This window comes from Melopsittacus undulatus, chromosome 3 (assembly GCF_012275295.1).
Source record: "Melopsittacus undulatus isolate bMelUnd1 chromosome 3, bMelUnd1.mat.Z, whole genome shotgun sequence".
Classification (NCBI taxonomy): domain Eukaryota; kingdom Metazoa; phylum Chordata; class Aves; order Psittaciformes; family Psittaculidae; genus Melopsittacus; species Melopsittacus undulatus.
The window spans coordinates 60,249,850-60,486,113 of record NC_047529.1 but is presented as its reverse complement, the minus strand read 5'-3'; the positions used below and the strand labels follow the sequence as shown (position 1 = coordinate 60,486,113).

Sequence of the window (236,264 nt, the reverse complement as noted above, 5' to 3'; positions counted from 1 at the left end):
GAATAGTTCACAAGGACATGTGGTTATTAACCTACTACTGGGACTGGGCAGAACTCCAGATGGACAGTCTGGAGTAGGAATACCATACAGCAACTTTACTGTCACCATCTCAGCCTTCACTATAATCTTGTACATAACTTACTATATTCGGGGCTTTTTCCTCTGCAACAGTAATGCCTTTATTGTGTTTGTGGGAGAAAAGTTATTGTCAAAATTTGTGAATATCCATCTTCATAACTATGGAAGCAGCTCTCCATACATGCTATATTCTCTTCTGCAGTTGTTTTCACAATAATGCCATGTGGTTCATTCTGCCATTCTCAGTTAACTTTCAAGTGTATGTCCTTCTTAATATCTCCTCATAATGTTAAAGAAAAGATGTCAGAAGCACCACAGCAGGAATATTTCATGGTGTTCAGTCTAGGTGTTTCTTTGGATCTCAGCAATCCACAATTGCTAAATCTGGCCCAGTAACTCGATGAGGGAGATCTCATTTATGCAGCTGTAGAGGGTTATGATCTTCAAACCAAAGAGGAGTACACACAGCTGCAGATACCCTTTAAGCAGGGAGCCAGGTCTACATATTAGGCAGCTGAAAGAAGAGCTTATGCTGTATGTAATTCCACGTGTAGGTAGTTCTGCCATTCACAAAATCACTTTTCACCTGATGTTTATACCTGCTCCTTGCTGAAGTCTAAAAAACCCCTGGTGGATACTCCAAACAGCAGCCTGCATTATCACTCCAAACAAAACAACAGCATACCAGTGTCCAGGCTGTAACTGTTCAAGGTAGAGGACCTCCTCATCGCACCATCATGCCTGCATAGCAAGTATGCTCTGAGTGCATTCAGGCGCTGTGAACTGGGCATCGCTTGTCTAAAGGAGACAAGTTAGCTAAAGAAAAGAAGGGAGATTAAAAAAGCAAGAAGGCCCTTGTGTGACTGCAGCTATCCCATACTGGGCTTGAAAGGTATGAAAAAAATTCCTTATTGACAAATGGTTGCTCTTGACCTGCTTTGCTGTCCTGGTGATTAATAATATCCCTTCCAAACTAGTACCCAGGGCAGACAAAGCACTCATTTAATATGACACAGTCACAGGAAGTAATGAACCTTGTCTGAGAGAAGTCAAGAGTTAAATTCAGTTAACATTTGAAAGGCAGGATTCCTGGCCTTCTGCCACTGCTCCAGCTTTCTGCCATAGCAACTAGTCTCCAGATAGCAGTAGCATGATTCACTAGTAGCAAGAGGTGACTGTTGAATTTGAATATTTGCATTTATAGATCTACCCCCAGCGATACATTTGCAATCTCAGTGATTTGTGTCCCTTGTAACTGGAGTCTCCAACAGCCCTTCGCTTTCAGTGGAACGCTGTGCAGAGGGCTGCTGGGCTATTCATGCCTGTGATTAGATGTGTAATAGATTATTGATTGCTTTGTCTGGGAGGGTACTAAATCAAGTCTTTGGTATTGAACTGTTTACAGAGGCTGTTGTTTACTTCTGTACCTTTACAGCAGCTGGTTAAAATCAAAGGCTCAAAGTCTGCCACAAACAATGCACCACTAATGTTCAGTATAAGTGAAAACTTTGTCCAACTTCATGCTTCTCTTCGTATCCCATAATCAGAGACAATTAAAAATTATCTACCTCTCCTACTGCAAAATGAGGAGAACAAAATTACAAGTGTAGAAAGAAGTAACAAAAGGCACTTGGTGACAGAACCAGAGCAGAAGGCTAGGGATGTGCAAAATGGTAAAGTAGTAACAATGATGCAGCCATCAGAGACCAAAATTCAGTAGGTAAGTGAAAGAGAACAAGTACCAAAGAAACAAAAATTGCAAAGAGATGTCATTCTGGTTTGTTTTTCTGTAGTGTGTCCTGAACAGCAGCCATTAAATACTAGATATCATAGAATCATAGAATAGTTAGGATTGGACAGGACCTTAAGATCATCTAGTTCCAACCCCCCTGCCATGGGCAGGGACACCTCACACTAAACCATGTCACCCAAGGCTCTGTCCAGCCTGGCCTTGAACACTGCCAGGGATGGAGCATTCACAACCTCCCTGGGAAACCCACTCCAGTACCTCACCACTCTAACAGTAAAGAGCTTCCTCTTTATATCCAATCTAAACTTTCCCTGTTAAAGTTTGAACTTGTTTTACCCCTTGTTCTGTCACTACAGTCCCTAATGAAGGGTCCCTCTTCAGCATCCCTAAAATCATTAAGGGATTATGTTAATTAATCCCATTAAACTGGGATGAAAAAAGCAGGAGGTATTTTAAAACAGACCTTTGATTGATAAGATCATCCTTCCCTGTGTGGGGCACAGGGGTGCACTCTTCTGCATTCAGGTGGACACTGACATGCCATTGCCTGTCTGATGAATGCACAGAGAGTGCAGAGAGTGCAAACCAGTACCAGCAGCCCCAGGTCTCTGTCACGGGCATTCTTCACAATGCTGGGATCTCAGCTTTTATGCAGCTGCCACCCCTGAAGCGCATCCCTGCTTGCTTTACCTGGTGGCCTGCTCTGAGGATGTGAACAGAAGCACAGACTCCGTGGTGGGCTGTGTCTCCCGTGCCTGTGGATCGCCATGGGCAGGGGGTGTCAGCACCAGCTTTGGAGCACGGTGCAGAAACCCCTGCCCAACAGCAAGGCACGGCTCCACAGAGCTGCTAGCTCACAGCAGCGTACCCGTAGCAGTGCAGTCAGCAGCCAGGGCCCCAGAACCCAGCGTCTGCACACACCAGAGCACTTCCGAGGAAACACTAAAGCAAAGCCTCAGCGCAGCCTCTGCAGCCCAGATCTGCATCAGCAGGGATATGATGGAAGCTCGACTCGAGCTCCATCAAGTGTCTGCTCTGTCTCCTCAGCTGCAGGCTAGAAAAGACTTCCATTCTCTTTTGCAGGTGGCAATATTAAACGCCAGGAGAGGACTCGTAGCCAGACGCCAGGGGCAGCAATAGCAGTCTCCTTTTTTAGGGGCACTCACCCGCTTTTTCCCTCTCCTTTCCACTCCTGGCTACTTTTCCCACTTGGATGATTCTCAGGGGTTGTAGCCTGCCTCAGGAAACTTTTCACACCCCCTTTGTGCCTGCAGCCAGTACAGACTTTACTGATTCCCAGACTGCTTCTGGGGTACATCACCAGCACAGTAGGTGTTAGTATCCCCGGGTCTGCCCCTTGAGCTCCTTGAAACAGTGCTCCCTAACCTGCTCCAGCTGTAAGGAGCTGGGATAACCTGTCAGCTCTGAGCGCTTAATGAATGTCTGGCAACACCCCATCAGACAACTGCAGAGGAGCGGGCAGGAGATGGGAACCTCATCCCCATTCCAACTGCTGCTAAAAGAGAAGACATGGACAAGTGCCAGAAAATGGGCATTGGGGTATGGAGCAGACCCCACAAGCGTGAGGCTCAGCACCCCATCCTGTTCCCATTGGAGCAACAGACCCAATCTTGTGCAGCCCATGGTTTTTCTTTGATCCCTGCCACGCTGCAAGCAGATGTCTTTCTCCCTTGCTAGCCCCTTTGCCTGGAGAATGGCTCCTACCACATCAGTCATCACTGGTGCTCCCAGAGTGCCAGCAGCCTATGACAGCAGCATCAGTAACTGTCTCCACAGAAAACTGCATCTGCCCCATTTCTTCGAAATTATTTTCAGAGTTTTGGCAGGCTTTGGGCAGTTGCTCCAGCAGCATTCCTTTGGGGAAACAGCTGGGGGTGGATTAGGGCACGTATCAAGCACCTCTCACCAAACAGGGCTGAATATTCCCCTCCTCACATTTCTCTGATGGTTGAATGGCTTCACTTTCAGATACAAGATAGCTGAGGACCCCTTACAGACAGGTTGTTTCCATTTTCCTTTCTCCCTATTTAATGACAGTGTTATTACAAACCCATTACATTTTAACACAGCTTCATGACAGTATCACTCCAAGAAAACCCTCAAAAATAACCTCCTTTCAGTGCAGTTTTAAACTCTGTTTTAGCCACTTCCACTCCTCTGCAATGCATTTTCTTCACCTCGTTCTAAAAACTTCACAGCAGGACTCCTTGCCTCTGGCCTCCCCACTCATTCCCATGGGGCAAGCATCCACAGTCAGTGCCATATTATCAGTGTTCAGTACCAGCAGAAATAACTCCAGCAAACTGCCCAAGGCTTCTAACCTCATGGGAAAGCAGCCTGCTGGTGTAGCCTGGGCACTGCCCATTCATGCCAAAGCCAAAACCAGCCTGTAAACACCAGCAGCAGGACATGTGGCCAGCATGGCCTTGTGCAGGGATGCTGGGGGCCATCAAGCAGCCAGGTCTGGGGGCTGCCCTCCACCACTGTGTCTTCTGGGTTTTAAAAGCACAAGGAAGCTGGCAGTGATCCCAAGTGGGACATGTGTTGCCCAGCATCGTTTGCCGGCCAGCGGGATTCCTGGCAGTAGTTCAGAGGTAATTCATTAGAATAAAACATTAGGGTAACTGCTTTGCTTCTCTGTATTCCGTTCTCTGCTGTGCCCCAGCTCCTGCTGGGAGGAGTTTCAGTACCGGTGATTCATCTTGGGATGAATCAGAGGTAGAAAGCAGCGACTCAGCCCTTGTCTTTCCTCCACTCCCCTGCAGGGAGAGCCCGGTTCTGGGAGCACCGGAATATAACTGAGCTTCCCAGGCCTGCAGGTCACTCTCTGTAGATGTCTCTGAGGGAGATCTCTGAGGTGACACGGAAATGTTATCACCTTACATCCCAGGGGTTTTCAGACCAGGCTTGGATGCTTCTTTGGGGTTTGGGCTGATTTGCCAGAACTCTGGAGCTCACAAAATCCCGGGATGTGAGGATCTCCCCAGCCCAGTCCCCACAGCCACAGCAGTGCTGACCTCGCACCCCCTGCAGCCAAGAGGTGTTTTGAGAAGCACTGGGGCCGAGGCCCTGCCCCAGCAGTGGCCATGGTGCTCTCTCTGCCCCTAGGCTGGAGCAGGTCCCACAGGGGCAAACCGAAGGGGCTCACCCTGTCTGCAGCCACACATGGTACTGGAGCACCCTGCCATCACCCACATCAACTCCCAGTGCTGGCACGGGCAGTGGCACCTGTAAGAAGGTGTTTAATGGGATTCTGCTGGCAAAATATCCTCCCCTCACAACATACACGGGAGCAATTACTTTTGCAGGGTTTGTTTTCTGGTTTTAATAGTCCTTATATTCCCCATAAATTTCATTAGGTAGGTTTATCTGGACACTAAACTGCTTGATATAGTATTATATTCACAGCAGGAAATTATTTGCCATTCTGGTGAAAATGAGCATTTCCTAATTCTGTCAGCACAGAGAATTACATTATCAGGGAAATAATAACCAGCTGAACTGGGGGAGGGTTTGATTCACGGTAATTACTGATCATATGCAGATTACTTTGCGGTTTTAATTCCTTGGTCTCCCACTGTTTGCTTGCTAAACCTCTAAAAAAAGGGGGGGGAGGAGTGAGCATATGAGCATCTTGTTAGTAAGGTAAATTACAGAACCTAATTTGTTGATTACATGAAAGGAAGCAGAGCTCTGCACAGACTGCGATGACGGTGGGCAGGAGCCTGCAGCAAAACCTGCTTGCAGCTGTCACTGGCCACAGCCACTTCTGTGCTGTTCTTGAGTACCCAGTTCACATCCCCAAGTTTGCAGCCCTCATCTGTGCTTGTGGCTAGTTTTACTCGGGCATGTGAAGGTGGCTCCTTGCTTCTCCAGCCCACAGTGCCTCCCCCTTCTCTGCTTTCACCCTCATCCATCAGGGTGGAGGGTAAGATGTATCAATTCATTCATGCTCAGAATGCCCCTAATTCCACTTCTTCCAATTGAGTGCAACAATGAGGCCTTTGCAAACCTTCAGTTTTAATTCACACCATGCTTTAAAACATCAGAAGCTGGTTAGCAAGCTACAGGCTGCCTTTGACAGAGAGCTACCCGAAAACAGAGCCGCACATCGCTACTGTTTCTCAGCCAGTCTAGCCTTTACAAACCAGCTCTTCTTATTTCCCTCAGCAAACCTTCAGCAGACTCAGTCCCCAGAGATGAAACCGACCCTTTGATCATATATATTATTCTTAGCATTGCTGGAGAGAAAATTCAGCCCCTGTAATGGAGAGGTGGGGAGCAAGGCCCTGCTGTCAGCTGCCTGCCTGGGACCATGGCCATCCCCGCTGTGTCTGGGCAGCATGCTGACTGCATGCTGCATTTCTTCTGAAAATACATATCTACACCCTCCTAAGTGACAAGCAGGTTGCTCAGGGGCAGCTGAAGGCAGGCCGGGGACAAGCCAGCAGACTTTGATCTGCCTGTGCAGGATAGCCACCCTGTGGATTTCTCCCTTTGCAGGTCATAAGTCTTTAGAAGAATGATAGAGGCCACTTTGCACTTACAAGTAAGAACTACTCACCCCACATTTACCACCTCACTTCTCGGCCTTCCTTCAGTGCAAGAACAATAATTAAAATGTAATCATAATGAAACAAATAGAATTACAAGAGCGTTGCTTTCCTTTTGTCTGTTTGCTCTGGCAAGGCTGCTCCTTCCCTGACCGTCCCTGTTGTTTCACTCACACTCACCACCAGGTAACGCTTGACCAACCACCACAAATTAGCAGGACACAGACGATGTGTGATTTCTGTGCTGCCGGTGCACGGGTTTGCCTCAGCACTGAGCTGGCTGCCCCCGGGGCCAGCCATGAAACCACTTCGGGACATGCTGGAACCCACCCCGGTGCCTCCCGTCTCCCCCACGTACTCACCTGGAGACGGGTACCTCAACCGCGCAGCCGGCCCCGCTGCCGAGCTGGAGATGCGCATCGGGAGGTGGCAGCACTTTCACGCCTTCCACACAGCCCGCGGCCGGGCCGGGCCGGGCGCAGCCTCTCGCACGGCTCAAGTGCTCTCTTCAAGAGAAAGAGAAACAATTTTTATTCCTTTTGATTTCCAGGTCCACGTCTGGCACCTCATACTTCCCATTTACCACTTACTGCTATTTTTGGCTCTCCCTTCCTTTCCTTTTTTTCTTTTAAGGGATGAGAAGCAGTTTAAAGAAGCAGCAAAAAGACAGCAAACCTCTGGAGCAGTATCCCAGGATCACCCCAGGTCCAGAGTGGCTGGATACCTAAGGAGCGGGATCCACCGTCACCAGTGGCACTCATGGGATGCTCGCTGCAGGACCAAGCCCTCACCTGCTCCATGAAATGGGAGCTGGATGCCTCATGTGGTGGGAGTTGCCTCAGCCTCCTGCTCACCTGGAGATGGCAGAACAAGCCCCATAGGAGTCCTGTGAGAGTCCCTAAACCGAGTGAGAAATCCCCTTCTTCTGGTCATCTTGGAATGGGAAACCAGCACGGCTGGTACCCTGTGAGCAGCTCTGCAGCGTGGGCACTGTGAAGCATAGGGACTCCTGAGAAGGGACTCAGAGCAGCCAGACCTGCACCCACTCCTGACCCCTCCCAGGCCTGCTGCAGTGCACCTGGAGCAGGTGTCACAGCCCCACTGTCCCTGTCTCCTTCAGCTACTGGGAAGGCCATAAACCACATAAAACACATTTAAACATAAATCTGGCTGGCTCCTGTAGAGAGAGCTCTGAAACACCTTTGCTTTACAGAAGGCAATGGCCTGACGCAGCAGAGATGCCCATCTGCTCCTCCCTGACGCAGACCTATCGCTCCTCTGAGGGATTTAATCAATCAGTCCATGTCTGACCAGCTGCACAAAATGTTCCTAAAACCCAAAGCATTTTCTTGCCCTCAGTGTGCCAGCTTTAGCCTCCTGCAGACCACAGGTTGGTTCAGACCCAAGAGAGCTTGAGAGCACTTTAAAAAAGCACCCAGATGACTTTGGATAACACGAGATCTCTTTAGCAAAAGAAGCCACGGTGCTTTGGAGCCTCAGAGGTCATCTGGAGGTTCCTGTGCCATTTCTGCCAGTGGGACATAGCTGGTTCGAGGATGTTCCCCCTTGTTTGCAGAAAGACCCAAAGTGGAAAACCACTCAGCTCTGCTGTGGGAAGGAGAACTAGCAGCCATGCGTTTAAATGCACAAGAGCAGCAGAGTCAGAGTCTTCACCTTGAAGTAAATTGACTGTAAACTGGTCAGAGGGATGCTGGCCCCAGCAGAGCAGCAGCACAGCCCCTGGGTGCAGCAAAATTCACCCAAGTGCTAATTACTAAATAAACTGGACTGGGCAGAAGCAGCAGATGGCACATTGCAGGGTAAGTGAGCTGTTCCCTAAGGATCGGCAGAGTGCCACTCACATGCAGCTATTTCTCTGCACTGAAACGGTGTTTCTGCCTGCCAAAAGCTGTGATCTTTACAGCACCACTGGGGGAGCACAGGGGCACTAAGGAAGGTTTAATTCCTAATAGGTTGGTATAATCTTGTGAGATCTTATAGAAGTGTAGTCTTTTATAAACACTGAAAGATGGGGCTTCTGCCTCATTATGTTTCACTTACACCTGGCAAGTAACATACTTGGCACTCACATGTTTGTGAATTTATTATGCTGTGGTGCTGCTGCACAAGGCTTTCCTCACCATCCTCACCATGGCCCCAGGTCATTAGGAACAACACAACCATGTGAAACACAGTCCTGCCAGGAACTGGCCAAAGCTGAGCTCCGGGATCCTGGTTTAAGCATATAACCAGAGAAGCTGATGATGTGACAAGCTGAATGCTGTCACCTTCCAGAGATTTCAGAGGAGCAGCTTTTAAAAGCTGGGAAATTGTTTTTATTCTTGTGTGGAAATGCTGGAATGCAGGAAAGCCTAGTTTGGCTGAAAACATTTGCAGTGCTCAAGAAAACTAAAGTTTACAAATGAATTTTTGAGTATCTGTTTCATCCATAGGCATAAGACATTGCAGGAAAACATGTGTTCTTAATCAGGTGTTTGAGGACAGGTGGGCTGCCACAGGGACATTTCCTGAGGGCATCACTCAGGTTAAAACAATGAGCATCCTCCAGGCAAGTACAGTGATAAATGCCCAGGCTTTTACTCATTGAAGCCATACCTGTCTCCTAACATTCACCAGGGGCTGGGGAGAAGCAGCCCACACAGAGTGGCTCTGTCCACCCTGGGAAGGAGAGGGGCAATGGCAGCAACACCACTGAGACCTCTCTTTATCTCAGATTCACAGGCCAAGCCTGAGCCAGTCACCTGGGCAAAGCTGCTTGTCCATGGTGACTGGCTCTCAGAGGCACTTCTCCACATGGAGCTGGCACAACAGGCTATATCACAAAAGGAAACCAGTAAGTATGTATAGATTTGGAGCCTGCTACCTCCCAGGACCATCCAGGTGCACTTGGGCTGGTTTTTGTTACTGACTGGTTGACCATAGAATCGCAGGATAGAACAGAATCATAGAATAGTTTGGGCTGGGACCTTCAAAGCCCACCTAGTCCAACCCCCCTGCAATGAGCAGGGACAACTTTAACTCAATTCAAGATCAGGCTGCCCAGAACCACATCCAGCCTGGCCTCGAATGTCTCCAAGGATGGCACATCCACCACCTCTCTGGGCAACCTGTGTCAGTATTTTACCACCTTATTGATGCCTATCCTGCCCCTTCCAGTGAACCTGGGCAAGCGGCGCAGGGCTGAGCTGCAATGTGAGGTGGCAAGAGGCCAGCCTGCTCAGAAATAAATGTGGCTGGCAAGGCAAACAGCCCCCCGAGTCCCTTTAAATGAAATAACTGATCCCTCTCTCGTAAACATTTTCATGCAAGCAGCAAAGGCTGTATGTTTATTGGTGACCGGATATTGCGGTATCGGTGTCTGTGATTTCAGCAGCTTGTTTAAGCACAGATTTCCCTTTTACGGGCTGCAATAAATCAGGCTAATGATGTTGGATCAATTACTAGCTTTCTTTTGGCTAGTTTTCTGCAGATTAGAGTTACTATCACTGATAACTGCTCATATTCCTGTGTCACATACCTTTCTAATGTGAACATTTTCAATAGTACAGAAAAAAAGTGCTGCATGGATCTCCCCTTCTCAAGGTAAAGCCAACACAAGGAGCTAGCTACAAAATAATATGAATTCTTATTGCAGCCATGTGGTTGTTTTGAACATCTCTATTAACCTCATGTCCACAGAAAAGTGAATGCTCTGGGAAAACATCAACAAGGGTAGCATTCTACTTGGCAGCTGATCACACAGGACTGCTATGCACTTTCTTATGACCATTTTAAAGCTGGTTACCAGAAGCACTGCACATGCACAGCAGACAGTGCATTACAGATGTGAGCTACCAAAATGAGTGAAGTCCATAAACTTAACCCAAACTCTGTCCATGGAGCAGGACCACGTATGAGGGATGTGGCCAACCTGCTCATTGCTGGAATCCTGATGCAAACCCAATGCTGTGAATCTTGTACCCAGCTGCAACCACGGCAGAAATGTCCATTCTGGGTAACAGCCATGTCTGTGCAGGCACCCACTGCCTCATTCCCCCATGCCTGCCCCAGAAACAAGTGTCTCCATGACCCCTTCATACCATTTCCACTGTCCAAGGAGCCCTCTGCCTTTTCTTCCTTCAGTCAGTTCTTGTCCCTCTTTTCACAGTGTGTTCATGGAATGGGCCTGGGGCTCACAGGTCCTTGGAAAGATGCACCCAAGTGACACTGGCTGTAGTCAGCTTGCTCTGTAACACAGATCTTCCAAGCCATATAAAGGCTTTCAGTCAACAATTATTTAGTATAGTGAATGAGGAGAGTTTCCACATGGAGTGATGAGTGCACCACACAGCTCTATGGGTGCTGGACAGCACCTGGCCCCCAGTCTGTATTCAAAATGCATCCTGTCATCATCCCTCAATAATCCAAAAAAGCTGAATTCTTGCCTTTTAGTTAACTAAGAAAGTTAGATTAATTCAAACTCAGCAGCATGAGCATCTGAACAGATTGCCTCCCCTCAGGTTTTCTACAAGGTTCTTTGCTGAAAGATACTATAATTTAGATAAATGTCTACTCTTGTCACCAAGCCTATAGCTTTGACAAAGGTGGCTATTGATTCTGTCTGATGTGATCTATCCCATATGAACACACGCAGTTTCCTACTCATCAGGGTATTGGCTACATTGCTACATATCGATTCCCTTATTTGCTTTGTATTTACCAGCTGTAAAAGTTGGTGGAGTTTTCTGGCAATTTTGGGGCCCAGCCTTCACAAAGACTCTGCTTTATTCCAATTTTCTCAGCAAAGCTTGGTCAAAGTTTGTCAGAGGGACATCATTATTTTATCCTAGTTTCCACAGGTTCTCTGAATGGCCTGAGCAGAAAAGGAACTGGGTGTTCCTTTAAAATCCCTTCTATCCTGACCTTTCTGTCAAAGCCATAACGTCTGTCCTCTGAGGCTTCAGACAATGACTTGTGAACACATGCACGCACATACCTACCTTAACTCGGCTGTCAGACACCATTACATTACAATTACTGTTAACTAAAATTAATGGCTGTGTCTTAATGACACGGACTAGAATTTCACCCCATTTGTTCATCTATATTGTCATGATTTAATTTGGAGTCTCTATAGTGCTGTGCCAGCTGCTAACAGAGCACATACAACAGACTTAAAGCATCTCAAGGAGATTTTCTTCCATGCCTGCTATTTTTGGTAGCACCAACCCTACTAGTTGGAGGCCCTTCACTCTGCCTGGCAAGCGGTGGCTCATACTGTATTGATGGGAAGGGCTCGGATCAGCAGCTGTGAACAGGGGATGGCAGTCTGGTGTTAGGAGCTCATACTGATTCAATAACTCTTCCCTCCCATTGGTTGTAAACAACCTGGAATAAAGAACATCTCCCTGGAAATCACTTTACTTGAGACATTTTTCCTAGACTGTTATTTGTTTCTCACGAGTTTCCAAATCCAGCGTTAGCTAAAGAGGAAAGATGGTTTGTCCATAATCTTTTTGTGCAGCATCTCAAAGAAACAGAACACTTCAGTTTGTACCTGCAGGTTCAGCTGTCCTTAGAGGACCTCAGTTGTTTCTCTATAACAACTTGGAGGTCAGCTGGGTGTAATCATTACAGGAAATGTACCAAAGCACTTCCTACTGTGAGGGATGATTTGTAGCACTCCCTCCTTGCAATGGGCTTGCACACAAGGAAGTCCAAGGAAAGAAAACTTGATTTTAAAAGCTGTGTGCATATACATGCAAGCAAACGCAGAGTTCAGTGCTTGATTAAGAAGATGCTGACGTTCTGCAGAAAATATTCTGAGGAAAATTTATTCATAAATGATTCTGCTTGTATGGGTTCCATTCTGGTGCTTAGACGTCGTATGAACTGGGAGAAGAATTGCTGGCTCTAGGAAGCCAGCAATACATAACGAAGTAATCACAAACCTAAATCACAAATCTGGCCTAAACAGAAGGTAGACAACGGTAGCATCTGTACTATCTGAATACCTGCTACTCAAGTATTTGCAAAGAGCAAATTAAAGAAGTACATGTGACTATAACAGTGACAATAAAATAGCAGTGGAAGACACCTCATGGATTTATTCAATCTGTTGTTTTGTCTGGAGACAGACTCATTCTCCCTGTCTTGCTCCTGGTGGATGTTTGCAACTTGCTGTGAAAGGTTTCCAGTGAGAAGGGTCCCCACTTCCTCCCTACACAGATTATTCCAGTGTTCCTTTATTTCTGCCAGTTTTCCAGTGTCAAGTCTGACTCTTCCTTGCTGTTATTTAAGCCCATCATTTGTTCTACAAGCCAAGGCTGTTGGATGCACAAGATTTCCTTCCACTTTTGTAGCAGCTTCCACATACTGGAGGAGCTTCCCTGAGCCTTCAAAAATGGTGAGGTGAGACTATTGACCAATATCTGCTCATGGTATTCCTCCATGGGTTTGTTCTGTGACTGGTCACTCCCCATCCTGGACTTGCACTGCTGATTTTCCTGCTGAGTTGCTGTGCTTGCTCTGATAGTCTACCTGTCTCCTTCCTTTCCCAGCTTCTCTTTCAGAGATCATGTTGAAAACCAAGTCAGTCCTCCAAGGCAACTGCCCTTCCCAGCTGTCTGGCAGCTGCCCACTGAGTAAGTAGTGTCCCTGCTCCATCATCCAGGTCATTTATGAAAAAACTGAATCACACTTTGGCTGAGACAGACACCTGAGGAACATGACTCAGTATGTCCTCCTGCTCCGGCAGCACACCCCCAGTCATTGCTCTCACAGGGAGCTTTACAGAGAAGTTACACGCATACAAAGCTCTCCTCCCTTTGCTTATGAGCCTAGCTCAATGCTCTTGAGCGACTTCACAGAAAAATTAAGGTTTGTGTCAGGCTTCCCTCCTGTACTATAGTTATGAAGCACATTTTCATAAAGCAGCTGTTACATTTATAGAAAGAAAACAAAACAAAATCCACAGCAGGAGAAGCACAAACAAGCAATAAAAAGGCTCTCAGGCTCTGCAGATTCACTGGCCATGCTGCCTACATCAGCTCCAGATAAGACCTTAACAATTAAAACCAGAAGAAGAGTAATACTAAGCAAAAGGTTTCCTCTGCATCTTTCTACAAAGGAACATTTTAAAAAGTTAGAAATCACCACTGCTGCTTCACAGCATAAAGGAGTTTGCAGAAAGATGGACATCTATGTGATAGATGAAGTGTGCAAACAGCTCTTGAGAACCACAGCTTGATGGGAAGCTGTGCTGAGCAATTGTTCTCTCTCCTTTGCTTGGGTGAACTGGGGGGATGCACCCAGTTAACCACAGCACAGTGAGCACATCACAGCAAGTCAATAGCTCAAAGTGCTGGAATAGCCAAGAAATTGCTGCTGTGGATTTATGTAGTGTTATATATTTTAAGGGGAAGTCACTTGAGAGTGATTTTAAGAAGCAGGAACAGCAACTTCTATGTGGAAGTAAAGAGAGGTGATACCAGGACAAAGTTGTAAACATCATATTAGGGTGTTTGGAAATGGAGTGAAGGCAAGATGATGTAAAAGCTGGCTTAGGTAGTTTAGAAGATATTTTTATTGCCTGTGGGTGCTATGCCCAAGGACATAAATGTGGACTGCTCAGTCTCAGTTTCTGACTGGAGCAGGAAATTACAGACCATGACTGAAGCCTCTTCAAAAGGCAGCAAGACAGGGTGGGGAGGAAGGCCCTCGAGCTGCATGACACCATCACCTGCCCTCCTCAGCTGGGCTGCCCTCCCCATCTTGCCTGGTCTGCCCTCTCCCCTCTGCCTCTTGCCAGCACTGGGTCAGCCAGGCTTGCATGTCTGTATTAAAAGGGAGCCACAAGTGCTGCCGTAGGGGAAGAGCTTGTTGCTTGTTCTTAGACCAACCTGCAAAGTATGTTAATCTTTCCAACTGCATTTCAAATTAAAATAATTCAATTAGCAGTTCTTCATGAAGAGGCAGTATCTGATTACTCTTAGGGCTCTATTCCAGTGTTATGAGCAAGGCCTCATACAACAGATTGCTCTGCAAATGCCTGTCTCCCACATGACTGTCTTTCTTTGCCACAAAGCAGCTCTGACTCCTGGGAGAAAGGAGTCCATCTTCAGCCACATCAAGTTGGGGAGCTGATCAAAGTCACACTTTATCCCCAAACTCTCCCTGCTAAAGGCTTTCTGATATATTTGTTTTGACAGTGTAATTCAATTGACTTTATTGCTTTCTTTGAGCCATTTATAGAACAGCAAGTGTACAGAAAGGTGGAGCCATTCATTTACTGGTCTCCCATTTTCCCTATTTGCCACTGCACAATGGCTTTTAAAACAGAATACACCACTGCCTGGAAAAATGCTAAATGCTTTAGGAAAGCCTAACTTCCTACTGATTAAGAAAAATTAGCACAGTATCAAAAGACAGAGGCTGATAATGGAAAGCAGCAAGGTCCCCATATTTACAGATACATTCAATTTCCAACAGAGGAGACTTCTTTTGACAGCATCTTCATATTACCTAGATCCACTTCTTTCTATAAAAAGCATCAGCAGCTGAAAGTGACAAATTGTATCTGCCTGCAGGTATGCAATCACATTATCTCACCGTGATGCAAAGGATAAGGTGTCACTGAAGGTGATTAGGAAAAAATTCAGTCATTTGAAGTGTGTCGTAGACCTAATTACATTTTGTAGAAGACTCAACCTTTATTTAAACCATCTAGATCTCAGAGAATGTTTCCAGAGCCTCTCCTTCTGCCTTGGTTTCAAATGTAATTACTAACCTGAATGCCACCATCCTGTCAGTGCGAAAATGAGATCCGATCCATACAGAATATGCCTTATCTCAAAAAAGACAGAAGGTTCAAGCTGATTTTTAAAACCTGTTTCCAAACCTTCCCCCAAAACGTCAGTTCTTTCAGTTAAGCTACGAACTGAAGCAGCCGCACAAGCAGCAGGCCCTCGGAGGAGCTCCTTCCCAGGAAAAAGAGTTTCAGTTTAAATCTGCCAAGTGCTGGACACGGAGTAGCACCAAAAAAAAAAAAAAAAAAAGAAAAGAAAAAGCATGAAAATAATTTCCCAGCTCAGAATTTCTTTCCTTCATCCAGAGCTCATTCTCCTCCTCCTGCCCCATCCAGCCCCTGGGCCTGAAGCATTGAAGCCAGCCTGCCCTGCCGTCCTGCACCACTGAACCAAAACATCCTGTGCTAGAGAAACAAGAGTTTCCAACAGTGATGAGAAACCTCCACTGCATAAAAACCCCTCTCTGCCAATGTGCTGTCCATTGGTGTGGGTGATGTGAAGCACACAGAAATACAAGCTAAAAACAGCAAATGCAAATAGCAGGTTGTGAAGACATTAAGGACACCTCTTGGCTTCTGCACCATTGGGGCATTATAAATTTTGTTTCTCTTTTCTTAATGGTTTGATCCTTTAAATGTGTTTAATACATCATAATTGGACGCTAGATGTTTCTGCTCTAGACCCAAACATGCATGATAGAAACAAGGGTTCCTCTGCTTGAATATAAAGGAAAACATTCAGGGATTTTTAAGGAAAACAGCAAGAAGCATGGACTAACCAAAGCTGGCTGTGCTCAGGTGCAGGGAGCAATGGCGGGCTCCGTGCCTGGCTCTCACTCTGGTCTTGCCTGGGTAGAGAGAAAGCCCATGTAGCAGGGGAAGGTGCAAAGAATGGTGCAGAAGTGTTCTGGCCAAGCACCTTGTGTCAGGGCACAAAGGGCAGCAGGGGATGGAAGAGGCATGTTGCCTTCCAAGCGATTGCTAAGTCTGGGCTTGCAGCTAGAAGTTATTTGTGTTCAAAAGCAGTGTAAAAAGTGGATCTGGACTATGTTTTATTCCTTCACAAGGCTGTACAGTAGGTTGGGCAGCTCAAGGGATCTGCCTGTGCATGCAGGTGTTCATTTGAGGGGTCTAAGACTGATGATATCTCAAACAATGCTGCAGTGAAGAAATGCTTTTGGCCTTTTGTTTTGTGTGCAGGATCACCCCATTGTGGAAGGACATACCACATTCAGTGATGTATCATAGGTACCTGCCAGAGGAGCTGTTTCCATGTTGTGTGTCACACTTTGAACCAGTGTGCTCTTTCCTTCACCAGATACTAACATGTTTGGTTTTTGCCTTGAGCACTTTCTTCCACCCTTCCTATTATGATGCCAACAAAGTAGAATTATAAAAAGCCCAATGTGAATCTGCTGGAGAAAAGCCTATCAGGCTTTGCTGTAACATGTGGACTCAGCACAGAGACCACTCCATTGCTTCATCTCCCACTGCTTTCTGTCACTTCTTTGCAACAGGCAGAGCTGACACGAGCAGACCTGCCTGTGCTGAACCAGTTGCCACCTCTGCTGTCAGTGCTGAATCAGTGCTTATGGCTCTCTAGGTGCTCCAGCAGCAGTTGAGTTATTCCCATGCTAAGTTACTGCCCTCAATAAATAAAACTGCCCCTGGGAGAATGTTTTCTCTTGTGGAGATTTCTATAGTCAGAGAAATGAGTTTATAAACATCAAGAGGGTAGTGAAAGGCATATCAGTTCTCCAAGGGGAGCTCCATGTGGCACTGCTAAGCAAAATGCAGCTTAGGAGTTGATCCATGAGCTTTCAGCTGCAGCAGATCCCAGGGAGGAGTTCAATCTATGAAGACCACGTAATGGGGATACACCTCCTAACTCGGGCTATCCCCCAAAGAAGCAAACCCAGCAGGGGGTTAGATGAGCTTCAGGTGTGCTCATCCTCTGTGCAGAGATGAATTGCACTCGCTTGGTCACTCCTTGATCTTCAAGTTGCCTGTCTCTGTCATGAAGCAGCAAAGAAGGAGAAAACATGATTCTTTGTTCCCCCCTTGTCTTTGTTTCTATTCAGATGACTGCCACAAAAGGTAGCTGAAGAGCTGGGGAGCAGCTGCACTATCACAAATTATTTTTACCTCATTAAAAAAAATTATCCTTTTAAAATAAGAGCAGCAGAATGGAGATTAGAGCTTCTAGCGCTTTGCCGGGTGTTACTTAGTACCTGTGGATCACTGCATTGATAAAAATATGTACAGACTCACTTTTCAGCTTTAAAAGTGGTTTGTCCTTTTGTTTGCTTAGCTAAATAAAGAGGTTTTTTTTGACCTGTGGTTTTGAATCCAGCTGGCTTTTTAATATACAGTGACTCATACCAAGCAGCCTGCGGTCCGTCTCGTTTCCACTGTTACACCGCTGATTTCAGCAGAAGCCCCACAGAAAATCCAGCAGTGGGGGGACTTTTGGTTCCTGACCAGGCCTTCCTCACCAGAGCTGTGCTCTTATTCCTGTAAATGCTCCTGCTGAAATGAGGGAGCTAATCACAGAAAGGTACTTCACGCAAGTGAAATTGCCAGGATCAGGCCTTCCGAGGTACTGCAAGTCCCCTGAGAGATTCAAGGTTAGTAATAAACCATTAGTTTCTAATGAAAATTGGACCTGAGGCCAAGGACTTCCTGCCTCAAAATGGTAATTTTTTATAATGAGATGCTGTCATTATCCCGGCTGATGTGCAATAGAGCATCACTGGCTTTAGTGGAGCAGGCTCAGAGCTCTTTAGACCAAGACCAACATTACTTTATTTGCATCAGAATAAGTCAAAGAATTTTTAAGGGTGGTAAAGCACAAATTCTCATTTCCATTTTCAGTTAAGGATGCACAGAATATAGATCATTATGAAATGCTGGGACTGATCCTTGTACCTAGCACAATGTTTTCTCCCCTCACAGACTGCACCATTGATGTGAGAATGTAAAAGCCATTGAGCACACGGGCCCGCAGGGACAAGGAAAGATCTGCATTCACCAGTGGTAATGGCAATTTCTATTGCAGTTCTGCAGTCTCTGTGCATGTGAAGCTGCCTGCTGACTTTAGGAAATAGAACATCAGACACAGTACATGGCTGTTCCCCAAGCTGGCTCCCCACTGGGGCTGTGTGGGGATCATGGCAATGCACTGCCCAGTGAATGGCAATGGGAGCTCCAGGAATTTTTGTCTTCCACATATCACTTCATGACAAAGGTGAAAGTGCCATTGTCTGAAAGCAGGAGGAGTCTGTGGGTCCAGATATACAGCAAATGCAATTCCATTTTCTCAAATATATGTCTGCTGTTTCAATAAAAAACTCAGCAAGATAAATATAGGCATCATGCTATACACAGTTCCCGGATTTCCTCCATCAGAATTACAGCTCTTCTTTTTCTAAAGTAAGTTATTTTGGGAGATTAGAGATTATGTAGCCTGCTTTATGTTATTCTGCTCAGGTATCCCTGCAGATCAGGACTCGCTTTGAAATTGAAAGGCTGTATTTTACTGCAAGCAGGTTGACATCAGTTCCACTCTCAGGACTAACCAAAAACCCCATCAAAATATTCTCTCCTCTTTTGCCTTACTCTTTCCCAGAAATTATGGGTCAGCAAAAGCTTTGTGAACATGGTTTATAGAAAAAAAAAAACTAGGGGAAAAAGAGCTCAAGCATTCTCTGTGCCACCCAGCTTCAGGGCTAGAGGGCAGGACTTGCCCTCTTTTAAGGAAGAAATTCTTTACTGTAAAGGTGGTGAGGCACTGGAATGGGTTGCCCAGGGAGGTTGTGAATGCTCCATCCCTGGCAGTGTTCAAGACCAGGTTGGATGAAGCCTTGGGTGACATGGTTTAGTGTGAGGTGTCCCTGCCCATGGCAGGGGGATTGGAACTAGATGATCTTAAGGTCCTTCCCAGCCCTAACTATTCTATGATTCTATGATTTACAGGCTTAGACCTAGCATATGATATGGGGCTTAAAAGAGGGAAAGAGTAATCTTTCTCACTAGCAACTTTAGAGTTCTTCATCTGAACAGAATTTTTGACCTATCATAAAATCTGGTTTAAATCATATTTGCAACGTGACAATGCCCTGATGAACTGGCATGCCTGAAGGTGTTCATCAATTACAATATCACATTTGTGATTATTAGAGCTGATAAAAATAATGGTGCTAGCTGAATCTGGAATATACCTTATTTTTAATAACTATCTTTCTATTATCAGAGAAATGATACTGCTTTTCATAATACTTGCACGCACATGAATACAGCATTACTGGTTCACAGCCTTGGTGAGGCTTGTTGGATCAAACAAGCAGGTAAAGGTTTGATGCATTGCTCAGTCCATAAGACTCAAACACGAGTCTAAAACTTTTCATATGGTACTAGGCACATAAAAGTAATCTTGTTTTCTCCCTTAAATATAAATTGAAATGATAGTGGTAAACTAGAACATAACCAGGATGTAAATGTAGCATAACTGTATGTAAACAAGCAGTAACACTGCTTCTGAAACCTGCCAAGTGTGTCATTGCTCTAAACAAATCAATGGTTTGTGAATATGAACCTGAGGGAAGAAGTGTTTCTGAACTCTGAACAACATTGATCTCTGATGGAATCTTTCAAGCCACGGAGATGTGGGATTATCAGAAAACTGTATACTGCTCCAAGACAGGCAGGCAGCAAAGATGCACTTAAATGATTTTTCTACAGCACAGTGTCCAAACAAAGGAGGAGAAACAATTCAGGTTCCCCTCCGAACCGGGGATGATAAGGAAAGTCAATTTACTGAGCATTTTACAGGCTTTCAGGGAAGAAGACTGTGACCTTTTTCCTTTTTTTTCCTCCTCCAGTGTTTGACGACAAGAGGACAAAAAGAGTCGGGTTTAAAGACTGATTTTTCCCCACAGTCTGATAACTTTTTAATGGAGCATTATCATAAAGGGCTAACTTACAATTTGAAAATGAAACCTACTGGAAATCTGGTAAATTAGCTGTAATTAGCAGCCTATTTGACTGGGCTTTTTGTTTCTTTGGTTGCTGGAAAATAAAAGCAGTTTGTGCTCTTCATTACTCTCCCTTTGCCAGACTAAAGAAGAGAACAAACAAGCAAGCAAGCAGGAAGGTGATTTTCTTGGTGCAGTATTTCATCTCCATAGTGAATGATGATCTCCTTAGGCAGAATTACACTGTGAGCTTTCAAAAGTAAACAAAGGGACTTTGCTCAACAAGCAAATTTGCAAGCTGGCTTATTTCTAAAAGCATCTAAACACACAAAGTTATACTACATTTTATATGTTTTTATTCATGTACAAAATGTCATAATTTATCAACGTTGTGCAGCAAAGTATAGATACACACATACATACACACAACATACATACACCCCCCCCAACATGTGCACACATACAAATACATCACAAACCCAACTTTCTTCCTCTCTGCCCTTCAGAAAGGCAACACTGTTGTGGCAGGTGAGCAGCTAGAAATAAGGTGCTATAATTAAGCAGTATTGGAATGTCTTCACTTTACAAATGTGATGTGCAAATTTATATACAACTACTTTTTCTTTTTTCCCCCATGAAACCCAAAACTCCATACCCCGAACCACTCTCAGAGATACAAACATGTATAAAGTGCTAATACTTAAGCATGTTTCCAATGACTTCACGACGCATTTTGAAGTTTAGAACAGGCACTGTGATAGTTCACTGGTGGGTAGATTGTCACTCGGTGTGGTATGACAGAGAGAAAAGTCACTCAGACATCGCTGGGGGACCGGGAGCGAAAGGACACTTTAGCCTGAAAGCAGCCACAGAAGAGCACCCACATGGACCTCTGGATCTCTTGGTTTCTGTAGGCATAAATGATGGGGTTGATCATGGAGTTGTAGGTAGCAGGTAAAAGAGTGGCGTATGTGTACACAGAAGGGTAGTTTGGATCCCCCACTACACAGTAGATGGCAAAGGGCAGCCAGCTGGCTCCAAAAGTCCCGAGGATTATAGCCAGGGTAGAGACCCCTTTTTTGGTGGCAACATAGTGTGAAGCAGTCAGAAAGTGCTGCTGGAGAGCTATCTGGTGGGCATGCCTGCAAACGATCTTGCAGATCTCGATGTACAGATGGAGCATGATGAGGAAAATGAGAAAGAAAGAGGCAGACAGCAGTGTCACGTTGCTTTTGGTCAAGGGTCTGACGATGCTGCAGGCGGCAGAGTCGTGGAGGCAGTTCCAGCCCAGGACCGGCAGCAGCCCAAGGCAGAGGGAGACCCCCCAGGCGCCCGCCAGCATGGTGTGGATGCAGAGCACCGTCCTCTCCGAGTAGTAGGTGAGGGCGTTGTAGAGGGAGAGGTAGCGATCGACCGTGATGGCCAGCAAACTACTCACAGAGGCTGCGAAGGAGGCGACGAGGAAGCCCACCGTCAGCAGGCTGACCGTCTCGGAGCGGATCACGTACTGGAAAACGAAGTTGAGGATGAGGCCGAGGCCGGCCAGGAGGTCGGCGGTGGCCAGGCTGCCCACCAGCACGAACATGGGGGTGCGCAGGGAGGGCGAGTAGCAGATGATGGCCACCACCAGGGCGTTCTCGCAGGCGATGGCGGTGCCGGAGACGCAGAGCATCACGTCCCAGGGGTTGACGGCGGCGGGCGCGGGGGGGTCGCGACGCCAGCTCCAGCGAGGCGTTGCTGCTGCTGCCGCCTGCGCCGGTTGCCGGCAGCCGCGCTGCGGCCGCTCCGCTCGCGTTGAGCGCCGGGGCTAGCTCCATGGCCGCCCGGGCGGCCGCGGCTGTGCGCGGGCAGCGGCGTGGAGCGGGGCGGCGGGGCGCGCATGCCGGGCGGCGGGGCCGGCCCGCCCTGTCTGTGGTGCTGAACTGCGAGAAGTTTCCCGCCAGCACGGCCACCTCCCGCGCCCCGCCCCGGCCCCGCCCGCCGCCCGGCCCCGGCTTTGGCGGGAGTGCTGACGTCAACGGCGGGAGAGCGGGGCGGGGACGGCAGCGCGTAGTGGGTTCGGTTGGTCCGTGAAGCCGAGGCAGGAGGGCAGCACCGACCGGTGCTCCGCGGTCAGCGCAGGGGTGCAGCACGGCCCCGCAGCCGGGGGCTTTGCTCGGGGATGCGGGCGGAGAAGGAGCCAGTGAATGCGCCTTATGGCTGCTGGACGGGAGCGGCCCGTGGCTTCCCCGCCCTGAGTGCCCCCACGGAGCGTCAGGGAAGAACAGGACGAGTTCTGTGTTCCGACGGCGCTCGCTGGAATGGCCCTGAACCCGGCCGGGGGCTTTGTATACCAGGGAATGTAAATGGTTCCAAACAGCTCTATAAATTGCTGTGGAAAAGCCTGCTTCACACTGATCCTCTTCAAACAGTATCTGCTCTAGGGCTGACAATTTGTTTACCAGAGCAAGAATCCACACTATTGCCTGATGTCCCTCGATGTCAAACTAGAGGAGACCCAACTGCATGTGTGTAAAAACCAGTCTCTCTTTCCATGTCTCACCCTTTGTATCTCACAATTAAACCAGCAGCCAAGGTATTTCCTCTCTGAAGCATATGAACCAATGAAGCCAAGGATAACTGTCTTGTCCTAGTCACAGAATCATAGAATGTTTTGGATTGGAGGAGACCTTAAAGATCATCTAGTTCCGGCCACGTGCAGGGGACACCTTCCACTAGAGCAGGTTGCTCAAAGCCGCATCCAACCTGGCCTTGAAGAAATCCAGGGATGGGGCAGCCACAGCTTCCACAGGCAACCTATTCCACTGTCTCACCACACTTGTAGGGTAAATAACTTCTTCCTAATATCTAAATCTAAATGTTCTCTCTACCAGGTTAAAGCCATTCTCCCCTTGTTTTATCACTGCATGCCCTTGTAAAAAGTCCCTGTCCAGTTTTCTTGCAGGCCACCTTCAAGTACTGGAAGTTGCTTTAAGGTCTCCCTGGAGCCTTCTCTTCTCCAGGCTGAACAAGCCCAGCTCTCCCGGCCTGTCTTCATAGGAGACATGCTCCAGCCCTCAGAGCATTTTGTGGCCCTCCTCTGGACTCACTCAAGCAGGTCCACATCCCTCATGTGTTGGGGGCCTCAAAGCTGAATGCAGTACTGCGGGTGGTGTCTCATGAGAACGAAGTAGGGAGAGAATCACCTCCTTCAACCTGTTGGTCATGCTTCTTCTGTCACTACCAAACCCAGTTCCACACAAACGTGGGTAGCAGGCAGTTTTCGTCTGCAGCAGCATGGCTTTCCTGGTGCTAGGGGGACAAGCCAAAAGGTGCCCTCCCACCCCAGTCTGGTAGAGTGTTTGTCCTGTAATGGCTGATCAAAAGAATGTGGAAATCAAATGACCTCTCAGTTATGGGAACAGCATGTGAACTGCTCAGATATAATTTTTAGCAATACATTAAAAAATATTGTGTTTACTGTCTTGGACAGGTCAAACGTTGAAGGCACACAGGCCACGACACAGGAGAAGGTGGGCACATTCAGTGGGAATTAGAGTTTCATCATTCATTACATCCATCCACATCCTTCTACAGGCTAAACACGATTATTAAGACAAGCTGTGGACACTTTATATCTCTGTGAACTGCCAAAGCTGTTCCTTCCCAGGATGTCTGAAACACAAATCTCAGAGTAGTTTAATTTGGATAGGATCTGTGGGGGTCAGGTCTGGGGCATCTCTCTTGTCCCACCATGGGCTCAGAGCAGGGACAGCATCAACTGTGCAAAGGTTTCCCTCAGGGTCGTGTTCAGTCAAGCTGATTATCTCCAAGGAAGGAGACTGTACAGCCTCTCTGGGCAACCTGCACCTCTGCTTCACCCTCAACTATAAAGATTTATCTATTTGGACTTCCCTTCACTTCAGCTTTTGCCCACAGCCCCTCTTCCTGCATGGTATCCCACTGCTCGTATATTCCCCATGTCTTTCCAGGCATTACAATAGCACTTGTAGCAGTGAAACCAGTAGTAAGAAGGTTTTGTAAACCTTCATAGTTCAAGCACTTGGCCACATACCCCCACTACAATTCAGAAAATGCAGTGTTATCTTATTCTCTTTGCCAAGTAAAGAATAGGTTGAGTATGGTCAACGTTAGCGTGGATTAAGATGGAGAACACAAGTATCCTAGTGCAGAAATGAATGATACTGGGCAAGGTGAAAGAAGGTAAGGTAAAACCCAAGGCAAAGTTAAATTTTGGACTTGTCCAGGGTGAAATCCTCCAATCTAGCCCTCAAACAGAGGTGTCTGATTTCAACATTAATTAAAAGGGCTGTGACAGTATAAATTATTCCAAACATTTTCCAGACTGGATTAAAAATGGTGCCATTCAAACTTAGCAAGTCAGGTTTACAAACATGGGCCGCCTGGGCTCCACAGTGAAAATAAAATATCTGCAGTAGTTTTGTGGCATCTCTAAAAGATGAAGAGAAACATGCAATTTAATTTTTTTTTCAGTAATGAAATGTGGTGTGGAAGGTCTCAGTTGTGGGTGATTTGTCACATGTTTGACCAACTTACTGCCTCTGGGAGACAAGTGTATGGCAGGTCTTTCCTATGATGGCAGGTATATCGTAAGGCAGCGCATGCATTTTATGTTCTGGATATATGTCAGTTTAAACCTCTGTGTTCTTTAATACTTTTTTCTTACCTGAAAACATTGTGAGCCCATGCTATTAAGGCAGAAGTCATTTCATGTGTGGTGAAACCTCATGAGAGCATTTGGATCTCAGAGTAAGTTGTAGGAAGAGTTTTTGACCTATGAGCCTGTCCAGTCTCACAGCCCTTACCTGTTGTCCTGTATTTCACTCAGTACACAGATTGCTTAAGCATTGTAGTGTGTCTCTGAAAGGGAGATGTGTGTGTCCATCTTTACTTTGCTCCTTGTTACCAGGTGTTTTCTAAGTCCTTCCAGCTCATAAATGCTTACATTTCTCTGGACTTTTACCCTTTCAAGAGGAGGATGCTCTTACAATCCATGCCCAGTTCTTACTGAGCTCAGCAAGCAGTGCTGTGCATCTCCCTCACCTGCCTCATGTTGCTGAGGATCAGCTGTCAGGGTTAATGATCAGCACCACACTTATTAAAATGGCTACACCTCCTTGGGAACTGTTTATATTTCCAGAGCTGTTGTTAAAGGCAGCTCCTTGCATCAGTCGTTCCAACAAAAGGTGAGCCACCTGGATTGTTCTTAATTTCAAATGGTTGTAGGACAAGGAGGACTCAAAGAGTAGATAAAGCTGTCATCTAACAGCCACACTCATTTACCACAGCACCATAAAGAGCAGTGGAAAGAGGTCTGGCAAGACCTTCCCTCTCATCAAGATGTTTTCATCTTGGCTTTCTAGCTGAGACTGGATCCGTAGATCTCGCAGGGGAATGTAAAAAGAAGCAGCTGTGTTTCAGCAGTGCATACCTAAGCACAGCCTATGATATACCTCAGTAATTATCTTAGCAGATTGCCAAAAATTAAGCAGCAACACAGTTAAAAAGTTGCTGAAATAAGCAATCTAAAATCTCTCCCCTAGACTTCTCCATCTGCTCTGAGAGTTGAGCAATACTGCGGTGCAATTTTAATATGTGATTATTTAATTTCAGTTAACTATGGATTATTTTGATAGTTGGTATTCTTTAATGATTAATAAGTAGGCTGAGTAAATGTTAAGTATTATTAAATGTGCTTTACATAGCGTGAGCTGGAACCAAAACATAAAAAGCACTTCAAAATTTATCTCTCCAATAACACGCCGAAAATATTGAAGAGTCATTTTTCTTCTGGCAACATAAAGAAGCCTTAAAGTAAAGGCAGGAGGAGGGGAAGAGAGAGCGGGTAACACAGATGGTGAGCTAACCAGTGCTGACATTTCAGAGATTTCTATGCAGCTGGTGTGAAAAGATGTTTTAAGCACTTAGCAATCCATTTAGGCACCTCTTCGAGTTCGTCATTTTGGTGAATTCAGCCTCGTCACCGGGTGTCACTGATGACTAGGTCCTCATCAGAGATACCCCCTGGCTGATCCTTCAGATTTAGGCACCAGCAAACATGCTGCATTGCAAAACTTACTGATGACATAAACCTCAGTGGGGTTCAGGCACCATTTAAGATTTCAGTAGTGTCCTACCCAGTCCTGTTTGTCTGCCACACATTGTGTTTCCCACGTGGTCTCTGACTGTGCTTCTCAAGGGAGCACTCGTGGTGCCGTAAGTCCCCTTGAATGCATCTTCAGGTGCTCAGTTGCTCTGTCCCCCATGCAGATACTGTCCAGAAAACAGCCTGTATGTTTGTAAAATCTATTTTACTTGCAAAGTAAGGCAATATGGGACCACATAAGCACAACTATAACACTTTTTCTAGCACATGCTTAGGATGAAAATACTGGTTTACTCTGTTGCATACACAAAGCTGCATTTCTCCAATAGATTTTATGGGTGCTTTGGAAAGCAGTACTGTGTTATGTGGTCTGTGAATCACTAGCTGAAAGTAGGGACAAACTTTACATAAACAGGTGAAGATATGCTTTAAATAGTGTAACAAATGCTTTTTATCAGGGATTAATTGAAACTGAACCTTAGGTTGAAGCCTGCAGGGTTTGAGCTATCGTGCATTTCATTTCCAATGAGAGGAGAATGTAAACATGGGTATGTACAGAAAAATAGTGCAAACATAGAATAGTTAGGGTTGGAAAGGACCTTAAGATCATCTAGTTCCAACCTCCCTGCTATGGGCAGGGACACCTCACACTAAACCATATCACCCAAGGCTTCATCCAACCTGGCCTTGAACACTGCCAGGGATGGAACATTCACAACCTCCCTGGGCAACCCATTCCAGTACCTCACCACCCTCACAGTAACGAATTTCCTTCTTATATCCAATCTAAACCTCTGCTGTTTAAGTTTGAACCCTTTACCCCTTGTCCTATCACTACAGTCCCTAATGAATAGTCCCTCCACAGCATCCCTATAGACATGAGTGTGAGCTTTCACTTATGGCTCTTAAAGGACTTCTTTGCAACAATTTAATGTAAGATTCTTCCTCCACCCTTTTTCCCTTTATGGATAGAGCCCCCACCCAGACTCCCCTCTTCCTGCCCTATCCCACAGTCTTGGCAGCTGCCGGTTCCACCCGTGGCTGACAGTGGCTTGGTCTCAGGCTATGAAACCTTCTCCTCCTACCACTCCCGCTTCGGACAGGATGAGATTTTGATGCAGCTTTGACCTCTTAAGCCAGACAGGGATTCTCCCCTGGGAGACACATTCTGAGCGCTCACCACTCAGAGACTTTTTCAGGGTTTTTTTTCAGGTGCTTGAGCTTTTTTATCATCTTTTGGTGCGGACCCAGTGACCCAGGGACCTGCTGGGGTGCATCCAGAGGAGGGCCACTAAGCTGCTCCAAGGGCTGGAGCACTCTCCTATGAAGATAGGCTGGAAGAGCTGGGCTTGGTCAGCCTGGAGAAGAGAAGGTTACAGGGAGACTTTAGAACAGCTTCCAGTACCTAAAGAGGCTACAAGAAAGCTGGAGAGGACTTTTTACAGTGATAGGAGTACGGGAAATGGCTTTAAGCTGAAAGAGGGGAGATTGAGATTAGACATTGTGAAGAAATTCTTCCTTGTGAGGGTAGTGAGGTACTGGCACAGGTTGCCCAGAGAAGCTGTGGCTGCTCCATCCTTGACAGTGCTCAAGGCCAGCTTGGACTGGGCTTTGAGCAGCCTGGTCTAATGGAAGGTGTCCCTTCATGTGGCAGGGGGTTAGAACTTGATGAGCTTTAAGGTCCCTTCCAACCCAAACCTTTCTGTGGTTCTATGACTCTGTGACTGAGATTACACATCTACTTAGCAATCTCCACATCTGTCAGCTCACTTCCATCAGCCACTTAGGCTGGCTTAGGTTCCAAAGGAATAATATTTGTCAGCAACACTTGGATGCTAAAAGAGCTGCACATGGGTTTGTATAGAGTTTGTTAGGAAAGGCATAGTCATTGCTTACCTTTATTAAAAATGGTAGCCTCTGGTTCACTCTGTTTATTTCTAGAGATAAGTGATTAATATAGTGAAGGTAAATATATGTACTTTGCAACTTTCCCTTCCTTGCCCTGCTTGTTCTGTTGATGGAAAGAAATCAGAAGCAGCAGAGATCATTCGTCATTAGATGTGTCATCTGGTGCAGTGGAATAAGGTCTTTTATTGCTTTTTTTCTTTTAAAGTTTTCCAAAACCTTTTTGCTCAAGTTTTTAAATGGCTTCAGACTAGCCTTTAAATTGTTCAAGTTCTTTTCTGCACATCTAAGTGAGGAAGTCCTGAGTTTACCTAACCAATGTCCTTCGCTGCATTGTAAAAAGAAGCTGCGAATTTATTTCATTAAACATCCATGTTGTTTCATATGACCCTGGAAGCCGCTGTTTAGTTACTTCACAGGAGGGTGTAGATATATTTTTTCATTAAAGTTAATAGTAAGTTTGAGAACAATTTTTCCAAATACTAAAATCCAAGCTAAAAATAAATTCATTGCGGAAAAAGCACTGTGCCCATCTTCCTCTCAGAAATTGCTCTCAGAAACTGCAAGAGCAATTTCCCTGCCTGCAGCATAGAACTGGCTCTGTGAGCCAGTCCCTATAAAGGACTTGGGGAACTACAATAAAGTACCTGCCAGCACAGAATAGGAAAATACCTGTTTCTAAGCCAGGAATCCCAGCGATGAGGATCCCTTGAGCAGGTAGAGCACAGAATAGGATCCAAATGGAAAAGGGAATAAGCTCAGCCTTGACATCTGTGGAGCTGGCGAGAGGAATGTGCTGAAGAAGCACATCTGACCAAGAAGGATCTGCACTAGAACTCTCTCCCCAGAACTGCTGGCCATGTCCTTGCTTTGAAAGACCTGACCAGAGCTTATTCATCAGGGCTTTTAAACCAGTGAGAGAACGTTTGCCCAGACAGAGCCCTGTAGGTACTCACCTGGTGACTGAACAAGTCCCTGTGGAAATGGAGGGGTAGGTCTGGTTCTCTATTTTCCATCTCCCACAGGAATGTATTAACTACATGTCCTATCAAAAATATGAAAAACCAACTGTAAGGCATTAAACAGTCCCTGCCTGTAATACAGAAACGTTGGCTTTAAGACAGGACAAAAATCCCCATCTTCACTCACCCTGTGAGGCTGTAGTGAGGCTTTCTTCCCTGTGCTTGCTCTGGTACATCTCCACATAGCCTCACTACAAAACCAGCTATCCCTGATAGACGGGTTTCCAATTTATCCTTACAAATCCCTTACAATTGCTCTTAAAACTCCAGTGACAGAGTTTGTCTCATCTCCAGAGACAATCTCTTTTACAGCTCAACTAACCTTCCTAATTACAAGGTGGTAGCCAAGAAACACTAGGTGGGTTGAACTCACTAAACTGCAAAGAATCCTACACATCAGAGAAGATTGTGTACTAAAAAAAAACAGAGGAAAAGATATCTTGCTTGTTTTCGAGAAAGTGGGGGAAGAGCTACTGCACAGAGGAAGGCTGTATCTTCAGTAGCAGGGCACAGTACAGGGAGAAAGGAAGGCCCCTGCCTACCAATGGGAATGTTGTGCTGGGGTGTTTGGCCTACGAATTCAGCATCACAGCACAGCACAAATCCATACAAATGTATTAGATGTCAAATTAGACATTATGCAGAGACATTAAGGATTTGGGTTTAATCCAATAGCATCTACTTATGCACCCTTATTATTATCGTGTTTAGTGCTTTACATATTTTATTTGAGTCTTCCAGATACAAAATGCAATTTCATATTTCTTTACATACCAGCTTGGCAACACTTAGCAAGAACATTTCTTCTAAGGGAACAAATTAAAGCAACTTCAAAACAAGCCTGTTATTGCTCAGCAGCCTGGGTCTCTGCCAGCAAGAAACAAGTGATGATTATGTAGCTGTGGCAATGGCAGAGAATAGTAAATTCCCAGAAAACTTCTATTTTTTATTTTTTTTCCTTTTCCTCATGGTGTCAGCTCTAATATAAAAGCAAGCCAAGGGTAAAGGTGCATGCTTGAAGTTATTAGCATCAATGGATGCTTACAGGGCAGAGCATAGTGGCCAGGATCGCCAAGGCAGTTGGAAAGGCTGGGAAAAATTCAAGGGGAAAGCAATGTGTAGGTGCTGGAAGCAAGCAAAGCCCATCATCCATACTGCTCCCTTCATCCTCATCCTACAGGTGAGCACATGCTTGGCTTGACAGCACCAAATCAAGGGGGAGGGCCCAGTGGTATATTATCCATTGGCCTGGACCCCTCCAAACAAATGCCCATATTGATGTAGATCATGAATGAGTAGTTTTCCAGGCAGAAGGATGTTTGCTTAATCTCTAATCTCTGCAGAAGGGCCTGTTTCCTGAGCTGACTGCTAGAATGACTTTTTAATATATGCTATCAGGTTTTCACTATTCTTTCCAAAAAGCCCTATGAGGTAAGAGAATGCATTTGAAACACAATGCTAGAGAGCTTTAAATCCAAAATTATGGGTTGAGTCAGTAGCCAGAAGTTAATCAGAAGACAAGGGAGCTTGAAGAGCTGAAGGTAGCAAAGTGCTCTGGGGAGGGAAGGAGCAAAACAGAGTTTTGGTACTTTACTGTTGATATATGTGCTAATTGGTGGCATTCACTTTTCATCTAATCAAGGAAGTGTGTATATGTGCCATAAAAAATAAAAATCAATTGCTCCCTGCTATGACCACAAACACTGGGACACAGTGTGCCGTGGCTGAGCTGAGCCTTCGCTTCCTCTTCTTGGGAATCCCAGAGTGAGGGGAGCAGGCAGCCTCCCTAAGAGACTGCTCCCCTCCCTTCACGAACAGCAGTATTTCAACCAGATGAAAATCCAGCAAACATCACTTGCCACCAATAATAATGTCTAAAAATAGCAATAAGGCCATTTTTAAATTCAGAAAGTGCTATTTTTGGCTAGAGATAATTTGATGGTAAATTACGCTCTGACAAAGAAGAGTTAATCACTGACCTCAAAATTAGCTGTTGCCTAGGTACCCCGATCAGACTCTGTTGACATTTACGTTGTGCAAACAGAATGCAGTACCAAACACTCAGATGTATATTTAGGGTTTTAAAATGTCTGGTTTTCCAAAGTGTAATGCAATTGATGGGAATATGAGTTTAGAGATGGAAATGTTAATGCCACCTGGACATCTTTCAGATCATTCTGTGGGTGCTCTTGCAGATACAGTTCCAGAAGCATTGCAAAAAGCTCCTAAAACCATGACAGTATGTTTTGTTGGAGAGAAGCCATCCTGGCTAAAAGAAGATGCACAGGTAAATCTAGCAGCCAATTATTACGTGTTGCAAACCTAACTAATATGGTTAACACAGCTTCTCAGAAGACAAATCACTTTACACAACTCTTTCTTTCCCTCTGTGACGGGATTAGACTCCCCCTTTGATGGGATAAACACCTCTCTGTAGAAAAGTACACTTGATTTCTCCAAAGCATGTGACTTGTCACTTTGTCACATTGCAATGTTAGAGATTTCTGAGACATGGTGTTAGGGAGGCACACAGTGCAGGGGTCAAAACCTACACCAAGTACCGGACAGCACCAAGTAGTGCACAGTGGCGGTAGGAGGGAATCAAAGGCTCTTGCCTCCGCTGATGTCTCCTAGGAATTACTTTTTAATAAATCATGCAGTATCAGCAAAACAGAAAATGATAAAGAAAAAACCAATCCCCACCACTGGTAAGTTCAGAGCCAGCACAAAGACTGGCAGAGGAGGTGGAGAAAGAGTAAGAAGACAAGCTATCACTCTTGGAAGAGCGGGATCTTCGGGTTAAAGGGTTACAACCTGAGCAGATGCATTTCAGTTACAATTAAAGGCCAGGCTATCCATCTGGAAATAATTCCAAGTAAGTCTTCCTGAAGAGTGCAGCCTTGTATAGGAAAGCTGCAAGTCAAAGGAAGAGGTGGCAGCTGACATGGCTAACCACTTTTGGCATGGATAACCACTCTTGCATGTAAGTTTTGGATCAGAAATTGCATTGTTCAAAAGGCAATTGGCCATAATTTTAGAAGTATGTGATAAGCCAGGCTCTGAGGAGTGTGGAGCCATGGGTAGGATTAAATTGGATGAGTGTGCATTGGGGTGGAGGGTCCTTACAATTCTTGAGTTGCTTCACACCTTTCTGCAGGGCTCTGTGTGTTTGCATTAGGGCAACGGTCTTCAGACTTCTTGCAGCAAGGCTTCAGTTTCTTGCCTTCAAAGGATATAGCAAGCTTTTCCCTCCAAATCTTAAGGAATCATTTTCCCTACTGCACTGCTTGCTTCATTTTTTTATTATTATGATCATAATCAAGGTGCTTTTTCACCTTCCTGTCAAGTATCTAAGATGTTGGCCAGCTGTGCCCTCTGAGGTGACAATAGCAAAGGTTTTCCTTTTTTCCCTTTTCATCCCAGAAGGTGGTCCTGCCCAGCAGCTCAAGGCTGACATAGCCTCATAGCTAACTGTAAGGGAGGATGTGGTTCACTCATCTTCCTTCATCAATCCCCTGCTCTTACAAGGGACTGAGGGATGTGTGGAGGTCACCACCACTTACCTCTGCTGACCACAGGGTGCAGTGCACAGCGGGGCTCAGACTGCTTGGTCCCTCCTAGTCAAAGCACTATGGAAATGAAAAACCAGCAAAGCCAAATGGAACAAGACTGAGCCAGAGCCAAAATGTGTCACATCTGATTGGCCTGAGGCTGACCTAGGGGTTAACTGCGTTTTGTGAGGTTTGGAAGCGGGCAACTGGTTCTTTGCAGATCATCTGATTGCCTGGAAGTAGCAATATACCAGGTGCCTCCAGCTCTGCCTCCTGTGTGCCCTCATCATTTTGAACACTATGATACGGTCTTGGACTCTTCACACCCTGCCTGCAGCTCCACCACAGCATAAGTCAAACAGAAACCTGGCAGAACTACTCTTCTGTGCACAATATGTTTTCATTCATATTCCATTCCAACTGATGCTTACCCTTTGAAGCATGCTCTTGTGGGGCTAGCAAGGCAAGGCTCTGTGTCAGAGCCTTTACAATAAGACTGTAAATAGATTGTAAAGAAAGTAGCAAGCCCAATGTAATGAAGCATGCTTTTGAAAGGGAGGTGATAAAGAACCCCTTAAAGCCCCAAGCATCTCAAGCACCCTGACTAATGCCTTCTCAACGTGGTACAGAGGGGGAAGGCAGAGCAGGGAAAACCTTTCACAGGAAAGCTGTCCCCACAGGTACCCCACAGCCAGCAGAGTGGTGCCTGGTGTCCCTGTCTCCAGCTCAGGCTGGAGCAGGTGTCCCTGTCTGGGGCAGGTGGCTGCTTGCTGGACATGGGCCACACCATGCTCAGACTTGGGCTAGGAATCAAAAGAAGGGAAAAAAAGATCCTTTACCTCTAAGGGCTTTGTAGTCCTGCTGGGACCATGGAAAGGAAGAAAATGTCCCGGAGGTGACCTGTCCATTTCAGCAAGAGGGCTGTAACCTGTGCGTCACAGGGAGATAGTTGAATGGCCCTGCTGGTGAAGTTATGGGTAAATACTGCTCCCTGTGCTGCAGCTAGGGAATGAGGAAGCTGAGGTTATATTGTGAGATCTCCCAGCCCCTCAGCAAGGCTGGTGGTGGTGGTGGTCAGGACAGAGGGTTCCTCACCACCATGATGCCTCCAAAACAGTGCCCATCAGTGTGGGACGGTTGTGTGCACATTTGCCATCCAACATGGGAACACTTATATGAGACTAGCAATACAATCATAGAATCATAGAACAGTTAGGGTTGGAAAGGACCTTAAGATCATCTAGTTCCAACCTCCCTGCCATGGGCAGGGACACCTCACACTAAACCAGGTCACCCAAGGCTCTGTCCAACCTGGCCTTGAACACTGCCAGGGATGGAGCATTCACAACTTCCCTGGGCAACCCATTACAGTACCTCACCACCCTCACAGTAACGAACTTCCTTCTTATATCCAATCTAAACCTCTGCTGTTTAAGTTTGAACCCTTTACCCCTTGTCCTATCCCTACAGTCCCTAATGAAGAGTCCCTCCACAGCATCCCTGTAGGCCCCCTTCAGATACTGGAAGGTTGCTATGAGGTCTCCATGCAGCCTTCTCTTCTCCATGCTGAACAGCCCCAACTTTCTCAGCCTGTCTTCATATGAAAGGTGCTCCAGTCCCCTGATCATCCTTGTGGCCTTCCTCTGGACTTGTTCCAACAGTTCCATGTCCTTTTTACCTTGAGGACACCAGAACTGCACACAATACTCCAGGCGAGGTCTCAAGAGAGCAGAGTAGAGGGGCAGGATCACCTCCTTCGACCTGCTGGTCACACTCCTTTTGATGCAGCCCAGGATACAGTTGGCTTTCTGGGCTGTGAGTACACACTGAAGCTGGCTCATGTTCATTTTCTCATCAACAAACATCCCCAAGTCCTTCTCCTCAGGGCTGCTCTGAATCTCTTCTCTGCCCAACCTGTAGCTGTGCCTGGGATTGCTCCGACCCAGGTGTAGGACCTTGCACTTGTCATGGTTAAACTTCATGAGGTTGGCATCAGCCCACCTCACAAGTGTGTCAAGGTCCCTCTGGATGGCATTCCTTCCCTCCAGCATATCAACAGAACCACACAGCTTGGTGTCATTGGCAAACTCGCTGAGGGCACGCTCAATCCAGGAGCAAACCCTACCTGGCTTGGAGGATCATGACTTTGAGACCCTTAGCTGTCCTGCAAGGCTCTACTGTTTGGGTGGGTTTTGGGGCTTGGTTTTTTTCCTCCCCAACTTGATGAATCACCGCAAGGTGTTGAGGGGGCTGATGCCCTGCACTGCCTGCTCCTGTGGCCCTGTCACATCTCCTTGGAAAACAGCCCCAGGTGCATGCTGGCATGCCAGGTGGGCATGCTAATGTTAAGTATGAAGACTGGTTCCTTTGCAAGTGGAGAAAAGATCAGTAATTCCTGGTTTGCACCTCTGGGATTCAGGCACTCCTATTTTTCCCCAATCTGCTTTGAAAAAGAAAATGTGTTAGAAGATAAGCTCAAAGATCTGCTCCAATATCAGCCTTATAACCTACTTCTGCTGCACACGCTCGGTGCAATTGTGTGTGTTCCCATAGCAACAGGAGGAATTAATTTAATGATATTATTAGGACTTGTTTATATGCATGCACACACTCACACACCTGCACACTGTGCATGCACACACAGAAAAGGAAAATGAGCAAGTCCTGCTCTTCAAGAAGGTCGCTATGAGAAGTCAGTCCTGCACATGAGGTTGACTATGACTGCAAGACCCTGATTTTCACTGTACAGGCACAAACCCAAAAGCTGACTGACCATCCAAAACAAAGTCAGCAGCACAGCCCTAGGGCAATGGGGTCCAGCCCTGTTTCTGTGATGTAGCTGGGAGCAGGAGCCCCACCGGATGGAGGCTGGAAAACCCCCTCTTGCTGCCCACCCACCCCCTGGTCCCACCTCTACGTGTGCTGCCTGAAGAGGAGCATTTCTGTCCTGAGTTCCCTCTGTGCTGTGGGAGGATGCTGCACACTGAGCCGCAGTGTTTTGTCTACTTCATCCCAGTGCTGATGGCTTTTCGACAACCTTTGTGTCATCAAACTTGAGTCAGAGAGTTCCATAAGCCCCGGAGCACTTCTATGTTTATTGCCCTTCTGCTATTCTCAGTTACACATTAGCCAATAAACTTCAGGTAGAGCTTAGCCTTTCTTTGCTTTGCATGTTAAAACACTGGCACTGTACATTGAAATATATCACAAAAAGAGCTATTAATTGACAGTAAGGAAAACACCATTTATTCTCAGATATCATTCCCTGAGCAAATTGTTGAGTAGCTTTGGTATTTAAACTAAATTGCTCAGAAAACCTTGTGAATTCCTTGTGGGAGTCAAAAGATATAAAAACCCACATACTTTGAAGAACTCTCAAAAAATGATGCTACTCTATCTTTCTGACATTTAAAGCTCTAACATAGCTTTGCTTGTGTTCATTATCTAAAAGCATATAAATGTTTATTTTAAATGTCTGTGAAGTCAGAGTTCTTTTCTAGTTAAAGACATTCTGTAGATCACCAGAATCAGACAACTTGCTAAATTAGTTTGCACTCTCAAGGTGAAAAGATGAATCTTCATAGATTTATCTGGAAATGTCCCAATACAGTTTTGGAGATGAGCCACTCCTGGGTTTCCACACAGCCCCGTACCGTGCCCAGATGCTGCCCTGCTACAGGAACAGAGGAATATTTCAGATCTGACTTGAAAAAGACATGAAGCTCATTTTCAGTGGGGCATCCCTTGGTGTGTTTGTAGTGACTTCCTTGAAGCTGGTTTTGAGCTCACCTGCAGCGTCCAAACCAAGAACAAGGGCTTTTTTCTGTGTGTGGCACTGATACACTTCTAATGGTGTTTTCTCTATTGGTTACCAGCTTTCCCCAATAATACAGTTAAAATGCAATGTTTTTCACTCTACTGAGTAAGTGATCTATTTGATCTAATCACTCATGGGGCACATACCTCTACTCCATATCTGAACATTACCAGAGTTGCCAGTCCAGCAGTGCTCTCATGGGTTGCACAAGATGCCTCCATTTTTAACCACCCAAATTCATTTTTATTCCTTTCTCATGCAGTGCCAGGGACCTTTAAAAAATTCTGGCAGTGAACAGGCGGGCAGCTGGAGAGGGGGAGAACTTAATGCAAAGGTGACTGGCACAGAAAAACTTCAATTTCCTTGGAGACATGGGCTGTTACCTCTTGGACCTCTCCAAATGCAGGAGCTGCTGCTCAGCAGCCTGTTGTGGATGGACACCCACTGCCAGAAGTGCAGTTCTACACAGGGAGTTAATCCTTTCCTAATACTGGATTTCTTCTGTATGTAACAGAGGACAGGAAACAGCAATGGGAGCAGCTGGCTCTGGAGTTTTCTCCCCCACTGCCCTCCCCATGGCAGGGGTTGCCTGTGCTGTGCTGCTCCTGCATTTTCAAGGAATTGCCTGAAATTCCTTTATGGGGATGACTTGATCTCCAGCCAGGCAGCAGCAAACCACGAGACAGCAAACCCCCATGGCTAGCAGCAATCAGCAGGGCAGAGGCAGGTAGATGGCAAGAATTACAGCTACAGAAAGAAATGCTGTTCTCTGCTCGTGATGAATATGAGGCAGTAGGTGAGATGGCAAGAGAAGATGGGGAGGGTGTTGTAGGACACACTGTGGGACACACTGCTGTGTGTCTCATGGAAGCAAGATGAGTTATAACAAGGAACAGCTCGCTCCTGCCCATGGAAAGCAAAAGGCTGAGAAGGAAGTGTGTAGGAGCATCCTCTCTGCACTGATTTCTCTGGGAGGATTGTACAGAAGGGCTCTGCGGGTGTTAGATGCCCTACGATCCCTTTATAACCGTGCTTCCCTGCAGCAGAGAGCTAGCCCTAGCGGCACCAGAGCAGCCATGTGGCAAAGGCAGCCCTCCCGCTGCCCGCTCTGGACCTCACATGGCTCCAAGTTCCCATGAATCACTCCTTGGCTGTTTGCAAAGCTCTGCAGAAATGCAGGCTTTGAAAGCTTTCAGCTCAAGAAATCCTGGTTATTTCTGATCGTTTGGGGATTGTGGGGAAGGAAGGAAGGATGTGGGATGAAAGCGAACACCCAAGAGACTTCATAGAAAAACACCGTGCCATACCAGTAGGATGGGCGCACAGGTACTTCTGCCTTAATTGCACTGTGATGGTGCAGACTTTAAATCTCTGAACCACTTCTAGTTTTGAAACTTCAGTTTTGAAACTTCAAACACAGAAGCAGACCCGAGATCATCAGGTTTGCAGGTCTGCACCATGGATGCCATCTATACAAGTAGCTACACAAAGCACAGGGAACAGAGTTTTTGGGATGTAGCTAAACCAGTGCAGCTTTTCAGTGGGTTTTAGTCTTGCTGCATGACATGGTTGCTGAGTGGGGTAGCACAGGCTGCACAAGGAGGAGAGAGCTGCAAATCCTCACTGAAATGCATATGAGAGAAAGCAGCCTGTCCCAGCCATGGCTGCTACACCCTCATCTTGTGAGAGCAGGGAGGCAGGATGCTAAGGCAAAAAAAGAACCATCTTCATCAAAGCATCAAATTTCCCTTAATTTTGGTTGCTTTCCCAATCTGCTGTTATCTCTTTCATCCTGTCTAAATTGAGATTTCATACTTGGAATTCATCCATGCTCTGAAAATATCTGGATTCAGAAAGAAAAGCAGTGGATGAGTCACCAAAAATCCAACCTGATGAATTTAAGAATGCATTTTAATTGCAGTTAGCATGAATGTAATGCTACCTACAGTGCCTTTCATTAGAGTTATTTATTTTTAGCACCAAAATCCAGCAAAATATACCTTATTTTGGAGTACTTGACTGTTAGCATATGCAAGATTCAAATGGGAGAGCAAACTGTAGCCATCATGACGTAGTTAATGATACTGTTGTTTCCCAGATGTGGCTGGGTCTTGTAAGGACACCTGAAAAACCCAAACAACTGTTTTGCTGGAGGTCAAGAACTGAGGTCGTCATCGCTCAGACATGAACTCAGTTCCTGGTGAATACGAGACAGCATAGAGTGAAAAGGCAAAACTGCTGAGTTTTAAAACGCTGTTTGCAGGTCACTTCTAAAAAACAGCTCTGGTCATGCCTGTTTCCAAAAATCTACTTTTGAACCTGATGGCTTAGCAAATAATCATCTCGTATCAAATGTCCCTTTCAAAGCCTTAATGTTGGAACAGGCACATGCTGATATGGCTGAATATAAGCACTTAAATAAAGGTTATTATTTCCAGGTCTGTGGAAAAAAATGCAGCAATAGGGCAGCTGTGCTCAAAAGATGCTGAATAAACTTATTAAATGCTGATTCTGGTTGTCTGTTCCCCTCTGTTAGGTTGCTGCAAGTTGATGAATCGCTCCCTGCTCCAACAGTGCTGACAGCACCTTCCTCAACAGCCCTTTAGGGGCAGCTGTGCCTCCTCATTTTTGGGGATGCCAGCGCACCCCCTTCTCTGCTTACAGTACCAGGACATCACTTTAAGCACCTGGTTTCAAAATTCATTCACATAGTCATCTTGGAGAAACCAGGCTTTTGTGGTCTAGTCTCTCACTTCAATGCAGGTGAAGTTTTGATCTTTTCTTGATCTCCTGTTAGGAAATTGAAAAAACCCTGATATTGTCCTTCTGTGCATTCAGTGCAGTCAGCAGCAGCTGCAGAGTTTCTTTTGATGCCTCTGTCATTTCAAGCTATTGCTATACACTGTACATTGCATTGAACACCTTTGAGGTCTGCACGTGGGGGTGCTCCTAGCTCTTCACCTGGAAAATCACCCCCAGAAACACATGTGTGGCAGAGAACCCAACTGGTGCCATGCGCAGCTGCTCTATAACCTGGACATTTCTTCTGATGGCCGAATAGTCCAATTCCCTTCTTCCACCTAAACAAGATTCAGGCCTATAATTTGGATCTTTGGAGTTCAGATAGATTTTGGACTTCTCTGTAGTCATCTTCACATTACTCTCAGTCAGTTTGTACTGCAGCTCTTTAACTTACCCTATGAATAATGTATGAGTGTATACACTGCATTCAGTCATGGCTACAGTCTGTTAAATACATGCCAAAGAGCAGCCTACTCCATTGAAATCAGTATGATTGCTAGGACATAAAGATGGTCAAAGGAGGATAAAGGTGATAGAAGTGTCCCTCCAAGGTGCTACCATTGCTGTCAGCTGGTTTCATTCTCTCCCTTCCATTGCATTGTTTTAAATAGTTATGACTGAAGGACATAGCTGATTTCCTTCCCCGCAGCACCATGTCTGGCAGAGAGGAGAGGGAAGAGCTCAGCCTAGCAAGGCTGCCAATGCCCTCACCCTCCAGCAGTAAGTACTTAACTACATGTTTCTTTGCAAGTATTTTAAGCAGTGCCATTGACAGAAAGCCCATAGTAAGGAGCCCTCAGGATCCTAATCAAGGCTAAGTGACATGTGTGAGATCTTAAAATACCAGTTTTTTATTCCCAGCAATGATATGAGAATTGCCCCGATGAACAAACAAAACTGTCCTATTGAAAGGCTGCCCATCTCTCTTCTCTCTTAGGTGGGCTAGGGCAAACAACATGCCTTATCCAGTTTGAGTTATAACCATATAAATATATAAACCCCATTATATTATGTTGGGTTATGCTATATATTATATATAATGTTTATGCTCTAGATAATATTGTATATATTATATATAATGTATTATATATATATGCTGTTGTTCTCTTATTGTCCCTTCAGTGTATGTTACTGTCTTCTATACAGCAGACATGGTCCAAATTTCTTGCTTCTTGCCATGAAAATTTCAGACTGAACACTTAAGTTCAGCAGAGTCATAGCAACCAAAACCAGGATTCTGGAAATGGTCAGGGAAGCGTAGTGGATGTCATTGTCCCCTATGTTACTGCTGAGCTGGAAACAACCACAGTTTGAGATGCATGTGTCTCTAAGTGTTTCATAAATGTGCATGATTCCTGGAATACATTTCAGAGGAAAATGCATAGGGGCTACAATGGGTTGCATGCTCTAGTAATTATTATGCCTGTGGGCACCATCTATGGTGTATGATGGATAATGTGTCACAGATTGTGCAGGATAAACACTCTCAGTTAAGCATATTTTCAGCTCAAAATCAGTGAAAGGTAAGCCAAATCACTCAACATTCAAACCAAATGCAAATCACCGCTTTCCTACTGAGTAAACTTAAAAATAAGTGTAATTTCTGCCATTAACTGTTGATGATTCACCCTCATCCTGGACTTTTTCATCCTGGGTTTTACTGACATTTTCCGCTGTGGTGGGTTGACCCTGGGTGCTCTGTCACTGCCCTCCTCAGCTGGACAGGGGAGAGAAAATATAACAAAAGGCTTGTGGGTCAAGAACAGGGGGAGATCACTCAGTTACTATCAGAGGCAAACCAGACTTGACATGAGGAAAAATAATTTATTACCAGTCAAAGCAGAGTAAAGCTGCTCCTTCCTCCTCAGGGGGAGGACTCCTCACACTCCTCCTCTGCTCCATCGTGAGGTCCCTTCCACAGGAGACAGTTCTACACAAATTACTCCAATGTGAGCCCTTCCAATGGGCTGCAATTCTTCATGAACTGCTCCAGTGTGGGTCCCTTCCACAGGGTCACAAGTCCTGCAGCAAACCTGTTTCAACATGGGTCCCTCTTAGTGCCACAGGTCCTGCCAGGAGCCTCCTCCAGCACAGGCTTCCCATGGGGTCATATCCTCCTTCAGGCATCCTCCTGCTCCATCATGGGGTCCTCTATGGGCTGCAGGTCAGTATCTACTCCACCATGGACCTCCATGGGCTGCAGGGGGCAGCCTGCCTCTCATCATGGACCTCTATGGGCTGCAGGGGAATCTCTGCTCCAGCACCTGGAGCACCTCCTGCCCTCCTTCTGCACTGACCTTGGGGTCTGCATGGCTGTTGCTCACACGTCTTCTCCTTCCTCTCTCCGGCTGCAATTGCTCCTGCACAGTAACTTTTCCCCCTTCTTAATTATGTTATTTCAGAGGTGCTACCACTGTCACTGTTGGGCTCAGTCTTGACCAGCAGCAGGTTTGTGTTGGAGCTGGCTGACATTGGCTCTGTCAGACACGGGGGAAGCTTCTGGCAGCTTCTCACAGAAGCCAGCCCTGTAGTCCCCCAGCTACCAAAACCTTGCTATGCAAACCCAATACATCCACAATGGCCTTTGTCTGGTTGTGGCTAGGCCAACACTGCTTCTGTTCGATGAAACTATTTGTTAAATTATTAAGCAAACCCAATCTTCTCTCTGATTTCAAAGTTACTGTAAGTCCATTTATCTAAGCAGATTGGCCTTCAGTGGTAATGGAACTAACTCCTGTTCAGAAAAATATACCCCTTCTTTTCCTGAAGTTAATGATTTTCTTCTCAGATCAATGTAGGATTTATTGAACTCTGCTCTGAGAGCAAGTTAAGTAAGTTCCTTATTGCTTCAGCAGAAAGTTATTTATTTCATGCCTGATAAAACTGAGCCTTGACTCATTGAACTCAAAAAATGCAGTGTTCCTGTAGAGTTCTAGTTAACAGTTGAGTACAAAGAAATCAGAAATTTCGTTTCCAAATCCATCCTGGAATTTCCATCAGTCTAAATACAAAAGCCATCAGCAATGGCCACCTAAACATAAACTGCCTAACTATGAGCTAGAGATCACACTATTTGTCTCCTTCCCCTGTGACCTCTTACAGCCCAGATACTCCAGTGTGCCCCATCATTTGCCTACCCTGTCAGCATGCTCTGGGTGAGGGATGCCAGGGGCCTGCACTGCTTGGCAGGGATGTAGAGAACAGCAGGGAGATGTTAGGACAAAAGAGTACAAATACGAGTGAAAGCACATGGGCTGTTAACACAGGCAGATGAGAGGAGGCTGTGGTGAAAAGAGGAGGGGGAGAACAATTACACCACATTCCCACCAGAACCTGAAATAAACACAGGCTTCCCCAGACTTGGTGCCCTGTGCCAGAGGATGTCAGGGCAACATCTATTGCCCTGTCCCTGTCAGTGTTCAAGGCCAGGTTGGATGGGGCTTTGAGCAACCTGGTCTAGTGAAAGGTGTGGAACTGGGTGATCTTTAAGGTCCCTTCCAACCCAAACCATTCTATGATTCTATATTTCACTCTCATCTTGTAGTTAGTTGGCACAGAAGGTCACAACTTGCAGCACTATTGGTTGCTGTGTGGTCTGAAGGCATAAAGGCTAGGGCCATGGATCCACTGACTCAATTCTGGCCATGGAGCACCTGAGCAGTGAATCAAAGTTGCACTGTTTGAGAGTTAACAAAATTGTTGACTGAGGGAGAACATAAGCAAAAGTATTAATTACATTCAAATATCAAAGCATGGCAATTTCTTTACAGGGCTGCTTGTGGTTACTCCTTAATTAGAAGCTGGAAAGCATCTTATGCTTATGAAGAATACATGTGTCTGTTTCCCAAAGTCATGGCACTTACATTGAGGATAAACATTTTTCAGAGGATTTACAGACTGATCTAATAATCAGCTCAAGTTAAACAGTTCCTTTGAGAAAACTCATACTGTACCAAACACTTTGTAGTACTGACAAGTGTTTTAATGATATTTTTAGTTTGCACTGGAAAACTTATGCTCTAACAAAACATAAAACTGTTCAGCTTTGGGGATTCTGTGGAAAAAGCAATGCTCTTTCAAAATGCCTCCTGCTTCTGCCTCCTGCTGTGATTGAAACCCAAGCCAGGCCAAGCTGGCCCATCTCTGCTGCCTGTGCCCATGCATTGACATACAGCCATGGAGAGATGTTCAGTCTGATACACATTCATGCAGTTGAGAAGAGAGGTGACAGCCTGTGGAGAGCATGGGAAGTGTGTTAACTGCCTTTATGAAATGCAGCCTTTATTTTCACATTCGTATCTAATAGACAAATCACTGAGCCTCTGCTGAGGAAAAGAAAAAATAAATGTTTAATAAATGGCAGCATGGAGGAGATGAGTGGTGATGATTAAAACAGATCAGCAGATTCAGTGACCTATGGGACATATACTCTACTGAACATGCAAAAACAGGATACATGAAGTAGATAAGGGGCCAGTTAGTATTTATATGGCAGACAAGTGAAGATTACCAATGGTGACCAACTACTTCTGAACAAAGCAGCAGGTAGCCTCATCTTCAGGCTGTGGACACTTCCTTGGGCTTTGGGCAGAGTGAAGCTCCCCCAGGCTTCACTTTTGCTCAGCAGGCTGCAGTGAAAACTAATGCTACTCAAACCCAGCCTTGGAAGAAAAAGCATTTAATGTGTGGGAAGTGGATGGGTCTGCAGACTCTTTAATGGTATAAATGTTACTGGAAAAGCCATTTCATAACACAGCGTTCATCAGAGATCCAAGCCAAGACAGCAGATGGAGAACATGCTGGAAACATGCAGAGCAGAAGCAGAGCTACACTTTGAGAGTCTCAGAGATGTCAGGGAGAGCTGGTTCCTGGGCAAGACTCCTGATGTGGGTAGAGGTAACCACAAACCATTAGTGATAGAGACATAGACAAGCCCTGTTTTGGTCAAGCCACTGATGACTGACAAGCTCTGCTGAACCAGACCATCCTGTTCTCTGCCCTGGCTGGCCACAGATCAGAAGCCACATCTACTCCTGACCATGTGGGTAGCCCTGAAGTAGTATATGCCCTTATTTTAGGGAAGCATTGTACCAGAGGTGTACCTATGTGTGTGAGTGGTTGAGACACCAGTTAAAGCCATAAAATAATTTTGTAAGGAACCCATTGTTGACTACAATGTTATAGCTCTGGTCACTTATCTCACAGCTCTGCCAGGTTTTATAAAGGCTACCAAGGAACCCATCTAATTTTACCTTTTAATTGCAGGTGTCTTGACTAAGCCACTTGTGTAGGTTCCTCTGAGGTGGCACAATGGGGTGAAACAAGCACCTGCAAAGGGACAACTCATTGTACTCCAAGACAGGTGAGCTGGCTCACCACTGGAAGCCCTCCTCTCTTTCTACAGCCTACCTGGATTTGAAGCTACTGACATCTGGTAAGATGGGTTTCCTGCAGACCAACCTGCACCTCCAGAAAGCTGCTCTACAGGTTTCACACACCACACAGCAAGACATGCCTGCTAAGTCAAAATTTGGTCATAGGGTGTCTGGTACACACCCCCTCTGCTTTGACACCTCTTAAGAAAGAACAGAGTAGATGAGCCCAAGGCCTCAGTGGTAGCCCTGTGCTGCACTGCTTGGTTACAACAGCAAGTGCCTGAGGCCATTGCACAGGACAGCTGGAGACACTTGTTAATGAGAATGCTGGTACACTGAGAGTGACAAATGTGACCTTTGGAAATTCAAATTAGCCTTGGCACATGTATCTTCCAAACGACTGTTGTGACTCCCGTCAGGGTTCATGTGGGTATGGAGTATGTCTCAACTGCAGGCTTGCTGCTGGTTTTACACGTGTTATGACCCAGCCTCCTCCCCACCATGGCAGCACAAGCCCTTAGCTCCACGTGTCCCAGTGCATGTTGGACCCATGCTCACACACCCAGCTGGGACTCTGTGACACAGTGCGTTCCACCTGTGTAATGTCAACCTGCCCACTTGCCTGACAATGTGAAAGCAAACGATGTGCATGTGCTCAGGCTCATGCACAGCAATTCCACAGATCCTAGCAACTAAATTACGGCTCCCCCCCAGATCTGCTCTTCCTGTTGTTGTTCAAATAAACCTCACTGAGGTCCAACCCTCTATTTTCAACCATACTACCCCAGCTCTTCTCGTACTTGCCTTTTTCCTTTTCCCCTTGCATAAGATGCAATCTTCTGCTCGCTCCTGGTAAGGGACTGCGATTTATGTGGAGAAAAGGGAGAGCAGAAGGAAAAATACCCAAAAAGCTCACTTAGGCCATGCTGTGGAAAGGTTATGAGAGTTTTGGTGAAAAAGGGTTTCTCTACCAGATGACAGGGATGTTGATTTTGGCTGGGATACAATTAATTTTCTTCACAGTACCTAGAGAAGGGGGCCATGTTTTGGATGTGTGCTAGAAACAGTGTTGGTAACACAGGGATGTTTTAGTTACTGCTGAGCAGCGCTTACACGTAGCCAAGGCCTTTTCTGCTCCTCACACCACCCCACCAGTGAGTAAGCTGGGGTTGTGCAAAAGGTTTGAAGGGGACACAGCCAGGACAGGTGACTCACTGATGGCATGCCTAAAGGATCTTCCAGCAAAATCCCAGGTCTGAATGATTTTGGATTTGGGATATAAAGTGGCTGTATGTGTGGAGAATATTGGAACTTCAGGGGGATTTTGAGCACCAGCACTCTTGCAAAAACAGGCCAATACACAGTGTTGCTAACTACGCCTGGATGACTGAATTCTGAAGGAAACATCTGTGACAGGCATTAAGTTACTGCCACCTCTATGAACCTGCCACAGCATAAGCTGTTCTGTCACCTTAATAGTGCATTAGTGAAGGAGAGTGTATGTGGGTGATGGGATCCCACTTTGCACAGGAAGATCTGTGTCACAGAAAGAATGGCTCCTGATGCAGTGTTAAAGTAATGTGCTAAAGTAACATGTTGCTTATTTTAAGAATAAATAACACAACCTGTAAGCTGCTTTTCCTTGCATCCTGGAGACATTTTAACCCTATGCAGTCAAGATACCCGAGATATGGTAACACATGCTTTAAGGAATGGATGCAGATCAGTATTCTCTGAAACCACTCAGATGAAGGTCACCAGTCCCTGATTTTACTATATATGTGAATCTGCTTTTCAGTCTGAGCTTTCACTCACACAAGTCCATGTGTTAACACCCATCCTCCCAAAGCCAACAAACATCCTGATTATATTGCAGGATTAAGAGTGGGTATAATCAGACAGTAACTTCATCAGCATTATTTTCCTTCTTTGAGAAATAATGGAATCCTCCCTGCTGTAACCAGCACACCAGGAGAGCTGTGTGTGTAAGGTGTCCTCTGTGTCCCCCTGGCCCAGGGAGGAGCAGAGCCTGCACTCACTCTTAACCTGTGGCATGGTTAATGTCAGTTTTACCACAGGTAACAGCCACAGAAGGTGGTGAAGTGAGTCCCAGCCCTCTGCATGTCTGAGCCCATCATTAATACTGAGGAAGAGGCACTGGAAGGGAATAGAGACATCAGAACTGAAAGGATCAGAACTCCTGAAGGACCTAAATGAGCCTTGTCACTGCAAAATCCCTCACCGGACACATCAGTGAACCCTGCCATGTGCCAGCACCAGTATTCAAACAGGCTGGATCCACTTCCTTGGGAGTATAAACAAAAAAAAGGCTCTCTTCTCCTTGGACAACTCCACGCAGTAGGATGTAGAGTGCTGCTATAGCAGGACTTGAGACAATCAGAGGGGACCACTTTAAATGTTCTCTTACTTTCTTAATCAGAGCAGCGCTTGACTTTCTCTAGAGGAAAAGATTTTAAGTGATGTCTACAATTTGTTCAAGCACTAACATCCTGTACCCAAGCCAACCACTTCTTACGAAAATGTTGCAAAGACACAGAGAACCCAAGAGAAACAATACACAGGTCTGTCACCACCACAGGAAGTAGGAAATCAGGCAGGACAGATAATGCCACAGCCTGCATTTAAAAAGAAGGGATACCAATTGCTGAAGAAACAGTTTTCTTTCAGGAAGTGAGAGCTCCAAAAGGAGAAGACTGATACAGTAGGAAATCTACAACTTGTGGCATAGTTCTGGGTAAGAAAAACAATTCTGAACCAAAGGTGGTGAAGGAGAAAAGGAAATCAAACAAACTACCAAAAAGTCAGAAGAAAAAGACCATGACTATTTGACAGGCCACATGCTTTGGAGTTTGTACATCCTGCACAAAAATCTCAACAAGTCAGTAGCAAAACAAAAAGCTGCCACTAATGGAACCCCAGAACTACCTACAGCTCTTTTGCTTTCTCCCCTCTGGTAGCTACAGCTGTGTGCACATTAAAAGGATCCTATTTCAGCACCACAGGTGAGTCTCTCTGGATAGGAATCAGAGTGAGAGAAAAAAACTCAGTGGGCATTACAAGCAGAAGCAAAACTCACAAGGGAATGAAACCTCCAGTGAAAACACTGGGGAATAACTGCTCCTAAAAGCACAAAAGTATCAGTCTAAAGAAGGTCACAGAGCAAAGCTTTTAGGAGAAACATCAGGAACCACTGGCTCAGAAATGACTGAGTTCTTGACTCCACAAGAACCAAAGTCAGCATTGTAAAGTACATTTTGATATTGTATTTCAGTGCAACCTTCAAACACACTGAAACAATCTAAATATATTTTGGAGGAAAACCAACAAATTTCTTGTAACTATTTTATTTGTCCATGTAGTTTAAAGATTATTATTAGCACTGAAGAGTTAAAGAGAACACAGTCTTCAGAGCCAACACAATCCACTCCTTTCGTGTTTATACATACTTCACACTCTTTTTCCTCAGCTTCTGAAAGGGAGATATATGCATCTATTCAGAACTTCTAACATGGCTGAGATCTGAACCTTACCATCACAAGAATGATGCAGAGGCAGCATCTCTGAGTCTTTCATACAACTGAACTTGCTAGGTGGGTGATGAGTGTATTTTCTTTTTTAATTAACCTTTACCTGTATTAAGCAGCAGATCTGTTCAGACTGTTAAAAGTTCATGATTTGGGCAGTGTTAAACTGGAATTCTTGGTTTGTGTGTTGTTTTCTTTTTTATGCAAGCCTAGTAAAAAGTTAACATTAGCACCCTGCATCCTGCAGAAACAGATACAGGGATGGAAAGACAATCCTGCAAAAAGGGTAACGCCTGTCATATGGAAAAATGACAGGATGGTTTTGTGCCCTCTAAGAGACTAAACCCAATAAAGTGGAGAGCATTCCTTCATTTGCAGATGCAGTCAGTAAGTGGTTTACCTCAGATTTCTACCAGAACCCCATGATAATTTGTCACAAACCATCTTCACCGGCATGTGACAGATTCTGTAGCTACTGGCACTAGGAAGATTAGTTTTGACACAAATTAGGGTTATAAAGCTGATTTGTCTTGATGCAAATTTAGATTTTAACATAAGCCACATATTTTTCACCTTTGCTTAGAAAGCAGCAAATTACAACAAGTCATTTTAGCACTCAGTTTGTTCAAAATCTAAAGAGATCTCAAAAAACAGTCTGCTGTAAAAAAAATTACTGCTGTCATGGAACAAAGAGGAAAAAACTATTCTGATTCTTATGTAGGAGAATCACTTCAGCTTTACTAGCAAACAATGTAAGAAATTAATATAAAAACCTAAAGCTGCAGAACTTTCTTTGCCATAAATTGCTATATATTCTTCAGTGACGGTAGGTGCTCTGATTATTTACCTAGTCTCTTAAGATACACCTTCTCTTTCATCTGAAAAGCAGATATTTAAATCATTTTTATCCTGTAAAGCACAAACTGTAAATGGATATTAGTAAAGAATAATAAATATAAATGTTAGATAACAAATTTATTACTGCAAAATAATAAAACTAGATTTCCTTTCTAAAATTATTTTTATGACCTATCCGTACAGTAGACTTCGCAGGAGAATCCAGCTTGTATTTACAGGTATCTGTTTCGAATGTACTCTCTGTACATGAGGAAGTCATCTCTTCCCAGGGGCTGCATGTCTCCTCTTCCAGCCTGAATGTGCGCATGAAAAATCTCTATTGATTTTCTATCAGCTCTTGGAGGCTGAACTTCATAAATATTGTCTTGAGAAAAGGCAGAGATGGGTACTCTGGAAAAAAAACAAGCATAGAGAATATATGGAACTTCAGGTAAAAATTTTCCACAGAAAGAGAAGAGTATTTCTTTTCCTTGAAATATACATGACAGTCAATGAAAGGACAACTTCCAACTAGGTAAGTCATTTACCTAGATTTTTATCACTACTGCAGACCTGATAAGACCCAGCTTTCCAAGTAGGGTAATTAGGTAAGTTGTCACTAATCGTGTTACAGAATACTTTCTCACTTGCCTCCACTCTGCCCTCATTTCTTCATCCTTCCTCGGTAAGTACCCCAGTTGAAACAGATCTGTGCCATGCATTACAGCAGAAAACAGAAAAACTTTATTGAGCTATCCACATAGTAGCAATTATAACAAGTGATTATGCTCTGAATAGAAAGGATTTATCAGGTAAGAAATTTCCATCTAATTACAAAGAAACAGACAACTTGTTAGCAGCAATAGCACTTTGTACATTGGGACTGCTGATATTTTATGAAAGCATGTTTTTTAAATAGCCTCATAAAGTACATAGTATATATGAATCCTAATATCTAAACCTACTCATGAGAAAAACACAAAGTTTGAAATTTTACAAGAACCTGAGTTTGTCAGACCTTTTCTAAGCAATGCTGTTAATCAGACTCATTCATAAGGTAGAAGCCTGTCTTCTAAATTTAACTCTTGAAAATTGCATAGCCAGCAGGTCAAGGGAAGTGACTGTTTCAGGGCTTGAGAGACCATACCTGGAGCAGTGTGTCCCCTTTAAGGCTCTCCAGTACAAGACAGACAAATATTTGGATAAGTCTGGCAAAGGTCCCCAAGATGATTAGAGAGCTGGAGCATATGGCATATGAAGACAGACTGCAAGCATTGGGTTTGTCCAGCATGGAGAAGAAAAGCTTAAGGGGACCTTACTGCTAGCTGCAACTACCTCATGGGAGGGGGTCTGTGTGGAGCCAGACTCTACTTGAAGATGAAAAGACAAATTCCAAAAAGGGAATGCTAATTATGACATGGGATATTGCAATTAGATACAAAAGAACTTTTTTTCCACTGTGATGGTTGTCAGTCACTGTTGTTACTCAGAGAGGCTGTGGAACCTCTCTCCCTAAGGATATTCAGCAGCCAAATGTATGTAGCCCTGAGCAACCTCATCTAATTTGATCCTCCTCTGAGCAGAGGAGTGGATCAAATCACCTCCAAGGTCCTTTCTAGTTCTTAATATTCTATGGTTCTAAGCCAGACTCTTCAATAGCAATGTGCTCTCCACCACCAATAGCAAAGTAACAACAAAACTATTTATAGTCAATATATAATAAATGAACACTAAAAGTACCTGTGTAGCAATTTTCATTTTAGAGCACTTCAGCTGTATTCAGAAATACACTATGTACATTTCCCAGCAATATTTTAGTAATTTATTTATAAAATACTCCCAGAGTTGAACAGTACAGAGGTTTTACCTGTGTGACAGCAGAACAGTTTGGATTCCGCAACTGAACATTGCCATCTGAAGTAAGCTATGCATTAACTTTCCCATCTATTTAATTTAGAGGAAATCAAATTTTGAAATTAGCTACATGAAAAAACCAACTGACAGAACTGTGATTCCATAGATGCCACTGTCATGACTCACTATCTGGGTGCTCTTCAAGGGACAACAGGTATTTTTATGTGTATAATCTGCTTTAAAGAGAAAAACAAGGGAGAACTGGAACATCTAAACAATGGCAGAGCCCTTCTAACAAATGACATGCAGTAATAATCTTCTAGTTACATTAAGAGCACAAGCTAATGTTTGACACTTTCTAATCCAAGATCTCTTAAAATGACCAAAAACCCTTGTTACCTTACTTTGTAGCCCTTTTTCTCACTAAAAGATGTTGGATTTTGGATGTTTCATCATGTGATGATGATGTCACATCATATATAAACATTATATCATAATTATAAAATGACTGCAATGTATCATACAGTATAGTATACCTAACATTCCACTACAGCTGGAATATAGTATCTAAAAATAAAATATGACTTTCAAGATGGAAGTAATATTTTTCAATTTCGTATTTACATTTGTATTTTTGCAACACACACAGCAATACATTGATTATACTCTGACTGCAATGACAGAATTACTTATGCAGGTAAACTACTGAATTTGAGACAATAAAGTCACTGGCCACCCACAGTTTGGCTGCATAATTAAAATCAAGTTATATTTTACCAGGATGTCAATGGAATTTGCTAGGCTATATCATAGAAGCATTTGGTAATTCTAGAATTGGAGAAAAAAGTAAAGCTAAACAGTTTGCAAAAATTACTGCTTACAACATATTCTTATTTTTCCTTATTTTCAATTGCTGTTTAAACTTCTTAGTCTTACAATTTTGTGGCTCTATAGTGGAAAGTAAACAAATACTAAAAATGTGAGCAAGTTACCTACCCGTATAATTAGGATAAAATTTCCAAAATGCTTGCCATCTTTATGCTTTCCTTAAAACTCTTATTTCAACAAGTTTCAAGAGTTTTAACACAAAACTCTAATTTCAAAAGAGCTGAAGCTCTTCTGAGGAGTCCAACCTCTGCTATTTACTCTCACTAAAATCAGCTTTTTATTTTAGTTTTTGTTGGCAGACTGTATGAGTAACACTATGGAAATTCTATGATACTTAATATTTTCTTGCTAGTTTATTATAAAATATTAAGGTGGGTGTTTGCAGAACTGATACCAAACATTAGTTAGTCTCACTTTCTATCTAAATTCTTTAAAAGTAGACTGCTTTTCAAAGCACCCATAACTTTGCAGGTATTTCTTTATCTAGATGAAAGCATCTGAGCTGAGACTCCAGCAACTGTATTTGACGCTAGCACATGTAGTAAGTTAGCAATGTCACTAACACCAAAAGATGTCATTTACTCAGATATAGCTGCCCTCTCTAGCCAACTAGCAAGTGAATAATGAAGTAAAAGAACAAAACCAAAGCCATAACACTAACTTGATGCCTTCTCTATTTATTGATGTTTTTCTAAAGACATGACATTTCTGAAGCACTAATGAGTCAGAAGTCATTTCCTTAGGCTTATGGAAGCTGGGCAGCAAACAGTATATAATTTTGAATACTTGGGAACTAATTCTCAATTTTCCACCTACTTACTTCAACATGATAAAAATATATTGAAAGAACTGCGTGTTCATGCATGCCAATTTTGATTAATAACCCTGTATTAAGCTGTAACTATTGTAGAGTACTTGTATTATCCAGCCATTTAATTAAAGTCTTTTCTTTAACACTATTCATGTAAAAATCTAATTTGCTTATTAAGTTTAATGTCTTATAATACAGTTGTGAAGGACAGCACATTACTTATGACTTGACTATAAGCTCTCTATAGAGATCTGTATCTCTATGGCCTCCCAGTGAAAATTGCACAGATAAGAACATAAACATGTCATGAAGGACAGCACCTTTGACATGTAAAGTGCATTTATTTTTATCCCACTTGTGAGCAGGCTCCATGGTGTTATGGTTTCACCAAGCGCAACATTATCTCTTCAGTAAAAGAATAGATAGCTAAAATCTTCAGTTATAATGAGGATGTACCATACTTCAAAGGAAAAGTGCACGGTGATGTGCTTAGCTCAGAGCTCTCAGAAATACAGCAGTCACCAGAAAGCCACTGCATTTGTTTCAATATTGATTACTTCTCCTCAAGTCTCTAAAGCATACCTAAAGACAACAAAATGTACTGTCACCTTATTTAAATCCCAAGCAAATATATTTGACCTACAAAACTCCAACAAAACCAGAGGATTTTTTTTTGTTGGTATGTTGGCTGATCCTCCCTCCCCCCCAAACAGTATGTCTTTAAATTGCTTGCTGTGCTCTTGAAAAAGCCTTCAAGAGAATTTTCCTTCCTTAGACACCAACACCTCCATATAACAAAGGTTTAGTTACATTCTTTGTGAGTGGAGAGGACTGAAAGACAGGAAATCTCCTCTGTCCAATAATACTGCTTGTATCTTACAGAACCAACCTGCAGCAAAACTTGGACTGCACCCAGGTCCTACAACAATCATCTGAAATTCCAGCAGCATGTATAGTTTCAAAGGTTAGAGAAAGAAGACTCTTCCTACACACATATACATCTAAATGAGCATTTTACAATCCAAATTAGAAGCAGCTTCTCTACAGTGCAGACAGAAGGAATATGAGAGAAGGTCAGAACATCTGGTACAGAAAGGTGGTCTCTGAGGGTCAATCTTTTAAGTAGGGAGGATTTATGCTGAGGTCAAACTAATTCAAAATTTAAAGATCGAACACACAAAGGAACCTAAGGGTAGTGCAGGGCACAACAAAACAAGTACCAAAAAGAAAAATAAAGAAGACTATTGTGTTTGGGTTTGGAAGGGGAAAGCTCAGACTTACTTTTTCAAGTAGGATTACTTGAGGAAGACAGTTCTCTTAAACTAATGAATAGAAATGTATCACTTCACAGAGAAGACAGAGGGACCGGTTGAAAAAGGGTCCTGAGAATTTTCATTAAGAAAGTCTAAAAGTTAATGGGCTAAGGTGGCACACAGTTAAGTATTTTCTGTTGGTTTTTTTTGCTAGAAACCGTTAATACTACAAAAATTCCAAATTCAACAAAAGCAAAAAAGAGCTAGATTTACTGTTATATTCCACAGGAGTTGGTTACAGTTCTATTTTTAGGGAATAGGATTTCAATGCTGCTGCCATTATGACCAAAATGGACTTGATGGGCAAAAGTGAGAAACACCAGCCCACTAACCTCAAAATAAAAAAAACCAACCAACAAAACTCTCCCAAGCTTCAAGTAGCAGAACTTCTGAAGCATTTTAACAGTGATCACCACTTTAAATGATACAGTAGTGTTTTATAATTTGGAAAAAGACAAATTTAATAACACAACAGAACATATTTTTACACATTAAAAATAAAAAGGGTCTGAGACAAGTTATAAAACACAAAATGTTGGTTTGTGGTTTCGGATTTTTTTTTCCTAGTCTTCTGAGACTACTACATTAATTTTTTAACACACGCTACACAGAAGTGCTAAACCAGGTGGACAGCAGATACAAACTAACTTTTTATGTGTGTTGCAGTAACAACAAAGTCCCTGTCAAGTCAGAATTGCACTATTTTATAGCTCAAAGTATTTTTTCAGTATAAAAAAAGCACCCTTGGGTTTTGAAAAAGGATGGCTAAGTTTCATCACAACTCATGTATCATTCTGACGGTATACATTCCACTGTTGCAGGCTTTACATCAATGGATGGTATGAGATTTGACATGTAGATTTTCATTTATGATTCACTGTAAACAGCGAGGAAATTTGGAGGACCCACAGATCAAGTGTGAACATTCAGGTATTAAAAATGTAATTTTTTAAATTTTAAAAAGATATAAATAAATTAAAATTATGATCTAACTCACCATGAGGCAGATAAATGTTAACAGTTTTATTGTTGAAATAATATTCAGCATCTCAGTTGACAACTCCACCAAAAATGCTAGGTACATAAGCTTTTTCATCTGAAAAGCTCAGAGCTTAATATTGACAGAACAGATGAATGGGAGAAAGACAATTCCTCCTACACACAGTGATCTGAATCACAAGGAGTTCAAACCATTTTCCCCAGATTCCTGGAAACAGCTCATGCTCTTCTCCCTGATCTGTCATAAGGGTATTATACAAGACAACCGAGCCAATCTAACAAATTGCTACCAGTCACACAAGAAAGTTCTGCTGCGTTTGACCCTGTGGCTCTGTCTCCTCTGTGCTTGCCCTGGTGACTTTCACTGGTCTAAATAAACTCATTAATCTACCAGAAAACTATCTGCCTTTTTTTTGCTGAAATTAGTTTGCTGCAGACTGAGCTGAACTGATTTATGGAGCACTGTAACAAGCAGCAAAGCTTGCACAAGTAACAGAAAAAGCAAGTGGTAAGGAGGGAGGAAGGGAAAGAACAGGACCTCCCCCTTTTGGTGGCAATGAGCTGTTAGAATTGTCTCAGTTTAACTTCTACTGTCACACCCAGTCCTGCTGTGATGTAAAACATTACACCAAACTACTTCACCTGTCAAACTCCATTTAATAAACCATCACAACATGGACTTAAATATAACCGTCAGTTCGCAGCCAGCTCTTTTCTGGAGTCCTACAAGTCCAATCATGCCATTGCTTTATCCCAGACCCTTCCCAGTGGAATTCTTTAGAGACCCTGCTTGACCTCATGCTCACAAACAGGGAAGAGCTCGTTGTAAATGTGACTCTCCAGGGAAGTCTTGGATGCAGTGATCATGAGATGGTCGAATTCTATGTCCTCAAGACAGTGAGAAGAACATGCAGTAAGCTCACTGCCCTGGACTTCAAGAGAGCAGACTTTGGCCTCTTCAGGAACCTGCTTAGCAAGGTTCCATGGGATATAGCCCTAGAGGGCAGGGGGGCCCAAGACTCTTGGTTAATATTCAAGGATCACCTGCTACAAGCTCAGGTGACTAGACTCCCGACTAGAAGGAAGTGCAGCAGGAGGGCCAGGAGACCTCCTTGGATGGATACGGAGCTGCTGAGAAAAATTCACAGGAAAAAGAGGCTTATAAAAGGTGGAAGCAAGGACAGGTGGCCTGGGATGAATACAGGGATGTTGTCCGGGGAGTTAGGGACCAAGTTAGGAAAGCTAAGGCCCAATTGGAGCTAAACTTGGCAAGGGATGTTAAAGATAATAGGAAGGGATTTTATAGGTATGTAGTGGCTAAAAAACAGACTAAGGACAATGTAGGCCCTCTCCGGAAGCTTTCAGGAGAACTGGCTACACAGGACTAAGAGAAGGCAGAGGCTCTGAATGGCTTCTTTGCCTTGGTCTTCACTGGCAAAGGCTCTGACCGCAGCACCCGAGTCTTGGAAGGTGGACACAGGGACTGTGAAAATTTAGACCTTGGGCCCACTGTACATGAGGATCTGGTTCGAGACCATCTTAAGAACCTGAATGCACACAAGTCCGTGGGACCTGATGAAATCCATCCACGGATCCTGAAGGAGCTGGCGAATCAAGTTGCTAAGCCACTGGACATCATATTTGAAAAATCATGGCAGTCAGGTGAAGTTTCTGATGATTGGGAAAAGGGTAATATAACCCCATTTTCAAGAAGGGGAAAATGGATGACCCGGGGAATCACAGACCAGTCAGTCTCACCTCTGTGCCTGGCAAAATCTGGGAGGAGATTCTCCTGGAAGGCATGCTAGGGCACATGAAAAACAAGGTGCTTGGTGACAGCCAGCATGGCTTTACTAGGGGAAAATTCTGCCTGACCAATTTGGTGGCCTTCTATGATGGGGCTACAAAAGTGATGGACAGGGGTGGAGCAGTTGACATCATCTACCTGGACTTGTGCAAAGCATTTGACACTGTCCCACACAACATCCTTGTCTCTAAATTGGAGAGACATCAATTTGATAGGAGGACCACTCGGTGGATAAAGAACTGTCTGGATGATCGCACTCAAAGAGTTGTGGTCAACGGTTCAATGTCTGGCTGAAGATCAGTAATGAGTGGTGTCCCTCAGGGATCGGTGTTGGGACCTGTCTTGTTTAACATCTTTGTCGGTGACATAGACAGTGGGATTGAGTGCGCCCTCAGCAAGTTTGCCAATGACACCAAGCTGTGTGGTTCGGTTGATATGCTAGAGGGAAGGAATGCCATGCAGAGGGACCTTGACACACTTGTGAGGTGGGCTGATGAAGTTTAACCATGACAAGTGCAAGGTCCTACACCTGGGTCGGAGCAATCCCAGGCACAGCTACAGATTGGGCAAAAAGGAAATTCATGGTAGTCCTGCAGAGAAGGACTTGGGAGTGTTGGTCAATGAGAAAATGAACATGAGCCAGCTTCAGTGTGCGCTTACAGCCCAGAAAGCCAACCGTATCCTGGGCTGCATCAAAAGGAGTGTGATCAGCAGGTCGAAGGAGGTGATCCTGCCCCTCTACTCTGCTCTCGTGAGACCTCACCTGGAGTATTGTGTGCAGTTCTAGTGTCCTCAACATGGAACTGTTGGAACAAGTTCAGAGGAAGGCCACGAGGATGATCAGGGGACTGGAGCACCTCCCATATGAAGACAGGCTGAGAAAGTTGGGGCTGTTCAGCCTGGAGAAGAGAAGGCTGCGTGGAGACCTCATAGCAACCTTCCAGTATCTGAAGGGGGGCCATAGGGATGTTGGTGAGGGACTATTCATGAGGGACTGTAGTGATAGGACAAGGGGTAACGGGTTCAAACTTAAACAAGGGAAGTTTAGCCTGGATATAAGGAAGAAATTCTTTACTGTTAGGGTGGTGAGGCATTGGAATGGGTTGCCCAGGGAGGTTGTGAATGCTCCATCCATGGCAGTGTTGAAAGCCAGGCTGGACAAAACCTTAGATGACCTGGTTTAGTGTGAGGTGTCTCTCCTCATGGCATGGGAGTTGGTACTAGATGATCTTAAGGTCCTTTCCAGCCCTAACTATTCTATGATTCTATGTGACCAAAAATGAACAGAGCCTTCAAGCCCAAAATGACAAAATTATTCATTTTATGTGGTGTTGTTTCTTGATACTCTCTTGTCTTTTCTAGCCAACCAGAAGTACTAAGTACTTTCAGGGAGATTGCCCACAGTGATTTTCAAACTACTTCCCCAGAATATAAAATGTAGATACTCTCAACAACAGTCATCTTAGTCAAGCCATTTTGCACAAAGACAGTGTTAAAGCCATTCAGAATCCCAGTGAAGGGCAATCTTTCATCTTCAGATAAAAGACAAAATCCAGGTAATTTATAAAGAGCCTGACAAGTAAATTTCAAGAGAATTATCCCAAGCGGGAAATGCTAAAGAATCAAAGTGCTTTGTTTAAAATACTGAGAGTCACAAAGAGGAAAGAGTCAAATTAAGTGAGAAAGACTAATTCTTAAAAGCTATTTTTAGAATACCACAACAGTGAATACATGTATGTCTAACAGAAATTAAAAGTTATAGTAACACATCTATGTTGGGTCAGATAATCCAAAATGGTTAATTGTGTCATATGTGCTTCTTAATATAAAGCCGTAAAAGAATAGGAGATCCAGTACAGGACATCTCAAAGTAAAATGAATTCAAATAGTCAGCAAACAGAAAAGAATTTAATCCATCATAGAGGCAAGGAGTTTTTAGATAAGGAGGGAAGTAAGGAAGATGATTCCCAATTTAACACAGGTATTTATATCTCTAAGCAGCTGAAGCAGCTCTTGTTTTAATTAAGAGGCATGACTATCCTGTTTCCAAGAAAAGGAAGAAATAAAACAAGTTGTAGGTAAAAACACAGTATCTATTCAGACCCTTCTGGGAGATTTCAAAGGGCAGACTACAGATAAAAAAAAATTACAAAGCACCTTTGCTGAAGACTAGGTGTTGCTCTGACAAAGCAAGGGGCTGCCTAGCAAGAAAGTGCTTTATTGAAGTGCAAAATATGTATAGAAAAAAAGGAAATCCTGACTGCCACCCTATCAGGAGAAGACAGGTAAGACACCTTTATGATATAAGCTGAGTGTAAACAGATGACAGAATATAAATGATTTCTTCACCTATAATTTCCAAGAATATTCCTAACAATTCTTTATATCATATATAAACACTTTCACTGACATTCATGTAACTTTTTGATCTGAAGCAACATACTCGGTGCATATTTGAAGCAGAGAGCATGCAAAAAAGCGCTGTACTATGAAACTAATGACACACTTCAGAACCCAAGGTGACTTGTATTTTCCAAAGTTGCTTGTTGACTAACGACAGCTTTTGACTGTTTCCACAGCAGTGTCAAGAAACTATTTTGATATTTTGCATGGGTTTAATGTAAAACATAAATATACTTAACACTTAAGTATCTTTTATTCATTAAACTTAACAGTTAAACATCCTTTATTCATTTACTTCTGCCTTTCAACATACAAAACACCCCAAGAACTCCTAGCATGTAAATACACAGAAAAATTACAAGTTCAATAAAAACCTTTTCTTTATAGTACAGTTATGAGTAATAATGCCATGTTTACAAATATAAAGCTATTTTTATCTAATCCTCCAAGAAAGTCATTACACTAACAATGTTATATGGAAGTACTGAATTAACAAGAGAATTGCTCTAACGTGAGGCAGGAGTTCTCAAAAGTAACCAGTATTTTAAAATACTTCATTAAAGTTATAAATTGTACTGCTCTATTTCTACTTTTATGTGTTAAAGTGATATTACAGATTAAAAATACTTGAGCAGAGCATTTAATTTCCACTTCTTTAATAAAGAAGTGGAAAGCACAGGGTGCTCCGTTGTTCACTGATTTTTGCTTAATCACTTATATCTTCGTGAGAAAATAATATATATAACATGCATATAAACAGAAATAAACAGTAAAAAAGCCCATATGCTACTTATACATAGATTGCACATTTAATATCAAGGGAGTTTTTTGAAAACATGGACTGTATGGCCTATCTCCGAAGACAGGATATGTTTTCCAAGTATTTAAGGACAACATAGCCTTGGACCATGCTGCAGGTATCACTTACTAAAGTGTTCTCCTGCTTGGGCATCATCAGTGCCTCACAAAACCTAACAAGACAGTAGATACCTATGGATGAATTAAAGCTGGTGCACAAACATTGCTGCTACACTGCATAGGCTACAATGGGTACAGGCACTGAAGACAGCCTGTACGTAACCAGCTACTCTATTATAAGAGCATTAAAGCATTTCCATACTCTTCTCCAGAAGGGTTGTAGTCAATCAAAACATTCAAGTCCCTGTTCAGGAGGTAATTTTTTGTACTCTGTGATAAATGCAAGAAGTACATTTAGAAAGCTATTGAGAATATCTTTTTCAACAGTACTACTTATACCACACAGCAATGAGCACTAGGGAACTAGGAACAAGCGCACTGTGTCTGCCAACAGTAATTATACTGCAGTTCTCAACATCTCTCTTCACATACATTGCATTAAAAGTAATCCAGCTCTGTTTAGCTCTTTTTACCTCTAAAATTCTACTCTTTTTTTCCTTCATGGAATTTCTATGAACAAAAAGAGGAACTTCAATATTCTTCCACATTCTCCACTCCTCCTCAATATTAATTCACTGCATCACTGTAGTCCCTGTTCACATTTCCACTTTTTGCGCCTAATCTGTGCTTACAGCCTTTAATTTAAGCCAGAAGCTTCTCTTCTGTACTTCTACAATACATATTTAAGTTCATAAATATTACTGAAGTGACACTGTAAACATAAGAAATACAAAAAGAAGTATTAGCTTTATGTATTTGATAAAAATGGCCAAAAGTTTTTAAAGTTGTGAGGGGCTTTTAAGATTGGAAAAGGATATTAAAAAAAGTTTTCTTTGAAAGTGTGGAAATGACAGCAACTAACCTAAGCCTACACTGTATCTCAGTGCTGATGAGAAATGTAGCACTGTATCTCAGTGCTGATGAGAAATGAGTGATTTGTTTTACTATGAAAAAGACTGGGGTTTAATTGCATTTGTTTCTCAAAGGAACTACTGGAGAATCAAATTTGCCTTTTTTTTTTTTTTAATTAAAAATGCACCTAACATCAAGTTAATACAAGTTACCATAATTTTTCGATTTCTTCAAGTGCTCCTTTAGGAACAAGGAAATATACAGCCCAGCAAGTGCAAGATGTGCCTCAGCTGCTGTTACTGAAAACCCTCTCTCTCTTGACCTAATCTTGAGTATAGTACATTCATGTTAGTTAGTATTCTCCAAGGAAATTTCTGATTCAGAGCAGAAATTCAAACTCAGTTTGTGAGAAAGCTTCCTCATTTCAGAACTGAACAACATGCCTTTAAGAAATGCCTATATTTATGACTTTTCCTGAAAGAAAAATCTGTCACTGTCCTAACAGTATTTAAATGCTTTAAAAAAGCTGCAGAACAAAAATTGAAGAAAAAAAACTAAGCTGTACAAAGATAGAATTTTAGGGGGAAAAAAATATCTACTGTAAGATCCTGTTTCCTCTCAGATCTGCACAGAAAAGCACATTTCATAGAACTGGCAGAGGAGGAGGATCTGCATGACTTGAACAGTAGTACTGACAGGAGAAACAGATTTATGTGCTCTTTGACTTTTACATATCCACTATTCAGAAACACATGGAAGTTACACCTGGGAAAGGAGAAAAATGAACATCTGACCCATCAGAATTATGTGGGTAGACTTTCTAATGAATGCTGTGCCCATTTTACAGCAGCATAGCATGGGAAATAATTTACTATTAAGGGGGCAAGAAAGGAATTATTATCTCCTACACCATCAAAAATGCCATTACATAAAAGCAATTGCCTTTGCTCACAACAAAAGTATTCTTATTACTTGAAAATATTTTCTTAATAACCATTTCCCTTCAAAACATTCAGGGTTGTTCCTTCACATTTAAAACCAGTTTTACAGCTTGCCAACCTAGTTTAGTATTTTAATACCCATCAGATATATTTTTTTATAAAACTACAGGGACATTTACCTTCAAAGTGCAAGCAAACAATGAACCATGCACAGTGGTATCATCACTTTAAATGCATACAATACCAAATGACAAAGCACTGGTGTTAGGCAAAACTGTCTCATACACAATATTAAATCTGTTTTATGTTATCTTGCTCCCTCAGCCCTACTGAGACACCCCCAGTCTCTATCCCCTGTTTGGGTTAAGTGCTGTGTTCAAACCTCACTCACTTCATCAGCACGGAGGGGGTGGACTACAAGAAACAAAGCTGAAGTTTCTGTAAATCAGTGGATTGCAGTAAAGGTCTTGCAGTATTATGAAGCAGCTGTGCTGTTGGGTAAGAGATGACATACTCCAGAGACAAAAGTAAAAAAAACCTGCCTAGATAAAACTAAAAAAAAACCAAAAAAGCAACAGAAGTATGATTCTCAAACAATTTAACATCAAATTTACCTGATGATTTTCTAGGTCTAATGAAAAAAGCAAAACCAAGGTGAAGGGAAAAAGAAAAAGAATACTTACAAATTTATAACCCTATCCAAGTGGTGTTTTGAGCACAGCTGCTGGCTGCTCTTGTCTTGTTTATGCTGACTTTGTCCCAGCTGAACAAACCTGTGGAAAGCAGTAGACAGGAGAATAAATCAAATAAATAAAAGAACTATTCCCCAGAATTCATCAAATGAAAGACGATGACACAAAAAATGAATCTTTAAGTCATGTTCTGTAAGTCAATGATCATGATCTACCTCTCTGATAAACGAAAGGGATTTAAAAAAAATTATAGTAGGTGCATATGCAAACTCAGCAGCATCTTCTAGCTTGAAAAAGATTTGTTTTTTAACTGGTGTCACCTAGTATGTCCAGGGATACAAACAGACCTCCATTCCTATGAAACAGGCAGCTTGCTACAGTCAACTTCCTATGCCTTTTTTTCAAAGCAAACAACCTATTGGAAAATTCATCAGAAGACAGAAAAGTTTCAGATTTTGGCTGGTCCTCAGCCAAAGTCAATATAGTTTATTCAGCTGAAATGCGGTTAGTCCAGATCTCTTATTTACAAGCACAACCTTCTGGAAGAACTCCCCCATCTCCAAATATCTGCTGGAAAACACTGAAAATGAAAAATATTGTTACGTTTTTTTTTCTTGGCAATGAATAGGAGCAAAATTAGTTACGCACTAATCTTATTCAGTCAAAACGGAAAAATCAGTTTCAAATATACGTAAACGTAGTTCTCCTACACTTAAACTTGTTTGCTCTCCAACACATCCGTGCTACGGAAAACAGAAGTAAATGTTAGTTGTGATTTAATACTTCAATTCTCTGATGTGGAGGGTCTTTCCTAAAAGTTAGCTTCCATTTAGCTTAAAAAATAGTCTTACTGGTTATTTCAGAAATACTTACTACATTTGAACAGGGGACAGTTAATAGTGCAAAAGCAACCGCATGGAAGAGCGTATAGAAGATAAAGGGACAATACATTCCTTAAACAACTTATTCTGGCTTTTCTTTCTGCTCCATTCAGATTCTATTCTGTATAAACAAAAGTCTCAGAAATCTGCAACATCAGTTTGGATGTTGAAGGAATACTTACATTTCTAAATGCAAAAAATGTAAGTGGAAATAAAGACATTCTGGTGTGGGAGCTTACTACTTGAAAAAAAAAAAAAAAAAAAAGGAACCAAAACCAAATAAAGGCAAACCAAAAGTGTATTTTAATTAATTGCTTCAAATTATCCAATATTCTGAAACAAACAAGGCCTGGATTAACACATGCCACCAGACATCAGCAAGATACTGTGCAGAGCTGATCTGCAGTAAACATCCTCAAATTATTTGAAGAACTTCCTCTCCCTTCCAACCTCAGCCAATCTGGGCTTCTGTGATTTCTATTTTGATGAGAATTAACATAGTTATCTCAGTGAAAATTGGCTGTACAAATTCAAAGTACTTCTCATTTGCATATAGAATTAATGTAGATCAGTCAATGTAAAGTAACCTAACCTGAGGTACTTTAAATTTGCAAGTCCCTGATGCTAATAAAGAAAAAACATACATAACATGTCCAATGATGTCAACTAGAGTCAGGATCTTGCATCTCCATTTCCCTTATTACAATAATAGAAAAAGACTTGAAGCGAGAACTGTAATCCTACTGTGAAATAAATTGCTGCTATTCTCAAACGATGTACATTGTCATAAAAGATGTCAGTAAAATCTATACTTTCCACATGAGACCATAAATAGCACTATGTCTTGTTAGCTAAAAGAGGTAAAGAATCGGTAATTGCCATGTATTTTTTAAACCAGCATTATCTGAGGAAAATAAAATAAATGCAATCTTTTTTTTTGTCCTGATATGGATGGGGAGGTAAAAAGCCCCCATGAAGTTTATAGTGTTACTGTAACAATAGACTGAATGTCCAGCGTGAAAAATTATTAAATGGAAGCAGCTGCAATTCTGGCTGTTGTTATGAAGCTGTTCATCTGCATTAAGTGACTTGTAGTAGACACCAGCTCTCACTGAACCATTTGCAGAACAATAGCTATGCAGTATACCAAAGGGTAATTGTCAAACTGGCATCCGTTTTCTAGTGGTTAAAAATAAAGAACCAAAGTTAGGGACATAAGGAAAATTAAAAATTTCAGAGATTATGAGAAACATCCTCCTCAGCCCTATTGAAGAGTACTATCTTCAAATTACTCAGCATGTGGGAAATAGATAGAAATGGGAATTTCACTGAACTAAAAAGTGCACGAGGAGTATCTACCACTAAAGAAAAATTAAAAGACTTTGAAATAAAAAGGAAAAAATGTTTTGAGAGGGTTAATGAACTAAGGATTAACCCTCACATATCACTAAATGAGAAGATATCATCGTGAATTAAAACTTCCTTCACAAGTGGAAGAGGTTTCAAGTAAACAAGGTAATCACTGCTATTACACATTAGAAAATGAAAACAGATGTATGCAAGCCCCTTTCAAAGCATGCCTCACAAGTGTCCAACATTCAGCATTTTTCTCAGATGATGTGTTAGTTTTCTTACACCCCTTTCCTCAAACTCCATTAATTGTACTATCTAAAAAGGTGTTTGAAGCATTGGTTTATTAAGCAAATGTTATTGTTTTGCATCCCTGGTGTCTTGCATAGACAATCACTCTCTTGGCAACAGCATTATAAACCTATAGGAATCAAAAGGGTCTTCAAATCAGATCTAAATTTCTCCAAGTGATCTTCAGGACTGAAATCCCATTATTATGACTAATTTTTAAAGAAAAAGATTATAGTTCAGGAAAGAATCTCCTCCACCAGGGAACTGAACAAGTAACTTTTCAATTCCATTCTAGTTCATCTGTTACTGAAATTATTCTAGTTCAGTTTTGGTTTGAGCTAACTCAAAAGGTTCAAACTGATTTCTGATTAAAAAAAAAATTGAACCAGCTTCTTTCTGACTTCAGTCAAAATATTGAGGAAAGAATGTAAGATACTGATATCAAGGAAAGAATGTAAGAACAATATCTTTAAAGACACATCTTTTAACAATGGCAACACATAGCCAGCACTCTGTATGGGGTTAAATTCAGAAACAGCACTCCTGATACAATGGGAGTCACTGCTTTTTCTTGGAGAAGCATACCATTAATTTGCTGATCACTCTTGGGGAGCTTACAGTTTATGGCTCCTGCAGGAATGGTGATAACTGTTTTGTAGAGGATAAAACTCCAAGTTACCTGTGAATAAAACCAGTTTTTGTGTAGCTGGAGCTCCGAGGTAACACCTTGATGCCTTCCCACCAACACTTACCTCCAACTGCTCATAGTAAGCCAGCAGCTCCCAACTCCTGAGGAGAACCTGCAGGTGGCATGCAGCATGTGGCCTCATACTGTAGCAGTTTACCTCAAAGTGTAGAAGCTGAGTGGGAATTTGCCGGACTACCTTAGGAGCTGTGTTTTGTCTTGTACTTTGCTGTATCTTACTCACTTCCAGTACGTATGCTTTGAATTCACAAATTCATTTATTAAGAGCAAGTGGCTGTTCATAATGTGGCGTTTAAGAACACATTATCACACACACTATGCTTAGTGCTGTGCATACATATATATGTATATACACACACACACAGAGAGGCACACATAAACCCACATGCCACATATACTTGCACTTCATTATTTCATGGAATTCCAATAATGACAAGGGCCAAACAGACATCCCCCTCTCCAGAAACTTTTTTTTCTCAACCTTTCTCCTCATAACCTGCCATATATTTTGTAACAGTTCCAAGATTTCCCTATAAACCCCACAATTTTTCTATTTCAAGCTCAAAAGGCCAAAACACTTCAAGAAAAAGGACTACATATTATTCAGAAAAGTAATTTTTCTTGGCCATGAAAGTCACACAAACATTTAAATTTGAGGAAAAGCTAACAGTTAAAGTCTTATTTGTAGAGATGTGTTATGTTAAAAGAGACTTAGCTTCTCTTGGTTTGCATGCATTTTTATAGAAGTGGCTATTTCACGAATGACTGATATGAATTAGCATAATTCAACATTTGAAAAATGCAAAAAATGCAGATTACACAGCTTAGATCCATGAAACCACTCCTCATATGGAATTTGTTTATTAATTTCTAGAACTAGAGTAAATGATAAGTATTTCTACTGAAGCATCCTTCATTCAATTGAAGTTCCAAACTTTGCATTCAGACACATCTTCATAACTTTCACTGAAATCCGAGTCAACAGAGACATCTGAAAACAGTGATTTTACAAACAGAAAAGTGTATATATCCAAATATGTCTAAAATTTATAACTTAAATAAATGTAATCTAGAGCAACACTTTGACAAGCTACATTTAACTAGCTCCAATTACATTTTACTGATTACCACTGGAAATTTTTCTCACCTAGTGTATATTGTGAGATCCTCTTCTGAAGGAACATCTGAAAGATTGACTCCATACACATCTTTTGTTGATTGCACTACATTCTGGAACATAAGAAAGGTTCATATTGAGACTATCACAACAATATTCAAAGAAATGTTTGGATTCAAGCAAAGAATTCTTTCTAAATTTGAAAATATTTTTAAAAGTGCAGGCAAAACCAAACAAGTTTCTCATATCCACAGTAATCTTGGCTTGTGCATGTGTTTGGTTGAGTTTTTTTGTTTGATTGGTTGGGGTTTTTTTTTGTTCTGTTTTTGTGTTGTTTTTTTTTAATTAAAAATAATATTCAAAACATTTGTTCAACAAATAAAGGAAAGGATTCTTGAAAGATAACAGCAAATAAAACAACATATTAGGAGAATAAACTATATTTCTAGGATATATATAATGATGTAGGTATTAAACTATGCTCTGTGTTGAAACTTAATATAGAATAAATCATATTCATTCCAAACATGCTCCCACATTTGCCTTCACATTTCCTGCTGTCAGTTCTGAAATAATTACAAACCTCAGGTTGAACAAAACTATTTTTATTTCATACATTACAAAATCATGTCAGTCAACCATAACAAGGATCCAATGCATATGCAATGCTTCACTAACAATGTCTAATGATTCAGTGTTGAACTGAGGAGGTTTACTGACAAGACATGTGACTGCAAGTCAACTGTAAAAATATTTTTCTTCTCATTTAAAAGAGCCAAAGTCAAAGAACAACTTTAGAACTGTATGTGCTGACCAGAAGTATTAAAGCATTTTATTATTGGCTTCTGTGAGATGTGAATAGAAAGGAACTAGCTGTTTGGGTTCTTTCTGAAAAGAAAGCTTACATAAATACTGTGCCCTCAAAAATAATGCATCTAAGAGAAGCTTTGAACTTTTGAAGAGAACAGATTTACAATGAGCAGGCAGACATTAGGAATAACCCAAGTTAATTGCTAACACAGCAATTCAGCATAACTGAATAGGTAATACTTTTCAGCACTGTAAACTTAATAACCAGTGACACAAATTAACAATGCAAATTATGAATAAAATTCAATGCACGAAAATGTGTTAATAAATAGGAAAATATTTGTTCATGTGCATTACTGAAATAATCAGAATAGTTTGAGCCCAATTGTAAGCCATTAAAACTCAATACTATCTTAAATCTTACTTTGTTTTTACATGCATCTTTCATTTAAGCATCTTAAAAATCTGAAAAAGGTATCTTAGGTCTGAGTGTTGAATTGTGTTCAATACATAGATGGAAAAACTGACATGAGCACTTGTGCAATGGTAAGAATCAAGAATAAAATTTCAGGTTAGATTTTTGTTAAAGAAAAAAAACAACAAACACCTAGAAACAATCTGACTTGCTCTGACGGGTACTCTGTTATTCAGAGATAATGGAAAATTTTCAGGTAGAATATCTTACATAGACAGAAACAAACGTACTTGTATTGGCATGACAATTAAGCCAAATTGCCCAAAATAATACTACACTTTCTTAGTTATTTTACTGAAAATGCTTTATTAAGGTTAGGAAGAAGACAGTGCTATATAGACGGCTGAAAAATGCATTATCTAAGAATACATAACCCTAGGCTAAAGACTACATAGAATGAAAATTTGAACTGTAGTAGAAAAAAAGGTAGTTTTATTCAGACAAAAAGGTATATTTATTCAGACATGGCATTTTGCAATGACTGAGTGCATAAATACTGATGTTTCTTTAAAAGTGATAATGTGTACAAGCACAGCACTATAACCATTTAAATCAGTTGTGACTAAAAAAACCCAAAAACCACGAACAGGCAAAAAAACCCAACAAACCCAAAACAGCATAAGTACTTTCCAAATTTGTATAGTCTCCATGCTAACACATTTTCAGTGGTACCCAAAATGGATACCTACAAGAAAGAATTTGAAGTAACGTTACATGAATTACAAATTAGTACTTTCATATAAATTAGCACCAAAGGGATTGCAACTGAAATACAGTTTTATACACCAGGGAATTTTTTGAAAAATGTTATTTTTTGCTATGTTTCACTATTACACAGTAACAATAATAGCAAAGTTTTATAAGCAGTTGTGCTAATATTTACACACAGAAATTATACTGGAGACCTTTTTCACGTAATTTCTCAGTGCTTTACTTCTGACCATTCTATAACATTTACTGGGGATTTTCTTTAAGGAAATGTGAATTTTAAGTCCATGATTAGCCTTCTTGCCTGCTACAATAATTTCTTACCTCTGTAATTTTTGCATTGTCTCCTGCATCAGTCACTTTTACTGGAGTTGAACGCTGTGACACAGCACCTTCATCTTCTTTGTCTGTCCCAGAATCATCTTCAGAACTACTTGAAACTGCTTCCTCACTTGGGGGTGGAGGAGCACTAGCAGCTGTTTTGCGCTGCAGCACAGTTTCTTCTCTATTACTTTTGTTCCTATTATGAAAAGCAGTGTGTATTTATGAAATTAGTGTGATATTAACAAGTATTTAAAATTCCCAATTTTGGTTACAATCTTATTGGGGGAAGTGAGTTCTATCCTCTGGAGCAATTTCTTGCTAATCTTTTGAAACCCCCAATTGATTTACTTTTCTGCGATCTCTTCTTCATTTCAGAGCATTTGAAGAAAGCTCAAAGGATCATGTCAGCTTTTCTCCACCAATTTTCTGATGTCTTATTTAAATCCGTTTCCCAGACTGAACGAATAAAAAGGAATAAAAATTCATTGAGACATAACATCTTTGGATTTGATCTGGGAAAATGTTTTACTTTCTGGCTTTCTTAATCTGGGGCCCCAAAGTCTTAATCATAATGCCACTTTTCCCCCTTCCTTTTCCATATCTCTCCCCCCAGCTGAGTTTTTTAATCAGCAACATTTCCTTACGTAGCATGTATTTCTCCCTCTAGAAATTCTAGGCAATATAAAGAGCTGCCTCATTTACAAAAACTGTTCAAGATACAGCATCTATACTCAGTAGACTAACACTAGGTTTAACTGTACAAAATCTGAAAGGTAGACATTATTTTACCTATCAGAAATTATACCACCCGTAATCTTCTACATCCTTTCCTACTGGTCATAGATGTAATTCCACTTTCCCCTCAGACACTGTCACAATCTTTCAGGCACTCTGGAGAAAGAGGGACTGGAAGACAGGTAATTAATATATTTTACACAAATATGTTCTGGAAACAGGGAAGCCACACCTCCTTACTGAGGTGATTGTCCGCATATACACTGACACTGTGTGTGACGTACTCTGAAGGAAAGCCCTAAAGGAAGACAGCAGCTTGCTAAGAGGCTTTGACAACAGCATGCAGTTTGGTGCAAATGCTATTTTGACTTGTAGGTCTAATGTTGTAATCAGCAAATGCATGGAGGTCACCAGTATCACTTGAGCTCTAGTGGAGCATATCATGACTGTCACAAGAATTCCACCCTTAGCAGTCCCACTCATATAGCAATTTAACCCTGTAGTGAACTAGCTAAACTCTGTATGCTTTAGGAACATCTACAAGCAAGTAGTAGTAGAATCCTCCCAAAGGTTCTTGATTGGAGAGCATACCCTGCCCACAATGACTTTAATATATCAGAATAATTCCTACAGATGGAACAAATACCTTAGGGGAGAAAACATTGCAGGTAAGTTTAGTTTCTATTTATGCAGAAACTGACATCTCCTTAAACTGAAGTTTACAGACAGCTATGAAGACATACTGCATTCTTTTTAGAGAAAATTAAGGTTATCTTCCCTGCTTTTCTAAATGAGGTAGAGGTCACAAGAAAAATAGTCCTTTCTGAGAGCTGCAGAATGAAGCACGTAGTAAAATACAGTGATAGCCCCAACAAATACTCAGAAGGTGGCCAAAATCTAATTGCCCTGGGGAACCAGAACACTTACAAAGGCAAAGATATCATGTCTGCCAAGAGCTAAATATGGGTAAGGTGGATGACTGAAGCCGTATTTTACCCCACTGCACAGCCAATGCATAAGAAGCCTTAGGAGCAATACCCAAGGAGCCCTGGAATATGGCTTTGATCTAGCTGATTCTCTACCTGGTAAAAATCCCTAAAAATCACAGTGGAGGGCCTGAAGCAAAGTGCCTGAGAAAAATGTATAATGGTCAAGTATTTAATGGAATATCTGTCGAGAAATTAGGCAACCCAAAATCTGACATTATATCAATGCAGAAAAATAATGCTTATCCTCAGAAGTACCCATAAACTCACAATTCTTAGCAGAAATAAACTGTAGAACCGCTGAACAATTGTTCTGCCAGAGTATTCCCATCGGTAGCATGAAATCAGGTTCTACTAGTGATGAGCATAGTCTACTCTCAACATTTGACAGTGAGTCCCTTGGGGTCAAGGCACAACAGATGTTATTTATGAGACAGTCAAATTTTGTAGTTTTTTGCAGAACAACAAGTTTTCAGATGAACTTATAATGTTGTGACAGCACAAGTTTAGTCATTACTGACAAAAGGTTTCCTTAATATGAGGTATCAAAGACAGAATGAATTGGTTCAGGAGTAATCCACATCACCCTTGTGTGGTACAGCAGACCAAACGTGACAATAGAATTCATAAAGTAACAAAGCAAGTTCAGGATGCAGCTAAATGAAACATTAATTTGTCCAAATAACTGTTGGTGAATTATTTTATCTAATGTTATCTGTAAATATTTTAATAACATTTTTTATCAACAACTATGCTGAAACTGGCATTGGCATTTATTGCTGTTTTGGGTTATGTTCTATTATTAAATTTTTATTTTTTTTAAAAAAGACAACAGTACATGCATTCCTGTCATCTCCAATAGAAAATACAGTTGCAACTAGTATTCTGATGATTAAATAAGATGATCAGATTTTAACAACCTCTGTATCTTTATTCTACATAAAATTTTCTCACAGGTTTCACTTGGAGTATACAAAACCAGAAAAGATTAAACAAGTCTGAATAAAGAATTCCCAGTGTCAAGTAAGAATCTCAAATTTGATATGATTTTCAAAGTATACGATTCTACTCTATAACATCTATGACTTATTTCTCACGTAACAGAAAATATGCTGCAAAGACACACACAAAGAGTTTATATATTTGCATTAATACTTCACTACTATTAAAACTAGAACAAAATTTTGTATTTCAGACTTACTCCAACACTGATTTTCCAGTTTCATCAGGTTTACGAACAGTAAATGGACTTGGATCAATCCCCACGTTCTTAGGCATAAAGTCTCTGGCAAAAAAAAGAAAGGAAAAACTGCGTATGAGCAAAAGTTTTTAAACTTTCTGGAAGAGACACCTCTAACATCTACCTCTGAATAAAAAAAAAACAAAACCAACACATACATATATATAAAATAAACACCAAGTTCTAACTTCATCATTACCAGTTAAGAGTCATGTAAATATAACTCCCTAGGAATTTAAAAAGCTTTCAGTAGCATTTAGTCCCATGAAACAACTGCAAACATTAACACCTGCCAAGGAGGCTCGAGCAATCTGCTCCATTCCCCTGATGAAGGAAGCTTGTAACTCAGCTATATTGTTTTCAAAATGCTGCCAACACTCAAATTGGGTCAAAAAGCTACATGAAACATAATCTGCCTGGAAGTCCTTAGCTAAAGGGTGATTAAAATTATTCTCAGAATATCCATCTGATTGCTGCCAACACCAAACAAACAAAACCACAACCAAAACTATCTGGCCAGCTGCGAGAAGCTGATGAACTGAAGAAAACAATTGTAAAATGAAAGCAGAACAATTAGAAAATAATTGCTTTGAAGGAAAGCTCTGTGATCCAAGTCCACAGAGAAGGCTGAGAAATGAGCTTTTCAAGTGCCCAAACATTTGGTACCCGTGATAGAAAATAATTGGAATCTTAAATGCTGTCTTATTAGACTTTTTTACAGTAGCATTTCCATTTCAGTACTGTGATTTAGTTTCTACGTTTTCTAAATTTGTAGCTTAAAAAAAGTCCCCAGAAAACACTCATCAAAGCTCATCATGGTATGTAGATGTAACCAAATACATCAAATGTACAGTTAATTCACACCAAATCAACTTTCAGTTAGATTTATAGTCACAAGACAGCCCAATATACCGTGTAGAGTTCGTCATTGCCAAGCAAAAGGTCTCATCAAAACTGCTCAACTCATATGGCCGAAAAAACTCATTGTGTATATCAATTTCCTCTTCATACTTGTGGAATTTCTTCACTGTCAACTTGCGTCTGTTTTCAGGACATGCCACTGGGGAAAAGAAAAATAAGTTTTTACTAACAATTACTGATTCTGAATATGTCTGTAGGCAAATACCCATTAGGGTGGCTAGGTAAACAGGCTACTGTTTGTTTAGATTTCTGCATAGAATCACAGAACAGTTAGGGTTGGAAAGGACCTCAAGATCATCTAGTTCCAACCCCCCTGCCATGAGCAGGGACACCTCACGCTAAATCAAATCACCCAAGGCTCTAGCCAGCCTGGACTTGAATACTGCCAGGGATGGAGCATTCACAACTTCCCTGGGCAACCGATTTCAGTGCCTCACCACCCTTACAGTAAAGAACTTCTTCCTTATATCCAATCTAAACTTCCCCTGTTTAAGTTTTAACCCGTTACCCCTTGTCCTATCACTACAGTCCCCAATAAATAGTCCCTCCCCAGCTTCACTATAGGCCCCCTTCAGATACTGGAAGGCTGCTATGAGGTCTCCATGCAGCCTTCTCTTCTCCAGGCTGAACAGCCCCAATTTTCTCAGCCTATTTCCCTCTAAGACAAGAAAATATGACATGAAGAAGATGCATAGCACATCTTTAATAAATATGCATGATCAACCACCATAAATTGATTTCCCTTCATTGACGACAATTCCTAATAAAACAGTATCCCAGAGAAGCAAAACACACCAGGTATACCCTGCAACAGGAATGTAACCACCAGCATAGACTATAAATATTGCTAAATATAACTTAATAAGTTAAAAAAAATCATGAAGTGCACCCTCACACATAAACACATGGAGGTCAAGTTTTAGCCAGTTAGGTGTCTTGCATCCTGCAGTTAAAAAATCATAGTTCACTGGGGGTAGATGGGAAAGGGAATAAACAAAGAATGTATTTAGCAATCACTACTAAAACATTTATTTTTTTCTTCAGATTTGGGATCTAAACCAGTTAAAAAGCATTTGTGACTAAAACTTCTTTTCGTGAGATACACTGTAAGGCAAGGAGCAAATGTAGTTCCTACCTTCATCAAAAGGAAGAGGTAAATGTTTTAGCACACCCGTGGTCCACCAGTAAGTATAACTGTACAGGAAAAACAGACAATTGATAGAGCAGGTTTGATTTGTATCCAGTCTAAACATTTACACATAACAGCAACTACCCAGCTACAGAATGTCATTTCAGTAAACATTTCTTTATAAATCAAGTGTAGATAGAGAATTTATTTCAACAGGACCCCTTCCTACTATTTTGCTCTCAGGTCATGAAATTTAAAACACACAGGCATAGAGGGAAGAGCGGTTTGTATCAGGTGCCTACCTCTACAGTACAGAAAGTTAATCACTCAGTACATATAGAAAGTATTTACATATGTCTCTTGTTTTGGTCTTCAGAAGAAAAAAAAAATTAAAAAAAAATCACCCCTACTCCACCCACCACTTGTCATTCAGATCTTAAAAGTTTAGGAAAAGGGTATGAAGAAATGAAGATAATGATAATAAAATCAGAAGACTGTCAAAGCAACTGACTTCTACACATCAAAATTTACTTTCATGTCCTTTCTAAATTATTCTGACAGTTTCTTCTGTTTCATTACTTCAGATGAAAAGAAAAACATTTATCATCATTGATTTTTTTTTCAAATATATATGCATTAACAATATTGTAAAGGCTGTAAATCAGAGCATCATGCACCATGCCCAGAGGTAGACCTGTTAGTGGGACTTAGCAAATGGCGGAGAACAGGCAGGGCAGCACACTTCAATTATATGAACTATATGTGTCAGAGAAAGAAAGGAATGAGTTACACCTGACAGTCCCATCTCTTTTTGCAGCACTATATCAGGTCAGGCTAGCAAGACATTTTATCCAGGACTTTCAGAAACTATGCAGATACACCCAGTTTTGCTGGGTATTTTTTTCAGAAATGGTATGTAATATGGTAACAGAAAGTCTCCTTTTCCATATTCACTGTCCTTTCATGTGAATCACAAATTATATAAAAAGTAGTTTATGAAACTCATTATGAAACCTCTTCATTCTGAGAGAGAGACAAATACAATATAGGAAATGTACAGATTGTAAAAAGATGTTTCAATGACAGGAAACATCTTCCTTCTTCCTCTATCCTTGATTTCATTATGAGTTCTCATTATTTCCTTTGTTGCTGTGCCTAAGGAATACAAAAGAGGCACTGCACAGAGAGCTATACAAAGAATTTGTCCAACAGTTTGACAGAAACCAAAAATTACTTGGAAGAGCTTTTTTTGCCTTACTACTTATTAGATGAAGGTGTCATTTTGTTCGTATAAGAAGACATCCTGGTTGCATACTATAAGCGCTGAGAAGAAATTCTGGCCAGAATGAATAATTAAAGAATAAATGAAGAATACCATCAATTTAGTTTTTTAAATGTTCCACCTCATTTGAGAACAGTATCTGTGACTAACAGACACAGTTTTACAAAGTAAATGATGAAAGGGAGAGCAGGACATTTGTATATTTGAATATATCGGATGAATTAATTTTTGACATAATGTTCAGAACCAGTAGGCAATAAAATTAAAGTTGCATGTTTCATGTGTGCATGAAATAACACTTGGTTGTATAGCTGAGATGAGCTAGCATCCAGAGAAGCCTCAGCAGGCAATACAGAAGGACTGAAATTTAAAAATGGTCATACAACATGCCAGCTGCCACAACGGGTTAATGGAATAAGCAGTCAACAGGGCATGAATGCACTGCTTAAACACTTGCAATTTTCCCCACACAAAAATCTAAATTCAGATGTTCAGATCTACCATTTCTAATAGAGCTTCAAGACTCACAGAATGAACAAAGACACAAACAGTAAAATTCCTACGAGATGGTTTAGCAAACAAGTAGCACTGCTCTTTTTCTTAAAATGGACTTTTTTATTCCCTTACACACAGTATTTATAATCCTTAAAATTATTCCATATTGTGGAGCGCTCTAAAATTACTTCAAAATCTTTACACTTTAGCGCTATAACTTCTGCATATTACCATGCAACTACAGTGGAATTTAAATGAAGAAAAATAGTCCAGGCATGGCTGAAAAGAAGGTAGAAAATCATGGGCTTCTCGGTATACACAGCTGTAGACTAAGTGCATTACACACACACAAAAAGTTATCCTCATCACCTAATCTCAAATACAACAATTTACTAAATCTAACCATCAAAAATACACTTGCATATTGCTTAATGAGACATTGGTAACTGTACTTTGGTAAAATAGTGAAGGCCTTTCATGCATGATAGAATTTTGTATTAAATGAAACTTATTTTTTCCAGTAGAACAGGAAAACAACATACTAAACCAAAACCTGCAAAACACCAACATCCAACATTTTTGGTAATCTCTTCAAGATCTGGGTGTTTTGGGTTTTTTTAAGTTTTTATGAAACTTTTTAATGAAAACTTAAAAAGGAGTAAGCAAATGTTTGACAGGCTGACCAAATTATTTTGTTAACAACACATTTTAAAGTTTATTAGAGCAATACCAAACAGAAAAATGAACAGCAAAATACCTTCGCCTGGTCTGTGACAGACTGAGGGTGTTCTTGTGATGCAAATAAAAATCAGTGGGAAGTTCCCAGAGATGTGGTTTTCCTTCTGTAGGCTTGAATACTCCCAGAAAGAGATTGATAGAATCTTGCCTGTCTGCATCTGTTAGACAAGAGGTACACTTAACACCAGGAACACTGCAGAACACAAGCTCTTTCAGACATCAGCTTGTTCATGTTTGCTCCTCACAGAGCGTGTATTTCCCATGACTTCTCCAAGGACCTCTGGGTTTCAACCACCATAATCAACTTCTTTTAGACCTGAACTTCTGCCACACATGGGGGTGGTATCAGTACTGCCTCTTTTCTTGGCTTCTCTCACAAGCAGCTGAGGCAGCAGCTCTGGTTAGTAGCTTTGCAGAAGCAAGACCTCATGCAGTCTCCCACCTCTGCATATATATGTGTATTCATGAAGCATGTGCTTGTATTGGAGAGTCTGACATATGATTAATTTACTGCAGTTTAATTAACAGGGGAATGATTTAATGAAGTTAAACAGCATCAAGACAATACACAAGTTTCCCACACAACACACAAATTACGAATTCTTTCGGGTTTTTTAGCCAAAACATAATCAGCAAAATGATTAAATTTCACACTTTCTAATAATTTGGGCTTTTTTTCCTGTTGGCTTAAATTATTAATTTATCTTGCCATATTCTAAGCTTCACCAAGGCCAGTGCTAAAATTCAGTAGTTACATATCACAGTAGATGAAGCAAGACAAGAAACGTTTTTCACTTACATCTTTAAAACCTCTCTTGCTACTTAGCTGCAGATAGGATGAGTTGCAACAGATATGAAGAAAAGCCAGAGTAAGATGAGGGCTTGGGGGTGGTGAACTGTGATAAAGGCCTTTGCAAGCAGAGTCCTAGGGCAGAGGAAGGCTTAAATGCAAAGGAGCTTCAGATAAGGGGAGTATGTGGAGAACTATTCATGCACTGAGGAATTAGCATGTGGAAAGCCCTTGTCTCCACTGGTTTGCACTTCAGTAATCACCAGACAGGCATAGTTCAGACTAGTTCAATAGACATTGTTACTCCTTCAGTTCTTTCTTTACTTCAGAAAGAGTATTTTGACAGTTGAGCATCCTTTTAGCAACATACTGCATCAAAAAGACAAACTGAAGTCTCAGTATACCAGAAAGAAGGCAAAAGAAATAGGCAGAATCCACAAAGCAGCAGTATGACAGCAAGGACAAAGTTGGTTCCTGCCTACCACTAAAGTCAGTCAATACCTCTTTCTCTCCAGAGTTCAAATGTCTTTTTTCCTCTGTGCAGCCTACAATATTTTTTTACAGGGAATTAAGCAAATGAAGTGCTATGTAGAAATTTGGTGACAATATGATTATAGAAAAATATTTTATGGACGCATGCATATGTGGAGGTCAGTATTTGGAAGTGGAATCTTCTGTTTAATCTTTAGCTACAGGGTGTAAAACAGGTCAAGGCACCAGGAAAAGGGAAGAAAAAGGCAAACTTCTGGATGTTACCTGGCTCCCCTACTTGAGGGCCTTTCATTTGGAACATGACTTTTTCCTTCCTTTTCTATCCACTCACACTCTCTTACAGATACTTCTACTATCCCTCCAGAGTACTCCTGCAGAAAGATACTTATTTTACTTTCTCGCTCCTCACCTTTTCAATTTTCTAGGAGAATCACTTTATGAACATTAACTCTTCTACACAGTAATACTCAAAAGCGTATGTAGGTCCTTACGGTTTGTAGGCCATACTGTTTCTGCAATGTAGTGTCACAGTTTAACTAAAACATAACGAGAGAATTACAAAGGCTGGGAACAGTGCAAGAAAGCTATGCAAAACTCAGTAAAAAAGTCTGGAAAAACAAATAAAAAGACTGTTGAAGACACTGAGAATTAAAAAGAAAGGAAAAGTCAAAAGCAGTAACATGCATTCTTTCTTCCTGATAAGTTACTTGTTTAGTGGTTTAAAGAAAGTGCTGAACAAAACCCAAGAAAGCTCTCTAAGCACACAAACTGGAGGAGCCCTACAGACAAAATTAATTAACATGAGCAACAGGTTAAAACTGATAGTAGTTTCTGAAAGCCAAAGGCAGAGATAAGCCTCCTTTGTTCATTTACCATTGTTTCACCTGCCAGGAACAGAAGGTATACTGACACTGTTAACTAAATAACTATAAGACAATTAAAGTAAAACAAGATAATACAGTTAACAAACTATGTCACTACTTACATGACAGATGCTAAAATTAAATAAAACTAAATCAAATTTCTTCTGTGGAAAACAGTTTGAATTTACCAATTTGTTGTGAATTAACCAATTTGTTGTCTGAAATGGTCAATAGCAGCAGTTCATTAAAGCATTCTTACCTTGCTCCACAGCAAAAGAAAACAAGACTGGTGTTCAAATGTTACACTGCAAAAGGACTAACTCTTTTTTTTGTGTTTATTGCTTCATTTGTGCAGTTGTGTTTTTAAACTTAACAGAAATACAGGACATTTATCAGAAAAATATCTTCCTACTGTCTTATTTAACTCATAATTTTAAAGTAGGTAAAACCCCTTAGCATTAAAGATTCTTTGTATGCCTTGAAGCAGGCACAAACATATTTGACTGGAAAAGCAGACAGTTAACCTGAAAAGTGACAGTCCTCTCCCTGCCTTACTTTAAGTGCTGAACAATTTAATGACTTAATTTTGAACAAAAATAATGAAAGCTTTTGTCTTTCTTTGAAATGCTGGCCAAAGAAAACAGGATATTGAGCTTTTCAGATCAATTTTTTTATTTAGATAGAAAATAAAGAAATCTGCTTTCAAAAGTAAACAAATAAGAATCTGACAATACACTATGGAGCACAGACAAAAGTGCAAACAGGTTTTCTCCCTTCACTGTTAGCACCAAATGTTGTAACTATGTACAAGCAAGTAAGAAGACTGCACTGATTTTTCAAAAGATACTGAAATGTACGTGTATACTGGCACATTTTTAAGACCATTTGAGAAAACAGGAACTGAAGGGGCCATTTAATTGAATTAGTCTAAAATAATCTACTGCTCTCAATCTGAGTTTGCAACTGCAGTACATGACAAATTACTAGCTATGAGAGATTCAACACAATTGTGACTATAATGTCCCATGACTAAGAGATTATAGTAATTAAGTTTACTTTTATTGAACACTACAAGGTAGTTTAGTATACCCAGTTTTGTTTATGGATAAATAATTCATTCCAGATTCCAGAAGCTTATTATGCATGTTGTAACTCTTGGCACTAACATCTGCAACATCACGTTACTTTCTAAAAGGCATAAAAGCTAGAAAAGTAGCATTTGGAATACCATTTCCTAATTTCTGACAATCATAAATTAAATAAAAATGATAAAATTCAACTAATCAGAATGCCTGCCAGAGAGGGACTTGAAGGAACACCCGTATACTTAGCTAGATTATGTTCTTTTTTATGGTACAACTCATTTGCTTATAACCATTTTCTTAAACAAAAAGTTGACTACCCAAACTACACCATGGCCTCTACTATTTCAAAATACTATCATTAAAAACATGCATGAAGAAAGTCAGAATTTTTGCCTAGACCTGTAAGTTTTTTCTTTTTTCAAGTCACCGTAAAAATAATTGTCCCGTATTTTTAGGAGGAAACCCAGGTCTTCTTCTTAGCTTTAGTCACTAACGTGGTCCTGAGAATATTCTTTTAATTCTTCACTCTCCTATTATAGAATCATAGAATAGAATCAAAGAACAGTTAGGGTTGGAAAGGACCTTAAGATCATCTAGTTCCAACCCCCCTGCCATGGGCAGGGACACCTCACACTAAACCAGGTCATCTAAGGCTTCGTCCAGCCTGGCTTTCAACACTGCCAGGGATGGAGCATTCACAACCTCCCTGGGCAACCCATTCCGATGCCTCACCATCCTCACAGTAAAGAATTTCTTCCTTATATCCAGGCTAAACTTCCCTTGTTTAAGTTTGAACCCGTTACCCCTTGTCCTATCACTACAATCCCTAATGAAGAGTCCATCCCAAACATTGCTGTGGCCCCCCTTCAGATACTGGAAGGCTGCTATGAGGTCTCCATGCAGCCTTCTCTTCTCCAGGCTGAACAGCCCCAACTTTCTCAGCCTGTCTTCATATGGGAGGTGCTCCAGTCCCCTGATCATCTCGTGGCCCTCCTCTGGACTTGTTCCAACAGTTCCATGTCCTTTTTATGTTGAGGACACCAGAACTGCACACAATACTCCAGGTAAGGTCTCACAAGAGCAGAGGAGAGGGGCAGGATCACCACCTTCGACCTGCTCGTCACGTTCCTTTTGATGCAGCCCAGAATATGGTTGGCTTTCTGGGCTGTAAGCGCACACTGCAGCCAGTTCATGTTCATTTTCTCATTGACTAACACCCCCAAATCCTTCTCCACAGGGCTGCTGTGAATTTCTTTATTGCCCAACCTGTAGCTGTGCCTGGGATCGCTCCAACCCAGGTGTAGGACTTCGCACTTGGCATGGTTAAACTTCATGAGGTTGGCATCAGCCCACCTCACAAGCGTGTCAAGGTCCCTCTGGATGGCATTCCTTCCCTCCAGCATATCAACTGAACCACACAGCTTGGTGTCATCAGCAGACTTGCTGAGGGCTCACTCAATCCCACTGTCCATGTCACCGACAAAGATGTTAAGACTGGTCCCAACACCAATCCCTGAGGGACACCACTCGTTACTGGTCTTCAGCCAGACATTGAACCACTGACCACAGGTCTTTGCGTGCAGCCATCCAGCTAGTTCTTTATCCACTAAGTAGTCCACCTATCAAATTGATGTCTCTTCAATTTAGAGACAAGGAGCTGCTGAGAAAAATTCACAGGAAAAAAGAGGCTTATAAAGGGTGGAAGCAAGGACAGGTGGCCTGGGATGAATACAGGGATGTTGTCAGGGTAGTTAGGGACCAAGTTAGGAAAGCTAAGGCCCAACTGGACTAAACTTGGCAAGGGATGTTAAAGATAACAGGAAAGGATTTTATAGGTATGTAGCGGCTAAAAAACAGACTAAGGACAACGTAGGCCCCCTCCGGAAGCTTTTGGGAGAACTGGCTACACAGGACTTGGAGAAGGCTGAGGTTCTGAATGGCTTCTTTGCCTCGGTCTTCACTGGCAAAGGCTCTGACCACAGCACCCGAGGCTTGGAAGGCGGATGCAGCGACTGTGAAAATTTAGACCTTGGGCCCACTGTAGGAGAGGATCTGGTTCAAGACCATTTTAAGAACCTGAATGTACACAAGTCCATGGGACCTGATGAAATCCATCCGCGGATCCTGAAGGAGCTGGCGAATGAAGTTGCAAAGCCACTGGCCATCATAAGCATTAAAAATATTACTCAGATCAGAAACACAAGTTCTGGCTTCCCGGACTGCCTGGCCCTCAGATTTTTATTTGTATTTTTTATGTTTTATTATGTATATTCTGTTTTTTTTTTTATTTATATTTTTATATGTTAAAGTATGTAACAATATTTATGTAACAAGTTACATACTTTAGAAACTCAGAATCTTGTTCTAAAAATGTTTCCTTCATCTTTGCTTTCTACAAAAATTTCAAGAATAAAATAATCTTTCTCTGTGTGTCCCATAAACAGGCTTGCAGATGATACGTGAACAGGCAGTTTTGTGGAGTGGACCTTTAAATTTCATACTAAAAATGGAGTAAATACAACACTGAATGCTATGTTTCAAGAATGCAATCTTCAAACACAAGAAATGCATAAAGCGCCTAAAATACATGGCTCAAACATGTTCAAAACCAAAGCCATCAGTAAATTGGGGAAAGTGTGCAACACCTCTATGAAAGTTTAATTTTTCATTGGCCTCATTAAAGACTGTGTACTCACCTACAAGTTCACCAGGGTGACAAGATGGACTCTTTCATCATGTATTCCTTCCTTTGTAAGATCTTTTCCAGGACAAATTCTTTTATTACTAAACCATATGTATAGCATGACTATCCTTGCAAGCAGAACACAACCCCAAAAAATGCAGATCTAGAACTTTGCACAAGCTTCCATCTAACTGTTTAAGTGGCTGGCATACAAATGAACAGCTTCAGAGATTTGTTCCGTCATATACTTGTTGGTACAGGCGATACCCTGCAAGTGTGCTTGCTTTTGCTCATAAGAATTGAGGAAGTCATGCCTTAATGCCACTGCAAACAATAAAAGACCATATCACTGAAATAAACAGGTTTGCCATTTCTCATCTAATTTGTGCAAATATGATACACAAATTACATGACCTACATCCAGAAACAGTACTTCAGCTACTGTGCTCTCACCTTTTGTTGCATACACAGAACTGTCACTAACAAAAACAGTACATTCAGCCAGACACCAGACATTAGTGATGTATTTCTAGCCAGTGTCCAACTTACTGTTTTAAGTTCACATATTTTCTATAAAGTTGCAGTCTACTGGAAAAAAAAAAGCTACATCCTTCCCTGGCTATGCAGCTTTTGTAAAAAAAGAGTAATAGAGGACTGACACAAAGCTTAGGACACAGCAGCACTCAGTATTTGTCATCTTGACATTTCTCATACTACAACTTCTAAAAGCACTAAGCATTTTTTTTCCGTTATTTTGAAACAGCTCAGCATTTTTCAAAGAGGATTTTTTCTTAGCAATGTTATACAGATGAAGTAGAACAGTATCAGTGACTGATACAAGCTAGTAAAGCAGTAAGTTAGTATTTTACAACTTATTTAACCCCCCAAAATAGGTTGTTTACTTGGTTGATCTTGCTTTTTTAATTTAATTTTGTCTTCTCTACCACAGATTCAACAATTTGGAACTTCTATTCATACAAAACAATTACATGCATCAGAGCTCGTTTGTTTGAAGTCCTGAGAAATACCACAGAAATACTCCATTCAAAGCATTCTACTTGTGTTTAGATTTACCAGTTTCCTTTTATTTGTTGAAGTCATTCTGCCCCTCACCTAAACAGCTCTGTAACAGCTACCTGCTTCTCTATTGACCTACAGATGCCACTGACACTGTCAGTGATACCTGTATATGTTTCCAAAATACTTCTTATATCATTTCACTTAACTTTTATCAAACAATGCTCCATTCTACAACGTGCACTTGCATAGGATATAAATACTTCATCAAATCAGAATAGCCATCAGGTTTTACCAAATTATTTGGAAACTGTAACACAGAGGATCTCTGTTGTAATATCACAGTATGGATTATTGAAACATTACAAGTAAAATGCTCTTTAAATAATGGCTTAAGAAAAAGGCACTTGAAATTCAATTTACCTGAGAAAGCATTACTATAGTATCTTGAGAGTGTTTGCATAATATCTTTGGAATGCTGAGTCCATGGAGCTATCTTTCTATAGGTCTTTACTCTATGGACAAGCTGAGAGCCTCCATACTGCAGAGATAGTGTGTCTCCATGATCTTCATATAATTCCTCAAACAATCTGAAGGAAAAGCAAAATGTGTCATCTATCAAACTAATGAAAAAAAGTTTTTTCGCAGAAAAAATAAAATACTGTAATTAAATAAAGTCTTTATGTTTAACAAGCAATGCATTTTCTTCTCCTAAGTACTTCTGCCAGTTTACAGAAACTGGTATTTCATTAACTTGATAGTAAAGAAGCTATTAACTTACAAACACTGAAATTTCAAGATATGTCTCTATTCTTTATTCAGGTAAGTATGTGGACTTTTTATTCAGATGCAATAATCACTAAAAATCATTAGACTTAGATTTTCACTAATTTAGAATGTATCAGAATGTGCTCACACTACAGAATATACATTCCTGTAGACTCAAGAAGATTAACATGTCCTAGTAGTGTGCAGGGGGAAAACAAACTGTAAGCCTTCACAAACTAAGATATTTTAAATACACTAAATGGGACAGAACACTTCAATATCTCAAGGCCATGTTTACTGTCACAGCCACTGGGAATGATAGTTATCATAATTTTCCCAAAATCTCTCTAGTTACAATAATGACGGCTGACAGGCACAAACTGAATAAACGTGACTTGTAAGAAATGTGAATGGCAAATACCATTTGCTGGAGCTGGAAAAACATGATGTAAGAAGAAGGTAAGAAAGAGCTGGCTGCTAAGATGAACAAGGAGAGCTGGCTTAAACCAGGACAGTTCTTTATCATCAAGAAGTCGACAGCAGACTCCAAACTGGGAGCAATACAAATAGCAAAAATTATCAAGAGCGCCCCAACAATGACAAAAACACAGTCCCAGAAAATAAGGCTATCCTACTCCAGAAAATAACACATTGAAAAACGCTTCTCAGAAATGGAGACTAAGGTCTTCTTTGAGCAAGACAATGACAAGCATAACATCTTACTAAAAGAGGCTGAAAGTTTAGTTAAGAATCAACCAACCAAACCAGGACAATACAACAACAAAAACCACCACCACCAAACCACAACCAAATCTGTGAAAACGTATTTCACATGAATATCGCAAAACACAGTAACTCAGGCATCTGTACAGGATACACTGGAATATTTAAGAAGCATAAAGGAGGGTAGAAACAAAATAACAAAAATAAAAAAAGATCAAATCAAATCAGCAAAAGCATCCATCTGACTGAAGCTCTCAAAGGCAGTGAATGAAGAACATTTATCTGAGCAGCCACTCAATTTCTGTAAAAGCAAAATACCTGTCCAGCAAATCTTCTGCCTAAGTTCAAGCACAAAAAGATCAATTAGGAGGAAACATCTGCTTATTAACTTAAAGCTCCCCCTCAACAACAACAAAAGCAAAAAAAAAAAACCAACAGAAGAAATAAACTAAACCACGAATTGTGCAGAGCTCATGATATCATAGATGATAATTTGTTTGCTTCTTTGGGTTTGCTGGGTTGTTTTGTTATTGTTTTTTGGTTTTGGGTTTGTTTTGTTGTTCATTGTTGTTGGTTGGTTGGATTTTTGTTTATTTTGTGTTTTTTTTTTTTTAACACAAGCAGAAGGCCAACTGGTCAACTGAAAGCTAGAAACCTGATTCAAGACAAAAATTGGCAGGTAAAAGGATGATACCTCTCAAAATTTCCCAGTCAGCTATGGAGTACTGATGAACCAATGACCTTGCAATAAAGGGTCACAGAAAACAGACAACTTTAAATTCATTAAGGACTCTGATCCACCTGATTTGGAAAAGACCTAAAGGAACAAATTACCCTTCTGCAGCCTCAAAATATTAAGCCTGCAGTCAAAGTCTGCTTTTCTGTAGAAAGACAAGTTAACTACATGTGATAAAATGAGATGCTAAGATACACTTTGCCTAGGAAATTCTCTACATAAGACAACAGTTAAAGTGAAGGAATCACTGAGAAATACAGCTTACAGAAATGGTCTTGTGCAACAAAGTCATTAAGATTAATATGGCTAGACACAATATTGGACTGTTCAAGATGCATATCCTGTTTGTATCCTTCACAATGGCCAAACAAAATAAAATGCTGACTTCAGAAATCTAGTTCAAAAGAGATCATGAATTGTAGCCAGCCCATGAGACCACATGAGAGAAGTCAGAATTATAAAGACAGTTAATGAATGTGATGAAAAAAAAATTTTTTTTCAGACACATTAGCTAAATTAGGGACGACAGACTGCTACTGATTACCCCATTTGGCCAGTTAGAAGAGTGTAAATGAAAAGACAGAGCATACAGGAAGCACATACTCAGTGCAAGGCAATGCAGGGAACAAGAATGCAGGAGCCCCAAGTGAAAGACTGTATCACGGAGACAGTACAGCTAGCACATGCCTGTCTTCAGGATGTTGTGTTATGGAGATTTTTTTAATTATTCTGAATACACTAATTCAGAAAAAAGTCTTAGATGACAAAATCTGTTTCAGATAGACATCTACTGCAACAGAGAATAAAAATAAATAAGTCAAATGCAGGCAGATGAAAGTAACCTTTTATGCCAGGCTAATAGCCATATTTCAGAAAGATAATGAGAAATAAGATATCAGGAAATTCAGAGACAAAGCAACCACTATACTCTTAAGAGACAATGGTAAGAGATGGACATTTGGGTGGTTGGAGCATAGAAAGTAAAGTGGAGGTAGAGAAGATAGACAGGAAACATAGGATTATTGCAGCAGGAAACAACAAAGGAAATCTGGACTCCCAAAATAGGGTAGGAAAGGGGGGAGGTTGTGAAGCCTAAGGAAAGATAGTAAAATCCAGTCTGAGGTGCTGAAGTAAATGGTAGGTGTTGGGAATACCAGAGTGGATATTAGAGACATGTCCTCCTCCTGGATCCCCTCTAGTTAGAATCCAAGAGTCCAGACTGCTGAGTCTCCAGAAGGCTGCACAGCAACTGGTATTGGTAGCAGCAGCTGTTCCCAGATCTAAACATGTAGCACCTAGTAGCTGAGACACTGTGGATTGCAGGCACTGCACAATGAAGAAGCCAGCCAGTGGGTGCTCTCTCTGGTCATCAGGCAGCCAGCAGCCACAGCTTGCACAGTGAGCCAACGTGCTGCAAGTAAGGTTATTTCTATGGCACCTACCAGCTCCTGGAAGCTAATGGGAAGAGCAGCTGAAGGTATCTCTTGAGTAAAGGTGCAACTGAGTACTTTGTCTTTTCTGAAATACCAGTTACATCTCCATGTTCTAAAACTATCAAACCACTAGTCAAAACCAGAAATGAAGGCTTCAGTTTCACAGTCATGACAACATTTAAGGAATAAAAACCACATCACCTCAAGGACTCTTATGTTATTTTCTGAAGCTTCTTCACAGATTAAGTAGCTTAGTTCCCATGACCCCCAAAGCATTTCAATTTAAATACTCAGTTTTCTTAAATGGTTTGAGGATGCTTGAATAAGATATTTGATCTGAGAGAACAACTTTGCTGAAAACTTCTCTTCAATAAATCAAAAAGCACAACATTTTATCCAAAGGAAAAATAAGAAATAGCAAGGTAAGATGTACTGCCATACAAGTATCAGTTTAGCATTCTCCATAAAAGCATGTACTTCTTTCAGTTTATATTTTTCATCAGCATTTTGCCTCAAGCAAGTAAAAGACTGGAGTGGGGGTTTTGTTACATTTATTTGAAGGGAAACTTTTAGCTTTAAGTTTAGGCATACAAAGAGAATGAAGACAAGCAGTTATCTTAAAAGAAATCTGATTAACATACTTTTCCAGAGTAATATATTTTCAGCATTACTGGATTCTCTCAATAAGAGTTCAAGTATGGAAGATCTTTTAAATTTGGATGAATAAATATTATTAAATCATTCCAATAGGAAGAACCACACTCCTCTATAGAATTTTTCTAAATCTCTTGACAAAATTACAAAAATAAAACTTTATTAATATATCTTACCTAACAGCGTCCGTATCAAATTGCAAATTTGGTTTATCAATCAATCCCAGTGAATAGAGTTGATATGCCAAAGCACACTTTCCCACCATAAATTGGGCCGTGTTAGTGCGATCTAAACAGTCCACACAATTGGTTCGGAGAACTCCCGTCTGGGAAAGGAATCCAAATAAAGAGATTTTTCCTAATTAACAAATTACTATACTCACAATTCTTACTTTTTTCCTACTATCCAAGACTTGCCAAATCTCAAATTAAATCACTTCACAAAAATTTGAGGTAAGACATTTCTAAAGATGTTGAAAAGCAACTCATCTCTAGCAAGCTATATCAGACTGCTGTAATGCCTACTTTGAAAACATTCTTGCTTTTATCATTACACAAACTGCATCTCTCCTATTCACAAACAGCCCTAAAGATTCACCTTAATGAGAAAAGTTATGTGATTTCAGTGAAGGAGGTCTTATTTTCAAGTTATGTTGCAACTACATAAAAAAAATAAGCACTCTTCTATTTTGCTGTGGTTTTACTATGGGGGTGCTTATCTTTTAAGCTTTCTGTATCTGGAGCAACACACACAAACTCCAAGTCACAGTCATGCGTGTATTCTTTTACACAGTTTGCACCACCATTTGTAAATTCCATAATGCACACAAAGTTATTTTATATTATGAACAACTGCAAGAAACATAGTTTAATATATCAGCATGGGAAATGCTTTTGCTTAAATATATATGGCTACATCCAAACTAGTCAACTAAAAGTCACTGCCTTAATAAAGAAGCACTTTTGGGTGTGACTCAAGATTCAGAGATGAACTGTGATCCCAATGCTTAAATGTATTCCAACGGTGTGACACCACAAGTGATTAAAGTTAAAAGGTAGATAAAATACTCATTCCCAGTGTTAAGCAGTGCTTCTAGTTTTATTTTCTTTTATTGACAAAAATTATAACAAAATACAGGTTATTCAATACTGGTGAAAATGTCTATGAATGTCACCAGGCTTAAGTATGTTTATTCCTCACCTTCTCTGTGTAACATGATAATATGCAGTTTGTTAAAATGCTGCTGTTTTAACTGTCAATGCACTGGTAACACTGCAGACTAAATAATAATGGAAACTTGTTTAAAGTACAAGCATTTCTTAGACTACCTCCAGCAAAAATTAAATTCCAACAGTATGAAATTTTGTGGTACCATGCAAGAACTTTAAGACATATTTTCCAGTTGGAATTCTGGGATGGACAGCAATAATGCTCTTTACTATAATTAGTAATTTAAACACACCCCAGGAATCATCAAGTAGGTATTTAAATTAAATGATTCACTGCTGCTTTGGAAGTGCTGATCTACATCACTGTTAACTGTGAATTAATAAACTACAATTTAGTACCTGCAAGCGACCAGTGGAAACAACATAACCTCCTAGTTCATTCCATCTGAAAGACAAACAAAACAGAATGTCATACAAATAATTTAAAAATAATAACAGGTCATACCATGTATTGATCTGCTCAGTGAAAAACAGTGACAATTAAAAACCTGCCACATAGCAAAACTGATGACCCTGAATAGCAAAGGCAGTGAAAACTCTACGCCACAGTAAGATGTTGTATTTAAATAACATCATGACCAACCAACCAAAATCTCCTGGAAATATTCCAAAGCCATAGAAATTTTCTTCAGTGCACAAAAGTTGAAGTATGTACAATGCCAGCAACTGGAAGGTAGAGGCCTAACATACATGATAGCACAAGCTAGTTGATGTAAATCTCCCCTCATACTGATTCTAGTCACAAGAAATAATGTAACAGACATAGAAATCCCCAACAACTCTCCAAGGAATAGATGTTATTCATTATGCATCAATTAAATTACACGTACTTTTCATCTGGCCGCAAGATACTGCAGTAGGAATCAGGTCGATTTACAAAAAATCCAGTCTTCTTTACTACACTTTCTGCAATCACATTCAGTCTATCAAGAACATTACAAAGTTTGCTAAGAAGAGATAAAAAAAAAACAAAACATAGTCAGGATACATTAATACTAAAAAAATTCACTGCTTGGAAGGTCTTTCAATATCAAAAATTATTTAAAGGAAGGTTAACACCACAGCTTTACTTACCCAACAGTAATTATGTCTATAGTTTTCTTAGATTTTACAGACTTAGGAAACACTGACTGTATCTGAGCAATTTTGTTTACTTTTATTAAAATGCACTACATAAAGTAGAAATGGAAGACTCCAAAACTCTGAAACTTCTTGACTTTTATATCACATTAATTTTCCCCTAACAAACTTTCAGTGCTTTGCGAAATAAGAATGAGGCAGAAAAGGATACATGATTATGTTAAAATCATACTCCCTCATTTTGTTTGCAAGGTGTTGTTTTGGTCAGTAACATTTGTCCATGCGTGGCCTTCGTGATTTCCTACACCTCCTGCTCAGATCAGGGCATCCATCCATTCATTGTGGGGGACTTCAACTTCTGCTTACTCAATTTTATTTTCAAATAAAATTTACTCAGTTTTATTACAATGTTTACACTTCAAGTAATAAAACTAGTACTGCTTTCCAGCAGATCTACTTCAAAACTACATGTTAAAGCAAACATGTTCTCAGTATTCCTGAAACTGGCAGTTCCTTAAGCAGACATACACATTATCTTCCACTCCTAAATATCTTTTGCTTGTATAAATAATCTTGTTCAAAGGTCTCAGGCATATTTATATCTGTAGTAGGGTAGATAAACGTATATCAAACTTAAAGATAGAAGGGGAATCCTTTGATCACCTAGTATCATTTCTCAGATAGGACAGACCACTAAGCTCCATCAGCATCACTCAAGAGGAAAATCAAGAACTTGGAACTAGCATACCTTCCGAACGGAAATCTAGCCTTATTTTGAGATTTGCTATTTAATGGTAACACAAACAATTGCATATGCGTCCAATAGTACACAATGACATTTTAGAACAAAAAAGTAGTGTGAAAGCACTACTCTTTAAGTTGAACTTTAAAGTTTCACACCCCCATGACAAACTATCAACAAACTTGCAATTTCAAATAGCAAATAAGGATTTTTTGCAAAGCTTTTCCATAAATTTTTAATTGAAAACACATTAATTTTATTTCTTCCCCTTGAACCATATCAATTTTCCCATTGTTTTACTCAGACTGACATAGTAATAGATACCTGAAAGTTGACCCACCAATTCTTACCATCCTTCTACAGTTTCTGGCATTGTAAGATACAGTAGACATACACAGATCAGAGAACTTTACAACCGAATTGTGTGTTGCTTCAGAATAGCAATCTATACCTGTAAATTTAAAATGTTTGTGCCTTGTAAATAGTTCTACATTTAGAAAAACATTCACCCTTTTCACATAATTCTAGTATAGCATTCTATTGTGCAAAAGTGTAGAATAAAGTTACGGAATATATTTTGCCTTTCTAAAATACATGCTCCTAACATTATGAATGTTTTAAAAAATATATTAATGCACTCATTTCCTTTTGATAAAGGAAACTGAAAAGAGGGACTGATATGAAACCCCTTGTTTTTCAAAATTTTGTAACTCAATAAATTCAGTGACTGAGAAGTATCTGACAAATGCAGTGTTTTGACTAATTCAAAATAAAAAGTGAATGTTGATGCTTTTCTAATAGCTTTTTCTAAAATTTTCCTTTGCAGAGAATTTAGAAGTTTTCAGGCCTTGCTCCACTTTTGTAAGAAAACACAGAAAACATTAAAAAAAACTCCAAAAAAGTTGAGGGTTTATTCTGCCCATAGATCTTTATAAATTTTTCCCATCATTCACTGACAATACATTCAACTGAAAAACAACACACTCAGTAGCATACAGTTATTTTCACTGTGGCTAAAGCACTAGTACAAAGAAGGATCTTTTCTACCTTTTCGTGTATTTGGCCATATCCCAAGGTATATATATAATTGCATGCTCTGGGGGCAAAAACTGGTTGAGATATGTCACGGCAGCAACAAGCTCTTCACTAAGAATCCTTTCATGCTTTCTTTTTTCACGTTCCTTTTGCAAAAAGAAAAGGAAGTTAACATTACAATTTTCACTAACAAATGTATGTAACCCATATACATATACATGTATGTATATATAGCAGAAATTTAAAGTGGAAGCTGTAACAGTAGGCAGTTCATAAATACAATTAAGTAATTAAGAGACAGAAAAACCTAAACATTATGGGGTTTTAACAATTGATCTGCATTAGTACTAAAAGTCACTTTTTCAACTGTGCTTAATAATTGGCTGAAAAATGGAACCCTGTAGCAGCAAAGAAGGGCACACAGAAACAGAAGTGGTAATAGAAAAAGATATGGACAAAGACAAGAGAGAAGGAAAAAGACAGGCAAAAAGGAAAATGTCCCATTTAATTCTGGGGTACAAGAGAAAGTAGGCACTTTCTTCTCCACTACTGGTAGGAGATGGGGAACAACAGCTACCATCACCCAGCTTTGCAATAATTTAAAAAAACTTAAAAAAAAATTTAGTTTTGCTGCCATTTTCTGAAAATACGTGTTGGTACTCCACATATTAGCATGGCTTTCCTCTCAGCTTCATTCAAACTAAAACCTGTACTGAATCTACATTATAGAAACTGCTTTAAATATATAACCTAATGCATTCCTTACTAATTAACAAATTTCCAGCACAGATATATGAAGACATAGATTTATATCCTATAAGGATGCTAGATAGGGACTATTCATTAGGGACTGTAGTGATAGGACACGGGGTTACGGGTTAAAACTTAAACAGGGGAAGTTTAGATTGGATATAATGAAGAAGTTCTTTACTGTGAGAGTGGTGAGGCACTGGAATGTGTTGCCCAGGGAAGTTGTGAATGCTCCATCCTTGGGGGTGTTCAAGGCCAAGTTGGACAGACCCTTGGATGACATGGTTTAGTGTGAGGTGTCCCTGTCCATGGCAGTGGGGTTGGAACTAGATGATCTTAAGGTCCTTTCCAACCCTAACTATTCTATAATTCTATAATTCTAATCACAGAATCATTAGTGTTGGAAGGGTCCAGTAATAAAGGAACATGAAATTTAACATTTTAATATTGAGCATCTAGAGAGGGAAAGAAAGACACATTTTCAGCCACTGTATCAAAAGCCCTGTGAACAAAAGCATATAATGATTCACGTGTCAAGGTCATGTGAGCCTAGACTCACTATAGCAATGGCTTTTCAAATCTATGGCTGCAAGAGGTAAAATAATTTTCTTGTCAACAAATGCTATCCTGTGTTAATTTCATAGACTCTTGAACAGTCTTAAAAGCACTCCTACATAGGAAAGCTTCTGGAAATAGAAAATAGATTATCTAGTTCCATTTATTACAACTTAAAGAGTTTTAAAACCATTCCTTTTGAATTTTCCCTATTTTTTAATTCCAGGAATAGGTCCTGCATGCACATAAAAGGTCCTTTTTTTCTGCTGAATATAGTTCTATAACATGATAAATGATTTTTTGAAGACAAAAAAGAAGATATGATTCATGCAAAACAATATCTTAACTCCAAATGTGGAACCAGCCATCACCAGAGAAAATGGCTAGACCAGAACAGAAAAAAATGAAACAAAAAAACCCACAACACAAATATAAGAGGTAATAACAAAGTTATATTGCCATCCAGAATTCAGGCTTTGTACCTCAACCTATTACACAGGAGTGAATTGAATTACTGCAGCAACCAATGAAGCTCCCCCTATTAGTCCAGCCAGGCTGACAATGGCACTGCCCACCAGCTAACATCAAAAGCTTCCATTTTCTATCCTGCCTATACTTCCATAACTCTATGAGGCAGAACAAAATAAAGAAGGTAAGTCTTTATCATAGTATTTCAAATAACTTAGTCATCAGTGTCAAGAAGCCTACAAACATCACTTTGTATGAAACAATAATATTTTAGTGGTTTTACTGCTCAACTAAATTTATTGGTAAATTTATTTGGACTTACATCTAAAGGGTAATAGAAAATACCTGAAAGCAACAGCAAAAGGTTACTGTAAGAGGGCTACAAACATGGTAAACTTTTTTGAAGAGTGGTAGTGAAAGCAGAGTTATGTACTGTCCTGCATAGGATGAAATTTCTGAAGAAAATAATGCATTTATGTGCTAATATTAGTTTAGAACATAATGAAAAATGACACAGACTCTACAGAAGTATAATATTAAAATTAGAAAATATATACAACATAATAAAATTTTTGTACCTTCACAAGATTCAAAATAATAATGGGAGAACCAAATCTCTGAAGCATTTGGTCAAAGTGAAGAGCAGCAACATGTGCAAAAGGATCTCCTTGGTCCACTGCAATAAATAGATAAATTCAGGACAATATTAAGTGAGCTGCAGAGTCACTTGAATAACTTTCCCCTAAAAGTACTCTTCACAAAAGACATGTTAACTCTTTGACAGTAACAATACAATTACATACTTCCCCCTCTTCTCATGTAAAAGCTGTTAAAAGAAAGCTTCCCTTTTCCAAATAGGAAGCAACTTCTTCACCAAAACTTAATGAGATGCTTACACAGAACAATTATTCTAGCCCCACTAAAGTTAGCCCAGACTTTTTCCACGATTTTCAATAGGCTCAAAATTTTATTCACAATAAAGAGGTACATGTAACTGATTCTGTATACAAAATAAGCATAAAGAAAGCTGACATCTTCAAACAGAAGTTTTTGTATTCCATATCTGAATGTGAAGTCTAAGACAGAGATTGTTTTCTATTCAGTTTCACCAAACACAAACATTCAACCATATAAAAGGCTGTATGCCACGATGTTTATTTTAAAGAACTTTGATCTACCTTAACTTACAGCTTCCCAAAGAACAAATGTATAGACAATTCATTCATTTTTAGTTTTCACTTACTGTCTCCAGTGCTCCCGTAGGGGACAGTGCTAACTATAATCTACCACAAAGAATTTGTACATACATGTTATGGGTGGCTTAGGCATCATAGTTGAAATATCTTGTGACCAGTACAGAGGGACAGATCCTCGAACCTGAACATAAGATGAGTAACTTCCAGCAGAAAATGACATAACTGAAGCATCATAAAGTATTTGTTCAGTTTCTACTTCATTAGCAACATCTCCCTAAAACAAACAGAAATACATGTATTACATACGACACTTCAGGGCTGCATGTATTATAGAGAACTGATCATTACATTCAATTAAACTGTAAGACACCATATCACAGTAGTGAGAACACCACTGAAGGTTAAATTCCCATTTGTCCTTAAATGTGTATTATCAGATTCTTTTCCCCCCTCTATTTTGGAAATAACATTAACTTTTAAGTGTAAAAAAATCATTGCCGGTTAAGACTTATTGTTTTAAGGACAGCTTTATTATCTCAATTAAGAATATGATAGCATTATCTAACAGCATCATTTACAGCCAAAACTGTAACAACCCTCCAAAACATTTCAATTCTCCAGTCAGTCAAGCTCAAGCTTTCATATAGTTGGGGAGGGTACGAGGGAACCCCTAAAATCAGATTTAATTTACCTCACAGTTTGCTCCTCGTTTCAGAAAACGTGTTCCAGCAAATTTGCTTGATCTTCTAGCTATCAGAGTGACGTATATAGGGCGACCATAAATTAACAGTTCTTGAGAGAGAAGTTAAGGTTTACATTTCACATGCAATTTCTCATTCACTTACTTTAAGCACAAATTCTAAAAATAAGTGTACAAAACTGAAACATATGATTTACTGACATGTCCTTAACAGTGATGAGTACCACTTCCAAATTTCTTTTGCAGCTGGGAAAGAGCACAGGCTTTTTCAACAATGGTTTTTAAGAACTCTGAAAACAGAATACATTACATCAACCACTTCTCACATCATACAGAAGAGAAGTATTTCTATTTTACAAAGTGGCAACAGAAATGAAATAGGCCCAAGATTCACGACGGGCCACCAATACTGCTTTAGTGAATACTGGGATTGAAATCTGGGAGCTTTTATTTTCAGATCAGGTATACCAGTTACCACCTAATTATTTGTTTGGAAAAGTAGATAAATTTGCAACTAAATTAACAACAACTGAAAACCAGAGACAAACAGCTACAGATGCAGTGGTGGCTTTCTTTTAGGCTTTTTTTTTTCGTATTAAAAACAAACAAAAAAGACAGAATGAGATGTCTAGCATGACTATCACAGCTTACTTAGTGCAAAGGAGGCACAAGTAAGAGGAAAGAAGACATTTGTTCATCAAATACCTAGAGCAAAGACTAATGCCACACATGAAGTAGCTGCAGGCATAATGCTTGTGGTAAGATCCTCTACTATTACATTGATTAAGTAAGACCACAGAGGAACTAGTGGCATATAAAAAACGTATCTAGCTTTCTGTCTGGGGACTAAGCCAATGACCAGCAGCCTTATAATCATAAAAAAAAACCAACCTAAAATCAAATTTTACAGACACCACTAACCTTAACTTTGTAATTGTATTTGCTTGCCCAGATACTCTGTTGACAGGCTTTTAAACAAACATTATGCTCTTGATGATTAAATTAGAATGTGCCTATAATATACTAAATTCTTACCAACATGTTGAGATGGCATTTTTTTGGAGTGTGATATGCATTTGGGCTTTTTCTGATAACACTACAATATATATAAACCCATTTACTCATTTTAAATAACACATAGCCAGGAAAAAAAGATTTTCAGATGTCCTAGTATTTACTTAACTCTACTTGAAAAGCAGACCTAAAGTTCTATCATCTTCAACAGAAACAAAATAAATACAAGAATTTCTGCAAATCTCAGTTACTAAAAAATGTCTTAAAGATTAGTGATAGAACATTTCTGGGTCAGCAGCTCAGTTCTGTTTAGCTTTTTTCCCCTTTCCTCAAACATATGTGAAAAGATACAGCTAAGCCTTAAAATCCTCCCAAGTTCTTTATTACTAAACCCCATGGCTACAAACTGTGTCTCTCTGAGAATTCTGTTATAACAATATAATAGTGGTTTTTATTTAGCATAAAGCTTATAAAAATAATGAAAATAAAAGCCAGCCAATAATTCTAAAATTGAAAAAGTATTTACATGACAAAAATCATTCAAGGTATTCGACACATTCAAACTTTAAAAAAAAAGTTGTTTTAAAACATTCCTTACAACAGTAAAAGGATGCTTGACTGCCCACAGAATCCGTGAATGATATACAGCAGCCAGTCACGATGAACAGTATTTTTCACTGCCTCCAGAAGCTTGCCATTCCACACATACTTTTCGTAAGGCTTACTGCAAATTCCAAATACACCTAGGAAGTTATTACAATGAAAATATATTAGCAATTAAGAAGGAAGCTTACCTGCACTGGACTTTTAAAATCCAGGTCACTGGACCTTCATTTTGATTTTCCTTTGACTGTAATTCAGTGTATCATTTACCCACACCTTTGAAGTTTGCCAAACACAGATAAATTCTGGCACATGCTGAATGAAGTTCAGCATTTATGAGGATCTGCAATTTTTCTATGGTCACTGAAGTATGCAAGTGCCTTCATGCAGAGGTTTCTGATATTTACAATACTGAAAAGAGATCTCTGCATGGTAGCAGCAGAGGATTTGATAGTAAGTGAAATAAACCCAATTAAATTTCAGTTAAGGTAAAAACACTTTCATAGGAGGACTTTATAAGCTTTTCAGTTCTGAGTCAGCTCTGGAGTTACTTATTAAGTTCTGGAAGATCATGTATATCCCTGGCCACCTTCACAAAAAGCACATCAATCCCCCTGTCACATAATTTAGAGTGGTTTTCCTGATATGCACTGACATAAGAAATGCAGCTATTGAAAACTTGCAAATTAAAATGAAATTTCTGATATACCTGGAACCTAAGTCTTTTTCCGTTTCAAAATTTAAGACCAAGATGACAACTAGCACTAAAAGTTGGTGAAGGGAATTAAATGGGTCTTGAGAAAAATGAAGATGACAAGAACTCTATTACCTACATTTTTTGTGTAGTTTTAGCAAATAAAATTTATGGCACAACTAAGTTATATCATAGAAGTATGTCAATTAGCACAGCCTCTGCTGGGGGAAAAAGATGAGTTCTCCTAACAGACTGAAACTGAAAATGCAGCTGTTGAACAAAACATTGCTACCTAGTCATCAAACTTACCGTAAGCCCAGGAAAACTGATGCAACCGTTTTGGTGAAGGAGTGTATAACACTCATCAGAACCTGGCCACAAGCACTTGGTCAGCAGTTTGTCTTCCTTCCCATTTCTAGCAGCATTGTTTTGGTGAAAATTTGTTCTTGAATGACAGATGACTACTTCTTATACATATTTCATCATACGAATGGATATGCTACTAGTATCTACTGGAAATCAGCACACTGCTGAGTCAAAGTTACGGCATCTTTTTCTCCAAAGTTTTCACAAAGACATAGAGATGACATTGTACAGATTCCTGAGGGATCCTGCAGATAAGAGCCTTTATAGCAGAGGAATTATTGCTCCCTCCACTATTTAGAGTTTACTGCATACAGCATTACTTTTAGGCTTTCAAATGACAGTATGAAAAATGTTAAAACTATTTAACATAGAAAGTTCCAGCATCAGAGACAATTACTTGCTTACCTAACACTTATTACCATTCTCTGAGCTGCAGTCAGTGCAGGTCTATTCTAAGCGTTGTGATAAAAGGGTGTGAAAAACGGGTGGACAAACAGTGTCAAAATTTATCTTGCATAAATTTGGGTCTGGGGCTGTTTCAAGCATATCCGTATTTCAACTATGAGTTTGTCAGACCTTCAGAGTCCCCTTTACAGGCACAGAAGGCAGGACCAATAAATTCCTTCTTCAATGCCTTGGAAGATTCATTTTGGTGAGAAGAGGCAGAAGACAAGTGTCATGGTTTGAGCATGTTTTGAGGGTGTTTTTTGTTCAAGGTTTTTTTTCAGCCAGGTTGAGGAGGGGAGGCCGGGAGGAAGGAGAGACAGGACACCTGACCCAGGCTAGCCAATGAGGTATTCCATACCATAGCACGTGATGCCCAGGATGCATACTGGGAAAGAGAGAGCTGGAGGGGTAGAGCTCTGGAGAAAAATGGAGGAGGGAGCATGCGGTGCTCGGCCGGGCAGGGTGGAGTGAGTTATGGGTCGGTGGCTGGTGGGGTGTTGTATTCTTGTTGCTTGTTATTGGCTGTATTATTATCATTGTGTTATGCCTTAGCTATTAAACCGTTCTTATCTCAATCCGTGGGGGCTACATTCCTTGGATTCTCCTTCCTAACTCTCCAGGAGTTGGGGGACTTGGTTTAAACCACGACAACAAGTCATGGAATTCACAGTATCTCAAAGAACCAAAGTTACTTTAGGACAAGTGAGATTTTGTATCATGTTTCTCTGTGTATTATATTTTGTGTGCAACAGTAGCTACACAGCAGGTGACTACAAATAAGGGTGGTAATGCAGAGAGTCTGTTGAGCCTCTATAACCAGTAAGATGCAATAAGCACAGATCCAGGTGTTGTGTCTAAGCTGGCTTCCATATCAAGTTCACAGTTTTAAGCAAAATAGCAGGCAGGCTTGCTACAGTAGACAGTACAGTACAGCAGACTTGCTCTACCCTATTCTTCTCCTTATAAATGATGTACTTAAAAGGCATGTTCTATTACTAAAAAGACTACTTGAATCTCCACATCTGTTTGAGACCACTTTTAGAGCAATGTATTCATTATGAATCAAGCATAGCACTGTACTTCACAGTTAAGGAAATCGTGCTGTCACATATGTAATAGTTAAAAAAGAAAAACAAAAAAACCCCACAATTTTGACAAGCATTCAAATAATTAGTCACAGCGCAATAAAACTAAAAACCATCTACCTCAACAGAAAGAAATCCATTACTAAGAATTTCAGGAGAACTCTTGTATGTGAGTGTGAACAAAGCAAAAGGGACAGAAAACAGTTTTCCTATCTGACTCGTTATCTTTACACTCTTACGAATATGTTGATCCAAAGTTATTTCAACTAAAATCAGTAGTTTTTCTCAGACTTTCTAATACTGCTTGCTACATCAAATTGATACTAACATAATGTAATTCTTGTCATCAGTATTTTCCAACACAAATAAAAAAATATATTAATCAGTCACTGCTTCCCACGCTTTGTAATTTATTCCTATTGGGAGTCTTACAAGTCAGTTGAATAATCAATTGCTGAATAATGTCAGCAACTTCAATTATCTCCCCGAGCTGCAATGTAAATTAACAAAACAATGATTAATCACCTCTAGAAATTGCATTATTCAAATGTCTGTAATTGGGACTTTATGTAATCCTTTATTAACTCAAAACTGTTATGAGACAGGTGATCAATACAAAAGACCCAAATGTTTCTCAAAAGTAAACTTAAATGCAACATACTTTAAATCTACTCTTGACCAACACCAGTTTAATTAGGCATATTTGCTTACCACTTCCACCCTGTGTTGAAAGTCCTTCATCTTCAAATATATCAAAACTTTCTTGTCGGGTCTGGGTTGTTTCAGTTTTTAATGTCTCAAGTGGCATTCTCAGGACAGTAAGATTGTACTGAAGGGAGTGAGACAGATCATAGCTGTAACTGATAGAAAGTTAGCATGTATTAATAACTATAGATGCATGGGACTTTTCTGAAAGCCCTTACTGTCCATCTGTATTTATATTTAACACTACTATTTTATCTATTAAAAGAAGACTTTTGAACAAGATACACAAATTCAGATTCTATAACGGCAAATAATACTACTGATTTCCAAAATCAGTTTTCCAACATAGAAACTGTTTACAGTACAAATAGTTGAAACTGTATTTATATTCTTCTTATAACTGAAAACTGAATATGCCTTTTCAACAAAGCATATCAAACATAATTCACTATGTCCCAAGAAACAGTCCTGAAGATCAAAAATAGCTGTTCCACTGGAAATATCCATACAGACAACCTCACTTTTCTGAGTTTTAAGTAAGTACTATGCTCTAACTGCTACCTGAAGTCAAAGCAGCCAAAAATCTGGTAGACAAAAACAATACGTCCTCAAATTTGTGGTTGCAGCACAGACACATCTTAATATAGTGGCTGCACAATAAACAAAAGGTTGGGGTTTTTTTAAATAGTTCCATAACAGTAACAAATTATGCTTCTCATGGCTTTTATACTGAGAACACTCTACACTAATTGCTAAATTTTATAAGCCACTAAGATTCATCTCCCTAAGGAGAAACTAAATTTACACAACACTTCAATCAGAAATACACACAAATTTCCATTTTAGCCTAATACAACATCAGTTATTACTTTTACTATTAATGACTTACAAAAAGTAATTTTAAACATTAGACATTTAGATTTATCACTAATGGTAACAAAGCCTAACCAATATATTCACCACATTTTCAGAGGAACAACCTGACGTGTTTATCTGTTAGGAAAAATGAACCCAGTTGTTACATGCTTAGTTTGCATATAACAGAACCTTTAAACAGTATCCCAGTAAAAGACTTGCTCAGGCTATTCCTCCATTTTCTCCTTAGACCAAAAGTTTTCCTATAATTATTCTCTAATTCTGTTCAAGATTTATATGAAAACCATGCAGAAAAATATGCTATGATTTTAGCCAAGAACAATTTAAATTAAGCTGATAAATGTGTTTATCAGGGAGTCATATAAAAACCTTGCCCTTTCCCTTATACACATGACCACAGAAACAGTATACATTCATCATCTCTGAGCAGGATAATAAAAAAGGAAGTTGTATAGTGTTAGGGCTGAGAGACAAAGCACAGAATTAAAACTCAGGTTTTATACTATGAAAAAGCCTTTTCATGCAAAACCACAATACAGACATGAAACCTTAGTGGTTTTGTCTTCACAGATACAGTTGTGACAAGAAGCCTTTATTTTCCAAGAGGAAGTATCTTCTAGAATGATACACCTTTTGGTACTCACAAGAGGGTTTTTTTTCATTTACCTTTTAAGTCTTAAAGGTTTCTAACTAGCACTGCCAGCTTTACCACCATATTTCCCCCATTTTTCTGCTGTCCCAAAAGTATCATGTGTTATAGTAGCTAGGATACAGAAACTTGTCTTAGGTATGGTATTTATGAAAAAATAAAGCAAGAGAATCACTAACACCTAGAAGGCCCTATGAAAGATGCACCCTGTGCAGGGTGTATCTTGGATGAGGACCTATTCTCTATCTTTGTGAATCAAGGCAAAGCTTTATTTCTGGAAAATGAGATCAAAAAAGACAAAATGACAGGACAAGCAAACCCCCTGAAATTATAATACTTTTACAAAGAGAGATAATCTGCGTAATCTGACGAGGCTAAACAGTCAGTGGAAACAGTAATTTCAGTGTCTACCTTTTACCATGCTACTAATAGGTCTATAGTTCATGAAGACTATATTTCTAATCCATTTGCTGAAGGAGAAAGTAGGTTCAAAAGACACAGATGAAAACAGACAAGCAGAGTGATCATGTGTCTTATTTCCCCAGAATACTAAAGATCTTGGTAATCAAAATCCAAAAGCAGAGTTTCATAGCAAGTTCAAGCATACAAATTTTTAAAGGAATTAGTAACTAATACTTACCTAAAATAGAAGTTGCTAGAAAGGTCCACATTTTGAAAGATTCTCAGATACCTAGCAAAACAATTCAAAAAGGGAAATTTTTAGTTTAATCAGACAGTACCAAGAAATAATTCAGTGAATCTCAGAAATTAAACTACATATAAATCTTGACTCTTGCCATGTGTTCCCTTTGCATCTTACTGTAACAGTTTTGACAGGTAATTCCACTAGAACGTCAGCATCGGGATTAAATAAATCAAATAGCACTTTTTTTTTTTTAGCCCAGTGCATACTCATGTGTGTACTCTGCTTATTCAGGCAGTTGCAGATAAAGTTGTAGCACTGTTTTCCACATATGTGGGTCAAATTCTTTAGGCCTTATGCAAGCAAATGCTCAAGAGCACTATCTAAGAATTAAAGATTTTCAGTTATTCTCAAATAAATGAAGAAGAAAAGAAATACGTATTTCAGGATGCCATACTCTTGCAAATTCTCAGAAAAGAATTTGCAAATTCAGTAACACTCTATGAATGAAAAAATGGCTAACACCATAAACATATAGGTTAAAGAATACAGTCTGCTTCATTCTAACAGGGAGACTGAAGTTTACAATTAGTCATAAAGTGGAAACTTTCTGAGTAGTTCCCATTGCTCTGATTTTATTAACTGACATCAGTTTATCATAATCCATCACTTTTTGACTATTCACATTTGGTACAGACTGGAAAGCAGTTTATTACTACCATGTGCTTGGTATTTCATAGAAGTAAAGTTCCCCCACCTTGACAAAAACACCACCAGAATGTGGTTGTACATTTCTTACAAGGTTTCCTTGTAAAGGGTCAAATTTCTTTTTTCACAAAAAAGTAAAAAAAAAAAAAAATCTCTTCAGGTGAAATTAACATGATGCTAGAGATACTAATAGAAGAACTGTACTCTGAACAATATAAACCAGTATTAGTATTACTTTGTCTTTGTAAGAACAATGTTTATATTGGATGCTTCCAGGTGCATATTTGCTAGGATGTAGCTTTGACACATAGGCAACATGAAGACATGGACAAAAACTCTGAAGGACTGTAACAGTTGTTTTACTCTCCAGGTTAGAGGCCACAGAACTTGTGACTGATTCTCCATCCATCCACGTTAATTTATCAACTAAGATAAAATGGCTTGAATGACATACTAACAGAAGGAAATCCATGACTGAAATTTCTAGTTGCAGTTCACCACTGCTTAGAAAATGTTCAAAGAGTACCACCACTACTTACCTGGCTTCATCAGGATGAGTGACTCTTACAGAGTCATTTGGAATGTAGATCATGTTTGTATCTTCTATTTTATATATTGCATGACCTCCAATATCTGCCATTTTTCTTCTTTTTGTTATTAACACAATGTAATAGCCTTCTAAAAACCTGACAAAACCTGTTAAAATAGCATTAAAATGGTATTAGATGTTTCTGTTGATCTGATCAAACATATTTAGAAAAACAGCATCACAATTGTTCCAAGACTTCATAGAATTTTTGTTTGTTCACAGTGTTATGTACAATGTGCATATATATATATACACATACAGAAATAGAGATACACATAGACAGAGTTTTAGTTTCCCCCAGTAGTGTCAATCAATGAAGTACACAGGTTTTACTTATTTTTCCCCCCTTCCACTGTAAGTATTTTTAATATTAGGTAGCAGAGCTAAGACATCAAAAATTCAGAATAAGTTGTTGTCTACTTAAGGCACATGTATATTTGCTTTTCACAGGAAGTAGAACAGGCAGTGTCTGGCTTTTACTGCCTAAAACCAAAGACTCAAGAAGGCCTCACCCTCATTCCCTAACACTACAGGGCATAGCCATGCTTCTTCACCAAGTTGTTTCTTTGTATGTCTCTACTACATATAATAGGAAACATCGTAACAAACTTTCCAATGCAATATAAATGTGTAAATTAAGATTAGAAATAGAAATACCTAAATATCCCTGAACCCAAATGTGTTTCTAATACAGTATAGACAGTGATACGGCAGTACTAAGTTGTAATAACTAATAAATCACACAAATTAGCTCTTGGAGGTAGCTGCTTTGATGGGTTGCTACTAGTGAACATCCTGAAACTCATTCACTACTGCACTGTCATCAAATCATAGAATAGTTTGGGTTGTAAAAGACCTTAAGATCATCTCTTCGGATCTATTCTCCAAGCTGAACAGGCCCAACTTTCTCAGCCTGTCTTCATAGCTCCCATCTCCTTCTTAATCTATTAACTGGGGGGGTGAGGGGTGTGGGGAAACAACTCACAACTCACATTTTTGGTTGTATTTATATTCGGTTCTTTAGGTTTTATTATGAATTAAAGAAGGATGAGCAAAGCACACATTTTACTCCCTGTCACTGCTGGAGTCTGCAATGTGATCGAATGAACTGTGATATTTTCTTCTGCCTTATTAGCCCCCCTCGGAAAAATGCTCTCACCTGCACAAGGCCAGGAGATCCCGCTGACAAGAGAAACAAATCTTCCAGTTGAAGCAGCCAGACTATTGAATTTCAGTTGTTAAATAGCAAAGTTCTTCCTGCATCCTCCAGGTACTGAAATCACTTATATGGACAGCCTCTATTCTTTGAATTTTACCAAATGTTATGCTAAAGTCTGAAAGGCAACCCAGCCTTTCCCCTTGGCTTGATTCTCTCCATTTAAAAGCAATTTCTACTTTTAAATGCTATACAGTGAACCAGAGCTTAGACTATCAGGCCCCCATTCTGACTGCCAGGAATACAATGCCTCTGGCCTAACAAAGTAACTGGAAGACAGAACAAAGATGTCTTTTCCAGTTCTACAAAAAATACCAGACCTTAGCCAGGAGAAAATAAACAACCAGTGCACTCCCTCAAATTACATATTTATACAGCTTAGACAGGATCAAGATAGAAGACATCTAAAGCATATAAGAGAGCATGTTACTTCTAAATAAATCATCTAGAAAGAGTAGACCATATCTGATAAGCAATGCATTTGCCCAGCTACAGAATAGAAACTCTTCTCTTACAAAGAGTACATATAAACAAATACACAGTTGGGATGGTAAGTCTTCACTGAACATAACCACATTCCAACCAAATATATTTTCACATATTTAGATAGTGAGCACTGATAGCTTGTGCAAAAAAAAGCCAATGCTGCAAGACTGTCAGCAGCTTATGTTTACCTGTATTACCAATACTCTTTAATTAATAAGGAATATAAACCTCACCTCATGAATTTCGGAAAAGAGTATCCACTGCCAAGATCCAAAAAACTCCATGGGCAAAAAGAATATAGAAGAAATTTAGCTTAATCTGCCACTTTAAGTTAGAATACCAGTAATATTTTCTACACTTTGGGTGTTATGAAAAATTCAGGTGCATCTTTTAAAGTAATTGCTTTCTCCACCTCCTCTGCAACTTTGGATTTAGATGTCCAGTTATATACTAATGCAGATAAAGCACAAAGTATTCCTGGGAGCTGTCAGAGCACACATTAACATTTACTTTGGAGACATCACCCATCAATATATCGATCTCAGAATCTGGCAATAGTGACTTTCAGATGAAATTAGCAGCTGTTAAATCCCTGAAGCAATTCGCTAGGATTATGGACATCTGATCAGCATTTAAAAATTCAGTTGACATACCAGTCAGCTGTACTTGTTTGAATACACACAAAAAAACCCAACCCTTTATATGTGCCACTGAAAAAAAAAACACCAAAAAAAATTCTAATAAAGAATGTCAACTTTTGCTTTCTTTTAAAAAGCATTCCATGAGCTCTGGAATTCAGAAGGCAAGGTTCCACATGATTTGTAGTTTACAATGAGTTGAGTTGGGTGAGATCTTCAACCAAGCTTTTAGAGTTTGGCTGTTTCCTAGATCTATCCCTTAACAAAGAAGAGATTAGTAACAGTACAAATCTCACCCCTGTACTGGCCACCTGTTTTCACAAAACACATAGAAACTTGCTTATCTTTAAGAAAGAAATTTCTCAATCCTAATCCAGTTTAAAAATAAAGGGAGGGATACAGAAAGATACAGTATGACACAATAAACCTCATGTCAAGAAATAAAAGATTTTATAAAACCAAACACTTACCTACTACACCAAAAGCAGAGACAGCTCGAGATAACCCAGAAGAGCCCTTCTGTCCAATTTTCGTTCTGTTTCCCAGGTCTAAACGGCCAAGAAGTTCCCTCACCTCTTGTTGCGTATATACATGCTTTAAATTAAAAAGTCATTTAAGTTACTGCTTTGGTAGTTAAATGGTATTTCACATCAAAGAATAGTAGAATTTATTTAGTATACAGTAAACCAAGTATCTGCTCTACTTCCTCTGTCTCCTTTTTCAGTTCTACCAACAAGTACAAGAACAAAATTCACCATCCACTGCAATAGAAACAGCCATAGTCACATATGAATCCAACCATTTCTAAATCTTAAGTGTTAAGATTCTCAACCATAAACTTTCTGGAAAGAAATAAAGTTTTATTCTATTGTCTACATTAAAGCTCATGCTGCTGCTATTTATTTTGCTTCAGATATGGTATATCATAAACACTAAAAATTTGGCTAGGTCACAATTAAACATATTTTGCACTTAAAACAGCAAGGCTGAACCTAAGAAAAACACTGGGAGCATATACACAATAAACCAAAAAACCTGGGAAAATCTGATCAAGTGAATCAGCTGTTTGGAGATCTTTAGGCACTCCCTTACTGCAACCTGTCATTTTCATCCTAACATGCATCTGACATGAGGGAAAGGTGAGAGAGCTGAGACTGATCAGCCTCCAGAAGAAAAAGCTCAGAGAGGATCTTATCAGTGTCTATTAATACCTGGTAGAAGGGAGTAAAGAAGTCTGAGGCAGACTCTTCTCAAGCGGTATCCCATCAGAGGATGGGAGGCAATGGGCACAAATTGAAATACAGGAAATTTCATTCAAGCATAAAAAAAGCTTTCTGACTGTGAGGATAGTTGAATACTGGAACATATTACCCGGAGATGACATGGAGTCTCCAGCCATACTCAAAACATGACTGGGCATGACGCTGAGAAACCTGATCTAGTTGAAATTGCTTGGAGGATGAGGGAAGAAGTAGACAACCTCCAGAGATCTCCTTCAATCTCAACTGCTATATGACTGATTCTGTAACATACCTTCTCTGAAACAGATTAAATGTGTAGTATTTTAATTCAGCTTAATATGGGTAGTATTATTTGGAATAACTGAGGAAAAAAAAATAAAATTGAGAGGGGCACTCACCTTATCATCAATTACAACCAAATCCTTTGGTTCAGTGCGATCTATTTTCAAAACACGGTATTTGGTTTCTGCAGGATTACTTCCGACAAGAAAATACCGCTACAATAAAAAAAAAAAGTAGTCAGAATATTATATAAGATAAAGCAATCAAAGCCCATTGTAACAAAAGACATCAACAGTGTCATTTATATAGTTTCTAGACTAGATCCATTTCAACTAACATCAAATATATAATATTCCATGTGGACTGTTAATAAGCTGGTTTAGACATTAGTACCTTAGTAAGGTATATTTGTATACAATCAGCCTTTACAACTTCAGACTTCAATCTCTCCACTGTACAAGGAGGACAAAACCATAAAATTCAAAAAAGGTGAAAAGTTGTAGAGAAGGGAAAAACGTAACTTGCACCAGGCACTGTCCGACGGCCTCAGCCATCACTGTCTTCTCATTTGCATATACAATTTAGCTGAAGCCTATGAACGTGAGTTTGTAACTTCTCATGATCTAAACCTACTGTTTCTATGTTATAGTCCATTGCTATTTCTGACAACTGGTCTTTCTTAGTCCATACTAAACAGGAAAATTTTAAGTACTTAAGTACTACAAGTTTTCCTCATTTTTATTTACATTTGCTATGATAGACTTCTCACCAATGTTCTTCCACAACACTCAATTACACCAGCCATCCTGATTAAAACCATTCCTTTTTGATTAAGAAGTTTAGCTTTATCATTTAAAATATGAAAGACCACCGATAAACTATATTACAAAGTGGCAATTTCAGTGAATCAAACTATAAATTAATTTTTACATTTAGAAGAATTAACAGTAAGCATAAGTTGCAGTACTGACTTGCTAGAAACAGCTCTCATTTTACTAATTCATTTAATCAGTGTGGTGCTACCACACAGCAAGGTGTACCCCATTAATAACGCTCAGCCTAACAGGAAAGCATGGCAAATTCATGTTAGGCTGAGCGTTATTAATGAGTTACACCTTGCTGTGTATGCAGCCAGCTCTTAACTTTAAAAGTCACATGGATTTAAGATGTGGGGAAGAAAATCAATAACATTCACAGAAACCTCAGAATTTTGTGAGTTATACCAATCAGATGTCAAGAAACATATTTAACTGTCCAAATGTTTAAGGTGAAAGAAGAATTTTAAGCCCTCTTTAGCTTCCTTGAAGTCACAAAATATCTAGTCAATAAGCTTTAAAAAACAAAATAAAATACTTGAAAAGTATAAAAGAAACACCACCAATTCCTGGCTTCACCTTGTACACTGACATTACAATGCTTACTGAGTGGCAAGTTTTGCTGTTTGCTCCCAAAAAATAGTAAAGAATGCCCTTCAGAGCCATTTGCCATCGCAGCACTCCCTTATTGAAGGTGTTGAAACAGCACTCTGGCACAGGAAACCATATCCTATTTTTTTTTTAGCAGCAGTGTGTTGCTGTGCACAGCCCAGGCTCCCAGCCTGCCCATTCAGAGTACTCTGCACAGGAGATCCCTTAGGGCCAAAACCTGCCCTTCCCGGGAGAGAAATCATAACATGGAGTGAGTGGGTTGGAGCGCCCACTGCATGGCACTGAATAGGCACAGAGGTGGAAGATAGAGCTCTTCTGTATCACCCACCACCAAGACATTCGCAATCACCAAGACAGACACCTGCTTAGACCACTCCACCACACCACGGTAGAAGATGAGTGGGTAGAGGAAAATGTCATCTTCATTTGTACAGAAATGATAAATTAGTTTGCATTTTAAGAATGCCGCTTCTCTATTTGTAGTAACTGTTAGTTAGAGCTAAACAATTTTAAGGAGTCCATAATACTACAGTACAGTTCAGTGATCTCCTCCGATGCCCAGCTCATTAAATGAGTGCAATTTCTTCCCAAAGTGACACCTATGGTTACCAACAAATCATCCTGAATAAAAACAGAACAGTACAACTTTAACATGCTTGTCCAAATAGCAGTTTGGACCAAAGACCACATTTAAAATTGGAACATAGCACATGACACACAGGAAGAGAGAGGCAAAGAAATGGATACAGGGTTGCAAATATTACTACTGAAGAAGTTCAGCTGGATACTTCTCCACTTTCATTTTAATAGGCTAATATAACACAAGGAAGTGCTATGAGGAACACATCACCCACATCACAAGCAGCTGCTATAGTGAGCTAGGCACAGCTACAGTGGCAGATTTAAGTGCTGGTGCTGCTGCTGCTGCTCAGAACAGCAGCAGAGTTAGATTAGATGAGAAGTAATTGTATCCACAGACTATGGTAGCAACCATCCTAATGAATGGTACTTAACAAGGTCTTTTTGAAATACTTTAAAGACTAATTTAGCAGGGTTGCTTTACATTAGAAGGCTAGGCTGTGTAATGTATTTAGGAAGGTCAGTTAAGAACAGCATCAAAACCCAGGATCCATGGACTTAAAAAGGCTACCGTTTTAGAAAGCTAGGCAATGGCAAAAGTCTATTTAGTGAATGGGAATCTTACCCACTGCATGTTAGAAGATATTCCTGTGGAAGTTACAAGGAAGCAAACATCTGCAAAAACTTTGGAATTTGGACTAGTCCTCAAAACTAGGACCCCAAAATTGGACTTCTACTTGGGAAGTTTTCAGGACAGGCTAACAATCAACAACCCCAGAACTACTCGAAAAACAGCATGACACACTAGCTCACATTCAACTTTCAAGATCTGAAATGAAAACAAAGATGATATGCAAACCAACAATGCAAAAATTAAACAAATAAGACATTTCAGCATTAGCTGCTTCTGCTACCTAATTTATGCATCTATTGAATAAATAAGTCTATCTTACTGGATGATATGGAGCACAAATAAAACCATTATCAGTGACATGTACCACAATTAGATTTGCCAGCACATGAATAGTAGGAAAGAATAAAGAAAAATACCAAATCAACACAACACTGAGCATGTAACACCAAATAAATTAATTTCTGAGATTGTAATATAATTGTAAAATTAATCAAAGCTCAAATGCACTGTATTGTTTACAACTATTTTGAGTAATACAAGTCATTATGGTTAAAGAAATGAGAACCATGGGTGAGCTGTAGAAACCTTTCTGTTTCTGTCCTTATTCTCTTATTCCATTTATAACTAAGCTGAACTGAATAAATTCAAGCATGTTTCACGTGTCCCAAACAATTCCACTCCACAGTAAAACCACCACATTTAGATAAATGGACAACCTTGACCAACAAAGTACTTTCTCTGCAGAATAGTACACAAGGAGAAACTGCACAGGCTTCCTCATATTACTCTGCCAAAGCCCTTCAATCATCAACTGAGATGAAACATCCTGTTTCCAGGTTTAGTCTACCCTTGGCCTTTGCTGAAACTTGGTATGTGCACTTTACCAACCGCAGCAGTGCACCACGCAGCTATGAGATCTGTAGTGGAGCTTAATTTATTGCACAATTATCACTAAGCAACCACAACATAGGAAAAATCATTTGTCCCTTCCACCTGGGACTGAGTTTTAACCAAAGCAATCTAATTGAAAGGCATTACATCCTCTTTTATCAACCTTTTGATTCAGCCATACCAATAAAAATTGCTCCTTCTAAAAGGAGTCTAAACAAAATAAAAAACCTCATTCCAACTTGTTGTTTATAATGGCAGGATAATAGTTCTGAAATCAAACATTCTGCCTCCAGACATAGAGAAAACACTTAGACAAAACGCAGCAAAAGTTACCCAGTAAGCCCAAGGATATGTCTAAAACCACAAAGCCCTAAGGAATTGTGGTGGCTTGCCCTTGGACAGCTGCTGGACCCCCACCCAACTGCTCTCTCACTTTCTCTCACAGAGGCCACCCTGCACCCCTCCAGTACCTGGGCACTGTACCTTCAATACAAGAAGGCATTTTCAGGCTAATCACCCTTCCTGTCAACACGCTGGGCTGCCACATGTGAAAAACCTTCATGTAAACACTGACTTTGGATCAGCAGATTATCATCTCTCTACTTTACTTTATGTTTAACTGGGCAGTGCAATGGTAACTGCCACCTGCCACCAAAACTCCACCCTCCTTCACATCGGGCATAAAGTTATGCAAGAAAAAGCCTCTTCCTCAAATTTTGTGGTAGTTTTAATAAATACTGAACTTGATTGTAGATCAGAAATCTTCAAAGCATAAAAAAGGTATTAAATAGTGTTAAAAAAAGATATAGATTCAGCCTTTTTTCTACTACACCAAAGAAGGGGAGAAAAATAAATACACCTAGATGCAAGGTTCAGCAAAAACTCTTATGTGCATTTTTCTATAGAACCTTCAGCAATTCAGGAAGTATTTCTTTCATCTCATAGAACCTGGCAGAATGACATGAAGAAAGGAAGAGATGGTAAATCAGGCAAAAAGAGGTACATAAAAATAGCAAAATTCAGATGGTGTGCTGTCTACTTCCAGTAATTTGTTGAAACTGTTCAAAAGAAGCCCTTTCAAGATAAGAAATTTTAAGAATACACACTGCCAAGCACCACTCTCAAAGCATGTAGAAATTGCTACCCACTCTGCATCCTACAGCCTTATTTCTCAAATGAATATGGACAGAAAATGTGTTATTTTACCTACTCCTGAGGGTCATCATAATTTCTTGCTATCTTGTGCTCTGAGTATTCTAATTATTTACAATATTTCAAAACTCTAAGCAGAGCTGACTCACATTTTGGGTTTATAACATTACCAAAAATACTTAAGTATATTGGTCCTAAAAACATTACTTAAAAAAAAATCAATTAAAAAAAGTCAACCCTTCCTATTAGATGATTCCTTATTCACTCCACACTAAATTCTCTACTAACCTCCTTTTTTCCATTAGCGAAGCCAGAGATTTTCCTTATGGCACTGCACCTCCATAGAGGATTTGGTTTAAATGCATAAAGCCACCTATTTTTTTAAAGACAGTGTGTAAAACAACCAGGTTAATCTGATAGCATCTTTGTAAGTCTAGACTGTATTTTACGCAATTTACCTCAATTTTCAATTACTTTTGTACAGGACTTCAAAATGGATTAAATATTTGACTTGTCATGTTCCAGTCTCAGCACCACCCTTTACTAGAGCAGCTTAAAAATATTTACAGTCATTCCACTGTTTAGTATGCTTACATCTTCAAATTTGCATGTCAAATTGTCGTGGTTTAAATCAAGTCCACACACAGCTCGTTCATTCACTCCTCCCCTTCGCTCCCCCAGCTCCCGGAGAGTTAGGAAGGAGAATCCAAAGAATGTAGCCCCCACGGACTGAGATAAGAATGGTTTAATAGCTAAGGCACAACACAAATCACTACTGCCATTACTACAAATAATTATGATAAAGCCAATAACAAGTGAAGAGAATACAACATCTCACCAGCCACCGACCCATAACTCACTCCCCCCTGCCCGACCGAGCACCGACGGATACCTCCTCCATCCCCCCAGAGCTCCAGCCCTTCTGGGTCTCTCCCCGTTACATCCTGGGTATGACGTGCTATGGTATGGAATACCTCTTTGGCTAGCCTGGATCAGGAGTCCTGTCTCTCCTTCCTCCCGGCCTCCCCTCCTCCCTGGCAGAGCATGAGCTCAGAAAAAGGCCTTGGACAAACCAAACATTTGAGCAGTAACTCAAAACATACTTGCTATCAGCAACTGTTCTCAGCCCGAAAGTCAAAACACAGCACTGTACCACCTACCAAGAAGGAGAAAAACGACTGCTACTGCTCAAACCAGGACACAAGTATATTTAATTTTATTTCTACCCAAACACGGATGGATCCCATTTTCATAACCTTATTCTTGTTACTCATTTTATCTTTACCCTTATTCTGTACAGTTGTACTCAAAATAAATCCTTACTCTAAACAAGGAAATAAACTCATTTAGTTTTAGGACCATAACAAACTTTGTTTTGAAAATAAAAAATCCTGATAGAAAATACCTATTTTTTTCTGCATCCTGTTGATCTAGTGACTATGTAGTAACACCCGGGACAAAAGAAATAAAATGTAAGTTATCAAAACAACTTAGGTAGATGTTTGAAGGTACATCTTTCACATGCAGCATGGTGCTACCACCTTTGAACTTTATATTTGTCCTGCCTCCATAGCACATACCCTTCAAAACTTCTGTTCCTATCACTGCTATTCCACCAAGTATCTGTCGTAATCATTAGTGGTCTCAGATCCCACATACACATTTAAGTTTCTCCATTTTTTTGCCATACATCTGGCAGTACACCAAGAGGTTTAAGACAGAAGAAGTACTTCCCTAAGTTTCACAAAGCTCCTTCCCTTGCCCCTATTCCATCCTCTACTCCATGACATCATTACTATACCAGGAACACCACTGCAGAGGGAATAGGACAGTCAGCAGAGAGTGGCTGTCTTCTGCTAATGAAATCATTCCAGAGAGACCAAATCTCACAGCCACTTCTAGCTAGGAAATTATGATAACTAATGTTTGCCCTGTAGACTGCTTACTACTTTCAACATTTTCAAGTGCATCAGATAACCACCTATGTAAACCAATGCATTATTTTTTAGAGGAAAATGAATTTAAAACAAATGAACAAAAAACCAAACCAAAACAAGACAAACAGTTTTCCCTGGGGTAAAAGGCAGAGAAATCTACAGGTAATTATGCTAGTCACAATGCTTAATAAGCTTGGATAAGTCATTTGGATACTGTGGAGATGGAGACTGTAGAAGAACATGATTAGAATAAAATAATATTAATTAAGCATCATAATATCCTGAAAGATAGGCAAGTGATATGCCTTTATAGCAACTGCACAAATTGACTTGTTCAATATCATACTTCCTATGGGGAATGATAATTTCCAGTGAAGTAACCTACAGCTTTCTGGTGGGCTTCATTTGGGGGATAAACAGAACTCCACCTTCTGAAAAAGAGAGGAAACCATCTTTTGTTTCTTATTAGTCATATTGTTGAAATATCTTTAGTGCCCTCTGGCGTGCATTTCAGCAGTAAATGTATGTATAAAATGAAAGATAATTGGCATTGATCTGAACACAACTGTTTCTGCTCATGTTTCTGACTACTTTTAAACAAGCCTTCAACTTCCCATGACAAAGAGGAGATACAATTCACAGCTCCATGGTATTTATTGACCCAAAGCATTAGCTTAAAAGGGAGGTCTCAGAAACTATGTTCCTCTAAATGTTAATAGAAAATATAGAATTTTACACTCCATTGCTTCAATCGACATTGTGAATTGAGTTCTCACCTCTAGGACTCTTTCTTGTTTGCCTGCAATAACATTATCAGAGTTTCTCCTGTTTGACTTAAATAATGCTACTGTATTTGTAACCCAAAAGAAAAATGAACCCAAAAACCCCTCCGTAAATAATTTCCACATTCTCATCCATTTCACATCTTTCTGCTTTAACAGGAATAAGCAGTACAATCAGTGTAATCTCCACTGTTTCTACCACTGCTGATAATTTAAGTCATTCCTTGCCCATTCAAGGCTTCCACAAGGAATCTTAGGATACAATTTCAAGTTACACTATATCTGATAAAATGTCAGGTCCCATGCACTTTCACTGTATCTAGCAAATACATGGCCTTACGGAAATCAGAAGAGTAATCTGAAACAGGAGAAAGCTATTAAATTTTATGTCTGGGTGATATTTCCATCCTATCAGTGACCTTTGCAGCTGGAAACTGCATGACTGTGGGATTTAATGCAAAAAAGGATGCATGACAAGTGCCTTGGGGAGAAGAAGTAGGAACTTCAGTCAGCAGCCAACATGACACTGAATCAGCTGTAACAGCAAATCTCCCTCTGAAATTCTCTGCAACCTGATCAAGTCTGCCATTGACATAGCAGAGTCAGTCCAGAAGAGAGCTACAAGAATGATCAGAAGGTTGGAGTACATGATGCTTTGGGAAAGACTGAGAGAACTGGGTTTGTTCAGTCTTCAGAAAGCTTTGGCAGGATTTTACTGCCCTCTAAAATGATCTAATGAGAGGGTGTAGATAAGACAGAGACAAAATCTCCTGGGGGGTGTACACTAGATAGACAAGATGCAACAAATACAAGCTGAAACATGAAAAATTCCAACTGCCTATAAGGAATTTTCTTTTCTAAACCATGAGGGTGATGAAGCAAAACATGTCTGCAGAGGCTGTAAAATCTACATGTTTGGAAGTACTCAAACCTCATAATAGAATAACTAGGGTTAGAAAGGATCTTAAGATTATCAAGTTCCAACCCCCCTGCCATGGGCAGGGACACCTCACACTAAACCATATCACCCAAGGCTTCATCCAACCTGGTCTTGAAAACTGCCAGGGATGGAGCATTCACAACCTCCCTGGGCAACACATTCCAGTACCTCACCACCCTCACAGTAACGAACTTCCTTCTTATATCCAATCTAAACTTCCTCTGTTTAAGTTTTAACCCTTTACCCCTTGTCCTATCACTACAGCCCCTGATGAAGAGTCCCTCCCCAGCATCCCTGTAGGCCCCCTTCAGATACTGGAAGGCTGCTATGAGGTCTCCACGCAGCCTTCTCTTCTCCAGCCTGAACAGCCCCAGTTTTCTCAGCCTGTCTTCATACGGGAGGTGCTCCAGTCCCCTGATCATCCTCATGGCCTTCCTCTGGACTTGTTCCAACAGTTCCATGTCCTTTTTATGTTGAGGACACCATATCTGTACACAATACTCCAAGTGAGGTCTCAAGAGAGCAGAGTAGGGGGGCAGGATCACTTCCTTTGACCTGCTGGCCACACTCCTTTTGATGCTCTTATTGAAGCTGCTTTGAGCAGGAGGCTGAACTAGATGATCTCCAGAAGTCCTTTCTAAGCCACATTAGTCTGTGAGTTTCTTTAGTGCATCAGCTGTTTTCAAGTAATTACACCAAAATCATTCCCATAGCATTTTTCCTTTAAAACAAACAAACAAAAAAAAAAACAACAAAAAATACACCAAAACAAAATAAAAAACTACAAACCAAAAAGGACTAGAATTTGAATACCAGAATGCAAAAAGATGCAATTTCTACTTTTTTAAGAATATGACCACACTGAGGGAAAATACTCCATTTTTCATCATCTGCAAGAAGTGACTGAAGCTTTGAGACGCTGTTAATCAGCTCAGGTACTTCAGATGGCACATATAAATTCCTGCATTTCATAGCTGATCAACACTATCTTGTCTCCTGAAGTGTTCAAGACTGCTGGATTTGCGCCTTACTGAATTCTGAACACAGGAAAGCATGGGCAAAGCTGTCCATTTGGGTGGATATTGCTAGCTACCACTAGCCAGATGTAAAATCTGTGGTTCCTGAACTAACAGGATCAGCCTGGGAGGCCTGAAAGAATTGTAGCTATCAGACAGAACCCAAAAGCATCACACTGTTTCTATACACAGCATGTTGTCTCTCAGTACTCACGCTTTACAGCTCAGAGAGAAATACACCAGATAGCCAGGCATGCAAGTCACAAAAAGCCAAATCTCAGCTATCTGAGAAGTAGCATGAGTTATGAGCCAAGAACAACTAAATTCAGGAATCATACTTTCCCATTTCCCTTCTCCCATACAGCATTAATTTAGCTGAAAATAAAACAGTGTGTTCCAGCAATGCTGAGAAAGATTATTAAGGCAGCCATCAAAATGCCTGTAGGCATAGGGGAAAAAAAAGTAACATTCTGGAAACTAAGAGTAACCTAATTTTTTAATTTTTTTTTTTAATTTACTGATGCTAATAATTCTACATGCTTTAACCTTCCTCCTCAATTTTCAAGGCTGTTTAATGGGGAATTTACACAAAAGAACAAGTCTACTTCTAACAGAATCAAAGTTAGAAGTCAGATTCTTCTGTGTATTGGGTCCATTCACACAGGTGATGATGCATTCCTTTCAGTGCTACTTTTGCAAGCTTTCAAGAGCCTGAACTGACTTCCGTATATAAACTGTCTATTACCACTGCAGGTAAGATCTGAACTCAGAACTAACTGTTGCATTTAAAGCCATGGTACTTAACTCTGTCCAAAACTACCTCCAGTGGAAAAAAAACAACCCAACGTACTGAGAGAAGAAAAACTACATAAAGACATTTGATTGGCAGCTAAAGGATGATAAACACAGCAGTATTATCTCAGGCTATTTACATCACCAGATTCTAACTCACATGGTGCTCATCACATGGCTAAAGCAGCAATTACCACTCAAAATCAGCAGTCCACTTTGCCTGTGGCAAAACGCACATCCCAACTCTTTCTGCAACAGAAGATCAATGAATGCTAAAAATCTTCAACAGCTTGTTGTCAGAGGTCAGACTTGAAGACCCTGGAAGCTGCTCCACAGCCCATTTAGACCACGAGACCAGAAATGTCTCATAAGTAATAAACAGATGTGTGCAGGTGGCAATCACTTCAGCCACACTGTTTACATTCTTAATTCAAACCTTTAATTCTGGACAACTCTAGCTGTCCACTTTTAACTCATCACAGCACAAATCAGCACTATTAGCCTGTCTGAGTGACAAAAGCCACACAAAACAAGCAGGCAGTAACAGCAGGAGCCATGCGGGGCCTAAACTCCGACGCCTCACCCGCCGCAGCACCCATGCTGCCCCGGCCTGCCCCGCTGATCGGGCCTTCCGCTTACAGCTCCGCGGAGCTCGTAGGGTTGGCTTGGGCACGCCAGCCGCACGTCGGTCAGAAACCGGCTCTTCGCTCAAGCGCCGGGACACGGTGAAATAAACTTTTGTGAGTTGTTGGTAGGTTTTCATGTGTGACCCGCGGCGCGGCAACCTCCACGACGGGGAGCACTTCCCGCCCCCCAGGAGCGGCGGCGGGGCAGACGCTACTTACAGCCCTGGTCTCGTACAGCACCAGCTTCTGCACTGAGCTGATCATGAGGGCCGCCGCCGCGGGCATGGCGGCCGCGCAGGGCTCCAGCCTCGCCCCGGCACCAAGGCACGGCGGGAGTAGGAAAGGCAAGGGGTGCCCGCCAACAACCGGGAGCGCAGCCGAGCTCTTGGTGAAGGGCCGTGGGGAGGGACAGGACACACGGGGGCTAAGAACTAACACTAGCCACCCACAGACCGGACGGGTGGAAGCCGGAAGTGGCGGGGTGCCACCGCGCAGGCGCGCCCACAGGCAAGCGGCAGAGAGCGGCTGCGCCGGCGCGGCGGGCACCAGGGCAGGCGGGGCGCTGTCAGCCGCTGTCAGCCGCCGCTGTGGCCCCTCAGGGTCAGCACCAGGAACAGCTCCGCAGCCCCCGCGCGGGCGGGGCTCTCCGCTTTCACCCCCCTCCGAGGGGGCGGGGGGAAGGGAAGGGGGGCGGTGCTGTTCTGTTGCCCGGGTAACGGGGGTACACAGCCGGTGGCGGCGGGCGCGCACGGCAGCCGTTGCGCCCACCGTTTGCCCCCTCCCCACACTCCTCTTACGTAAGTGACACCCCCTCCCACCCACCCCGTCCCTGAGGGGCGCCGGCCGGCGGGGTCGGTTAGTCGCTGCCGGTCAGGGGGTGCTGGAGGGGCAGGAGGGGGGAGCAAACCCCACCAGGCTTTTAGTTGGGATAGGGGGGGTTAGTTTATGTCTTTGGTTTGGTTGGGGTGGTGTTTGTTATTAGGAAATTGCCCCTTAGTTGTAAAGGTTTGGGAAGGAGGGAAACTGCTGGAAACGCTAAAGTTCAGCCAGTGAGTTTGTGTGAGAGAAATGGAGGCTTGGTTTGTATGTGGTGGGTTTCTTAACAATAAAATACTGCCCCTGTTATTCAGAAGGTCTTATTCTGAAAGTATCTGAGTGTTTCAGTTTAAAGTTTCAAAACAAACATTTTCAAATTTTCAACCTGAAGTAGAGTATTTTAATTTCAAAATGACTGGGGTGGGGTTGAGATTTAAGTGATTCTCTAAAGAAAGCAAGGTTTTGGTTTACCTTTTTCAAAAAGGCTTCATCAGACACCTCATGTTTTTGGACTCCACTTGTTGGAAAGGCCCACCCAAATTTTGCTCCAGCTTACCTTGATTAGAAAATGCTTTCTGTTTTACTCTGTTGTGTAGCACAGGATGCGCAGTCCCAGTTCTGGAAGAGCTGGGATTTATGTGAGGATGACAGGACAGATTATGAACCATGAATTAAATTTAAAAAGCCTTATTCACATACATAGCTGTAGATTCAGCGTGTAGTTCCATTGACAGTGATGGGGCTCTTCTTATAACAGCTTTTGTCACAAAGCGATTCACCTCTTACCACATTATTATTCAGTTCATTTTTTAAGTATGTGTCATTTTACACATATGTATTTTATAGCAAGCATTTTTTTGTTTTTTTTCCAGTCCTGGCTAATATATATGGCTTCATCAGAGGAAAAACAAGCTCAGCCCTTTGCGGACATCTTCAGTGAAGATGAAGCTGAAAAATCCTTTCTGTTGTCCAAGCCCACTTGTTTAATTATCCTTGGAAAGCCAGTAAGATGTCTGATAGGAGTTTGTTCTTCAGATATTCTGCTAACAATTATACTTTCTCCCTTCAAAACATTAGTTTAGTAACACGGCCAAAATGATCAAAGACCTACTTTTTTCTCTTTTGCACTTTGCAGATCCTGCAGATTTTGGTAAAGATTCTGATCTCATTTAACGAGGCCATATTTTGGCCTGAGTGACCTATCGGTTACAACTGAAATTGTTATAACTATACTTAAAGTCACATGTTACTCAAAAAGTTTCTTCTCTTTTCACATTGGCAACTGGATTGTTTTTATCTTATTTCAGTGTTGTAACTTCTAAAAATCTTGACAGATTAAAGACATAAATAGGCATAAAAGAACCATCAGGTTAATATATTGACTTTCAGACATGAAATGAGATATTAAACGTTTTAACTTTATTATTAAAAATGCTGACATAATTATATGTCATGTATTTGGGAATAACCGAAATACACTGAGCTGTTCCAATAAGATTTGTACTATATTTTAACTATAATTCAAGGTGTCTCCTTTTCTCAAGTAATTTGTGGCTTCCTTTACTTAGGAACATTTGATGTTTTGTAATCCTAGACTTTTTTTTTTTCTAATTGTAGAAGACTGTATATGTGGTTCTACATTAGTGCCTCAGTTTGCTGAAGTGGGTTCTTTTGTGGTGCAAGATTGCCTAAAGTCTATACTCAATCTAGTATGCACTTAAACATACCATTGGTGCCCTGAAAGCTGCTTTCCTCTTGAACGTTGCAGTTGCCTGTGAAAGATGCCTTCAGAGCACCCCACTACCAGTGTGAAAGCAAGGTCCTCTAGCAGTCTGCCCTCTGCGTTTGCATGTGATTCTGTTAGCTACCACAACAGAGCCTGAAATCACAGTATGGAAATTTGCTTTGCTATGCCTAGCAGGTAGAAAGGTAGAGAGTGTGCACCTAGAACTGGCAATCAGCCCAAACTCTGATGACAGTTGACCCACCAAGTCAAGCCCCAGTCCCTCTCTGCTCCATACCATGCACTAATGTAGAGCCATGCTGTGGTGCAGTATGCCAGCACGTAGTCACACGGTGGTGGCAAGTTACATCACGGGAAAGTGCTAAGATGCGGCTATGTTTCCTTTCTTTAAAGACTTTCAGCAGGCTGGAAGGCTTCTAACTCTAGTGATTGCACCGTTCTACATCCTTTCTTGCTCCTTGGCTCTAGTTGCTAGGTAATGCTTGACTGCAAATCTTTACATCTGGCCAAACTGAGAAAGGAGACAAGGTGGTGTTCTGCAAATGGATGAGATGCAAACATCAAAGTGAGACTACGTAAGGTGATAGCCAAAAGTGTGCCTTAGGTTCATGATGAAACAGTGCATTCAGCTGAGTAGAAAAGTACAGCAGACTGGCTTGCCTCATTTTAAACACTGAATTTCTAACTTTACACAAAGAAGGTAACTTTACATTTTTATAGACCAAACCAGCATAAAATACCCATTAAAAGACAATGCAAAAACCATAGAATAAATATATATTCTCATCTGAAATCAGTGCCCTCAGTAGGTGCTTGATATTAATACAAATTCTAACAAAGGGTTGAAATTGCACAGGCCTGGCCAGGAGAGAAAGGAATTAAATTCTGCTTTTATGATAATATCTGTATGGCAGCTGTTGTGTAGATCATCTATCTTATTTAAGATAAATCTTTTAAATTGAATCACATTGCTGTTAAAGCAAAACCATATGTATTTGTTCTCATCACACCTGTGAGATGAAAGATATGAGTAGGCTGGAGTATTTACTGATACACTCTTAACTGAGAATGTGATTTATTTGTGGGTTTTTTACTATTTTTTAATAATAGAATTTATCTAGGGCAAACAGACTGTCAAAAAGGTGGTTTTGTATGTCCTTGAGGAAAGGGCATAATCCTAAGCGTGGAAGATGGTGAGTTTTGCAAAATCCCAGCTATGTAGCTGTACCTTGCAGGTAGACCTTAGAGGCCTCATTACTCTTGGCTCTGTTGATTCCTCCGGATTCATGTAAGTGCTAAAATAAACATTTTGTCAGTATCTAAACCAAGTTGGTGACTAACAAGAGCAGGTTTTTTATATTCAGTGGTTTAGTCAAAGAATATTATCCCTCTGTATCTTACTCAAAAACAGCTGAGTAGGTTTGCATCATAATTTGCTTTGAGACTGAAGGTAATAAAATTCAGTCCTAAAGAACTTCTCATAGGAATTTATGAGCGAATCATAGCTGAAGTTTAGATAGAGATACTCAGAAACAAAGTCAATGTAATTACTTTGAAGATAATTAACTGCAAAAGGCAGTAACAGTGTATTAGCAGTGCTGGGCAGTTAAAATAAAGGATGGTATTAAAAAGAATGTTTGTGTTTGCCCATGTGTCTATGCATAACTCAGAGGGCCTAATCCTGGTGGTAGCTTTTAATTGCTTTTAGCGTATGAAAATATGTTCCTTGTTGTGTAATATTTTTAGATTGGTTGGATGGGTTTTTTTTTCTTGTACCTGTTTTCCTCTTAAATGTGTATTTTTCATTTTAAGGGTTCTGGAAAGAAAACATTGGCTAAAAAATTGGCACAAATATGGAAATGCATTTTCATAGAAGGTAAACATACACTATATTTTGAACATTGCATTGGCTTCATAATAGCTTTTGGTTTAGAATGTCCTCACTGTTGCCTGTAATTCAAAATGGCAGGTTTCTGAATGAGGTAAGGACTACTGGTAGGGACTAAGTAACTGTCTTTCCAGAAATGCAATTGCTGAAAAATGGGCTTTAGTTGTAGAGAGGCTTAGAAAACAGCTTATTTTTTCTTTTTCTGTTTTTAATTTTGTCAGATGGGGATATACATAGCACATGATTAAATTCTGTTCCCAGCCCTGTAAGATGGTTCATATGACCCTTCTTGTTCACATGGAGGCAACTCATTCAACTCCAGAGAGCACAGAGATTTTTCAGTACAGATCATGAAAAATAAGAAGGATCTTTCCTTTCTGTTTGTGCAGTAACTAATACAAAGGGGGATGTACTCCAGGAACCAGAAATGTAGTTTTTGGACCAGCATGAGTAATAATGGAAGGAATAGGAGCTGGCACTTTCAAATTTCTAAACCAAAATTATCTGATGGCTTGTTTCAGAAGGTATAATTTCTTCCACAATGTGTTTGCCAGAATAGAAGGTATAATTTCATTTTCTAAGCTATCTAGCTCCATTTTAGACAGTCTCTCCCATCAAAGATTTTTGAAGATCTGTAGAGTAAAATCTATTGCTTGTAACATTATCTTATTCCTGTCATTATATCACTAGAGAGTTATTTTTTATATATCTTGAAGCATCTCTGCAAGAAAGTGGTTTCCTACAAAAAATAATTCTCTGGCAGTTTTCTTTTGCACTAATTTTGTCAGCAGTAACTAAATCTGGGTGTTTTTTTTTAAAGCCCTGTATCTGTGACATTCTAAATCACAAATCTTGATTTATTCACTGAAGTTTTAAGAAAAAAGAAAACTTTTCCACCAGATTTGTCTTAGAAGTTTGAAGGCTAATATAATCTTTTTAAGTGGGAAGACTGAAAGCACATCATAACCTTAACTATGAAGCAGTTTCCTGAGTGCCTCTTTGGGAACACCAAATTATAAATTTGATTTTATGGTGTATACGTGTACAGTTATTCTGTTTATGAAATAAGTCTTTATGTATCAATTTTCATTGCTTTTTTTTTTCCTTTAAATGTGTCTCCTGGCATTTTGTATTATTCTAATAAAATCCCTCTAGTGGATAGTGTAACACTTGGTATTCCTGTGAGTATGTAGGGTTATTTATCAAATGGTGTATCTTTAGTCTATTTTGAAGATTTTTAATTATAACATGGTAAAATTCTGTTTTAATAAAGCTCTATTTTGACTTATGTAAATATAAAATTTTTAATTCATAAGATTTTCCAACTAAATATTAATGCTTGGTCCAAAACATAGATCAGAATGAAATTCAATGCGATCTTAGGAACATACTTAAGCCAATCCACATTATTTGAATGTATTTAAACCACTACTGACAAATATCTATCATTTTTTCTTTAATTTTCCACATGAAAAAAACAAAACTAAACAAACAAAGAAATTCAACATATATAAACATGAATCTGGGAGAAGTAATTTGTAGCTTGTCATCCTCTACACATCCTGGCAGTGTTCAAGGCAAGGTTGGAGGGGGCTTTGAGCAGCCTGGTCTAGTGGAAGGTGTTCCTGCCTATGGCATAAAGCTGGAACTAGATGAGCTTTAAGATCCCTTCCAACTCAAACTGTTATATGATTCTGTGACCTCCAGAGGTCATTGAGTCCAACCTTCCACTCAAAGCAGGTTCAACTAGTGAAGGTTGCTCAGGACTATGTCCATCTGAATCTGGAATATCTCTAAGGACGGAGACTCCAACACCTCTCTGGGCAGCACTTTCCAATATTTGACTACCTTCACAATGAAAAATTGCTTCCTAATTACCCCCCTGGAATTCCTCATTTTCCTACTTGTGCGTGGTGCTTCCTGTCCTGTCTGCACTTCTTTGAAGGGAATGATTCTGTCTTTGTGCCTTCCCAGTAAGTGGTTTTAGACAGCAATAATAAGAGCTATCCTGTCTTCTCCAGGCTGAACAAGGTCAGTTCTTTTGACTGCTCCTAGTATGCTCAGCACTTCTAATCATCTTGGTGCCCTCCAACGGACTCACTCCAGTGTATCAGTTTCTGTAAAAAAATAATCCAAGATGCTAGAGAATTATTAAATGGAATAGTTTGCAGTCTTTTTAATTTCACAAAATACTTTCTATCCATTTCTCCAATTAATAGGTAAATAATTTATACTCATTAATAAATCAGAGTCAAAGTATGCATAAAGTGCTGATTTTCAGTTGTTTGTATTGCTTAGTACATTCCCTGTCTCAGTTTTGGCCTATGACAAATACTGCTCTCCTAAGCACCTATTCACAGTAGGAAGGATAGTATGAGCAATTCATCATGAGTACTAGGAACAGTTTGGAAACAGACACCAGGTTTTAGGAAGAAAGATTTTAGCTGTAATAGGTACCAGTCACCTGGCTTCAGGACCTTTCCCTGGCCTAGTTTGTCAATAAATAGATGTGGTCTTAAGGGTTTTTAAAAACTTTTTTAAGTGTTTGCTTCTTTCAGTGGTATAGAAGTGTGAAAGATTTCCAGGATCATTCTGCTATGATGTTGCTGTTCACAGAGACAGAGAGCAGGTCTTTGAATTTAATGGCTGTTAAATTTAGTATTTATTTAATTTTAGATAAATAGACTATATAAGGAATGTTTTTAAGGGCTTTTTTAAATCAGATAGTTCTGTGTGTCTAAGTTCTTTTTCTAAAACTTGCTTTTAAAATTTGTTATGTGTTTGAGCTCAAAAACACATCTGTATTACTCAGCAGTAATTCCAATTTGCTGTAAATCATTAGTTAAAGTAATCCTGCAAGGCTGCTGTTATGCATTTATCTGTATTATTTGTAGGGTTAGACAGTAGGGCAATCATCTACCCAGACATTACCAGAAGGTACCAAGTTCTGGATGACAAAATATAATAATGTTCCTAAATATAATAGCTGTTCATTCAAAAACAGTTTGGTTGCTTGGAGCACACATATATACTCCTGTGTGTGAGTGTGTATGTATGTATCTGCATGTACATGTCTTTATAGAATATGTGTTATATTAATTATTTTAAATGTATTCCATCTGATGTGTTTCCTCAGCCTTGGAAGTAATCCAAACAAATATTCAAGAAAAAACAGAGTATGGGCTTAAGGTAAAGGTCTTACCTTCTAGTGAGTTTTGTCACATTCTTGACAAATACATATTATGTAAGACTATGTTTTAAATTTTACCTTAGTGTCAAGAGTTGCTTTTTAAAGGTCAAAGTATTTCTGAAGAACTGGTTACAGAAATGATTCTGAAAAAGATAGAGTCACCACAAGTTACTCATTTTGGTAAGTATATTTATAACTTAAGATTCTTAGAATGAGCTAGTTACAATTACGATACACTTTGCATCCATTACTGCTCAAATATAATTTATTTTAGACAATAGAACTTTTTCTTGTGCTCCTTAAGTTGTGGAATACTTCTAAACTGAGAATGTATTTAAGGATGAACTTACCAATATGGAAGATCAAAAAGTGTCATACCAGTCCTACGCTGTGTTAATTTTGAGAAAATTAATTTGCCCCAAATTTTAAGTGTTACTATGGCATTCGTTTAACAATAGTATCAGTTTAGAAAAGTTCTATGGTTTAAAATACAGACTTTTTTTCTCTTGAATATTTCTGTAAGAGCAACAACAACAAAATCCCACTAGCAAAAATATATTAAATGTTTAAAATAATGAAGGAAAACAGGATAGCAAAAAAAAAAAAAAGATACTGAAAATGCAGACTATTAGCCCCCCTTTTTTTTATTCTTACAAAATTGTATATTCACTTTGCATTTTGTCACTGGGAATAAGTTGGATGAGAATACTGTTGGTAGTGATAACAATTCTTTTTGAGGAAAGATGGTATAAATTGAGGCTGTTTAGTGCTGTAGATCTTTGCTAGAATCTGAATCTGCTTTCCTGAAGAGAAAACAAATATATTGCTAAGTGGAAAGAAAGTAAAAGAAAATGTAGTTTCTTTTTCCTGCTGCTGATTTTATTTGATTTCCATTATAGGAGAGAGACAGATATAGTGACAAGAAAAGGTTACAAACATGACATTCTACTGCTCTGAACACTAGCAGGCTTTTATGAGCTTTCAGTTGCAATGGCTTTTGCTCCTTTTCTAGTCCAAGACTCATCAGTTCTGCAGAAGTTGCATCCTTACCTGGTAAAGCTAGGCTTTTGCAGAGGAGAAATAGAGAGTTTTTGGAAAAAGGAGATGATAAAGAAACAAAATTATGAGGGAGAAAGTAGCAGCGGAACTCCCAGTCTCTTAATCCATGTCAGGTCTTTGTTAGAAGCACAAAGAAATGTATGTTATCCAGGTTCCCCTCTTTGAGTCACACTGGTGATGAATGCCAAAAATGTGTCTATCACAGAGTACCACAAAGATCCTAGAGACTGTAAACATGTCTACAAAATTGATAAAAATCTGTTTTTTTGTAGCCAAGACTTTTTTTTGTATTACAGATGACCCAAAGTAGCAAGGATTAGAATAACCTACATTCTCACTATTTATCCTGACAACTAGATCTCAGCTCCAAGACCAATTTTTGTGAAGCATTTTCTAGTTCTTATGATTTTTTATTTAACAACAATGATCTTAATATAATCTTTGGCAAGCTTAAGTAGGCTTTCAGCAGGAACTAATCAGTCAATTCACTGTTAATTACTCATTAAAGATTTTAGAAACCGTTTGGATGAGAGTCTGAGTTTTTTACTTTGAATGTTTGGCTTTAACATTGTAAAATAGAAGTTTCCAAACAGTACTCGCAATAAGGTATTTTCAATTATATTCTTCTGACTTAAATAATAAACACATGTTGGAGACTGATTTGTCAAAGTTATTCAGAAGTGTTAAAACAATTATTTAAAAAATTGTAAGTCACTAAAAACAGATTTTTTTTTGTACTTCTGAAGGTCAGATATGAAGCTATTTCTTGAGATAATCAATGTCTTTAAAAAATAAGTTAGGGACTGAAAAATAACAAGCATACTTATAACTTAGGGTATTGTAGGTAAGAAAATACGGAATTATAAGCCCCATGTAACTGACATGCTTGCTAATTATTTTTTTAATAGAATTAGAAAAGAACCAGAAGTTGATGTGTTAACCTAAATAATAGTTACAAATTAAAAATCTTCGTCACAGGGAAACTGTTCAATTAGCATGACTTATATCAGGACCAAAGTTGATTATAGATTTATTAATGACAAGCAAGTAACTGATAATCACTGAACTGGTGATCTGTGAAAAGGTTCAGTATTAGCCACAAAACAGACAATCTACAGCACTAGGCACTTGCCAAATATTAATAAACAACTGCAAATTTCTGAACACCCTCCTAAAACTAATTCCAAACAGTGTACTCTCTCTCAAAGATGGACAGTTTACAAGCACACATTCTGTTTTCTGAGAATGCATATTGACCTATCTACACACACTTTCTGTCAGAAAGGTGGGCACTCTATCTTTGTGTGTGCCATTATTTCCTGCCATCTACTAATCCAAACCCCAGTGAGAAAGCTTCAATGAGCTTGCTTAGAAACACTCGAGCTGTGGGTTACTGTGTGCTTCCTAGAAGAATGACTATAAATTTTGCATGTATGGAGAATAACTCCCCAAAGAAAGAGTCATCTTCAGTCCTGATACCTCTTGCAAAGACTACTACTATGTTTTCATACTAGTCTTTCATTTAAATGTTATTATTCTCACTATGAGACTTAAAAATCTACCTGATTGTTGTTTAGTCTCTCATTCTGGCCTCATGAATATTGAGTTCCTTGCTATACGGTAGTTCTTACTGCACTGCATGCAGCCATTAGTAGTTACAGTACTCTCCCAGGAACTGGAGGTCACGAGTTCATGTGTCAGGCTGAGCACTCTAATACTAGGACAAAGGTATTATTACTGCCAGAGATTCGGTGTCTGTTTGCCAAAGAGGACTTAGCACTGTGAATCCTGAGTAAACAGATACTTGCAAAGTTAGGTGCTTCAGTATGCACACTGCATGCCTGGTGCCTCTTTTTGAGAGGATTTAAATTCCAGGAGCACTGTGTATCCCAAAGAGATATTCAGGCTCACTTTATTGTGAAAAATTACTAAAAAAAAAAAAAACACTAAAAACACAGACTAGGGACAAAATAGGCCCTCTCTGGAAGCTATCAGGAGAACTGCCTACACAGGATTTGGAGATGGCTGAGGTTCTGAATTACTTCTTTGCCTCGGTGTTCACTGGCAAAGGCTCTGACCATACCACCCAAGTCTTGGAAGGCAGACACAGGAACTGTGAGAATGAAGACCTTGTGCCCACAGTAGGAGAGGATCTGATTTGAGACCATCTTAAGAACCTGAATGTACACAAGCCCATGGGACCTGATGAAATCCATCCGCGGGTCCTGAAGGAGCTGGTGAATGAAGTTGCAAAGCCACTAGATATCATATTTGAAAAAATCATGGCAGTCAGGTGAAGTTCCCAATAACTGGAAAAAGGGAAATATAACCCCCATTTTCAAGAAGGGGAAAATGGATGACCCGGGGAATTACAGACCAGTCAGTCTCACCTCTGTGCCTGGCAAAAGCTTGGAGCAGATTCTCCTGGAAGGCATGCTAGGGCACATGAAAAACAACAAGGTGCTTGGTGACAGCCAGCATGGCTTCACTAAGGGGAAATCCTGCCTGACCAATTTGGTGGCCTTCTATGATGGGGCTACAAAAGTGATGGACAGGGGTGGAGCAGTTGACATCATCTACCTGGACTTGTGCAAAGCATTTGACACTGTCCCACATGACATCCTTGTCTCTAAATTGGAGTGTCATCAATTTGATAGGTGGACCACTTCGTGGATAAAGAACTGGCTGGATGGTCGCACTCAAAGAGTTGTGGTCAACGGTTCAATGTCTGGCTGAAGATCAGTAACGAGTGGTGTCCCTCAGGGGTTGGTGTTGGGACCTGTCTTGTTTAACATCTTTGTCGGTGACATGGACAGTGGGATTGAGTGTGCTCTCAGCAAGTTTGCCAATGACACCAAGCTGTGTGGTTCGGTTGATACACTGGAGGGAAGGAATGCCATTCAGAGGGACCTTGACACACATGTGAGGTGGGCTGATGCCAACCTCATGAAGTTTAACCATGCCAAGTGCAAGGTCCTACACCTGGGTCGGAGCAATCCCAGGCACAGCTACAGGTTGGGCAAAAAGGAAATTCATGGTAGTCCTGTGGAGAAGGACTTGGGGGTGTTAGTCAATGAGAAAATGAACATGAGCCAGCAGTGTGCACTCACAGCCCAGAAAGCCAACTGTATCCTGGGCTGCATCAAGAGGAGTGTGACCAGCAGGTTGAAAGAGGTGATCCTGCCCCTCTACTCTGCTCTCGTGAGACCTCACCTGGAGTATTGTGTGCAGTTCTGGTGTCTTCAACATAAATAGGACATGGAACTGTTGGAATAAGTCCAGAGGAAGGCCACGAGGATGATCAGGGGACTGGAGCACCTCCCATACGAAGACAGGCTGAGAAAGTTGGGGCTGTTCAGCCTGGAGAAGAGAAGGCTGCGTGGAGACCTCATAGCAGCCTTCCAGTATCTGAAGGGGGGCTATAGGGATGCTGGGGATGGAGTATTCATTAGGGACTGTAGTGATAGGACAAGGGGTAACAGGTTAAAACTTAAACAGCAGAGGTTTAGATTGTATTTATAGAAGAAATTCTTTACTGTAAGGGTGGTGGGGCATTGGAATGGGTTGCCCAAGCAAGCTGCAAATGCTCCATCCCTGGTGGTGCTCAAGGCTGGGTTGGACAGAGCCTTGGGTGATATGGTTTAGTGTGAGGTGTCCCTGCCCATGGCAGTGGGGTTGGAAATAGATGATCTTAAGGTCCTTTCCAACCCTAAATATTCTACGATTCTATGATTGTCCATAGAAATGAAGATCTGTAAAGGCTGTATGAAAGGCCTGGACTCCTAGTTAAAATGTTTTGTATCATAGAGTGACTTCTTTTTGCTATGCTTTTTATAAAGTCTTATCGTATCAAAAATTATCACTAAAAGCTTATTAACTTTTAATACTCCAGTGTCTGAGCTAGACATATGAAGCAGGTGGTCTGAGTATGATCTTTAATGTCTACATCTTTCTTATATTTCTTAAGTGAGTTTACATACTTTGAGAGCCCTTTATCAAGTTGAAAACACCCTTTTGTTTGTATTTCATCTGAAGTAGACATGGGTGCTGAATTTTCTTAGTACTGTTATGTCATGTACATGGTTTAGAATTGTGCCATTAAATATGTATTGTTTAAAGGAGGTGAGTGTAACTAGTGCTATATTTGTCATAACCTTCTAATAGATATATTTAATTAAATTTATTTGGCAGGTTATGTTCTCAGTGGATTTCCTTCTCTCTCAGAGGAATACATGACTGTTTCACAGCAAGTAGAGAAAATAAAAAATCTTAAATTAAAACCGGATTTCCTGATTAACATTAAGGTATTGTCATCTTCAGTAACTTGCTAGTATTTTTCTAATTCCTATAGGACTCATATGCTGCATAAGTCAAGAGATAATGTTTTTCCCTTTGCATTTGCATATAGTATTTATTGAGCAATAATAAATTGTTCTCTTTTTTATTGGAATGAAATTGCACTAGCTCACTCCATTATAAGTATTACTCATGTAAAATAAAGAACATTTCCTAAAACTTCTGTAGCACTTAGTTTTTGCGTTTCTACCAAATAGAAGGCACAGGTTTTCAAAAAAACTGAATAACATGATTACTATGGAATTTTGGATACATGTGCATCTGCCATGCATATGTTTCTAGAAGAACCTTTACATATATGGATGTTAGAGAGCCAATTGTTTTATTTTTCACTCAATAATTGTGAAACTGCTTCTTAGTCATTATTAATTCATCTCACTTACAAATCTCAGTTTCTTCCTGACAGTAATTTACATACCAGATGTTTTACAAAAGTGACTCTGATATTATCATAGAGAGAGAAATTGAAATCTTTGTTAGTATAGGATTAAGAAGACTTTCTCAGTTTAACTTAGAAGAACGGACTTGCTGGCTATGTCCATATTTGTAAATAAAATGAGGTGACTCTTCAGGCATCAAGCCAACTGCCTTGGCAGAACACAGCTCATCTATCTTATTAGCCAGAACGGCATGGCCGTGTCCAAACGGCCTGCTGGGAAAAACCCAGGCTTGTGACGTTCTGCAGATTGTGCAGATTGGAACTAGATGAGCCTAAGGTCCTTTCCAACCCTAACTATTCTATGATTCTAAGTACAGTATTTTTGTGTTATCTCAGGCTTTTCATATATGTCTGAAGGGTAGGTGTCAGCTATTAGAAAGGAAGAAAGATTATTCATTTTTTATTGTGGCCCACCTCCAATTCCATGGTAGAATTTTATGATATCTATCTTAAGACCTGTTGGAGATCTGGGGACTTTAAGTGTGTATTAATACACATACAGTTCAGGACAGCTGAGACAGAAGCTCTAGTATCTGTGATCACAGAGAACATTCAGATATCTCCCCTTTCTGATCCCTTGTCCTCTGCTGAGTGATTGAAAGACTGAACCAGCTTTTTGTTTTAGGGTAAAAAAAAGAGAGGAAAGAAAGAGTTGAGGAAAAACAATCCTTTCAGCCTTGCAAAGTCAGGTATCCAAAGTCTGTATATCTTGCTAACAGCCACAATTCTAAATAGGAATCAAACAGTACATAATGTGGCAATGTAGAAAGAAGACTCTTATGGAGCATATATAAGTGGCACAGCCAGTAGTAACTTTGCTCAGAAGCAGGGAAGTGGAGTCAGAGATTGTTAGCTTTTAGTTGAAAGGAATGTTTTAGTTAGGTAAATGTTTTAGTTAGGTAAATATTTTAGTTAGGATGTTCAGTTAAAAATGTTCTAGTTAGGATAAACTTTTTAGGCACACCTCTCAAATCATAAGTCTTAATAATTCTACCACCACAGACCACATGCAGATTTATCTGTGTTTAATGTTAAACTAAATTTGTGTCTGCAGGGCTTTTCATAGAAAGACCATTCCTTTCTCTTCCAGAGCTCCAAACTGCTGAACTCCTTTAGTCTCTGACACAATAGCGTTATGCTTTTGGGTAATAGTAGAGCTTTGAGAGGTCAGTGGCACCTTGTAAAATTAACTTAATCTTGCTCAAGTCCAAACCACTTTTGCATTAACTGAAAGAGCAAGCACTTTTATCTGCGAAGTACTGTCTGCAAAGCACTTTTATCCATAAACTGCACCTATACTTGTTACACTGCAAAGTATATCTTGCATGGTAAATTGTGCTCACATAGTGGTTACACTCCTAATATGGGATGTAAAATACTGATGGTGAAAAGCTATGCAGGTGTTTAAATCTTTTCTTAATATTTGCTGCTTTTGAAAATTTCATGTTTACTTAGAATGTCATTGGAGAAGTTTATGAATTCAAGTATTTGTCAGACTCTTACCCCCCATTATGCAGTTTCAGAAAAAAATAGTATTATTATGGCAGTACAATAAACACATGATTTCTCTTAAATTATTCCTTGATAGTGTTCAGATTATGACTTATGCCGAAGAATATCAGGACAAAGACAACACCCTGATTCAGGGCAGGTGTATCAGAGGAACCAGTGGGATCCTGACATTATAGAAAAGCATAAGAAAGGTCAGCAGGAAGAAGGTAATAACGAAGAAGAAGAAGACAAGCTGGAAGAAGAGCAGGTAAGTATTGCTAACATTTAAACAGTGCAAAGTATTATAATGTACTCTTGACAAAACAGAACAATTTTCATAGAATCATAGAATGGTTAGGGTTAGAAGGGACTGTAAAGCTCATCTAGTTCCAACCCACCTGCCATGGGCAGGGACATCTGCTACTAGACCAGGTTTCTCAAAGTCCCATCAACCTGGCCTTGAACACTGCCAGGCATGGGGCAGCCACAGCTTCTCTAGTCAATCATTCCAGTGCCTAAGCACCCTCATAGTGAAGAAACTTCTGCTCAACTTTAACCTTAATTCAGTTTCTATTCTGCTTTAAGAGATATGGCATATTGCTTAAGAGGTAGGTTTAAATGAGAGTAAATGGTGATTATTGTACAGCTTAACCTGGATTCAGTCTCTAACTCAGAAGGCACTGAACTTTTTCTTTCCATAATTTAAAAGGGTGTATAAGGAGAAGTATGACTCCATATTGCCTGTTTCTTGGTCTAAGAAAAAAAAAAAAGAGTGATAGAATTTTGTTTATTGTAGCAAGTTTTACTAGTATTTGCAGAATAGTAGCCTTCTTTCTAATTTAGGTGTTAGACTACTACACATGGATTTTCTTTTCTTTTTTTATTTCTTTTCACTAAGATATTAATATTGAATTCAGGTGGAATTGTTCTGATTTATAATACTGGCCAGAGACTTACCACTGCAAGTTCTAGTCACATTTGCAGAATTTGCAGAAACTACACTTCATCAGGACAGGATCACAGTCAGCAATCACTGGACTAATACTCATTGCAATACACTGGAAAGCTACTTTATTTACCTTTGAATAAAGACAAAAATTAGTTTAGATATTATTTCTGTATCTTTAAATATTTAACTTTCATTCTGCAGATGGAAGAAGATCCACTTAAGAAGTTAGAATTTTTGCATCATTTAGTGCAGAGACCTGAAGATTTTCTTGAAAATGCAGAGAAAAGAGTTGGAAAGTATAAGGATATCATGCTTCATCCTTTAGAAGTAAGAAAAAGCAAAATCATGTGATTATACATAACAAAATATTTTTGAAAATATCTTGCATGGTTTTCATTGTTGGTGGTTTTTTTTTTTGGTTCGAGATTTATGGTATGGATATGGGCTCAAGGCATGCTAGAACATACCCCCAAGTTCTGAAATTCATACTGAAAACAATGATACAAAGTTGTTATCTGCAGGTGTTATTTCTACTCTGGAGTCAAGACAAATTAATCCACTTTGAGTTCTAAAAGTGAAATTGTACCTGCCACCACAGATGCTTCCTAAATCAAGGAAGTGAAGTATTTGAAAAGCCCAATGTATCACCGTTACTGGAGTCCATTCTAGAATGCAGTCCTATAAGAAAGCTGCTCTTTCATCCATTGACTTCCACTCCAACAGATTCCCTTCCTCATCTGCTCCATTGACTGCAGATCTATATACACGTTAATTATCCCATCAGTTTGCTTTATCACCTATTTTATTTCTGCATCTGTGATATTGCTTTTTAATTTCCTTGGGTTCATGAAAATTGGATTTACCATGTATCTTTCCTCTCCCCCTGCAAAAGACAAACCCCAGACCAGCTCCAAAGCAATAATTTATTTTCTTCCCCCCCCTCTTATTGGTTTTTTTTTCTTCTGGTACAACCAAATGCAAGAATTATGTTTGCTGCACACATGAAAATTATTGCTTATTTATCCCCATCAATTTCACTATGGATTAGATAACTCTATAGATAAAATCTTATAAAACTGGTACAGTGTTCTTTGCTAGCATAACAAACTTGTTACTGCTGCAAAGGGAAAAGCAAAGAGTTGTTATCATTTATCATTACACAATCTCACATGGATTTCTCTTAAGCGAACTAATGGAAAGTTGTTTAAATTAACTGACTTCACATTGTACACCAAACTTCAGCACTTTCAACATGTTCCACTAGCTGGTAGGTCTTACTTATTAATGAGAAATGTATTAGTGAATATACTTAGTTGTCCATTAGTACATTTGAAGAACATAGGAGTCTGTCATTGGCTCAGGTAGAGACTGAGATGGTGAAACTGGGGAAAAAAAAAAAAAGGTAACAAGATGTGCTGTTTGCCCTGAACTGGGATAGGTACTTTGATTTCTTGATAAATTGGTAGGATGAAATTGAGGAGAATTAAGTGTGAAATACTACAGTTAGGGGAAAAACCTAATGAACAACTGCAACATATGAAATAACTAGTTGAAAACTGAGTCAATAAATGTGATCCTATAGTACAAAAGCAAGTATTATGGATATACCAATAAGACCATTGTATATAAGATAAACACAAACTATTATCTTCTTTGTAGAAGAGTAATAGAAAGAACTAATTAGTGATTTATTTCTACTAAATATATGGCAAATAGTTTAATTTATAGTGTAAAAGACTTAGACTAGATTCAGGGAAATAAACTCTGGCTGTAGTAAAGAAACAGAACAGATTGCGTGTAAGTTAAGCTGTAAAGTTGTAAAGTCACCTTTATTAGGCTTTTTCATAGTTGGGGTCAGGCCAGCATCTGACAGGAATGGAGTAAATGTTCTCAATCCTCCTTGAGACACATTAACAATTGACATGGGATGTCTATTTTAGTCTAATATCTTATTTACTAATGGAAAAATTGAAAATAAGAAAAATCAAAGGTATTGCTCAAATTTTATAGCAATTATGCATCAAGACCAAAATTAACACATTGGTCTCATTGCTGGTATTTCCAAGAAATCTGTTAATTGACACTGCCACCATTTTCCAGAAGAGAACTGGGGTAGTTAGACAGTTAGAAGTTGAATTCGTATGCAAAATGTTACTGTGTCCTGATTCTTTGTAGCTCTCTTGCATTTGAGCTAGGATATTTAATTTTTTTCTGAACCCATTGTAACTCCAATTTTTTAATTCTCTCTGGATTTACACATCACCAAATAAAAATTTCTCTTTAGAAGGTTTGATAAATCATCAGCATGACTAATCAAATGACTTATACCAAAAATCTTGGTTTTGCTGAGTCCACAGGAGTCCAGCCTTTGATATGTATAGGAATAGAATGAGCTTTAATGTCATTATATTGTTAACTACACTGATTAGACGAGTATGTCTTTGTTCTTAAACAGGACTTCATGGCTGAACAGGATTGTGAGCATCTTATTGAAGTGGATGGAAATCAGCAACCAGATGATCTCTTAGTAGTAAGTTTTAATATCCTTTATTAAGGTGTTGCATAACCTTTCTTAAGGTTACACAAAATTTTAAATTGTGTATAAAACTCATTTAATTGCTATTGGAAAACATGACCTCTGAAATTCTTGCTTTTGCTGCTTTATTGAAACAACACAAAGATTCACTGCATTGCCCCAGGCTTACATATATTTTACATGAGAATATTTTCAGGCAGGCTACAAACTCTTTTATATTGTACATATTTGTTTTTTGCACTTTATTTTGTGTATTAGTGTAACATATTATTAAGATGAGGAATCAAGATATTTTCTGTATATTTACAGAATTGGTTTATTTTATGCTGGTGTCTAAAATAATGACAGAATTTTTATTAGATTTGATATTGGTTTACAATGTAATAGAAAACAATTCTTTTAATAATTCTGGGTGTTTGTGTCTTGCTTTTTAGCTCATAACATAGCAACTCATTCTCCCTATTAAAAAATACAATGCTAAAATTTGAATATAAATAATCTTCTCCTCTGCTTCAGAAATAAGAATTGCTTCAAATCAGAACCTGAAATATGGGGATGGAAATGAAGTGAGAGATTGTCTTTGACAATGTAGGAAGTGAGCTGCTTCTGCAGTTTCCCCACCGTTGTCTGAAGCAAATTGAACAAAATTGTTAGAACAATTATAATTCTGTATGTATTATTTCAATTTGTGCTAAACTTTACTACCAAGAGTGGTCATATGGAGAAAAAAACAACCACCACCAAAACAAATAAACAAAGAAACAAACAAAAAACAAAAGAAGCAACAACAACAAAACCCCACCCCACGCTAATTTTGTAGATTTGGAACAGAAAATTTCCTCATTTATGATCTGTTTGTGAACATGACAAGAGAAAATCTATACTGAAGGCTATCAGGTTGTGTAATGATTCCAAACGTTTTACCTGTAAGTAAGGCAAAGACCTATTATGAGACTAGACCAAACATGGCAAAATTTGCTTTTTAACACTTGTTTTCAGTCAAGATTACTTTCAGGAAATACTGAAACTAAACTCAATATCATCTGATTCTCATTGTCAGACATCTGGTTTAAGTATCTTTTTAAATCATAGAATCATAGAATAGTTAGGGTTGGAAAGGACCTTAAGATCATCTAGTTCCAACCCCCCTGCCATGGGCAGGGACACCTCACACTAAACCATATCACCCAAGGCTTCATCCAACCTGGCCTTGAGCACCACCAGGGATGGAGCATTTGCAGCTTGCTTGGGCAACCCATTCCAATGCCTCACCACCCTTACAGTAAAGAACTTCTTCCTTATATCCAATCTAAACTTCCCCTGTTTAAGTTTTAACCCATTACCCCTTGTCCTGTCACTACAGTCCCTAATGAATACTCCGTCCCCAGCATCCCTATAGCCCCCCTTCAGATACTGGAAGGCTGCTATGAGGTCTCCACGCAGCCTTCTCTTCTCCAGGCTGAACAGCCCCAACTTTCTCAGCCCGTTTTCATATGGGAGGTGCTCCAGTCCCTTGATCATCCTCATGGCCCTCCTCTGGACTTATTCCAGCAGTTCCATGTCCTTTTTATGTTGAGGGAGTTACCCAAAGTTGTATTGCTTCAAAGTGTGCATAATCTGATCTAAAAAGACTTTCCTCCTTTTCTGATTGAAGCTCATCTGAATATTTCCAGCGCTGTTTGGGAAAGAACCCTTCACAACCTATTTTTTTTTAGATGGCTTGTGATTCACAGCATAATTAGGAGACATAAAGACCATGTGTGATTCAGCATTTTGCACAGCCTGTATCTACCAAATAAAATTCAGCTCAATAACTAGCATGACTCCAAGCTAGAAACTGGGCCTTAGTGTACAGGTAGCTGTTATATAGATGATAAGTTGCAATTTTAAAAATACTTTGATGGTCCTTTTGGATAACACAAAAGCAGTTTTGACTGGGACTAAGTCAAGAGTTTTCTTTTCAGTCAGTGGCAGTTCAACTTCAATCTCTGGGTGTTCGAACTGGAGCACCTATAACCAGACTTCAAAATGATCAAGAAGAAACGCTGGAGGGACTGGAAAATGTAAGTGTGCTTTTCTAAAATGTGATTGGCAGTAATAACCACAAAAATACTTTTTTTCTTTTCTGCTGTAAGCTTATGTTACAAAATATCTGTTTTACAGCACCCAGTTTGTTTTACTGTACAATAAGGGTATTTTTGGGCCTTGATTTTCCAGAAATGTGAATTTAAGCTAATTCTGGGACTGAAATACACTTAAAGATTATGAAAAGAGAAAAGTCTGGCATTAAAAAAAAAAAAGTTAGGTTATTGTAATAAGATTTTGAGCAAAATGTTTGTTTAGCAATAGAGGAAGAATTATTTCCTTCCAAGAAAATAAACTTTAGCCAAAAGATTACAATCACAGCAGCTGACTCCTGCTTGCTCTTTTCCTGAATGAGAAACAGCATTCTAATACAAATTTAGCAACATGTAATTAATTAGAAACATGACTAGTTAGTGCTGAATTTTTCTGAATCATGACAATTATAATTTGTCCTTCCAAATAAAAACAAAAAACTAGATCTTTGCATAACGTTTTCACCTATATTCACTTGCAGTCATCTTTCCTATTTCTTAAACAAAACTCTGAATGTATAAATGGTACTGTAACAGGGAAACTCCACTATACACTTTCAGAGAAACACCCCTCCTTTTGCTTTTCTGTTTTCTCAGTAACTGATAAAATTCACAAGTGAAAGACTTTATGTGGGAGAGGTCATCTGTATTTATTAGTTAGTCTGTGTGTTTGTGTTAATCTGTGTGTAAATTTTAGCACCCACAGTATTCGGGGAAAGGAGTTCTGCAGCTTAACTGGACATTATATACAGAATTGCTTCCCTTTGTGTTGACCCTGCCACCTTTTAGCTCAGTGTCCTCTAGTTGATACACAAAAGCCAGTAACTAGTTTTGTTCTCTGTATCTGCCCTGTAATAATTTATAATTTAAGATTTTTGCCTGTTCTTACATAGCTGTTTTGTTCCTGGACTGAAGAGTTCCAGGCTACTTAATCTTATTTATTCTTACATGAAAATATTTTTGTGTGATTGATCAGTCATATTATCTTTTTTTTAAACTTGTTCTATTCTACTGTGTGCTTTTTGAGATGAGGGTAGCACAATGCACATAGCAGTAAAGATCAGGGCAGGATTTATACAATTCAAAAATTAAATAATTATCTTCTCTCTTTGCTAATCATTCGTAACAATCAGATTGGTTTTCTGACTGCTTTTGGGCATTGACCAATGCTTTCATGGAAGTATGTATTACAATTCCAAGATCTATTACTGAGTAGTGACAGTAAATGACAACTCATCATTTTCTGTGTAAACCTGCTATTTTCACACCCGGCTTCCTAGATTCTGGAGGCCTGTTTGCAGTTGTTCACAGCCAGCATCTGTCTGTACTATTCTGAATAATTTAGAATCACCATAAATTTTAGGATTCACTCACCATTCATATTCTGTAAAGGTCTATTAAACTCACTCCTATCACATGACATTTTTGTGTGCCTAAAAAAGATACTTTGACCTTGCTATTCCCCTCACAGACTGTAGTTCTTTCTTTATCCTATTTAAAAGAAATCTTGGTCAATATCTGTCATCTTCAGTAAGTGGCTGATTTGTACCTCTTTAACAGTTTAAAAATCTGAAAATAGTAAATGAAGCCTAGAGGTAATATTTTAGGTACTATTTTTATTAAATAAACTTGGAAAACCAAATTGTTTCTCCTTAAAATTGTCCTGTAATTCTTATCTATGTAATTTTTTAAAAATATACTAAGCATGGTTTTCTATTCAGACTTGCTTGTTTTCCAACACAATATTTCAAAAAAGGCAAAGAACATGCCATATGCAGCTTCAGACAAAAATTACATATGCTGTTCTTGCTGTTTTAATAAACAGGGTGAACTTTTCCGGGTTCTGTCATCTTACCAACTAATAGCACACAGATATCGATGGCGTAGAAGCAGATGGGGGAAAGCATGTCCTGTGGCTCTAAAGGAAGGTGATATTGTAATGGGAAATCCAGACTTAGCTGTCAGGTTAGTGGAATTTGTCACTTTTTATATTTATTTCTGTTTTATAAGATAACTGTCTATGTCTGTTAGTTTCTCTTCTGTTTTAAGTTTTCTAGGTAAAATGTATATACTGTCATCCATAGCGGCATTGAGAGCATTTATGTTGAATCCACGGCCTTACCTGTTACCACCAATGCCACTTCCTCCTTGTAAAGTACTAGTATTTGGTCCTCCCTTCTCTGGAAGAACAACTATTTGTAACCTAATTGCACACAAATACAAAGGAAAGGTAGGTTTGTAAATGTCTTGTATAACAAGAGTATCAGCTGAGGCTTGGAAAACAATTAAGTCCATTCTTATTCTTGTTGTGTTATTAAAATTCACATTGCAAACATGGATTATAGAGGAATTACAATATTTTGGTGAAACTCATTTATATAAAAGTAGCTAAATTTCAAAAACATTCTTATTTACTCTCTGTGTAAGACAAGTATTTGTGTCAGGTTTTTATATAACAAATACTATATTCTTAGCATAATAATACCATGAATAACTTTTGTATCTAAAATACTGAAATGTAAAGGCAAACTAGAAAATATTTTTTCCACAAAAAAACCCCTGCACTTGAATTATATGTATTTTTTTCCTGAAATTTGCACAGTTTTTCCGAACTCATTTCTTTGTATGGAAGTTGTATTTGATGCTACATTTCTCTTCTGTGATATTTTTTTCTTTTTCAAATAATTTCACTAGGTTATTGATATGGCCAAACTCATTCAACCCTGTCTGGAAAAAGCAAAAGAAGAAAACTTGGAGCAAGAGCAAAGGGATGCAATAGAAAAAGCTATAACAGCAGTAAAAAACAGGATGGAAGAACAGTCAACAGAATCAGGTGAATAAGGTGTTCCATTGTCTTTGAAGCTATCTTATTTGCTTTAGGTTATTTAACTGAAGCAATTGCTGTCACTTTGACTTAGAAATTATTAAAGAAGCTGTTACAGTTTTGAATTAAATATGAACTAAATGTACATGCAGTGAAGGGGTCAGCTAAGTAAAATTCAGTATTTTTGATATTATATGTAAATCCTCAGAAGCTGAAAACCACAAGAATGTAAGAAAGAGTTTTCTGAGCTCCTTTTCAAAGAAGAAATTGTTTCTGACTGATACTGGTTTAAAACTTTCCATTTGAATGACTTTCTAACAAGTTAAATCTCTGCAAAATTGAAATTTTCTTCAAGAAAACACCTCGTCAGCTAGCCTGATGTGAACCCCCAGTGTACATATTTTCGATTTTGAAGCAGTCTGCCAAGTATGCTGTCTCAGATGGCAGATTCACAAGACTCTCCAGCTCTGTTTACATTTAGACTTTGTAAGCTGCCCAGGTTTTTGCAGCTTGATGAATTCAGAAAATATTTTCAAAAGGTGAAAATAACATATTCTTTTAACATATTTTAAACAAAATTTAGATGTCCTTTTTTTCAGAAAGGTTAGTGGCTTTGGTTGTTTTTTTTTTCAAAATTATTTATTTTGAAATTAAAATTTTCCACTGAATTGAAATTGCATTTCCAGTTAGCCCTAGCTATGGTTCCAATGGACAGTCAAACTATTTTGCCTTATTCAGCTAGCAAGGAATTGCTGTGTTTGACTTACTCATGTATAGATACATATCTAACAAGAAGTCGATATATTCCTTTGGTGCTGCAAAACAGAAGTTGGCAGTGATACAAAAAATGTTGGCATTGCTGTAAGAATAGTGGTGAACTATCGCACCAAATAAAAATCATTAAAGAGTTTCATGTTCCAGATTCCTGGTTATATCAATACTTTTCAGGATAGTATGTGAAATCAAATTAGGATTAAGAAGAATTTAATCCTAATTAATAACTTTGGCCCTTGGCGAGCTCAAGTGATTTTATTGCAAAACGGAACTACAAACAGATGAAGAATGTAAATTGCCACACAAAGGAGGAAAGCTTCAGAAGGAGAAATTAAATATTTTTTGAAGTTTGAATCTAGATCTAGAGATAATTATCCCAGAAAGTATTTCTTATTCCTAATGAAATTATTTAGTTAATTACCTAGTAAATTCTACCTTTTGAGAGAATCACTAAAAATTATGCAAAAGACGATATATCATTATAATTAGTTAAATGCTTCCTGGCTGCACTGAGTGCTCCCAAGTCCAGTTGGGCCCTAAACAGCGAGGCTATGAAACTCCACTGAAGTCTGCAAAGTTTCTGTCTATTGTCAGAATAGGTTGGGAGGTTGAGGGAGTTGATGCTTAAGACTCAATATCCATGTCATGCAGTTAATCCTGACCAGAGGAAATAAGTGTTCCAGAATTTTGTGAATTTTTAACTTTAAAAAAAATCTGCATTGTTAGGAATGGTAGAAATAACTGCTGATCACCCAGAAGTTCAAGCAATGGTAGAAGCCACAAGTGCATCAGTCTCTGAAGTTACACTGCCACCTGAAATATATGCTGAAGTGTTGGAGAGTGCTATTACAGAGGTAAAGCTACAAGTACTACATGGCAAAGCACTTGTTTTCTAAGAGCAACCTGTAACAGCTTATACATTGTTGATATATGTTCCATTTGAAAGATCAGTTTTGTTTATATCACATAGTCTGAAAGCTTACACACAATTAAGGAGAGACTGAGAAAGATCATGAAAGACAAATCTACGAGGACATATATCTCTCTATATATACACACACACACACAAATTGTTTCTATTTTGCAAAGTAACTGGACTACGAATTGTTAAAGCTTGGGAGAATTATCTGAGGGAAGTATCACTGTATGCTCACCTTATTCTTATACTCTTAATAGTCACTATTAAAGAGCTCAACGCCAGATAGAAGTGTTTGAAAAGAATTTTATATGAATGTTTATCCAAGAATATTGAATTGTTTAAGATTTGTTCACTGCTGTGTAACTACTGAAAGTGGAATCTAAAATCTTTACAGGCAACCTTAAAAAATCATTGGCACATAAATCTCTTTCTGTTCAAAATGCTTTTATTTCATTCAGACATACAAAGTTATAAATGTCTTACTTTCAATGACTTGAAATGGCAATAGGGAAAAATCATAACGTTTAGAAAATCATTTTGTATTGTGCAATCTTTCTGAACAGCTCACAACCTGTCTTAGTCTTTTTATGTTACTGACCTGACATTTTATAACAGCTTATCAAGAATAACAAAGACAGGTTTCCTGGTGCTCCAGAAAAAGGAGGATGGGTAGTGGATAACTACCCTCTGTCAGCAGATCACTGGTCAGCTTTATCAGAAAAAGGACTTTTACCTGACACTGTTGTCTGTCTGAAGGATACAGAAAAAAAAGGTTAGTAAATGCACACTAATGAAACTTGATCTTTTCTTTTTTTTCAGTGGTGATAGCTATATGTAAAGTGTTCCCTATCACGAGGTCAAAAAAAGTTGAGCAGCTTTCTATCCAGACTGACACAATAGCTTAGTATGTATGAAATTAGAGGAAGGGATTTTTTGTTTCAAGCTGGAAAAAAAGGTTGGTACCAGGCATGAAAAGCTGTTAAAAGTTTTGCCTTTCAAATTGTGTCTTAATGGATTTTGCCTGCTTGATTCATACCAGGCCACAAATTTCATTGCCCTTTGGCAGTGTTTGTCATTACCTGTTCAACCAAGTCCATTATCCAAAGGCCTTTCAGTAGTAGAAACTTCCCTTTCAAGAAAGGAATCTCATACTTAGTTCAAGAAAGCTCAATTACTGCCTGATTATTAGAATCAGTCCAGAGAGCTTTTCAAATTCGTGTTCCTGAATATAAAAATCAACCTGAGCAAATCAAGGTTACACAGATTACATAGAACAGATTTCTTATTAAAACAAAACCAAAACCAAACCAACTTTTCAAAAGCATGCAATCTGATCAGCTAATGATCCTCACAATTCAACTACAGTACCTGAACTTAGTCACATAGCCTTGTAAAATTTTGTAAGATTTCAAACATCTTAATTAAAATTCTTCCACTGTGGCTGGAGGTTCTATACAGACTAAATACAGACTCAACATTTCTATGGGGAAGTTTTAGATTGTTTAACAGAAAATCTTTTTTGCTGCTTCTATCATTTAAGATCTCATCTCAGATACTTTCAGAAAGCACTTAAGGACAAAATGCATTGCCATGCCTCATCTTTGCTTCCCAGACATTTCAAGTATATTGAAATGTTCATGAACCTGGTTTCTGGGACACAGTGCATTGCCCTTTCTTATGAACACAAGAATGTTTATGGATATTTCCTTGAATTATCTATTTTGTTTCATTTTAGGTTTGGGGTTTTGTTTGTTTCTCTCTCTTTTTTTTTTTATTTTAGGCAATTGTGATAACTTTTCATCTGTTTCCCATTAATTTCTGACAAATAATAATGAAGTTGTGAGGTTTACATTTTCACAGCATTTTGAGTCATTGCTTTTGTCCTGGGTTCAGCAATAGCAGTCTTTTTTCTCCTTCTTAGCAGCTGGTGCAGTGCTGTGTTTTTGACTTTCAGCCTGGGAACAGCACTGATAACACCGATGTTTTTAGTTGCTGCTCAGTAATGTTTAGTCTGACCAAAGCCTTTCAGAGTCTCATGCTCTGCCAGGGAGGAGGGGAAGTCTGGAGGAAGCAGAGACAGGACACCTGACCTAGGCTAGCCAAAGGGGTATTCCATGCCATAGCACGTCATGCCCACTATATAAACTGAGGGCAGTTACCCAGAAGGGTTAGATCATTGCTCAGGTCAGGCTGGGTATCGGTCGGCAGGTGGTGGGCAGTTGTATTTTCTTCCCTTGTTATTTCTCTTATTGTTATTATTATTGGTGGTAGCAGCAGTGGTTTGTGTTATACCTTAGTTACTGGACTGCTTGTATCTCAACCTGTGGGAGTTACTTTCTTTTGATTCTCTTCCCCATCCCTCTGGGAGCAGGAGAGGGGAGAAGAGGGGAGGAGTGAGCAAATGGCTACCTGGTTCTGAGTTACTGGCTGGGCTTAAACCACGACATACAGAATCATAGAATAGTTAGGGTTGGAAAGGACCTTAAGATCACCTAGTTCTAACCCCCCTGCTATGGGCAGGGACACCTCACACTAAACCAGGTCACCCAAGACTCCGTCCAGCCTGGCCTTGAACACTGCCAGGGATGGAGCATTCACAACCTCCCAGGGCAACCCATTCCAATGCCTCACCACCCTCACAGTAAAGAACTTCTTCCTTATATCTAACCTGAACTTCCCCTGTTTAAGTTTCAACCCATTAACCCTTGTTCTGTCACTACAGCCCCTGATGAATAGTCCCTCTCCAGCATCCTTGTAGGCCCCCTTCAGGTACTGGAAGGCTGCTACGAGGTCTCCACGCAGCCTTTTCTTCTCCAGGCTGAACAGCCCCAACTTTCTCAGCCCGTTTTCATATGGGAGGTGCTCCAGTCCCTTGATCATCCTCGTGGCCCTCCTCTGGACTTGTTCTAACAGTTCCATGTCCTTTTTATGTTGAGGACACCAGAACTGCACACAATACTCCAAGTGGGGTATCACTAGAGCAAAGTAGAGGGGCAGGATCACCTTCTTTGACCTGCTGGTCACACTTCCTTTTGATTCAGCCCAGTATACATTTGGCTTTCTGGGCTGCAAGCGCATACTGTGTGTACACTCTTTATATTTTTATTTTAACATTTTTGATTTTTTTTCTTCATAGTTTTCTTCATATGCATACAAACAGAACATATGCCAGAGTAATGCTTGATATTTAGAAATATACGATAAATCCTTTCAGTGCTGTCTGCCATTATAGCTTACATCATAAATTTCCCATATCCTAGACTCAATTTATTAGGTGCTTGGAATAGGAATCAAAGCTCTAAAACCTTAGAAAGCAAGAGTATAATAAGAATTAAGTGGTATATATGCATTTTCTTGGCTTTAGAAAGCTATCATTTATTAAATAATTTTCCTAACTCAAATAACTTTAATTTTATACAGATGCATAAAACTCAATGTTGTTGTATACTTGTATTGCAGGAGTCTCTATAATACACAGAACATACTCAGCAAATAAGGATGAAATTAATCCTAAGATTTTGAAAAGACTAACTGATGAAGCATTAGAAAAGAAAACAGAAGAAGAAGAAAGGTAAACTATTCCAAATATCTGACCATATAAAATGAGAACAAGAAAATCCTAGCCTTACTTTGTGTTAAACTTGTCAGTGCATTTGTCAACATAGATGTACTAAAACAGTACACTAATATTAGTTATGATGTACAGGAAATAAGCCAATATGTGTCAATTTTGAGGAATGTCTCATTTAGATCAGTAAAGATGGTGGCTGAAGATTCTCTGGCTAAATGCCTTTGATTACTCCAGCCTTTTGATGTAATGAGACAATAGTATTTTAGATTATAAAATATATTTGATTTTTATTTTGTACAACCCAAATTATATTTCAGTTCCCAATGTTATTTTTCCACATCTTTGCATTTAATGTATCTGCAACTTGTTTCAGCAGTATTTATGTTAGTCTTAAGAAGAATAATCTTTTACTTACAGAAGAGAAATGCAAGAAAAAACGGTATCAGAGGAAGAACAATCTCTAGGGGCTGTTGAGGAAAAAGGTGAAAGTATGTATAATTTTACTTCTATTTAATCTAACTATGTATTTCAAATCATTTAGCAATTTGGGTTTTATGCAGATTGTAGTTTTTATTTCCTTTTCACATTCAGCATCTAGAACAAATTACTTCATATTACTATTGTTGTTTCCTTCACTGATTCAGGTATTCATTTCTATGTATCATTCTTAATCAATGTTACAGAATAGAGATGTGTAGTAAATCAGCCAGCACCATTGTGCTTTTCAATAAATTCGAAGGACAGGACTCTCTATCTGCTCTTTCTAAGTGGGTTATTAATTGTATTGAAACTTCCTACTCATATAAAAATCTGTATCTGCTCACAAGTCAGAAAACATTGTTAGAACTTCACCAGTAGCTGATAAGAAAATCACAAAACTCTGAAGTTCTGGTTTTGCTCCAAGAAACTCAGCCTGAAGCAAGGGAAAGGAATGAAAATTATTTCAGGACTGGCTCTCTTAACTTGCAAGAATTGCTGAATCTAGTAACAGCATATGTTATGAATTACTGAATCCAGAAGCTCAGTAGAGGTGAGGCTGCTAAAGCTCCTCCCTAGTACCATGCAGTAATGAGTCTGAGAGTATCTTCCTATTTCAGCTTTCATACTCTTCTTACTATTATTCATGCTTGTTCTTCCCAATCTACATTGATCCCTCTTTCTTCTTCCCTTTGGTGCTTTTCAGAAATGCCTCATGATATTATAAGTCTCTCACAATCCTAAACTGCTTTTCTTGGCATCCCCTAATGAATGACTTACCCTGTAGGCAGTAATCACCCTTAACCAGGGAAAGCCTCTCTAGTTGACTCATCTCAGTAGATCTTACCACCAGACAATGCCTTCATCATCATCCTGTAAAGATTCTACTTTTATATCAGATTTACGCTATACTTTGTTTCTAGCAATGAAAATATAGTTGTCCCTGGCAGGAATGAATAATCCGTGAGGCATGAGATTTTGGGGGCAGGTCAACTGTCACATACAGGCTGAATTTTTGAACCTCAGAAAATTCTGTCAGTTGGCTCCAGGTTTAGAACCTCAACAGTCAAAATTAAGTTTCAGGGTTGTACTTTCCTTTTTGTCTTCTTCAAACACTGCTTATTTTCTTAGAAGAATGTTGCTGTCTAAATTAGATCTGCTGTCAAGAGGAAATACTGTGCACAACTATCTGTCTCTATATTAAGAGACTGGGTAGTTTTTTCCTCCTCTGCTGTGAGATTTCAAGTTTTCTCCATCACAGCCTAAATTATCACCTAAGGCCTAGAGCTGAAATTAAAAACTGTAGGGCATGAATTCCCATTTCCTTCCTTCCTCCTCCTTTCCTTTCCTTTCCTTTCCTTTCCTTTCCTTTCCTTTCCTTTCCTTTCCTTTCCTTTCCTTTCCTTTCCTTTCCTTTCCTTTCCTTTCCTTTCCTTTCCTTTCCTTTCCTTTCTTTTCCTTTCCTTCTTTCTCTCTTTCTCTCCTTCTTTCTCTTTCTTTCTTTCTCTTTCTTTTATTTTTCCCTTCTGAGTAGTGGGGCCCTAAACTGCCATTACTGTCTTCCTTCCAAACATGACATACTGGCTTCTATAGAAAAATATCATGGCTAAGCTTAAGTTGTGTATTCCCAATATGTCTCGCATACACTTCCTTTGATTATCCAGGCTGATGTTTATTTTACCTATAGATAACAAGGCCTAAGTCATAAATGTAGTATAAGATAGACTGAATTTAATAAATGCATATAATTTTTAATTGGGTAACATTTAATCTACTCTCTGAAAAAAAAAAACCAAAACTCTAGCTTTGTAGGGTTTTTTAAATTGCATATACATAAAAAAAAGAAATTATTATTTTTCATTGTTGCTAATAAAACACACAAATCTTCTCCAAAGTGAACAAGTTCTAAAATATTAAAGACAAAGTGTGGTACACAGATACTCTATTATCTCTGTCTCAAACAACAAAGTTCATCCTGGTTTTGAACATCTAATTCATTTTGATGTGAGTACATCAAAACAATTGTTAATGAGAGAAGTAATATCATATACACAGTTGTGCTCTTAACACGTGCTAAGTCCTTGTTCAGAGAAAATCATGTTTTCCTACGCCTACAACTGATTTCAATAATCAAATACTGACTCACCAAAACACTTTAGTCATACTGCTGTTAGCCTGACAACAGTTTTATTTCACATGTGCCATCAGCACATTTGGCTGCAGCTTTTCTCCCATGTGACATATCTTTACAAAAATATAAATGAATGCTATGTTCACAGTTTTGGGAGCTTTCATATAGCAGTTATGATATAAAAATGAAAACTCAGAATAATACTCCAGAGCCCAAATCATGCTCTTTTGATGTGTCATGTGTCATATAATACAGGAATCACAGAATTGTTAGGGTTGGAAGGGACCTCTGTAGATCATCTACTCCAAACCTCCTGCCAAGGCAGGGTCTACTCTGTTCTATATAAATAAATGTACATTTCAATAACTGCAATTTTTGTAACATCAGTAGGACATTGAAGTAGCTGGGATTGCTTCAGGACTGAATATAATCAAATTTATAATGACATTTGTACTTAAAAGGAAAAAGTGGTTCCAGTAATGAGGTACTTACATGTGCCTTAATGAGAGTGAAAGTAAATGATGAAGGAGACTGGATAAATTTAACAAGTGTATTTGAGTAGGAAGCTAAGTTCAGTGCCGAAAATGTCTATTGAAGGTATGCAAACCAACTGTATTTGGTAACTCTTGCTTGCAGTGTCTAGCTAAATATTATAGCCACATATCTTTTTCCATGTCCCTTCACACAATTATTCTGAGCTTAAATTATTTTCAGGAATTTCTTACTGTATTTAAACATTTTTTAGCAGTTTTGTGAGTGTGTGGATTTGTGCTAGGAGACAACTATATGACTTCATGAAAATATATTTCAGACATTATAGAGAGTTATACAACTTTAGGTAGATCTGTGATTTCAGTCCAATCTGCCTGAAGTGAAACCTAACATATTTATTTCTTGACAAGTTTCAGCAGTAAAATATCCCATGAAATTGATCTTGTCCATTAAAGCAAACAGTTGTCATGGTTTAAGACTTTATTTTCTGTACTTTGTCAAGTCCTGCTTTTCTGCCAGAGATTACCCCTTTCTTATAGCAAACTCAACTGGAGCATGTTTGCTCCAGTTGCTCCAGTTGAGCTATCTCAGTAGCTCAGGGTGTGTGTTAGTACAAACCCATCTTCACTGATGTCTCTCCTGCTACTCTTGCTCTTTGGGCAGAAGCTCTTGCAAGAAGTAATGGGTAGCTGGACCTGCTGATTTCCACTATCGCCTCCCATGCTTGTCTTTCACAGATTTTAATATCAATGTTTGCTAGAAACACTTTAATATTGATATCCCCACACCCTTTCTCATATTACAAATGGTGGAGGGTTAAATCAATACCTATCTCTTGAGCTCGTATGTTCTTTATTTTTTATTTTTATCATTGTGTTAAATGCAGTAAGATATTTTAAACAACAACAACAAAAAAAGAAATTTTTGACAAATTGGCAAAATGAAAAAGAAAAATAAAAATTAAACCTGTACATGCTGGGACATTAGGCTTGAAAAGCGATGCTTTTTGGAATCAATTGTTATTATAACATTGACCAGGCAACTGATGTGTGCTCAGTCCTGCAGCCTCTGCATATATTTTCTTTGTTTTTCTTGGTTGGTTTCAATCCTGATTTGTGGTTTGTGGTTTTTTCCTCCTCTAACTGGAGGCTTTTCAGTGAGGGGGTTTGAACAAGGACAGTTTTTTAATCTACAAACAAAGGATCGCAAACTCGTAACAAAAACTTCAAATCAAGCTGTAGCGATACTAACTTCACAGTTTGTTCAGTTTTTGAGCAAAGTTGTATGATCTTCAAAACCATTTTCAGCCCTCCTTTGTAAGCCATATATAACAATTACATTCTAATGCCTCTGATCACAGCATTTTAGGCAGTAAAATTTCAAAATTTATACCAGAGAGGTTATGAACAACTTTCTCAATTAGATCCCAAACACTTTCACTTCTTAAATTCTTTTAGACTCTCATTCAGAGAAATAAAGGCTAAGAGATACTGGTTTAGTACAGCTATGCATTCCTTTGCAGAAGAAAAGAACAAAACCCTTTGATCAGAGCCATCAGTTGTAATGTCATTCCTTTACCCTAACATTTTTATTTTAAAGAAGTTTATAATGGAGTAGTCAGATTCAAGTTATTTAAACACTTATAATTAAACATGCAGTGCATGTTGTTTTTCGTGTTAAAAATAATGCACCAGGTATTTGCACTTTGAAAAAAACCCAACAAAATTCTAATATTGTATCTACTGCCTAAATACCAAATTAATAAATGTCTACAGAGATCTAAGGAAATAACAAAGTGAGAATTGCTGAAATTTCAGGTTGACATAACCTACCTCTTCAGAAATCCATGAGCACTCCCTACAGGATGAAGTGATAAGGGAAGGAAATCAGAAGAGACAAAAGACTTTTAAAAGTCATTGTCATGGGCTATGTAGAAGGTAGAAAAAAAAAAGTAGAAAAAAGTAGAAAGAAGAAAATACCAGGAAAAAATGGTGTGTGTGTGTGTGGGAAATAATCATATTGCAGTATTCACAAACACCTACATGTGGTTTTTACAAACTCCTGTCCTACAGACCATTTCTAATTTTATATTATATCTACATTAATCGGAAATTACTAGTCTATTCCCTGTGGCAAGGGATCTTGGGAAAAATGGGAATGAATGAATTTTAACTTTGGATGTAAATGATTATGTCCTGTATTTTCCTTAGTCACCCATTGTCCTGCTAACAGCTTGCTAGATTTCACATGGAGTCATGTGTACTTCTTTTTGGTGTAAGGCAAAATTGTGCAGCACATGGAACACCATAAAACCATAAGCTAATTAAAAGATAAACAAAATCCTATAGTAGCATTTTCTCAGAAAACATTTTAAGGCAACTCATCTTTAATGGAGACTGTTTTAGTTTTTTAAATATGCATTTTAACTTTTATCTACTAGAATGTTTAGAATATGTTAAAGTCCAGAAGATAAATAAATCCAACATAAAACATTTTCTTTTAAATTGCAAGTTGTTAAATATGCACATTTTTATGCATTAGAAGGAGTCAATTTCATCTGTAAACTGAACTTTTTTTATTTCCTCAAACACCATAAATCAGCACACACACTATAAGTTTGTCTCCTAAGTACATTTCACTGTAATAAGCTAAAAATTATTTGGCAGCATTTAAAAATATGTAATGAAAATTCTGTATAAACAAACTACGTGGTCTGTTTCAAAAAGACAAATGAAAATACATTCATAATGAAATACATATCAGTTCCAAGGAATGGAAGTGTCACTGTTATCCTACATTTTGCCTTTCTGTTTATTTTGATAGCTAAGCTCTAATGAAGAAGACATGCTGGCTTCTCATCTTTCTGTCTTGGCTCTGGCAGGGTTTGAGAGGGGAGGAAAGAAGAATTTTTTCATCTTTTTTGTTGCTGAATATGGACTGAGGGCAGAACAAGTCATATCTAATACAAGCAGAACACTCAAAAAAAAATGATATTAAAGCCTTTCATTCCCCAGAAACTCAGTTGGAGAATGTGGGGGCAGAAAGCCTTTGAGGATTGTTTGTCTCTATGGTAACTATGCTCGGTAACGGCAAAGAAGACACAGAGCAAAATAATATGAGAGACTGCAATATAGGCATTCTCTGTGAAAGATCCAGATTGAGGGCTGGAGAGGATTGTTTTCTATCACCTCTGTGATAAGGAAAAGAAATTACAAACAACACTGTTAGATCAAGCACCAGTGCCTCTGAAGGAAACTTGTTTGCATTTTTAGATCCTTTTATTTTTAAATCATTACTGTCTTTTCAAGCATTTTTCTTGACTGTGCTTCTTATTTCTTTGAAAATATTGTCTCACCTCTGCAAGGAGAATTATTATAACTTGTATCTAGTGGCAAAGGTACAGCTGCCTTACTTACTTAAAAGTATTTTCAGTATCTTTAGTACCTGAGACCCAGTTTGAAACAAACCAAATGCCAGAGAGGCAACATTTTTGTCGTAATAAGGTTCAATACCTGAATCAAAACCAAATAAAATTTGAGTTGTCCATTTTTGGGGTTGTTCCTTTTCCCTAAGAATGTAATCCTTTTCTTTTTTGTTGCTTCACCCCTTTTCAGGGGAAAGTTTCTCCAGTTCCCTTAGACCTGTATAATCTATTTAAAAGCTCCGTAAGTATGCAATAATGCAAAAATGATTGTAAGTATGCATTGATGCTGCTGGGTATGTTTCCTTAAATAAGAAAGGTAATATGTTGTGATTTTGTGTCTAGAGAATCAGGGCTGGAACACATGCTAGTCCACCATTTACCAAATATGGGCTGTCAGGAGTGTTGTCAACATGAATTGCGTGTCTGAGATGAGGTTCATATGGGAAGCACTCTATTGAATGGATTCATTACCATGTTCAATATGCTGTTTCAGACAATGTTAAATATTCATTTAAATCCATTATTCTGCCTGTATATTTCCAAAGTTCCATGACCTACTCAGAACTGAGAGTTTTTAAAGGGCAGGATTATGAAAGACGACCTAGCTAGACACAGGCAGCACGTGTTACCATCTTGCATACATTATTGTTTTGAACAGGGCTGTGGTTCACAAGGCAGTGCATGTGATTTCTACAGTGTGAATGTGCCAGGGATAGCATGTGCAAAAAAAAAAAGCAGCTCACGTAACCTGATTATTAATGTATCCTTTGCTTATTTTCTTAAAATCTGTGTTCCTAATGGAACCATTATTTCATAACACATTAGAACTGCACAAATTTAAGCAGGTTTTACCTGGCTACATCTCTATCTCATTTGGAATACATCACTACTGAATATAACATACTTAATTGTACCATTTGCACAACGTCTTTTAATGGACACAAAAAGGAAGGTATTTTCATGTTCCTATTTAGAATCATGGCAAGAGTCAGAACTGTCATTGCATGGGAAAACTAATATGATATATGTAGAATGAATGTGTAATTTAGTAAAATGCAAATATTAATAAACATTTTCAAGAAAAAAATAATTTATAATTCAAGATCAGACTACTTGAAATTTTCAAGGTGTTTCTGCTTAATGATATGCAATTTTGCACTTCTGGTTTATGTTTAGACAATAATGTTTCAAATAGAAAGAAGTTTAGCCACTAAGGTGTGAGTCTGATAGTTGTGTTGTTCAAAGTTGCAAAAAAAAAAGGGGGGGGAAAATGCATTAAGTATTCTTTATTATAAAAGATCACAAAAATACTTGAGAAAATGCTTATGAGCAGGGCAGCCCTGGCACTGGGCACTGGGCACCTGAGACAAGGGTGTGCTGAGGCCAGGCTAGGATGGCAGCCCATGAGTGGGCCCAGCTCAGCAGAGCCTGTGGCCAGGCAGGGCTGTGGGGTGCCGGAGACCAGCCCTGATGCAGCATTGCTGGGGCAGGAGCTGATGGCCCTGGGGGTTGATATGGGGTCTTGGGCTGTGGGTGGGTTGGGGGATGCCCAAGGACCTGAGCAGTGACAGCCAGGCCCAGGGGTATTTCAGGTCCCTAAGCCAGCATATCAGTCGCCATCGAAGGCCTGATTTATTTCAAATCTCAGTTTATCCCATGCATAGCAAAGGTAAATGGGGGTATTGAGAGAATGAAAGTTTCATCCTCTTAAGTAGAAGAATAAAATTCTTAAGTACATTTAAATATCTAGAAATTACCTGTTTCTAGAGGACTACACATTAAGACCCAGACTCAAAAGGAGATGTAGACATTTCAGTGCCCCAAACTGCTATGCTAAATTTAAAGTGCCTGGCTTCATATATGGAATTAAGAGTTGTAGAACTAGGCACAACAAATAGCAAACTAGCAGAGGGGCAACCTTAGTGAGCTCTGAAGGAATGTTAAGAGGAGGGCACATATTCAAAACCCTGCACATTTCTAAATTTGGCCAAGGGCAAAAGATCTCTGAGTCTTTGGCAATTAACTCACTGGAGGCAGGGCAGGGCCTTGCTTTCTTCTAGAAGGCAGCAGTGTTGCTGACCTTTGATGTAAAAGCTTCATAGGTAGCTCAGCCATCCAAGTCATAAAAACTTCCTAGATGTGTTCTTTGTCCTGCAGGTGCTCACATAGCCGTGCTGCTATTGACACTTCCAGGCAATGCTTTAGTTGGTAGCATGTTAGACAAAAGTTAGGCAGCATCTCTACTCTGACCATTATGCTCAGACCTGCCAAATCTGACTGGTACCTAATCACTGAAATCCTGCTACATTGTACTTGCTGATAGCATTTTTTGATCTGGCTCTGTTTTGGGAATTTAAATGTGGCATTTGTGTATTTCTTCAACAATACATGAGAAGATTGGCAGTCATTCAGCTCTGTGAGGAAATACTAGTTTTCTTAAAGAAATAAATTGTAGCAAGGCAATCTAACTTCATGAGCCAGAAAACTTGTTTAGGTTTTTCAAGTTGGAGCAAACTCAGAATGAATGTTACAGTGCTGCAATTTCACATAGTGAGCATTGGCTGCTTAATGCCAGGGAGTAGCCATTTACCACTGGTTTTTTAAATGTTTTGGGGGTTTATATTTTTAAGAAAATGGTCAAAGCTTTTAACACACAAGGCATTATGTAAGGGTCTCCTTTTTTGGTGTAGGAAATCATATAAGGAAAACGAGTACTAATGGTCCTTTTTTGTAAAAATCAAAAGTTCATTGGATTAGACGGAAGCTGTTGTTGCTTTTGTCAAAATCTGTTCCTGCTCTTTCAAATTCATAACAAGACAGAAGCAAGAGGAGAGGGAAATTATAGCAAAGTAGAAAATCACTCCATCCACTGTTCAAGCTCTTTCTTGCAGCTTTCCTTCTGGTAAGAGACAAACAGCATACATTGTGAGTCCTAGCAAACTTACAGTAATATCAGACCATTTAAATTACTGCTCTCAACTGCTTTTCTGTCTGACAGCACTGATACACAATTATTAAACAGAACACAACAGAAAACTGATGAGAAAAATAAGAAAATCAGGATTGAATGTTACATGCATGCAGAGAAGGGGAATAACAGTATAATTTTAAGGCAGATATAGTGCATAATTTATGCCATTATCTGCTGTAAACTTTAATTTTTTAATTACACATGTATAACAAAGTTGTCTCTAAATACGTAACAGATCACTTCTTCATTAATTTCTGTACATTTATAACAATGTATAATTGGAAAGGTGCATTCATAACTCTTACGAGGCCTGGTTTAGTGGTTAAATCACAAAAATGAGGCATGAAAGTCAGAAGAAATTAATTCCCTTTTTCAATTCTTTCACAGAGTTGGTTGTGAAATGGAAGTACCCCAGTTCTCTGAACAAATAGATTTAGATTTCAAGCTGTTTAACACCTACAGTTTCTGTTTCACATAACTGGCAAAAGTTTGTCAGCATCTCTGCAAAGGTGAAACATCATTTATCCAGGAATTAAGACATTCCCATCACAGATCACTTTTAAAATGTGCATCAGAATCTTTGTCTACCTGTCATAGGATCATAGAATCATAGAAGAGTTAGGATTGGAAAGGACCTCAAGATCATCTAGTTCCAACCCCCCTGCCATGGGCAGGGACACCTCATAGAATAGTTTGGGTTGGAAGTGACCTTTAGAGGTCATCTAGTCCAGAGCTCTGTCCAACCTTACCTTGAATGTTTCCAGAGATGAGGCTCCTATCATCTTTCTAGGCAAACTGTTGTAGTGTTTCACCACCCTCACTGTAAAAAATGTCTTCCTTATATCTAGTCTAAATCTGCCCTTTTTCAGTTTAAAACCATTGCAGTTTGTCCTGTCACAGCTCTTCACACTCTATCCATTTTTTTATATGGTCTACCCCTCCTTCCTCTCCTGTGCCTTCTAAACAGCTTATAGCCATTGATAGATGTCAGCCTTGTCACCTACTTAGAGGAACACCCCTGAATTCCTTTGAGGTTTTTCACAGATGTTTCCCTGTTGGCTCCTATTACCTCAGGAGCTGCTGGCCCATCTCCCTAAGACTTTAAGTGTACTCCAATGTAGCCAGCACATCTCAGAGGAATAGGCTGAGGGCTCTCGCTAGCACCCCATCCCTCTAACCTTGGTACATCATTCCACACCTTGTCACAAGCAAGCCTGGTATTATTCCGCTCCCCCTTCAAGTCTAGTTTAAAGCTCTTCAATAAGCCCTCCTAGGTCATGAGCAAAGATCTTCTTCACCTTTTGAGGATGATGAATCCCATCTGATGCCAGCAAGCCTGGCGCCGTGTAGATCATCCCATTATCAAAAAACCCAAAACTGTGGTGGTGACACCAGACACAGAGCCATGTATTAATAGACCGGGTATATCTGTTTCTTCCAATGTTGCTGCCTGCAACAGGAAGGAGAGAGGATGCTCCAAATTCCCTTACTGACCATCCCAAGGCCCTGAAGTCACCCTTGGACTAAGTGTTGCTGCTTCATTGCCACCCGTATGGAAGAGCATTAATAGGAAACAGTCTGAGGCTTGGCTTGGGAGTTTCCTAGTGATGTCTTTAACCAGGGCCCCAGGGAGGCATCAGACTTTCTTAAGAGGAGGGTCTTTCAGGCATAAGTTGTCATTTGTGTAAGAACCCTTATATTGCATAAGTTAGTGTTCTGGCTCACTGCTTTGCCTTTATCAATTTAGGACTTCAGTCTTTGATACTATCCTTCATATCCTTGACGTTTACACTGAAATGGTGTTCTTTGTTTCATCTCTTATTTTTCCTTTCTCTCCTAAATTTTGTATTTTCTCTGTGACCCTTATACACCTGCGTGCCTTTGAGTAAATGAAGGTTTAATTCTGTATATTGAGATCTTAATGCTGAAGAGAAAACATACCTAGTAGTATGTATTGTTCTATTCAAGTAAAGGGCACATACTGCATTTGAAATATGTGTTAGGTACCTAACATGCAACCTGAACACTCCACAACAGCTTCAGTAACTGAACCTGAACCAGGTCAGAACATGAGGTTGTTTCTTTGCACTGTGTGTTAGTTTTCCTACTCTATTTTTATCTGTAGTGGCACATTCCAGATGAGGCATGACCATATGATGCCCTGTCAGAAACTGTTTATGACCAAATTTTAATTTTTAAATCAATGTACATTCCTTCTATTTCTTTGCAGAAAGAGTCATGTTTACTTGGGTGGCGATTTAAATAACCATATGCAAAAGTAATTTGACCTTGTATATACTGCATCAACATAACGAATTTGGCATTTTAAAGTGTCTTTGTAAACTGGTAATATAACAATTCATAATTATGGGGGAGAAAAAAAAGCCACCATAGTTGAGGAACAAAATAATAAACCTAAAGCATAATGCGCATTGCCTTGTATATATCATTTAATTTTCAGAAATCATACTACCCGAGTTTACAGAGGATGATTTTCTAGATATGCCAGAAATGGAAACAGTTAGAAAGAAGATTGACCTTTTCATGAATGACTGGAAAACAGTGGAGTCAGAGATCAAGCAGTCATCTCTAATTCAGGTTGCTGGTTTAGAGATTGCTGAGCAAACTCCAGAAAGTCTGCTTAATCAAACTGTGCTGGTTATGGAAAGTAAGTAATACTGTTTATGTGATTTACACTTCACCTAACGAGGGATTTTGAAGAGCGTGTATGATGAGTATATTGGGTGTAGGTTGTACTCAGTTCTGTATTACTAACATGTAATGGGAACAGGACATGCTGTGTTTTGTGTGTGAGCTGAAAAGCACAAAGCCAGCCTTTAAGACACATACATACATGTGACTCTACACATAGGTATGTATAGCTCCCTAAACATTCTGACAATGCAGTTTCCCAGTTACTTGTTGTGTCTGTTTATGTCAGGATACTTGTTTGAGAAATGAACTGATAACAAAGGTTCATTAATGTACAGCATTCGTTTGAGTTAATGAGACTTTCAGGGTATGTAATAATCTAATCTACCCATCTGCATAGACTGTGTTTCAAGACTGGATTTTTTTATGGTATTGATATTTTTTTTTTTGCCAGTTACCTTTTTTCACCTATGTTCTCTAATCTCTAACCATTTTGAGTATTGGCTAAATAATATTACGTTTTTTTCTATCATTACTACAATGCAAGTGTTTTATTAACCAAAACATCTGTTGTGCTAGATTTAGAATCAAACAAAATTTGACTGAGGACTTTCCCCAATAAACAAAATTTTAAAAAATTGCTGTTGCAAACAGCAATGGCACTGTGTGTTTGTATAATACTTCTGTGCTATAAGTTCCTGTTGAAAATACTGATTTACTTCAATCAAAACCAACCAGTAGAATTTCCATTTTGGAGGAAGCAACATATTGATTCCTACATCCAGGGAGAACAATTTATTCTCTGAGTAGGAGAAATGCAATATACAGTTGGCATAATTTGCTTATTTTATGGACAAAGAGAATGTATTCTGGCATAGCCAAATGAAAAATATTGAAATAGAAAAAAAATTAAAAATTAACCTTTTTCAGAACCTTTTAAATATCATGGTTGGGAATTATCTGCTGAAGATTTAGATGAGGAAGCAGAAGATCTGGCTGCAGAAAGTGAAGATGAAGAAGATGAAGAAGAGGAAAATGAGAATGAAGAAGTAAGGATGTTGGCTTTGCGTGTTTATACTTTTAACTCATTTATTTCCAGTTTCAGCATAATCCCAGAGGAATCAGATTTTGCACGAACTAGTTTTAGCCTTACAGAATAAATATCATCATATGCTTCAAGAACACTTTCCTTGTATTTCTATGTTCTGGCTGATAATAGTTTTACTCCAGTAAGAATCATAAATACCCAGGCTAATAGAGAGAATGAATATATAGGTGACAAAGAAAGGGGTTATTAGAGAAACAAATGTGAACTTTGATTTCTGTCAATTAACAATGATTCTATGAGACATCACGTAAACATAAGATGAAGCAGGGTCCTGATGTGCAATCCTCTGTTTTATCTTAGCTATTGATAATTTTTGAACACCCACTTTAATGGCATCAAAGTTCTAGGTTTGTCTTTCTTTCATTCTTACCCATATTGGAAAAGTCCTATCCCCAAATTTAACAGTACAGAATATCCATATATTGTACTAGAGCAGTATTGAGTAGATTTTTTAGAAATTAATTTTATTGGATAAGTCATGTGTCTTCACAATACCAGCTCTCATTGCCTTTTCTAAGGAGGTCTACTTATGCACGTGTAGCAGCAACAGAAAATGAGTTTCAAGAACACAGCAGGAAAAGATTTTATCACAGATACTTCTAGCCTAATTTTGGTCTTTAACAGCTACCTATGATATTATAATTTTAAACTTACGAAGGTCATTATTTTCTCTCTGGGTTGGGCAGTTTTGTGTTCTAACTCTGAATCTAAATAGTGTGCATTTTTATAGACTTATATGCATAGACTTACGAACTCCTTTGAGAACACCATTCTCATTCTATGCTCAGCTGATGTATTTGACATTGCTTAATCTGAACTACCTAAAATCTAAGTGAATTACTGAATTCAAACAGTTGGGTTTTTTTAATTTTGTAATATTTTCAGGATGAAGAACAAATTAAGGAAAAGAAAAGGCACATGGGAGACACAAAACACTTCTGTCCAGTCAGTCTGAAAGAGAACTTTGTGCTTTACCCAGGACTCAGTGATCAAGCAGCTAAATATCAAGAAAAGATGTATTACTTTTCAACTCCAGAGTGCAGAGATAAGTTTTTGAAGAACCCTGAGGAATATGTGGCTCACAATGAACCAATACAAGTGAGAATTTTCAAATTGCTTGAAGCAGATAATAACATTAAAATCACTTTTTTCCATTTTCATTTATAATGGTTCATTATTGCTGAGGTTTTGTTTTGTTGTTTTTTTTTTTAGGTAGATCAGGCAACTCCTTGAAACAAATTAAACTTCCTTAGTGACTTTTTAGTCACTACTATTCACACATTGAATAATGATGCAAATAAAGCAGAAAAGAGAGGAAGATTATAAAGGCTTGCAATAATCCTAAAATGTGATTAACAATCACACATATTAGGGGTACGGGGGGGGGGGGTGTTACTATCTTTAAGGGATTTTGGGGGGGCTTTTTGTAAGGGGAAGAAAGCCAAAGAAGGGAAGGCTCACCAGAACTGTCTAATGAAACTACATTTTTACCTAGTGGCATCAACTCTCATAGTGTATTTGTTCAGTATTTCCAGTGAGCAGGTAATCTGTTTGGAACATCAATAAAAAGCCTGGAACAAATAAAATGCAGAATTGTGTGACAAGTTTTGATGTAATTTTTATGATATTTTGAAACTGAAAAACAGTGGGAGGTGCACTCCAAATCATTACTATATATTTCAATTTTTTCCCATAGGCTCCTCCATTACGAGTGTGCTTAATTGGGGCTCATGGAGCAGGTAAAACTATTTGTGCACGACAGGTAGCAGATAAATTGGGCATTTTCCATATTCAGTTTGAAGAATATCTACAGGAATTGATCCTACCCAAAACTAAAGAGAAAGTTGGACCCCATTTTGGTGAAGAACCTGAAGAAAATGACAATAAAATACTAATGCTATCACAGGAACTGGAAGACTTTTCTCAGGCTATGACTGAAACTGAAAAAACTAAAAAAAGCAAACAGGTAATGATCTGATCTTTTAATGTCTGTACACAAAATATGAATTTTCAGGCCACAACTGGAATTTCCTATGAGATTCTTGTTTGATTAAAAATCACTTATGTTAAATTATTTACTTGATAAAATTTGGAAATACTAGTTCTTGGCAATGTTTTCTTATGAATGCCACAAACACTCTTCAAAACATTTTCAGGACTTATGTATAGGGATTTTCCTAAATAGTACAGATAGGTGCTAAATGGGGCAAAAGAAGAAAAATAGAGATAAAAAAAATAAAACGAAGGTCAGAATGATAATGTGAAGGTAAATATTTCCGTGTTCGTAACAGGGTGAGATAGTAATTTTTAATGCAATAGATTCTGTAATCTGGATTGTAGTGTTGTCTTTGCATATTGACCGTAAAGTTTCAAACCAGAGAAAGCTCTTAGGTAGCATAAAATATGTCACATAGTTGAAAAAACTCTTTCAAATACCTGGATATTCATGATACTGATTAAGTAATGAATTATATTTTTCAGAAAATTAGATTGAATACTCGTTCAAAATAGTTCTAAGCATACATTCTAAACCCAGTCTCTTACAGGGTGTAATTTCCATGAACAATAAACATATACATAGATGTTTATCAGGAGAGAGTGTTTTTTTGTATTAGACAGTGATTTATTGGGAAAACCAGACAAGGTTTCAATGCAAATTCATCTTTATATAGCAGTGGATGTGATAAAAGCCTTTATAGTTTGGAGAAGTCTCAACACAGGTACACAGCATATAAACCTTTCAATTGAAAATCTACCTCCTCAACAATACAAATAAGGGTTTATCCAACTTGCAAAGCTTCAGGAAGAAAGAAGTTTCTGCACCACATTCTAAGAGCCTTTTTTTTCCTTTTTTTTCTCCTAATACCTGCCATGTAGGATGTCTTTGATGACTGTTAACTTGAAGGAACACGAATAGGATCAAATTTGGGATTGTTTATGTAATTTGGACATATACAAGTCAATGGGATGCATTCACAGGTGCCAAGGAAGATGCCAGGTGCATTCAAGGCCACTGTCTATTGTCTTGAAAAGCAGGGGAGATCCCTGATAGCTGGAAGATAGTATTCCTTATGAAATAATGCAAGAGGAGGTAATACTGGAAGCAAATGCTTCAATACAGATGGAGTATGGAGCAAAATCATGGATGTCAGCACAAAAATTCAGCTTTTCATCAGTTAGATCTAAGAAGAGGTTCTTTTGCCAAAAATATGGCAAGTGTTCCTGGCAGTGATGATTATGGCTGGCTCTCACTGAACTTTATTTTTTTGGGCATCAATACGTGTCTTATATTAAGGCATTTCTTTAGTTTTTTTTCCTCATCTTTTTATCTGCTGGTAAATATTCTTCTATGCCAGTATCTTTTTCTCAGAATTCTTATAAAGTGCTTTTATCTGATGGTACTACCAAAGCACAGCTGATGCCATTTGAATTTAGAAACCCTATGTCTATGCACAGAATTCATTTCCAAGGCTGCGGACTCCTGAGGCATTTCTCTGAGTACAACTACTACCACTGTCCGACTATCCAGTTTTTCACCTACCCATTAGTTCTCCAAAATGTCATTTAATTTCATACGTATCAGTCTATTTCATTTTGGCACAATGCACTAGAAGCATATCTATCAAAGCTTAAGGTAAAGGCCAGCTGTAATATTCCAAGCAAAAATACTAAAGGCACAGAAAACATACCATGCAGTCTGGGAAATTTAGCAAGAAGGTATCATGCTGGTTGTTTTAGTATGTATCAACCAAAACCTTCACAGCACTGACAGGTCTGGGGAGCAACCTTGCTCTTTGAACCACTGCTGTGTGGAGTGTTCTCTTTCCTGTACCAGGAATATACATCTTGTGTGTCTTTGCTTTTATCAGCTACAAATGCCGTTTCAAGAGCTCATCTGCTCTTGTGATAAGTGTCAGTGATACATACGGCTTTTACTGTTTTCTTTCACTTCACACATTTCATTCAAGATGCCTCTGTGTTACAGATCTGGCTAACATTTTGCCTGCTTAGGTATCTGTTATGCCCTACTAACATTTTTTAACACGTATGCTGTGTCAGGCACTAGACAAAATACTACTCATATACATGCTACATTAGACGTGTGGCTTCCAGCATATTCTCAAGTTCTTTTGGCTACATTATGAGAATAGATGTCAAGTGTAGGAATTCTTACTCAGACATGTCCTTGCATCAAGCAGTTCCCTACAGTCACTTTGAGGGTTCCTTGAATCTTTTGATAATTTGGATCTTTTTGTTAAAAAGGGTTATTCCTTTATTTTCTGACAGGTTATGCTAAGAAATTCTTGAGCAATTTGGGCTGAGTACTACATAGGGAAAGGACAGCAGAACTTCATAATAAATGCTCAAAAGTATGCCAGGGAACAAATCCATTTGCTGAGGGATACAGGAGAATACCTAGCTGCATATCAAGTTTTCTTTCCAAGTGACTTTGGGTGCAACTTAGGTACATGTGTGATCACGACTGACATTTAAACAACAGTCTTTTGGTAGTGCATATCTCATCTTTTTAAACAAATGTAGATGATTTTTTTTACAAATGAGGCCTTTATAACATATGGCAGAAAAAGTATTGAACTCTTTAAAGGATACCAGATACATTTTCTCTTACAAACTTTGACATTCTGTTTTACTGGGGGAAAAAAAATCAACTAGCTAGATAACAATATTTTCTTCTATGAATGTTACCATGAAAAAATAACACAACAGGTCAGGAACAGTGATATTTTCTCACTTCTGGCATCGGTTTTTATCCAGTAGACTTACTGTGATGGATGTAAACTAATCAAGAATCACCAACCCTTTTTCATTCTTTTTTACTGCAGTTTGTGTCAGGAAGCCATTCTATGAAAAGTTCATCCTGAGCCATATGAATCTCACAGTGTTACATATTCTGAAAAAAACAGGTTTTCACAAGGGTTTAACATCTAGATTTGGTATTTGCTCTGTATTTGACTAGTCATTAATACTATGTTAGAAGAATGCTATTTATCTGACAGTGAAGAACAATGAAGAACAATGTAGAACAATGTAGAACAATGTTATTTATCAGACTTCTGGTCATATGCTTATCCCCAGTAACCTTACACATCTTTCTTTAAATCTTCTAATTGTATCAAAAGATAAAAAGAGTGTATAAAAAGTGAAAAAAAAATTTGATGTAGTGCAGACAGTTTTCCAGCATGAGAACATGTATAACTCAGTGGAAGACTTCTTGTAGGCAATTAGGAGAAAGTTCAGTCATTTCAGGTTCTATGCTATTGAGCATTTGTATAACTAAATACAACCTTAAGCATCTGAAAATATCTCAACATTTATAAGGCAGTGAAATGTGGCAAAAGAGTTTGTTTCTGCTGTTTTAAATCAAATTCAAACAGTACTTTACTTAGCAAAAAAACAAAACCAAACACCAAACCCAAACCACAAACGTCAGGTAGATCTTGATTTCTTTCTGCTTTTGGTATTGTTTTTTTATTTATTTTGTGGTTTTCCTATATATAAAGGAAGTGAAGTTAACTCCTGAGGAAGAGGCAATCAAAGCAAATCTGATGGATAAAGACCCACTGCCTCCAGAAGTTCTTGATAACATTGTTCTTGACTGGTGGAAAAAAGAGCCATTCCGGTAACTGTAATTAAATTCTCTTTTTCTTTAATTAACCTTATAAAGATATCATTCATTGTGACCACAATTACAAATTGCAGAGATTATTCAAGTGATCTTGTACTTCTTATGGCTTGGTGCACTTAATTTGGATTCAATCTCCTGAACAGCCAAGTAGTTTCCACGGGTTTACAGGATAGATATGTAAACAAAACTTTTGTGTTTTCATATAATTAATAAACATGGAGAGCTGGAATCCAGCTGTAAAAATTGGTTTACATACATTGTAAGTATTGTGTGTAAAGCAAAAACAAAGTATTAAGGGTCTCCAAAATAGAACAGAATCAGGTTACCTTGTGCATTCATCACAATCTACAGTGATGTATCCACAACAAATTTCTTTTCATATCGGAGAGTACATCTGTAACACTGTGATAAATGTGGATTATTGCTTCATGAATAAGTATGATCATCGGCTCCTAGAGAGCAGACTGGCTTTTTAGGATGTAATTTCAGCAGCGAATATCCCTTTTTTCATGTCCTATCTCTTCCACCCATTTCTATCTAAGTCATGGCTGCTTTTTAAATGTTTGAACATTGTTTCAATTCCTAAAAGTATGAGAAATGCCTTAAAAAGAATAAACAATACCCTCATGTAAACTTTCGTCCTGCAGCCCACAAATAGGGGACAATATTCTCTTAAAAGTAGTAAGAGAAATATTAACTTCTTATTAACACAACTTGCAGCATTATAGAACTACTCATCTAATTTGAGATTGTAAGAGCTCCAACAAGCCATACAGCTTTCCAGACATACCTGACCATGCTTTGATATCTGCAGGAAGGGAGATGTAGGTCATGCTCAGTAGCAAAATCTGCTGAATGCCAAAAAAAAGCCAGGGTAAAACTCTCTGTGCTAGAGAAGAAATTGACAGGCATTGCTGAAAAACAAATTTTCAGGCAACAAGCTTTCTGCAGCAGATGTTACCAAAATGATCTTTGGAGCACCTTCTATTTTTTCAGGAGTAGCACCTAAGAAGTACAGCTTTCAGAGTCACACAAGCAATACTGAGGACACAATTTGGTTTGGCTTTTTCAAGTTCTTTACATTGTAAAAAGATAATACCTGAAAGTATTTTTTTGTTTACTTTTAGTATATACATTTAATAAGGGAATTGCTTTAAGGTTGCTTTTTGTTTGTTTTGTTTTGGGTTGTTTTTTTAAATTAACTGCATTTTCTCTGTGTTGTGCTTTAAACTACATCATGTAATGACAAATATCTTATTTTCCAATTAGGTCCACAGGATTTATACTCGATGGCTTCCCTCGTACTTCAGATGAAGTCCAGTATTTGTCAGAACGAGGACTTTGTCCTGATGTTGCAGTTTATATTCAAGTAGAAGAAAGTGATGTTCTTGACCGTCTTTTTCCTGCACGTCTGCAAAAATGGAAAGAAAGACAGCATAAAAAAATGGAAAATATTAAGAAACTGAAAGACCTGAAAGCAAAAATAAGGGTACGTTTTCAGTCCTGTGTCCTTTTTTGTAAGTTCAGCAGCATGGGTCTGAACACAGATTTTAAAACTCACAAAGCAGTGAAGAGCAGACAGAGAAATAGATATGGAAGCCAGAAGACATACTCCACACATTCACAGCATTTCTAAATCTACCATAGAAAATAAAAAGCACTAAAAAGAATTTAGGGCTACTTTCCTCCTCTGTGCAATTAATTCATGCAGGAGTTTAGATAACTTGCAGCCCAAGGAAACAGCTGTGCTGCCAGCCAACTGGCAGTCTGACAGAATGCCAGACATCTGGAAAGTCCTGGACAAAAGGCAACTAGATGTAGAGTGAATGTGGCCATATAAAATAAAATACACAGCTCATGCACCTTACTGTCATTGCATCTCATATTCCCTGCGCATACGTGAGTTGATCTGCATCTCCCACCAGCTGACTTCACAGGTACTGTATGGTGTATGTGTCTTTTTCCAGTTGTGATACTCTGCATGCAAATGTAATAATACTAAGCCACATTCTCAGTCCTGTTGCAGCTTCGGAGCCTCCCATTTGAATAAACCTGTGCCTACTCCTGAACAGGTTACAGGTTATTTGAAGTAACCTGAAATGTCTATGCAGATGTTTACAATGAGAGTATGCAATATATTCAAGGTTCCTAACTTTCTGTAAAAGTGAGATAAAGTACTTCATATGTACTATCAGAAAAGTTCTGAGCACGAGTAACTAGAGTAGCTGACACACAGGAAAGTAGTACAACGGAAACTGGCACAAGGCTCATACAATACCAGTATGTTTTCTGAACTGCCGGAGCTAGGGTTTGGCACTGAGAATACAGATAATATATGACAGTAAAAATATTTTTTTCAATTTATTCTTTCCTAATGCAAGTTGGAAATCTTGCTGGAAAAGGTGCATCCTAGTGACCGACTGTGCGACTGACTTGCTATACTAAGCTCACCCTGTAGGCAGCTACTCTGATAATTCACATAGCAAATATCTGTGCTACAGATCCTAGGGTTCAAACTTCTAATGATTCGTTTAGGTATCAATACAGCTCCTGACAACAAGGAAAACAACAGGTTCCCATTTAAAACATATACACAAAACAATGACACAAATTGATAAAGGCATTAAGAAGGAAGATCATAAATAGGATTTCCAAATTAACAGTAATTTGATATTTTTGCTCATGTGTATTGCAATATATATCTTTTAGTTACAGACTATTTTTCCATAGTATACAGTTGGTGAGCAAATCAGTGCTGTGAGAATGCAGCATAGCTGAGTGTACTGCTCAGTTCAAGTGGCAGTATTACAGTGTGCAAGAATAGCAAAACAGGTTTAATCCCCATCAACCTCACTGGCCTTAAGCAGAATTCTTCTGCATGTTATTTCTGAGTTAGGATTTAGCCATCAGGTATTTGACATATATCTACTGAATATGTATGGGGAAATGTATTTCAAATGCTTACAACTTGGTCAAAATTAGGCAGTTCTAAGCAGGCATAGGGAACAGTACACATTTAATACGATGCTCATTCACCTCTTTCCCAAATAGTACAAAACCCCTGTAAGTTTAGAAACTCTGTAGTTTACCAGTAGGAGTGTTATATTTTCAGTGTGATCAGAATCACAGTTTTCCCTCCCCCCATAATCTCAGTCTCAGAAGTTGCCACATTAGTTTTACTAAAAATTACTTACATGTTCATCTAGTAGAGAGGTGTATCTGGTCTGCAGAATTTCAAGCTGCAGTATTTTTTAATATCAGAAGCAACTGGAAACAGAGCTTTAAGGTGGAAAGAACATTAACTCTAAGTCACATTACCAGTTCTCAGAAAAGAACTTTTATTAGGAAATGTTACTGTCTTCTTACATTTTTTCACTAACAGGATAAGAAGATTGCTAGAAGAAGGGAAGAACTTTTAGCAGAACAAGAACAGAAGAAAGAGGAGGTAAAAAAAGCTAATAGGAAAGATTTTAAATAGAAGTCTATGTCATTTGTATTTTAGAAAATTCTAGAACTTTTAGTTAAAGAGTTTTCAGGGCAATGTAAAAAGTAAAAATGTGACAGATTGTCAGAAACTTCTACTTTTAAAAATCATTTGTCATTATGTTTAAATTGTTTTAGAAACTATTAATTCATGAACACTGAAAACTACTTTAAAAGAATTTTCATTATGCTCCAATTCAGCAAAATACTTATGAATATGTTTAATATATCTGCTTGTAAGTGTAAGAGTAGCTGTGCTGGTTTTGGCTGGGATACAGTCAATATGCTTCACAGTGCCCAGTATGGGCTACATTTTGGATTTATTCTGCAGTGTGATAACACAGGGATATTTTAGTTACTATTTTAGTCACACCACCCCATCAGTGAGCAGGCTAGGGGTGCACAAGGAGTTGGAAGGGGACACAGCCAGAACAGGTGATCCCAACTAACCAAAAGGATATTCCATACCATACGACATCATGCTCAGTGTATAAAGCTGGGGGAAGAAAGAAGGGGGGGATGTTCAGAGTGGTGGCATTTTTCTTCTCAAGTAACCGTTTCACATGACAGAGCCCTGCTGTCCTGGAAATGGCTGAGCACCTGCCTGCCCATGGGAAGGAGTGAACGAATTCCTTGTTTTGCTTTGCTTCTCATGTGTCTTTTGCTTTACTTATTAAAGTGTCCTTACCTCAGCCCAAAAATTTTCTCACTTTTCTGATTCTCTCCCTCATCCAACCAGAAGGCAAGTGAGTGAATGGCTGTGTGGGGCTTAGTTGCCAGCTGGGGTTAAACCAGGGTTAAACAACAGTAGTGCCACTAATTGCAATTAGGCATGTGTTTTAAGTACTCTGTCAAATCCATGCTTAATCCAGAATAGGACTGTAGTAGGATTTCTCCCCAAACTCAGTTATGTAGTATATTTATAGGTGCATTAATGTACTACTTGACTGCTCATGGAATTCTGTCAACTGCACTTTCAGCTAACATTTTTTTTTAACAAAGCCCTGACAGACTACAAAAGCATATATGAAACAAATACCCCTTTTCTCAAAACTGCAGTATACCACTTCAGTTTTTTAAGCACTCTTGGAACTGGTACAGTGCTTCACTGTATGAAGAATGCAATACATCTGTATTTTCTTCTAGAATTTACTAGATTTTTGTTTATGATAAAGATACCCAAACATGAGGTTTTGTTGAATTAGTGATTTTCCTAAGAAAAAAGACACAATACCATAGGTTTATTCAAAACATCTGTATTATAGACATAAAATGACAAAATATTTTACCTTTTTAGGCTTTAGTGAATAAGGAACATTATGAAGCCACAGAGGAAACTGAAGATACTGAAGCTATACTTGAAGGAGAGTTTTTAGAAGAAGAAGAAGAAGAGGCTGAAGAAGAACAGGAGACAGATGCTGTTGACCGCATACAAAATGAAATTACAGAAAAGTTTTATTCAGACATGGATGGTTTACAAGGTGTACAGGTACCTATTCCACTGCTTATTTTTTTTAATTATATCATTGCATAATAAAAGAAGAATATTCACTTTTACTTGTCAGATTTAAAAGTCATAGTGCTTAAACAATCGTGCTGCTGTACTCATGATGTATAAGTAAGTGAGTATGTGAGTAAGATGAAGTCTGTAGTAAGAAGGTATTTACTTTTAAAAGTACACAATTTATAAGACTAATATTGTGGGGAAAGAAACAAAGGGAACTTTTGGCAGACCTACCCAGTCTTAAGGTCCTTATTTCATTTTTAACAGGTCAGTTGATGCAGGCAACCACACTAGAGAGTTACAAATACGTGAACAGTACTTCAAAATAATTTTGAAGGAAAAATTCTTATTAGACAACTCTGATTTTTATACAGTTCTTAGTAACATAATTTTCCTGAAATTAATGCAGTTAGTGATGGTGAGGTAACCTCATCTAACTTTACGTATCTGCAATGTTAATGCCCACATCTAAGCCAGTAAGTAGAGGGGTGCCATTTGTTTACTATATACTAAGTATCTTGCTTCAGGAGGAAACTAATCATCACTTAGAAGAAACTCTATCCACTGACAGAAAGTTTACAGCATTAGACAGCCAAGACATAGATGCAAGATTTGCAAAGTGATTTCAACCTTTACTAGCACCACAAGTATGACTGATTGAAGGTTTGCCTTTAATAGTTAATGAACTAAGTATCAGATGAATCAAGAATAACTCCTAACACTCTTTGTACTACAAGGAAGCATAAGCTGTATGGAAGAGATCAATGTTTCATGCTCAGAGATTCACCTTTCCATTCATTTTGGAAGAAGGTGAATTGAAAGTACATTCAACTTCCAGAAGTGACTGTAAAGTGTCAAAATTTTATTAAACTATTCAATTCATATAATCATGTATTCCTATGATAATCACAAAAAAATGTAGAGGTTCTGCATAAATGCTAAATAGAATTGGAAAGAATTTAGGGTAAGGCCCACAAGAGGCAATAAGGAAGAAAACCCAGGAATAGCCTTAGCTCCTTACATGAACAATACTATGCTTCAAGTTAAAGCTAGTGGAATATCATAGTTCCTGGAGCACTTTTCCTCTATGTTATTTGGGAGCATATGATTTGTTGCACTTATAAACTGATGAAAAATTTGATCAGAAAAGGAACAGGCAATTAAGAGAGCCAGCAAATTTTGTTTCTGTCAAAAAGTACATACATCTCAGCAACAAAAGAGATGAATAGTGTTTTAGGATTCATTATTACATTGAGTTCTGCTTATGACAGTAAGTGAAAATATCCAAGACTGTGGATATTACATATATAGATATGTGTAAGTTGAGGAATTACACAGAAGTAATATCATATACTAGAATTACATATTGGGAGCTGGGACTAGATACTACTAGTATCCCCTAGTTACAGTTTACTCAACATTTTTCTCATTCTTTTTTAATTCCAATAACATATATGCCTTTCTAAAAAACTTTAGATAACTTTTAAGTATAATTAGTAAGTATTTCTGATTGGTTACTCAAGACTTCTTTACTGTTCTCTGGTTCTTTAACTGTTGATCCTCTTTGACATTGTGACTTGGTATTTTATGGAAAACGTTAGCACTTGTTACAGTATTTGGCTCCTAGAAAAAAACTCTGTGAAAAATTGATTTGGTTTATATTTTAGTTGAATAAGCTGGGGAATAAGTCACCAGAAAGCAGCAAAAAATAAGTAAGCCATTATAAATTGTTGGGAGTAGGGAAAGAACTATATACAATTTATTTTTATTTTAATAAAATACATTTCTCAAGCTTTAGCTTTATCATAGGAGATTCCTTAAGGTTAACAGTCAAACTGTCTCCTTTTTTGTTGTTTTGTTTTATTTTTTTATTAATAGTGTGATACTTCATAAAGGCTGGCTAATATAAACGTCAGTGAGCAGGAAAACCAAATCAAATTTTGCTGATTTACAGTGACTGAGAGCCCCTGATAGTTCACAGAAAATGCTGCTGTCAGCCATTATTAAAAATCTGATTGTGTTTATAATTCTAATATTTAATTTCTTTTTCATTAACCAGGAGGAACTTGAAAAATGGTTAATACCACTAATTGAGATCAATGGAGGACGGAAGCCTCGCAACGTACACTACCAAATATACAGCAAGCTGAATTCTCTAATGGAAAATCGTGGAAGCATTTTTGAGAAATGCTACCCAATAAGTTTTCCACTTGCACAGAAGATGCTAGCATTCTCATATAAATTTCCAAGTTCTTTTGGTCTGTGGGATCCAGTCAAGGTAATGTTCTTATATAGCTGAAGAATACTTTCAAGAAATACCACCTTTAAAAATAAATTTCACATTAAAAATATTGTCATATAATCACAATTAATAGCAGAAATATGCCATAAAAACTACATTACTGAATCAAAACTACACCACTTAGTATACACAAAATACAGCAAGTACTGATAACAAAAATTGTTAATCTTTTCAGTGTTGCAGCTAACTTAAGGCTGAAAAGCACTTAGTAAAATCTGTTGATTAGCATTGGTGACACAATTAAAAGTGGCACTGAATAAGAAAGAAATGCCTAACTTTTAACGATACACAAAACACTGGAAAACAGAGAAGGTCTTAAAGCCTTTCAGAAGCAGTTAAAACAAACTGAAAGGATTTGGGATTTGAATTTGTAAGAAGTCACACAGGTAGCCACAGCCCTAGCAGTGGCAAAAAAGTAAGCCAACAAATGTTAAATATATATAATCCATCAGAAATAATTATTCATTGTTAAAATTTACAAATTTGAAGAGCAACAAATCTAATTCCATAGTATTTTACTGAGATCTGAAAATTCAAAGTCAGAAAGTACTCACGTCTGTCCCCAAAAGTGGGCTGACACAGTTTTATAGGTAACAAGTGAAATGTTAGCATGTGTATTTTTGGTTTTAATGCTAGAAATAAAAACATGTTGGATTCTGAATAAATAAGAAATAAAAAGGAGAATTGATTTAAAAAAACCCACTGAATGAGATACAGAAAACAGGAAGTTCCTGAAAGAAACATACTTTGGCCTTTATTTTACTACACTACTTAATCAAGTAACTTTAATTCCATTTTTTATAGTCTTCAAGTTGGGTCTTCACCTGTTCCACATCACATTTATTTTTCTTTAACCTTGGCAATCTGAACTGTATACAGATCAACTCTTATTACAGCTTTATATAATCAACATTCTTACAATATTTTAGGATAAAAATTGCCTTTTCCATGGCTGCATCATACTGACGTCTAATAATCTAGGGACATATTGATAGAGGTAGATATCTCTTCTGTCATTTCCAATTACTAAACCCTAGCTTGTATGTTTAATTCTTATTTGTCCCTGCACGCTAGACTTTGTTCTCTTAAGATTTCACTACATTTTTGTGATTCCATTTCTCCATTCATTCATGCTGTATAGTGTTTTTTTACCAACCAGAAAGTACAATTCAGTTAGAAGAAAGACGTCACTGAAATCTAGTAGATGAAATCAGTGGTGTGCTAACAGCGGAAATGTATGTGCTGACAATAATTAAAGGGAAATAGGATCATTTTGAGAGTATTTTAAGATACAATAGAAATTATGAAATTGATTACAGATCGGACTTTTTTTGCATAAGACAGACAGAGTACATGCCAATTACTGTTAGACTAAATTTAGGGTGGAGGAAAGGAGTTATGCAAGTGATTAGATAAGCAGAGAATAAAAATTGTGACCTGAGGGAGGAATGGGGCAGATACACAGTAGAACAGCCTCCCGACATCTTGTAAATTGAGGGCAAACACCCTGAAATTAATTGGTGCGGGAATAGGAACCTGAGAATCAGAGAAGAGTCTGGCAAGGTAATGCCATACAGTAGAACAGTCCCATCCCTTACTGTAACGACCAGATCAACTTATCTATAAATTTACTGAATCCTTCGAAGTATACTAGTAGATTTGTGAGGTACGATTTCCCTTTACAAGAAGCTTGAGTTGGCTCTTCCCCATTATTTCTTATGTATGCCTGTAACTACTGGGATTTTTTTTCCTCTTAATGTGTTTCAATTTGCTTAATACAGTGCCAGATTTACTGGACTATTTGCCAGGATCTATCCTGGAGGCCTTTAAAAAAAAAATCACTTTCTCTGCTTTCCTTTTTTGTGGAAGGAAGGCTAACATAAGCAAGAGGTAACTCATTAGTCTGTAACAATTTCACTTTTGAGTCCCTTTAGAACTGTAAGGTGAATGACATCTGGTCTGGGCAATTTTTTCCACAGGTGTCAACAGTTTGTTCTAAAAGATCTTTTATTGACACCTTAAAGCAGTTCCTCCAAGAAGGGCTGCAATAGGGACACGACTAAGGTTTTTCATAGTGAACCGTGGTGCAAGGAATGCATTGCTTTCTGCAATGACCGTTTCTGCCCTTAGTGCTCCTCTCACAGCTCAATAATCCATCAACATTACAGTCTTTCTAATGGGCTGTCTGATGCACTTGGAAAGATTTCATCAGCAGTGTATGTATTTTACTGAAAGTTTTTTTGGCTGGCCTTGTGGTTTTACACTTCACCATAATGTAAGTATTTTAAGTAAGTATATTCTTTTCTGGTTTTGTCATTTGTACATGACTGCTGCTGAATACAATATTCTCAGTGTATCTTACACTGTCAAGCTGGTAAGTAATTCATAATTCATAGAGGACTAAAATTATTTTATTCTTTGAAAATTAAAAAGGTATTATATCTCTCTGACTACACCCTCTTAATGGACAGAAAGTGCTATGGTACCACCTACTGGAAACAGTGAATATTCTTGCTCTCTCCGATGTTCACTTTATCTTTTGGTATAAGAATTGCATATCTACAGAGATTCCTCAGACAAAATATTATGCCTATATGTATGAATTTCAGAATGCTTTAATGGTTTGTTTCATACATTTGAAATGGTTTGTTTCATACTCTGCCCGCTTATAAAGCCACTTCTGTAGGACAGAAGGAGAATCAGCCTTATATCAAACCTAATCAACTGCTTCCCATTTTTTTATATCCTACAGCTAAGTGAAGGAGATGTAATGAAGCCACCACAAAGCTATGGAAACAAAGTCCTTCCTGTAATCCATCGACAATATATTTATTTCTTTTCAAGTAAAGAAAATAGAGAAACATTTATGAAAAATCCCATCAAATATATTTCTCAGCCAAAACCTAAACCAACTGTGCCAGTTAAGATTGCAATTGTGGGACCTCCAAAATCTGGAAAGACTACAGGTAGGACAAGTATTATCTATAGAACAAAACCTTATCTAATAACCATATATCTGTCATTACTGCTATTAAGAAATCATAAACCATTAATATTGTTGGTGTTCCTGTTTTTCTTGCTGGGCATAGATTCTTTTAGTTCTATTCTCTAGTGTCTTGACAATCAGATACTTACGTGTTGTCCATCTGAATTTTATCCCAGCTTCTTAAGAAATTAGTGACCTGGACTATCACGTAACAAATGTGGACTTACGCTATCTGTACATCCTGTATTATTTCTGTTATTTTCTAATTGTTTTTTATTTCTTTCTGTTAATATGATCTAATGTAAAATGAAGAAATATTCCTATTCTATATATTCTGGTCTTATAATATAGGATCAGAACCCAACCCCAAATCTCACTTTCCCCAGTCTGTTTCCAAACTTGTAGATTTTCTTTCTCCCCTCGCCTTTTTCCATGACTCTTTCAAGTCACAGGTCTCTGCCTTTAACTGGGGAAGCTGAAAATTCAGCTTACACCATAGCTTAATGGTTAGAATAAGGTATTAGAAAAAGAAGAGATGGGTTCAAATTATCCCAAATTAAGGAGGAAACTTTAACCATATTTTCTGGAAAACTGATCTTACTGCTAGGCTGTTTTGTAAAAGGGGCGTGTTTCCTAAAATATTTTGTAATACTGACTGCTGCTGAAGTTGTTGAATTGCAGTTCAATTGCAATTGAAGTGCTGAATTGAATGCTGTTAGTGCATTGGACATGCTCTGCAGATGTCTATGCAAAGGTTTGGGCCCTTGAGGGTGCCCACTCACCAAGATTCTGCATTGGCAATAACCCACGGAATGAACTGAGCAGTTAACTTCTAAGACTAAGGATGTATTTTAACAAAGTTGTGATGTTGCTTACATTAAAGTTGTGTGTTGAAATCAAAATGTTTTCCAGTTGCCAAGAAATTTGCAAGTGTATATGGGTTACTGCGTCTGAGTATCGGAGATGCCGTGCGGCTTGTGTTAAACAATCAGCCTGAGAGTCAGCTGGCACTTAGGTTAAACCAGCACCTTCAGAAAGGACTGACTGTACCTGATGCACTGGCCATCCAGGCTCTAGATGTGGCTCTGATGAACCACATGTGTAATACCACTGGGTAAGAGTCTTGTTTGGGTTTCGGGGCCTTTTTTTCAAGACACGCCTGTCTCTTCACAGGCAGTGATTCCCATGTTATCACTAAAACAATTTCACTGAGACACATCAGTGGCTTATGCATTAACAATATAATCCCTACAAAATGATCTTCTTCGCATTACTCTGGGAAACCAGACTGAAGCATAATTTTCTGCAGTTTTCAAGTAAGTATATTCCAGTAAATCCAAATAACATGTTCAATGGAAGTTACCTTTCTTAGGCAATAAGCCACTATTTTTATTATCCTTCGAGAACTACCATTTTATTTCTCTTAAACCAGCTCCAGTACCAACTCAGGCATCTGATTCTCTCTGGTCACACAGACTGGTTCAGTACTCATTTTTTCTGGTTTTGTTACAACTGAAGTTATGAAGGAGGAACTGAAACCAGCAGGTCATTCCACCTCATTCCTATGTGATCCTGATTTCCTAGGCTCTTTCTCCACCGCTAAAACATCTTCCATACTGGGCAGACTTAAAAAGCTTCAGGATCATTATTTTATAACATTCAATTCCTCTATCCAAAAAGGAGAATTGTTTATAGGGAAAGGCAATTCCGGAATAATCTCTGAAAAGTATTTGAGCTTGAGAACAGAAATCTTTCAACACTTCTTTCATGTTAAACATTGGAATATTGTTTCAATATATTTTGTCCCAGTACTGCCTAGTAAGTGAAAAGCATTTCTTCTTCAATATGATTAAAAAGACTCTTCAAGCACTGTATATCATTTTACTTCTACTTTAAAAACTATTCCTTGCAATCCATATGGAGATTTTCACACTTAAAATTATGTTTCTGAAAGACTGATGTGTCGGAATTTTAAAGTCTGTCATTTTTATAAGTCAGAGACATCCACTTACATTCCTATACCTTTTGCCCTTTGTGTATTTTCTTTACTATTTCTTATTCTAGCTACTTGATTTTTTTAACTTTTTTTTTCTTTTAGAATGTAAATTCTAAGGAGTGAAGACTTTGTCAAGTCAGGGAAGCAGTAAGTTCATGGCATGGCTGTAGACTTTTGTCTTGATTGAGAATGTACTAGGAATATACAGTCTTAATGGTTAGATACTGACTTCTTAGGAAATCCGTCTTTCTGTTTCTGTTTGTATGCAGAGTTGTAATTGATGGATACCCTGTAACAACAAACCAAGTAAACCTGTTGGAATCAGCTAGGATAATTCCAATGAAGATCTTTGAATTAGAAATAGATACAAAGGAAGTGTTCAGAAGAGCACTGTTGGATAAGGAAAGCATGAATAGGTAGTGATGCTCCATGATATCAATATTTTTACCCACACAATATTGTAATTTCTCTGTGTATGTGCCTCAAGTGCTATACCCAGAGAGGCTGTATCTAAGCTGGTGCATAATCCAGCTGCCTCCAAACTCCATGTATGGGAAGGTGTGGGCACCAGTCTCTCTGCATTTTAACACACTGATTTCTACAGACCAGAAATGAAGACACAAGGAATTTGTGGCATGCTCTGTCCAGATCTGCCAGTGGTATAACTGAGGTCATAGATGTGCAATGCTGTGCAGCCACTGCTTAATTAAACCGGTTTTAATGAAACCATACATCAGAAATGTTACTAGTTGACTCTGCTGCTGAAGTTTATTATTCATCAATTCAATTATTACCATCATAAGGGAAATTGATACTTCATCTAATAAGCTCTCTTTTCAGTCTTAAGTTCTTTTTAAAAGATGAAAATAATATATATTTTAATAATGTATACAATTAATGAGTTACTCATCCAAACCTTTCAGTTCAACTCAGTCCCTTTGTTTTTCTAACAAGATAAAAACATTCTGGTTAAAACAGCTGTTGGTTGTTTTTGAAGAAGAGTAGTAAGTAGTTTATAAATGGACAGAGAATTAATAAGAACAGAACATTCACCTTAAAATTAAATTGTGCGAGAACCTGGTTCTCATTAGAGGAAGTGTTTCTAAGAAGTTCCAGATAACTTAGAGCATTATTGCATGTCTCCTTCATTTTGCCCCTTTCTTTTTATCAAATAATCAGTACAATGCTTAACTGTGTACTGAAAGCCTGAAGACTATTTCCATTACAAAATATTAAATTAATGCTGTCTTTTCAAAAGTATTTACTTCAAACTTGTCATTTTAAATCCCAAACTAATTACATTTCATTGGCTTAAATACAAATCAAATGTACACTATCAGGTATTTCTCAAAGGTACAAATTACAGAGAAATTAATCCTATCAAAACAGAAGGTTTTGGGGGTTTTATTTTTTTTTTTTTTTGGCATCATTTTAAGTAAGAACCAGAAGAGCAAATGCTCCATTGTTCTAGTAAAAATTTCTCTCCTGGTCTTGCACAATATTTTTAGCGGTTAGATGTATTATTTTTAGTATATGTAAATATGACAGACAATTTTCAAAATATATCCAAGGACTGTGGCTAATTCTTGATTTCAAACAATGGCACAATTCAAAACCAAGCATGTTTTTCATTAACAATTGACTTCCACTTAAAAAGTCACATAGCATTTTGTCTAGGACACCATTTAATGGTGTATTAGTAATGTGTGTCAGTTAATATGTGCTAATACAGTCCAAATCCTTTATGGAATTATTGATTTGTATCTGGGGCTTAAATGGCAAAAGTTTTGTTCTTTGTTTCTGAACACAGCTGTCTGATCATAAGTGTAAATGATAACATTCTCAATGAGAAATTTGTATTTCTCAAATACGTTCTATAGTCTCAAATAAGCAGAATTTTGTAAACAGGACTTAACGTGAACTCTAGAATTTGCACATGAAATTCAATTAAACTATCTAATCTTCATACTTAAATCAGTGTTATTTTTCATTGTCTTCAGGCCTCTCTACCCTAAACATGACAGCTCACAGATTCTAGCTATTAAAAAATCCTGCTATGAACAGAACATTAATGCAATCAGAACTTACTATACAAAGGAGCATCAGAACTGGTGTGTGATTGATGCTTTTCGGAGCAAGTGGTGGGTCTGGAACAAAGTACTGCAGGAAGTTCAAGTGGTTATTAAAGAAATCCAGATATACCTGGAAAGAATACGAGAAGGTAAAAGAAAAAACGTTTCTCAGAATAGTATTTGTTTCTTTAAGAAACTGCCATGTAATGAGTGCATTTCAACTTCAACTTGCTTTGGATGAAGCTAATTCTTGAGCACATACATAGCCTCAAATTCTCCAGTCTCATCTGCAAAGATCTTGAAGAGATCTCTTTATGAAAAGAGTAAAGACAAAACCAACTACAGGACAGTCTGAGGTCACTCTCCAAAGAATGGGATAACAGAATACAGCTGAAAGATGTCACAGGTCTCATAGTCCACTGCAAGTTTCTCAACATTAAGTGATAAATCACAAAGGATACCTCAAAGTATACAAGGGGGACTATAACTTGCAGCTTCACTTAAGTGTCAGTGGGGAAAGATGGAAGGAAGGAGAAAATGTTAATTATAAGTTTGGAATTAAGTCAAATATTCCATCCAAGTTAAATTCTATGCTGTGGAAAACTATTTTGGTCTAAAATGACACACTTTCCCCTTGAATTTTATGTGTCAGGTTTAAACATACATGTGCTCTGAAGGGCAACATACCAGCATTGGTCAGGTTTAAACATACCTGTGCCTCTGAAGGGCAAACAAACTTCCTTATCTTATATTTACCTTCTAGTTTTAACTTTTACAGCTCTGTGGCTGCAACCTTCTTAAAAGTCATAAGCAAAAAAAAACCAAACCACTTTTTCACATCAAGCTTGAGAAGCATAATTTTAAAACAGTTTGGTTTTTGTATGACATTTTATTCAAGATTTTTAATATATATCATCCAGATAGACTGTAGCACTTGCAAGACATGGATGAGTAAAGGTGAGGATTTTAGCACACCTTGTACACTTTTTTACCAATATAAAGGAATAAAATAATAGCTGAAACAGAAACAAGTAAAACAATCAATAATAAATAAAACTGTGCCAGGGAAAACAGTGTAAGTTAAGCATACAGAGTATCCCACCTCATTAATAAGTGCTAGAAAAATGTTATTAATTGGTAAAATGGGTTGCAACTTTAATTTTAAAAAATTTTAAATTTAATTTTAATGTCAACCTATAAAAATTGCTGGTTTAATTCTCGTTATTTCATATCATTTTCACATGATGAACTGCAGTATCTTCCAAACTGTAGCATTTCTGAATAAAAATGTTTGATATTTCTATGTCTTTCATTAATAAAACATTGGTTTTATTACCAGGCAAAGCAGCCAACATTGCTGACTTATGTATCACTCCCGAAGAGCTGCAGCATCGGCTGGGGGAGTTTGGACAGTATTGCCCCGTCAGCCTTGCAGAAAAGGGCGAACTGGTCGACTGCTCTGTAACATCCTCACTGCAGTTTGCTGCAGAATTTCGAGGACACTATTACAAAATGGCTTCACAGGAAGAACTGGATGTAAGTGTCAAAAAGCAGGTCAGGGGGGATTATGGGAAAAGGGAACATTGTTGCCTAGATTCTTTGATTGCAGCAGAGAGCCCATTCAAACCAAAGCTCCTCTTAAAATTATCATAGACCAAACATTCATTTTAAAGCAATCATTTCCTCCTTTCTCCATCTGTTTTGGGGAGACTGGGGGTAGAGAGTGGCTAAGGATAGCAATGGATAGTGGGTGGATAGTAATGAGTTGAACGGAGAGTGGGTTGGGAAAGAAATCACTTACCTGAAAGCAGCAGCCACAGCAGTGCCAACACACTAAGAGGTGCTGTACAAGAAACGAAGTATCCAGTCCTCTGGAGTTTTGACTTAACAGTCTTAACAGTGCTCCACGGCAGGGGGGTTGGAACAAGATGATCTTGAGGTCCTTTCCAATCCTAACTATTCTATGATTCTATGATTCTTTCATTATAAAACCATTTCATTCCTTTTTCTACAGAAATTCTTGAGCAGACCAGAGGTTTATGTGTCACCATTGGCACCTCACCCTCTCCCACCCTCAGATATGCTGCCAAAGAAACTGACTGCAGCAGAAGTGAAGGCCTCATTCCCTGTAAGTGCTCAAATGCATGGATGCTGTCCAGTCACTTACCTGGATGGAAAACAAAGGTACATCACTGTAGTTTTCATAATCTGAATCACAGGCTATGTGTCCTACGTTAACACATTAATGAGAAAACACTTTCAATAATAGTGTTCAGGGTTTGGACAGGAAAAGCAATTACTATTCTCTATATTGGCCCTGTGGCTTTGGAAATCAATGTAGAATCACCTTTTGAAACTCATACAGCTACAAGTTCTGCAAGGATCTGTGTTGCCTTACTGTTTTTTCTGATGAAGACTGCTTGGGTATAGTTTGTTTCCTCTATCATAAGCCTTCAAAAGTTCAAACAAACCTTAGAAAAACTCTGTAGATGCAAAACTACCTATTATGATTTTCATAAGAGATTAAAAAAGTTCCATCACTGATTTCCTCAGTGTGCAGGAATTTCTCATCAAGGTAGAAGTGTAAGTCGATTCTATGCTGCTCCTTCTTAATCTCCTGAAAAACTACGATTCACATTTTTACTAGAAGAGCTCTAAAGAAACACAATAAAAGCCCCATAATAAGCAGATTTTGAGGCAGAGACTCTCAGATTTTGAGCCTTGTAAGCGTCAGTCATGTGGTGGAAACTTGGATGAGTCAGTTGGTAATTTTTGCAGTTCCTGTATTTGCTAAATTACCAAAGGCTCCCAATACCTCTTGAATTTACATCGCACAAATGATGTTTTATGTTTCCTGTGAATTAATACTCTTTCTTGCTCTGTCACCTCAGATATGAAGCTTTGGTACCTGGCAGCATTGAGTACTCAGCAAAATATAAAGGGAAGATATATGTTTTTGAAAGTGAAGAAAAACTTCTTAAGTTTATGAGGTGAATATACTGACTACATTTCAATCTTCAATCATGTCACTGTTTACACATCTGAAAAGTGCTTATTTTTTATCTCTTTAGGTTACCAGAGAAGTACTGGAGTCTGAAGCTTCCACGTAAATGCCCTCCAGTAAAGGAGCCACTACTATTCACTGCACTTCCTTTGCCTGGATACCTTGAACAGGCCAGTTTTTGCTTTTCTATTTTAAAAGAGAATTTTGCAATATATCATATATCCCACCCAGTTTATTTCATTTTTAATGCAATATAAGTCTTAAGTTTATTATGGGATGATTAAATTGAAAAATGTGTATTTACAATTGAGAGGATTTTTTTAAAGCTTTATAATAATATATATTTGTAGCTTTAATGGAAAAATGCAAGTAAGACCATCAGAGGAGAACAACAAACTGCAGTATCATACAATGGATTTTCTGACTCTGTTGTTTCTCATATAGTGTAAGATTACATTTTACTTTGATTTTTAAAACCAGAATAAACACAAGTCTATCTGGAATCATTTAAGCATAGTGGGTTACATTTTGAGCCATAAGCATGAAACAAAAAATGATTTATAGTCACTTCCCTCTGTATACTATTTCTTATCTTCTACAATTCACAACTTAGATATCATCCTGTACTATTAGATTTGAATGACAACAGGATCAGGCTTTAAGATTTCTGTAATGGTCTTCTGTAACTGTTTTCATTCTTTAGGGAGTAGCAACTTCTCTGATAAAAGCTCTTAATGAAGTAGGCTGCTTAAAGCCGAAGTTTCCATTCCTAAGTGTAAAAAAAACTGCTCTGCTGTTTGTCGCCTGCCATTTAAAAGGTAGAGTATAAACAGAGTGTAAATAATATGCTATTAAAAATAATGAATTATATAAATGCAGTAAATCATCTGATTCAACACGGATAATCAATTTGTGTAGTTTTCTTATGTGCAGCTTGAGAAAATACTATTATATACTGGTTTAAGTACAAACTGCCAAGTTTCTTGGAGATGTGAACTTAAAGAAAGGAAGGAAAATAAGGTTAATAGGATAAGTAAATAGGTAAGTGACCTCTCAGAAATCATGCAACTTACTGACATTTTATCACCAACACTCTGGTGACTGTAAAAACAATTCTAACATGCATTTTGGGGAGTTTTTAAACAGGAAGGAAAATGTTATAATCTGGAGGGTACTACATTTTAAACTAGTCACAGACAACCCATATTGTCTTTAAAACTGACTAAAACTACTGTAATAAAAAGCAGCTGAAATATTGTCTGAGGAACGGTTCTTCAATGCTTGCCTTTCTTCAGCTGTATCAGGTGGTCAAATAAAGCTTATTAACAAGCCTTGCCTTGCAGATAACGTGAAGAAAGCTTTCTGATCATACATATCAATAACAACACATCAGTGAAATATGTAAATGGAAGGGCTAATTGCACTGGAAAACAGCTAAGTGCACATAGAACACCTGTTGTTTTCAAAAAACACTTTCTTTTCGATGGAAACACTAAGTTAACACAGTACAAAACCAACAGATATTCTTGCAGCTTTAAGTAGATTTTTAAGTTTTTAGCACAAAGAAATTAAATGTTATTTATCAGTCTGCTTCTTTGTGAAATTATCTGGGAATATTTGAATACTAATGTGATTCAGACTATCATTATGTTGATTATTTTTAACTTCTTTATTAGTTAATCAACAGTCCAATTGACCTTTTCCTTAACAAAGATACGGAGTTGAAAACTAAAATCAAGTGTTTTCTGCTCAACCCACAAAATAACGATAAACACCTCATGGGGCTAGCAGAGGTTAGGGCTGCTCCACTGAGGGAAGCTGTCTGAGCTTTGTCTCCTGTGTTCATATTTGGGTTTTGGGGTTTTTTTAGAATTCTGTTTATTTGCTTGTTTGCAGTCCAAGATAGCACTTGCAGCCAATAATCTTTAATAATTTTCAATCACCCTGAATAGTGACAGCTTTCCAGATTTCAACAGCCTACTCTGCAGCTGTGCTGTACCTTTGGTTGGTTTCCAGTACTGATGGAGACTTCTGAAGCATGACTTCCATTTCTTCAACCTACCAGTTTTGAATGTGTGTTCAGTGGACAAACTTTACCTTGCCTTTTAGTACTCTACATTTTTTATTATTCTTTTAGATAATTCTTTTAGCTCTGAGAAGCTGTGGCTGCCCCATCCATGGGAGTATTCAAGGCCAGGTAGGATGGGGCTTGGAGCATCCTGGTCTAGTGGAAGGTGTCCCTGCGCATGGCAGGAGGGTTGGAACTGGATGAGCTTTAAGGCCCCTTCCAATCTAAACCAGCACTTGGGTCTACAATAATGGTAATCTGTATTATCTGTCTAATGTTCTTCACATCCGATGTTTCCTCATGCAGTTTCCAGAGCCCTCCAGAATGTTCTTGGACTATCACAGATTTCTGCTGGCATAGCTTTGCTAGGGAAGACCACTGAACAGTGCAGGCACATGATGAGCCCCTGCATAAATGTACAGTTCTGAAGCCAGCAAACTGCTTTTATACTGTAGTTTAATCCACAAAGGCTGTTTTCATTCTATTGTTAGCACAGCTTTGCTAACGTAACAATGTCCACACTAGGAATGCTTTGCACATGTATTGCATTAAATCGGTACTAGCACTGGAAAGGTTACAGGTATCTCCTCTCCTCACACAGTGACTGTTTGACCATAGGAATCCAGAAAAACAAGTTATTTTTTATCTCCTGTGCAAATACAGCATTATTTACTATTATGTCTTCAAAGTACTCACACAGTCTCTGATCAAAAACTTGATCAAACCGCTTCATGTTGTGGCCCCCTGGAAATGTTTTATATCTGATTTCTATCTGAAGTAAGGCTTCTCACCTTCAACTTACGTCACTCTCTAATCTCACATTTAAACAGAAATTTAGAAAGCACAAGAAACAGTGGTTTAGTTGCTCCTGCAGCTTTTCTGACAACAATACTGTATTGCTTTCAGTATCCAAGAACAGAAGGTACAGGTAATCAGTCACAGATGCAGACAGATTTTCTTCTGGAAAAAGAATAATTAACCATATGTCACAAGAGTGATTTTGTGCCCCTCAAACTTGACTCCTGTTGAGAGCTCTGCATACAGCTACCCTTGAAAAATCACTCAGAAGCTGTAAAATGCAGTTGCCTACAATTTAAAGCCAGTGGGATGAAGTGTCTTATAGCACAGTTCTTCCTGTTGTCCCATTTTTTTAATGAGATATACATACCATCCACAGGAAAAAGAAAATGGTTATGATTTGGCTGTCTTACATCACTCCTTCCCCTTTGCCTCTGTGTCAGTTAAAGTAAGGATGCTCTGAGAATTGGCACTCAGTACTAATGTGCTTAGGGCAGAGAGGTAGGAGAGAAAAGAAACGATATCTTCATTGTAAAGTTCCTGGCCTTGACATTTCCTTCCTCCTCCAAACTGTCAGTCAGCTCTGGATTTTCTACAGGCGTAGATCATAGAATAGTCGTGCCATGGATGTGGCAGCACCATGCCAGTGTCAGCTGTACCATGTCAAGGTATGTGCCTCCAAATCTGGCACTGCCTAGGGCATCACCAGCCCCTTACGCCCAAGGAACAGGAAGCTGATGGCAGCTGAGTACGTTTGTGGTTTACAAAAGCTTTGATCTGAATTTTTTTAATCTGGGGTAATGTAATACCATGAAGCTAAGAGGGGACACTGAGATGTCGCTTCACTTCCCGCAGCGCACAACCCGCGGAGCCCGGAGCCGATGCGGCAGGCCTACAGGAGGAAGCTGGCACAGTTCGTGGAGCACTGTCAGCTCGTGCCCTACCTGGGGGCCGCCATGGCAGGGCCCTACAAGGAGCCGCAGCACCGGCCGCTCGGGCTCGACGGCAGCCTTCAGACCTTCCTGTCCCTGAGGGATGCCCGCCCCGGCTTCGCATAGCCCGGGCTGCGCGTCCTCACCCCACACCCCCGCATCCTTCCCGTAACGCAGGGACACTACAACACGGCCGGTGGGCAAAGCCAAGTTTTCCAGGAGCAGCTTCCTAACTGTGAGCTCTTACAATTAAAAGTCTCTCGTCCAAAGCCTCGACTAACGCTTACTGCACACCCCAGCCCACCGCGGACCATGGGCAGAGGGCGGGGCCGACCCGCCATGCGGTGCGCGGTACGTCAGGACGCAAGGCGTGGCTCGTTGCTGCCTCCCGGACCGGAAGTGCAGCGGCGGTTGCGCTGAGGGGGGCCTGGTGAGGGAGCGGTGAGTGCCGGCTGACTCTCCCCTCCACAGAACTGGGCCGCGGCCGCCGGGCTTGGCGTGGGGTTGGGCATCCGGGGCGAGGGAACACGGGCCAGCGGTTCACGCCGCGCTCCGCCTGCTGGAGGTGCGAGCGGCCTCCGCTGCGGGCGGCCGAAACCTACGGGAGCGAGCTGCGAGGGCGGGTGAGGGGTTGTGGTACCGCCAGCCTCCTCCTGCCCCGCCCACCGCGGGTTTGACGGTTTCTCCGCGGGCCGGGCGGTGCCCGCCGTTGCTGTGCGTGTGGAGAGCCGGCCCTGGGCCGTGCTCTGTTATGGGAGCCAGACCCCAGAACGTGCGTGGTGCTCCTGAGCACTTCACAGCCCACCAGCAGGTGGGCAGGAGTCAGTCTGGCCATGCTGCTGGCGGCGTGGGAGCCTTCCCCGCTGTATTCCAAAAATTCCCGCCAAAGTGGTGGAATTACCGACCCTGAAAGTGTTTAGAAAGCGTGTAGATGAGGCCCTGAGTGATACGGTTTACTGTTGGTCTTGGTAGTCCTGGAGTAACGGTTGGACTTCAAGATCTTAAAGGTCTTTTTCAACCTAGCTGATTCTGTCATTCATTCTACAGCCTTACTCTAGAGTTCTGAGGGGGTTTTCAGTTACATGCTGATTTGGATTTTGCAGTCAAAATACTAATGTCAGCTCATGTTTGAGTGCCAAAACCATCTGGAACATCTACTACCAGTTCCCTAATGCACTGCAAGGCCCTGTGGAGTCAGACCTGCAGCTTTGCTTTAGGGTGCTCCAGCAGCACCAGGCTCACATCTTCCAGAAATGAAAGCTGCTGGTTGAAACAATTTGGTTCCATCATCAACTGTTTGGTAGCTGAATGGAGGTAAAAAAATCACTTGTGGGTGACTTCAGCAGCGTTTGGGTATCATCTGTATGTAGCTTAAGTTGTTTCTTACAGCATCCATTACAGTGATTGGAACTGTTGAGCTCACTAAATAGAAATACAAATATTTGTATTTAATATGATACTTATAAGTTAGGATGGGAGGTAGCTACTTTGTTTCACCTTCGGTTCATTTGATCCCCTTGAAATGGACATTTTTGGCACACCTGTAGTAGTGTTTGGTGGATTCTTCTAAAGTGGTTGGATTTTTTTCTTTTTAGTTTTTGCAATTTACTGTCGAAGAAGCTCAGCACACCAAATTGATGGTTAATAATTAGCATAGCCACACCTATTTTAGACAGAGCTCCTAAAAAAGCTGCTGGTTTTCTGCTTTTATTGCCCACCTCTGTAGGCTGAAGCTTAGCAGGTAAGTGCTAAAAGAGAAGTCAGCTGGACAGGAGAGAAAACAATATAACAAAAGGCTCATGGGTCAGGATAAGGACAGGAGGAGATCACTCAACAGTTAGCATCAGAGGCAAAACAGACTCAACTTGGGGAAATTACACTCAGAGTAGGATAATGAGACAGTGAAACAAAATCTTAAAACACCTTTCTCCCCTTCTTCCCAGCCTCAACTTCAGTCCCAGTTTAGTGATGCAGGGGGATGAGGAATGAGAGTTGTCATCAGTACATCACAGGTTGTCTCTGCTGCTCCTTCCTCCTCAGGAGAGGACTCCTCTCACTCTTCCCCTGCTCCAGTGTGGCAACCTCCATGGGCTGCAGATGGAGATTTGCTCCACCATGGGCCTCCAGGGACTCACCGTGGGCTATACCACGGGCTGCAGGGGAATCTCTGCTCCTGCACCGGGAATACCTCCTGTCCTCCTTCTGCACTGACCTTGGGGTCTGCAGAGCTGTTGCTCTCACATATTCTCACTCACCAGCTGCAGTTGCTGTGTGCAGGATTTTTCCCCTCCTGTTATGGCACTACTGCTGTCACTGATGGGCTTGGCCTTGGCTAGCAGTGGTCTGTGTTGGAGTCGGCTGGCATTGGCTTTGACAGACACAGGGGAAGCTTCTGCCTGTAGCCCCTCTGGTACCAGAATCTTGCCATGCAGGCCAAATACACCATTTAGGAACTGTGAACATAGAGGTCTTTTTGTCCAGTTGTTTTAGTTGTGAAAGGAGTTTTCCAAAAGGATAGCTTTTTTTTTTTTTGATGCTATACAGTTCACAGTACATCAGAGATAATGAAGTGAAATAATAGGCAGCAGTTCTCATGTAAGAAGGTATCTGTAGCCATTTCTTATGATTTCAAAGCATTTTTTCAAAGAAAATCTGTTGGCATCAGTGTTGATTTTTTTTTAAAGAAAGTTCAGAGGTTTGAGGATTGCTTCAGTAACTATTGGATGCAGTTGACTGGTAAAGCAAATGGTATTTGGTGTCTTACAATGCAAACTTCTGAAATATTCCTTAATTAAAGCGATTCTGTTGTTGTAGGCACCTCCTTTCATATTTGCAATAAAAATGGCAGAAGCGACTCCTGATTCTTCTGAGAAACTGGTCATCATCCACTCCAAAGCTCACAAAGATACCATTCTAGCTAATTTTGAAGAACAAAGGAAAAAGGATTTTCTTTGTGACATTACTCTGATAGTGGAGAATGTGCAGTTCAGAGCTCATAAAGCTTTGCTGGCTGCCAGCAGTGAGTACTTTTCAATGATGTTTGTTGATGAGGGTGAAATAGGACAGTCAATTTACATGTTGGAGGGAATGGTTGCAGACACCTTTGGGGCGCTGCTAGAATTTATCTACACTGGTTGTCTCCGTGCCAGTGAGAAAAGCACAGAACAAATTCTGGCTACTGCACAGCTGCTGAAGGTGACTGACCTGGTGTGGGCCTGCACAGACTATCAGGCCAGCCATAGCCCAGGTAGTGTGTTACCAGCTCCAGCTAATAGTGGAGCCTCTGTAGCAGTTACTGCAAATGACAAGAAAAATGAAGACCCACCAAAGCGAAAACGAGGACGACCAAGGAAAGTCAGGAACGTCCAAGAAGATGACTCAGGAGGAAATTCTGCTGAAGATGTGCAGCTGAGAGAGAACAACTCCATGCAAAATAAGCAGAACTTTACGACAAAAGACACTGCAACAGAAGAAACAGTTGCCAGTGAACAGGCTCCAGCGAGGAAGGATGCAAAAGAAAATGAACGTGCTTGTGGCTCAGAAGCTGCTGTCGATCTGTCAGCTGAGAAAGATGAGAATTATGATCCCAAATCAGAAGGAATACAGAGCACTCGGAGCCGTTACAGCAAACGTAGAATAAGGAGGTCAGTCAAACTAAAAGATTATAAGCTTCTCGGTGATGAGGATGAAAAAGGACTGGTAACGAGAACTGATGGAAAAAGAAAACGTGTGGGTTCTGAAGCTCGCTGTAAAGACTGTGGCAAAGTATTTAAATACAATCACTTCTTAGCTATTCATCAACGAAGTCATACAGGTAGGCATTAAGAGACTGCTACTTTTGGGTCAGGGTTTAATGACTTGCTGAAATGTGGGCTATTGTCTACAGCTAGATCTGTCCAGAATAGCATGCTGGTCCAAATTACAGTGTCTCCTGTGTTTGCTCTTTTATTCCTGTCAGCAGACCTCATAGCCTTTATGTCTTACCTTGCTTGCAGTTTAGTTAATGATGTCACTGTTTAAATGCTGAATTATATGGCAATGCTTAAAGAATTACTTTATTGCTGTGTGAAGCTTGTCTCTTAATTCTCCTTATCACTATTCAAAAGTCATTTTTAGTGACTACTTTATTGCAGTGCATCTCCCTGTCAGAATGTCTAATGAGAAATAATGCATCCATACTTAAAAATGTCATGTTTTGCTTTTAGGGGAGCGCCCTTTTAAGTGCAGCGAGTGTGGAAAAGGCTTTTCCCAGAAGCATTCTCTTCAAGTCCATGAGCGGATGCACACTGGAGAGCGGCCGTACACGTGCACTGTCTGCAGTAAGGCTCTGACAACAAAGCATTCTCTTCTGGAGCATATGAGCCTGCATACAGGTAAATATTTCAAGGCAAATGGAACCTCTCTCCCCCAGTAATTTGCCTTTCTGAAAAAAAGTATTTCTGCTCTTGCTTGTGTGTGCTGGCTTATTTATTTATTTCCTTATGCTTGCTTTGGATGTGGCTGGCTTTTTAATAAGTGATTTTCTTTACAGGGCAGAAGGCTTTTACGTGTGATCAGTGTGGGAAATACTTCAGCCAAAAGAGACAGCTCAAGAGCCACTATCGAGTACACACAGGTATAACAAGTTTGGGTTGAAGAGCTGGCTTACAGTCCATGCTGATTTGTTCTCCTAAAGATGAGTAAGGCTGATGCTTCAGTGATGCTACCCTGGTGTGTGGTGTCTTGATGTAACAAGGAGTAGGAGGAGAGAGACAAAATGTCTTGTAATAAATTGAATGTTTAGAAAAAGAGTTAATGGAGAAGGACTCTTATGATGACTAAAAATTAATTAGGCTGGTTTTAACATACAACTTGATTGCTTTAGCCCTGCTGTCTGTGTTACACAGAAGCTAGGAGTTGTTTAAACAATTGTGTCCACTGCCTGTTGTGCAAATTGCCTTGTAGTTTCCCACTACCTTGGACTAGTAATGGCAAACAAGCTTTTAAGAAGTGTCCTCGCTTCTGGAGCATGATAGAGATTAAGCTACACACACAGGAAGTAGTGGAAAAAAATCAGAATTTACAAAACTTCAAGAGAAGGTGTGTTTGGGGGGGCAGCAGGTGCCAGGTCCCTCTTTTCCTATGATGATATTTAATAGAGGAACAGGAGCATGACAGTTGAGATATGGAGGAGGCAGTATATCACCTTTTGTTTTCTGTCTATATTATATCAAAGTGGTTATTTTGCAGGAAAGTGCTTTAACAAAGGTCACTGAAGAGATACAGGGGATCACTTATGCACTGACACTTTTTTTGTTATTGCGACAAGGCCATTCGCTGCCGGAATGTAACCAGTGTCGTCGCAAATTCATGGATGCAGCTCAGTTAAAGAAACACCTAAGAACACATACAGGTAACATTGTCCATCATGTTTTGTGGGTTTTGGTTTTTCTTGAAGTAACAGAGACATCAAGAAAATGTTGGGCAAATGACCCTTGTCTCTGTGGGAGGAACTTCTGCTCTACTTGTATGTAATGATGCCAGTATTGCTGATGAAGAGATTTAAGAGTGCAGGAGCACAAAAAACTTGGTATTACAATAGTGCAGAAGTAGTATCTGTTGTAGGAAGAGTGAGTTTTTTTCCCCACTCTTATACAACAGAAAATGCAGGGTCTTCTATGGTAGAATCCTGGACTGGGAATTCCGTTTATCAGTAGAGACACATCCAGCGTGTGTGGGCCTTGAAGTGAGCTAATTAGTAACGGAAAGTGTATGTCTTAAATGAGTTGGGTACCCCTGTGTGTGAGGGATGTGTGCTTATGAAAAGTGCTGACCAGAACAGTAATTTCCTTTTATCTTTTCATTGCACTGTAATAAAGCAGACGTTCGTAAGAGATGTGCTGGGAGGGATCTTTTAATGCAAGTGTGTTAGAGGGTGTTCTGAGAGATTTAGAGGGCAAGGTGATACCAAAATGGCTGGATAACAGAGATATATATGTTGATCTACCCTCTCATGATAACAAAGCATAAGCTTCTTAAAATAACCTTTTGTGAAGGATAAGTTCATAAGATGACATGTGATTTTTTTTTTCTCTTAAAATAGCTATAAACAGTGGTGATTGTTTTCCAAGTCAAATTGTTCTAAAGCATGTTGCCTGGGGTTATAACATACAGAATCACAGAATCCCGAGGGTTGGAAGGGACCTCAAAAGATCATCTAGTCCAACCCCCCTGCAAGAGCAGGGTAACCTAGAGTAAATCACACAGGAACCTGTCCAGGCAGGTCTTGAATATCTCCAACGTAGGAGACTCCACAACCTCCCTGGGCAGCCTGTTCCAGTGCTCTGTCACTCTTACAGTAAAGAAGTTCTTCTTGATGTTCACATGGAACCTCCTATGCTCCAGTTTACACCCATTGCCTCTTGTCCTGTCACTGGATATCACTGAAAAAAGCCTAGCTCCATCATCCTGACACCCACCCTTTACATATTTGTAAAATACGCACAAGATTGAGTTATGTATCTCATTCATTTCCTTCTCTCAGTGAAAATAATGCAGCTTTAATTTCCCTGGGGTGTAACAAGGTCAAAACTTGAGCTTTTGTGAGTTTTTAGTGTGTCCAGAATAGCGTTAACTTGTGATACTTACAAGTACTGCATTTTCTTTTGAGGAAAACATGGTGTTTGTTGGCACACACAACAGTTTTGTATCTGAAGCTAGTACAGCTCTGTAAGTGCAGTGGGAAATCAGTTTGTTGGTGAGAAATGAGAAGAGGAAGCGTATTAGCAAAGTACACTGCAAAAATAGGTAAACTAAGATGAGCTCTAGCAGAAACTCCCTTGCCATGTATTCTGCTTCCAGAAAAGAGAGGCCACACACCAGTATTAACATTGCAGAAACAACAATTGATCTGTCCCATCTCAAAAGTAAGAAGTAAAATTCTAAGGAGTATGGGGAACAGATAGTCCCGGCCCATGGCAGGGGGGTTGGAACTATAGATGATCTTAAGTCCTTTCCAATGCTGACTGTGCTATGATTTCATTTTAGCATTGATATGACTGTTCTGCTATGGCAGCACTTTTGTAACACTGTGTCATGTGAATACAGTCTGCTTAGGAAGTTACTCTCGTTTTCAGTAAGAGGCTGGAACTAGATATGGTGTGAATTAGGATTTGCCGTGGTTGGGTAGTACCTGTTTCTTGTGAACCTTTCTGTTATTTAATTTGGCTCCTCTGTTTCTACTCAATTAGACACAAGAATTTTAAATGCAGTAAAAAAAAAAAATCCAAACCAACCAAACAGAATTTATTCAACCCACCATAATTTAATTTTTCTCTGACTGGTGTTCCCAGGATATCATAGACCTGGGATGATGAAGCCTTATAGGAAGCCAGCCAACTTGTTAAAATAATGGATTCACTTTCAGGTTTGGAAACTTGGGCTTACTCATCTGCATGGTGCTGCACGTGAGTGTAGCATTAATGCCTACTGGTTCAGGGTCAGTCTTTTTCTAACTGTCTGTTCCATGTGGAACACCCTCATCTGTGTCATAAATAAGGGTTTTGTTACTCTTGTATATCTTCAAAGGGGGGAAACATCAGAGATGTATGTTTAAAATACTGTACTCTTATTTAACTAGTGAGTTCATTCAGTTTCAGATATCTGTCCCGACCCATGGCAGAAGTGTGATGATTTACCAATACACACTTGATACTGTGTATGATAAAATAGAAAATCTTTTTTAATACATTGATGGGAAGTGCTATATAAAAAAGTGACGACAGACCTGTTTTGATAGGTGAGAAGCCCTTTACTTGCGAAATTTGTGGCAAATCATTTACAGCTAAAAGTTCTCTTCAGACTCACATTCGAATTCACAGGTAAAGTATGTCTCACATTTATTACATTCTGTAAAAAAGTAACTTCTAATCTGATACCGGTGTGCAGTGCTTGTTCAATTGTAGAATGGTCAGGGCTTGTTTGCATTTTGGGTGTATTTTTGCTAGATCTATTTAAATTTTTTCCTTGATCTGTTTAAAGAAATGGTAGTGGAAAGTACTTCACCGTTAAATACTAGTGTGCCAGGACATTGTAAGGTTCTTCTTTGGTGTATTGTGTCTGTTTAATGACAATGTACCTACTGTTTTTCTATGTATGTGAAAATGTTACTGTGAGTGTATGTTTGACAGCAGAACAGTAGCCATGATGTGTGTAACAAGAGTTTGTACCTCTGATACTGTAGCAAGAGGGCAGTTATGTTATCTCTGTAGCTCTTGAGTATATGCTAATGGAAGTGTCTACAGTTTGTGAAGTCTAGAAATAATTAGGAAGTGAACTAGAGAATGTTTATGTCAATTCTTAAGTGCTTATGACTCAGCAAAATAAAATAATAGTTTTAGCTTTTTATTCTATAATAAGTTGCAGAAAGCAGCATTGTCCAAGTGAATATTTTAATGAGATCAATACATTGTTTTGTAGGGGAGAAAAGCCATATTCTTGTGGTATATGTGGAAAGTCTTTCTCCGATTCCAGTGCCAAGAGAAGACACTGTATCTTACACACAGGCAAAAAGCCTTTCTCCTGCCCAGAATGTAGTTTACAGTTTGCTCGTCTGGATAACCTGAAGGCTCATTTGAAAATTCATAGCAAGGAAAAGCAGTTTCAGGAAGCCAGTGCTGCCCCAAGCACCAACACTAGTTCAGAAGTGAGAAACATTCTTCAGCTGCAGCAGTATCAACTTGCCACCTCTGGGGGGCAGGAAATTCAACTACTGGTTACAGATGCAGTACATAATATAAACTTCATGCCTAGTCATAATCAAGGCATTAGTATTGTCACTGCAGAAAATGCCTCAAATATGACAACAGAGCAGGCCGCTAACCTCACGCTGCTTGCTCAGCCACCACAGCAGCTGCAAAACTTGTTGATCTCAGCGCAGCAGGAGCAAGTGGAACAAATCCAAAGTATCAATATGATTGCAAACCAAATAGAGGCTGCCCCATCTGAACAAATGCATGTCATCACTCTTTCAAAGGAAGCACTAGAACAATTCCATGCTCATCAAGAACAAAATGAAGGAATCCACTTAGCAGAATCTTCACATCCAACTCCGCATGTGCAGCTGACTAAGGAGTCAAGTCAACATTCTCACTCTAGCCAAGATACGGTTCCTTCCCATCAAAACAGTGAAGAACAGAATCAAAGTGTACATGTTTCTGAATCACATCAGCAGTCTCTGTCAGTAAATGAGTCATCTCGTGAGCATCTCGTTCAAGGACAGGCTTTCTGAAATGGTTATTTGTCGTCAGAGGGCTGGGCTATAGCATTGCTTCTCATCCAAGGAGTGATAACACATATTGCACTGTCTTTTCTACAGCATAATCTGTCTGAAGATGCATTTGGTGATTTTGATGGATGACTTTCAGTCTTTTTTAACCTTATTTATTTTGGACTTCCTTTATTTTTCCAGATTGGTATTTCTATACCACTTAGTCCACACCTCACACATGATCATTGTGGGGGTTTGTGCCTCATACACATCCATGCCTGCTGAGGAGCTGTTTGGACCATTAGTCACATTCCTGTGTGACTCTTAAGAGAAGTATACCTAGCTGGTAGAAGAGCAGTGTTCAAGATGTCTGCTGATCAGAAAGTAAAACTTCTCTGTTGAAGTCAGGATTACCTAAACTACTGTCAAGCTTAAGATAATCAGTACTTTCTGCAAAGCTAACACCATATGTCTTATGTTTAATGAGCTTTTTATCTGCAGGCTAATTTATAATTTTCTATGTGATCATTCCCTGAAGTGCATTTTGATTTACTGACTACCAAATTTGTTTGGTTTGGGTTAGAATTTTTGCAGCCTTTGACTGGCCCAGGATGACCCCTCCTGTTTACTGTGTGCTGTACAAGTTTTGCTCCTCAGAAATACTTAAGCCATTAGACTTTAATAGTGGCAATGAGATGTGGTGGTTACACTGGACAACTGAATAGCCCAAATTATGCTCTGTTAGCTTTACCATTCCTTGTGTGACTGTGGGCAAGGTAATTAACCTCTGTGCCTTATTTCATCATCTAGTAATTGGGGATAGTGCTTTCAGACTCTGTCAAGCACTTTGAAGAGCTCTTGATGTTGAAGGCATTCTCCATTGAACTGCAAATTTCTCTTCCTGACAGGATTCTGTAAGCTTAGGAGCCAGTGTATATTTAAAGCATTATTTTTTGTACTTCAGAGAGTGGAATATAATGTTACTTTGAATATATGTTAAAGCTGGTAACTGTTTTTTGTGGAGACTTGAATCACTTCAGAGCATAATGAGCTACATAAATGGGGCATATTGAGTTAAAGTTGTACAGCTGTTTTCACTGACTAAGTTAGATGTGTACAAATGATTTTCATTGACTGGCTGCTAACAAAAAAGATTTGGCACCTTTATAAAATACCATGCCAGAGTATATGCTTTGCATTTTCAAGTTTGGCTATTGGTCATGTCTCACATAGTGTACTAGTGTGTTAAAAACCAGATAAAATACAATTGGTACTTAAAGGAATGTCATCACTGTGGTTTTAAAGTGTCCTTTTTAAAAAAAAATGTGATTTACATTTGATATTTTATGTTTTAACAAATGAAAAATGCAAAAATTAATTTGAATTTAAAAGCAAAACAAAAGGTCTTTGTACACGCTTGGCTTATATGACTGCCCAAAGAGTCACTGGCATAAAAGCCCAGTGCATATAATGATAGAATGAATCAAACTGGAAGGGGCTGCCAGAGGCCACCTGGTCCATCCTCTTCCTCAAAGCAGATGTGCCTAGATCATGTTGCTGTGGTCTGGTTGAGTTTTGAATGCATTGAGGGATGAAGATCCACAACCCCTCTAGGCCACCAGTTCCAGTGTTTTACCATATTTGCAGTGATAAAAATGTTTCCTGTGTTTAATTGAAATTTCCCATGTTCCACTTTATGTCCACTGCCTCTCATCTTACCACTGTGCCTCCAAGAAGTGTCTTCTCCACAATCTCCTGTTAGGTAGATGAAGACAGCAGGAAGGTCTTTCAGCATTGCATGCACCTAGGGCCTAAGCAAACACAGTTCTTGGCCTTTTCCATCATGTGCTCCAGCTCTTTATTCACCTCAGTGGACTTACACTGCCCCCTCAGTCCAGTATGTCTATGTCTGTCTTATTCTGGAGAGACTATATTCTGGATGACATTCCTCACTCCAGTCCAGACTACTCAGCTGGCTCCTGACTGCATGCTGCGGGACTTTGAGTAAGTACCTCCAGTTTTTCAAAGTACTAGATCAGTTTTTATATAAATGGATCATGAGAAGGGTAGGCACTGAGAACAAGTCAATTGGGGGGGGGGGAAGAGACCCAAACCATCCCACAGCAAAACCCTATTTAGACTTTTCACCTATTCTTTCCTCTCAAAATGGAGAAATACGATTTGTGTACTTTCTGCCACCAAAGAGAACCAGTGTATTCTGCAGTTGTACTTCAGAGGCTTGATGGTGTCTTGATGCTGTAAGAGCATTAAAAAGTACAGTAAAGCTTGTTACAACGTCTAAGAAAATCTTGCTGATAATCATACAACTTTAAGCTTACAATAAATATTCTGGTGGTTTCATCTTAAAATACTGTAATGTGCAGCCATAATACTGTCTGGTCATCATAAATTTACATGAGCTGACACTGAGTTCCTTCTCTGCCATGTATTTATGAATCCTGAAATGCTTAAAAGCTGGTTACAAGCTAAATTCAAAGACTACCAGTAAAGTAACTGTTAATGCCTTTCCTCCTTTTTTGAACTTCGATTTGTTCATTATGAAGTTATCTTTTCAGAATTAAGTACGATGCTGCAGTTATGCACTATCACATACTGACTGCTCCATGCTTTCCCCGTGACTTAAAACATGAAGTTTGGTGGTTGGGATTTTCTTATGCTTTTCTACAAGTTACCAGTGAAGAAATGAGCTTCTGTGACTAGCACAGCAGTGACTCATCTTGCACCCTACATCTCTGAAGCTATCAGCACGCATCGTGGCTTGCACTTGAGAAACCACACGAACTTCTCATACCACAAGTGTTGCTTTTTTGACACCATTTTCTTCCTTCTTAGGGAGTATATTTGTATTAAAGACAAAAATAAATCCCTTTACTGTGTATGCATTGTTAAGGCTGCAACTGAAGCCTTAAAGCTTTGTATTTGAAGGGAAATCCCTTCATCTTTGGTTTTTAGTCCAGCTGCCACAAAGAACTATTTAGCAAACAAATGCTTCCTTTAAAAACTGCATTTCAAAGCAGCTTTCTGAATATCTTTAATCCTTAGCTAGTAAACACCTTAATGTCTCATTTTCACATAGACTAATCTTAGCAAATCCATCTCACTGCTGATTATGTTAAAATGAGATTAAGTTTTTGGACATAAGCACGAAACAATAAAATAACTATGGAAAGATCCATTTTGTGATCAATTAACACCATTGTATTTCTTCTACTCTATTTGTAAGTTACACAGTGTAGCTGAACTTGGGGGGGGGGGAAGTAAAATTCTTTTAAATACAAGTTTATGAAATTTTGGCTTTTTTCTGAAGATTTTGGCTGATTCTCAGGAAAAAAAATCCCTGAGAGGCAGAGCAAACACTCTGTTGAGTGTGTATTCAACTACTGTGTGTATACATGCTCTGCCCACCAGTAATATTCATGGGTTTGGCTGCAAATAGCATTTCCTGACCTTGCAGCTCGGCAGTTCAAGAGTTTGCTGTTCTATGTGTGGAAGCTGAGCTGCTGGCAGTGTGGATTAGACTGGTGCAGTCTTCCAGGCTGATAGTATTTAAAATAACATTTAAATAGTTAGTTAGCAGCTTCCTATCCTGTCCTGCAATTTTTTTTCTAACACCTGCAACTGTATCCCTTCCTCAGGGGGACTGATTATTGCATGTTCCTAGGTCTTCCTTCAAGCCACTGGATCCTGCTTGCCCTCAAAGGTAGCACCTTGTGGCTGTTACAGCAGTCACCTGCAGACCTCTTAGCATCTTGTCATCTTCAAAATCAGCTTATCCCTTTGGCTTTGCTTTGAATTTCTTGATAAAGTGATGATCAGTTTTTGCCTTCCACCTGGAAAACTGAGCTTATAGAGGTCTTCCTTGTTTCTGGACCTGAATTTGTCCTTTGTTCCCTGGCAGTAGGAAGACCTTTTTAGAAGTTCCTGCTGGTGTTTTCTTTGACTGCTGGGTGATCAAATGACTGCACTTTCATATCTCGGAAAGGGCTTGTGGCAGCATGAGGGCCTGGTGTGACACAGCAGCAGTGACCGTCCCATTAGTCATCACAGCATGATGCTATTCTCAGCACATCATGCTTTGCTGTTCTCTTTCTCCATTTCTTTCAGATGCTATCTTGGATGGAAAAGAACCGAAATGGCTGCAGCCATAGCAGGTGGAGAGGTTTGGAGTGAGGAAGCCCTCGGAGAATCATGCAGAAGCAAAACTCTAGGGCCTTGTGTCAGGGCACGAGTACACGTTTCAAAGGGCTTCTTTTCCAAGAACATTAGCTGCATGGCCTTTGAAATGGTTTCAGTATTGTAATTTAAATGTATTGCACAACCCCTTGTACTTTCTGTATTTTCATTGGCAGTAATTGTTATTCCATCCACACAGAATACAGCACAGCAGAGCACACCTGCTGCAGCTGGTGAGCAGAGCAGTACTGCCAAACTCCTGCCTAACTCACCACCAGCAAAACATTTATGCTTCTCTAGCTACTATGAAGAAGCTTGCAGAACATTTTCATGTTGTTATAAACAAGTAACAGAAAGTGGCTGAAATGAATAATAGTCAAGATTTTAATATTTATAATTTTGGTAACTGACAACCCTGTTGAACAACAGGTTTTTACTGCATCTGAATTACAAAGCAATGTGAAAAGAAGGGGAGAAATAAAACCCAGAATGGATAGAGACAGCAAGGAACTGGTGGCTCTTGGCTTACTCTTTCGTTGGAAAAAAGTCCATCATAAATGTTAGCAAACAGTCCTGTCCAGCTGTTAGTAGCTTGTTGGCTAATAATATTATTCTTGTTTGGCTAATTGTTGCTTTTCTTCTTGATGTTATTAGTTCACTATCAGCAGCATGTTTCTAGTTAATTCCCTTTCTTGCCCACAATGACAGGAAGAATTTCCATGCCTAGAAACTATCAGTAAAAAAGCCCAAAACACATAAATACTGGTTTTGAAAAAGAAGTAACAGGAACCAGGTGTGTATGTACGTGCAGAATTAAATTTCAGGAACACAATTTGCCTGTACATTTGAGCACATTTATGAAATCATAGAATGACAGAATCAACTCAGTCGGAAAAGATCTTTTGGATCCTAAAAACCCAACTGTTACCCCTGCACTGCCATGTCACTGGGGGCCTCATCTACGTGTTTTTTTGAACACTTTCAGGGACAGTGATTCCACCAGTTCTCTGGGCAGCCTGGTCCAAAGCCTGACTAAAATGCAGACATCAATCTGGGGATTTTTTAATATGCAGTGGATTGCTCTGATTATACTTATGTTCTGCAGTACAAAAAGGAGGACAGAAACAGGAGGAAAGATGAGCTTCAGCTGCATTAATCTGTATCAAGCTAAAAATACAGATGTAGAGGAAAAATAGCATTACGCATTTCGTATTTGACTCTGGGTTTGCTGCTTCTCTTCTTGGCTTTACATATGGGCGGTACAGACTTTTTTTGGCTATAGCAGAAGCCATATGGCCTGGCTACTAAAATTAGCTTCTGCTTGTCAGAGCCTGCAGAGGCTTGGGCAGTTGTCGTGCTGGCCCTTGGGAGAAGGAGGAGAAAGGGGCTTTCCTTTGCATCACTCTATCACAGCCTATGACACATAGCAGCAGTTGCATGTGCTGCTCATCATGGTTTGCTGCTGTCACACCCTGGCTTGTTTGTGCTACCAATACCTGTGGGTAAATCAAAACTGCCTTGCCTACCAAAGCATTTTACTATGTCCCCTTCTCCAAACTGTTTCATCTCCCTCAGTTCTCTGTGGCTTTTTTTCAGCAGGACAGCATCATGACATGAAATGATAACATCTTGGGGATAGGTCTTCCAGGCAAGGGTGCAAAACATTGGGAATCTGATCATCTTCATGGTCTTTGATACTGTGCAGATGGAGCTCTTCAATATTGCTGCAAATCTCAACGGAATAGTTACAAGCGTTACCCTGATGAATCGCTGTGAAAAGACCATTTAAGCCACACACAGGTCAGAGAAAATCAAGGGCTACATGGCAGAGCCCTTCTGCAACCTGTGCTTTCTTTCTTTCTCAGTCTGAATTTCTCACAGGCAATATAGCCCAGAGGTTGTGTAGGCTTTCTCATTCCAAATCTATGGCTATGTACAAACATATCATTTTACGAAGCCACTCAAATCTACAACTGAAAAAGTGCATATTGTTACTAAGATATCACTGTAATTTTTATTGTATTTAACATAGGTTTGCAGAACATATTTTTTCACATGAATATCACAACTGTCTCATTTGCAGTAGGATTTATACATGTCAAGGATGTATTTTTCCTGGTCATGTGATGATTGTCCCTTTGCTTCCCAATGTCATGAAAACTTACACGAATTTTTGGTGTGATGCACTGTTCAGTTTTGTCACTTCTAACACCACTGCCTTTTAAAATGCACCTTGCTCAGAGGTGCAGAGTGACCTGACCCAGCTGTGCTGCCAGAAGCCTGTGCTGGCCTTACAGCTGTTTTGCAAACCCCCTTCTGCACATGCTGTGCTAGAGGAAAGGGAGTGAAGCTGCTGCAGGGGCACAGAGCTTTGCTGCAGAAGCCATGACTCCTCTGGAAGGATTCCATCCACGTGCCATAACATGCAGCCAGCAGGAATGGTGTCTCAACAATGTGCAGGGAATACAGCTGCAGGTTGGTGTTTCTGTGTTGAAAGGAGATGCATGCTTTGCACAGGGTGTAATTAAGCTGCAAATCTCATTGCCACAGGGTTTTATGGGTGTCAGATTTTTATGTTTGTCTGCAAAGCAAAGAAATTCACATGGAAAGGAGCCACCATGGGGAATTAAACACAAAGATACTGGGAAATCCTTGAGCAAAGGCTCACCAGGGCCTGGAAGACCAGTAGGGAAGTGCTGCTCTCATGTTCACTTATTCTTTCCTCTTTTTGCTGGACATCTGCTTTTACCTGCTGCAGGATTAGCAACAGGATCTTCATTCTTTTCAATGATCCCGTACTGACAGCACCTGTCATGGGCTCTGGAGAGCTGCCTTCAGTCCTCTGCTCTGCCACATGCATACTCTGTAACCTCTTTTTCCTTCCTTCATGGGAAAACAGAAATCAGAGCATTTTCCACCCTCTCTCAGGGTTGAAACCTGCTTACAGTAGGCTTGGGAAGTGCTTACAAATGCAGGGGGGAGGTTGTGTGTTTTGGTGCCCAGTGTTGCCATGGAGCCAGGTTTTGTTGATGAATTTGGACTTGCGCTGGCCAGGGTGCCATGGGCCCACAGCAGATGCTGGTGACAGTGGTGGGGCTGCTCCAGGACACAGCTTTCCACGTGGCCAAGTGCACAGTAGAGGTAAGGCTTGGTCTTCAGCCCCAGCACTGCTTTGGCAGCAGCAGGGAGCAGTGGGGGTTGGAAGTAAATAAGCAGAAGAATGCCTGTGCCCGGCAGCAGCTCTGAAGAAAATACTGCAACTTTCAGGTGTCTGCTGCCGGGCACAGGCACAGAGGCTTTAAGGGCTTCTGGTTCAGCGTGACTTAAGGCAAGGGTCTACTGCAGCAGCCTCACCTCCTTGTTCCTACACGTCCTAGTGCAATGCTGTGTGAGATGTCATGCACATCACGGCTCTGCCCCACTTGCTGAGCAGCTTACTTATCAGTAGTCCTGTAATGCAGCTCTGTCAGTGCAAATGAGAAAGCAAAATGGGGGTTCACAGACTTTTTCTGAGAAGCTTGGCTGTGCAGCAAATGCACTGCACTCACTCCAGTGAGGGGTTCACAGTCTGACCTGTGTGCCTGCCCTGCCTGTAACCTGCCAGGCTTGTTCCCCTAAAGAGAAGCCCTAAAGACAAGACAAGCCAACAGCTGCAGGGGGTGTGTGCCTCTTGGCTTTTCTCCCTTCATTTTTTTTCCAGCCACCATCCCAACAATAGCAAAAAGGATCGTAAGCTGCATAGAAAGTCACTTCTTTCCTTTATTGTTTTTAAGGCCTGCTCAGCTGTCTTAAAGCCACAGCTTGTGGCACTTGTGCGCCACAGCCCACGTGAAGATGAAGCTAAACTGATGGACAGGAATGTCCCACATTGAAATAGCGGTGGGATCCTGAGGCAATGGTACAAGCAAAAGGGACTGGAAGCATTCACCTTGAGCCTTCACTGAGCCACTTGCTCACCCTAAGGCCCTAGGTCCAATCTCGTGGTGCAGTAAGAGAGCTGTGACTCCCCATGCATGCAAAAACACATGCAAAAAAAGCAGTACAAGATGCTCAGCAGCATCTTTGAATATCTCGCTGCTTACAACCATCTCACATGGTGGGCAGGGGCAGGGGGACTACCAGTGTAACTTCAGTAATACTTGTGAAGCAGTTCATCACAGGAAAACAAGACACCACATCCACAAGCAGGGATTCAGAAAGATTTGCGTGTACTCCTGCAAGTGTTGGGAATTATGCTAGAGGTGTGAGGGGTGCAGAGCAGTAACTGGATTAGAACATGGCTTAGGTTGTAGTTCACATGGGGAATACAAGCTGTGATAGGATAGAGCGCGGGAGGGTGTTAAACTGCTTGTAAGCAAGTATTTTTTCCTTACCTTGAAAATACAGGCTCTGAAGCTGAAGTTTCCAAGCAAGTTTGCAGATCCTGTAATACAGCCTTTAGTAGAATTTGCATGGCATGAATATTTACAGGAGAAAAAGAAGGTAACTTTTGTGTCCTCAGGTTGTTTCAGACACGAGTTCTCTCCCCAGGGCTGCTTGGTGCCATCCACAGATGTCAGAAGTAAGCTTTTCTACCCCAATTTATTTAACATTCTCAGAGACTCTTGAAGCAGGATGGGGCTCTCCAGGGCCTTTTCCTGTTCAGTGTAAGCTGTCCCCAGTGTGACACCCAGATAACTCTTGCCATGACAATGTCCTGTAGCATCAGGATCCAGATCTTTAGGGCATGTTAACAGCACAACGTCATCACACTTCACCAAAAGCTGCTGCCAAATCCCTTCCAGTTGGTGGGATTTGGTGTTTCAAAAGTAAGAAATGCATAAAAGTACCACAGGCCATGTTACCTGTGTTGAATATTACTGATTGCTTCTTCACCAAGTGTGTAATGAATCCCCTGAGGCTTTGGTGTCCCACTGAAATGCAGGAACTGAGAGGTGAGGTGTGGGGATACACCTCCTCGGTGATGTGCTTCCTTGATGGCCGGCTGCTGGGGGATGAGAAGGATCTGCTCGACTGGTCTTACCATAATTGGCGCTACCTTGACCATAGGCCTGAGGCACTTTACCAAGCGATTGCTGAGGATTTCTACAGCAAACATCTGAAAAGCACCCAGGCAAGTAGCACTGTTTTATGACAAGGGTGCAAGGTCTGTAAGTGGCAGAAGCCTGATGAAAGGGCATGTACCACAGGGAGGAAGGAGAGTAAGCACAGAGGTGGTAGACTTTTGGTTTTCTGCCCTGTGACTGGGGGAGGGCAGAGCTGGGGCTGGAGATGCCGATGGGGAGCATCCCATGTGGGGAGGACAGCAGAGCCTCTGCACTGTTGGCAGCCAGGAAGGGCAAACACTAGCCGGGGTGCTTGACAAGTATTAACTGTGTCAGGGCTGAACAGCCAAAAGCACAATGCTGACTATGCTGCAAGTGTGCTGCTCAAAAATCCCAAACCACCCAGCCCTTGGGATACCAAAATTCTTGGGTGCCATTATTCTTGGGTACCAAAAGCCCAACAGCCAAACCTCTAATTTCCCAGCCAAGAATTCCTGAAGTGCCATGGTGGGATTTGGTACAGTGCTGCCAGCCCTTGCATGGTATAGAAAGCAGAGAAATATATACCAGAATGAATACCAGTCTGGCTGGGAATAGCCAGATGCGTCAATTTTGGCATGGTGGCTTGTAATCCTGTGGGTTCATTTCTTTCTGCCTGTATTGTATGGGCTGTGACAGGCATGTAAATAAATTCAAGATAAAGAAGCAGGCCCTGCCCAGTAGCTCATTTTAATACAGTTAGGATTATTTCTTTCCAGAACAAAGTGAAACATGCTCTACTTTTTATTTACACAAAATAGTAGGCATGCTGTTGTGCATTGACAGTCCCACAGACATTTTCTGAGATCATCTGCACTGGGTGGCTGGACCCAGGCCTGCGTTAGGAAGTGAGCACAGCAAAGAGAGCTGGCCTTTCCCTCACTGCAGTTGTGTTTATGCTTTAAACAGCATGTGTTCGTGTACCTGGAGATAGCCATTGAGGAACAGCCCATCGGGAGGCTGCTCTTTGAGGTATGTAAGAAAGGAAAAAAGGAAAAGCAAGCAACAAGTCCACCCAGTACAGCGATTTCACCTGCTGAAAGCAGTGGGACAGAAATCTGGCCAGTGGATGTCAGCAAGGACTTTCACACATTGTCAGTTACGAATTTCACACATGTTCTCATCTTCTTGCAGCTCTTTTCAGATGCATGTCCCAGGACCTGTGAGAACTTCCGGGCTCTGTGCGTTGGAGGAGCAAAGTCTCGCTATGACGGCCGAGAGCTCACCTACAAGAACTCCCTTTTTCATCGCATAGTGAAAAATGGGTGGATCCAAGGAGGAGGTGCGTTTCCAGGTGTCCCAAGTAAAACCAAACTACAGCACAAGCCAGGGGGTGATGAATGACAGTCTTCATCCACAGAGACACAACTGAACTCCAGGACAAAGCTAATCTCTTCACTAATATAGATATAGAAACCAGAAAACATTTTCTCTTTTAGACATCTCACTTTCTAAATGTAGGAAAAGTTCTAATAATATGTTCTTTTGCTTATCCAAGACCTTTTCAAAAAAACTTTAGGAAACTAATTGGGAACATTAAAACTTTCTTCCAAGAAGAGTTTTTATACGACCTTTTGGTTAAGTTTGGTAATTCTTTGGTTTCCTAATTAGAGAAACATAAAATAATATCAACAGGAAAACATATTCTTTGTTTTATAGAGAGATTAGTGTATGAAGACATTTAGTGAAACATCAGAGCCCTTGCATACTTGTTGTGAGTTGTCTGAAAACCAGTGCTATGCCTGGAGTGTAGCGCTGAGGAGAAAGGCACTCCAAAGGGTGGTCATGCAGCTTGCCTGACTGACATCCCCAGGGAAGTCAAGACAGGTGTATCAGATGGCATTTCCTTCATTACACCCCTTTGGTCTATCATACATCTTCCCTACCTGTACTTCTTTTTACCTGAGTTTGCTATGTAGTCCATAAAAGCAACCTAAAATTACAAGTTTGCTACTGTAGAGGACTAATGATAACCTGATGGTATAAGACAATGTCTAAATAAAGTAAAAATCCAGACTTCTCAAAAAAGAAAAAAAAAAACAGATGAATCAGGTTTCTTCAGTGCCTCACTCATCAGAAGTTTGGTTCAATGGGATCTTCTCTCTTATCAAATCTCCTTTCTCAGAAAGGTCAGTGGAATTAACTCACCATAGCATCACAGCTGCATTTTCATCCTTTCTTCTTCTAACCCTATTCCCCATGGCAGATATGCTTTTCCAGGGTGCCCCTTCCTTGGTGCTGCCACTGTAAGAGCTCTCCTGGCAGGAGATGCTGGAACGTCTCAGAGGGGCAGACATTAAATGTGCTGAGTGAAACAGTTCTCCACAGAGAGACCATCTCTTGCGGCGGAAGCAGAGCTTTCCCCAAAGGTCTGCTGGAATTTCAGTAGTAAAACAGAAAGATGGAGGCAGTTTTCCCCTAGGCTGATGCACAACCCACACCTCTGACCTTGGCCAAGCTGCTCACTGAGAGCCCCCAGTAATGCCTGTGATAAACCTGGTCTCTGATGGTTACTTTTATCTACCCTGCAGACATCATCAGTGGGAAGGGAGACCAAGGAGAGTCAATTTATGGTCCCACCTTTGAAGGTATGTTTCCTCAGCTATCTTACTGCGCAAAGGGCAAATTTCCACAAAAATCAGGTTTTTGATCTGGTTTTATTCACAGAATAACCTGGAATTTCCTTTATTCTCCCTAAAGCAAACCGGTTTGCTTTTCAGTCAGAATTATTATCTGCTTGCATTAGCAAGAGCAGATTGCTTTAGTGAGGACACTTACTGGTCTGTATTCAAGGCCCGCCTGGACAAGTTCCTGTGTGATGTACTCTAGTTTGCCCTGCTCTTGCAGGTGGGTTGGACTAGATGATCTTTCGAGGTCCCTTCCAACCCTTGGGATTCTGTGATTCTGTAACCTTGTCCCCTTCCCCTCATGTCCCCTGCCAGAGGCTCAGCTCCACCAGCCCCTTCTCCCTGCCTAAATGAGGGCTGATGGTTACCTGCTGCCTACTTCAGATTGTGAATACTCACCTTCGTGGGCAGGACTGTAGAAATGCAAAAATGGATTAGCTACAGATCTCCAGGCACCCAATACCACCCGCTTAAATGCATTTAAAGTAATGGAAGTAAGTCAGCTTTCACTCTAGATTTCCTAGACTTCATGCAACATTTCAGGCTTGGGCACACCACAGGCATCACTGCCAGAGGCTAAGTGACTCTGTGGGTTTAAGGGGAGAAGCTTCTGAATCTCATAAAACCATGAGAGTCATGAAATTACAAACATGAGCTAAATTTAACAAAAAAATGTTCCCCATAATGATATAAAGTAATAAAATGTAAAGGAAAAAAAGAACATTAGAACTTGCAATATTTAAGAAAAACAATCCATATAATTGACATAGATGTTTGGGATCTTCTGTTTAGATTAAATGCTACCCATAAAGATGTTTTATGACAGTTAAAGCACTTTTGAAACTGATTTATGTTCCCTTATATAAAAGCTTTCCCACTGCCAATGGTGCAAATGATGTTACATTTGAGCAGTCTGGGCAGCAGCCAACAGTGAGATCAGAAATGCCACGTGTGGCTGAAAACTTTCTTTCCCAAGATGCAGAAGAACCCAATCACAAGAGGAAGCTGCTCTCGCTCTAAGGCCCTGGAGAGAGCAAAACCCAGCTGGAGGAGGGCCACCCAGCTATGTCTCAGCACTGGTGTGCTGGAAAACTGCTGGAAGTGGCAGTCTGGGGGATTTAAGGCAGTAAATAATAGAGCCATAGAATGGTTTGGGTTGGAAAAGACCTTAAAGCTCATCTTGTTCCAAACCCCTGCCATGGGCAGGAACACCTTCCACTAGACCAGGTTGCTCAAAGCCTCATCCAACCTGGCCTTGAACACTGCCAGGGATGGGGTATCCACAGCTTCTCTGGGCAACCTGTGCCAGTGCCTCACCACCCTAACAGGGAATAACTGTTTCCTAATATCTAATTGCAGTCTACCCTCTTTAAATTTAAAGCCTTATCATTATTTGTCTTATCATGACCTGTCCTTGTCAAAAGCCCCTCTCCAGCTTTCTTGTCAGCCCCTTCAGGCACTGATACTCTGGGCTGCCTAGAGTGGGGAGGAAGGGATGAAAATCACTTCCTTGATGCTACTGCTCCTGAAACAGCAGCAAGCTCAGACTCCTGGAACACACATGCCTCAGAAAGAACATAAGCCAATATTGGAAAAAAACAGGACTGGCCATTAAATTGTTTGCATGACGGATGTCACCAAGGATTGCTTTTCCAGCAGTGCAAACCGACAGATTTGTGACAGTGCACATCTTACACTCTTTGCACTTTCTGGTCAGGTAGAAATTATCCATGGAGGAAAATGAGTTTGCGCGTGCATAGGTACCTCTGCATACAGGACAGCTGCAGCCCTGCATGCTGCCCAGGCTGCGGCATGAAGCCCCAACCCCATGTGCAGTGTTCTGCTCCCAGCTCCACCCTCTTCCTACAGGCTTGTGCTTTCTCTGTGCTACCCAGGAAAGATGCTCTCATGCCATGTGGGAAGGTGACAATAGGTCAAAATGGTTTAAGTAATTTTGAGGTGGATTTAATTTGGAATCTGTCAGTTTTGAAAGTGTCCCTGGAAGAGTTTTATTACCATATTGCACATACTCCACATGTTGATGTATTAAAGGAGACAATTGCTAATTATTCCCTGCCCCCTTTTCAACTAGAAGTTGCTTTTCATGGAGAAAGGTGTTCCCTTGGGTATACCTTTTTATTCTAAGGCTAAGATTGCTTTCCCAGTACTTCCTGCAAACTGTTCTGCTCTGAGGGCAGAACAGAAATATCTTCAATACTTGCAAAGGTTGAGAGATGCTGCTATCAGCCGCAAATGTTCTGGGAGGCTCCGTGCTTGGCAAGTGGCCGGGCACTGCAACCAACGCCTGCTGAAATTAATGAGACACAACTGCATTTTACTGTAATGAGCAGAACGGGCTGGGGTGATTACAGAAAATCACTTGGACTAGAGCATCATGCCATAGGATGAAGCATCCTGCTCCAAAATGAGTCTGCTGAAATCATCTTGCAAACCACAGGGCAGCAGTCAGGGAGTAACCATTCAGATAAAACTTAATTGCCATTTTTATGAATCAGTTTCTGAGAAGTGGCTCTCAAACAGGGTAGAAAGAATTTTAAAAATAATTAAAAAAAAGGAGAACTATAAGATCTGTTTCTACAGTCTCAAGTCTGTTGAGAACTCAGTGGGGCTCCTGACTGCTTGGTGTGATCAGGACTGAAACAAGTGACAGAGGAGGCCAGGATCAGTGGAATCACTGCTTCACACCTCATATAGCCAGGTTCCCCTCCATGGAGAAGATGGAAGCAAGTCCTTGCCATCATCCCCCAAACCCAAGCACAACTAATGCCTGTTCTTTCACAGTCACACCTCTTGAGAGCCTCACCAGTCCTTCCTCAGCTGGCACAGAGGATCCTCTTCACCTCCTTGCAGCTCTTGCTCCCATCATCTGCCTCCTCTCCTCCCCCTGGAACAGAGCTTCTCCTCTGGGACCACCCTGGCCTCCTTCACTACACATCTGCTCTCCATTCATTCAGCTCTGTCATTTTATTTGGCTAAAGAAGTCTACTGCTTGCCCCCCTGCATGTCCTGCCCTTACAGCCCTGTCTGTGCTCACAGGAGACTTTGTTCTCTTCACTGCAGGCAGCAGCATGAGGGGAGGCAGAGCAGAGGCTGTGCTTGGAGCATCTGCTCTGCCTCCCGCCTTCCTCATCTGTACAGTGGGAATAATCCCAAGTAGCTATGGGGAAATGCTGTGCTAAGTGCCCTGAGCTGCTCTGATGAAATGCATCATAGACAAAGAGGAGCCAGAGACATTGTTGCTGTGGTTCTAATACTCACTAGAGTGCTTCTTTATGGGTATTTTTTCATTAGCTTCTTTACTGGCTTAAGCAATAGACAGTTGTGGAAAACTCTTTCTAGGAAGGACATTGATTCAAATCAGACTTTGCTTGCATGAGACTCGATGAGACCTCTGGGGAAAAAGAGAAGGGAAAGAGAGAGTGGGCAAGGAGGAAAAGGGAACTTGTAGGAGCTAGCAAAAGGCAGCTGTACAGTGAATGGGAGCAAAAAGGGCAACACAGTTGCAGCCTTTCATCCCTGAATTCTCTCCCTAGATGAAAGCTTCTCTGTCCATCACAAGGGAAGAGGGATCCTTGGGATGGCCAACAAGGGCCGTCACACCAATGCCTCGCAGTTCTACATCACCTTCCAGCCATCTCCCTACCTGGACAAGAAATATGTGGCTTTTGGGTAGGTACACATAAGCTTGACACTACTGAACTGTGCGGGATGTTGCCCTGAGAATAAGTATCCATTAAATCCCTACAGCAGCTGCCACACAGATGCCTCTGGCCAGAGGGAAGATAGACAAGTCAGATTTGAAGTGCCTAGTGACACTCATCCCTCCTTTCTCTATTCTGGCCTGGCTTTCTCGAGCTGGAAAACCCAGTGGCAAAGCTAAGGCTAGGCATCTTCTGAACCAAGGCTGCAAACCTGTGGCTGCATAGGTTGGTGTCAGCTGAAGGTGGGCCCTGATGGACAGGGGGTACTGAACAAAGCCTCAGGCTCTGTTCTGCCCTCATAAGCTGAAACAGTTTATTTTACTGAATGCATGCTGGGAGTTTGTTCTCAGTAGGTTAATGTATATGGCTGGCCTTATTAAGGTTTTTAATTGTTCAATAATGTAATAAGGAAGATTATTGCTCTGGGCAGTTTGCTTGATGTAAGGGAGCAAAATATATATGTATTACCATAGAGAGGAATTTGCAGTGCAGTTTCCATGTTAACCACATCACGGACTGTAACCACAGCAAAGATTTTTAAAGGAAGTAAAAAGTATAACTGTCTAACCTACAGAGACAACCCAAAAGCGATTACTGGCTGGACATATTTATAACCATTGGCATTCACATCAAGTTTCTGCCCTGCTACCAGCTCTGTGTAATTTGAAATGTGCAGGATCTGTGATCCTATATCCAGGCCCTCCTAAATCTGAGTGGGAGTTTAATCCTGAAGGAGCAAAAAGTAGCCACAGCACACCAGCACAGCCTGGCACTTTCCGGCTCTGCTCTGCTCAACCCTTCTGATGTCCCCATTTGGGCAAGGGCCACCTGCAGTGTCCTCCCCACGTAGTACCACTGTGCTGACTAGGCTGGGCTGGGGTAGGATATGGTATAAAGCTTTCAGGAGCACTGCTGGCATCCATTGCTGCAATGGTACCTGCACAAGGCACAGCTCATGCTCCCACACTGGGGAGCAGGACAGGCTCAAAACTGTAAAGACCAAAATTTTGGACTGTTTTCAGGATTCAGATTGGTGCTGTGAAGAAAGAAAACAAAAGATACTTCTAAGGGAGTCACTTTTAATACCATCACTTTCGACAGCATCTCCTGACTTCTTTCTCCTCAAGAGTAATGGCCATTTGTAGCTGGGTCACATGGTACAACACTTACTTGTTTAAATAAATGCAGCTGCACAAAGCTACAGTATTTTCATCTCTCCTAAAATAACAACTAGAGGCTATTTAATCAAGAAGCGATGGCATTTGCAACTCCATTGCAAAGACCAACTTTTTAAAGATCAGAGCGAGTGCAGCCTGTCAATAGGAAACCAGTGCCTGGGGTATGTTATAGCCCTGCACAAGCCAGAAGCTGCAGATCTGGCTCCAGATGGAGACAGATCATAAGTGCACTTTCCCCCTCCTGTAGGCAACTGATCGAGGGCACAGAGGTCCTCCAGAGACTGGAAGCCGTACCTACTGATAATGAAAGTCCTAAAGTACCCTGCAAGATTACAAACTGTGGGACCTTTGAGCCATGAACACCAGCTGGTTTTCGTGCCTGCTGAAAGGTAGAGCACAGTTTTCTACTCAACTTCTTACAGACCTTAATGGCTTTCACTTAAAGCAAAAATAAAAGCACTTCTTGCACATGTGAGTAGCTTGGAAGTGTTCTTTTAGCTAAAAAAAAAAGTGTTCATAAGGCGTTAAAAAGCCCTTTTACAGGAGTGTAGAAAGACTTGTGGACATATCTCAGTGCCCATCTACTGTTTATGGGAAATGGTGTTAATATGATTACACAGTGACAAGCAGATATGATAAAATGTATATATGGCTAAAACACGGGTGGAGAGGTGGATACACACCCATAGGGATAAGTCTAACTGTTCCTGGCTAAATTCTGCCTCTACCACAATCTCAACAGCAAAACTGCCCTGCCAGGTTTGCCTCAGAAAGCAGGAAAAAACATGTCTGCAGGACTGTGGTCTCTCTGAATGTCATGTATTTGATCCTGCACTGACTACTATAAGCTAAGAGTAACACCCTTGAAATCAAGCTGGGCTACATCAGGCTAAAACCAGGAAATGCTAGAGCAGGCATAAGCTTTAAGTAACTACTTTTGGCAAATGGTGTCAAATAACAAAAGTGTGACTATTGCAAATAAAACAGAGAAAAATATTGTTTATAAAGTTAATATAAACCAAGAAATTTTAAGGTTATGTGTGGATGTAAATATATAGAATTAGAATAGTTAGGGTTGGAAAGGACATTAAGATACCTGGTTCCAACCCCCCTGCCATAGGTATGCCTCACACTAGACTATGTCACCCAAATACACAATGTAATACACAATGATGGCTAATGTCAGTGACTTCTTACATGCAAGATCTCTCTGATGTACAGTGAAGAGCTTGGGCATGGATGGCTTCAGCAGATGACAGCAGGTAAACATTAAAAGAAGTCATGTGGAAGACCAAAATGCAGGCTGGAAAGACAGGTCATAATCAAATGCATTGGAAGTTCAAAGGGAAGAGCATGCTAAACAAGCCCTGCTGTGCCAGGACCACAGACACTGTCAGTATATAGCTCTCTCACCTCAGTTTCCAGCGCTGCTAGGAGTACTGTACTGAGTGACCTTTGCTCCTCAGCTCATTGTATGAGCTGCTAAACCCCACAATACCAGTGTAAGATGAAAAAGACTGAATTGGAGAAGTATTAGGAGAGATCTAATTTTGTCCAAGCTTAAGCCCATGGATTTAATGAAAATAACAATCTTAAGTCTATTTGCTAAATGGGAATGAATTTAACAAATTGGCAAAATGAATTTAACTGAATGCCTTAAGGGAGCATAGACCACAGGCTCTGAGCAAGTGTAGAGATTGTCTTAGTTTTAGCAACATGATTTAGGTTTTTCTTTACTTATGGTATAAAACAGTAAATTTATTTAACCTAAAATATCTGTATGTGTTTGTAGCTAGCTAAGGAGCTACACATCTTATCCTTCTATTTTCTAAAGCATTCTGCAATCTATACATAGATTGTATAGATCTATGTATGCAATCTTTATATAGACTGTATAGACACAGGAGCTAAGTCTTCTGTAGGAACATTTCAATTCGGTTAAATTGCCTAGACAGTAATTATTTTCACTTCATAGTTCTGGGTCAAAGATGAAAATACAGTGTTCTTCATAAATCAACACATTTCCTGACAAATTACTTTCATAAGTAATAAAGACTACTGCTATGAAAGGATATGTCTTCCGAACTCAGTCCTGGGACAGAGGTTAGTGCCTCTTATTTTTCGCAAGGATTTAAAATTATATTCAGATATTTAAAGATAAAAGTCCGAAAATTCATTTTAGTTCTGCAGGTTATAAATGACAAAATTAAAAACCCAACTGATGTGTATTTGCTGATGGTTTGGTCACCCATGGCAGCCCCAATCTACAGTGTGGCTGCACCCCAGGAGTGACTGAGCCAGAGCACAGTCCTGATCTGATCAGCAGTCAGAGCCCAGAAACTCATGCTCTGGCAATGGGCAGTGTTCAGGATCCCTCAGGGCAGACAAAAGCCTGACCACATCAAGTACCAGAAAGCCGATCCTGTGCCCAGAGTCATAGACCTGGTAACAAGTATGATGGCTTGACATATGACTGTATCATACACTTGGGGTCTACAAGAGCTGCACAGGGTGACTGGGCAGGATACAACTGGTTGAAGTTACACCACATAGAAAACGTTATAACGAGAAGAGGAGAGTACAACCAGGAAATATTTTGAATTTCTGCCATAATGATCCTTCGGGCAAGCCACAATTACTGTATTTGCATTGGTCAGGACAGGACTCTCTGCCAGCAAAAATGTGGTAAAATCTTTCATCCACTATTAAGGAGATCACCTAAAAGAAAGAGTGTGTCTTTCAAATCTGGCTCCCCGGTGCCTGCCTGCAAGTTGGGTATGCTTAAGAAGCCTAATGATAAAGAATGAAACAGAAAAGGAATAATAGTCTTAACCTCAATCCAAAATTATGTTTTGTGACATATTTTCTACTATATCTTACATCTCTGGTGAAGTCAGTAGGAATGCATTGCCTCCTCTGAGAAAGCCACACCAGAGAAGTGGCATGCACAAGTTTTGAGAGGACACACAAGTCCAGAAGCAAACCACGGGGTTTCCAAAAAGCCAGGAAATTCAGGACAGTCTGCAGACAGGGAGGTGAAGATTTCCATTGCCAGCTGCTGGTTTTGGAGAAGTTCCCTTCCCAGCAATCATGTAAAAAAACTCCCTTCTACAAAGCGCAGATGGCAGCAACCAGAGTCCTGAGAAAACAATTATCTTACTGGATTAGAGTGTTTTATTTATGCAGTGTGTCACTTCTGTAAGAAAAACTGGTATCTTACAGGTTTTGCTATTAGAGCTTTACACTGAGCTTCTTACTGTAATTCTGGTAAGGTTTAGGATGTGAAGAAGCAGGAACAGGTGGCAAGCTGAACAGAGCTCAATCATGCCTGTACCTCAGATGCTGGAGGCCAAGTCAACATGACCCAAGGACAGATACAGGCCGGGCTGCAACACCCATGAGGCTGTAGCCCAGGCAGGGGCCAGATGCAAGAGCCTCAGTCTACAAGCATCTAGTGAGGAAAAGTTGGGGAGCCCTGCTGAGTTTCCTTCTCTTGAGAAGCTCCCAAGCTGGCCAAGGCACCTTTGAGCACACAGCTGAACTCCTAGAGGCAGGAGGTGCTTCTGCCCTGACACAGGGCAGAGCCCATTGCTGTATTACACCATCACCACAGAAAAGTGTGTTAACAATACGGTAAATACTCTTGCAGGAAGACTCCATCTAAACATTAGCCTTATTTTTCTTGAGTTACCTAAACCAGCTTGACCTCATTCTGTGGTTGGCACTAGCTGTCCAGGGGAAATGTTTATTCATTCCGCCCCATCTCACCTCTGCCTCTTGCTTTCCATTATTGTCCTCATGACATCTCTTCAGTTTGCCTTAGGCTAAAAGCAGTGGCCTCTACCACTACCTCTAAAAAGATCTAAGAAGAATAATCTAGCACTACTACATCCTCACTATCACTCTGCATATATTTTTCTGTTTCTTACATTGAAAGCAGACTTTTCCACCCCATGGGGTGGGGCTGAACTGCATGTACTGCAGGACGCATGAGAGGCCACCAAACAGACATAGCCCCAGCTTGCTGGCCTCAGGCAAGCAGCTTGTGCAGTGCAGGTGCCAATGTCCTTACCCACAGTTTCTGCTGGGGACAGACACATGAGCAGCTTACACACACACTTAGACATCACACAGCACAGCATACACCACCCTGAATGTGCCTTGGGGCTGTATCCAGCCCTGATCAGACACACCTCTGCAGCAGGGTTTACTACCATACCTGTCTCACAATGCAAAGATTAACTTAGGTTATAAATCTCTGAGCGCAGGAATTGAGGCATCATTTCTGAAAGATTACAAAGGTGATGAATGGCATCATAATCCAATAATGCACTACTATGTAATGGTATAAAATACCCCAAAACCTCTCTGGGTGGTGTCTGTTCCTTGTTAAAACACTCATGATGTATTTACACTTTACACACATCTCTTTGCATGCAGGTGAAGTAGCAATTTGGAAATGAGAACAAGTGGTTACAAACTGAATCAAATATATGTCCCCTTTAATTTGTCTACTGATTTGTTAAATTTTTCTATTTTTTTCATTTATTGTCACCACCCCAACCTGCAGTACACTCCTCTGGAACCTGTTTAAAAGCCCATTATCACATCTTGCCACACACCAGTTGATAGGGGTTAATAATAATAATAATAGGGATAATTTTAGAGGGCCTACAAGAAATCTGGAGAGGAACAAGGGCATGTAGGGATAGGACAAACAGAAATGGCTTTAAACTGGCAGAGGGGATTAGATATTAGGAAGAAATTCTTCACTGTCAGGGTGGTGAGACACTGAAGCAGTCTAGAGAAGCTGTGGCTGCCCCATCCCTGGCAGTGTTCAAGGCCAGGGTAATGGTGCTTTGAGCAACCTGGTCTAGCGGAGGTGTCCCTGCCCATGGCAGGGGGCTGGAACTGGATGAGCTTTAAGGTCCCTTCCTACCCAAACTGTTTTACAATTCCACAGTTCAATGATATAACACAATCTGCTGTGAATCCTGAGCATTTAGTACATTATGTGCTTTTACTCTATGTGCTTCCCTAAAATGGACATATGCAGACCCGTAGGTTTTACCCATTTTTGCCAAGGACTTTACATAAATTTCCAGTAATGCAGTGCTTGGAATTCCTTATAGATTCAAACCAGAGTCAAATGCCTTAACTAACCACTAAATATATAACAGCACAATGAAAAACAAATACAGTGATGAATGTGTTATTTTAGATCCAGCAACAACAACCCAGACTGCCATGATCCTGCTGACTGTATGCTGCAACAAAGTCCCAAGATGCTGACTTTAAGAAAAAACAGACAAACCACATTTATCATTCACTTGGACTCCATCAGCCCCCAGGATTAAATGATAGACATGCTTGCACTCACTTGTGGGAACATGCTGTAGCTGTAATTCTTGCCCTGCTGGTAATCTTGGTTCTGTTTTATCATGTACTTCCTTTTTTCACACTTTTTCCATATATATACACACTAATTAGAATCTTGTCTTTTATCAATCACATTTAACATTTGTCCTATGTTTTTCTTCTCTAAAAGAGATTTTAGTATGAAACCCTCATGAAATGCAGATTGTAGCAACCATGACACTTCATGTGCCCAGCACATCAACTGAACTGCTGCTGCATCCCTCAAACAACACTGTGACAACTGCTATACATATCATAGCCTAAAAGCCGCGGAAAGGAAAACCTGAATTCAAATAATGGCACATATCTAGTGAAATCACAAGAGGTTTTATGAATCAAGCCCTGATTCCAGTAGGAGACCCTAAGCCATAGGAAATGCCTCTATTCAATGCTTGCTGCAGCTTCAGTTATGTTGCAGTATGTTTATGCTGCTCCTCAATTTATTTTACATGCTACTTATTCAAAGGTAGCACAGAATCACAGTATTTTAATAATGGATGTGAAAATCACTTCTTATTAAAAAGCCAGCAACTTTAATCACACTGCAGGAATAACTGAAGTATTTCACACTAACACTCCAGTAAAAAGTACAGGCAGAACGAAAGATAACTAAAGGGAGTGCGTGACTTCACTCACACCTTCCTTATTTCAGGTGTCACTGATGTTTACACCAAGAAAATGTTTGGTCATTTCACCTCAGTGGCTACGAGGTTCCTGTATTGCAAAACTGTTTCTCTTCTGTTTCCTTTGCAGCCCTTTCTTTGTATTTTCACTCAGCAAACCATTAGCCATCCTGCCCACCAGCAGGAGCACCACTATACAAGATGGCACAGAAGCTTGTCAGAAAGCCCTATCCCAAACTGTGTATTACCAACAGTCCTACAGAGCTTTCTGGAGCTCACACAGTAATCATGATAGGTAGCTTGCCTTAAAATTGCTGAATCTGTATTGGTCTCTGGGCTCTTGGCAATAAAACACCTTCAGGAAAGAAAGTAAAATGGAAGATTAAGCTAGGGATTCATTTGACCATTTTCTCTTTATTGCCCAAGTCCAGCTCACACTTAGGAGAAACAGGTGGATTTTCCTGATTGTAGCTCCTCTTCCCTTGGTTCTTTCATTCTAATGGCACCTTTCTTCACACCAGAACCTTACTAAAATGTGCTTTAGAGCTCTAGCTTGTCTGTTGTCCTTGACAAGCACGCATTAATGTTTGTCTTGGTTTCCCAACATTTGTCTGAGTTGGTACTGCACAAACTGTTGCGACAGATTTACACTGATTTTTACTTGCAGTGTCCACTACTGATGATATACATTGACTCAAGCTGCCTTAGGGAAAAAACAAAAGACAGAGAGAGGTAATGACAGGCAGAAGGGGAACTCTCCCCAGCTATCAGAAGGGAGTAATAGATGTATTAAATGTACTATTTTCGAAGCTTTTTCAGGGTAGAAAAGGGGGAGGAGCGTGAAGAGATGACCCTCACAGTAGTAGTAATTACTCTGTGAGAAACCCACCACAAAACCACTGGAGCTGGCAGAGGCACAGGAGCCCGTGCTTGAAGTGAGCTGAGATCAGGGTAAGAAGGCGGGAGCACTCCCTGCACAACTGGTACTTGTGGAAGACCTCGCGCTCTCCGTCATGACCGTTGAACCCCTCCAGCTTGCAGGACAGCACTTCTAGGCCATCGGTCACTCCACGACCGCCTCTCACTTACGGCGCCTGCGCACGAAAAGTCCCGTCCCTACCCCCCCACCTCGCTCCCACCCAATGAGCAGCAGCCGCTCGATAGACCTCATCGGGTGGGCGGGGCCTGCGTGCGGACGGGACGGGGAAAGTGAAGGCGGCCGGGGAGCGCGTGACGCGCGGGAAATGCTGTCCCGGGGTGGCGGGAAGGACCACGTCACCCTCCTGGTCGGCCCGGGGTGGGGCCAGCCTGAGGCAGCTGCGCTCACGTGACGCTGGGGGGGCGGGACGGAACGGCTGCTCTCAGAGCGTGCGCGGAGGCAGCGGGAGCGGAGCCGGACGGACGGGAAGCGCTGACGAGGAGAGCCGACACCGCCGTTGGCCTCACCGCTGCCGCTATGGGCCGGACGGCCGCGCTGCCTCTCGCCGCGCTGTGCCTGGCCTGCCTCTGCGGGCTGGCCGCGGGGGAACTGCAGAGCTTCCGGTTGCCCTCGCCCGACGCAGGGAGCTCCGCGACCGTTGGTGAGTGCCCGGTGACCCCTCGCTAACCCCCGCCACCCCGGCAAGAGTTGCTGACGGGGCAGCCCCTCCCCCTCCCGCGCCCCGCCCGTTGCCTAGAGGTGTGGGGGGAGTGGGGCGGGCTCCGCGCCCCGAGCTCTGCCGGGCGGCGGGACGGGGGGAGCTCCTCCGTGCCATCTTCCCGCCGGGCGGGTGTGTGGGGGAGCGGAGAGCGAGCCGCCCCGCGCTCCCTCAGAGCTTGGCCGCCATCGCCCGCGGCGCCTGAACCGCAGCCGCTGAGGTTTTACCCGTTTCTCTTCGGCTCTTCTGGGCTCCCCTTTCCGCCCGCTGTGGGGGGTTTGGGTGCGCGCTATGTGAAATCCATTAGCGCGGCTCGACACCGCCCCAAACAGCCCTTTCGTGCGCAGCGAGCGGATAGTAGCGGGTACATTTGGGGCCAGTACAGTGTATGCGGCGTGTTCGTTTCTTTCCAACTTAGTACAGATCAGGTTACGGGAGTTACTTATGTTAAGCGGTGGTGGTGTGCCGCTGCCGCCCGTTGTCCCCAGGTTAGCTGCGTTACTCGCCCTGTGTGTTTGCCTGTTCTCTGGCTCTGTGAGCTGTTTTCTCGGCCAAGAGCCGCAAAACGTGCCGCGTGCCCCAAAACGCCCAGGGAGGAGGTTGTTCAGGAGGTACTCCTGTGTTCTCTGGCCGCACTGCATAATGGCGCTGAGAGCAGCTACGCTTGAATCTGTCCAGTAACCTCTCCTTCAGCCCGTCTAGACTTCCTCCAGCCCAGCCACTGGCGACGTGATGTAAGGCGATATCGGGCGCCCTGTCGGAACCGTGAGCTGCTTGAGGACTGCCGGGAGTAGAGGTTAACAACCTCTCCTGTGCAGCGGGAGAGGGCAGTGTTGGTTCAGCAGGACAGACTTCTGTTTGGTGTTCCCAGGTTTCCTCTTCAAGTGTAAGGGAAATACCCGAATTTACCTTTGTGTAAGAGTCAGGTTTATCTTCCAGACTAACGTGGGCTTTTCTGCACTTACGAGCTGAGTTTGTGGTATTAGAGTAATTTCTTAAGTGAAAAGCTGACATCTGCTGATGGAGAGAAATGGGTAGCTTGCTGTTATCCCATATGAAGATAAGAGAGTCTTTCACAGCAGGTTTATTAGCACTGGGAGAACATCTGACAGTCTGCCACTGATTCTGAAGTTAACAGCTCGTTCTTGAAACCTTTTGCTGTGATAAAGAGGTCTCTCAGCCCCTTACTATTGCAGATGTGTCTCTCTAATATGTGAAAGCTGTTTTGAAAGTAAACTAAACTTCCTAGTGCACCTGTTATTAGCTGACTGTGCTGACTCTACTGTCTCCACAGACAGACTGTGCTGGATTTTCTTTGTACCAGTAAGGAATTTACAAAAAAGAACATTGTTTATTCATCAGAAGTGTGGTGCATGCTGTGATTGTTCCTCAGATGTATACGCAGAATAACAAATGACTTTTCTGAAATCTGTTATCCAGCAACTGTCACACAGCTTTAAGTGCCTCCTTTATGATGGGAACAAGCAAGTATGTTTCATACCTCACTGATGCAAACTGACAAAGGTCTTTTCACATATTCATGCATTTATTAAAAGTGAAGAAAGAGTGCCAGGATTTCTAGCCTCACATTACCATAAACAAGAGAAAGGCCAGGTGGATTCAGACTTAACACACATTACAAGAATACTAAAGTTAGTTAATGTATCTGTAGCTGTTATCTTGAGATGTAAATTACCACACTGATTGCCAAAGATCTGAGAATAGAAGTGTTCCCTTTCCCGGGGAGCAGAACTGAGAAAAGTGAAAGGACACCCAGAGGTGCTTGGAGTAGGTGGGTATGATGTGAAATGTGCTGGAGAGAGGAGTTGTGGGTTGTGTGTGGGTTTTCTGCATATTATGGCTGTATGAGTAAGTCTTAATTAAAACTACTGTGGTAAAATTGTAGATTGGGAGAAGATCTTATTTGGTCAAGGTATTGGATGTGTTGTCGTGATTTTAAAGCAACAGTGTTTGGCTGAGATTGATGTATAAAAACAGCTGGACTGGTTATGCTGCTGGCTTCTGCTGTGTTCAAAACATGAATAATCGACTTTCTTTCTGCCCTTCTTCATATACATTTGTAGATGAAGTCATCTAGGCTCTTGTCTTTATTTCTCATACTGTAGGGCTATTTGTAGCTGGCTATATTATTACCTAAAGGAAAAATGTAATCTAAAGGAACAAGGTTCTTGCCATCTGAGGTTTCAGTGAACTTCTGCAAAATTAATTTGGACTTTGGTAATTTCCACTAGAGTAGTACCTCCCCTATTTTCTGAGTTTACTGTGGTTACAGGTTGTTATCAGGCAAGATCTTGGTGTGCATGTGGACTCTGATTTCAGAGTATTGTCATGTCTGAAGGGAAATGTGTTTTGTAAATGTATCTTAAAATTTTAGTTTTTGGTTGTGTGTAGTTCAGTGAGAAGGATTGTGCCTTAACACAGATGAACATAGGGGAAGGTACGGATCTCAGAGTTGTTTCTGTGGGTGAAGATGCTCTTTGACAGTAGCAATTTTATCCTAATCAATGCATTTCTTATCCTTTTTTTTCTTTTAGGTACCTGTGGAAACATCTCTGACTGCAGTTCATGTACTGGTGGTGCTGCAAGTGTACCAGGCTGCAAGTGGATAAGATGTGAAGGTAAGGAGGACTAAACGGTGCAGATCCTTACTATGCCATGCAGAACCTTAAATCAAGCTAGATGTACTATATTAATGTTCATTGCACAAATACACTGTTCTGTTTGATAATCTAATGGAGCACTAACTGTAAAATTTATCTGTTGTTGAACATGTCAAGGTGTTACATTGAGATAGCTGAACATACTCAAAATAATCCCAGATTTTTAAGGCTTTTAATTTATATCTGTGCTCTTGATAAGCTGATGCTTTCCAAATGCCTCAGAATGTTTGTAGAACAAACTAGTCACTTGTGTTTGCTGTTAGGAGTCATGAGTGGGTTCTGATGTGCAGGGACATCACTGTGCTTCAGTTCTTTTTGAGGGACTACTCCTGAATTGAAGAGCAATAAGGGAGTCTATTAAATAAGATTATCTAAAGAGTAATTTCTAAAACTAAGAATTGTCAACTCACTAATGGGAACATGACAGAGCCAAGGAAGCATTAGCTGGTCTCATTCAGAGCCTTGTTTTTCCTCATTGTGGGAGAGTTGGATATAACTACATTTAGGTGGCTTCTGGTACTCAGGCTTGGAGGAGATTAGGTTGCTGTTGACAAAGCCTTGCAGAGACTAGGTAAGTAGTGCTCGCATAGATTATTCGTACCTCTTACGTGAGGTGGAAACAGTTTCTATGAAGACAGAATGGCTTAACTGTGGTAATGATTTTGTAGTGTGTGATTGTAGATGACCAAGCAAGGTTACATATGAAAGTTAAGGTGCTTGGGAACTAATGAAAAGTAGTTTGGATTTAACTTACCCAGTACAAGAGTGTCCTTCAAGAAGCTCTTCTGAATTTTGCATGTGTTGTCTGACCAACAGGCACATATGCAAACACACAAAAAATCTGTGTAACTTATTGGGGAGAGGTTAAAACCTGAGGTGAGGGAGAAGAGTATGCAGGCAGAGAATAAGAAACTGTCTTCAACAATTTCAAGGTCAAGGATCTGTTTAAAAAGCCAGAACTTCAGTTTTGCTTGCATGTAGAATTTAAGACAGTAAGTTGTTTTTTTGGGGTTTTTTTTTCTGTTTTTTTTAAGGTGCTACCAGAATGCCAAATGATCAAATTGGAAAATGTCACAAATAGTAGAAACACTGTCTAATTTTATAGGATATGAATAAAAAAATATCAAGCTATACAGTTACTGTAGAATGATGCGTAACCATGTATGAGTGTTGCCTAAGTGTTGATTTGAGTGGTAAATTAGCTGTAGTTTAAGAAAATACTCCAAGTTTTCTAATTAATACAATACTGAAGTCCTGCATATTGAAGTGGCTTTATGTTATCCTGGCTAGAAGATGGTGTTTAGTTTGTTGTATGAACAGTTTATTAGTATTTATGAACAATGTCTCAGAACACTTTCAAGTTCTGCTGCTCTAAATATTCTTGGCTCTTTTCTGACAGGAGACATAGGCATATGTGTAAATGAAACAGAAGTAGCTTCGAAGAATCAAACCTGTACTGTTGAAGTACAGTGTTCTTGTAAGTATTTAGAACTCGGTTTTCACATTATTTAATGTGAAGCAGTTGTGTTTCCAACTCCTTCATCTGTTGACCTTTGTTAATGTGCCTTCTACAATTTACATAAGCGTTTACAAATATGTAAATAAGCACTTTGCTGCCAGCTTAAACCTGTGATATATGAAACTAAAATACACAGTTTTGTTGTACATTCAGTTTACTGCTTACTGCTGCTGTTTCAAGAAGCCTGATGTACTTTACAAGGCACATGTCTCTGGCTGCTGTCTTGGTTTCTCAAATTAAAATGGGTGGTGTTTTCTGTTAGATGTAACACATCCTAAGGAACTTGTCATCATCCTCAAAACAGTCCACTTTAATGATCACAATAACTTGCACCTGCTAAGTCTGCTGCTTCATTTGAGATTTAGAAAATAGGAAAAGCTTATGAACCTTCCAGTTTTAATTGTTAACTAGCACAACATTTTGTGGAGTCCTGAAGTGTAGAATCTGGGTTATAGAACTGTGTAAGGTAAATCCCTGATGCTAGGAACATTTTCAGTTGAAAATTTACTTAAGTCTTTTCATCAATTTGTGCTTGCTGTGCAAAGCAAATATGTGGGATGTGAATAATTTGGATGTTGACATTCACTGTTGTGAAAACCCAACGATTTTAGTTTTTGAGAAAGCTGACAAGAAATGGACTTGAAAATAGGATTTTCTGTGTTTAAGATCTGGAACAGCAAATGAAAATATCCTTAATACTCTAGAGGAGTTCAACAGTCCTGCTAAAGAGGTTGGCTCTCAGCAACAGAGATGAAGTTTCCATGCTACTGTGGTGGTGGTGGCAGTGGCAGTCAGTCAGACATGATTCCACTTGGACTTCCTGTGTTGTTTCTAAAATTGTAACAATCTTCTTTTAATCAGGAGTGCTAAAAGTACAATTTTTCAGTGCTTTGCAAAGAGAGCATGGTGTTACAGCACCTTGTTCTATATCTAAGAGTAGAATTTCTACAATCTATTCCTGTTAGACTTGTAGTGTTGTTTATCAGGTTGTTGTGTTTTAGTTTCTGGGTATTCAAGGAAACCTAATTGTCACCATTAGTAGAGGATTTTTGGTGTGACAGGAGTCAGTATACCTTATCAGTTCATACAGTGTCATGGCTCAGCACTATACTTGAGGATTGAGGATTGACATGGAAGAACATCAAGGTGGCCCTAACGTGGCTTGATGTGAATGTGACCTGGGAGAATGTATATTCTGATGTATCCAGCCTGTCTCTGTAGAAGCAGTCAGCTCTGGTTTCTCGCCATGCTGAATTGTTTCAAGGTGTAGATAACCACACTTAGGTGAGCCTGAGCTCACTTCTGGACATAAAGGCTTCTGAACATAATGGTTTTTCACAAGGAAGCTTGCTGATGTACTGGTGTTTGATTAAGCGGTCCATGTGTGATTAACTCTGTTAGTAAGTTGCAGAAGGCTTCACAGTTATAGGGTCAGTGGGTTTTTTTTTGCAGCACATGTTGCGACAATTGTTGCAACACAACCAGCAACAATTCCTGAAATAGAAAGCTTTTTCATAAGGATGTCTTGGTTTCCCCCCACCCCATATGACTTCAGCAGTCTAACCACTGATTTCTAGTTGAGCTTGATAGGTCAGATTCTGTTTTAGTTGCAGTGAGGTTGGGAAGCAGTACTGAATACCTAGTGTCCTATTGTGTAAAGCATGCACAGTTCTACTGCTTGTACAGTAGGGCTCTCCTCCCTTCTATTTGCTTTGAGAAATCATGAGTTGGCAGCTAAACAGTAGCTTGATTGGGCTGCCTGTGACAAGGTTTTCCTTGTAGTTGTTCATGCAACTTTTGCCATTAGCGTGAATTGAACATTCAACTACTTTGCAGTTTCAGAACAAAACTGCAATAAAACTTGGTGCTATCTGAATTCCTTAAAACACAGCCTGTTGCTGTTCCATTTTTTGGCTTTTTCTTGTTAGTTTTGTTTTGAGATTTTATTTTTTAGTTAAATACTGTGATTCTTCTCTTTAACTCTTCATTTTTTCATGGCTCCTACAGTTGCTCTTTCCAGTAGTCCTGCGCCATCTTCCAATGCTACTACCACAGCATCTTCCAATGCTACTACCACAGCATCTCCCAATGCTACTACCACAGCATCTTCCAATGCCACTACCACAGCATCTTCCAATATGACCACAGCATCTTCCAATATGACCACAGCCACTCCTGCTACAACAGCTCATACGACTATAGGTAATACTGTGCCTCTGAACATAGAATGACAGTCAACTAGGTGCTGGTGAATGAAATAAAGGACAAGGCTTTTTCCACAGATCATTGCAATAACATGACCACCAAACATCTGATGTATGAAATACATAAATGGTCCCAAGCTTTGGAAGAAGAATTTTATAAGGATTTTATAAAACTATCAGAAAATGCTTCTTTACAATATAATGAAGCATTGGCTCAGAGTGATAATTGCTTAAATTGGATTAGTCATTTCTGCATTGTTGTTGTTGTGGCATGTGCTCCCAGCTTAAGAGTGAAGTTTTTTAAAAATGTTGGGGTTTGGTTGGTTTGGGGGTTTTTGGGTGTAGGGTTTTTTTTTTGTTTGGTTGGTTTTTGTTTGTTTTTTACAGCATTCATTTAAGGGAACTGGGAGATAACGAGTTGGCACTTGATTAGGCTCAGGACAGCCTAATGTACAGCAGAGTAAGATTTAGCTTTGAGTAAACCTACCAATGTTGGCACTTCTCCCAGGCACATAGTGGAATACTGATTAAATTTTAGTAGTGCTGTCCTGGGGGGTGAGGGGGTGCTGGGGGTGGTCAGAGACCCAGTGTTCTGGTTTGGTAGCTTATAGGAGACAGTCTATCTACAGGTGAGTGTTTGCTTATTTCAGTGATGTTATTCAGTTAGTGTTTTTGAAGATGGCAGGGGGAGAAAGAGGAAGTTTTGCTATCCTTTAAGTGTTTATACCTTAAGGTATCACATTAAGTACTTTTAGTACAATAAACATTAACTGATTCTGAGGGCTGTTTAATGAAAGTCCTTTGACTTGATGCAGATTATTGGTTGTCTTGAAACAGCTGTCTTGATTCTTGGTCAAATACCAGCCTTTATATTGGTACTTGGAAGAAAAGTGGTTTTGTCTGAATGAAGAATGAGTGTCTGATCTGTGAAGAACCTTGAAATATTTTGGTAACATTGGTATGCAAGTTTGAAAAAAACCTTGCTAACTGCAAGTTTGAAGAAACTTGGCTAAATGCCATGCAGCTGAATATCTAAATTGTGTGGGGTACAGTCTGAGGTCAAAGCTTATTCTTGTTAAGCAAAACAAGACAGGTGATACACATAAGAACTTTGCTCTCGAAGTTTATGGTATGCATATACTGTCTTGTCTCAAGCAGCTAATGTCACCAGTGTAACTGCACATCCTCCTGCACCTACAACTGCCATTACTTCAGCTACCACAACACCCAGTGTTCCAGGTAACTGCTACTACTAGCCTAATTAAAGTGTTAAATACTTAGAAATTAGTGTCATTTAAAAGCGTAATCTTGAAAGATTTAAATGTCAACATTAAAGTAGTATTGATATATCTGCTGTCCTCACTTTGAACTTTATGGCATGTCTGTAATTTGAAGGAGATGTGTGTATGTAGCAAGGTAGAACTCTGAGAAACAGAACTTGTTGGTGAGATATTAAAAGTCAGATGTGCTGGTCAAATTAAATGAGCTGGCTGGTTTTAATAGTGTGGTTGGAAGTCACTTGTTAACTCACTTATGTTTGGGAGGTGGCATTTTGTTTTTCATTTCAGCATAATAATGATGGAAATAAGCTGAAGTATTTTATTTCTGCATCAGTCCTGGATATGCAATTTCATGAAGAGCTCTCATGAAGTAAAGCTCTTTAAAACCAGCCATCAGCAGATGGCTGTTCTTCCAAATCCATATATGTTGTGGCTTCACCTAATTTAAGCTAGATTCTTGTCTAGTAGATGGAAGATAATAATTGAATTTAAACACAAAATTGGAGCAAGCAGCAGAGATTGGAAAGTGTGTTTCAAATCTGGGTATATCAATAACGTATTTCTGTGTAAAGGAGGAAAGCTTTTGCTTTTTGAAGTACAAAAAGTCCAGCTGGGACTTGCTCAGTATTGAGGTCCAGAGCAGTGCAGCTATAAATAGCTCTAGCCTTTTACAAACAGTATTCAATCAGAAATTCAGTATCACCGTTCTAAATACAGCTGCTGACATGTCTTTTTATTTATTTTTTGTTTGTTTCCTTATTGGTATTTGATACAGTGAGTAATTTTGATACCAGGAAGCCAGTACTAGAACCTGGAAGACTATTGTGAGCATTGTGCACTTACAAACTCTTAATGTCATATTTAACAGGTACAAATGCTACTGTGACTCCTGCACCTTCTCGACGCAAATCTACCTTTGATGCTGCAAGTTTCATAGGTGGAATTGTCCTTGTTCTGGGTCTGCAGGCTGTTGTTTTCTTTCTGTACAAATTCTGCAAGTCAAAAGACCGAAACTACCACACACTTTAGGACCTGCCACTTTGTAATGGACTTGTAAGCCCAACACCTGTAGTTCACTGAACCAAAATATTTTCTGTTGCTCATGGAAGACAGCAGTTTGTAATATCCTTTAAATCTCTAAAGAAGACTTTAAAAGAATATTTTTGCAACATTATACTTGGCAAGATGTGACATTAATCTCTTCAACAGGAGTACTTGGAATATGCTGCATGGGTTCTAATGGCTGGCTTATTTTCCTTTAGTGGCTGCTGCTGTGGGACTTTTTTTTTTTTATATGCCAAATGTAGACATTCAGAGATTCTTATTCTGTGGCAACACTGTCTTGAGTAGATAATCTTGTGATGACTTGTAAAGGCTAATTTAATCAACATTTGATACAGTATCCCTTCAGCTTTGTCAAGATGTGAATTACTGGTGACTGACTTCAGGGAGTGAAATACCATTTATACTAGCGTATGGCTCTTAAAGCGTGCTGCTAGAAAGATAAACTAAATTGTAGAAGTAGATAATGTCTTAATAGAATCACATAACTTTTTTTCTTTTGTTTTTTTTATACACAAGAATAAAGGTTGCCTGATAAAAACTGCATTCCAAACATATCCTACACCCTTTTCAATTAATGTTGCAGGTGGAGAAGGGATGTAAGGATAATCCTTTTAAAGGGGAAATGAAGATTAGTGCCTTAAAAGAGTAAACAAAAGGCTGCAAAAATGTCCCACTTATCTCAAAGACAGATAAAGCTATTGAATACTAGCTCAAATTAGGGTAATTGAACACATGGGTCTTGAGCATTCCAGTTTAAAAACTTTTTACACTAAGTAACTGCCCCCTATTGACCTTGTGAGGGTGGAGAAGCACGGTACAGTAACATTCACCTACAGAAACTTTGTTTACCTTTTGTTCTGGCCTACAAACCATAAAACTAGTGATAAAATCCAATTCACTCTTTGTATAAAAAGGTAACGACTTAGATTTATACTTGAACTACTGGTGTTCGGAAAATCCTGGGAATTTTCTTATTCAAACAGTTCCTGGACTCATTGCAATTAATTTCAAGGTTTGGGTGGTTTGTTTCTTTTTACCTTCTGGTATGTCTGCTTGCTGAAGGAGCAGTTAAGCATAATGCAGAGGATCTGCTGATTTGATCCTAGTCAGGATTGCTGTAGTCCTGGGATTGCCAGGGCTACACCTTTTTACTTTCCCCCTCCACCCTTCCTGGCATCAGGTTGGTGTCACCCTCCAGTGAACTGGTTAAGGAAATCTATTTGGCCAAATAGTAGATATTTTTTTTTCCTTGGCCGGATCAGTGAGTGTGATCCGAGTATCAAAGGTACGTCCTTTCCAGTGACTTGAGCATTTGTGAAAGTAAACCCACAGGAAGAATGAAAGTAATGATGAAATTCAGGTGGTGGATGTAGCACATAATGCGTAGCTTTTGGTGATATACTTTGATAATCAATTTCAGGATAATCTGTAGTACTGTTGATAGCTCTGACTTGACTGGAATTTGGCACCCAGTAGAAAATGATGCATTAATGCAGATAACAGTCATGGCAGCAGAGCTTAAATATGAAGCAAATTAAGTGCACTTCAGTTGGAAACTAAAGTGCACAGTGTTGCTTTCTTTTGTTCTTCTGGTTCAAATGGCATTATTTCTGTTGTGCTGCATAGAAAACTGAAATTGCTACGAAGTTACTCACCAGTACTGTATCTTTGAGTTTATTAGCTTTTGATTTTTCTAAACAAAACTAAGACAATCAGCTCAGGTTTATTAAAACAGCAGAGTGAGCAGCCAGTTTCCAGCAACAGTATGTGTGTGGGTTAGATGGTATATCCTTGGCCTTACTGTGAAATCAATCTGTCCTTTCCTTATCTCAGAACTGTTCTACTAGATTTATTTGTTTAACAAGATATCCATGAGCTTGTATTCTCTGCTTTGCAGTGAACAAAATAACCTGCTAAATTGTGATAGTTCTTCTTCAGCTCAGCAAAGCGAACTCTATGCCTAGTACATAATTTTTGGAGGCCTCAAAGGGCTATCTTCTGGGTAACTTGCAGAAAATTGCTACAGAACACTTTTATGGCATGGAAGACATTATAAAATACTGCTAAAATGCTTATTCATAAGCTAGGCTGACCCTGATTTAGGTTGCTGATAAAGTCTGCTGGTAAAGCAAACTAAAAATAATTTTTAAAGTGCCTTAAAGTTACTTAATCTTTTGCCTCAAATTTTGCTTAAAAGGGTTAGAAGGGATACCTTGCCTTAGTTACTAATTTTTTCTTGGTGCCAGCAATTACTACTTTCCAAGACTATAGGAAACCCAGGATCTCTGACATGTACAGATGCCAATCTGAAAAGCTCAAGCTTGTACAGTATTGATTCAGTCGTGTTCTGGAAGGCCTGCACTATGCACCGCTTGCTTGTTAGCCTTGCCAACAAGGTATGATCCCCAGTTTACAGAGTTCTGGATAGGATTGTTTCCCTTTTGGTTGTTTGGTGGGAGGGGAGAGGGGCTGGGTTATACATCTTCACCATGTGCTTGGCTGCCTCACTATGATTAGTAATTACTCCTTTGTAAAACATCAGTATGGGCTGATCCCTGCTGTGTACTAGCAGAACAACCTGAGGTAACAACTTGCAGTTTTTCCTGGCCTTGTGTTTTGAAGTGGAAGGTAGCTCATAGATCTGTAGTTGTATTTGCCCTTACATGAATTTTAGGCACTGAACTGTAGTGACTCTTCAAGATATCTGGCTTTTTCTTGAAGCCAACTTGTGCAAATATCAAGCTGTTATGAGTGTTCTCTGCAAGTGTTGCTGTAAAAGTTTGTATTTTGTCTTCAGTGGAAGAAAACTGAAACAGTTATAATTGCAAAACCAAATTGATAAATAAAAATCTGTTGAACGGAATTTTTCTTGTAAAGTTTAATTTGAGCAGTCCCAGAGGGAATTGTCTGCTGACTTCCTGGAGATAAGAGCCATTTTCCATAGAAACTGAGGAACACTGTAGGGAAATAGGGAGAATGAAAGGTTAAAGAACTGTTATCTCTCCTAAGTAGAATATTAACTCTGCATTTGTTATATGCAACAATACTGATTTAGGTTTAGAATAGTCTCCAAAAGAATTCTGTAGTCCATCCATGTTTAACCTTGTTTTCCCTTTAAAGCTAAACAGCAAGGCATTTAAGTGTTCCAGTTGCAGCAACTTGTTAGGCTTAATGCTCCTCTTTCCAATAGTAGACCTTGTAATAATACTGGATGTCAGCTTGTAAGGTGGAAGAGGGACTTTTGTTCCAGGGAGGCTGTAAATAACCTCTACCTTTTAGCATCTTTTCACATTAAGATCCTTGACCTTAATGAAAAAGGTATTGCGCTGAGCCTTATTTCTTTCCTGATGGAATGAGAAAGAGGAGGATATTTGCTTGGGAGTAACTATGCTTGAAGAGAACAGACTGACTATAATGATAACTGGCTCTGAGTGAGCTGACCTCAATAGTTTCACATCAAGGCTTTGACGCTTTTGTGAGCAGTGAATGTGTCACTAAGTAGTATTGACATAACTCAGTCTCATATAGGAAGCTGCAGAAACTCCAGTGGTGTTTAGAGAAAAGCTGTATGGAAATAGGGGAAAGCTGATGTACTTAAAATTGCTGTGCCTTCTGGAAAAGCATCCATTTACTACATACAGTCAAGGACTGAGTTATATTTTTGTTACAGTGCAGCACTGGAAGCCTCTGCACAATTGTTTATCCCTATAGTACCAGTCTTGACGTTACTGCTGTTCTTTGAAGGCAGTCTTCTGTAGGTACAGCATTCATTCAGAAATCATTTTTGAATTTTGCTGCATTACGTGGAGCACTATTTGAAGTGTTTTATCAAGAAGCTGTAATTAGCTGGAGAGAGCCCCTTTTTACTGCTGCCATGGTACAGAAGTACTTCACACTGATGATATTGTTCTACTTCCAAATTGGCATCTGGTTCCTGGAATGTGCTAGAATCACATTTGATGGCTTCTCTAATGACAGCTGACCTTGGATAGTTACCAGTCACCTTGTCCTTCATTTAAGGCATACCTTAAAATGAATGTTATTTGATAACTGATTCCAGAGCATTCTGAGTATGTTGTGACCCGTTTTGATGTAGCAGCAAGCATAAATGAAATAAAGCTTGTTTCAGTAATGAAGGTTGTTAATCTTATTCTAGAAATCCCCCTTCTCTAAATACTACAGCATTTCTGACTGAAGTTCTTTACTCAGTGTTTAACCAGTGCAATGCTGTTAAAGGTTGCCTGAATTTAATCCAAGTTCTTAAGTTATTTATAAAACAAGTACAGAGGTATTTGGTTGTTCAGTGCTCACAGGCATGTGGATGATGCTAAAAAGCAGAGAGCTGGTATTCTAATGCATCAAAAGCTGCAATACTTTTTGACACATCTCTGACAGACACCTTTGAGTCCTTTAATGGCTGGGCTATGAAAGGAAGGTTTTTTCCATGCAAGAGAGAGGAAGATTTGGTTGTGCTTCTTTTTATGCCTTTTTTGTTTTATTTTTTTATTATTTTTTTATTTAATATTTTTTATTTTCCTCCTGTGCTACTTAGTGTAGCACTGAGCACAGAATTGCCCTTCACTTTTTCTAGGGGGAGGGAAGAGAAGGTGCTGGGAAAGGTGGAGATTGGTACTTCTGATTAGTCATCTTCAAACAGGAATCAAAGGTTCAGTGTACAGACAGCAACCTCCGGGGGTGAGGGCACTGCCTCAGGCAGGATGTGGTGGCTGGAGAGCTGCAATAGGAAAGCAGTTTTAAAAAACAAACCAAAACCCACCAGGCCCCATGCTTTTCTTCTAAGCACTTAGCTGTGCTTTCCACCACCATGTTCTAAGGTTACCACAATACAAGAAAGCCTTTTAGGTCTAACTGCTGCCCTTCCTCTAGCATAGTACATTGTCTGCAGGAAGCCATGCAGTGCTACTCTTAGAGGAGGACCTGCATCACCAGTGCTTAAAATGGATTGTCAGGTAACCTGGCAGGAGCTGATATTGAACACTGAATCCAAATATGTTGAAGTACGTACGATGCAGCACTGGAGTATTGCTGCCTCTATTTGTATAAAAAGGTTTTTCTTCAAGCTTGCCAGTTCAGTGGCATTTTCTGAAATGCTCTGGACTGATTAAAAATACGTATGGATTTACTTCCAGACCAGCCTTTGTCTCTATGAAGACAGCAGGAAAAGACTTTTCATGTAAGTGTGGTGATAGCTTATCTGCCATTCTTTCCTTCCATCTGCTAGGCATCTGAAAGCATAGGTAACATACGAATAGTCACCAACCATGGCATGGTACAGTACTCAGAAGAAAGAGTCTTTTCCATACCTTTGCTAACTGAATAGCTCCTCCTTCCCACTTTCCTTAAGTTGACTTTTGGAACACTTGAGAGTCATACATACTTTTCACCTTGCTCTTAAAAGATTAATCTCAAGAGGGGTTTGCTGTATTGTCCAGATGACACATGCCTAGATGTATATACAAATCACAGCTTGCAAACCAGTGAAGAATTTGCTCGTTTTGCAACCATATCAGCTTATTACCAATGCCATCACTTACTGTCGTTGGGTCTTTGAGTGTTTCTGTTTTTTCCTCTTCTGTTGCTGCTGGTAATCCCCATGTTGAGTGGATGCTGCAAGCTTGTTGCCCTGGACCTGAGTGGCAGAGCATACTGTGTTATCAACAACACAGAGTTAAAGCAGAACTCGAATAAATGCAGAAGCTGTTGTTTTTGACCTCTAAGAAGAAGGTTAAGGTAGAAGAAAACCCAAACAAACTACCCCAACAAAAAAACACACACAGAGAACACTCTGCATAGTACTGATAGAAAAATAGGTTGCTTAGTCTGGAAAAAGTAGCTCATGGATGACCTTCACACAAATTAGAACAATGCCTATTTGCAACTATCTGCAATTTTTACAGCTCATACCATTTCATTTTCATTCATAGTAATAAGTGTATTAGCATTTATTCTTCCAGCAGGAGACATCTCAGGGAAGCAGAAACTTCTTGCTGCACCAAGTCTACTTCATTATATGTGATTATTTTTGCCACAACTCTGTCTTTCCAGGTCCTGTTGAAAGCCAAGATTACAAGGTGTGTGTGGATGGGCATTAACCATCTGTTCCCAGTGACACTAAATTCCCTAGTGAATTCCAGTCTTTATCTCTGTAGATTTCTGAAAAGCAGAGATGGAGCCACTTCATGCTAAACCTTCAGCCACT

At 39.8% G+C, this 236,264-nt stretch overlaps 6 protein-coding genes across 8 annotated transcripts; 4 read left to right on the top strand and 2 right to left on the bottom strand.

Annotated features, from left to right (window-relative positions):
* Positions 1-20,517: 20,517 nt before the first annotated feature.
* Positions 20,518-21,998, bottom strand: GPR6 (G protein-coupled receptor 6). Its single transcript, XM_005154786.2, is given in 2 exon segments — positions 20,518-21,889; positions 21,891-21,998. Coding segments are annotated over 2 exon segments (1,002 nt in total). The 3' UTR covers positions 20,518-20,995.
* A 27,287-nt stretch (positions 21,999-49,285) lies between these two features.
* On the bottom strand, positions 49,286-119,297 carry FIG4 (FIG4 phosphoinositide 5-phosphatase). The gene is made up of 23 exons (XM_005154681.3): positions 119,065-119,297; positions 108,186-108,284; positions 107,017-107,140; positions 104,157-104,313; positions 102,907-102,957; positions 100,748-100,896; positions 97,456-97,584; positions 95,819-95,919; positions 95,239-95,401; positions 94,510-94,607; positions 92,171-92,304; positions 90,132-90,248; positions 89,641-89,686; positions 88,249-88,397; positions 84,182-84,348; positions 76,848-76,986; positions 74,320-74,378; positions 73,176-73,323; positions 72,225-72,308; positions 69,303-69,498; positions 67,016-67,098; positions 62,632-62,721; positions 49,286-49,573 (listed from the first exon to the last, which is right to left on the bottom strand). The coding sequence occupies exons 1-23, from the start codon at positions 119,128-119,130 to the stop codon at positions 49,396-49,398; spliced, it is 2,727 nt and encodes a 908-aa protein (XP_005154738.1). The 5' UTR covers positions 119,131-119,297; the 3' UTR covers positions 49,286-49,395.
* Positions 119,298-120,548: 1,251 nt separating this feature from the next.
* On the top strand, positions 120,549-187,691 carry AK9 (adenylate kinase 9). Its single transcript, XM_034060754.1, has 35 exons — positions 120,549-120,665; positions 123,218-123,281; positions 126,430-126,482; positions 126,567-126,663; positions 131,734-131,846; positions 133,926-134,096; positions 134,979-135,104; positions 137,233-137,307; positions 139,278-139,376; positions 141,256-141,395; positions 141,480-141,660; positions 142,125-142,263; positions 143,755-143,882; positions 144,563-144,719; positions 147,407-147,518; positions 147,936-148,000; positions 159,475-159,681; positions 160,596-160,714; positions 161,659-161,871; positions 162,470-162,739; positions 166,296-166,414; positions 167,690-167,909; positions 169,803-169,865; positions 171,201-171,392; positions 173,467-173,685; positions 176,462-176,675; positions 177,608-177,809; positions 178,961-179,107; positions 180,692-180,912; positions 182,103-182,299; positions 182,778-182,947; positions 183,655-183,753; positions 183,835-183,937; positions 184,471-184,585; positions 187,489-187,691. Exons 1-35 carry the CDS (start codon positions 120,549-120,551, stop codon positions 187,689-187,691), a joined length of 5,130 nt encoding a protein of 1,709 aa, XP_033916645.1.
* A 248-nt stretch (positions 187,692-187,939) lies between these two features.
* Positions 187,940-200,004, top strand: ZBTB24 (zinc finger and BTB domain containing 24). 2 transcript variants are annotated; one of them, XM_005154680.3, is made up of 7 exons: positions 187,940-188,006; positions 190,380-191,379; positions 191,771-191,938; positions 192,097-192,180; positions 192,874-192,957; positions 195,343-195,424; positions 196,023-200,004. In XM_005154680.3, exons 2-7 carry the CDS (start codon positions 190,407-190,409, stop codon positions 196,831-196,833), a joined length of 2,202 nt encoding a protein of 733 aa, XP_005154737.2. In that variant the 5' UTR covers positions 187,940-188,006; positions 190,380-190,406; the 3' UTR covers positions 196,834-200,004. The 2 variants fall into 2 exon arrangements, 1 of the variants encoding a protein (XP_005154737.2); XR_004081331.2 differs by lacking the exon at positions 196,023-200,004 and having other exon boundaries at positions 192,795-192,957; positions 195,343-195,406.
* A 4,062-nt stretch (positions 200,005-204,066) lies between these two features.
* Positions 204,067-213,976, top strand: PPIL6 (peptidylprolyl isomerase like 6). The gene is made up of 8 exons (XM_005154679.2): positions 204,067-204,147; positions 205,393-205,488; positions 205,931-206,119; positions 207,000-207,062; positions 207,225-207,372; positions 208,622-208,678; positions 212,272-212,407; positions 213,865-213,976. Exons 1-8 carry the CDS (start codon positions 204,067-204,069, stop codon positions 213,974-213,976), a joined length of 882 nt encoding a protein of 293 aa, XP_005154736.2.
* Positions 213,977-220,903: 6,927 nt separating this feature from the next.
* On the top strand, positions 220,904-232,907 carry CD164 (CD164 molecule). Of its 2 annotated transcripts, none has more exons than XM_005154784.4 (6): positions 220,904-221,238; positions 223,851-223,934; positions 225,376-225,453; positions 227,503-227,697; positions 228,855-228,938; positions 229,848-232,907. In XM_005154784.4, the coding sequence occupies exons 1-6, from the start codon at positions 221,115-221,117 to the stop codon at positions 230,006-230,008; spliced, it is 726 nt and encodes a 241-aa protein (XP_005154841.2). In that variant the 5' UTR covers positions 220,904-221,114; the 3' UTR covers positions 230,009-232,907. The 2 variants fall into 2 exon arrangements, with proteins under 2 accessions (XP_005154841.2, XP_030909869.2); XM_031054009.2 differs by having other exon boundaries at positions 220,908-221,238; positions 228,858-228,938.
* Positions 232,908-236,264: the final 3,357 nt, after the last annotated feature.

Bases quoted from the DNA above. Each gene is read 5' to 3' on its own strand.
- ZBTB24 (XM_005154680.3), top strand. From the start codon at position 190,407: ATGGCAGAAGCGACTCCTGATTCTTCTGAGAAACTGGTCATCATCCAC. The intron at 191,939-192,096 runs GTAAATATTTCA...TTTTCTTTACAG, and splicing joins GCATATGAGCCTGCATACAG to GGCAGAAGGCTTTTACGTGT. The intron at 195,425-196,022 runs GTAAAGTATGTC...ATTGTTTTGTAG, and splicing joins ACTCACATTCGAATTCACAG to GGGAGAAAAGCCATATTCTT.
- CD164 (XM_005154784.4), top strand. From the start codon at position 221,115: ATGGGCCGGACGGCCGCGCTGCCTCTCGCCGCGCTGTGCCTGGCCTGC. The intron at 221,239-223,850 runs GTGAGTGCCCGG...TTTTTCTTTTAG, and splicing joins AGGGAGCTCCGCGACCGTTG to GTACCTGTGGAAACATCTCT. The intron at 223,935-225,375 runs GTAAGGAGGACT...CTTTTCTGACAG, and splicing joins CAAGTGGATAAGATGTGAAG to GAGACATAGGCATATGTGTA.
- FIG4 (XM_005154681.3), bottom strand. From the start codon at position 119,130: ATGCCCGCGGCGGCGGCCCTCATGATCAGCTCAGTGCAGAAGCTGGTG. The intron at 108,285-119,064 runs GTAAGTAGCGTC...TTTTTATTGTAG, and splicing joins TGCTGTACGAGACCAGGGCT to CGGTATTTTCTTGTCGGAAG. The intron at 100,897-102,906 runs GTAAGTATTAGT...ACTTTCTATCAG, and splicing joins TCTAGCAACTTCTATTTTAG to TTACAGCTATGATCTGTCTC.
- PPIL6 (XM_005154679.2), top strand. From the start codon at position 204,067: ATGGGCCCACAGCAGATGCTGGTGACAGTGGTGGGGCTGCTCCAGGAC. The intron at 205,489-205,930 runs GTAACTTTTGTG...ACTGAAATGCAG, and splicing joins ATTTACAGGAGAAAAAGAAG to GAACTGAGAGGTGAGGTGTG. The intron at 206,120-206,999 runs GCAAGTAGCACT...TGCTTTAAACAG, and splicing joins AACATCTGAAAAGCACCCAG to CATGTGTTCGTGTACCTGGA.
- AK9 (XM_034060754.1), top strand. From the start codon at position 120,549: ATGGCTTCATCAGAGGAAAAACAAGCTCAGCCCTTTGCGGACATCTTC. The intron at 143,883-144,562 runs GTAAAGCTACAA...ATTTTATAACAG, and splicing joins TGGAGAGTGCTATTACAGAG to CTTATCAAGAATAACAAAGA. The intron at 166,415-167,689 runs GTAACTGTAATT...TTTTCCAATTAG, and splicing joins TGGAAAAAAGAGCCATTCCG to GTCCACAGGATTTATACTCG.